General features: G+C 33.9%; 2 protein-coding genes and 2 long non-coding RNA genes across 36 annotated transcripts; 2 read left to right on the top strand and 2 right to left on the bottom strand.

The window, feature by feature from the left end:
- Positions 1 to 84245: 84245 nt before the first annotated feature.
- LOC134719624 (uncharacterized) lies at positions 84246 to 107462 on the bottom strand. The gene is made up of 4 exons (XR_010107634.1): positions 107367 to 107462; positions 92260 to 92346; positions 89453 to 89536; positions 84246 to 84594 (listed from the first exon to the last, which is right to left on the bottom strand). It is a non-coding gene; the product is annotated as an uncharacterized LOC134719624 (long non-coding RNA).
- A 242-nt stretch (positions 107463 to 107704) lies between these two features.
- Positions 107705 to 119889, top strand: LOC134719625 (uncharacterized). Its single transcript, XR_010107635.1, has 3 exons — positions 107705 to 107803; positions 118405 to 118613; positions 119613 to 119889. It is a non-coding gene; the product is annotated as an uncharacterized LOC134719625 (long non-coding RNA).
- A 3824-nt stretch (positions 119890 to 123713) lies between these two features.
- LOC134718823 (uncharacterized) lies at positions 123714 to 150885 on the bottom strand. Of its 11 annotated transcripts, none has more exons than XM_063581597.1 (3): positions 135750 to 135930; positions 130905 to 131767; positions 123714 to 124700 (listed from the first exon to the last, which is right to left on the bottom strand). In XM_063581597.1, exon 3 carries the CDS (start codon positions 124666 to 124668, stop codon positions 123733 to 123735), a length of 936 nt encoding a protein of 311 aa, XP_063437667.1. In that variant the 5' UTR covers positions 124669 to 124700; positions 130905 to 131767; positions 135750 to 135930; the 3' UTR covers positions 123714 to 123732. The 11 variants fall into 10 exon arrangements, with proteins under 11 accessions (XP_063437673.1, XP_063437672.1, XP_063437668.1 ...); XM_063581603.1 differs by lacking the exon at positions 135750 to 135930 and adding an exon at positions 150790 to 150879; XM_063581602.1 differs by lacking the exon at positions 135750 to 135930 and adding an exon at positions 139450 to 139532.
- A 9159-nt stretch (positions 150886 to 160044) lies between these two features.
- LOC134718820 (inositol hexakisphosphate and diphosphoinositol-pentakisphosphate kinase 2-like) lies at positions 160045 to 253526 on the top strand. 23 transcript variants are annotated; one of them, XM_063581572.1, is made up of 35 exons: positions 160045 to 160127; positions 167832 to 168042; positions 181120 to 181327; positions 181770 to 181952; positions 182530 to 182681; positions 188038 to 188139; positions 188637 to 188798; positions 189615 to 189736; positions 190737 to 190838; positions 193062 to 193148; positions 193816 to 194001; positions 194575 to 194660; positions 198984 to 199019; positions 201643 to 201768; positions 205456 to 205574; positions 211215 to 211324; positions 214690 to 214756; positions 215143 to 215284; positions 216237 to 216463; positions 217736 to 217872; positions 219411 to 219525; positions 221716 to 221823; positions 223875 to 224006; positions 224889 to 225047; positions 226283 to 226375; positions 231082 to 231231; positions 232986 to 233096; positions 234540 to 234648; positions 235889 to 235918; positions 237485 to 237517; positions 241504 to 241581; positions 244655 to 244843; positions 247455 to 247520; positions 250778 to 250939; positions 251326 to 253526. In XM_063581572.1, the coding sequence occupies exons 2-35, from the start codon at positions 167920 to 167922 to the stop codon at positions 251757 to 251759; spliced, it is 4446 nt and encodes a 1481-aa protein (XP_063437642.1). In that variant the 5' UTR covers positions 160045 to 160127; positions 167832 to 167919; the 3' UTR covers positions 251760 to 253526. The 23 variants fall into 23 exon arrangements, with proteins under 23 accessions (XP_063437642.1, XP_063437643.1, XP_063437659.1 ...); XM_063581573.1 differs by lacking the exon at positions 160045 to 160127 and having other exon boundaries at positions 201643 to 201762; XM_063581589.1 differs by lacking the exons at positions 160045 to 160127; positions 237485 to 237517 and adding an exon at positions 239906 to 239929 and having other exon boundaries at positions 244736 to 244843.
- The last annotated feature ends 26164 nt before the right edge of the window (positions 253527 to 279690 follow it).

The raw sequence follows: 279690 nt of genomic DNA, 5'->3' as shown, positions 1-279690 counted from the left end.
TATCAAACGGAACATATGTATCCTCTTATAACTATGTATGTTGGTCTAGTTAGGGAGACCAATTTTAATGAAATGCAAAAGCATCTAAAGCAAACATTACAAAATTGAAATCCCAAAAGACGGGTCTTGCATCTATGAAACCCTTAAGAAACTATTACTTGTTATTCTACATTGTGTAATCGACGTTTATCTATATTTTGTTTATTCAAATACATTTACTGATATAAATATAATTGTTTGTTCGAAACTAATTCCGATTGTTAAAATTGAGAAAGGTAATGGGGAATGTGTCAAGCGACAACAACCGGAGCATAGAGCAGTCAACATTGTTAATTTACATTACCTTCCTACCTCTAGCTTATTAAAGTAGAAATTCAGTTTTTCTTTTATCAATTCCTGCTTAAACATATCTGAACCATATAGAAATTGTTCTTTTGACACCTTTTCTAACATTTTACTGTTTCAGTGCCTGTTTTTCATTTATCTTAAAACAAAATTAAAAACATGGACGAAAAAAACAAGCCGACCTTACCATTGTATTTTTATGTTATCCTCGTCCTGAATCGGGATTGGTAGTTCTTTCCTTTCTTCGTCTCGGGTAATACAACAAATATATAGATAAAGTTTGGGTTATGGTAAAATCAAAAGCTTCAATACATCAAACGAATGGATCAGAACTGTTATATTCCTGACTGTACAGGCATTTTCTAATGTAGAAAACTGAATAGTAAAGGTGCCGTCAAGCGATTTAACCATATATTGTTGAAAAGCATGACAAATGCAGGGTATCTAATTCAATCTAATAAATTATTAGTTTAAATAGGAATACAATAAAACAAAATATTTGAAAATAGAAAAAGGAGATATCAATGCGGCAGTTAAACAATACAAAGCTCTAATAAAAATAGACAACACCTTAAAGACGAATGCAATAAACAAAAGACCAACAAAATATCAATACATCTGATAAATAATAACGATAAAGCATTTTGAATCCAACCAAAAGCAATTTATGAACTCAGATGCTGCAGAAGGATCAACTGTTATTGCTCAAAATTGAACAATGATCGCCTAAATGACCAACGAATATATCAAACTTGCAACGGCACCCATGTTTGAAATAAATAAGGACAAGCGAAAGAATAGTAAATAATTGTAGTGGCAATAAGCTTCGAGTCTGTGTTGTATGGAATAATATATTCTTAGCTTGACTGTTATTATGAACGGAAATTGTAGCAGTACTGTCATAGGGTATTTATAAATCAAATCCATCTAATGAAGCATGCGCATATCATTGAGAAACAATATATAAATAGTCAGTGTAATTCCATGGATTCACAAATGTTTATCTTCAAGACTGTTCTGCAGTTGCTAAGGTGCATTTGATGTATGATATTTTCATTGTTCCTCTGTATTGTAAATATTTGCATGGCACTTCTAACGTTATCTTTTTAGATTGTACTGTTTGTTGAGAGATCAATGTTTTTGATTTCTACAGTTTGTGATGTTGTCTTTATCTAATTGTTAATATGTTTATGTGCTATTTTTTCATAAAACGTTCAATATTCACCAGACTTCATGTACCTTACAAAGTTTTAATAGTCATCATCGAACATCAGAAGAAAATACGTTCAAAAATTTAACATTGCAACAGTGATTGTACAAATACATTATTGTTCTTTGTTTTGAAATGTGAAACTTTCTTTTGCTCGCTATTTTAAATTCAGCATTCACTTCAATGTTGATTATTATACTGATTTTAAAGAAGATTACAGTCGACAAAACAATTTAAATACGTCTCTAATTAGCATTTACAAAATATGTTCAGTGAGAACAAAAACTTGCAGCCTACCAACATATGTTCATTTATTATGAAAATTACAATAAACTCTTGATTTTGAATATATTCTAATCTTTTGTTGCAAAGGTATAATAATAATACATCCATTTTACCAGGTTTTAATTGATAGGAATTTAGTACAATACGAATAAAAATACAAACCAAAATACAAAAATGACATAATCAGATTTTACTTGAATCATTTAATACAGAAGCAACAGTAACCCCATAAAAAAAACTGGGGTGATCTCAGGGGCTCCGGAATAGTAAGCATATCCTGCTCCACATGTGGCACCCGTTGTCTTGCTTATGTTATTACAAATCCGGTAAATAGTTTAAATCGGTAGGTCACATTCGTGAAAAGGAAAGGGTTTTGTAGTTACGACATAAGGAACATATCCGATATCATCTATGATATGGTTATTTCATAACGTTCAACCAACTCGTGATGGCGTCTGTAAAATTTATGAAGGGATGATTTCAACTTCACCATTTGGAACTCTTGGTTTATTAGCTTTCTTGTGAGTAGCTGCTGGAATGTTGCTACATAGAAATCGAAGGTTCACGATAAGAACGTAAAATCATCTCTTTTGTAGCAAAGATAATTTTAGACTGACCTTCATTGCCAATTTCTAGATATGAGTCAAGATGTGAGGCAGACTTACTTGTATCTGTAGTTCGATGGGATAGAACATCATTTATATAGCGGAACGTACAGGTAAAGGATATTCTAACTTCTTATCTTTCTTCCTAAGAAGTTCCTGTATAAAGTTGGCTTCATAATAATAAGGAAACAAGTCGACAAGAAGAGGGACACAAGTGCTTTCTATTGGAATTCATAAATGATATTTCGAATTGATAATAGTGAACAAAAGGAACACAAGAGCCTCACATTGCTCACCCGGTAAAAAGATGCTATTTTGATTTTGATTTTACTTTTATTGCTTTCAGTTGTTAAATTATTTGTAAATATTATTTATGTATATTTTGTAAACGTTTTTTTGAAAATCTGTATTGACGATTAATTTTATTCTATAGCTTAATAATAATTTTCATTATGATTGACAAAATTGCAGAATTAATTAAAAATGATCGTGCATGAGAAATAAATCCTATTCACTATAATTTAAGATAAAACTGCAAAAAATTGCTTAAACACTCAAGAAGAAGAATCCGTTGTGAAGGGTCGTTGAATAATTGTGATAAATATGTTCATGTTCTTTTATTTGTAGATAATGTTGAAGCTTTAAAAATAATTGGCTAAACTATAAAAAAGACAAGACATCGACATTCAAGGGAAAGAATTTTATAATAAATACCACAGACAAATAAAATGGAAATTCAAGAAACAAAATATCTTTCAAAAATCCAGGAAATGTACAAATACTTTAGTTGAGTACAACTGGTATAATATATGCACAATCCTCACAATTTTAATGTCGATGTCCTAAGGGAAAAGTCCAGCTACTGACAGAATTTCGAATAGCTAAGAAAACTAGAGGCTCTAAAGAGCCTGTGTCGCTCTACTTGGTCTATGTGCATATTAAACAAAGGACACACTGGATCCATGACAAAATTCTGATTAGGTGATGTTGATGTGTTTTCAGATCTTACTGTACTGAACATTTTTGCTACTTACAATTGTCTCTATCTATAATAAACTTGGCAGTTTAAAGACAGAAGGAAACTTTATGTTCTATTTTTAGCCATGGCGGTCATATTGATTGGTTTACACAATTTTTGAACTATATACCCTAATATAGATTGTGGCTAAGTTTGGTTAAATGTGGTCCAGTAGTTTCAGAGAATTAGATTTTTGTAAAAGATTACAAAGTTTTTAGAAAAATTGGTAAAAAATTACTATACAGGGCAATTACTCCTTAATGGGTCAACTGACCATTTTGGTCATGTTGAATTATTTGTAGATCTTACTTTGCTGAACATTATTGCTGTTTACAGTTTATCTCTATCTATAATAATATTCAAGATAATAACCAAAACCGGCAATATTTCTGTAAAATTACCAATTCAGGGGCAGCAACCCAACAACGGTTGTCCGATTCATCTAAAAATTTCAGGGTAGATAGATCTTGACCTGATAAACAATTCAACCTATTAGTTATAAGCCAAAATCTACATTTTACACCTATGTTCTATTTATAGCCATGGCGGCCATCTTGGTTGGTTGGCCGGGTCACTGGACACATGTTTTAAACTATATACCTAATGATGATTGTGCCCAAGTTTGGTTTAATTTGACCAAGTAGTTTCAGAGGAGAAGATTTTTGTAAAAGTTAACAGACGACGACGACGACGATATTTTTTTGGAAAAGACTATTCATTTCGTTTATTTTTTATTTATAAATTAGGCCGTTAATTTTCTCGTTTAAATTGATTTACATTGTCATTTCAGGGCTTTTTATAGCTGACTATGCGGTATGGGATTTGCTTATTGTTGAAAGCCGTACGGTGACCTATAGTTGTAAATTTCTGTGTCATTTTGGTCGCTTGTTGAAATTTGTCTCATTGGCAATTAAACCAAATCTTCTTTTTTTTTTAATAAATATCAAAATTGGCATGGAAAATTATAGTGTATGTAATAGGAATTGAACTTAAGACCTTATAATATATATATAGTCCAGTGCTCCCTACCCAAAGACCAAGACGACTGGATACACACTTTCTGTTAATTCAAAATAACTGAACAAGATGTTATGAAGCGTACATGTTGTTTTTTTTATCTAATCTAGAACAGCTGGGATGTAGAATAGTAACCCAATTCGGACATAATATTTTTCTTATTCAACTATCACTTATATATCATTAAACGTTTCACCTGCATCACATGTTTTTTTACATGTAGATACCTTTTTGCAGTCGAAATGAAAAGGTAATTATAAAGATAAAGATTATTACTCGAATAAAAGAATTTGGATTTTCCATACATGACCATTTTTTTAAAAAGAAATGTTTTTGTGTGCTTATATTTTAAAATAACCTTGAAGCCATTGTTGTTGTTTTTTTTAATAAAAAATCTAATTACAAAACGATGTAATTTAAACATGAATTCATTATTGAAATTCTATTATGAAGCTATGATATATGGCTATACTTAGACTTGTGTTTTTCTCATTGAATGCGCAACTAAAAAAGAACTTTATAAACAAAATGTCATGATTTCATGACCTTCAGATGTTTAAATGCTATTATTCTATTAAATATCAGTAGTTTTAGAATTTGATTTTTCAAATGATTTGCATTCACTTCAATTGAACACAAAAACATATTTGGAAGTCGTGTCAGATTTGACGAGATATAAAACAATTATAATACAAAAACAATACTGAGGTTGTGAGTTCGAACCCTGCTCGTGCAGATGCACTCGACTCAAATTCTTATTGACTAGGATTATCAATTTTTAGCTAAGAAAACTAGAGGCTCTAAAGAGCCTGTGTCGCTCTACTTGGTCTATGTGCATATTAAACAAAGGACACACTGGATCCATGACAAAATTCTGATTAGGTGATGTTGATGTGTTTTTAGATCTTACTGTACTGAACATTTTTGCTACTTACAATTGTCTCTATCTATAATAAACTTGGCAGTTTAAAGACAGAAGGAAACTGTATGTTCTATTTTTAGCCATGGCGGTCATATTGATTGGTTTACTCAAATTTTTAACTATATACCCTAATATTGATTGTGGCTACGTTTGGTTAAATGTGGTCCAGTAGTTTCGGAGAATTAGATTCTTGTAAAAGATTACAAAGTTTTTAGAAAAATTGGTAAAAAATTACTATACAGGGCAATTACTCCTTAATGGGTCAACTGACCATTTTGGTCATGTTGAATTATTTGTAGATCTTACTTTGCTGAACATTATTGCTGTTTACAGTTTATCTCTATCTATAATAATATTCAAGATAATAACCACAACCGGCAATATTTCTGTAAAATTACCAATTCAGGGGCAGCAACCCAACAACGGTTGTCCGATTCATCTAAAAATTTCAGGGTAGATAGATCTTGACCTGATAAACAATTCAGCCTAGTCAGATTTGCTCTAAATGCTTTGGTTTTAGAGTTATAAGCCAAAATCTACATTTTACACCTATGTTCTATTTATAGCCATGGCGGCCATCTTGGTTGGTTGGCCGGGTCACTGGACACATGTTTTAAACTATATACCTAATGATGATTGTGCCCAAGTTTGGTTTAATTTGACCAAGTAGTTTCAGAGGAGAAGATTTTTGTAAAAGTTAACAGACGACGACGACGACGATATTTTTTTGGAAAAGACTATTCATTTCGTTTATTTTTTATTTATAAATTAGGCCGTTAATTTTCTCGTTTAAATTGATTTACATTGTCATTTCAGGGCTTTTTATAGCTGACTATGCGGTATGGGATGTGCTTATTGTTGAAAGCAGTACGGTGACCTATAGTTGTAAATTTCTGTGTTATTTGGGTCGCTTGTTGAAATTTGTCTCATTGGCAATTAAACCAAATCTTCTTTTTTTTTAATAAATAACAAAATTGGCATGGAAAATTATAGTGTATGTAATAGGAATTGAACTTAAGACCTTATAATATATATATAGTCCAGTGCTCCCTACCCACAGACCAAGACGACTGGATACATACTTTCTGTTAATTCAAAATAACTGAACAAGATGTTATGAAGCATACATGTTTTTTTTTTTATATCTAATCTAGAACAGCTGGGATGTAGAATAGTAACCCGATTCGGACATAATATTTTTCTTATTCAACTATCACTTATATATCATTAAACGTTTCACCTGCATCACATGTTTTTTTACATGTAGATACCTTTTTGCAGTCGAAATGACAAGGTAATTATAAAGATAAAGATTATCACTCGAATAAAAGAATTTGGATTTTCCATACATGACCATTTTTTTTAAAAAGAAATGTTTTTGGGTGCTTATATTTTAAAATAACCTTGAAGCCATTGTTGTTGTTTTTTTTAATAAAAAATCAAATTACAAAACGATGTTATTTAAACTTGAATTCATTATTGAAATTCTATTATGTAGCTATGATATAGGGCTATACTTAGACTTGTGTTTTTCTCACTGAATGCGCAACTAAAAAAGAACTTTATAAACAAAATGTCATGATTGCATGACCTTCAGACATTTAAATGCTATTATTCTATTAAATATCAGTAGTTTTAGAATTTGATTTTTCAAATGATTTGCATTCACTTCAATTGAACACAAAAACATATTTGAACGTCGTGTCAGATTTGACGAGATATAAAACAATTATAATACAAAAACAATACTGAGGTTGTGAGTTCGAACCCTGCTCGTGCAGATGCACTCGACTCAAATTCTTATTGACTAGGATTATCAATTTTTTTATCGAAGGATAGTGTTTTTTATCTAGACACTTCGGCTTTCTCCACCAATAAAATTTGGCCACCATGATATAGCCTAAATGCGGAGTTAAAACACCAAAAATAAATAAATAAACTACATATTTGTTTAGTGCACAAGGGCATCACAAAAGTGATTTACGATACTGATTGGGCCAGAGAAAAATATATTTTTCCGCACAGTCTTTGCGTATTTTTATTATGTTGAAAACTAAACTTGGTTGCAGACCAAACATTACATGTAGACAGGCGAAAAAAAAATAACTCCAAAATTTCAGTAGACATAACAAGTTTACTTTCGCGTTTAAATTCGCCGAAACGCAAAAACTGCGTGTCTTCCAATATTGTGAATAGTAAACGATCGTTTACTTTCGATTTTATTTCCGCTTTTAAAGGCACGTCTTCTGTTTTTGTAAAAAGTAATCGCATGTTTACTGTTTGTAGTAACTCAGAGTGTCATCGTATCCTAGATACACTTACCTGACATATACAAAATCATTCCTCTGTCCCATCACATTATACGGACTTACGAAGTTACTACATGTTACCGTTATTATACTACCATCTATATATTTCTAGGAATATAATTTGATAAAAGCAACTGCGTGGAGCCCTATATATTTCTATTAGGTTAGTTAGCGAGGCTTATTTCAATACACGGTTAGCAATGTTGTTATGCCCCTTCAGAAAACAACATATTCAAATAAGAATAATGCCAGGAAGAACAAATAATTCAGCTCAAAGTTTTATCTTTACATTTGGAAGTAGGTTTTGTTTTTTGTCGGTTCAATTTTTAAAACAATATATTAATTACATGATTTTTAAAAAAAACATTGCTTTATTATGGAATGTTGCTAACGCTGTCAAATGTTTTATGGTTACTATTTTATTTTCAAAATGAAATTGTATCATTTGTCGAACTAAATAATACTTAAAGATACAGACGTATAATATGTAAGTTATATTCTTTCAGCACATGTAGAGGGAAGGAATTGAGTGTTCATGCTATTCAATAACAATTCGCTCTGGTTGATTATGTACTGATCATAAAATTATTTGGTGTAGCACACATCTCCTCATGATGACAGTTTTCTATCACATATCTTTAAGAATGTTTGCTTTGTATGTTTTTGAATTGTTGTCAGATTTTCGAAATCTTCTGGGTTTATCCATTTGAATGCCTTTATAAGTTTTACCCATGGACCCTATTTTTCATTTTATAAACCTTTTACTTGTACAGTTATGTGCCATTTGTGAAAGTTTTATGAAATCTTATTTATTTTTTAATAGATTTTAAGAACTTTAACTGGTCAATGATAAAGCTATGAAAAATCAAGAGAGAACATTTCCGCGCTAAAATTGTACGTAAACATAATTCACAAACACATCGTTACTGTTTGAAAAGGAATTTCCTTTCAAACCATTAATATTATTAATAATGTCATAGGAATTTAAATCGATATACATGGATATGAGTAACGCATTGTTTTCGATCCACCACTTTAACATGTTTAAGGTAACGTGTATATGCTAAACTTTACCAGTATGTGAATAAAGTCTCCCTGTGAAATACTTTCTGAGTATCTAGGAAAATACTCCTATTAAAATAACATACACAAAAATATTTCTATTATTTAAATCTGGGTAGAATTGAAAAAATAGCATTATGAAATACTGTTCAGTTCTTATGCTTAACTCTAAGTAGTTATTTTGTAAACATTTCATACACATCTAAGAATTTAGATTTTTCTCGGTAACATATTCGGACTAAAGAATCTGTCAAAAAATATATATTATGTTTTGAATTCAAATACTTGATGTTTTTGCTAATATTTTGTTTTGAAAATTACACTTATTATAGCTTCTAGTCCAGATTTTCAAATTCCATTAAATGGCCTGAAGTGAAGATATTATTGATAGAACTGAATTAAATGACTTGCCTTTAAATGGTGTTAGACGTCTGGAGGAACTACCATCTCTTAATACTATAAAATAAGAAAAAAAACTTCCGATTGACATTTCAAATTAGATACTTCGATGTTGTGCATTCATATCAATTTAACCATGTTTACACTGAGGCAAGACTTTTTACCTTTCTATCAATATTATAGCGCTCTCCTAACATAAATATTTGTACAGTCACTGGATCTTAAACATAGAAAACTGATTGCGTTATCCTTGATAAATGTCTGATATGACCTAGTAATTTTGTAAATTGGAAGGCCGTATTTAAAGTATTTACGTCGTTTCAATATTGTATTGAACTTTAAATTTGTTATGACAACACATTGACTTGAAACATCTTCTCAAGGCGAGTTATGTAAAATGTAGAATTGAGAATGGGAATGGGGAATGTGTCAAAGAGATAACAACCCGACCATAGAAAAAAAAACAACAGCAGAAGGTCACCAACAGGTCTTCAATGTAGCGAGAAACTCCCGCACCCGGAGGCGTCCTTCAGATGGCTCCTAGAAAATATATATCAGTTCAGTGGTAATGAACGCCATACTAATTTCCAAATTGTACACAAGAAACTAAAATTAAAATAAAAAAAAACCTAACAAAGGCCAGAGGTTCCTGACTTGGGACAGGCGCAGAAATGCGGCGGAGTTAAACAATGTTTGTGAGATCTCAACCCTCCCCCTATACCTCTAGCCAATGTAGAAAAGTCTGATGTCAGAAGATGTAACCAAAGAAAATAAACAAAATGACAAAAATACATACAGACTTCTAGCAGTTAACTGGCATGCCAGCTCCAGAATTCAATTTAACTGACTGAAAGATTATGATTTCATCAAATGAACATCAGGCACAATCCTTCCCGTTAGGGGTTCAGTATCATACCATCATAACATATAAACATATATGAGAAGAACATAACCCGTTCCGATGCAAAGACCCTATAAGTGAATCAATATTAACGCCAAAATATGCAATCTTTAATGACCTGACAACAGTATCGTAACTATATCCCTTCTTGATAAATCTATTCAAAGGTTTTGTTAGTTTCTGAGGTGAATACTGACACATTTTGTGCTTTTTCAAGAATATTACCATAAAAAATTGGATGTGACATACCTGAACGTATAAGAAATCTGCATGTTGAGCTATATTTTCGAATGATGTCTTTATACCGATGATAAAATTTAGTAAATGTTTTGACTAGTTTGTGACATCGTGTGTGTATAATATTCATGATAAATATCAGTATTGAACTTAAAATAAAAATAATTGTAAATGCATTGATTGTTTTAAAACGATGCAAACTGACAATTTAAAAAAAAAGAAAAAAGAGAAAAAACACAACAGTTCAAAGGTTTTATTTTTTAGCTTTACTCTCAAAGTAAAGGCTATCAAATCAATTAATTTGAAAATGTAAATCAAAGTAACAAACACAAATAAGGGAACCTCAAAAGGAGAAATACCGGTTCAGATAATGATGATGATTACGAAGCATCAAATACAAATCTACAAGTCCTTGGTTTGACCCGAAAGGGATTTGACTTCTAGACCTACCGCACTCCAGGCGAGCACGTCACCACAAGAACACCGAGGCAATGGTCCTTCTTCGATGTTGATTACAATTATATATGAAAATCTAAACGATGAAGAGCTGATTTAATCGGAAAAGACCAAATGTAATGCAAAACTAAAGAAAAGCTAGTTACACGAGAAACCCGTTTCTTATTTAAAACGATTGGCATATTTTTATAACAGCTTAATTTTAATAGAGCCATACCCATTTTGCATACCAGCTTTTGGATGTTTACAGTCCACAAGCAGAGGTATTGACCAATGTAGTAGTGATTGCATGAAAAGAAAACTAAAAACTCAAATTTCAAGATTTTATTTAATACTGCACCCATTAAATTGCCTAAGTGATATTCGTCAAATATTAAAGACGTCATAAGAACAACATAACTTGCCCAGGCCAGACAAGTGGGTACATTATTTTGACTAAATCATTGAAATATGAAATACACACTTCTCAAATAGTTTACATCAGACGTAATCTTTCAGTGGTACATATCTAAGAAGTCTGTTCTTTTATTTTCTAACTCAATAATGTGATTTCATTAGACAACTGTTTTATTTTGATTAGTTTTTTTGGAAGTAATTCAACAGCAGCATAAGTGTATCTTGTTCATATATATATTGTATCAGGAATACAACTATAATATCTCTAGTCTTTTTTTTTTTATCAAAACAACTGGTTTTCTTACTCATCTTTATCTGAAAGTGTAAAGAGACATTTTACAGAGGTATTCTCATATGTTGTACACATAATTTTAATGTTGATGCACTATAAAACAAATACACATAGTTTCTGAATGATCTTATCACATTTTTGGAGTCTGTATTCTGTAATAAACACATTATTGCTTTTTCTGAATTATTGAATAAATTAAATAATTGAAATTGAATAAATTGAATGGACCCGTAAATTGCAAACTACAAAATGCGGAGTTAAAACACCAAAAATAAATAAATAAACTACATATTTGTTTAGTGCACAAGGGCATCACAAAAGTGATTTACGATACTGATTGGGCCAGAGATAAAAATCTTTTTCCGCACAGTCTTTGCGTATTTTTATTATGTTGACAACTATACTTGGTTGCAGACCAAACATTACATGTAGACAGGCGAAAAAAAATAACTCCGAAATTTCAGTAGACATAACAAGTTTACTTTCGCGTTTACCTTCGTCGTAACGCCAAAAACTGCGTGTCTTCCAATATTGTGAATAGTAAACGGTCGTTAACTTTCGATTGTATTTCCGCGTCAACGTGAAGAAAGGCACGTCTTCTGTTTTTGTAAAAAGTAATCGCACGTTTTCTGTTTGAAGTAAACTCATATTGTCATCATATCCTAGATACACTTACCTGACATATCACATAATACAGTATATCATAATGACTAACTGTTGACAATTCAAATAAATAATATTACACGTCTTTAAATAATTGAAAATTAATCGTATATAAATACAACATGGGTATTTACCCTGGAACTGAAAAACTTACAAGACCATCGATTTTCATTCGTGAAAAAATATTCAGTACGATATATCATTTATCAATAGAAATCCACTATTTCAAGTTTTAAGTACTGTTTTTTTTCTTTTTTTGTAATTAATAAAAGCTTTTATATTTTGAATTAATATTGTAAGGGAATTGTCGGTTTCAAACACGTATTTATAAAATATGAAGATTTTAACCAAAATAATATACACGAAGTTCTTTTTATAATTGTTCGAAAAAAGAAACCTTGCGATTACTTTCAAGTGCTAGTAAACATACGCTTGTAAACTCATTAGTAGACGCCCTTTCACTTGTGAGTGCACGTAAAAAGACACTTGTGAAATCTGAAGTAATTGCCCGTTTACTACTAACCAAACAGACACAGAACAATTGGCGTTTACTCGGGTAGACATAATAACTGTTTCCTTTTGATTGTGTTAACGAATGATAGTACACCCGCGATTACTAGTTTACTAGTTAAGTAAAGGAGCGAAAATTAAGGAAATATGTCTATTGCAATTTGTAATGCATTGCAGATAACACAATCGACAAGCTTAAGGTCCACCTAGATTTTTTGCTAAATTGGCAATATGTGTGATTCAATACAATAGTTAAATTGAGAAGATGTTCGAAATTCCCAATGTTGTGTAGTTTTGACACAGAAATTTAAGGAGTTGTTTTAAAAGCAATTATCCTTCAAGTTGTTGTCCATTCGTTTGACTAGTTTGATCCTTTAATTTTGAAATTTGATTAGAGCATCCGTTTTAATTTTGCACAAAGATCAGTATTTTTGTGATTCTATTTTTTTATATACCCCTCTTTGTTATTTGTTCTTTTTTAAAGAATTCAGGGGATTTGAATAATATCAGCAAAGTAAGCGTTTCCACAAGAACACAATCGGATTAAATTTGTTCAATATTTGCATTATTATAAACATCTTACCTTTACTGTTAGACTGTAAGGTGTATTCCAAGTATCTTTACGCTACCCAATACATTGTCAAACAATTGCGCAATTTCAATTGATGCTTTATATATTCAATAAAATCAATGATTCTTTTAAAGAACGGTTTTCGGAAAATGATGTTTATAATCTGACATACATCATGACCTTGGATTCAATTTCAAGTATCAGAAAATATGGAGCGTATATTGATTTTTTCTTTAAATGATGCATATCTTCTTTGCATCCTTTAAGAAGTTTGAAATGAGAATGTTTACCATATTAGATCATATTCGTTAAACCATTTTGTAACAAAAGAATATCTTTTAGATTATATAAATATCTTGTTTATTCATTTTGTATCGGGACCTCGATGGCTGAAATAGTAGTAGAGTAGTTCAGCATACACACCGGTTTCTACAATAAAGCACCAATTTTGTGTCGCTTATTAGTCCCATCGTAACATAAAACAAGCAAAACTTACGACATCGAGTTAAATGCCCGTACCGTGTAGCTTGTTATGCTTATAGATCTTTTTATATTTACTCTATTATCTACATTTTGTATTCTTATAAAGTACATATTGTACAACGATTTTGGTTGTACCTGTCGTCATCAGTATTTCTTTTTAAACCTGTTATTTCGTTAAACGGGTATAAGATCAAGCAGTACAAAATATTTAGCACAAAATAGAATGTGAAATGAATTGAATTTGATCAATATTATTATTATCAAATATAAATTACGTCTCTACTTTTTGTACATGACACTAATGTGCATTCCTAGTATCTTGAAACCATAAAATGAGTAGCCAACCAAATTTATAAGAATGCATGCGCAAAACCCAAATTTGAATTGATGCTTTACATATATAAAACAATTAATGATTCTTGTAAAGGACATATTTAAAAAATAATGTTTACAAACAATATCTGACAGTCATCATGATCTTCAGAGAAGTATGAGCTTAAGTTATTTTTTTCTATAAATTATGAATATCTTCTTTTTATCTATTAGGAAATTTCCAAATAGAATAGTAACAATAATAACTGAACAGTTTTATGATAAATAAACTCATCATAGATTTTTTTGATTGTATGAATTACATTTAATTCATTTCATGTCGAAACCTCGATGGGTAACAGGCCGCAGTAGTTCAGCTTGGTGAGTTAAAAAAGCTAGAGAACTTAAAATTAAGGCTACCTAAGGAAAATTAAATTTGTGCTTTAATTCCAAATGGTTTCACAATATTGGAACAAAACGTTAGATTTACGATCATAATGGAGATTTCATTTATATTTTTAAAACCTCCAATTTCTTATACAAAATCATTCCTCTGTCCCATCACATTATACGGACTTACGACGTGACTACATGTAACCGTTATTATCCTACCACTTATATATTTCTAGGAATATAATTTAATAAAAGCAACTGCGTGGAGCCCTATATATTTCTATTAGGTTAGTTAGCGAGGTTTATTTCGATACACGGTTAGCAATGCTGTTATGCCCCTTCAGAAAACAACACATTCAGATAAGGTAAATGCCAGGAAGAACCAGAATTCAGCTCAAAGTTTTATATTTATTTCTTTGGAAGTAGGTTGTTTTTTTTTCGGTTCAAGTTTTAAAACAATATATTAATTAGAATTATTTTTAAAAACACCATTGCTTTACTATGGAATGTTGCTACAGCTGTCAAACGTGTTATTGTTACTATTTAATTTTCAAAATGAAAATGTATCATTTAGTTCAACTAAATACTACTTTAAGTTACAGACGTATAATATATAAGTTATATTCTTTCAGCGCATGTAGAGGGAATGAATTGAGTGTTCATGCTATTCAATAACAATCCGCTCTGGTTGGTTATGTACTGATCATAAAATTATTTGATGTAGCACACACCTCCTCATGATGACAGTTTACTATCACATATCTTTACTGATGTTTGCTTTTAATGTTTTGGAATTGTTGTCAGATTTTCGAAATCTTCTGGGTTCATCCATTTGAATGCCTTTAAAAGTTTTACCCATGGACCCCATTTTTCATTTTATAAACCTTTTACTTGAACAGTTATGTGCCATTTGTGAAAGTTTTATAAAATCTTATTTATTTTCTAATAGATTTTAAGAATTTTAACTGGTCAATGATAAAGCTATGAAAAATCAAGAGAGAACATTTTCGCGCCAAAATTGTACGTAAACATAATTCACAAACACATCGTTACTGTTTGAAAAGAAATTTCCTTTCAAACCATTAATACTATTAATAATGTAATAGGAATTTAAATCGATATACATGGATATGAGTAACGCATTGTTTTCGATCCACCACTTTAACATGTTTAAGGTACCGTGTATATGCTAAACTTTACCAGTATGTGAATAAAGTTTCCCTGTGAAATACTTTCTGAGTATCTAGGAAAATACTCCTATTAAAATAACATACACAAAAATATTTCTATTATTTAAATCTGGGTATAATTGAAAAAATAGCATTATGAAATACTGTTCAGTTCTTATGCTTAACTCTAAGTAGTTATTTTGTAAACATTTCATACACATCTAAGAATTTAGATTTTTCTCGGTAACATATTCGGACTAAAGAATCTGTCAAAAAATATATATTATGTTTTGAATTCAAATACTTGATGTTTTTGCTAATATTTTGTTTTGAAAATTACACTTATTATAGCTTCTAGTCCAGATTTTCAAATTCCATTAAATAGCCTGAAGTGAAGATATTATTGATAGAACTGAATTAAATGATTTGCCTTTAAATGGTGTTAGACGTCTGGAGGAACTACCATCTCTTAATACTATAAAATAAGAAAAAAAACTTCCGATTGACATTTCAAATTAGATACTTCGATGTTGTGCATTCATATCAATTTAACCATGTTTACACTGAGGCAAGACTTTTTACCTTTCTATCAATGTTATAGCGCTCTCCTAGCATAAATATTTGTACAGTCACTGGATCTTAAACATAGAAAACTGATTGCGTTATCCTTGATAAATGTCTGATATGACCTAGTAATTTTGTAAATTGGAAGGCCGTATTTAAAGTATTTACGTCGTTTCAATATTGTATTGAACTTTAAATTTGTTATGACAACACATTGACTTGAAACATCTTCTCAAGGCGAGTTATGTAAAATGTAGAATTGAGAATGGAAATGGGGAATGTGTCAAAGAGACAACAACCCGACCATAGAAAAAAACAACAGCAGAAGGTCACCAACAGGTCTTCAATGTAGCGAGAAATTCCCGCACCCGGAGGCGTCCTTCAGCTGGCCCCTAAACAAATATATACTAGTTCAGTGGTAATGAACGCCATACTAATTTCCAAATTGTACACAAGAAACTAAAATTAAAATAAAAAAGACTAACAAAGGCCAGAGGCTCCTTACTTGGGACAGGCGCAAAAATGCGACGGAGTTGAACAATGTTTGTGAGATCTCAACCCTCCCCCTATTCCTCTAGCCAATGTAGAAAAGTAAACGCATACCAATACGCACATTATAAATCAGTTCAAGAGAAGTCCGAGTCTGATGTCAGAAGATGTAACCAAAGAAAATAAACAAAATGACAAAAATACATACAGACTACTAGCAGTTAAATGGCATGCCAGCTCCAAAATTCAATTAAACTGACTGAAAGATTATGATTTCATCAAATGAACATCAGGCACAATCCTTCCCGTTAGGGGTTGAGTATCATACCATCATAACATATATGAGAAGAAAATAACCCGTGTCATGCCAATAACTGTTTTTTTAATAAATGTGTTTAGTTCCGATGCAAAGACCCTATAAGTGAATCAATATTAACACCAAAATATGCAATCTTTATTGACCTGACAACAGTATCGTAACTATATCCCTTCTTAATAAGTCTATTCAAAGGTTTTGTTAGTTTCTGAGGTGAATACTGACACCTTTGTGCTTTTTCAAGAATATTACCATAAAAAGTTGGATGTGACATACCTGAACGTATAAGAAATCTGCATGTTGAGCTATATTTTCGAATGATGTCTTTATACCGATGATAAAATATAGTAAATGTTTTGACTAGTTTGTGACTTCGTGTGTGTATAATATTCATGATAAATATCAGTATTGAACTTAAAATAAAAATAATTGTAAATGCATTGATTGTTTTAAAACGATGCAAACTGACAATTTAAAAAAAAAGAAAAAAGAGAAAAAACACAACAGTTCAAAGGTTTTATTTTTTTGCTTTACTCTCAAAGTAAAGGCTATCAAATCAATTAATTTGAAAATGTAAATCAAAGTAACAAACACAAATAAGGGAACCTCAAAAGGAGAAATACCGGTTCAGATAATGATGATGTTTACGAAGCATCAAATACAAATCTACAAGTCCTTGGTTTGACCCGAAAGGGATTTGACTTCTAGACCTACCGCACTCCAGACGAGCACGTCACCACAAGAACACCGAGGCAATGGTCCTTCTTCGATGTTGATTACAATTATATATGAAAATCTAAACGATGAAGAGCTGATATAATCGGAAAAGACCAAATGTAATGCAAAACTAAAGAAAGGCTAGTAACACGAGAAACCCGTTTCTTATTTAAAACGATTCGCATATTTGTATAACAGTTTAATTTTAATAGAGCCATACCCATTTTGCATACCAGCTTTTGGATGTTTACAGTCCACAAGCAGAGGTATTGACCAATGTAGTAGTGATTGCATGAAAAGAAAACTAAAAACTCAAATTTCAAGATTTTATTTAATACTGCACCCATTAAATTGCCTAAGTGATATTCGTCAAATATTAAAGACGTCATAAGTACAACATAACTTGCCCAGGCCGGACAAGTGGGTACATTATTTTGACTAAATCATTGAAATATGAAATACACACTTCTCAAATAGTTTACATCAGACGTAATCTTTCAGTGGTACATATCTAAGAAGTCTGTCCTTTTATTTTCTAACTCAATAATGTGATTTCATTAGACAACTGTTTTATTTTGATTAGTTTTTTTGGAAGTAATTCAACAGCAGCATAAGTGTATCTTGTTCATATATATATTGTATCAGTAATACAACTAAAATATCTCTAGTCTTTTTTTTTATCACAACAGTTGGTTTTCTTACTCATCTTTATCTGAAAGTGTAAAGAGACATTTTACAGAGGTATTCTCATATGTTGTACACATAATTTTAATGTTGATGCACTATAAAACAAATACACATAGTTTCTGAATGATCTTATCACATTTTTGGAGTCTGTATTCTGTAATAAACACATTATTGCTTTTTCTGGATAATCATGATTTTGAAAACAAATTATTGAATAAATTAAATAATTGAAATTGAATAAATTGAATGGACCCGTAAACTGCAAACTACCATTTTTATAATATGTATATAAACTGCATATCATAGCACTCTTTAATACTACTGGTTATGTCTTTGTTCCAACATTTAATCTTTAAAATATAAAGATATAAAAATAAGTTGATTTATAAAAGATTAAAAAAAAAAGTTCCAAAAAATATATGAAACTTCTCTCAATTTTATACATAAATCTAAATAAAATACAATTTTAAGCACTAGTTGAAATCTCATGTTGAATAAAAAGTGAAATCACAAAAATACTGAACTCCGAGGAAAACTGAAAATGGAAAGTCCCAAATCAAATGATAAAACCTATCAAACGAAAAGGCAACAACTGCCATGAATATGACAGGGTCTTCGTGTCAATTAACGATGACTACATGATCTCCAAGAACAGCTGAGTAATCATTTCTACGATTTTATTTCGTATGCTTTTTTCGCTTTTTATTTCACATGTTTCTGTGTTCACGACACCAGGTTGAATATTTACTAAATGAAAATATATGACTGGTTGGCTTAACAAATTCATTTCATAATCTTGGCATGTAAGCTTTTATTCCTTCCAATAACTTAATTTCTACTTTAATGAAAAATGCCATTACAGGCTAATTGATTTATAATTAAATCCAACAAAAATCAGATAAATTAATCCATATGTTTATAATGTGCAACTACACAAGCTTCATGCATGAGGTGGTAAAACTAATCATCATACACAAAAAAGAAAATAAATAAGATTGGAAACCTTTTTTTCAGAGAAGTATTGAAGGTCTTTCAATTCGGAATAACTTAAGTTAAAAAAAACAATATGACCAAGCTAATTACACACTGATTTTGAAAATACACTGTTTGAAGAACTTTTTCCCCAATAAAGATAGGTGATGAGCCACTTCTGGTTACATTTAATATACTTCCGGTGCCAAAAATAGCTTACTATACTTTGTTTCAAAAGATATACAGTTTCTATATACATTTGCTTAAAACGAGGGAGATAAATTGCTACCTCCGGTTTTAAAAAGGTCACTTCTGGTTGAAAATGGGGCATGCAAAGTGTATGATCACATAACCGTACAAGACATTAAATAAAAACAAACACACAATGCAACCAAACCGTGTTACAAAGAAAGAAAGATAACACCATGTCCGAATAATTAAAGGATGAAAATACTTTCAACAGCATATAAAACACACCAATTTTTATAAGATATCGTGTATATATATTCCTCTTAAAATGGCAAAATTAAAAACTCAAACACATCAAACGAATGCAGAGCAACTGTCATATTCCTGGCTTGTTTTGTTTTATATATGCAGATTGTCAACAGTCAATCTTTGAAAAGATTAATACACCCACACCCACAAAAAACCACCCAAAATAAATCTATAGAAGGTAAGATAAAGGTATAGAACCTTTATATGAGTTTTTCTATTCTATAGACGTACTGAATAAGAGCAGTTACTATGTAAGTTTTAAAACATACTAAAAAGGGAATATTTAACACTTTACACGGTGGGTATGGTTGTCCTGCGAGAGAACGTTCTGTGCTTGTGATTCGGTCCTTACGAGTGCTGGTGATCAATGAAAAAATGTAAACAAAGACGAAAATGATGATTTTTGACGTTTTCACTCATAAAAAATGAAAGAGAACAGTTGAGATTTTTCAACTTTGTTTCTTATGGGTTCAAATGTAAACCATTAAAAAGTTGACCCTTTAAACTGTTTCAGTAAGCGTAACACAAAAATGCTCATTTTCAGGAAATCTGTAAACTGAAAAAATAAAACAAAAATGCTAATAGAGTCCGCTTTCTATACCGCAATCCACACGACAAAACTATTTTGTGAAAAAAACATTGCAATATATTAAAATTTAGCATTTTCTCAATTTGTTCATGTCCTGACACTGTGCTGGTGGTTTTTGCCATTGTGCTGATGGGTTCTGAAACGGTGCTGGTGATTTTGAATAAGAAGTTGGTCATATTTGAAAGAAATGTTACAAAATCAATAAAATTTGGCAAATAATTGTTGTCAATAGGATCAATGCAATTGAATTAATTGTTTGATTTGCACACATTTATAGAAGAGCTGTAAATTCTAAAAACAAATTCTTGTTGTCGTTGATGGTTAAATCCTCAACAAAATCTCAATTACTTTCTTGGAACGAATAACGGTTTTAAATCAAATTTTCGAGGACTTTTTAGCTTCCACCCTGACGAGGCATGTTAGTTGTTCGTATGCTGGTGCACCTGACGCACGGAAACTTTCACATGTCCATCTTCTTTTCTGAAATATTTTACTCAGCTCATACTTGACAGAATTGTTATCCTAGTAAAAGGTGTAACCAATGAATTTAACACAAGTTACAAATTCCACAATACAAACAAACCCGCAATAATATTGTCCTTCTTATAGTCAGCACTCAATTGTTCACAAACAAATGTGTTTTTAGCTGCCAAAGACATATGATTCAAACGCTCAGAAAGTCCTTTATTCTTTATTTTTGCTCTCAATTTTTATGCAAATCCTTTAACATTTTTATTTTATGGGTTATTGTTGAAGGTCGTTCGATGACGTATAGTTGTTAGCACATACTTCCTTTGGTTTCTTATGGAAATTTATTCATTGACAATAAACATACCACATCATCTACTTTATATAAGTATTGTATAAATTACAACGTATTTTTGGTGATCTTGCAAAATGATCTTAATCCCGAAAATCGTAAACATATTTTCTTATCTTAAAAGGGGGCAAGAAGGGTTCCATTAACAGTTAATTAAAAAAAATAGGGGTATTTTTTCTCTCATAAACACAGTAAACAAATTCACAACAATGTCAATTTCTAGAAAGCAGATAACAGTCAATTAGTCAATGACAGTACAGCATCAATAATCTTGAATATATGCCACTTTTATCTAAAATATAAAGGCACAGAACCAGGACATAGGAGCACAGAACCAGGACCGTTTTTCTTATCACCAGCACAGCGTCAGGACAATTCCTTTTAACGAACTTGCACGACTTTTGCAATATAATATTGGTGTTATATACTTTTCATGGTACTTATGACGCATCAGAGAAAAATTAAGCAACAAAACAGTCGTTTTGTTGCCATTCTGATACAATGTAAACAAACCCACCAGCACAGAATCAGGACCAACCAGCACCTGACAGGACCAAATCACCAGCACAGAACGTTCTCTCGCAGGACAACCATACCCACCGTGGTTTAGTTCATTACAAAAACTGTTGAGGCTTAATTGAGCCCTTATTCAAAGCTTTTTCATTTCGATTTTTGATGATAATAAAAGTAACAAAAAAGATCGTATAATCAATTAAAAGAAAGTTCATCTCAATAGATAATGCAGCCGACAAAAAGGCACGTTGCATTATAATTTTTATACTCGAAATGCCTTAGTAACAACTTATAATGTCTTATTACATACCGTTTGCAATATTTGTTCTTTTATGTCTCTAACCGTGTTTTATTTTATCGGAATTAATATCATTAAGTGCAATAACATAATTTGTACTCACATGAGCACTAGCCGGGTGAAATATAGAAAGCGGGTTCTCCTCGCCCATGTGTTTATGTTCATATTGCCAAGTCTTTATGTTTTTATGTTTTGTAGTAGTCTGAAATATAATATCTGGCAAATAAGAGAAATAAATTAAATAGAACTCAAAAAAGTATTTACAAATGTACAGCTTTCAAGAAAAAAACGAGGTCAAATAAAAAAAAGAAGAAAAGTATTTCAAATGTAATGTTGGAAATCAAAATGAAATACAATTATATTTTTTGCCAAAGGAAACAAAAGTAAGATGAATACAGCTCATATGAAATATGAAATAAGAATAGTAATTTAAAAGCAAAGATGTAAAGAAAATGTACATGTACCTGTGTACGTCGAGTTAAGTTTTGGAATTTTGTATATCATATCAAAATAATCCCAATATTATTAAAAATTAACTCGAATTGAAACGATGAAACTGTGAGCTGTATCTAAGAACAGGGTGGCAGTGTCAGTGTTTAATACATTGCCGAGTCATATATACACTTGGTCAGTGAACCATCAGAGCAACTCCTGATCAAAATAAAACTTTCAAAAAATTAAACAATATATTATGATATTGAAAGAACGAAATTCATCAAATATATAGAGTGACTTTACATAGGAATACTTTTGTAGTTTAATTAGTAAAGATACTTGATATTTAATCGGGTGGAGGTCAAATTATACATTAAAAGATATTTGATTAAGAAAATACTAATTCAAAACTGTGAAAAAAATACTATCCAAATATCACCCACTACATCATTTCGACTAATGCGTTTTAATATTATTTGCGTTCTTTCGCCTCTCTACTAAAGGGACTTTATTTTTAGCTGAAATAGCACACAGGGCCAAGTGGTCTTTAGTTTTGTAATTGTTTGGCTTTATAACTTTTTTTATCTGAGCGTCAGTGGTGAGTCTTATGTGGACGAAAAGCGTGTCTTGCGTATTAAATTATAATCCTGATACCTTTATTAACTACCAATCGTTCATTTATGTCGACACTGTAAAAGGAATTCCTATAGGAGATATTGCCCTTAAATAACATATTTTACCAATGTTCTTTAATGGCTATTCTTTACATATTTTTTTCGCATTTTGCATAATATGTAAATGATAATAGACAAATACAACAAAATAAATAGTCAGCAATGGAAGATCTACAAATTGTACCGATTTACTATTACTGCCTACCTTTCTGGGCACCGGAAATCACCAACAGTTTTTTATAGGGTCCGTGTTGTTGTTGTGCCCCTATTTGTGACATTTTGTTCGCGCATCATTTTCAGTATAATGGTATTGGTGCGACCGTCGTACAAGTGAGCTTCACCTGCTTCATATTTAAACCTTTTTCTCGAAATGACTACTGATGGTAGGTTGAATACCAAAATTTATGACAAAAGCGCTGATTTTTATTTTCATATAGTCAACTTCCATTTCTGTGTAACCAGACTCAAGCTGGCAGCCACTTTTATCGGCCAATCAAGATAGCAGCCACTTTTTTCCAGCAGCCAATTTTGACGATATGTCTAAAAACCAAAAAACTGCATAAGACTGAAACGTTCCAAAAATTCGATATTCAATATCCGACGGTTGCTACAGTCGGTTCAATATATAAATTTAGTTGACAATAATTTAAAAATATGATTTTCACAGTTAACAGGAGTGAAAAATTACGCCGCAAATTGTTTTATGACCCCTTCAAGCTGTCGTAAATTCTCGTTGTCCTCGAATATAAACCCTTATATAAATTGCATATTTGTCTTTATGTTATATGGATTTTTATCAATAAAACGACATCAAAGATTCATCAAAGATTTGATTTAATATATAATATATAAAACTAAAACGAAAGCCGGTCACTCTAAAAACATTCAGAAATATAAATAGAAATATCTATGGAAAGCAAAGAAAAGAATAAATATAAATAAAAACCTACGGAAGCCCGCTCAAATGATAGTGATACCACTGGTGTTTCAATATCCCAAAATGCAACGATATTATAGACTCTGTTGTATATAAACATGGGTGCAGATATAAACGTGACTAAAAGGTTCATGGGTTATAGGTATTGAGAATACGTAAATGGGCAACTTTGAACCTCTGTGGTGCCCAAACGGGCCCGGATCCCAGAAAAAATATTGTGGGGAATAGCTTGGGTCAATACCTTTAAAATGAGCTACGTCCGGTTCGGAACTTTGCCGTAGGGATATACCGAAGAGTACCGAATGTGTGGTTGATATGAAAAAAATACGTAAATGGGCAACTTTGAACCTCTGTGGTGGCCAGACGGGCCGGGATCCCAGAAAAATATTCAAGTGGGGAATAGCTTGGGTCAATATTTTTAAAATGAGCTAGGTGCGGTTCGGAATTTTGCCGTAGGGATATACCGAAGAGTACCCTATGTGTGGATGATATGAAAAATACGTAAATGGGCAACTTTGAACCTCTGAGGTGGCCAGACGGGCCGGGATCCCACAAAAATATTCAAGTGGGGAATAGCTTGTGTCAATACCTTTAAAATGAGCTAGGTCCGGTTCGGAACTTTGCTGTAGGGATATACCGAAGAGTACCGAATGTGTGGTTGATATGAAAATTACGTAAATGGGCAACTTTGAACCTCTGTGGTGGCCAGACGGGCCGGGATCCCAGAAAAAATATTCAAGTGGGGAATAGCTTGGGTCAATACCTTTAAAATGAGCTAGGTCCGGTTCGGAACTTTGCCGTAGGGATATACCGAAGAGTACCGAATGTGTGGTTGATATGAAAAAATACGTAAATGGGCAACTTTGAACCTCTGTGGTGGCCAGACGGGCCGGGATCCCAGAAAAATATTCAAGTGGGGAATAGCTTGGGTCAATATCTTTAAAATGAGCTAGGTGCAGTTCGGAATTTTGCCGTAGGGATATACCGAAGAGTACCGAATGTGTGGTTGATATGAAAATTACGTATATGGGCAACTTTGAACCTCTGTGGTGGCCAGACGGGCCCGGATCCCAGAAAAAATATTCAAGTGGGGAATAGCTTGGGTCAATATCTTTAAAATGAGCTAGGTCCGGTTCGGAACTTTGCCGTAGGGATATACCGAAGAGTACCGAATGTGTGGTTGATATGAAAAATACGTAAATGGGCAGCTTTAACCTCTGTGGTGGCCAGACGGGCCCGGATTCCAGGAAAATATTCAAGTGGGGAATAGCTTGGGTCAATACCTTTAAAATGAGCTAGGTCCGGTTCGGAACTTTGCCGTAGGGATATACCGAAGAGTATCGAATGTGTGGTTGATATGAAAAGTACGTAAATGATCAACTTTGAACCTCTGAGGAGTCCAGACGGGCCCGGATCCCAGAAAAATATTCAAGTGGGGAATAGCTTGGGTCAATACCTTTAAAATGAGCTAGGTTCGGTTCGGAACTTTGCCGTAGGGATATACCGAAGAGTACCGAATGTGTAGTTGATATGAAAAATACGTAAATGGGCGAATTTGAACCTCTGTGATGGCCAGACGAGCCCAGATCCTAGAAAACATATTGTGGGGAACAGCTTGGGTCAATACCTTTAAAATGAGCTAGGTCCGGCTCGGAACTTTGCCGTAGGGATATACCGAAGAGTACCCTATGTGTGGATGATATGAAAAATACGTAAATGGGCAACTTTGAACCTCTGAGGTGGCCAGACGGGCCGGGATCCCACAAAAATATTCAAGTGGGGAATAGCTTGTGTCAATATCTTTAAAATGAGCTAGGTCCGGTTCGGAACTTTGCATTAGGGATATACCGAAGAGTACCGAATGTGTGGTTGATATGAAAATTACGTAAATGGGCAACTTTGAACCTCTGTGGTGGCCAGACGGGCCGGGATCCCAGAAAAAATATTCAAGTGGGGAATAGCTTGGGTCAATACCTTTAAAATGAGCTAGGGGCGGTTCGGAACTTTGCCGTAGGGATATACTGAAGAGTACCGAATGTGTGGTTGATATAAAAATTACGTAAATGGGCAACTTTGAACCTCTGTGGTGGCCAGACGGGCCGGGATCCCAGAAAAAATATTTAAGTGGGGAATAGCTTGGGTCAATACCTTTAAAATGAGCTAAGTCCGGTTCGGAACTTTGCCGTAGGGATATACCGAAGAGTACCGAATGTGTGGTTGATATGAAAAATACGTAAATGGGCATCTTTAACCTCTGTGGTGGCCAGATGGGCCGGGATTCCAGGAAAATATTCAAGTGGGAAATAGCTTGGGTCAATACCTTTAAAATGAGCTAGGTCCATTTCGGAACCTTGCCGTAGGGATATACCGAAGAGTATCGAATGTGTGGTTGATATGAAAAGTACGTAAATGGGCAACTTTGAACCTCTGTAGAGTCCAGACGGGCCCGGATTCCTGAAAAATATTCAAGTGGGGAATAGCTTGGGTCAATACCTTTAAAATGAGCTAGGTCCGGTTCGGAACTTTGCCGTAGGGATATACCAAAGAGTACCCAATGTGTGGATGATATGAAAAATACGTAAATGGGCAACTTTGAACCTCTGCGGTGGCCAGACGAGCCCAGATTCCAGGAAAATATGCAAGTGGGGAATAGTTTGGGTCAATTCCTTTAAAATGAGCTAGGTCCGGTTCGGAACTTTGCCGTAGGGATATACCGAAGAGTACCAAATGTGTGGTTGATATGAAAAATACGTAAATGGGCAACTTTGAACCTCTGTGGTGGCCAGACGGGCCCGGATCCCAGAAAAATATTCAAGTGGGGAATAGCTTGGGTCACTTCCATTAAAATGAGCTAGGTCCAGTTCGGAACTTTGCCGTAGGGATAAAACCGAAGAGTACCGAATGTGTAGTTGATATGAAAAATACGTAAATGGGCCACTTTGAACCTCTGTGGTGGCCAGACGGCCCCTGATCCAAGAAAAATATTCAAGTGGGGAATAGTTCGGGTCAATACCTTTAAAACGAGCTAGGTCCGGTTTTGAACTTTGCCGTAGGGATATACCGTAGAGTACCGAATGTGTGGTTGATATGAAAAAGACGTAAATGGGCAACTTTGAACCTCTGTGGAGGCCACACGGGCCCGGATCCCAGAAAAATATTCAAGTGGGGAATAGATTGGGTCAATACCTTTAAAATGAGCTAGGTTCGGTTCGGAACTTTGCCGTAGGGATATACCGAAGAGTATCGAATGTGTGGTTGATATGAAAAATACGTAAATGGGCAACTTTGAACCTCTGAGGAGTCCAGACGGGCCCGGATCCCAGAAAAATATTCAAGTGGGGAATAGCTTGGGTCAATACCTTTAAAATGAGCTAGGTCCGGTTCGGAACTTTGCCGTAGGGATAAAACCGAAGAGTACCAAATGTGTAGTTGATATGAAAAATACGTAAATGGGCAACTTTGAATCTCTGTGGTGGGCAGACGGGCCTGGATCCCAGAAAAAATATTGTGGGGAATAGCTTGGGTCAAAACCTTTAATATGAGCTAGGTCCGGTTCGTAACTTTGCCGTAGGGATATGCCGAAGAGTACCGAATGTGTGATTGATATGAAAAAAAACGTAAATGGGCAACTTTGAACCTCTGTGGTGGCCAGACGGGACCGGATCCAAGAAAAATATTCAAGTGGGGAATAGAGTGGGTCAATACCTTTAAAATGAGCTAGGTCCGGTTCGGAACTTTGCCGTAAGGATATACTGAAGGGTACCGAATGTGTAGTTGATAGGGAAAATACGTAAATACTATGCTTAGTAAAGTGATGGTGCTAGGTTTATAAAGACAATACCAACGGGTCATTTACAAATAACGGTAAACCAATGACATGGAATGGCAAATGATTTTGGGTTAAAAGGATATAGCATAAACCCAAATGACGTAATGGTAAAGCTTATTGAAAACAAAACGCATCAAGTGTTACCAGTACGTATACAGAAGTGTTCACTGAAAATCAACTAATACTAAAAAAAAAAAGGAACGTGGTTAACCTTATAGATCTAGGTAAAGATAAAACGAGTTCAACAAGACATAGCTAAGTAACCTGTTATTAAGGTGAAAGATGGTAGAAAAGAACTACAGTGCTCATTGAACCATTTGTTAATTCAAGTTGAAGTGCTTTACATACATTTGATTAGTAAAATTTCAGAAGCACATAAATTAAAGTAGGCATCGAGGGTGCTTCTAGTACAGTTGGTAAAACAAACCTTGCCACAGTGATTCCAGTTTGTAGGTCAACTCAAGTTAGTATAACTGAACCAACTAAGACAGAATATAAAAAGGCAAAAGAAAGCATAGCAACTTGCATGCGTGACGAAAGTGAGTGAAAGTAAAGCCCCAGTCCCACTAGACCAAGATCGCACCACGCTAACCGCGATCTAAAAAAAATTCAGATCGTGGTGCGGTCGCGGTATGAGCGCCCTACAAATGTAAATTTTCGTTGCTTTTTCGATGCTACTACGTCCTCATTACGCTTCTACAACGATCCCCCTACGATTATACCACGTTCTCGCCGCGCTTTTTCTGCGACCTCACTACGCTTATCAAGATCTTTCTACGCTCATCACGTTCTAACTACGACCATACCACGAGTTATCCGAGTGCAACCCGATCTTACCAAGCTTCTACTGCGATTATAGCACGTTCTTACCACGATTATACTACGTTTATACCGTGATCTTATGACGCTCTCAGCAATAACGTCAACATCGTGTTCCATATCAATACAGTTACAATCCTTCTATTTCTGATTAATACGTAAATTTCTCGGAAACAATACAGTTACGCCACCAAAATCTACTAGAATACCTGGGCGTGGTGGTAGGGGTTGGTGTAGGGGCAGAGGAAGCTCTAATAGTAACGAATCCTGGTCAACCCGGGAGATGTCGGACCGACCAATTCAATCTAAATTACAACCTATTGCTGGTCCATAAAGCTCAAATAACGATTTCTCAGTGTACGATAGCAGAGGTGACACAGATGTGTCCTAGATATAGGAAGATGTGGTATGAGTGATAATGAGACACCTCTACATCCAAATAACAATTTATAAAAGTAAATCATTATAAGCCAAGGTACGGCCTTCAACACGGAGCCTTAGGTCACACCGAACAGCAAGCCATAAACATTACTAGTGTAAACCTTTCAAAAGGGAAAATCTATATACAAACGAGAAGCATGGTTGGGCCGTTAGAGAAAATGGAAAAGAAGTCCTAATTACATACAGACAAACAAAACCTGGAGATACTAAATATATTTTTTGTGAAAATGACAATGAGAATGATGGTCGTAGTACGAACGTAGTAGGTTATAAGAAGAGCGTGATGAGGACGGCAACAGCGTGCTAGAATCGTACTATGGTCGTGAACAACGTGGTATAGTCGTAGTGTAAGTAAGTTGGGTCGCGGTGAGAACGCGATGGTCGTAGTGGGGTCGTAATAACGTCGCTGTGAGATCACAGCGCAGTCACTCCGAATAGAATCACAATTTTGCTACGGTCGCACCACATTCAAAGTTGGCCATGCTCATCACGAAAAATGTATTGACCCAAGCTATTCCACACTTGAATATTTTTCTGGGAACCGGCTCCGTCTGGCAACAATATGGTTTAAAGTTGCCCATTTTCGGATTTTCCATATCAACCCCACATTCGGTACTCTTCGGAATATCTTTACGGCAAAGTTCCAATCTGGACCTAGCTCATTTTATAGGTATTGACCCAAGCTATTTCCCACTTGAATATTTTTCTGGGATCCGGGCCCGTCTGGACTCCACAGAGGTTCAAAGTTGCCCATTTACGTATTTTGCATATCAACTACACATTCCATACTCTTCGGTATATCCCTACGGCAAAGTTCCGAACCGGACCTAGCTCATTTTTAAAGTATTGACCCAAGCTATTCCCCACTTGAATATTTTTCTGGGATCTGGGCCCGTGTGGTCTCCACAGAGGTTCAAAGTTACCCATTTACGTATTTTTCATATCAACCACACATTCGGTACTCTTCGTTATATCCCTACGGCAAAGTTTCGAACCGGACCTAGCTCATTTTAAAGGTATTGACTCAAGCTATTCCCCACTTCAATATTTTTTCTGGGATCCGGGCCAATCTGGACTCCACAGAGGTTCAAAGTTGACCATTTACGTATTTTTCATATCAACTACACATTCGGTACTCTTCGGTATATCCCTACGGCAAAGTTCCGAACCCAAGCTATTCCCCACTTGAATATTTTTCTGGGATCCGGGCCCGTCTTGCCACCACAAAGGTTCAAAGTTTCCCATTTACGTATTTTTCAAATCAACCACACATTCGGTACTCGTTGGTATATTCCTACGGCAAAGTTCCGAACCGAACCTAGCTCATTTTTAAGGTATTGACCCAAGCTATTCCCCACTTGAATATTTTTCTAGGATCTGAGCCCGTCTTGCAACCACAGAGGTTCAAAGTTGCCCATTTACGTATTTTTCAAATCAACCACACATTCGGTACTCTTCGGTATATTCCTACGGCAAAGTTCCGAACTGAACCTAGCTCATTTTAAAGGTATTGACCCAAGCTATTCCCCACTTGAATATTTTTCTGGGATCCGGGCCCGTCTGTCCACCACAGAGGTTCGAAGTTGCTTATGCATGTATTTTTCATATCAACTACACAAACGGTACTCTTCGGTATATTCCTACGGCAAAGTTCCGAACCGGACCTATTTCTTTTTAAAGGTATTGACCCAAGCTATTCCCCATTTGAATATTTTTCTGGGATCCGGGCCCATCTGGACTCCACAGAGGTACAAAGTTGCCCATTCACGTATTTTTCATATCAACAACACATTCGATACTCTTCGGTTTATCCCTACGGCAAAGTTCCGAACCGTACCTAGCTAATTTTAAAGGTATAGACCTAAGCTATTCCCCACTTGAATATTTTTCTGGGATCCGGGCCCGTCTGTCCACCACAGAGGTTCGAAGTTGCTTATGCATGTATTTTTCATATCAACTACACAAACGGTACTCTTCGGTATATTCCTACGGCAAAGTTCCGAACCGGACCTATTTCTTTTTAAAGGTATTGACCCAAGCTATTCCCCATTTGAATATTTTTCTGGGATCCGGGCCCATCTGGACTCCACAGAGGTTCAAAGTTGCCCATTTACGTATTTTTCATATCAACCCCACATTCGGTACTCTTTGGTATATTCCTTGGGCAAAGTTCCGAATCGGACCTAGCTCATTTTAAAGGTATTGACCCAAGCTATTCCCCATTCGAATATTTTTCTGGGATCCGGACCCATCTGGACTCCACAGAGGTACAAAGTTGCCCATTTACGTATTTTTCATATCAACTACACATTCGGTACTCTTATGTATATCCCTACGGCAAAGTTCCGAATCGGATCTAGCTCATTTTAAAGGTATTGACCCAAGCTATTCCCCACTTGAATATTTTTCTGGGATCCGAGTCCGTCTGGCCACCACAGAGGTTCAAAGTTGCCCATTTACGTATTTTTCATATCAACCCCACATTCGGTACTCTTCGGTATATTCCTTTGGCAAAGTTCCGAATCGGACCTATCTCATTTTAAAGGTATTGACCCAAGCTATTCCCCACTTGAATATTTTTTTGGGATCCGGGCCCGTCTTGAATCAACAGATGTTCAAAGTTGCCCATTTACGTATTTGTCATATCAACTACACATTCGGTACTCTTCGGTATATCCCTACGGCAAAGTTCCGAACCGAACCTAGCTCATTTTAAAGGTATTGACCCAAGCTATTCCCCACTTGAACATTTTTTTGGGATCCGGGCCCGTCTTGAATCAACAGAGGTTCAAAGTTGCCCATTTACGTATTTTCCATATCAACAACAAATTTGGTACTCTTCGGTATATCCCTACGGCAAAGTTCCGAACCGGACCTAGCTCATTTCAAAGGTATTGACCCAAGCTATTCCCCATTCGAATATTTTTCTGGGATCCGGACCCATCTGGACTCCACAGAGGTACAAAGTTGCCCATTTACGTATTTTTCATATCAACAACATATTCGATACTCTTCGGTTTATCCCTACGGCAAAGTTCCGAACCGTACCTAGCTAATTTTAAAGGTATAGACCTAAGCTATTCCCCACTTGAATATTTTTCTGGGATCCGAGCCCGTCTGTCCACCACAGAGGTTCTAAGTTGCCTATGCATGTATTTTTCATATCAACTACACAAACGGTACTCTTCGGTATATTCCTACGGCAAAGTTCCGAACCGGACCTATTTCTTTTTAAAGGTATTGACCCAAGCTATTCCCCATTTGAATATTTTTCTGGGATCCGGGCCCATCTGGACTCCACAGAGGTTCAAAGTTGCCCATTTACGTATTTTTCATATTAACCCCACATTCGGTACTCTTTGGTATATTCATTGGGCAAAGTTCTGAATCGGACCTAGCTCATTTTAAAGGTATTGACCCAAGCTATTCCCCACTTGAATATTTTTTTGGGATCTGGGCCCGTCTTGAATCAACAGAGGTTCAAAGTTGCCCATTTACGTATTTGTCATATCAACCACACATTCGGTACTCTTCGGTATATCCCTATGGCAAAGTTCCGAACCGGATCTAGCTCATTTCAAAGGTATTGACCCAAGCTATTCCCCATTCGAATATTTTTCTGGGATCCGGACCCATCTGGACTCCACAGAGGTACAAAGTTGCCCATTTACGTATTTTTCATATCAACTACACATTCGGTACTCTTATGTATATCCCTACGGCAAAGTTCCGAATCGGATCTAGCTCATTTTAAAGGTATTGACCCAAGCTATTCCCCACTTGAATATTTTTCTGGGATCCGGGTCTGTCTGGCCACCACATAGGTTCAAAGTTGCCCATTTACGTATTTTTCATATCAACAACACATTCGGTACTCTTCGGTTTATCCCTACGGCAAAGTTCCGAACCGTACCTAGCTAATTTTAAAGGTATTGACCTAAGCTATTCCCCACTTGAATATTTTTCTTGGATCCGGGCCCGTCTGTCCACCACAGAGGTTCGAAGTTGCCTAATTACGTATTTTTCATATCAACTACACATTCGGTACTCTTCGGTATATTCCTACGGCAAAGTTCCGAACCGGACCTATTTCTTTTTAAAGGTATTGACCCAAGCTATTCCCCATTTGAATATTTTTCTGTGATCAGGGCCCATCTGGACTCCACAGAGGTTCAAAGTTGCCCATTTACGTATTTTTCATATCAACCCCACATTCGGTACTCTTCGGTATATTCCTTGGGCAAAGTTCCGAATCGGACCTATCTCATTTTAAAGGTATTGACCCAAGCTATTCCCCACTTGAATATTTTTTTGGGATCCGGGCCCGTCTTGAATCAACAGAGGTTCAAAGTTGCCCATTTACGTATTTGTCATATCAACTACACATTCGGTACTCTTCGGTATATCCCTACGGCAAAGTTCCGAACCGTACCTAGCTCATTTTAAAGGTATTGACCCAAGCCATTCCCCACTTGAATATGTTTCTGGCATCCGGGCCCGTCTGGACTCCACAGAGGTTCAAAGTTGCATATTTACGTCTTTTTCGTATCAACTTCACATTCGGTACTCTTTGGTATATCCCTACGGCAAAGTTCCGAACCGGACCTAGCTCATTTTAAAGGTATTGACCCAAGCTATTCGCCACTTGAATATTTTTCTGGGATCCGGGCCCGTGTGGCCTCCACAGAGGTTCAAAGTTGCCCATTTATGTATTTTTCATATCAACAACGCATTCGGTACTCTACGGTATATCCCTACGGCAAAGTTCCGAACCGGACCAAGCTCATTTTAAAGATATTGACTCAAGCTATTCCCCACTTGAATATTTTTTTGGGATCCGGGCCCGTCTGGACTCCACAGAGGTTAAAAGTTGCCCATTTACGTATTTTGCATATCAACTACACATTCGGTACTCTTCGGTATATCCCTACGGCAAAGTTCCGTACCGGACCTAGCTCATTTTAAAGGTATTGACCCAAGCTATTCCCCACTTGAATATTTTCTGGGATCCGGGTCCGTGTGGCCTCCACAGAGATTCAAAGTTGCCCATTTACGTATTTTTCATCTCAACCACACATTCGGTACTCTTCGGTATATCCTTACGGCAAAGTTTTGTACCGGACCTAGCTCATTTTAAAGGTATTGACTCAAGCTATTCCCCACTTGAATATTTCTCTGGGATCCGGGCCCGTCTGGACTCCACAGATGTTCAAAGTTGACCATTTACGTATTTTCATATCAACTACACATTCGGTACTCTTCTGTATATCCCCACGGCAAAGTTCCGAACCGAACCTAGCTCATTTTAAAGGTATTGACCCAAGCTATTCTCAACTTGAATATTTTTCTGGGATCCGGGCCCGTCTGTCCACCACAGAGGTTCGAAGTTGCTTATGCATGTATTTTTCATATCAACTACACAAACGGTACTCTTCGGTATATTCCTACGGCAAAGTTCCGAACCGGACCTATTTCTTTTTAAAGGTATTGACCCAAGCTATTCCCCATTTGAATATTTTTCTGGGATCCGGGCCCATCTGGACTCCACAGAGGTACAAAGTTGCCCATTCACGTATTTTTCATATCAACAACACATTCGATACTCTTCGGTTTATCCCTACGGCAAAGTTCCGAACCGTACCTAGCTAATTTTAAAGGTATAGAACTAAGCTATTCCCCACTTGAATATTTTTCTGGGATCCGGGCCCGTCTGTCCACCACAGAGGTTCGAAGTTGCTTATGCATGTATTTTTCATATCAACTACACAAACGGTACTCTTCGGTATATTCCTACGGCAAAGTTCCGAACCGGACCTATTTCTTTTTAAAGGTATTGACCCAAGCTATTCCCCATTTGAATATTTTTCTGGGATCCGGGCCCATCTGGACTCCACAGAGGTTCAAAGTTGCCCATTTACGTATTTTTCATATCAACCCCACATTCGGTACTCTTTGGTATATTCCTTGGGCAAAGTTCCGAATCGGACCTAGCTCATTTTAAAGGTATTGACCCAAGCTATTCCCCATTCGAATATTTTTCTGGGATCCGGACCCATCTGGACTCCACAGAGGTACAAAGTTGCCCATTTACGTATTTTTCATATCAACTACACATTCGGTACTCTTATGTATATCCCTACGGCAAAGTTCCGAATCGGATCTAGCTCATTTTAAAGGTATTGACCCAAGCTATTCCCCACTTGAATATTTTTCTGGGATCCGAGTCCGTCTGGCCACCACAGAGGTTCAAAGTTGCCCATTTACGTATTTTTCATATCAACCCCACATTCGGTACTCTTCGGTATATTCCTTTGGCAAAGTTCCGAATTGGACCTATCTCATTTTAAAGGTATTGACCCAAGCTATTCCCCACTTGAATATTTTTTTGGGATCCGGGCCCGTCTTGAATCAACAGATGTTCAAAGTTGCCCATTTACGTATTTGTCATATCAACTACACATTCGGTACTCTTCGGTATATCCCTACGGCAAAGTTCCGAACCGAACCTAGCTCATTTTAAAGGTATTGACCCAAGCTATTCCCCACTTGAACATTTTTTTGGGATCCGGGCCCGTCTTGAATCAACAGAGGTTCAAAGTTGCCCATTTACGTATTTTCCATATCAACAACAAATTTGGTACTCTTCGGTATATCCCTACGGCAAAGTTCCGAACCGGACCTAGCTCATTTCAAAGGTATTGACCCAAGCTATTCCCCATTCGAATATTTTTCTGGGATCCGGACCCATCTGGACTCCACAGAGGTACAAAGTTGCCCATTTACGTATTTTTCATATCAACAACATATTCGATACTCTTCGGTTTATCCCTACGGCAAAGTTCCGAACCGTACCTAGCTAATTTTAAAGGTATAGACCTAAGCTATTCCCCACTTGAATATTTTTCTGGGATCCGAGCCCGTCTGTCCACCACAGAGGTTCTAAGTTGCCTATGCATGTATTTTTCATATCAACTACACAAACGGTACTCTTCGGTATATTCCTACGGCAAAGTTCCGAACCGGACCTATTTCTTTTTAAAGGTATTGACCCAAGCTATTCCCCATTTGAATATTTTTCTGGGATCCGGGCCCATCTGGACTCCACAGAGGTTCAAAGTTGCCCATTTACGTATTTTTCATATTAACCCCACATTCGGTACTCTTTGGTATATTCATTGGGCAAAGTTCTGAATCGGACCTAGCTCATTTTAAAGGTATTGACCCAAGCTATTCCCCACTTGAATATTTTTTTGGGATCTGGGCCCGTCTTGAATCAACAGAGGTTCAAAGTTGCCCATTTACGTATTTGTCATATCAACCACACATTCGGTACTCTTCGGTATATCCCTACGGCAAAGTTCCGAACCGGATCTAGCTCATTTCAAAGGTATTGACCCAAGCTATTCCCCATTCGAATATTTTTCTGGGATCCGGACCCATCTGGACTCCACAGAGGTACAAAGTTGCCCATTTACGTATTTTTCATATCAACTACACATTCGGTACTCTTATGTATATCCCTACGGCAAAGTTCCGAATCGGATCTAGCTCATTTTAAAGGTATTGACCCAAGCTATTCCCCACTTGAATATTTTTCTGGGATCCGGGTCTGTCTGGCCACCACATAGGTTCAAAGTTGCCCATTTACGTATTTTTCATATCAACAACACATTCGGTACTCTTCGGTTTATCCCTACGGCAAAGTTCCGAACCGTACCTAGCTAATTTTAAAGGTATTGACCTAAGCTATTCCCCACTTGAATATTTTTCTTGGATCCGGGCCCGTCTGTCCACCACAGAGGTTCGAAGTTGCCTAATTACGTATTTTTCATATCAACTACACATTCGGTACTCTTCGGTATATTCCTACGGCAAAGTTCCGAACCGGACCTATTTCTTTTTAAAGGTATTGACCCAAGCTATTCCCCATTTGAATATTTTTCTGTGATCAGGGCCCATCTGGACTCCACAGAGGTTCAAAGTTGCCCATTTACGTATTTTTCATATCAACTCCACATTCGGTACTCTTCGGTATATTCCTTGGGCAAAGTTCCGAATCGGACCTATCTCATTTTAAAGGTATTGACCCAAGCTATTCCCCACTTGAATATTTTTTTGGGATCCGGGCCCGTCTTGAATCAACAGAGGTTCAAAGTTGCCCATTTACGTATTTGTCATATCAACTACACATTCGGTACTCTTCGGTATATCCCTACGGCAAAGTTCCGAACCGTACCTAGCTCATTTTAAAGGTATTGACCCAAGCCATTCCCCACTTGAATATGTTTCTGGCATCCGGGCCCGTCTGGACTCCACAGAGGTTCAAAGTTGCATATTTACGTCTTTTTCGTATCAACTTCACATTCGGTACTCTTTGGTATATCCCTACGGCAAAGTTCCGAACCGGACCTAGCTCATTTTAAAGGTATTGACCCAAGCTATTCGCCACTTGAATATTTTTCTGGGATCCGGGCCCGTGTGGCCTCCACAGAGGTTCAAAGTTGCCCATTTATGTATTTTTCATATCAACAACGCATTCGGTACTCTACGGTATATCCCTACGGCAAAGTTCCGAACCGGACCAAGCTCATTTTAAAGATATTGACTCAAGCTATTCCCCACTTGAATATTTTTTTGGGATCCGGGCCCGTCTGGACTCCACAGAGGTTAAAAGTTGCCCATTTACGTATTTTGCATATCAACTACACATTCGGTACTCTTCGGTATATCCCTACGGCAAAGTTCCGTACCGGACCTAGCTCATTTTAAAGGTATTGACCCAAGCTATTCCCCACTTGAATATTTTCTGGGATCCGGGTCCGTGTGGCCTCCACAGAGATTCAAAGTTGCCCATTTACGTATTTTTCATCTCAACCACACATTCGGTACTCTTCGGTATATCCTTACGGCAAAGTTTTGTACCGGACCTAGCTCATTTTAAAGGTATTGACTCAAGCTATTCCCCACTTGAATATTTCTCTGGGATCCGGGCCCGTCTGGACTCCACAGATGTTCAAAGTTGACCATTTACGTATTTTCATATCAACTACACATTCGGTACTCTTCTGTATATCCCCACGGCAAAGTTCCGAACCGAACCTAGCTCATTTTAAAGGTATTGACCCAAGCTATTCTCAACTTGAATATTTTTCTGGGATCCGGGCCCGTCTTGCCACCACAGAGGTTCAAAGTTGCCCATTTACGTATTTTTCAAATCAACCACACATTCGGTACTCTTTGGTTTATCCTTTCGGCAAAATTTCGAACCGTACCTAGCTAATTTTAAAGATATTGACTCAAGCTATTCCCCATTTGAATATTTTTCTGGGATCAGGGCCCATGTGGACTCCACAGAGGTTCAAAGTTGCCCATTTACGTATTTTTCATATCAACCCCACATTCGGTACTCTTCGGTATATTCCTTGGGCAAAGTTCCGAACCGGATCTAGCTCATTTTAAAGGTATTGACCCAAGCTATTCCCCACTTGAATATTTTTTTGGGATCCGGGCCCGTCTTTAATCAACAGAGGTTCAAAGTTGCCCATTTACGTATTTTTCATATCAACCCCACATTCGGTACTCTTCGATATATTCCTTGGGCAGAGTTCCGAATCGGACCTAGCTCATTTTAAAGGTATTGACCCAAGCTATTTTCCACTTGAATATTTTTCTGGGATCCGGGCCCGTCTGGACTCTACAGAGGTTCAAAGTTGCCTATTTACGTATTTTTCATATCAACTTCACATTCGGTACTCTTTGGTATATCCCTACGGCAAAGTTCCGAACCGGATCTAGCTCATTTTAAAGGTATTGACCCAAGCTATTCCCCACTTGAATATTTTTCTTGGATCCGGGCCCGTCTGTCCACCACAGAGGTTCGAAGTTGCCCATTTAAAAAATTTTCATATCAACTACACATTCGGTACTCTTCGGTTTATTTCTACGGCAAAGTTCCGAACCGGACCTATTTCTTTTTAAAGGTATTGACCCAAGCTATTCCCCATTTGAATATTTTTCTGGGATCAGGGCCAATGTGGACTCCACAGAGGTTCAAAGTTGACCATTAACGTATTTTTCATATCAACCCCACATTCGGTACTCTTCGGTATATTCCTTGGGCAAAGTTCCGAATCGGACCTAGCTCATTTTAAAGGTATTGACCCAAGCTATTCCCCACTTGAATATGTTTCTGGCATCCGGGCCCGTCTGGACTCCACAGAGGTTCAAAGTTGCCTATTTACGTCTTTTTCGTATCAACTTCACATTCGGTACTCTTTGGTATATCCCTACGGCAAAGTTCCGAACCGGACCTAGCTCATTTTAAAGGTATTGACCCAAGCTATTCGCCACTTGAATATTTTTCTGGGATCCGGGCCCGTGTGGCCTCCACAGAGGTTCAAAGTTGCCCATTTATGTATTTTTCATATCAACAACGCATTCGGTACTCTACGGTATATCCCTACGGCAAAGTTCCGAACCGGACCAAGCTCATTTTAAAGGTATTGACTCAAGCTATTCCCCACTTGAATATTTTTTTGGGATCCGGGCCCGTCTGGACTCCACAGAGGTTAAAAGTTGCCCATTTACGTATTTTGCATATCAACTACACATTCGGTACTCTTCGGTATATCCCTACGGCAAAGTTCCGTACCGGACCTAGCTCATTTTAAAGGTATTGACCCAAGCTATTCCCCACTTGAATATTTTCTGGGATCCGGGTCCGTGTGGCCTCCACAGAGATTCAAAGTTGCCCATTTACGTATTTTTCATCTCAACCACACATTCGGTACTCTTCGGTATATCCTTACGGCAAAGTTTCGTACCGGACCTAGCTCATTTTAAAGGTATTGACTCAAGCTATTCCCCACTTGAATATTTCTCTGGGATCCGGGCCCGTCTGGACTCCACAGATGTTCAAAGTTGACCATTTACGTATTTTCATATCAACTACACATTCGGTACTCTTCTGTATATCCCCACGGCAAAGTTCCGAACCGAACCTAGCTCATTTTAAAGGTATTGACCCAAGCTATTCTCAACTTGAATATTTTTCTGGGATCCGGGCCCGTCTTGCCACCACAGAGGTTCAAAGTTGCCCATTTACGTATTTTTCAAATCAACCACACATTCGGTACTCTTTGGTTTATCCTTTCGGCAAAATTTCGAACCGTTCCTAGCTAATTTTAAAGATATTGACTCAAGCTATTCCCCATTTGAATATTTTTCTGGGATCAGGGCCCATGTGGACTCCACAGAGGTTCAAAGTTGCCCATTTACGTATTTTTCATATCAACCCCACATTCGGTACTCTTCGGTATATTCCTTGGGCAAAGTTCCGAACCGGATCTAGCTCATTTTAAAGGTATTGACCCAAGCTATTCCCCACTTGAATATTTTTTTGGGATCCGGGCCCGTCTTTAATCAACAGAGGTTCAAAGTTGCCCATTTACGTATTTTTCATATCAACCCCACATTCGGTACTCTTCGATATATTCCTTGGGCAGAGTTCCGAATCGGACCTAGCTCATTTTAAAGGTATTGACCCAAGCTATTTTCCACTTGAATATTTTTCTGGGATCCGGGCCCGTCTGGACTCTACAGAGGTTCAAAGTTGCCTATTTACGTATTTTTCATATCAACTTCACATTCGGTACTCTTTGGTATATCCCTACGGCAAAGTTCCGAACCGGATCTAGCTCATTTTAAAGGTATTGACCCAAGCTATTCCCCACTTGAATATTTTTCTTGGATCCGGGCCCGTCTGTCCACCACAGAGGTTCGAAGTTGCCCATTTAAAAAATTTTCATATCAACTACACATTCGGTACTCTTCGGTTTATTTCTACGGCAAAGTTCCGAACCGGACCTATTTCTTTTTAAAGGTATTGACCCAAGCTATTCCCCATTTGAATATTTTTCTGGGATCAGGGCCAATGTGGACTCCACAGAGGTTCAAAGTTGACCATTAACGTATTTTTCATATCAACCCCACATTCGGTACTCTTCGGTATATTCCTTGGGCAAAGTTCCGAATCGGACCTAGCTCATTTTAAAGGTATTGACCCAAGCTATTCCCCACTTGAATATGTTTCTGGCATCCGGGCCCGTCTGGACTCCACAGAGGTTCAAAGTTGCCTATTTACGTCTTTTTCGTATCAACTTCACATTCGGTACTCTTTGGTATATCCCTACGGCAAAGTTCCGAACCGGACCTAGCTCATTTTAAAGGTATTGACCCAAGCTATTCGCCACTTGAATATTTTTCTGGGATCCGGGCCCGTGTGGCCTCCACAGAGGTTCAAAGTTGCCCATTTATGTATTTTTCATATCAACAACGCATTCGGTACTCTACGGTATATCCCTACGGCAAAGTTCCGAACCGGACCAAGCTCATTTTAAAGGTATTGACTCAAGCTATTCCCCACTTGAATATTTTTTTGGGATCCGGGCCCGTCTGGACTCCACAGAGGTTAAAAGTTGCCCATTTACGTATTTTGCATATCAACTACACATTCGGTACTCTTCGGTATATCCCTACGGCAAAGTTCCGTACCGGACCTAGCTCATTTTAAAGGTATTGACCCAAGCTATTCCCCACTTGAATATTTTCTGGGATCCGGGTCCGTGTGGCCTCCACAGAGATTCAAAGTTGCCCATTTACGTATTTTTCATCTCAACCACACATTCGGTACTCTTCGGTATATCCTTACGGCAAAGTTTCGTACCGGACCTAGCTCATTTTAAAGGTATTGACTCAAGCTATTCCCCACTTGAATATTTCTCTGGGATCCGGGCCCGTCTGGACTCCACAGATGTTCAAAGTTGACCATTTACGTATTTTTCATATCAACTACACATTCGGTACTCTTCTGTATATCCCCACGGCAAAGTTCCGAACCGAACCTAGCTCATTTAAAAGGTATTGACCCAAGGTATTCTCAACTTGAATATTTTTCTGGGATCCGGGCCCGTCTTGCCACCACAGAGGTTCAAAGTTGCCCATTCACGTATTTTTCAAATCAACCACACATTCGGTACTCTTTGGTTTATCCCTTCGGCAAAATTTCGAACCGTACCTAGCTAATTTTAAAGATATTGACTCAAGCTATTCCCCATTTGAATATTTTTCTGGGATCAGGGCCCATGTGGACTCCACAGAGGTTCAAAGTTGCCCATTTACGTATTTTTCATATCAACCCCACATTCGGTACTCTTCGGTATATTCCTTGGGCAAAGTTCCGAACCGGATCTAGCTCATTTTAAAGGTATTGACCCAAGCTATGCCCCACTTGAATATTTTTTTGGGATCCGGGCCCGTCTTTAATCAACAGAGGTTCAAAGTTGCCCATTTACGTATTTTTCATATCAACCCCACATTCGGTACTCTTCGGTATATTCCTTGGGCAAAGTTCCGAATCGGACCTAGCTCATTTTAAAGGTATTGACCCAAGCTATTCTCCACTTGAATATTTTTCTGGGATCCGGGCCCGTCTGGACTCTACAGAGGTTCAAAGTTGCCTATTTACGTATTTTTCATATCAACTTCACATTCGGTACTCTTTGGTATATCCCTACGGCAAAGTTCCGAACCGGATCTAGCTCATTTTAAAGGTATTGACCCAAGCTATTCCCCACTTGAATATTTTTCTTGGATCCGGGCCCGTCTGTCCACCACAGAGGTTCGAAGTTGCCCATTTAAAATTTTTTCATATCAACTACACATTCGGTACTCTTCGGTTTATTTCTACGGCAAAGTTCCGAACCGGACCTATTTCTTTTTAAAGGTATTGACCCAAGCTATTCCCCATTTGAATAATTTTCTGGGATCATGGCCAATGTGGACTCCACAGAGGTTCAAAGTTGACCATTAACGTATTTTTCATATCAACCCCACATTCGGTACTCTTCGGTATATTCCTTGGGCAAAGTTCCGAATCGGACCTAGCTCATTTTAAAGGTATTGACCCACGCTATTCCCCACTTGAATATGTTTCTGGCATCCGGGCCCGTCTGGACTCCACAGAGGTAATTCAAAGTTGCCTATTTACGTATTTTTCATATCAACTTCACATTCGGTACTCTTTGGTATATCCCTACGGCAAAGTTCCGAACCGGATCTAGCTCATTTTAAAGGTATTGACCCAAGCTATTCCCCACTTGAATATTTTTTTGGGATCCGGGCCCGTCTTGAATCAACAGAGGTTCAAAGTTGCCCATTTACGTATTTTTCATATCAACCCCACATTCGGTACTCTTCGGTATATTCCTTGGGCAAAGTTCCGAATTGGACCTAGCTCATTTTAAAGGTATTGACCCAAGTTATTTTCCACTTGAATATGTTTCTGGCATCCGGGCCCGTCTGGACTCCACAGAGGTTCAAAGTTGCCTATTTACGTATTTTTCATATCAACTTCACATTCGGTACTCTTTGGTATATCCCTACGGCAAAGTTCCAAACCGGACCTAGCTCATTTTAAAGGTATTGACCCAAGGTATTCCCCACTTGAATATTTTTCTGGGATCCGGGCCCGTCTGGACTCCAAAGAGGTTCAAAGTTGCCCATTTACGTATTTTTCATATCAACTACACATTCGGTACTCTTTGATATATTCCTACGGAAAAGTTCCGAACTGAACTTAGCTCATTTTAAAGGTATTGACCAAAGCTATTCCCCATTTAAATATTTTTATGGCTTCCGGGCCCGTCTGGACTCCACAGAGGTTCAAAGTTGACTATTTACGTATTTTTTTTCTCAACTACACATTCGGTACTCTTCGGTATATCCCTACGGCAAAGTTCCGAATTGGACCTAGCTCATTTTAAAGGAATTGACCCCTGCTATTCCCCACTTGAATGTTTTTCTGGGATCCTGGCCCGTCTGGCCTTCACAGAGGTTCAAAGTTGCCCATTTACGTATTTTTCATATCAATCACACATTCGGTACTCTTTGGTATATCCCTACGGCAAAGTTCCGAACCGAACCTAGCTCATTTTAAAGGTATTGACCCAAGCTATTCACATCTTTAATAATTTTTTGGGATCCGGGCCCGTATGGCCACCACAGTGTTCAAAGTTGACCATTTACGTATTTTTCATATCAATCACACATTCGGTACTCTTTGGTATATCCCTACGGCAAAGTTCCGAACTGGACTTAGTTCATTTTAAAGGTATTGACCCAAGCTATTCCCTACTTGAATATTTTTCTGGGATCCGGGCCCGTCTTGACTCCACAGAGGTTCAAAGTTGCTCATTTACGTATTTTTCATATCAACTACACATTCGGTACTTTTCGGTATATCCCTACGGCAAAGTTCTGAACCGTGCCTAGCTCATTTTAAAGGTATTGACCCAAGCTATTCCCCACTTGAATATTTTCCTGGAATCTGGGCCCGTCTGGACTCCTCAGAGGTTTTTAGTTGCCCATTTACGTATTTTTCATATCAACCACACATTCGGTACTCTTCGGTATATTCCTACGGCAAAGTTCCGAACTGAACCTAGCTCATTTTAAAGGTATTGACCCAAGCTATTCCCCACTTGAATATTTTTTTGGGATCCGGGCCCGTCTTGAATCAACAGATGTTCAAAGTTGCCCATTTACGTATTTGTCATATCAACTACACATTCGGTACTCTTCGGTATATCCCTACGGCAAAGTTCCGAACCGAACCTAGCTCATTTTAAAGGTATTGACCCAAGCTATTCCCCACTTGAACATTTTTTTGGGATCCGGGCCCGTCTTGAATCAACAGAGGTTCAAAGTTGCCCATTTACGTATTTTCCATATCAACAACAAATTTGGTACTCTTCGGTATATCCCTACGGCAAAGTTCCGAACCGGACCTAGCTCATTTCAAAGGTATTGACCCAAGCTATTCCCCATTCGAATATTTTTCTGGGATCCGGACCCATCTGGACTCCACAGAGGTACAAAGTTGCCCATTTACGTATTTTTCATATCAACAACATATTCGATACTCTTCGGTTTATCCGTACGGCAAAGTTCCGAACCGTACCTAGCTAATTTTAAAGGTATAGACCTAAGCTATTCCCCACTTGAATATTTTTCTGGGATCCGAGCCCGTCTGTCCACCACAGAGGTTCTAAGTTGCCTATGCATGTATTTTTCATATCAACTACACAAACGGTACTCTTCGGTATATTCCTACGGCAAAGTTCCGAACCGGACCTATTTCTTTTTAAAGGTATTGACCCAAGCTATTCTCCATTTGAATATTTTTCTGGGATCCGGGCCCATCTGGACTCCACAGAGGTTCAAAGTTGCCCATTTACGTATTTTTCATATCAACCCCACATTCGGTACTCTTTGGTATATTCCTTGGGCAAAGTTCCGAATCGGACCTAGCTCATTTTAAAGGTATTGACCCAAGCTATTCCCCATTCGAATATTTTTCTGGGATCCGGACCCATCTGGACTCCACAGAGGTACAAAGTTGCCCATTTACGTATTTTTCATATCAACTACACATTCGGTACTCTTATGTATATCCCTACGGCAAAGTTCCGAATCGGATCTAGCTCATTTTAAAGGTATTGACCCAAGCTATTCCCCACTTGAATATTTTTCTGGGATCCGGGTCCGTCTGGCCACCACAGAGGTTCAAAGTTGCCCATTTACGTATTTTTCATATCAACCCCACATTCGGTACTCTTCGGTATATTCCTTTGGCAAAGTTCCGAATCGGACCTATCTCATTTTAAAGGTATTGACCCAAGCTATTCCCCACTTGAATATTTTTTTGGGATCCGGGCCCGTCTTGAATCAACAGATGTTCAAAGTTGCCCATTTACGTATTTGTCATATCAACTACACATTCGGTACTCTTCGGTATATCCCTACGGCAAAGTTCTGAACCGAACCTAGCTCATTTTAAAGGTATTGACCCAAGCTATTCCCCACTTGAACATTTTTTTGGGATCTGGGCCCGTCTTGAATCAACAGAGGTTCAAAGTTGCCCATTTACGTATTTTCCATATCAACAACAAATTTGTTACTCTTCGGTATATCCCTACGGCAAAGTTCCGAACCGGACCTAGCTCATTTTAAAGGTATTGACCCAAGCTATTCCCCATTCGAATATTTTTCTGAGATCCGGACCCATCTGGACTCCACAGAGGTACAAAGTTGCCCATTTACGTATTTTTCATATCAACAACATATTCGATACTCTTCGGTTTATCCCTACGGCAAAGTTCCGAACCGTACCTAGCTAATTTTAAAGGTATAGACCTAAGCTATTCCCCACTTGAATATTTTTCTGGGATCCGAGCCCGTCTGTCCACCACAGAGGTTCTAAGTTGCCTATGCATGTATTTTTCATATCAACTACACAAACGGTACTCTTCGGTATATTCCTACGGCAAAGTTCCGAACCGGACCTATTTCTTTTTAAAGGTATTGACCCAAGCTATTCCCCATTTGAATATTTTTCTGGGATCCGGGCCCATCTGGACTCCACAGAGGTTCAAAGTTGCCCATTTACGTATTTTTCATATTAACCCCACATTCGGTACTCTTTGGTATATTCATTGGGCAAAGTTCTGAATCGGACCTAGCTCATTTTAAAGGTATTGACCCAAGCTATTCCCCACTTGAATATTTTTTTGGGATCTGGGCCCGTCTTGAATCAACAGAGGTTCAAAGTTGCCCATTTACGTATTTGTCATATCAACCACACATTCGGTACTCTTCGGTATATCCCTACGGCAAAGTTCCGAACCGGATCTAGCTCATTTCAAAGGTATTGACCCAAGCTATTCCCCATTCGAATATTTTTCTGGGATCCGGACCCATCTGGACTCCACAGAGGTACAAAGTTGCCCATTTACGTATTTTTCATATCAACTACACATTCGGTACTCTTATGTATATCCCTACGGCAAAGTTCCGAATCGGATCTAGCTCATTTTAAAGGTATTGACCCAAGCTATTCCCCACTTGAATATTTTTCTGGGATCCGGGTCTGTCTGGCCACCACATAGGTTCAAAGTTGCCCATTTACGTATTTTTCATATCAACAACACATTCGGTACTCTTCGGTTTATCCCTACGGCAAAGTTCCGAACCGTACCTAGCTAATTTTAAAGGTATTGACCTAAGCTATTCCCCACTTGAATATTTTTCTTGGATCCGGGCCCGTCTGTCCACCACAGAGGTTCGAAGTTGCCTAATTACGTATTTTTCATATCAACTACACATTCGGTACTCTTCGGTATATTCCTACGGCAAAGTTCCGAACCGGACCTATTTCTTTTTAAAGGTATTGACCCAAGCTATTCCCCATTTGAATATTTTTCTGTGATCAGGGCCCATCTGGACTCCACAGAGGTTCAAAGTTGCCCATTTACGTATTTTTCATATCAACCCCACATTCGGTACTCTTCGGTATATTCCTTGGGCAAAGTTCCGAATCGGACCTATCTCATTTTAAAGGTATTGACCCAAGCTATTCCCCACTTGAATATTTTTTTGGGATCCGGGCCCGTCTTGAATCAACAGAGGTTCAAAGTTGCCCATTTACGTATTTGTCATATCAACTACACATTCGGTACTCTTCGGTATATCCCTACGGCAAAGTTCCGAACCGTACCTAGCTCATTTTAAAGGTATTGACCCAAGCCATTCCCCACTTGAATATGTTTCTGGCATCCGGGCCCGTCTGGACTCCACAGAGGTTCAAAGTTGCATATTTACGTCTTTTTCGTATCAACTTCACATTCGGTACTCTTTGGTATATCCCTACGGCAAAGTTCCGAACCGGACCTAGCTCATTTTAAAGGTATTGACCCAAGCTATTCCCCACTTGAATATTTTCTGGGATCCGGGTCCGTGTGGCCTCCACAGAGATTCAAAGTTGCCCATTTACGTATTTTTCATCTCAACCACACATTCGGTACTCTTCGGTATATCCTTACGGCAAAGTTTTGTACCGGACCTAGCTCATTTTAAAGGTATTGACTCAAGCTATTCCCCACTTGAATATTTCTCTGGGATCCGGGCCCGTCTGGACTCCACAGATGTTCAAAGTTGACCATTTACGTATTTTCATATCAACTACACATTCGGTACTCTTCTGTATATCCCCACGGCAAAGTTCCGAACCGAACCTAGCTCATTTTAAAGGTATTGACCCAAGCTATTCTCAACTTGAATATTTTTCTGGGATCCGGGCCCGTCTTGCCACCACAGAGGTTCAAAGTTGCCCATTTACGTATTTTTCAAATCAACCACACATTCAGTACTCTTTGGTTTATCCCTTCGGCAAAATTTCGAACCGTACCTAGCTAATTTTAAAGATATTGACTCAAGCTATTCCCCATTTGAATATTTTTCTGGGATCAGGGCCCATGTGGACTCCACAGAGGTTCAAAGTTGCCCATTTACGTATTTTTCATATCAACCCCACATTCGGTACTCTTCGGTATATTCCTTGGGCAAAGTTCCGAACCGGATCTAGCTCATTTTAAAGGTATTGACCCAAGCTATTCCCCACTTGAATATTTTTTTGGGATCCGGGCCCGTCTTTAATCAACAGAGGTTCAAAGTTGCCCATTTACGTATTTTTCATATCAACCCCACATTCGGTACTCTTCGATATATTCCTTGGGCAGAGTTCCGAATCGGACCTAGCTCATTTTAAAGGTATTGACCCAAGCTATTTTCCACTTGAATATTTTTCTGGGATCCGGGCCCGTCTGGACTCTACAGAGGTTCAAAGTTGCCTATTTACGTATTTTTCATATCAACTTCACATTCGGTACTCTTTGGTATATCCCTACGGCAAAGTTCCGAACCGGATCTAGCTCATTTTAAAGGTATTGACCCAAGCTATTCCCCACTTGAATATTTTTCTTGGATCCGGGCCCGTCTGTCCACCACAGAGGTTCGAAGTTGCCCATTTAAAAAATTTTCATATCAACTACACATTCGGTACTCTTCGGTTTATTTCTACGGCAAAGTTCCGAACCGGACCTATTTCTTTTTAAAGGTATTGACCCAAGCTATTCCCCATTTGAATATTTTTCTGGGATCAGGGCCAATGTGGACTCCACAGAGGTTCAAAGTTGACCATTAACGTATTTTTCATATCAACCCCACATTCGGTACTCTTCGGTATATTCCTTGGGCAAAGTTCCGAATCGGACCTAGCTCATTTTAAAGGTATTGACCCAAGCTATTCCCCACTTGAATATGTTTCTGGCATCCGGGCCCGTCTGGACTCCACAGAGGTTCAAAGTTGCCTATTTACGTCTTTTTCGTATCAACTTCACATTCGGTACTCTTTGGTATATCCCTACGGCAAAGTTCCGAACCGGACCTAGCTCATTTTAAAGGTATTGACCCAAGCTATTCGCCACTTGAATATTTTTCTGGGATCCGGGCCCGTGTGGCCTCCACAGAGGTTCAAAGTTGCCCATTTATGTATTTTTCATATCAACAACGCATTCGGTACTCTACGGTATATCCCTACGGCAAAGTTCCGAACCGGACCAAGCTCATTTTAAAGGTATTGACTCAAGCTATTCCCCACTTGAATATTTTTTTGGGATCCGGGCCCGTCTGGACTCCACAGAGGTTAAAAGTTGCCCATTTACGTATTTTGCATATCAACTACACATTCGGTACTCTTCGGTATATCCCTACGGCAAAGTTCCGTACCGGACCTAGCTCATTTTAAAGGTATTGACCCAAGCTATTCCCCACTTGAATATTTTCTGGGATCCGGGTCCGTGTGGCCTCCACAGAGATTCAAAGTTGCCCATTTACGTATTTTTCATCTCAACCACACATTCGGTACTCTTCGGTATATCCTTACGGCAAAGTTTCGTACCGGACCTAGCTCATTTTAAAGGTATTGACTCAAGCTATTCCCCACTTGAATATTTCTCTGGGATCCGGGCCCGTCTGGACTCCACAGATGTTCAAAGTTGACCATTTACGTATTTTTCATATCAACTACACATTCGGTACTCTTCTGTATATCCCCACGGCAAAGTTCCGAACCGAACCTAGCTCATTTAAAAGGTATTGACCCAAGGTATTCTCAACTTGAATATTTTTCTGGGATCCGGGCCCGTCTTGCCACCACAGAGGTTCAAAGTTGCCCATTCACGTATTTTTCAAATCAACCACACATTCGGTACTCTTTGGTTTATCCCTTCGGCAAAATTTCGAACCGTACCTAGCTAATTTTAAAGATATTGACTCAAGCTATTCCCCATTTGAATATTTTTCTGGGATCAGGGCCCATGTGGACTCCACAGAGGTTCAAAGTTGCCCATTTACGTATTTTTCATATCAACCCCACATTCGGTACTCTTCGGTATATTCCTTGGGCAAAGTTCCGAACCGGATCTAGCTCATTTTAAAGGTATTGACCCAAGCTATGCCCCACTTGAATATTTTTTTGGGATCCGGGCCCGTCTTTAATCAACAGAGGTTCAAAGTTGCCCATTTACGTATTTTTCATATCAACCCCACATTCGGTACTCTTCGGTATATTCCTTGGGCAAAGTTCCGAATCGGACCTAGCTCATTTTAAAGGTATTGACCCAAGCTATTCTCCACTTGAATATTTTTCTGGGATCCGGGCCCGTCTGGACTCTACAGAGGTTCAAAGTTGCCTATTTACGTATTTTTCATATCAACTTCACATTCGGTACTCTTTGGTATATCCCTACGGCAAAGTTCCGAACCGGATCTTGCTCATTTTAAAGGTATTGACCCAAGCTATTCCCCACTTGAATATTTTTCTTGGATCCGGGCCCGTCTGTCCACCACAGAGGTTCGAAGTTGCCCATTTAAAAATTTTTCATATCAACTACACATTCGGTACTCTTCGGTTTATTTCTACGGCAAAGTTCCGAACCGGACCTATTTCTTTTTAAAGGTATTGACCCAAGCTATTCCCCATTTGAATAATTTTCTGGGATCAGGGCCAATGTGGACTCCACAGAGGTTCAAAGTTGACCATTAACGTATTTTTCATATCAACCCCACATTCGGTACTCTTCGGTATATTCCTTGGGCAAAGTTCCGAATCGGACCTAGCTCATTTTAAAGGTATTGACCCAAGCTATTCCCCACTTGAATATATTTCTGGCATCCGGGCCCGTCTGGACTCCACAGAGGTAATTCAAAGTTGCCTATTTACGTATTTTTCATATCAACTTCACATTCGGTACTCTTTGGTATATCCCTACGGCAAAGTTCCGAACCGGATCTAGCTCATTTTAAAGGTATTGACCCAAGCTATTCCCCACTTGAATATTTTTTTGGGATCCGGGCCCGTCTTGAATCAACAGAGGTTCAAAGTTGCCCATTTACGTATTTTTCATATCAACCCCACATTCGGTACTCTTCGGTATATTCCTTGGGCAAAGTTCCGAATTGGACCTAGCTCATTTTAAAGGTATTGACCCAAGTTATTCTCCACTTGAATATGTTTCTGGCATCCGGGCCCGTCTGGACTCCACAGAGGTTCAAAGTTGCCTATTTACGTATTTTTCATATCAACTTCACATTCGGTACTCTTTGGTATATCCCTACGGCAAAGTTCCAAACCGGACCTAGCTCATTTTAAAGGTATTGACCCAAGGTATTCCCCACTTGAATATTTTTCTGGGATCCGGGCCCGTCTGGACTCCAAAGAGGTTCAAAGTTGCCCATTTACGTATTTTTCATATCAACTACACATTCGGTACTCTTTGATATATTCCTACGGAAAAGTTCCGAACCGAACTTAGCTCATTTTAAAGGTATTGACCCAAGCTATTCCCCATTTAAATATTTTTATGGCATCCGGGCCCGTCTGGACTCCACAGAGGTTCAAAGTTGACTATTTACGTATTTTTTTTCTCAACTACACATTCGGTACTCTTCGGTATATCCCTACGGCAAAGTTCCGAATTGGACCTAGCTCATTTTAAAGGAATTGACCCCTGCTATTCCCCACTTGAATGTTTTTCTGGGATCCGGGCCCGTCTGGCCTTCACAGAGGTTCAAAGTTGCCCATTTACGTATTTTTCATATCAATCACACATTCGGTACTCTTTGGTATATCCCTACGGCAAAGTTCCGAACCGAACCTAGCTCATTTTAAAGGTATTGACCCAAGCTATTCACATCTTTAATAATTTTTTGGGATCCGGGCCCGTATGGCCACCACAGTGTTCAAAGTTGACCATTTACGTATTTTTCATATCAATCACACATTCGGTACTCTTTGGTATATCCCTACGGCAAAGTTCCGAACTGGACTTAGTTCATTTTAAAGGTATTGACCCAAGCTATTCCCTACTTGAATATTTTTCTGGGATCCGGGCCCGTCTTGACTCCACAGAGGTTCAAAGTTGCTCATTTACGTATTTTTCATATCAACTACACATTCGGTACTTTTCGGTATATCCCTACGACAAAGTTCCGAACCGGACTTAGTTCATTTTAAAGGTATTGACCCAAGCTATTCCCAACTTGAATATTTTCCTGGAATCTGGGCCCGTCTGGACTCCTCAGAGGTTTTTAGTTGCCCATTTACGTATTTTTCATATCAACCACACATTCGGTACTCTTCGGTATATTCCTACGGCAAAGTTCCGAACTGAACCTAGCTCATTTTAAAGGTATTGACCCAAGCTATTTCCCACTTGAATATTTTTCTGGGATCCGGGCCATTCTGGCCACCACAGAGGTTCAAAGTTGCCCATTTACGTATTTTTCATATCAACTACAAATTCGGTACTCTTCGGTATATCCCTACGGCAAAGTTCCGAACCGAACCTAGCTCATTTTAAAGGTATTGACCCAAGCTATTCACATCTATAATAATTTTTTGGGATCCGGGCCCGTCTGGCCACCACAGAGTTCAAAGTTGCCCATTTACGTATTTTTCATATCAATCACACATTCGGTACTCTTTGGTATATCACTACGGCAAAGTTCCGAACTGGACTTAGTTCATTTTAAAGGTATTGACCCAAGCTATTCCCCACTTGAAATTTTTCTGGGATCCGGGCCCGTCTTGACTCCACAGAGGTTCAAAGTTGCTCATTTACGTATTTTTCATATCAACTACACATTCGGTACTTTTCGGTATATCCCTACGGCAAAGTTCTGAACCGTGCCTAGCTCATTTTAAAGGTATTGACCCAAGCTATTCCCCACTTGAATATTTTCCTGGAATCTGGGCCCGTCTGGACTCCTCAGAGGTTCAAAGTTGCCCATTTACATATTTTTCATATCAACCACACATTCGATACTCTTCGGTATATCCCTACGGCAAAGTTCCGAACTGAACCTAGCTCATTTTAAAGATATTGACCCAAGCTATTCCCCCACTTGAATAATTTTCTGGGATCCGGGCCCGTCTGGCCACCACAGTGTTCAAAGTTGACCATTTACGTATTTTTCATATCAACTACACATTCGGTACTTTTCGGTATATCCCTACGGCAAAGTTCTGAACCGTGCCTAGCTCATTTTAAAGGTATTGACCCAAGCTATTCCCCACTTGAATATTTTCCTGGAATGTGGGCCCGTCTGGACTCCTCAGAGGTTCAAAGTTGCCCATTTACGTATTTTTCATATCAACCACACATTCGGTACTCTTCGGTATATTCCTACGGCAAAGTTCCGAACTGAACCTAGCTCATTTTAAAGGTATTGACCCAAGCTATTCCCAACTTGAATATTTTTCTGGGATCCGGGCCATTCTGGCCACCACAGAGGTTCAAAGTTGCCCATTTACGTATTTTTCATATCAACTACACATTAAGTACTCTTCGGTATATCCCTACGGCAAAGTTCCGAACCGAACCTAGCTCATTTTAAAGGTATTGACCCAAGCTATTCACAACTTTAATAATTTTTTGGGATCCGGGCCCGTCTGGCCACCACAGAGTTCAAAGTTACTCATTTACGTATTTTTCATATCAACTAAACATTCGGAACTCTTCAGTATATCCTTACGGCAAAGTTCCGAACCGTACCTAGTTCATTTTAAAGGTTTTGACACAAGATATTCCCCACTTGAATATTTTTTTGGGGGATCTGGGTCCGTCTGGCAACCACAGAGGTTCAAAGTTGACCATTGACGTATTTTTTATATCAACTACACATTCGGTACTCTTCGGTATATCCCTACGGCAAAGTTCCGAACCGGACCTAGCTCATTTTAAAGGTATTAACCAAAGCTATTCCCCACTTGAATATTTTTTGGGATCCGGGCCCGTCTGGACTCCACAGAGGTTCAAAGTTGCCCATTTACGTATTTTTCATATCAACTACACATTTGGTACTCTTCGGTATATCCCTACGGCAAAGTTTCGAACCAGACCTAGCTCATTTTAAAGGTATTGACTCAAGCTATTCCCCACTTGAATATTTCTCTGGGATCCGGGCCCGTCTGGACTCCACAGATGTTCAAAGTTGACCATTTACGTATTTTTCATATCAACTACACATTCGATACTCTTCGGTATATCCCTACGGCAAAGTTCCGAACCGAACCTAGCTCATTTAAAAGGTATTGACCCAAGCTATTCCCCACTTGAATATTTTTCTGGGATCCGGGCCCGTCTTGCCACCACAGAGGTTCAAAGTTGCCCATTTACGTATCTTTCAAATCAACCACACATTCGTTACTCTTTGGTTTATCGCTTCGGCAAAGTTCCGAACCGGACTTAGTTCATTTTAAAGGTATTGACCCAAGCTATTCCCCACTTGAATATTTTTCTGGGATCCGGGCCCGTCTTGACTCCACAGAGGTTCAAAGTTGCTCATTTACGTATTTTTCATATCAACTACACATTCGGTACTCTTTGGTATATCCCTACGGCAAAGTTCCGAACCGGACTTAGTTCATTTTAAAGGTATTGACCCAAGCTATTCCCCACTTGAATATTTTCCTGGAATTTGGGCCCGTCTGGACTTCTCAGAGGTTCAAAGTTGCCCATTTACGTATTTTTCATATCAACCACACATTCGGTACTCTTCGGTATATTCCTACGGCAAAGTTCCGAACTGAACCTAGCTCATTTTAAAGGTATTGACCCAAGCTATTCCCCACTTGAATATTTTTCTGGGATCCGGGCCATTCTGGCCACCACAGAGGTTCAAAGTTGCCCATTTACGTATTTTTCATATCAACTACAAATTCGGTACTCTTCGGTATATCCCTACGGCAAAGTTCCGAACCGAACCTAGCTCATTTTAAAGGTATTGACCCAAACTATTCACAACTTGAATAATTTTTTGGGATCCGGGCCCGTCTGGCCACCACAGAGTTCAAAGTTACTCATTTACGTATTTTTCATATCAACTAAACATTTGGAACTCTTCAGTATATCCTTACGGCAAAGTTCCGAACCGTACCTAGTTCATTTGAAAGGTTTTGACGCAAGATATTCCCCACTTGAATATTTTTTTGGGGGATCTGGGTCCGTCTGGCAACCACAGAGGTTCAAAGTTGACCATTGACGTATTTTTTATATCAGCTACACATTCGGTACTCTTCGGTATATCCCTACGGCAAAGGTCCGAACCGGACCTAGCTCATTTTAAAGGTATTGACCCAAGCTATTCCCAACTTGAATATTTTTTTGGGATCCGGGCCCGTCTGGACTCCACAGAGGTTCAAAGTTGCCCATTTACGTATTTTTCATATCAACTACACATTTGGTACTCTTCGGTATATTCCTACGGCAAAGTTCCGAACCGTACCTAGCTCATTTTAAAGGTATTGACCCACGCTATTCCCCACTTGAATATTTTTCTGGGATCCGGGCCCGTGTGGACTCCTCAGATGTTCAAAGTTGCCCATTTACGTATTTTTCATATCAATCACACATTCGGTACTCTTCGGTATATTCCTACGGCAAAGTTCCGAACCGGACCTAGCTCAGTTTAAAGGTATTGACCCAAGCTATTCCCCACTTGAATATTTTTCTGGGATCCGGGCCAGTCTGGCCACCACAGAGGTTCAAAGTTGCCCATTACGTATTTTTCATATCAACTACAAATTCGGTACTCTTCGGTATATCCCTACGGCAAAGTTCCGAACCGGACCTAGCTCATTTTAAAGGTATTGACCCAAGCTATTCCTCATTTGAATATTTTTCTGGGATAGGCCCGTCTGGACTCCACAGAGGTTCAAGCTTGCGCTTTCACTTTTTTTTCATATCAAACACACACATTCGGTCCTTTTTGTTATATCCCTACGGCAAAGTTCCGAACCGGACCTAGCTCATTTTTAAGGTATTGACCCAAGCTATTCCCCACTCGAATTTTTTCTAGGATCCGAGCCCGTCTCGCCACCACAGAGGTTCAAAGGTGCCCATTTACATTTTTTTTTCCATATCAATCACACATTCGGTACTCGTCGGTATATTCCTACGGCAAGGTTCCGAACCGTACCTAGCTCATTTTAAAGGTATTGACCCAAGCTATTCCCTTCTTGAATATTTTTCTGGGATCCGGCCCGTCTGGACTCCACAGAGGTTCAAAGTTGCCCATTTACGTATTTTTCAAATCAACTACAAATTCGATACTCTTCGGTATATCCCTACGGCAAAGTTCCGAACCGGACCTAGATCATTTTAAAGGTATTGATCCAAGCTATTCCTCATTTGAATATTTTTTCTGGGATAGGCCCGTCTGGACTCCACAGAGGTTCAAGGTTTCGCTTTTACGTATTTTTCATATCAAACACACATTCGGTACTTTTTGTTATATCCCTACGGCAAAGTTCCGAATCGGACTTAGCTCTATTTAAGGTATTGACCCAAGCTATTCCCCACTCGAATATTTTTATGGGATCCGAGCCCGTCTCGCCACCACAGAGGTTCAAAGTTGCCCATTTACTTTTTTTTTCATATCGACTACACATTTGGTACTCTTCGGTATATCCCTACGGCAAAGTTCCGAACCGGACCTAGCTCATTTTAAAGGTATTGACCCAAGCTATTCCCCACTTGAATATTTTTCTGGGATCCGGGCCCGTCTGGCCACCACAGAGGTTCAAAGTTGCCAATTTACGTATTTTTCATATCAACCACACATTCGGTACTCTTCGGTATATCCCTACGCTGCAGCAAATTGCACACACAATGAGACAAAATGTGTAGCAGACGTTAAAGTATAGAGCTGTGTAGCACTTTATCAAGGTTTATATGCCCCGAACTTCTAATAGTTTAAACTAACACTAAATTTCTGTACTATCCCTACCTTGACTTGAGGTTTTACACAGATCGAAATTTGATCACTATGCATGTGTATAGTGTATAAGGTGTCATTTGAAGCTACTGGTACGTGAACTACAAAAATGTTTTACATTATGTGATATGAAAACTTCAGCATGTTTGCATATTTTATTTTCTCAGCGGAGACTTTAAATGGAATTCAAAAACATATTTGCTTAGAATGGTGAAGATCTGGTATTCAACATCAAATAAACCCGCGAAGCTAGGCCAATTCGTCAGCTCCTCAGTCGCACTCCATTAAGGTTCCATTGTGAAAAAAATACTACCGGCGATTTATTGTGACTGCTACAAGGCATGACTTGCCAACACTACAGCAAACTGCACACACAATGGGAAAAATAGAAGAAGACATTTAAATGTAGGGCTGTGCGGCATTTTGTCAACATTTATATGCCACGAACTTCTCATAGTTTAAACTAATACTAAAATTCTATTCTATCACTGCCTTGACTAGGAGTTTACTCAGATTTCAATTTGATCACTATGCATTTGTATATTTACTGGTAACATCCCCATATATGTCTTTACGAAATGAAACATATAGATCATATCTGGAAACCAGTACGTAAACACAATTAATTATCTATGAATCTTATGTATAGGCCCAAAAGAGGCGTGATTTGAGAAACATCTGACTGCATTTACAAAGTGCAACCTAAAAGGTAATATTTGTATTTACCTCTGTAACGTTTACTCTGTCTTTCAAAGGGTCATTATAATTCCAAATATTCGCTATAAAATCGATCATATCCCTGTTTAAAAAAATTAAAAAAAACATTCTAACAGTACAAAAAGCAATATTTTTATACTTCATGTACACAAATCAAGTAAAAAAGCTTGCTAACAATTTATATACAGCTGGAGTTAAGTGAACATTATCCCTATGCGCTTTAGTGGAATAAGAAAGAGGAAACAAATCCATAAAACCAACTTTTGGAAACTTTTCACGTATCATTTCTTTAATTAATCTATTCCACAGCTGAATTCTGCGATTATTATGAGAAAATTTTTTGTCACCTCTAACTGCTGTCGTGGAAATCCAAATTACATTCTGACACGTTTGAACCAAATGTTGTACATAGAACTGTACGTTCTTTACATAAAGTTGGTCTGTTAGGGCTGGCAGAATCATATCATGAAGACCAGAATTTACCACACATACATTTGTTAAGCTTGAATTGAGGTACAGAGAAACGGCTTCTTGTGTAGTATTACCGATTGTTGACTGAATTTCGACATCTCGTGCATATTCCACTGGAATATATTCAATCTTGGTTTCTCCACAATGAAACAGTGCACAGTTACATCCAGAACAATCTGTACAAAATGGGTGTGTCAATCCATACACAACAGGTCCTTCTGTATTAGATGGTTTAGTCCAGTTAGAAAGTTTTTGTTGACCCAAATACGAGATAAGGTTACATCTAAAACCCTGCTTTATAACTTTGCAAGGTCTCTTTTTTCCCAATATGGCCATAAACAAACGATTCATACATGAATCACCCAGAAAAACCATTGATTTATAGGTTTTCTTCCAAAAAAAAGATTTTAAAAAGTTGGTACAATTGAGGCCAGTGCACGAACGGAACGGTACTGTATTCGACTCTAATTCAATCAATCGTGTGTTCCACTTCAATTTAATCAATGCAGTCTTCCATTTCATTTCAATTATATTATTGAATACTCCAGAATATAACATGAAACACATCCCTGTTATGATAATAGCAACTGTTAGTTTTACATACTGGCCTTTATCCATGATATCTTCAGATGGAAGTGTAATCGTGTGCCTTCTCAATTTACCTATTCATACAAAGGTAAAAATTAAACAAGTAGTTGACACAGAGGTATTTGTGTTATATTTGGAGTATAATATAAAACTATCAAATTCAATCAACCGTAACTAAATAGATATAGGAAGATTTGATGTGAGTGCCAATGAGACAACTCTCCATCCAAATAACAATTTATAAAAGTAAACCATTATAGGTCAATGTACGGCTTTCAACGCTGAGCCTTAGCTCACACCGAACAACAAGCTATACAGAGCCCAAAAATTACTAGTGTAAAACCATTCAAACGGGAAAAATGTTAAGGTGCAGTGACAAATAATTCTAACGCACAAGTATCCGTTTGTATGAAACGTCCATTTTTGTGGACTTGTGTTTTCGAGGTTTTGACCAAATCTGTATAATAGCTTTTAGAAAACATGAAAAATGCACCTATAAAAAGTATTTCACCTTGCAAACTTTATTCACGAAATTTATATTTTAAGGAATAATAGTGATTTTTAGTATGGAAACGTTTTTCAGAGGAACTAGCTGCGAGATATATGAAAACTTAAAGTATGCTTTGTTTTTGTTCAATTATTAATGTAAGTGATATAGTGAATAATGATTGCTTTAAACAGACATTATAGTTCAATTCTGTCAAATGTAGCTGAGAAACATTGCAAGTGAATAATTTGAATTCATTGAATCTATATTCATGTGAACTTCAACTTAACCCCTTAGTTAGAGATGGACAACGCATGGCTCGTGCGTGTTCGGTTATCTCAAGGAAAAGAATATCATCATTGAAAGTGAAACAAACGTGAATTATTATATTGACTGATTCAATCCATACAAAGTCCTTCTAACATGTCTTATACAGGAAAATATTATGATAAACATATATCTCAAATTTATAATATTAGATGAAACATCCCTAGAAAAAAAAGTTCAAATTCTTTTTGGATCCTGTATCTATATTAATGTTTATATTGCTTATATGACCATTTGAGGTTTTTTTTAGGTAGTTTATTAGATTGCGTCTAGACACAAATACACCAGATATGAAGATATATATTAAGACTTTTATCATTTGGATAAATGCTTTTGTTGTCATTAATCAAATATGTAAATTTGAGTCAAATCGGTGATCATTAATTTGACAGCTAGTAGTGGAGTGCTATCAAGAAAAAGGTGCTTATTTTACGACTTTAATGGACTGGCATACATGCAGTCTGAAAACATTTTTTATGCAAAGCCAATACCTTAAGATAACTTTTTTGACCGGTCGTAGACATTTCATGCGGTTCAGTTGTTTTATAAAATGGAAAGAAAAAAGACATTTGGATTTTTGTTTTGAAATTTCAAGATTGGAAAAAAATTGAATTTTGTTACTTTTGTTTTCTTTTGACATATGATTTTGCATTGTATACAGATGGCGAAGTGGTTACAAATTTTGTAAATTTAGATAACATCGATAATTTCATGATTTTCCGAATCATATATTTTAAACTTCTTATTGTAAAGTTTGGAAGCCATTCCAAGTCAGGATTTCTTATAATTCAACTTTAATGAGGATTTTTAACTTTGCATAATAGTTCAATGAATATTATGGAATTCCTCGTGATTTTGATGCTCATTGAAAGATTGTAGTAATGTTTCTAAACTTCCTGTCGACAAACTGCAAAAAGTCCTGGCAAAAAACAAAATGTATACTTGCTTTAAACATAAATCAGTTAACCCCCTGTCATCTTGCTTTTGCATTACTATTATACCATGAGCTTGGCCTTAAGTACGTAGATATCGGACAATATGCAAATTTGGAAATTGACAGAATCCAACACATGTCATATGTCCCTAATGGTATTTAGTAATTGCCGTTAAAACGAAAATCGTTAATTAATATTGAACCAAATGTATGTCACAGTTTATTTGCTGAAACACCCAAAAGCTCTCAAGGTAGTGCACAGATTTTTTTCTTATTTTAAAGAATATATCTTGCCATTGTTTGAAGAATTCAGGATACACTCTTGTAAACTATCACCAACCTTCGCATTTTGGGATAGGTTTCTTCGTGCAGTTGATATATTGTTTAAGAATATTAGGGCTGAACGGAATGGATAGCTGCTTTTAAATTTGAAAACGGAAGCTGCAACGTTGCTGGATGCTTTTTCATAACCAATCGGACGAACTATACAAGGTGGACACGAGCCTACGCATTGGAAAAGTTGAATCTGTCTGAAACGGTAAAATCTGTCTTTATGTCAGGTGAGTTTTCAATCAGACACAAACATGGAGCCTTAAATAGTATCTGGAGTGATATGGCTACAGATAAAACTATTATCAAAGATTCTAAAAGGTTGTAGAGGCATCGTAGGACTGACAAGAAAAAGGCGCTGTACTTCGATGTACATTATATGATCCGAAGGGACAGTTCATGTATCTTTATGATGATCTTAACAAGCTAAGGGTGGAGGTTGCTGCAACAAAGGATGCCTGTCATGTGAAAATTTTCCCTTGTGAAAACACGTTTTTACAGCAAATCCCAAGTGATAAACTCTCATATTGCTAAACAAGTGATCCTACTTTCCAAAGACTCTGGTTGGTAACAGGAAAAAAACGGTTGGCTCTCAGTTTTTTTTACATACGTCAGTAGATTTCCTTTAAGACCTAGTTTATACGTATAAGGACAAGGTAAAACAGTTTGCAATTACAACAGTGTATTCTTTGTATTTATTTGGCTTTTTAACTATTTTGATCTGAGCGTCACTGATGAGTCTCATGTAGACGAAACGCGCGTCCGGCGTATAAAGTTATAATCCTGGTACTTTTGATAACTATTTACACCACTGGGTCGATGCCACTGCTAGTGGACGTTTCGTCCCCGAGGGTATCACCAGCCTAGTAGTCAGCACTTCGGTGTTGACATGAAACACAATTATATGGTCACTTTCTGTCTACAAAACTTTGAACTTTCATAAAACTAAGGTTTTTCTTACCGCAGGAGTCGATTACCTGAGCCGTATTTGGCACAATTTTTGGGGATTTTGGATCCTTAATGCTCTTCAACTTTGTATTTATTTGGCTTTTTATCTGAGCGTCACTGATGAGTTTTATGTAGACGAAACGCGCGTCTGGCGTATAAAATTATAATCCCGGTACTTTTGATAACTATATGCAACCAACAGAAATCCGCGTATACCAATATTTGTTCATGTGAAGGGTCTGATGGTTGTAGAAATTATTTTACTCACCGACCAATATTGGAAGAAGACGACGATGAAAAAGATGACTGATGTCAGGTTTTCGAAAGTTGTCATGCCCTTTGTCTGTTAAAATAGCCCACACAACCACTAAATGGTACATGTGTGCTTTTCTAAGACAAAGGCACAACCAACTTTAAAAGTTCATAGAGCACGAATATGCGCTGAAACGTTAGTCCATCATTAAACTTATTTGATTTAATTGCCTTGTGAAATGTTTGTGACTGGCAATAACTATACATAAAAGCAAAAAACAAATTGACTTTGATTCTTTTTATAAATGCCTCTAAATTTTAGAACTCTATCTTTAGAAGTACATGGGATGTAAAAACAAATAATTGAGATTCGGTTGTTCCATCCTCTATTTCGTGGCTAGTCTAAATTAATTTTAAAATGTTCATTTGGTGGTTTTATTATTTTCAAATCAAGTTGAAAATGAAGTTTCATTATGAATGTCTTGTTTAGTAAGATATTTTTGGAGTCCTTTTACTACCTCTTGTGAAATAAATTGACAATAGTGAAAAACTCAACTAACCTTTGACCTTATTTCAAAAATAGTGCACCATATTTCAAATCTACGACTATGCAAAAATTAAAGAATAAACATTTATCTTTCCAAAGAGTCATAATTTAGCCTGCAGGTAGGGTGGTCCATTAAAGTTAAAAAATGTTGGCTTAGTAACTCCACTATAGTGACCTCAGTGAGTTAATAAACCAAGGGGATATGAATACTGACATACCTTGAATTTTCTTTACTGTCGTCATGAAGCTTTTTCATAATAAATAGAATGCTTTCGCGTTAGCATTGCATATCTCATTACCTGTAAAAAAAAAATTATCCTACCTCCTATACATTTCTAGGAATATGATTGGTTTAAAGTTCCCACGTGGAGACCGTGTATATTTCATATAAGGTTAGTAGGGAGACGGGGCTTATTTCATACACGGTTAGAAGTGGTGTTACGTCCCTTTATAAAAAAAAGTAAAATCACAAAAATTATGAACTCAGAGGAAAATCCAATCTGAACGTTCATAATTACATGGCAAAATCAAATGACAAAACACATAAAAAACGAATGGACAAGAACTGTCATTTTTCTGACTTGGAACAGGCATTTTCAAATGTAGAAAATGGTGGATTAAAACTGGTTTTATAGCGCTAAACCTCTCCCTTTGATGACAGTCTCTTCAAATTCCGTTATATTTACAATGATGCGTGAACTAAACAGGCATGATAAATAAAATAGTCAAAATATGGGTACATCAGTCATCATCGCGTAACAATTTTAAAAGGAACAATTTAACAGAACACAAAAACATCTATCTACAAACTTATCCATTGATTCACGTGTACAAAACAGTACTGAGAAAAAATCTTAAAGGTTTCAACAGACGACGAAATTGATGAGTACGATCAAAATAAATTCATAAATAACATTTAAACCTATCAAGTTGTTATTGTTGGCATCTGTTGTTGTAGAATCAATGGAAGTAGTTTCTTAATGCTAACAGTTTTGACGACTTGCTTATTTTGATAGGTCACTAGTTTAAATTTCACACGTTATGATAATCGGTAAGTTAATTCGTTACATAGTGTGTTAGTAACGTAATACAGTTTATATGGGGTCAGTAATTTCCATATAGGGATTTGAGCTTCGCTCTCCCCAGATATGGAATTTACTGAGCCCATATATACTGTATTAGGTCACTAGCATACTATGTAACTTATAATGTCCCGAATTTGCATTGATGTAACTTTGACTTTTGGACATTATTCAATTACATATCGTCTCAAACTTGGATAATTGCAATATAAAGTATTAAAAGAAATATCCATTCATACGTTTGTTAGCATTTCATAAACGTAACACCGTTGGTTGAATGTATGCACTTTTATAATTATGCTGGGATTACCCTGGGCTAAGATGGACTTTCTATGGGCCAACTATAAACAGCTTTTTTAAAAGTCGCAGTAGTGCATATGTTTTGTAACATACGTCCTATATGGGCTACGCTTAAGCCAATTACGGAATATGTTTATTCGGAAATGCGCAACATTGCATAAGTTTTCCAATGTAAGGTCTACGTTTAATTCAGGTTGGGTATTAACAGATTATTGAACGGCTGTATGCTGTTCAAACATTGCTTGCAGGTTGAATGTTGGTTGGTAGATGATTTTTTATATAATTTTGATTCATCGTGTGATCTATAAATATGTAATGCATCAGTTTAAACATGATTGACGGATAATAAAGAGCTATATCCCTTTTTAACACGAATGTCACAACTAATTCTCACTATTTGATTTATTCTAAAACATCTGCATTTCTGAAAATTGCAAATAAGATGATTTTTATGAATCCTTTACATATATAAAAAGTAAAAACACAAAAATACTGAACTCCGAGGAAAATTCAGAAACGAAAATCAAAAATCAAAAGGCAAAATCAAAAGTCCAAACACATCAAAAGAATGGATAACACCTGTCATACTACTGACTTGGTACAATCATTTTCTAATCTAGAAAATGGTGGATTGAACCTGGTTTAATAGCTAGCTAAACCTCTCACTTGTATGACAGTCGCATCAAATTCCATTACATTGTCAACGATGCATGAACAAAACAAACATACTTAAAGAGTAAAAATGTCAAATATAGGGTACAACGGTCAATATTGTGTTATCATCTTAATATCACTATAAAAACAACAAATGTAACGAAGAAGCACAAAAAGGCATACATCAAATTTAACATACTCATTTTGCTTTCTTTTCTTATATGACTTAATTTATCTATGTAAAGTCTACCTGTATTAGAGCACCACATTAATTTATCATGATAATTTTTTTACATCCCAAAAATATAGCATTAATGTTTTGTTATAAAGAACAAAAAACTCATATTGCAAAAACTTTTACTTTGAATTAAAGAAATATTTTGGCAAACTGTTCTGACACTAAATTTGTTTGTTAAAATGTGTATTTTGTAAAAACTGTATATGAAATCAATTTTTACTCAAGCATAATTTGTCAGACTTGTGGGTAGAAATATATTATTATTCTTGGAAACAGGCCACTACTTAAGTATATTACATAGTTCAGTTTTAAATACACAAATGTTGTCAAGCTCGTATGTGCATTATAAATATTGACTTGCTGCAGAAAATTATCTATACACATCATCATGAGAGGCAATAGATACCAAGGAGACATTCAAATTAATAAGTCTAATATTAACTGACAACGACATGGCAAAAAAACCCAGAAAAAATACAAACGACATAATATTAAAAATATCATAAAAACTAAAGAGATTATGATGACATTTTACTATCAGATAGTCGGTTTTAGTGTCAATATCAAATAAACTCATCATTGATATCAGATTTAAATTTTATCTTTTCATGTGAGCCACTCTTGATAACAACATGCTAAATTTGAGAACAAATGACTGATTTTCTTTACCTATTGTCGCCACATTGGGATCATCGTAATTGTAGTTTCCATAACCAGTTTAACACTAGTGTAGAATAACGGAGCACTGTTTCTGAATATTAGCTTTTATGATGGCAATATTTTTGTTTGTTTATGTAATATAAAATCCAACACTTGCCTATGAAATCATTCGATATGTTAGATTAAAGTCCGAATTAAAAGCCAATTTGTGTCATCTGTTCCCGTGGAGGTAGTTATTAAGATATATCGACTTGTCCCATAATTTGTCAACGAAGTATTGAACTTCAAGTTTATTTTTATACAAAACGATATTTTATTATAACTTTAAGAATAATAACGTTGAAATAAATATTTATCCAATTAAATGTACATCTCATACCAATCACGTGTACAAACAACTCTTGATTCGCAATTACATGTTATTTTACGGCGACTAACGAGTTATTGATCCATGAAAGTGTTGATCCGTGTACATGTAGGATTAAACTTGAAGGTTCCCCATGAAATGATGTTCCATTGACAAAATTCACGGATATGACCTGTGAAATATTTTCCAGGACAGAATTTTATTATAAATATTGACCACTTTTGTGTAAAAGTGTCCCTTAAAAAGATATTCTATTTTTACTTTTGTTGGATATTTTTTTATAGTGAAATCATGTCCAATTGCATAAAAATCTTGTCTAATACCAAATTATCTAATTTACCAAATTAAGAAAATAATAAAACTGAATCAACATTTGTTTTTAGATATACAGTAGGAATCAATGAATTAGTTTAACATCTTTGGATTGTCAGGTACAACACCTGTTTCAGTTTGTCCTTAAGAATAACAAGTTTTAATGTTTTCTCTTGTGTTTTTTTGGTCAACACGTATACATCTATAAAAAATTCATTGTCTTTAATTTCAAAATGCTTCACCTTCCTTCTAATCAATCTAAATACTATTCTCTCATTATTATTAAACTCTGGAGGGTATTGACCGTCACACAAAAAGTCATATAGCTGTTTATATTCACCACTCTCCATTTTTGTTTACATCTGTGTTGTGCTGTGCATAAATTTCAATTATGATTCAAAAAAATAATTAAAACATTTCAATGATTGCTAAATTATTTCCCTTTTTTATGGACATAAAAAAAGCTACAGTATGAAAAAAATGTCCCTTATAACATATTTTTATAAAACATCCATGAAATTATGTCCAAGTACTAGGCACAATTTTTCACTAAGGGGGAACTACTTTATAGTTTACAAATGTGATGAACTGTGAATTATAGTTCAAGAAGACACAATTTCGTGGGACACATTTTTTGGCTTACAAACAAACACTGTTACAAAAGTTATGTAGGATTCAGTGCCAGGCAATTTTTTGTTTTGTTAAATAGCATAAATTGTTCAACAATCTCAGCTGAAAGGGAAAATGTCTCTAGATTTGTGAACGGCAAACGAGAAACGAGTACAAAAATTACACTCGAGTACTTGCTCGAAAGATCGAATAGTTGGATCTCGTTGTTATCCTCAATAAATATATAATGCATCGGTTTAAACTTGAGAAGACGGTCAATAAAGAGTTATATCCCTTTTTTAACACGAATGTCACCAGTAGTTCTCATATTTTCTATATGATTTACACATTTGTTTATCATGCTTATATCTCAGAAATATAGCACTAATGTTTTATTAAACACGGAATTGTTTGGGTTTCTTTTTTTTTTTTTTTTTTGCATGTTGCAACCACTTTTACTTTTGAAATAATTGTTGTTTATTAGAATATGTATTTTTTAAACTTTAAATCAAATTAATGTTGACTAAAGCATAATTTTTTTTCAGACTTGTGGGTAAAATTATATATGGAAACAAGCCACTTCTTAAAGTATACGACAAAGTTCAGTTCTAAATAAGTATTTTCTACATAGGGAAATTCATGAACCACTTCTGGAATATAACAGTTGTTTTTCAGTCGTTTAATGTGTGAGACCTTTTGATTTTGCCATTTAAGGTGGTACCTAACACTACAGGGAGATAACTCTTTAAAATCTAAACGTTTTAATTACGTTGTGTTGTTGAGGGAATATTAAGCTTCTCAATGATCAAAATAAGTCTTTTTCAAACTGCTATATAACCAGTGTATTTTTTCTGATAAAACGGTTGGTTCAAAATTTTTGAAATTTTTATATTTTTGTCAAAGGATCAAAGTAAATACTTTGACAAAAAATTATGAAAATCAAACGAGCCAAATTAATTTTAGCTAAAGTGTTGGGTACCACCTTAATAAAGGATTTTGTTTCGCGATTCAGTACTGCTTACACATTTCGTTTGCAGTCGATTAAGTTCTGTTCATTATCTTTTCGGACATTTCAGTGCGATGATGGTTTTCTCAGGCTGAACAATTTGAATATAGACTGAACAGATCTTACTGCAGGCAAGTTGCTCAATGCGTAATATACCATATAGTGGGTAAGTACGAAAATAACTGAAAGACTTAACATGACATAATGATTTATTGTTCAGATCATTTTTTCTACGTGGGTGGGTGAGAGTTTATTTTCGTTCAATTCGCAAGTACTTTACAAAAAAACGTGAAAGAAGGCCATGGCGAAAATAGAGAACTGGATCTATCTAACGTAAAATTAAGCCTCTTGAATAAGATTATGCATTCAAACATATCATATATAGTAAGAAATGGACCTTATATACCTTGACGATGTGATGAAGCCAGTCCAGATTTTGAATCTCACATAAGTTACCTCACACATATATTTGAAAGATTGTATAGTGATCATGGTCTCAAATTCATACCCATTAAATGTAAAACTGTTTCAAAAGAGTTCTGTTTCTAGGACATTATGTCAGTGCAAGAGATATAATGACCAATACTGGACTTACCGATACTGTTTAAGATTGCCAAGTTCCCTCCAAGGAGCTTCAGACGTTTTCAGGATTGACCAACTGCTACCGGCGATTTATTTTTAAAAATGCCGATATTGCGGATCACTTGTACAGTTTACTACCCAAATGATGTACGTTTACATAAGGGACAGACACACAGATGGCACTCGAATCGCAAAAGACGCTCCTTACGTGAACGTCTTTTTAGCTTATCCACTTTCGTAACAGGCAATTATTCAAGACACAGACGCATCAACCACTTCAATTGGAGCTGTCCTGTCAACAATAATGTAAGAGTTATAAGCTATGCCAGCCGGCGTCTTAGTCCTGCCCAGAAGAAATATTGTGTAACTCGTAATGAGCTTCTTTTCTTGGTATCTTTCAGCGAGAAATGCAAGCATTATTTACTTAGAAAAAGACTCCTTTTGGGGACAGATCACAGCTCTTAAACTTTGCTCTACCGTTTCGAGAGCCCGCATGGTCAACTTGCCTGCTGGCTAGAACAGCTCAGTCAATTTGACATATTATTCCAGCATCAAATTGAAAAAAAACACTGCAAACCTTACGCACCGTCTCAATATCCAGAGAATAGTCATGTTTGTGACTGCTACAAAGGATAAATTGAACCGCTAACATTGCCGTGCAATGGCTGCCAACACCGCAGCAAACTGCACACACAATTGGAAAAATTTGAAGCAGTACTTGAAGTATAGGGCTGTGTGGATTTTTTTCAACGTGTATATGCCCCGAACTTCTCATTGTTTAAACTAACTTAATTTCTGTACTATCCCTACTTTGACTTGATGTTTTACGAAGACTGCAATTTGATCTCTATGCATATGTATAGAGTATAAGATGTCATTTGAATCTACTGGTACGTGAACTACAAAAATGTTTGACATTATGTGATATGAAAACTTCAGAATGTTTGCATATTCTATTTTTTCAGCGGAGACTTTAAATGGAATTCAAACACATCTTTGCTAAGAATGTTGAAGATCTGATCTTCAACATCAAATCAAGACCGGCAAAGCTAGGCCAATTCGTCAGCTCCTCAGACGCACTCCATTTAGATTCAATAGTGAAAAAATAGCGCATCTTGATAAGCTACTTAAAAGTCAAACAGTTGTACCGTCTCACTCTGATTGGTCAGTGTCAGTTTTTTTTGTGAGGAAAAAAGTTAGAGATAGTGCATTAACTAAAGGAAGTTCAACGCAGTAACCAGCAAAGAGTCGTATCCTCTTCCGAATATCGAAGCATTTTTAGACACCTTAGCAGGAGATATTGCATTTTCGACAATAGACCTTCAGAGTACGTACCTTCATATAGAAGTTGCACCCGCTGATTGATGCAAAAAACCTTCACAACATGTTACGAACTGTTTGAATACACTCGAATGCCGTTTGAGCTATTTGGAGCACCAGGAACCTTTCCTTTTAAGTGTTCATAGTCTCAAACTCAAACCCACCAGAACTGTTTCAAACGAGAGTTCTGTTTCTGGGACATTATGTCAGTGCAAGAGGTATAATGACCAATTCTGGACTTACCGATACTGTTAAAGATTGGCAAGTTCCCTCCAATGTTAAGAAGCCTTTAAGGATTGACCAACTACTAACGGCGATTTATTGTGACTGCTACAAGGCATGAATTGCCAACACTGCAGCAAACTGCACACACAATGGAAAAAAAGGAAGCAGACATTAAAAATGTAGGGCTGTGCGGCATTTTTTCAACATTTTTATGACACGAACTTCTCATAGTTTAAACTAACACTAAAATTTTATATTATTCCTACCTTGACTTAGAGTTTTACTCAGATTTCAATTTGATCACTATGCATGTGTATATTTACTGGTAACATTCCCTATATATGTCTTTTAGAGATGAAACATATAGATCATATCTGGAGACCAGTACGTAAACAAAATTAATTTTCCTATGAATCTTATGTGTAGGCCAAAAAGAGGCGTGATTCGAGAAACATCTTACTGCATTTTTAAAGCGCAACCTTAAAGGTTATATTTGTATATACCTCTGTAGCGTTTACTCTGTCTCTGCAAGGGTCATTATAATTTCAAATATTCGCTATAAAAGGGACCATAGACATGTATATATAAAAACAAAAAAATTCTAAAAGTACAAAAAACAATATACTTCATGTACACAAATCAAGTAAAAAAGCTTGCTAACAATTTATATACAGCTGGAGTTAAGTGAACATTATCCCCATCTTGATTTCTCCGCAATTAAAAAGTGCACTGTTACATCCAGAGCAATCTGTACACAATGTGTGTGTTAATCCATATCCAACAGGTCCTTCTGCACTAGATGGTTTAGTCCAGTTAGAACGTTTTTTTTACCCAAATACGAGATGAGGTTACAACTTAAAGCCTGCTTTATAACTTTGCAAGGTATCTTTTTTCCCAGTATGGCCATAAACAAACGATACATACATGAATCACCCAGAAAAATCATTGATTTATAGTTTTTTTTTCCAAAAATAGGATTTTAAAAAAGTTGATACAATTGAGGCCAGTGCACGAACGGAACGGTACTGTATTCGACTCTAATTCAATCAATCGTGTGTTCCACTTCAATTTGATCAATGCGGTGTCCCATTTTATTTCAATTATATTATTGAATACTCCAGAATATAACATGAAACACATCCCTGTTATGATAATAGCAACTGTTAGTTTTACATACTGGCCTTTATCCATGCTCCAGATGAGATTAGTAATCGTGTGCCTACAAATACAAAATACAAATTAAATTAAAGTTCAATTCTTCTTGAACAATTGATAGGTCTTTCCTTCCATTTTGTTTTAATTATACAGTCATAAATTAACTGTCATATATATTGATTGATTGCTTGATTGATTGATTGGTTGGTTGGTTTGTTAATTTATTAATTAAACACTTGGGAAAATGGGCTCTTGAAACAAGCGAAAATAAAATGAGATCTTGGACCCCGTATTAAACACATGAAACGGAAACATGCATTGATTGATTGGTTGGTTGGTTGATTGATTGAATGATTGATTGATTGATTGATTGATTGATTGGTTGTTTGGTTGGTTAAATACGTTGGATAGTGTCAATTAAAGCGAGAAAAAAAACCTGACAGACATTCGACCTCGTATTAAACACATGACACGGAAACATACATTAATTCATTGATTGATTTGTTGGTTGGTTGGTTAGTTAGACACGGTGGTTAAACACGTTGGTAAAACACGTTTGTTAAACACGTTGGTAAAACACGTTTGTTAAACACTTTTGTTGGTTAAACACGTTAGATAGGGTCAATTAAAACAAGCTGAAAAAGAGACCTTATATCCCGTATTGAACACATGCAACGGATACATTCATTTATTGTTTGATTGATTGATTGGTTGGTTGGTTGGTTAAACACATTGGTTAAACACATTGGTTGGTTAAACCCGTTGGTTGGTTAAACACGTTGGATAGGGTCAATTAAAACAAGCGAAAAAAAAGACCTTGGATCCCGTATTCAACACATGAAACGGAAACATGCATTGATTGATTGATTAATTGGTTGGTTGGTTGGTTGGTTGGAATTCAAACACACATTAAACCCTTTAAATAGTGCCAAAACCACATAATTTGATGACCTTGACCTTTGACCTTTTAAACATGCATTGATTGATTGATTGATTGATTGGTTTGTTGGTTAAACACGCTGGTGAAATACATTGGTTGGTAAACACGTTGGTCAAACATGTTGGTTGGTTAAACACGTTGGAAAGGGTCAATTAAAACAAGCGAAACAAAAGAGACCTTGGATCCCGTATTCAACACATGAAACAGAAACAGGCATTGATTGGTTGGTTGATTGATTGATTGGTTGGTAAAACACACTGGTTTGTTAAACACGTTTGTTAAACACGTTGGTTGGTTAAACACGTTGGGTAGGGTCAATTAAAACAAGCGGAAAAAAAGACCTTGGATCCCGTATTGAACACATGCAACGGAAACATTCATTGATTGATTGATTTTTTTTATTGATTGGTTGATTGATTGTTTGGTTGGTTGGTTGGTTAAACACATTGGTTGGTTAAACACGTTGGTTGGTTAAACACGTTGGATAGGGTCAATTAAAACAACCGAGAAAAAAAGAGACCTTGGATCCCGTATTCAACACATGAAACGGAAACATGCATTGATTGATTGATTAATTGGTTGGTTGGTTGGTTGGTTGGTTGGAATTCATTAAACCCTTTAAATAGTGCCAAAACCACATAATTTGATGACCTTGACCTTTGACCTTGTGACCTTCGTCAAGGTCATTGCTCCACAATGTCTTTGTAAAAGACCCTATGGGTCAAGGACCTTTTGTTTAAGAGTTTTGCCTAAAAATGGCTTTTTAAAAACCCTCAATGGGGGTTATGTCCCTTACATGATGGTAAAATCGATATAGTCATAATGTAAAAAAGTTGCCAAGCATTTTTCACTGCTTAAAATTTCTGTATCTATAACCGTTCAAGAATTATAGAGAAATCAAAGATATATAAAAATTTAAAATATGACCTTCACCTTTGACCTTGACCTATATTTTCAAGTTATGGTCTAATAAACTCAAATCTAATGACCTGCAGTCTTTACAACTTACGGTTCATGAGATATATATGCATACCGAAAATTAAAATATTCAAGGGGAAATAACTTCCATAATAAGTCACTGGATCGCTTCGTATTTTCAATTTGAAGCTGTAACTTTTGGCAAAGAACATTTAAAAAAAATACATTTGCCGCTAAGTCTTATAGTTTATGAGGAGTAGCGATTACAGTGTTTTTTGTAATTGGGGAGATAACTCCTATAAGGTAAATAGTAAATCTTGATTCTTCTGATACAATATAGATATTATACCCCTAATACATGGTACCAAAGATCATTTGGATATGTTGCATACTTTTATTGATTTTGGACTTTGAAAACGGACGAGGAAAAAGAATAATTATAAACAAACGAAATAAAGTAAGGTCTTTCCATTTAAGAAAGGAAAGACCTTAATGAGTAGATGACACGGAAATATGTCTCGTGTTTGTGTTATTTTGTAAGTATTTTGTAAACCGCTTAAACAGTCGGAAATTCGGTTGAAATAGATCAAAATAATCGAAGCTCTTTGTTAGAGAAGGCGATAAATGTTTACTGTAATGTTTACTATAGTGACAAAAATTTTAAAAGTTAATAGAACAAAACAAAATTAAAAATTTCTTTTCAATTACAAAGTGTTTTATCTTAAAAACACCATTTACATAAGTTTTAAATGTATCGAGTACATAGTTAAGCAGAACAACTAGATATCAATCAAGTCGACGACATGGGTATCTTTCAAGATGGACGTAGAAAATGCTTAACTGCCGATTTTTTTTAAAAATTACCACGGATGGAAAACATATCAATCTATTAGTTCAGTAATTTTAGTGTCTGCCCTTCCATTATGAGACTCAACAAAAAATTCCATGAAATGGGTAACAATTGTATCGAAAAGAGAAAATTGAGTGCACCTTTTTATGTTGGGGCGTGTTTGAGTTAAATATTTTGTCTTGATATCGTACAAAGCAAGACTATTTCCTACATAGTCTCGCTTTAAATTCTATCATCTTAACACATCAAAGTCACAGGATGACTATATAACATAAAAAAAATTACAGTACTAAAAGTTGAAATATATGGGTCAGTGAAATACCTATCTAATGAATCACAAACACAGAGTAGGTGTGTTCGAAAAGCTATTTTTTTACTGAAAGTACTTGACGACAGTCTTTCAAGTTGGATGATGAAAATGCATATCTTTAAAAAATTCTAATTTTTTGTGGGTGATAACTATGGTTTATAGTCTTAAAACACTAAAAAAAAATCTAGTGTGCCCTTCCACGAAATATTTAATAAGATTTTTTTTTTATATTTATGAACTTTCGAAAATTCCACCTCACAATCGATCAGACAATAGTTGTATCAATGCAGACAAGATCATACACTGATGCTCATTAGCTAGTTGATACATTTGTCTTTTAAAATACAACTGACAAATAAGGATCGTAATGGTGCAATGTGGTTAAATTATCGGTTTCCAAGAGTAAAATTGGTAGCGCGTCATCCCTACAATGGCTTCCATTTCTACGATTGTGAAAATGAACTTGCGTAATGAGGAGATAATTTTGACGAAGTAGAATCCTGACTGTAAAGTCAATTTGTCGTAACTGAAACTTCAGTTACAAATAATTAAAACCTTAACTACTGTAGACTCGTGGGCACCAAAGATGTTTATGGCAAAATATCCATTTTTGTTGAGGTGTGATTTCGATAGCCAAAATCTGCAAACTAGTATTATAAAACATGTTTTTTTTTTATGAATCTATGAATTCGCAGTTCATCTATCCCCACTTAATAATCGAAAGTTTATAGTTTAAAGAACCATAGTTAAACATATTTATTGATAGTGGATTGGGAAACAAGTTTTGCAACTTATATTAATCCCTTTCCACTTTGCGGGTGCGAGTGCTGCCTTATAGCGGCATTAGCCTACTCTTTTTCGAAATCTACAAGGGTGTCTTTAACGTGCAAGAGATATGGCTCTCTCTTAACACGGGTCAGCCTTTTATCGTCCCCTTCCGACGGACTATCATCGTTTCCTTAAGACCATACTCGCAAATGGTGTCAAGGGAGAGCCGAAAATTGAGTTCCTGAAATTTTCATCCCAAACGGGAATCGAACCATAGTGATTCTTCAGTATGCAAAAGTTTCCAGTCAATGAGTAAAAACCAAGGCGGATATGAATACTGTCAAAAAATGAAATTTCTCTATTTATCAAGCTTTTTCATGATCGATATGATGCTTTCATGTTATTGTATAATTAGGGGATTTAGTATGACGTCCATTGTCACTGTACTAGTATACATATTTTTTAAGGGGCCAGCTGAAGGACGCCTACGGGTGTAGGAGTTTCTCGCTACATTGAGGACTTATTGGTGGCCTTCGGTTGTTGTCTGCTCTGTGGTCGGGTTGCTGTCACTTTGACACATTCCCTATTTCCTTTTTCAATTTTATTTTATGTTTACGTATACATTGCATATCTTAATTCAATTATATCTTTATTTCCCAATCTTGCGACTTATCGAATTTCATACGTATAATTGCAGACCTCAAACTGTACAAGTCTTCAACAAATAAATTGATACCTGGTTATGTGTAACACTCCTCCTTTTCTATCAATTGAAAAAAATCTAGAACCACTTGTGTTAAACTGATAATCTAAAATGGATTTACGGAGATTCAAATATGACGACAGCAGAAAAAAGTAAAATCTTTTTAGTCATTTTTTCTCAATTATAGCATGTTGTTGACAAAACTACTCATTTGCAAGATTGCAAGGTATCGTAATAGAGTGCGCTATAATTGTTTAGGCGATTAGAAAATTGACGTTACAAAAAGCGGGATGAAATCTTAATTTGATGGCAATTTTCTTGTTTGGTAATCGTAATTTTTGTATAGAATAATAGAAACTGAAAAATTATAATTGTGTCCTGCAGCTTTTCAATGGTATTGTAACTGTTATTGGGATCGGGATTGTATACTAGTGCATGATGTGTTCATGTTGTTCATTCTATCAATAAAGTACTGCAGACGTCACAGCCAAGCTTGTGTTGATATCGCTTAACTTTTAATTAGTGTTGTCAAATCGTACACTTTTACTTAATCGGCTACTCGGATAATCGTTCGACCGATTATAACCGGTTAACCTGTAGTTAAAGTTGGTGTTTGAAAGCCTTATCAATAGAACCCTTCACATAGATACAAGATGCGGTATGAGTGTCAATTTGACAACCTTGCATCAAAGTCATACATACGCTTTTAGAATTGAAGTTTTTCATTTAGCATCATAAGACTTGTCCGTGAGGATTCCTGGCGAAGTTTGACTTTTAATTATCAAATACACCGTATCAACTATAGCGTTTGTACCAACTCTTAATCTCGTAGAATTGAATATGACTGTCATATTCAATTCAATATTTGTATTAACGTCTCACCTTTTACAAAGCAATACTTAAAACATGTCATATGTCTGAAACCGATTATTCTTTCCTTTTCATTGCTGTCTCCGAAAATTTCGATTTGAAATTATTAATTATAAAAAAAAAAGATGTGGTATGATTGCAAGTGAGACACAGAAATTAACAACTATAGGTCATCGTACGATCGTTTCTTTACTGGGTTTGCGTTTTTTTTTATCATGTTACTATTACTAACACGTATACATTGGGAACATTCACATTTGTTTGCATTTCACATTTTTTTAATTTAAAGTAAGACTAACCCTTGCACTACGGACGGTGTACATTTAGATGCAGGTTTACACAATATTCGAGCATAAACGAATAAATGAAGTAATAAGTAACATTTAATCTCATTACTGATTTAAAGTCACTGTTTACAAAACATATATACTAATTATGTTTCTTTATGATTCTGCCCCGATCTAATTTTATGTTTTTATGATTAACAATTGCAATCAATACACTGGACAATTGATCTGTCAAATGAATTACCACGAGCTCAATTTTTAAATAAAACATAACTATTCAATGATTTCAATACAAACTTATATCAAATCTATCAAAATGGAATATTTATATATATCTTTATTTCTCAACAAACCAAATTACATTGGTATAAAGATGAAAAATGTCCGGTTAACCGGTTAGCGTTTTTGGTATTCGGTATTCGGTCGTTCGACACTTCTTTTACTGGAATTCAAAAACATAACTGATAAGAATGGTGAAGACCTTGGTTGTGTTACTTGTATTCAACATCAAATAAAGACTGATGAAGGTAGGACAATTCGTCAGCCCCTCCGACGCACTCTATTAGGATTCTAAAGTGAAAAAAAAACGCACCTCGATAGTCTACTCCAAAGTGAAACAGTTGTACCTTGTCAATCTGAATGGTTGGTACCAGTTTTTTCTTGTTAGGAAAAAAGATGAAGGTATAAGAATGTGCATTGACTATATTAAAATCAACGTAGTGCCAGCAAAGACTCGTATCTCTTTCCGAATATGGAAGAATGTTTAGACAACTTAGCATGATAAAGTGTATTTTCGACACTGGGCCTTCAGAGTGGGTTTCCTTCAAAAAGAAGTTGCACCCAAGGATCGATGCAAAATAACCTTAACAACATGTTACGAACTGTTTGGATACACTCGAATGCCGTTTGGGCTATGTAGAGCACCAGGAACCTTTCAATGGAAAATGGAATAAGTCTTCATACAGTGAACTGGACCTTATATACCTTGACGATGTGATAATAGACAGTCTGGATTTTGAATCTCATATAAGTTACCTCACTCATGTATTTGAAAGATTTAGTGATCATGGTCTCAAATGCATACCCATTAAATGTAAAACTGTTTCAAAAGAGTTCTGTGTCTGGGACATAATGTTGTGTAAAGTAGATAAAATGCGTTGTGTATGGGTTGTGTTTATTCTAACGTCTAGCCATTGCTATATGTATCGTCATAATTACATAAGTCAGGTAGCAACGTTAACATGTATATATTCGCGCTAAATTCCCGACATTCTCGGGGCCGGCAAAAGTAAAAATATTATTATTTACTTTGAAGGTCAATCGAATAGATATTACTGAAAATTAAATAATTCATTGTCTTTCTAAAACAAATTCAAATAATTCACTTATTAATTGTTCACTTTGAACGAAGTCTATCACTTTTGGGTAGTCCATTTCTTGATGTTCTCTCGAGCTCGGACAGATGTCTCTCGTTTTGGTAGAACTCGTGTCAATCTCTCTGTTGAAGTATCATCATTTTTGTCATCTAAATTGTTAATGTTTGTTCGGATTTCGAGCGGGTACAGTATATGGCGATCCGGATGATGCAGGTTCCATGGCAACTTGGCAGAATAACGTTCGTTTTCAAATTTGATACAGTCTTGTTGATAAGTCTTTACAAAACTCTCCTCATCGTCCTGTTGTGGTAAACGTATTCCTAACGATTCTAGATTCCAGAATTTCTCGATCTCGCTTTCCTCTGCATGGTGTGAAGTAACATTCAGAAGAACTGATGAAGTCAAGGATTTCTCTCCGTTTCTTATTACCGTTCCAGATAACAAGTAACCAATTTTTGATGCTACGGCTGTAGGTCCATTCCCTCTTATCACGTGATCTTGAACTATATCCCAATAGTAATCGGCTCCTATCAAGAGTGAAATTTCAAAGCTTTCAGCGTTATTTGCCGGATGTGCGAGCTTTAAAACTTTCAAGTATGGCAAATTGCGTGTAAAGTAATTCGTCTGGTTTTGAAGCGGGACTGCAATATCTGGAACAATCAATGCATTGATGTTTACAATCTCACCTTTGTCAGTTTGTAGTTGAACGGTTGCTGTATCCAAATGACGTATATTCTTGAGGTTGCTTAGAGTTATATGATCGCTATCATATTCACGGGCAATACTTTTTCTCGTTTCTACTGGTAGTTTACTAATAATTATATGTACTAATAGCGCGCCTTACATTTCTTGTGTTTGACCCAAACATTCAAGACCTCTTACGTACGTTTCTAGGTGGTCTCCGTACCTTTTTAGGCTGTTTAAATCCTTTGACGGTGAAGGGAGATCCATTAAAGCTTTCATGTAGGCATGAATAATCTTGTGAAGCGATCCAAAACGATCTTTGAGCAAATTACCGGCAGTGGTGTAATTGGCATTTGTTAGTGCGAAACCTTCAATAGTTTGGACGGCATGGCCATGGAGTTGGGCCTTCAAGTAACTAAATTTCTGTATCTCAGTCAAAGTACTATAGAAATGAATAGTTGATTCATAGGAATCCCAAAAGGTTTGCCATTGTAAAATTTCCCCATCAAAGTGCGGTAAATCAAGTTAAGGTAATCTGTGGTTTTGACTGCTATTTGATACCGAAGGAAAGCCTTGGTTGTACAAGTTATTTGTAGACTGCAAGTCACGATTGGTGTTTTGCATGGAGCGGAAGTTATCAAAATTGGTTGGCTGTACATTAATTTCAGTTTCATTGCTGCGTATAACATTGGTATTGGTAAGCGATGAATTTGTGGGTAAGATGGTAGAAACTATTTGCATTTGGATCTAGAGAGGTGGATGCGACATTTTGAGAAATTGAATTAGAATTTAATATTTTTCTAATTTTCCGAAGTTTGGACTCTAAATTAAACATATACTCATCAGACTCTAGAATTTCCTCTTCTACATCCTCCTCCGACGTGAAATCCAGTATCTTTTCATTCAAATCCACGATAGTCCTCTGTTTCTGTTCAACTGCATCTGAAATTAGTTTCACATCGTCTTTGTCTAAGTCCGAATTCTTTTCAATCTCATCGAATTTCTTGAATAACTTTGTAACTTGCCCTCTGTGTCCTCTACGTACTGCTTTTAACTTCGATTCCATTGTTTCCAACAGTCACGGCATCAAAATTGTTGTGTAAAGTAGATAAAATGCGTTGTGTATAGATCGTGTTTATTCTAACGTCTAGCCATTGCTTAATGTCACGTCATAATTACATAAGTCAGGTAGCAACGTTAATATGTATATATTCGCGCTAAATTCCCGACACATAATGTCAGTGCAAGGGGTATAATGACCATCACTGGACTTACCGATATTGTTAAATATTGCCCAGTTCCCTCCAATGATTAGGAGTTTCAGACGTTTTTAGGATTGACCAACTGCTACCGGCGATTTTTTTTTAAATATGCCGATAGTGTGGATCCCTTGTACAGTTTAGTACCTAAAAGATGTACTTTGACACAAGGGACAGACAAACAGATGGCACTCGACTCGCTAAAGACGCTCCTTACGTGAACGTCTTTCTTTTTTTTAGCTTATCCACTTCCGTATAAGCTACGACAGCCGACGTCTTAGTCCTGCTCAGGAGAAATATTGTGTAACTCGTCATGAGCTTCTTGTCTTAGTATCTTCTACCGAGAAATGCAAGCACTGTTTTCTCGGGAAAATATTCTTTTTGAGGACATATCACAGCTCCTAAACTTTGTTCTTCCGTTTCGGGATCCCGCAGGGTCAACTTGCCCGCTGGCAAAACAGCCCAGTGAATTTGACATATCATTCCAGTATCGAATTGGAAAAGACCACTGAAATCTAATGCACCGTCTCAATATCCAGAGAATAGATATGCTTGTGACTGCTACAAAGCAGGAATGGACCCGCCAACATTGCCATGCAATGCCTGCCAACATTGTAGCAAAATGCACACATATTAGGAAAAGTTTGCACCTATTGTTGACGTTTACGGCTGTGTGGCATTTTTTCATCGTTTATATACCCCTAACTTCTCCTAGTTTTAACTAATACCAAATTTCTGTACTATCCCTACCTTGACTTGATGTTTTACGAAGATCGCAATTTGATATATATGCATATGTATAGTGTATAAGATGTCATTTGAATCAACTGGTACGTGAACTGCAAATATGTTTTGCATAATGTGATATGAAATGAAAGGTGAAACGCGCCTTTTTTTATGTTACAAAACTTCAGCATGTTTGCATTTTCTATTTTCTCAGCGGAGACTTTAAATGGAATTCAAAAACATATTTGCTAAGAATGATGAAGATCTTGGTTGCTTTTCTGGTATTCACCATCAAGTCATGACCGGCAAAGCTAGGCCAGTTCGCCAGCTCCTCAGACGCACTTCAAAGCTTCTTCAAAATCATACAAATGTTGCCCAAAAAAAAAGGGGGGGAGGTATAAGATATTGCATTGCCTATAGGAAGTTCAACGCAGTAACCAGCAAAGACTCATATCTTCTTCCGAATATCGAAGAATGCTTAGAAACCTTAGCAGGAGATTGTATTTTCGACACAAGACCTTCAGAGTGTGTACCTTCGATTAGAAGTTGCAACCGAGAATCGATGCAAAACAACCTTCACAACATGTTACGAACTGTTTGAATACACTCGAATGCCGTTTGAGGTATTTGGAGCATCATAAATCTTTCCTTTTTAGTGATCATGATCTCAAACTCTAACCAATCAAATGTTTCAAACGAGAGTTCTGTTTCTGGGACATTATGTTAGTGCAAGAGGTATAATCCCAATCCTGGACTTACCGATACTGTTAAAGAGTGGCAAGTTCCCTCCAATGTTAAGAAGCCTTTAAGGATTGACCAACTACTACCCGGAACAAGGTATTAAATAAAACTGGAAATCAACATCAATTCTAGAAAACCTCCATTTCTTCTTACCTCTTAATTTCATGGTGTTAGTTCAATTATTTTTTAATTTGATGTAATTACCTTTTTTTTCTGTTTAGTTGTTTTTTTTCATATTCAACCTATTAGTTATGTTTTACATACATATTGTGCATTATAACTTACCTTAGGAAATAAATTGCAAAACTTGATAGTATGGCTAAACCTTTTCATTATTTGTAAACATGAAAACTTAGAAACTAAGCTTACTCCATGCATGCATGGACGAAGGTAACTAACGTTAACTTAGTCCATGCATGCATGGACTAACACAACAGACTTAGTCCATGCATGCATGCACTAAGGCAACTAACCCTAACTTAGTCCATGCTTGCATGGACTAACACAACAGACTTAGTCCATGCATGCATGGACGAAGGCAACCAAGGCTAACTTAATCCATGCTTGCATGGACGAAGGCAACTAAAATTAACTTTTTCAAAGTTTAAAAAATTTATAAATGCAAAATATTTCAAAAAAATCTAATTTTTCAAAAATTAAAAAAAAATAATTAAATATTTAAAAAAAAAATTCTTTTAAAATTTAATTCTTACAAAAATAAATGAAAAAAACATGAAAAATTTACAAAATTATTTTTTCCAAAATGCTGAAAAAAGTTTAAATTCCATTTTTTTTTTCAAAATTAAACAAAAAGAAGAAAAAAATGGTTAATTATCCCTGTGTATCATCACCACCAAATATAGGTACCTTTGCATATAGGTATAAATGCCACATGAGAATATTCACGTCTGCCAAAAGATTAGAATGTGTTCACATTTTATTTCAATGATAAAAACTCTTCACTGAACAGATCAGTTGGAGCTGAAAATTTGTTTAACATAACCTGGACAGTAGCTGCAATTAGTTCCTGAAAGTTCCTAATCATTTAGTAGTGGTAAGTGTTATTTTAGTTTATTGTTATTATATCTGTAATAAACATGTTTAATCAGTTTAATTGAGGTCTGTAGCTGGCATGTCAGTTAACTGCTAGTAGTCTGTTGTTATTTATGTATTATTGTCATTTTATTTATTTTCTTTTGTTACATCTTTTGACATCGGACTCGGACTTCTCTTGAACTGAATTTTAATGTGCGTATTGTTATTCTTTTACTTTTCTACATTGGCTAGAGGTATAGGGGAGGGTTGAGATCTCATAAACATGTTTAACCCCGCCGCAATTTTGAGCCTGTCCCAAGTCAGGAGCCTCTGGCCTTTGTTAGTCTTGTATGATTTTAAATTTTAGTTTCTTGTGTATAATTCGGAGTTTAGTATGACGTCCATTATCACTGTACTATTATGCATATTTTAGGGGCCAGCTGAAGGACACCTACGAGTGCGGGAATTCTCGCTACATTGAAGACCCATTGGTTGCCTTCGGCTGTTGTTTGCTCTATGGTCGGGTGGTTGTTGCTTTGACATATTCACCATTTCCTTTCTCAATTTTATTTGTTACACTATGATTTTTGCCTTTGTCTCAATAGCAGCTAACTTTTTGTATACATTGTACATGTACATGCAAGTCGTCAAAACATCAATCCCAAAAATGTAAGACCTGTAAATTTGCTTTCGCAATTTTTTTGTTCGTCCCATGCCGGAATTCTAACCCATGTTACTGAGATATTGTGACACCAAATCTGTACAATTTTTAAACACCAGAGAAGAGCAGATGATTTAAACACTTTTGTGTAATCCAGCATTATATAAGATGTTTTTGTGTCTAATGTTACAGTGCAGTTTGAGCACTCAAAAACATGTTCATTATGTCCACTGGTTGTGTTTGGTTGCTGTCTGCCATATTAAATGGATTTCCTTTTTTTTTGTTTTTTGCTTAAATTTGTCTATTAGCTTTCTCTTTTGAAATTAAAAGAAAACAGTTCACAAATTAGGTGTGCTGGGCTGATTTTAATTAACCTTCATCAGAAACATACAAACAAAAATTTGACAGCAAATGATGTAGATACCATTATCTTGGGACTTAATAAGCCCATGTATAACGATCTTTAAATTAAGGCTTTTGCTTATCGTTGAAGACTTCAGGTGACCTGTACTTGTTTATATCAGTGCCCTATTATGCAGGGCTAGTAGTTGTCTCAATTGCAATCATTCCATGTATCCTTGCTTTTGTATCATTTAAAGACTTCAATTCTTAAATTATTTAAGTTAACACATTTTAATTTCAAAACATTCAACAGATATTTCCAAATAACAAATTTTGTAAACAACAGATATAATTGGTAACTGGTAATTATTTTACAGTCAATATGTTTTTATATTTATCAAGAGGCATCATAATCATGTTCATTAAATTCTTTCCTTGTCAGACTGTTACTGATCTCAAAACCAGTGAAAATTGCAAGTAGCTTTTAGTTTCTAGTAGTACTATTTTGATAAGATGTGTAATTTTTCCGCATTTCTTTTGATGTTCTGTCATAATCAGTCAGACTATTTCACCAAGATGTTTTCAAATTCTCCTAGTACTTCAAAGTGCTCTTTTTTCAATAATAATCTGAAATACACAAAATCAACAGGTTAGTAACTTCATAATGTACAAACTTTAACATGTCAGATTAATATGATTAAGAAAATGATGTGCAGCGCAGCCTTGTTATTTGACTGACCAGTTGGTGCATGTTTGGACACAATATTCAAGCTTGATAGACTGTCTGTATTTGGATTTTGATCAAAATTATGAGAAAAAAAAATCCCCCTCCCCCAATTTTTTTCAACCCCCTTTCAGTAATTACCCCAAAACTTAATCTCAGCCTTTTCCTTTGTGGTATGGTACTTTGCAGTACAATTTTAAAGACATCCATACACTTAAACACAAAATATTGTCTGGAAATTAGAAAAATGTTTGTTTTTGACCCCCTATTTCCTGAACGTTTGAGGCAATTACCCCTTTAAACAATTCCAGTCTACCCTTTGTGATATGGAACCTTGAAGAACAATTACAGAGAGATTAGTACACTGGCACACAAGTTAATGTCTGGAAACTACAAAAATGCTTCTTTTTTGCCCCTAATTTCTAAACTGTTGGTACCATCACCCCAAAAATCAACCCAACCTTCCTTTTTGGTATTAAACCTTGTGTAAAATTTCATGGATATCCATTCGCTTAAACTATATAATTATCCGGAAACCATATGTGTCGACATACATCGCTAACGACAACATCATACCATAATATGACTCAATTTTATTCTTCAAACTTATAAAAATCAGGACGCTGTTTTTTCCTTTTTAATTGTTTAACATTTTACAATGGGGGGCTTTTATTAATAGCTTATTACAATATATATGGTAATTATTTTTGCTAAAGGCTGAAAGCAAACCACTGAACTGTCATTGTTCATAAAGATAGTTTTCATGGGAAATCTTAGCACATCTCTTCATTTTTACATGATGATCATTTTGAAAATCAGTCCTTGTTATTTGTGGAAACCCTTCTTGGAATTTAGTGAAACTTGAATATATAAGCATAACCATTTTTATGATAAAAGATTTCAAAATATTTTCATTTCCTGTATCTACATGATCTAATTAATAAAGGATTTTAGTAATTTTGCAGTTAACATTAATCTGTAGCTTCTTTCTAGGGTTTAATATAAAACCAAGAGTGCACACGCTGAAATGTCTCGCCTTCTTTTGTAGTCCTTAAAATAAAGCTTTATTACAATTGAAACATAACCTTAACATAACCAAAAAAAACTAAAAATTGACCACTAAACCATGAAAATGAGGCCAAGGACAGGCAAGGTGAGATGAACCATACAAGGCACACATCTATACAGCTAATAATTCTTCCATACAACTAATATATTTCCATACACCTAATATAGTTATTATAGCAGTAGACTTATTGCAGATAGTATTAGATAAAAAGACAAAAACTCAAAAACTTAACTTTGACCACCAATCATGAAAATGAGGTCAAGGGCAGATGACACATACCAGCTAGAAATGTACACCTAACGATCATTCTGTAATTATTTCCATACATCAAATATATTAGACGTATTGCAAATAGTATATGAAAAACAGAAAAAAACCCACAAAAACTCAACTATAATCACTGAACCATGGAAATGAGGTCAAGGTCAGATGACACTTGTCAGTTGAACATGTACACCTTACAGTCCTCTATACACCAAATATACTAGACATATTGCTTTTAGTATCTGAGATATGGACTTGACCACCAAAACTTAACCTTGTTCACTGATCCATGAAAGGAGGTCGAGGTCAAGTGAAAACTGTATGACAGCCATGAGGACCTTGCAAGGTACTCACATACCAAATATAGTTATCCTATTACTTATAATAAGAGAGAATTTCACTTTACAAACCAGATGCTCCGCAGGGCACAGCTTTATAGGACCACAGAGGTCAAACCATGAACAGTTGGGGCAAGTATGGACACAATATTTAAGCTTGATACAGCTCTGAATTTGGATTGTGATTAAATAGTTGACACAAGATAGGTTTCTGACACAGAATGAATGTGGTCTAAGAACTTACACTTAATAAACTGTTATCACAGAGATATGTATCGCCTTTTTGTAATTTTGATAATGCAATGTTGAAATTAAATAGCAATATTTTAACATGTAAGTTATGCAAATATTCATGTAATTTTGATTATGCAATGTTGAAATTAAATAGCAATATTTTAACATTTAAGTTATGCAAATATTCATGTAATTTTGATAATGCAATGTTGAAATTAAATAGCAATATTTTAACATGTAAGTTATGCAAATATTCAAATTCTATGAACAATGACTGAAGGTACATGGCTAAACAATCTCCATGGAATGAGATGTGCCAATGATAAATATAATACAACTGCATACCAATTACCATTGACTCATAACAAGTATTTCCCTTTAAACGAACCTAAACACAAACATTAACTTTTAAACTATTTAAAAGTTTCAAAGTCAATGAACCATGATCAGGGGTGGGGCTATATAATCTCCATGAAAACAACACTTTCAAATAACAATAAATTTGCATACCAAATATCATTGACTTAACATTAGCAGTTCATCTTAAACTGATATTATCACAAACTAATACATGTAAACTAAGCAAAAGTTTCAAAGTCAAAAGACCATGACTGAGGGGACAGGGCCAAATATTCTCCATGGAAATGAGATGTGCTAATGTTTATAAAACTGAACACCAATTAACATTGGCCTACCACTAATGATTCCCCTTGAACTGACCTTATCACAAACTAATACATATTAACTTAACAAAATTATTAAAGTCTAAAGACCATGACTAAGGAGGCGGAGTCAAAAAATCTCCATGAAAATGAGATATGCCAATGCTTATACAACTCCATACCAAATATCATTGACCTACCACTAGTGGTTCACCATAAATTGACCTAATCACAAACTAATACATTGTTGATGCTGCCGCCGCGGGGAACACCATGTCTCATTTTTTTACTCCGTCAAGGCGAGAAAAAAACTTATAAATTTTAAATTGGACATTTACCTATTATGGTCAAATATCCAAAATATAAATACATGGTTAGATACAGCATATCATCATGATCATAGAACCCCAAGAATTCAATTTTTGATGAAATCAAATAATGTGCAATTTTAGACCCTTAAGACTTCAAGCATGTCAATGTGGATCAATTTGATAACCGGGCCCAAATATTAAAAATCTAAATACACGGTTAGAATCAGCATATTAAAGAACCCCATTTTTGTTGAAATCAAACAAAGTGTAATTTGAACCCCGATTTGGACCAACAGTCCATAATCAAAAATCTAAGTACATGTTTAGATTCAGCATCAAAGAAGTCCAAGAATTCAACTTTTGTTAAAATCAAACAAAGTTTAATTTTGGACCCTTTGTACCTTAATATAGACCAATTTGAAAACAGGACCAAAAATAAAAAATCTAAATACACAGTTAGATTTGACATATTATATACAAGAACCCAAATAATTCATTTTTTGATGAAATCAAACAAAGTTTAATTTTGGACCCTTTGGACCCTCATTCCTTAACTGTTTGGGACCAAAACTCCCAAAATCAATAACAACCTTCCTTTTGTGGTCATAAACTTTGTGTTAAAATTTCATAGATTTCTATTCACTTATACTATTAAAGTTATTGTGCAAAAACCAAGAAAAATGCTTATTTGGGACCTTTTCTTGACCCCTAATTACTTAGCTGTTGGAACAAAAACTCCCAAAATCAATCCCAACCTTCCTTTTGTGGTAATAAACCTTTTGCTTAAATTTCATAGATTTCTGTTAACTTATACTAAAGTCATTGTGTGAAAACCAAGAAAAATACTTATTTGGGCCCTTTTTGGCCCCTAACTCCTAATCTGTTCGGACCAAAACTCCCAAAATCAATTTGAAACTTCCTTTTCTAGTCTTTAACCTTGTGTTTAAATTTACTTATACTAGTTATAGTGTGAAAACCAAATGTCTTCGGATGACAACGACGCCAACCTCATACCAATATACGACCAAATTTAGAATTTTTGCAGTCGTATAAAAATCTTAACTTTTTTTTTCAAGTAGACACTCAACCATGAAAATTGGGTCAAGGACATTGGACATGTGACTGAGATAATCTTGGTAACCTGAGGCATCTTGGTATATATTCAAAGTATGAAGCATCCAGGTCTTCATCCTTCTAAAATATAAAGCTTTTAAGAATTCAGCTAACTCCGCTGCTGGCCCCCAGAACACTATATATATGTCGAGCTTTCTGCAACAAAAGTTGCAGGCTCGACAATAAGATGATGTGGTATAATAGTCTATTTTCACATTATCATCTTTTGACTCGGATTCTATGTTTTTTCAACAGGTTTTAATACCTTCTCTGTGGTAAGACATCCTGGTACTCTGTCACTACAAACACCCGAAAGAAGTAAATTCAAAAATATAAATGGTGCAATTTTGGGGGAAGGTTTACTGTTTTCTGATGATTTAGTCATGTATAGAAAACATAATGGCATATGCATTAAACAGTTAACTTCCCTCAAATTTGTTCCGATTAAAGTGGGTACATGTAAATATGACATTTGTCTATTGCCAATGACACAATATCCACCTTGAATGACATGGACATCAAATAACTGATACCATGGATACTGTGTCATACTTTCACAGATTTCTATGGAACTTTGCAGATGCTTTTATGATTGCATTTTTAGTTGTGCTAATGTTGATGGTATGTTTTAATATACATGTACTGCCCACTTTAAACAAAATGTATTGTTTCACATACAGTTATTACCATCTTACCCAATAAATCTTTGATGCATACTCGAGGTACATGTATTAATACAAATATAAACATTACTTTAAATTTATGTTTACCTTCATTTGATATCCTTAATCTTCAGTCAAACTTTCCGACTCCTCAACCATTTTTTGTCAACAGAGGAAATTTACCTCCTTTATCTACAATAAAATCCTAATTAAAACTAGACCTTACAAAAAACTCTGTGGCTAATTTATTAAAAAATTAGGAGTTGACTGACAATTTCAACCATTCATGATACTTATTTGATGATCTTTTCTTGTTGATCATTTTTGCGACTTAAACTAAAATTTCTCTCCATCTATATGTTATTTGTTTAGATGACATCAAGTGATGGCTATAATCATTCATTTATAGGTCTAGGTTAGCTTTTAAGGGCATACGATACAGTTACAGAGGAGGTAATGACGTTGCTAATGCAAAATGTTATTTTCGCGACATCAAACTTTAACATACCAGGGAAAAATGCATTTTTCAACTGATTTTTATCATTCAAACTGAATTTATTTGAAAACAAGTTCATGGAACCCCATTTTTCAAAACAGCAATTTGTTTGACTTTCAATTTGCAGGGAGATTATGTGACCCAAATTTTATAAAACTGTAAATAAAGGATTTATGCTTTGATAAACATAAAGCCAAAAATGACATATTTTTCCTCAATTCATGAACATTTGATAAATACGAGTTATTTCGGAATAAAAAATGCATAATTTTTTAGGATACTTATAAAATACAGAAATTACCGATTATTTAAAGTCATAAGAAACTTCAAATTAAAAAAAATATATGCATATGTTTTTTATAACTAAATGGTTAGTTTTCATTAAACAACTTATGTACATATACTTTTTTTCTGAGGAAAATTCTTTAATTTGTCCACATTTAGAAGAAGAGTACTTATTTTTAATTGCTTGCTGCCAGCAAGCAATTTGCCGACATATTTTCAGTATGCCTAGTGACCCGAGCGTAACCCTCCTCTTAAAAATCTGGGTCCAGTTTCACGAAGCTGTCTTAGGACTAAGACATGTCTTAGGATGGTCTTACGACATATCTTAGTCTTAAGTGGGTGTCACAAAGTGGTCCTAAATTAGGACATCTCTTAAAGTTGGTCATAAAGTTAGGACAACGCGAGAGGTGTCTTATGATGGTCTTAGGATAGTTATACGTTTATTTATACAAATTACACTTATTTTTTATATTAATTTTGAAAAAAAAATATCTTATCATCATCTAATTATCTATTCTCCTGTTCCTGTTTTTAACGTAATTTTTCTAGATTGACGGATTATCATGATTTGTCAACAATGTAAATTCGATGTATAATTGATATCAAGATTGCACGATTTTATCCCTTAACCTTTTATAACCAATAAAGTCGAAATTGAAATCAACTCACTTGTACCAAAAAAGTTATCATTTTATATTCTTGTTTTCTTAATTTTTCATTAAAAATTTCATTAAATAAATGACTTTTACTTTTTTTATATTTATTTTGCAAATTATGTCATTTATATTGATCAATACGTTCAGAATAATTTATGGTTAGACACACTACATTTACATGATTTTTTTCCGTAAATCATATTTATATTTGAAATTTTTTAAAGAACTTGCGACAGGTTTAGGATGTCTTAGCTAAGATCATCCTAAGACAGCTTCGAGACGAGGTCTGAGATATGTCCTAGGATAGTCATAAGAGGATCATAAGACATGTCCTAAGATATATCTTATGACATGTCTTAGGATAGCTTCGTGAAACCGGACCCTGGTGACCACAGTACGCATGGATCTGTCATTGAAATAAACAAATATCTGATTATACATGTTAGACACGTGCTCAATACCCATGCTTTTTGTGATTTGTTTACTATAAGGTGACAATCGGTTAAACTCGGCTTCAAATCACGGCATTTAATGAGCAGCCATATTTGTTCAATCATAACAAACAGAGAGAGAAAAAAATTGGCGATTATATGATATATTTGCGAAAATAATGATAAAATCGTGCACATAGGACTAAGTTTATGAATGTATACATCCATTGGTTCAAGAATTGGACAAACATTATTTTTCACCACTCACTCGTTTCATATGACTTTAACAAAAAACAATTTGTTTTTATCTTTTATAACAAAAAAATTATGTCTTTTTTTCGAAAAAAGAAAATACGGCCACATATCTGAATTTTAAGCAAATATACAAAATTTCGACCTAATTTTTCTCAAAAAGTAGCACATGAAGGTATATTTTTTATTACATATTTGATTTAATCAGGTAAAAAATAGCCTATATGCAAATTTTCACGAACTTGTAAATACAGGATCAAAACTGTACAGTATGCCCTTAAGAGAAATTCAGCCCATTGTGTAAGGACAAGGATAAAATATTAGAACATGCTTTCAGTAACTCAGATGTGTATTTCATGTGTTTTTGTTTTAGGATTTTTTATTGTGCTTTGACTTTGTATTGATCTTAGAATTAAGCCCTTTTCAAATGATTTTAATAGTTTGCTAGTTGAAATGTTGCACCACTGTCATAGGTTAGAAGGAGGGTTTCGTGCCAGCAACCATTTTTAATGTTTTACAAACTCCATGCGTCTGTCTCAATTCAGGAGCTTGTAATTCAGTAGTTTGTTGCTGTATATCATAACAGTTTATCGTTCAATGTTTTGTTAATAAATCAGGCCCTAAGTTGTTCATTGGTAATTTCAAGTTCTTGACGTTGTATAGCTCATTGTTGAAGGATGTAGTTGCCTATGGTTGTTAATTTTTGTCTCACTGGTCTCTCATGGAGAGTTGTTTCATTTACAATCATACCACATCTTCTTATTTTTACAAAACATTTAAATAAGTATACTTCACCTTAGAAGCTGCAAACAAAATGGTACAGTCCAAGTTCCTTTTCTCTTTGTTTCTTCAACATCATTTGTATGAATGTATCTGCAACATCTACAAGGAAAAAATGTTTCTGTAAAAATGATAAACGTACTTAAATCTTATACTTAATAAAAAAAAAATGGGGTCACCGTTCACAACCTGCCTTCGAAAGAAGCATACATTTTTGTAAAGGTACCTTTTTTCTGTTGAACTAATAGCAGAAATAGAGGTAATACCGAAATAAGAGAACTTAATTACAGAAATCACTCAAATTTTACAATAGTTTAGTTTAAGAACAGCTTAATTGAAAATAATAATAACAAAATTAAGGTCACCCATGAGTTCCAAACATGTCATTTTTATGCCAAAGGGAGATAATTTTGAGCAATTTTAATGATATCTACATTTTACAATTCATCTGAGGCCATCAAAAGTTGATTTTTTAAAATTATTTTTGTACCATATGATAAAGTAACAAATAACATGAATAAAAGGAGTAGGTAAGGTTCCGATTTTGGCCTCAAATTTCAAATTCATCTAACTAAAGATTTTGGACACTTTTTAAACTCTTAACTGTCTATTTCAATTGATTCAATTAGTTAATGTGAAAGATTTTGACTGACTGAGTCATTAAAAAACGCTCAGAATCAAGCTTTCGTATGAAAAATCTATTGAATTTGCCAAAAAATGTCACTTTTCTGATGGTTTTTGTCAAAAATTGAAAGTGGCCGCATCTGTGTTCATCCTCAACCTTTACATGTATATATATTATGTATTATCATTAAATACAATTAAAAAACCTTAGTGAGCACGCTCACATACCCCACGTCCCCACATTGTCATTGGAGAAATTAAATAAGTGTAAGAAAACAAAATTGTATAAGAAAAATTAATTATCTGCCAATATGCACATCTAAATAGTATGTCCTTATTATCTACAAAATTTCATGAAATTCTGTTGTGTGGTTTCAGAGGAGTTGAGATGACAAACTGTTGCAGAAGTACATTGAGGCAAATAAGTTCAAAGGGGCGTAACTCCTAGAAAAAAAATTGAATCACAATTTCCCGTCGATATGCAAGTTTACAAGTTTATTCCGAAAAAAAACCTTTGTGGATACAATGGTATAACAGAAAACAATAACAACAAAGTAACCCTCTGTCACAGCAATGGTGAAACAAGAGGTTTTCATTGAAACATTTAAACATGTAAAACATGTAAACATGCAGAACTACATAGTATGTCCTTATTATCTGAAAAGGTTTCGTGAAATTCTGTTGTGTGGTTTGAGAGGAGTTGCCATAACAAACTGTTGCAGTAGAACATTGAAGTAAATAAGTTCAAAACGGCGTAACTCCTAGAAAAAAAAATTGAATCGCAATTTCCCGTCAATATGCACAACTACATAGTATGTCCTTATTATCTGAAAAGGTTTCATGAAATTTTGTTGTGTGGTTTGAGAGAAGATGAGATGACAAACTGTTGCAGTAGTACATTAAAGTAAATAAGTTCATAGGGACGTAACTCCAAGAAAATAAATTGAATCGCAATTTCCCGTCGATATGCACAACTACATAGTATGTCCTTATTATCTGAAAAGGTTTCGTGAAATTCTGTTGTGTGGTTTGAGAGGAGTTGCGATGACAAACTGTTGCAGTAGTAGATTAAAGTAAATAAGTTCAAAGGGGCGTAACTCCTAGAAAAAAATATTGAATCGCAATTTCCCGTCAATATGCACAACTACATAGTATGTCCTTATTATCTGAAAAGGTTTCATGAAATTCTGATGCATGGTTTGAAAGGAGTTGTGATGACAAGAAACAGGACTGACGGACAGACGAACGGGTCAAAAACATTATACCCTCCGCAACTCGTTGCATGGGGTATATTTAACATTTCAATATTATAAATGAACACGAATAATTACAATATCATAATGTAAGGGGAAAATTTACACTTTCATTTAAGACAGAAACCGTCTAAAATTTACCAAAAAATCTAAAATTTTGAAGATTTCAGTAATTTAGCATAACTTAATGATGCTAGTACCTGATCTATGCATTGTATTGTCAAAAACATCCTATATTTATTTAGCAGAAGCATGCTACTTTCCAATAAATAGCTTAAGGATTACATTTTCACAATTTTATAAAACTACTATATATTTTGGGGCCAAAAAGGGGTCTTACTGAATCTACTCCTTTGAAATGAAAAAATAAATGTTTATTTTTCTCTTAAATTTTTATACATGTACCCTCGAGTCTCCTTATTGTAACTTACAGTAGTGTCTGGTTTTGTCATTGTTGAAGGCCATACAGTGACCTAAAGTTGTTAATTTCTAATGTAATTTGGTCTATTGTCTAGAGACTAGATTTGTCTCATTGGCAATCATACAGTATACCATATTTTCCTTTTAATTTGTTGACTTAATATTCTGAATATTTCAACACCTTTTCACATATTTTCAAACTAAAAATCAATGGTGGATCTAGAAATTTTCATAAGAGAGGACCCTTTTACTGCCTAAGAGGGGGTCCCTACTCGAGTCATTCCCTATACAATCAACTAAATTTTTCTAACAAAAGGTGTTGTCAGACAGGGCCCCCTGATTCTGCCTATCTAGAACATAATAGTGAGTTGTCTCATTGGCAATCATGCAGTGTACCACATTTTCTTTTTAATTTGTTGACTTAATATATTTCTTAATATTTTCAACACCTATTTACATATTTTTAAACTAGAAAACAATGGCGGATCTAGAAATTTTCATAAGAGGGCGCCCATAGACTGCCTAAGAGGGGGTCCCCACTTCAGTCTTTTCCCCTTACATTATGATATTGTAAAGTCAATTGTAAAATACTGGTATAGATTTGAAAATCTTACAACTGAATTCAGTCTATTGAAAGATGCTTATAAATGCAGCCAAGAGCTTCACAAATCTAACATAACTTCTTCTGCCAGTTCTCATTTGCTAGTAGAAAAAGTTTTGAAATTAAACAAGAAGTAAAACATTTCGGACAATATAAATTTTTGAACATATCTAGCAAATTAATTCACACTAAATATATTAGCAATTGGTATGCTAGCCAAAATAAAGCTTCTGATGGAAAACTGTATAATAATGGAAATTTAAGATACAGTCATACTTCAAAGATTCCCTATATATAAACAGTGGCGGATCCAAAAATTTTCATGAGTGGGGGCCCACTGACTGACCTAAGAGGGGGCCGCTCCAGTCACGCTTCAGTGATTTCCTATATAAGCAACCAAATTTTTCCAAAAAAGTGGGGGGAAGGCCCCCTGGACCCCCCATCCTAAATGATAAATCCGCCTCTGATAAACCAATTTTTTCCCACGAAAGGGGGGGGGGGGGGGCAAGGATCCGACAATGCATTGAGAACATGTGTACATGTATTAAATATACTGTTCCCAGCTGACACCTTATATGTATAAGTGCTCCCTCCCGATATTCCTGTTTATTCAATTCAATTCAATATTTTATTGGAAAGAGCTCAATAGAGGCGTGATCCAAATACAGATAATTATAATATTAAAACAACACACAAATGAAATAAAGATTCAAGTCAAGCCAATTCTATGTATACAAATACATTCTAAACTGATATTGATACCATAGACTTATATTTCAGTATTATTCTAGATTTTCATATATTTACTTAAAACACACAATATAAGATATTTATATATATATATGTATATGGACAAACTACTGTCAAGGATTATTATCTGATGAAACGGTATGGTGGTCTCTCAAATCAAGAGCTTCTTCAATATACATACAAATAGATTTTAATTCCTTTTCAGACAAAGGATTTAACATTTTGGTAAAATTTTCATCCAAATTATTTAAATTTATATCATTAATTTTATATTTAGATCTAATTTTGTTATATTGCCGACATTCAATCAAGAAATGAATCTCATTTTCAATTTTTCCTGTGTAAAATTTACAAAATCTCTCATTAGATGGTATTTTTGGTCTTGCATACCTCCCAGTTTCTATTGCTAATGAGTGTGCATTATTCTTAATTTAGTGAGTTATTTTCAATTAACCCTTTCCTCTATTGAATTTTTTATTTTGCATACTTGATTTGCATAGGATTTTTTTGATAAAATGCTGAACATATGCTTTAAAGTATTCAGGCATTGCTAAAAACAACTATTTCATCAAATAAATTTAAGTCGGATATATATATTCCTATGAAATTCCTTTTCATAATGGATACCAATTTTATTAAGTCAACTGCAGACACTTTGTAGTCAAAGTATTTCAACTGAGGTACTACACAAACTCAAAAGGCGTCATTATTGAGAAAGGGGGGGGGGGGGCGTCAAAAGGCGTCATTATGGAGGAAAGGGTTAAAGGTATTTAGGAATATTAAAATTTAAATATTCTTGTTGTTTAAATTTTACTAAAAAATAAAAGTTTACCACAGTGTTCATCTTTTATTTTAGAAAGTTCAAATATAATTTTATTTTTGTAGAAATCTTCTAGTTTCTGTTTGAAATTACTATAACAATGCTTTTTAAAGGGTATTGCAATATATTTCATTAATTGAGATAGTTTATAAGACCATGAATTTTCTCTATTTGTGAGAGTTTTGTCCACTTCAAAAGCAGCCTTGAAAATTTCATGCGGACCACCAGACTGTTCACCAATATTATTGAGACACTCATAATATTTATACATAAGTTGATAACATTTAATGCGAATGGGTAAAGTGCCCAATTCACACCGCACTGCTAGATTGGAAGACTTTCCATGAACCACAAGTATGTTTTTAAATATGGAGTTTTGTGTTTTGTCTAATGCTTCCAAATTTGGTTTGAATTCTGATAACCATACTTCTGATCCATAAGTTAAAATAGGAGTTATCATTGAATTAAAAAGCTGGAGCCAAGTCTTAACAGACAAATTTTCACTATGGTAGTTTTGACTTCAATGCAAAATATGCTGTTTTAGCTTTATCTGAGAGGCTTGACACTGCCTGTATAAATTTTCCAGAGCTATGAAAATCAACTCCTAAGTATTTATAACAATCAACAATTTCAATTGCATTAGAACTGTAATAAAAGTAAAAGTTTTTTTAATTTACTTTTAGTTTTAGAGAAAATTATAATTTTTGTTTTCTTAAGGTTCAAGTCCAGTTTCCATTCAGAATTATGTTTTTGTAAAGAATCAAGAGAGTTCTGGAGACCATCTGCAGATTCCGATATCAATAATAAATCATCAGCATACAATAAATGGTTCACTTTTTGACCATTTAAATTAACTGCACTAGTTAAGTTTGTATCTAAGTATTTTTCTATGTCATCAACAAATATATTACTGTAAATTCAGAAATTATTGCGTGCATTTATTATTGCGATTTTGTCATTTTAGACTTAAATGCGATTTTAATTATAATGATTTTGAGAAAAATCCTGTTTAATTCATATCAATGATTTCAAAATGCGAGTTTAAATTATTGCGTTTACAAGTCTCGCATTTTTCGCAATAATCAAAACCTCGCAATAATTTCTGAATTTACAGTAAATAAAGTTGGACTTAAACTGTCACCTTGTTTGACACCCTGATTATCAAGAAAAGGCTTGGTAAACATATTTTGATATTTAAATGAATATAAGGTATTAGAGTACATGTCATGCAGTATATATATTTATTATAAAATTTGCCTTGTATTTCTTTATTTTGAAATTTTAAGAACAGAGCTGATCTTCAGACTGTGGACACTGTCAAAAGCCTAGGATGGAATTTGAAAAAAAAGGCAGGACAGGATTTTGAGTAAAAAAAAAGGCAGGATGAGTAACTTGGCAAAAAAAAATGGCAGGATGACAATTATTGTAAAAAAGTCAGGATACTCAGAAGACGGCATGATTATCTGGACTATTGTAACGGGAGTGAAAGTTGTGATGTTCGTAACTATATAGTTTCCTGTTTCCCTGGTTCTGAGATATTATAATCAGATAATAAGTAATTTATAAGTTCTGATGATTTATTAAAGCTCTATCTATTGGTGTCCATACACTTTAAATACAGTGGTCGACGTTCTTACCATCAATCTATAGTTTTCCCAAGGGTTTTCCTAGCAGCCGTCAGTATGACGTATATAATCCGGGCTATCTCGGGACTACGCGCAGCTGTTAGTGTACCCACAAAAGACCCGACCGGGCTCGGGACCAAAGAAAGTGTCCAGACCGGAAGTATAATATAATAGAAAGAACGTCAACCGCTACACTCCCCCCTTCTTAAGACCTAATGGGCAACAGCCAATGCACATTAGTTCCCAAGAAGGTACAAAATATAATTTAAAAACATGCACTCAACAATTAACAATTTAAAACTGGTAATAAATTAATGTTCATCAATAAAAGAAAATTCAATGTTATATCGATCTCTGCATACACAGTTCATCACTATCCAACGTTCTAGGTGTAAACGGTAAGTATAATCAAATACAGTGATTATTGTCACATTTTAAATAAACAGTTCATCTTTAAAATAAACACATGGCACGAGCATGACGAGTAACAGCATACAGAATTCAATGTATCGTGATGGAAGTAACACAATGTTTGACGAAAAATAGATATATAAATGGTTAATGTTCGAATTTCACAAGTTTAGAATTAGTAAAGCAGCATGAATATTGACGACTATCAAATGACTAAGATTCCATCTCGGCCGGGAACAAGTTTTCCCTCCATTTAACTTCCGACAGTTGTCTTTTGAGCTCCCTGTTTTCTGATTCCAGCTTTCTTCTCAACTCTTTCTCCTTCTGCAGGGACGGTCCTTCCTTCCTAAGTGTTTCCAGCTTGCCCTTCGCTGCCTCCCTCTGTCTGCCTATCTTATCCATCAGATCGCACAAGGTGCGAATATGCTCCTGTATATCATCGATGGTCTCTGGTATAGGAGGAATATAAACTTCCTTTACGTCCATGCCACAGGTCTGAGAAGAGTTGTCCATTGAAGCGGTTAGAGATTCAAAGATTGGTAGGTGGCTTTCCCTGGCAGGTCTATTTCGATAATCCTCAATACTCACTCTGGTTTTGGTGGAGATAATTGGAGCTGATGAAGGGTTAGGTGCAGTTGTAGAAATACCATGAGAGGTGACTGGCAGACAGGATGGAATGTGAACATTGAATTGGATATCATCATCTAGGTTATAGGCTGATGTTAATACCTTGGAAATGACCATAGGAGATGGAACAACAGATGATGTCACACTGGCTTGAGATGCGGTGGCTAAAACCTTTGAAGTTACTGAAGCTGATACGGTGGTAGATGTGGTTGCAGAAGTGGATATGTTAGGAGCAGTTACTGTGGTAGATGTGGTGGGTTTTGAAGAGTCTACACTCTTTTGCGTCCTTCCCTTAAATATGAAGAATCCAGGGTTGATGAAATTCCTGCTGTGTTCAATTATCTTTCTGGACTTCAGTGTGATCTCCTCAAGCCTGGTATCATTCTTTTCTCCATGAATAAATTTTATATGAGACTTCATGTCCGACCTTCTCCTCAGAACACTGCGGCAGTATTGAATCGGGCATTCATATTTCTGCACAGATGATATGTGCCTCTCCTCCCAATGCCTGGAGTACTTTGTCTTTGTTAAAAACCTCCCCCCAAAGTCACAATCTGCGATTGGACAACGCATGTCCGTTGAATAATAGAATTCTATAAATTTTTCATTATCGAAAATTTCATCCTCTGCCATTATATTCAGTGGTTCTTCTGTAGACATTATCAGCTGAAAGCAAACAAAATATAAAGCATTGTAGTTATCTGTTATTCGCATTAAGATGTTTCATCCAGTACACTTAACTAATTATTTAAAGCAACAACATGCTTATAATAGTCCGTAAAAACCATCCCTACGACCATTATATATAGTCTTGTCAGTACCCCACAAGTACGTGGCTACGGAACAACCTTGGTATCTAGGTTCAATGTTAGTAATATACACAACCGAAAGCGTGTTTGCCCATGGTTTCCAATAAAAATAATGTAAATACATACATAACCATAATACCTATCCTAACGAGTGTACCTGAATTGCATCGCATAACGAGTTTCAGCCTCTTTTTACATAAATATAGTACATTGTCCAGTTGCAGACCTCTCTAGGTCAATAAATGACTTCCTAAATGTTTATCTACTTTAAAACCTCCCCCCTTTTTAAGCGTAAAACGCTATATAATCCTGAATACTTTTAATATGGAGAAAACAAAACTGGTGGCTTAATAAGCCTCCCGGTCCTACTAAATTTTGGAGAATTCATCTCCACCGTCTCAATTCCTTTTTGATAGCTGTGGTCATTTGCATCGTCGATGTTGTGATTAGAAAGTTCGATATCAACCGTAGATTCATTTAACTCCGTAGTGTCCATTTCCTGAGCGTCGGTTTCATTTAATTCTGTCGGTAAAACGACCGGTTTTAAGTGGTCTACGTGGACAATTTTCCGTTTATTGTCGGCACACCGTTCGATTTCGTATGTTATATCCGATATCTTGCGTATCACTTTATACGGTCCGATCCATCCGAGTCCCAGCTTTTGGTTAGCTTCTGGTGGGTACCATCGAAATACTAAACTGTCAACCTTGTAATCTCGACTTTTGAGTTTGGTGTCATAATACTGCTTTGGTCGACAAAAACTGCTTTGCAAATTTCCGTGTGCAAAGTCAAACGAATGCTGCATTGATTCTCGTATCCATTCGATATATGTATTTGGACAATTTAGTTCGGGTGTGAATACAGTGTTTCCTGTCATCACGTCGATTGGAAGCGAAATCTCCCTTCCTAGCATTAAGAGATTTGGACTACATTTCGTGCTGTCATGCAGACATGCCCTATAAGCCATACACAAGTAAGGAAGATGATCATCCCAATCATCCTTGTTTTCCGAGACAAACATCGCTAGCATCATTGCCAAAGTGCGGTTGTAGCGTTCCACCATTCCGTCCGACTGGGGGTGGTATGGCGTTGTTCTTGATTTTTCTATATCGAGTAGCTTACACATTCTTGCGAAAAGGTGGGATTCAAATTCTGGTCCTTGGTCGGTATGAATCCGTGTCGGGGTACCGAAGCGACAAATAAATTCCGTAACTAGTTTGTCTGCGACTGTCTGGGCGGTGTGTTGTGGTAAGGCATACGCCTCGCTCCATTTGGAAAAGTAGTCCCCGACGACCATGATATACCGATTTCCGTCGTCTGTTATCGGTAACGGACCTAAAATGTCGATTGCTATGCACTCCATGGGTCCATACACAGTATGTACAGTGCTGCATAGGCGATTTGCCCAGACCTGGACCAGGTTTCCTTTTCTGACACGACATGCAAGATTGGCACCATTGGGAGACGTCGTCGGTCATTCCTGGCCAGTAGAATCTGGCCTTTATCCTATTCAACGTTTTCTCGCGTCCTAAGTGTCCTGCTGTCCGGACGTTATGCAACTGGTGCATGATTTCGCGTCGCATTGTACGTGGTGTGACTAGTTGAAAATGTGGACCTGTATCCTCGTTTTCATAAATTCTGTAAAGTAGGCCATTGCTGACCTTAAGCGATTGCCATTGTCTCATTAACAATTTAAATTCCTGATTGGTACTTTTAATCTCTGGCTTTTGTGTGTGTGTTTCAATCAATTGCTTTATCTGACGTATAGCAACATCATTTTGCTGTTCTGTAGCAAGTTCATTCGAACTCCATTGTCCTAACCAATTCGAATTGGTCGCCCTTGTCTGTAGACAATTATCTCCCGGGTAGTCTGTTGATCGATCATTCAAGTCCACCTCCTGTGGCGCAACGGTTGAATTGGTCTTCGAAGTACCAACATCCGATTGAGTAAGGTGTGATCTGGTTATGGCGTTTACGTTAACTTCACATTCTGATCCGTTTTGACATTGTTCGCATTCATCGCGTTTGCAACGGCGCCTAGGCCTTCGTGATAAGGCATCGGCATTCCCATGTAAAGTACCCTTCCGGTGTTCAATTTTGAAGTCGTACGTATCGAGCAAGGATAACCATCTCGCTACCATTCCTTCGGGTTCTTTGAAATTTTTCAACCATGTAAGACTAGAATGATCTGTGCGAAGCAAAAAGTGTCATCCCGATAAATAATAGCGGAACTGTTTAACGAAAGTAACCACAGCCAGAAGTTCTCGGTAAGTCGTACAGTATCCCCTTTGAGACCTAGAAAAGGTCTTACTCCCGTATGCAATTACTCTTTCCTCGCCGTTTTGAACTTGAGAGAGAACGGCGCCCATACCGAAATTACTAGCGTCTGTATCAATTATAAATTTATCTGTGCGCGTGGGATAAGCAAGTACCTTTGTTGAAATCAAAGCATTTTTAAGCGTCATGAACGATTCCTGACATTCATCAGCCCAAATGAATCTTTTATCTTTGCGCGTAAGTTGCGTAAGTGGGAACGCAATAGTCGAAAATTTGTCAATGAATTTCCTGTAATAGGAAGCTATTCCTAGGAAGCTACGTACATCGGAAACAGATTCCGGAACTGGCCAATTTTTAACCGAATTTATTTTCTCGGGATCGCACTTTATTCCGTCGGCCGACACCACGTGTCCCAAATATTTTACTTCGTCCTGGAAAAATTTACATTTAGACGGTTTCAGCTTAAGTTTTGCTTTGCGAAATCGGTCAAATACAAGTTTAAGATTGTCTATGGAGTCCTCAAACGTTTTCCCGAAGACAATAACATCGTCTATGTAGACAAGACACCGTTCCCATTGTAGTCCTGTCAAAGCTAACTCCATCAACCGTTCGAACGTTTTAGGACTATTGGCGAGCCCGAATGGCATTACCTTGAACTGGTACAAGCCCTTGTATGTGACAAACGCTGTTTTTGGCTTATCTTCTTCACGCATTTTTACCTGGAAAAATCCTTGTGCAAGGTCCAAAGTACAGAAAAATTTCGCTCCCGACAGAGAGTCTAGTGAATCGTCGATTCTCGGCAAGGGGTAGCTATCCTTTAAACTCATTGAATTAAGGCGACGATAATCGACACAGAAGCGCGTCGTCGAGTCCGACTTCTTTACCAAAACTATCGGTGCCGAATAAGGTGAATGACTGGGTTCGATAATGTCATTTTTCAACATTTTGTCTATTTCGGCCGCTGCTATCTCACGTTGGCTTATCGGTAGTCGTCGAGGTGGTACTTTTACAGGTCTGTCGGTTTCTGTACGAATAGAGTGTTCGACCAAGTCTGTCCTTCCTAATTTTCCGTCGGGTCCGACAAAAACGTCGGCATATTCAGATATAACTTTTCCTATGTCGGACCTTTGTGAAAAGGTCAAGTTGTCGGATACGTTCTCGACGAGTGCCTGTAAATGTTCTGGAATTTTAATCGACTTCTCCGTCGACGACGTCGGTCGATGGAAGTTGTCTTCCATTATCTCCTTGATTGGTTGTAATGAGGCGACCGTTAAATTTCTTTTTAATATGACGGCATGAGGTGTCGGATTCAAAATCGAAAACACGACTTCCGTGTCGGATGTTTGAACGACCGACTTTGGTATTAACACGTGTTTTTCTCCCTGGAAACCATCGATTGGCTCCAAAATGCTGTCTACATTTCCTGTAAGATCCGCGTCTATTTTTCCTCGGACAAACATTTCGGCCCTTCCCGGAACCTCTATCGTGTCGGCAAGCTGTACTCGTGCACACGTAGCCTGAACGTCCGAATCAATCGAAAGTTTAACTGTAAAATTTGGAAACGTTAAAGTTCCTTGACTAGCCCTAATATTGACTTCATATTTGGATAGAAAATCCAATCCTAAAATTCCTGCTATATTACCTAAATCTGCAACAATAGCAGAATGAATAAATCCATGATTGTTCAATTTCAACAGTAGGTCGCTAGCACCCATAACTTTCATAGGTTCTCCATCCGCGGTAGTTAAAATCGTAGACACTTCTGTAAGTTTCGGCTTAATTTTACCCAATTTTTCATATACATTTTTAGAAATTAATGTTACTGCAGAACCAGTATCTACAAGCATATCAATACAAAATTTATCAATAAAAACTTTAGCAAACCAACAATGTTGCGTAATGGCGGCTAGCCTCAAGCTAGATGGCCTTTTTCCTAAATTGTTTGAGTGGGCTGTACTGTCGGCGTCGAGTGCAGCCCCAGATAGTTTAAATGATCAGCTTGTCCATTATTGAAAGCGGATTGTTCTTGTGGTTGGCTTCCGGCTGATGGTGTAGAAACGGATCCTCGCGTTTGTAGATCTGGACAATCCCGTATATAATGACCCTCTTTTTGACAGTAGTAGCAATTTACTACCTTTTTCTGTCTGAAATTTCTATGTGCAGGACGGCCTGAATTATTCGGTCGGTTCGGAGTCTTATCTATCTTATCAATGACTTGCTTAAGAGACAATTGCACGTCTCTGATTGAGTCCTCTAGTTTCTCAATTTTAGAGTTTTCCTGAAACCTGTTTTCAACTTCACGTTTTGAATTTGTAAGAGCCAAAACTGGCAATTCCTCCAAGTCCTTTGGTTTCCGGGGATAAATTTGTGCGCCCTCGAAAGCTTCAAACTCTACGGCTAGTGAAATAGCTCGATCTAATGTTGTCGGGTGTGCAAACTGCACATGGCGCTTGAGTTCGGCGCTTCCAAGTCCTGAAATGTATTGTTCAACAACGAGGCTCTCGCGCATCATCACGGGAATTGTAGGAAATGCACGACTACCTAGCCGTTTTAAAGCGTACCCATAATCGGCGGCTGTCTCGTCTCGATTACGTTTTCTATTTCTAAATTCGCACCGATATGCGGTTTCCCTTTCTGGTGGACAGAACCGTTGCATTAGCAATGTTTTAAGTGTGTCATAATGACACAGTGCATCCGCTGTCAATTCACTGAGTACCCGTTGAGCTATTCCGCGTAAGCTCATGGCCAACTGTGCGGCCTTTTCGCTCTCCGACCAACTATTCCATTGAGCTACCTGCTCAAAGTGGCATATATAGTCCGGCCACTCGGTCCTTTGCCCGTCAAATACATCCGGTTCCTTTAATTTTCTGTTAGTTTTAACAGTGTTATTTCCGTACTCTCTTAACTGGTTATAGGATTTATCGCCCCCGTATGTACCACTGTTACCATGAGCAAACATACCTTGACCGTGAACCTGAGAATTATTAAAATTTCCGTTTTCAGACTGAGCTGAATTGTTTTCTCTGAAGTGTACCGTTGGAGAAATGTGTGCTCTATTTTGAGAAAAACTCAAACCATTTTCCCTTTCTGTATTACTATTTTCAGAAATAAAATTCTGATTCATATTATTGCAAGATTTATATGGGCTGAAAAGCATTGTATTGTTTTCATAAGTGTGCCTTTGATTTTTCATTCCTCCGTTATCAAATCCATGTACTCTGTCTGTATGATTTTTGTTTGATATGCTGTTGTTTACAAATTGCCCAGAACCACGCACCTGTTCCCCATATGTTGCCACTTGGATACCGTAACCAATAGATTTTGTCATGTGATCATCTGACGTTACGACGTCATTTCCAATAACAAAAGCGTTTGCCTCTGGAAATGAATTTGAATGACGTTCTGTCCCGAATAAACCAGGATTTGCTTGCCTATTTGTTGTTTGATTGTGACTATAAGCATCCTGGTGGTTATTCTGATTCTTATTTGTGTAATTTATTGCATGTGGATTAACATTACTGTCCGATATATCGTAATATTCATACGAATGTGGGTCCTGTTTTCGTGTGCTTGGATTGATTTTTAAGCCATTTTGGCTTGTTATGTCCGACTTGTACTGTTTTGATTGTGTTTGTGGACCGTATACATGGTCAAGATCTCCTTTATTCGTATAACATGAAGTGTGTTCAAGTGTATTTGACAAATTGTCGACCACAGTACGTGGTGTACTATGAACAAATGGTTCATTTTGAATTCCCGGACTGTAACTTGTAACATTTGAGGAATTGTATTAAACCAGAGGAATGATTCTCTGAAGGTAAGTGCCTTTCTGTGTTGTTAATTATAATGTTCTTATTATCATTTTGTGACATTTCATGTTCAACTGACGACGTATTGTTCGTCTCGACTGCCTCCGAGTTTGAACGAAAACTTGGTGTAAATAGTTGTTTTAACCCGCTTATTCCTGAGCTAATACTCCCAAAAAAGGAGTTATTTAAAGCCATTTCAGCTTTTGTTTCCTTTATTATTGACCAAATATCCCGTGGACGAGCCCCCAATGTAACGGGAGTGAAAGTTGTGATGTTCGTAACTATATAGTTTCCCGTCTTGTTTCCTGTTTCCCTGGTTCTGAGATATTATAATCAGATAATAAGTAATTTATAAGTTCTGATGATTTAGTAAAGCTCTATCTATTGGTGTCCATACACTTTAAATACAGTGGTCGACGTTCTTACCATCAATCTATAGTTTTCCCAACTTCCCAGGGTTTTCCTAGCAGCCGTCAGTATGACGTATATAATCCGGGCTATCTCGGGACTACGCGCAGCTGTTAGTGTACCCACAAAAGACCCGACCGGGCTCGGGACCAAAGAAAGTGTCCCGACCGGAAGTATAATATAATAGTAAGAACGTCAACCGCTACACTATGTTCGGTCCTGCTTTTTTTTTTTTTAGTTTATCCGGACTTTTTTACCAAAATAGTCTTATTTTTTTTTTGCAAGTGTGTCATACTGCCTTTTTTTTAACTCAAAACTCCTGTCCTGCCTATTTTTCAAATTTTATCCTAGCCCCCGCCCCCCCCCTAAAAATCAAATGCCAATGGTAGCTCCCTTAAAAGAAACTGATGTTTTTTGCAGCTCAAAAGTTTATTAGGCACAAATCAATGGAAAACAATTATCTGGCCATAATCGGCGAACATTTCAACAAACTTCCCCATATTAATTCAAATAATTTACATTCTTAACATGACGGCTAAATATATATATATATATATATCAGGCCGAACGTTCCCGGAACTTCCGTTGAGACCCCCCCCCCCCCCCCCCTTTTTTTCCAAACGGGTATTTTAATGCGTGTTTCCTTAATGGCAGTTTTGAAAGAGAATAATAGTAAGTGACTTTTTACCGAGAAAATTTAAGTTTTATGCATTTTACGTATACAGATCTTATCAACACATCTTCATCTTCATCCTCAAGTTTCGTTTGCTCTGTCTTTACGCTCCTTTCGTACAGAAAAGTTAGGGCATATTACTACACGAATATTTATTATTAAAGTCGCAACATCCCTAGAAAGATTAATAAAATACAAACGTGTATTGATATCATGGTTTGTTCTATAAAGAACGATGAAATGTCTTGTCATTCTAAATCAAATTAAAACTCGACAGCGGACTATTTTTATGTGCATTTAGAACTTTGTTGACAGATTGCGATTCGTGCTCGCGTCGTCTTTCATACTAGAAGCCAGGAGATTGAAAATTATTCACAGGAAAAACAGTTTGTTTTGAGGCAAACAAAATCAACATTCAATTAAATAAAAAAGAGAGTTAAGGAATTTACGTGGTAAGATTTTAATAGAACAAGCGAAAAAAGGATCTGAAAATGCATTTATGAGGGGGAGGACAGGAGGTACCCTTTTTCCTTCTCCCACCCCTTTTCTCCTTTCTCCTACCCCTCTTCTCCTTATTTTATTTTTTTTAATTTACCGGAAAAAAGAGAGATATTTTATTTTTTTATATTTTTTTTTCTTTCTCAAACTTCTCCTTTTTCCCAACCTTCCTCTCCTTTCTCCTACCCCCTTTCTCTCACCCCTTTCTCCTACCTCCTTTCTCCCTGTCTCCCTTATCCCTGTCCTCCCCCTCATTTATATCTGATACTGATCATAACTCACAGGGGCTTGTTACAATTGCCGGGTTTACTATCCATACTAACCCCTAACGTTTTTAGGGGTTAGTATGGATAGTAAACCCGGCAATTGTAATTACAAGCCCCTGTGCATAACTCATGAATAAAAATGGTATCTGGTCTCAGTTGGGCTGCTGTGTCAGGATTTGACTGTCAAAGTGATACAAACTCTAGAATTCTTCTGTATATATTTATGTACACAAATACACCGTGACAGTAGCTAATCAAGAAATTAATAAAAGGGGGAACGTCTAGTGCCTGTGGTCCTAGTGTAACAGTAGTCCAAATAATTATGACGTCTGGCAAGGCTATTTTTATTTTTTTTCTGGGACGCCTTGCCAGACGTCATAATTAGTTGGACTAGTGTAACAGTAAATTTGGTCCGGTTGTTAAATTTGTTCTCCAGAATTTTTTTCCTAGTTAATTAAGTCCATGTCCATGATTTTACTAGGAATTAAAGTCCCAAGACAAATGTTTCTAGGAAAATCAGTCCATAGCTAGTAATTTATGTTTGTAACTTGTTTTCCTAGGAAAATATGTCACAAGACTAGTTTTTCTAATAGTTTTTTTGTATCATAAAATATATTTAAAATAGAAGATTTTTTTTTTATAGATAAGATTGGAAAAAAGAAGATTTTTTTTTCCATTAAAAATGAAGAAATTTTCCTTAATAACCTAATTATTAAAAACATAAATATTCAGTTTCCTTTGCTTATAACATTTTTTATAATAAAAGACATGGACATTTTTAGTCCAAATAATTATGGCGTCTTGATAGGCTATTATATTTTTTTTTCTTTGATGCCTTACTTCGTCAAAGTATGACGTCTTGTAAGTTGAAAGGCTTTTATATTTTTTTTTCTTTGACGCCTTACTTAGTTCGTCGAAGTAAGGTTTCAAAGAAAAAAAATATAATAGCCTTTCAAGCTGTCATAATTATTTGGACTAGGACATTTTTACCTAGGAATTCAATACTAATGACATGGACATGATTTTCTAGGAAAATATGACATGGACATGATTTCCTAGGAAAAGTAGTCTGGAGACAAATTTTATTTACAGCTTATTTCCTAATGCATGTAATGCAAAACTTTGGTTGGCTTGTCTTCTTTGTTTGTATAATTGTTTGATGGTCATCTTTATATAATATATATAGGCATAGTTTAAGCTGTATATTTAATATTTGAATTTAATTGGATATTATCCTAATGAGTGTACAATTTAAATAGAAAGCAAGCAAGCTAACTTAAGTCTTGCTCTACATGCTTTAGGAAATTAGCTTTAACAGATTGATACACAACTCTTTCGTTTTGTCTATAACAATGTTAAAACATATTACATTCATATTCACTTTTAAAAATTAAAGGCATAGACATTTAAACCTAGGACTTCTAATGACATGGACATGACTTTGTGGGAAAATTAATAGTCTGGGGACATAAATTTTATCAAAAATTTAACTATGTGACTCTTAAACATTACTAAAACATAAGATTTAAATTTGCAAATGCAAGTAATTGAATCTTTTATAGGACATGATTACCTAGGAAAATTTGTCGGGGGACATATATAACTAATATCGGACTAAATATATACTAGTAAATTCTGTAACCATGGACTTTTTATACTATATAGAAATATTTGTCTGCCCTAACATATTTTACCAGGACAAATTTATCACTCACACTTGTACTTGTTTGCCCTGGATCAATTTGCTCTGATTTTTTTTTTGTACTCCAGTTGCATACTGTTAATTATTTGAACATTACATGTTAAAGTTTGTTGAAAAATTTGCTGAATTTTTGTATTGCCACAACCAATTTATTATTTCCCCTATTTGCTTAGTCACTGTCATGATAGTAGAACACCGGAGTACAATGTATTAATTTATCTTCATTGCTATTTTTTAACAAAATAATTTGTTTTTTAATACAAGTCTCAGAATATATACAAAATGTAATTTTAAACGAACTTGAGAATCCTTGTATTAAATTCCTGTTTTCTTACATCCATGACATCATTGTTTTTATTAATTCCAAGCTGACTACTAGTTTATAAATCAAAACAAAAAGTTTTTTTTTTTATTATTGATCCATCAAAGACAATTATCACAAAAATCAGTGAGAATAATTTACATGTTATTGAACAATTAACTTTCCTAAAAACTTTTAAATATTTATGTTTTTTTATAAATTTTAAGCTATACAATTCTTACTTGCATCTCTGAAATGTGCTTCTATGTGGTTTTGTTAGCAATTTCTGTACAGGTCTGCTAAAGGCTCAAATTGACATTTCACTCAATTTCACCATTTTCCCGCCAAAATTTTGGTTTTAAGGCAAAATTTTTATTTTTCCTTATTGGTGACCCTTGTATTTGCTTAATATTTGAAGCTTTATTTCAGCTTTGTACATTACAGATTTGGACCAGGTCACTGCTGAGGTGTCACAGACAGTTTTTATTTGATATCCCATAAAAATATGTCAGCACCTCTATTTTCCCTATCATTTCATTGAAAATGGTCCCTTTAACATGCTTGTACCTATTTAAAAGTAAAATTTTGAGCTTAAATGGTCGGGAACCCCTAATTTTTTCGACAAATTTGAGGTACTCTTTGTAAAGATTAAAATAATACGGCATTCTGATGGAGACTTTGAATAAGTCTGAGCCATCTTAACTGTGTAAAATCAAAAGTAGCAGCACGAAATAAAGTTAAAATGAATATGAGTCCCCTGTATTATATTTTAAACACCGTTTTTTTTATGATCAAGTAATTCCTAAATGAATACTGGAAAATAGCTGTAGAATGCTCTCCGAACATAAAATTTGCATCAAATAATAAAAAGCTTCATTTTAATCAACATAGAGATATGTTTCGAATTTGATGATTTATTGGGTATATATATATGATATTGCCTTCACTCAGTTATAAACTAGAAACAAGTAATGTTTAGCTCACCTACTAGCCCAAAGGGCCTAGTGAGCTTTTCCCATCACTTTGCATCCGGCGTTGTTACCTTTACAAAAATCTTCTAGAACTCTGAAACTACTGGGCCAAATTAAACCAAACTTGGCCACAATCATCATTGTGGTATCTTGTTTAAAAAATATGTCAGATGACCCGGTGTCATATGGTATTTTGAACCCCCTAAAAATTGAACCCGGGGTCAAAATACCATGCGGTATACCCCAGGATCATTATACCGCATGGTATTTTGACCCCGGGGTCATTTTTCACATATGGTATTTTGAACCCCCCTGCGGTATATTGAACCCCCCTGTTTTTAAGAAATAGTATTGCAGATAATCTAATTTACAATTTATTGGCTATTATTTTTTTATTAGAGGTTATGAGTAGGGGGTTCAATATACCGCAGGGGGGGCAAAATACCATGGCTATATAAAATTTTGCAAAATATCTTTTCCAGTATGCCAAATACATATAAACTACTTATTGGAGTATTATTACTATGTTAAGGAGTTAGAATAGCTTGGATTTTTGAAATTCAAGGTCTATAGTAGGGGGTTCAATATACCGCAGGGGGGTCAAATTACCATGGCTAATTAAAATTTTCAAAATATCTTTTCCAGCATGTTGAATACATACAAATTACAATTTGGAGTGTTATTACTATGTTAAGGAGTTAGAATAGCTTGAATTTTTGAGATTCAAGGTCTATGGTAGGGGGTTCAATATACTGCAGGGGGGTCAAAATACCATGGCTAAGTAAAATTTTCAAAATATCTTTTCCAGTATGTTAAATACATACAAACTACTTGTAGGCGTATTATAACTATGTTAAGGAGTTTGAATAGCTAGAATTTTTGAAATTTAAGGTCTATAGTAGGGGTTCAATATACCAAAGGGGGGTCAAAATACCATGGAAATTATTTTTTTTCAAAACATTTTTTCCAGGATGTTAAATGCATACAAACTACTTATTGAAGTATTATTACTAAGTTAAGGAGTTAGAATAGCTAGAATTTTTTAATATTAAGGTCTATGGTAGGGGGTTCAATATACCGCAGGGGGGGCAAAATACCATGGAAATTATTTTTTTTCAAAACATATTTTCCAGCATTTTAAATACATACAAACTACTTATTGAAGTATTATAACTATGTTAAGTAATTAGAATTGCAAGAATTTTTGAAATTTAAGGTCTATGGTAGGGGGTTCAATATACCGCAGGGGGGTCAAAATACCATGGAAATTACTTTTTTCCAAAACATTTTTTCCAGGATATTTAATGCATACAAACTACTTATTGAAGTATTATTACTATGTTAACCCTTACCATGCGGTACCCGTCTTTTGACGGGCGGACCCTAATAACCGTTATTTGGCTCCAATTGCGTTCTATACTTTTAGAAGTCCACTTTATGATACTTATTTTAAAAGTTATGCATGTTCCGTCAACCTCAGGCTATCCATATTCACGTTTCTCATGTATAAGTAGCATTTTGAGCACAAATACGGACTTGGAAAATTGAAATTGGCTAAAAATCGGTTTTCTGGAGGGGTAGGCTTCACATCTGTATCTTACACAAGAAGTTCAGAGGCATAAAACTGGCAAAGATAGTGCAAACCCACAGCCATATAAATGCTGATCATAATTATTATTGAAATACGCATAGGAAACAACAACTTCCGGTTTTGGGTCCATTCGAAGTCAAAAATCGGCAAAAATCGTGAAATTCAGTATTTTGGGTCCAAATGACCTTCTGTAGACTGATGCATCAAGATCAGATTCACTCCGACCTAACAACTGTTGGGGTCAATTTTTTCACTAGGGTCCACTCTACACGCAGGCTACAGCTGGATACCTTAACCAGCAACCCTGGGTCTTCTGGGTCAAGAGAAGGGGTGAAAAATCGGCAAAATTGACGCTTTTTGCACCTGTTGACCCACTTTGTGGCAAATTCCTGCCAAAAAAAATCCGCCTCCTTACCCCGACCCCTCCACGCCGTGATCACCTATGTTAGATTTAAAGAAATCAATATGCTACAGCAACAGGGCTAAGCTCATTTGCATATAATTTGCATATTTTTGCAAATAAACGAAAATTAGACATTTTCTAAAAACAATTCCGCATGGTAAGGGTTAAGGAGTTAGAATAGCTAGAAATTTTAAAATTGAAGGTCTATAGTAGGGGTTCAATATACCGCAGGGGAGTCAAAATACTATGGAAATTATTTTTTTTCAAAATATTTTTTCCAGGATGTTAAATGCTTAAAAACTACTTATTGAAGTATAATTACTATGTTAAGGAGTAAGAATAGCTAGAATTTTATAAATTTAAGGTCTATAGAAGGGGGTTCAATATACCGCAGGGGGTCAAAATACCATGGAAATTATTTTTTTTCCTAATATCTTTTCCAGCATTTTAAATACATACAAACTTCTTGTTGGAGTATTATTACTATGTTAAGGAGTTAGAATAGCAAGAATTTTTGAAATTCAAGGTCTATGGTAGGGGGTTCAATATACCGCAGGGGGTTCAAAATACCATGAAAATATTTTTTTCTTCAAAATGTTTTTTCCAGGATGTTATATGCATACAAACTACTTATTGAAGTATTATTACTATATACCATAGACCTAAAATTTCAAAAATTCTTGCTATCCTAACACCTTTATATAGTAATAATACTTCAATAAGTAGTTTGTATGCATTTAACATCCTGGAAAAAATATTTTGAAAAAAATAATTTCCATGGTATTTTGACCCCTCTGCGGTATATTGAACCCCTACTATAGACCTTAAATTTCAAAAATTCTAGCTATTCACACTCCTTAACAAAGTAATAATACTTCAAAATGTAGTTTGTATGCATTTAACATCCTGGAAAAAATATTTTGAAAAAATATAATTTCCATGGTATTTTGACCCCCCTGTGGTATATTGAACCCCCTACCAGAGACCTTAAATTTCAAAAATTCTAGCTATTGTAACACCTAAATATAATAATAATACTTCAATAAGTAGTTTGTTTGCATTTAACATCCTGGAAAAAATATTTTGAACAAAATTAATTTCCATGGTATTTTGACCCCCTACGGTATATTGAACCCCCTACCATAGACATTCAATTTAAAAAGTTCCAGCTATTCTTAATCCTTCACATAGTAATATTACTCCAATTTGTAGTTTGTATGTATTCAACATGCTTGAAAAGATATTTTGAAAATTTTACTTGGCCATGGTATTTTGACCCCCTGCGGTATATTGAACCCCCTTCTATAGACCTTGATTTTCAAAAATTCAAGCTATTCTAGTAATAATACTTCAATAAGTAGTTTGTATGCATTTAACATGCTGGAAAAGATATTTTATAGAAAAAATATTTTCATGGTATTTTGACCTCACCCCTCCCCCCTACCATGGTATATTGAAACCCCTACTATAGAACTTGAATTTCAAAAACCCAAGCTATTCTAACTCCTTATTATAGTTTTAATACTCCAATGAGTAGTTTGTATGTATTTAACATGCTGGAAAAGATATTTTGAAAATTTTACTTAGCCATGTTATTGTACCATGATTTATCATATATTTAGTACAAAATACAGCTATTTTGTATATCTAATAAAGGTTCTTTTTTCCAGTCTGTATCACCTACCCTGTATTGCACACCCCGTATCGCATGGCTAAACCCGTATCGCATACCCCGTATCGCATGGTAAAACCCGTATCGCACCTTTTTTTTTTTTTTTTTTTTTTTAAACTTAAGTCAGTTTTTTGGGGTTTTTTTTTGCTTAAGATTTTTTTTTCTATTAAAAAAAACTTTTTTTTTTTTAAATATTAAAAAAAAAAAAAAAAATAATATAGGTAAATTTTTTAATGACCTAATTGTTTGGTATGTAACGTCACGAACATCAAGTTTTTACAACAATTTTTTTGGCACACTAAATGCAACTATAAAAAATACAAAACACTCAATAATACAATAATAAACAAAATATTTTCAAAACAACAGATTGTAAGGTAACCTAGGTGCTTCTTATAAATAATTGAGCAGTTATTTTAAAGCTTTGAAACAAGACAAAAGCAGAACTGAAGGTAACCCAGTGCTATGGATCAGAAAACAGTTCATATAATATAAAACTCTTCTGTTGAAATATATGATAAAGCGTATAATACATGGCAAAATCCGTATCACATGCCGTATCACCCTCGACCAATATCATCCCTCGGGCCTAAGGGCCCTCGGGCTGATATTGATGTCTCGGGATGATACGACATATGATACGGATTTTGCCATGTATTATTCTCTATATATTGAACCCCCTACTATACATCTAAAGACCTTTTATGTTTAAATATCTTGCTACTGTAACTCCTTTATATATTTATTATACTCCAATAAGTAGTTTGTATTTATTTTTATTAGCTTGAAAAGATGTTTTGAAAATTTTACTTTTTAGATTAACTGAGCCATGGTAATTTGACCCCCTCCCCCTTTTTTACCATGGAGAATTCAAACTTAAAAGTCTACCATTCTATATAAATATTTTAAATTTCAAAGAATTAAAGCGTCCAAGCTATATTGTTTGGTTTTAATGCTTTAAGAAGTTTTTTGAATGAAATTTTGTTGGTTAAGACTTCAGAGCGATTATACCGAGCAAATATTTTTCTTTTAACCAATCATTGAAAATTGACCTCCCCTTTTTGTATTAATGATTTTTAATATTTGATATAGCTTTTATATAATGTTAATTGTTTTATTAATCATCTAGAATGAAAAAAAACAGGGGGGTTCAATTTTCCATGGGGGTTCAATTTTCCATACAGGGGGGGGGGGGGGGGGTTCAATTTACCATAGCGGTATTTTGACCCCGGGGTCATTTTACCATGGGGTTCAAAATACCATATGACACCGGCCAACCAGCCAAGATGGCCACCATGGCTAAAAATAGAACATAGGGGTAAAATGCAGTTTTTGGCTTTTAACTCAAAAACCAAAGCATTTAGAGCATAAATCTGACAAGGGTATAATTGTTTAACAGGTGAAGATCTATCTGACCTGAAATTTTCAGATTTGCTGTTTTTGGTTTTTATCTTTAATATTATTATAGATAGAGATAAACTGTAAACAGTAATAATGTTCAGCAAAGAAAGATTTACAAATAAGTCAACATGACCGAAATGGTCAACAAGGTCAATTAATCCCCTATGGAGTTATTGTCCTTTATAGTCAATTTTTAACAATTTTCATAAAATTTGTAAATGTTTACTAACATTTTCAACTAAAACTACTGGGTCAAGTTCATTATATATAGAGATAATTTTAAGCAGCAAGAATGTTCAGTAAAGTAAGATGTACAAACACATCACCAAAACACAATTTTGACATGAATCCATCTGCTTCCTTTGTTTAATATTCACATACATGTAGACCAAGGTGAGCTACACAGGTTCTTTAGAGCCTCTAGTCTAGTTTAAAGTCTAGAATATCTTTTTATACAACCATAACATTTTTGCAATCCTATAATTATATTGGTATCACATCGTCTTTGTGGTCAGCTAAGCATCGTTCGAAGACGGATGGTTTCCAGATAATAACTTTAGTATAAGTTAATCATGTTAATAGAAATGAATAGAATTTTAACACAATGTTTAAAACAACAAAAGGAAGCTTGGGATTGATATTGGGGGTTATGGTTCCTAAGGTTTAGGATAAGGGGACCAAAACAAGCATTTATCTAGTTTCAGGATAATAAGTTGTGTATAAGTATTTCAATTCCTCTGAAATTGAACCACAATGTAAAATATTATAAGAAGAAGGTTGGATTCTATTTTTAGGGTTATGGGGCAAACAGTCAAGAATGATGGGCCAAACACAAGCATTTTTGTAGTTTTAAGTTAATGACTTGTGTAAAAGTGTATGATCTTTCTGAAATTATACCCCAATGCTCTATACTACTATGGGATGGTTAGGATTGGCTGAGGATATAGATAAAACCATTTATGAATAAGGGGCAAAAAGATGAAAAACATTTTTTTTTCTGGTTAAAGGATAGTCAAGACAATTTAAAAAAGCTGTGTAAGGGAGGTAATCCAAAAGTTATATTTGAATTATTTCACCCAACTTTTAAGGTGGTACCTAACACTACAGGGAGATAACTCTGTAAAGTCAGCTAAACGTTTTAATTATGTTGTGTTGTTAAAGGGATATAAAGCTTTTCAATGATCAAAATGAGTGTTTGTCAAACTGCAATATAACCAGTGTAATTTTTCTGATAAAACGGTTGGTTCAAAAAAAATTAATTTTTTATATTTTTGTCAAAGGGTCAAAGTAAATTTATACTTTGTCAAAATTTTAAGAAAATTAAACGAGCCAAATTAATTTTAGTTCAAGTGTTGGGTACCACCTTAAAGATGTGATTTTGAAATTTACCAACATATATAACTTCAGTATTAATAAAATCCATTTGAAATTTGCCAATAACTTAAGTTTTATTAAAAAAAAAATGCCAATAGCTTTAGCATAAGTAAATATAAATCTTTGAAGTTTGAAACCACAAAAAGGAAGGTTTGAATTGATTTGGGGGTTAATTTATGGTCCCTTTGCTGTAGGAAAAAGGGTATAAAAGGGGCCCAAATAATCAATTTTCTATTGTCCAGACAATAATTTGTAGAACAGTTTATAGAATTGCCTGAAGTTTCCACACCACAAAACTCCAAAGGATAGTTTGGGTTGGAATATTGGAGTTATAACTCAATCTGTTTATGAATTAGGAGCAACAAAAGGGGAAAAACAAGGGTTTCCTGATTAATTGACAATTACTTTAGATTAGTTTCTTTTTGTTGGTGCCTTTTTTTGCTAGTTTTTTTATGAATTTTTATGCTCTATCTACAATAGTAGAGAAGCATTATGTTTTCTAGTCTGTGCGTCCTTTCGTCTGTTTGTTTGTCTGTCCATCCATTCTTCCCACTTCAGGTTAATGTTTTTGGTCAAGATAGTTTTTGATGAAGCTGAAGTCCAATCAACTTGAAACTTAGTACAAATGTTCCTTATGATATGATCTTTCTTTTTTTTAAACAAAATTAAAGACTTTTGACTCCATTTTTATATGGTTCACTGAACATAGAAATTAAAAGTGTTCCTCAGTTTCAAGTTAAAGTTTTTAGTCAAGGTAGTTTTTGATGAAGTTAAAGTCCAATCAATTTGAAACTTAGTACACATTTATCATTAAAAAAGCTGATTGTGTCGTTTCATATTAATTAAAATTTATTTACCTAATTTATAATTTCAGCTTTTCCATGCATTGTAAGATTTCCAGAATATAGAACATGTAGTTCCTGATAAAAAAAAAACACCAAAAGATTGCTACGATAAAACTGTTTAGTAACTATTTGTAATACAGAATGCATCAAGATGGTGGTATGCTACATATATAATATTGATACTATGACAGATGAGAAAAGAAACTGAAGACATTACCAAATGCTGAAGTCAGCAAAGGTATGATTATAACTGTTACTGATGTTTGAAGAAGTGTGTCATCGACAAATATTTCAATCATACATGGTTCAGTCCTTCCGACTAGTTTTAATTTAAAAGAATTAAATGGCTACTAACATCCATCGCTAATTACAGCTTATTAACCTCCTGTTAAAAAAAAGAGGGGTGAAATATACCATAGCAACATTCAAACTCATAAATCGAAAATAAACTGACAACGCCATGGCTAAAAAGGAAAAAGACAAACAGACAATTAATAGTACACTAGAAACAACATTAAAAACTAAAAACTGAGCCACACAAACCCCACCAAAAACTGGGGGTGATCTCAGGGTCTCCAGAAGGGTAAGCAGGTCATGCTCCACATGTGACACCCTTCGTGTAATGCACATGTTATTACAAACTTGGTATATAGTATATTTCGGTAGGTCACATTCATGAATAGGAAAGGGGATTGTAGGTACGAAGTAAGAAACATCCGATATCATCTGTGAAATGGTTTATCCATAATGGTCAACCAACTGTGATGATTGGGTAACCTGTATTATATTCAAGGGTGAATCCAGACATTTCTAAAGGGGGGGTTCAAATTATATGTCTCCATTCAAGTGCATTGATCGTCTCAAAAAAAGGGGGGTTCCAACCACCGGAACCCTCCCCTTGGATCCACCACTGATATTTGAGAAATTGCCACAATACATTTTGTTGATATCAAATTAAAGTTGAGAAGCTACAGTAATCACCGTAATCTATATATGTTTATCTACTTTTCACTGTCTACTCTCACCTTGATTAGTAAATAAATAAAAATCATGTTGGAAGAAAAATTTAGTCATGTGTATATGTTTTAGGAACTAATTGTGGTATATTCTTCAGATGGAAACATGCAACAAAAAGTTCAATCATGACCATAAAGCAGGCAAGACATTTCAGTATGTACAATCTTGTAAAAATATGTCAAACTATGTCAAAGCATATTTTTTGTTTTGTTTTTTTCAGATTAAGATATAAGGAGTAGATATTTTCCTGAAGATCTCATTTATGTCTCGAAGATGTGAAGGGAACAGAAGCTATCATGATGATTCTTTAAAGAAAAGATACAGAAACACAAGCTCCTGTAGACACTTATGCAAAAGAAGATGTTTTTGCAATGAATATGTGTGAATGTGATAAATTATGGCAAATCAACAATAACAATATGTTCTACAAATTTCCTAGATTTATAAGTTTCATAACATTTAGTTGAGGCAAACTAAAGTTAGATAATGGAAAACGAAAAAAATTGCAAATAAATATTGTTATTAAATACTCAGTTTTAGTTATTTTTATTTTGATATTAAAAAATATACTGTATTAGATAAAAACTAGTTATACATTTAACACATTAGTAACCCTCATGTCTCCCTGCATTAGAAGTTGCATAATTTAGCATTTACAGATGAAATATAATTGTGAGTAAAGTTCAACATATGAAATAGTCTGACTGGATATGACAGAACATCAAAAGAAATGACATCTTATCAAAATAGTACTACTAGAAACTAAAAGCTTCTTGCAATTTTCACTGGTTTTGAGATCAGTAACAGTCTGACAAAGAAAGAATTTAATGAACATGATTATGATGCCTCTTGATAAATATAAAAACATATTGACTGTAAAATAATTACCAGTTACCAATTATATCTGTTGTTTACAAACTTTGTTATTTGGAAATATCTGTTGAATGTTTTGAAATTAAAATGTGTTAACTGAAATGATTAAAGAATTGAAGTCTTTAAATGATACAAAAGCAAGGATACATTGAATGATTGCAATTGAGACAACTACTAGCCCTGCATAGTAGGGCACTGATGTAAACAAGTACAGGTCACCTGAAGTCTCCAACAATGAGCAAAAGCCTGAATTTAAAGATCGTTATACATGGCTTATAAAGTCCCAAGATAATGGTATCTTCATCCTTTGCTTTCAAAATTTTGTTAGTATGTTTCTGATGAAGGTTAATTAAAATAAGCTTAGCTTACTTAATTTGTGAACTGTTTTTATTTAATTTCAAAAGAGAAAGCTAATAGACAAATTTAAGCAAATAACAAAAAAAGGAAATCCATTTAATATGGCAGACAGCAACCAAACACAACCAGTGGACATAATGAACACGTGTTTGAATGCTCAAACTGCAATAATAACATTAGACACAACAACATCTTATATAATGCTGGATTACACAAAAGTGTTTAAATCATCTGCTCTTCTCTGGTGTTTAAAAATTGTACAGATTTGTTGTCACAATATCTCAGTACCATGGGTTAGAATCCCGGCATGGGAAGAACAAAAAATTTGTGAAAAGAAATTTACAGATCTTACATTGTTGGGTTGATGATTTGACGACTAAATGCATGTACATGTACAATATATACAAAAAGTTAGCTGCTATTGAGACAAAGGCAAAAATCATAGTGCAACAAAACATGTTTATTACAGATATAATAACAACAGACTAAAATAACACTTACCACTACTAAATGATTAGGAACTTTCAGTAACTAATTGCAGCTACTGTCCAGGTTATGTTAGACAAATCACCTCCAACTGATCTGTTCAGTGAAGAGTTTTTACCATTGAAATTAAATGTGAACACATTCCAATCTTTTGGCAGACGTGAATATTCTCATGTGGCATTTATACCTATATCCAAGGGTACCTATATCTGATGGTGATAATTAACCATTTTTTTCTTCTTTTTGTTTAATTTTGAAAAAAAAAATGGAATTTAAACTTTTTTCAGCATTTTGGAAAAAAATAATCTTGTTAATTTTTCATGTTTTTTTTCATTTATTTTTAAGAATTAAATTTTAAAAGATTTTTTTTTTTAAATATTTGATTATTTTTTTTTTATTTTTGAAATATTTTGCATTTATAAATTTTTTAAACTTTAAAAAAGTTAATTTTAGTTGCTTCGTCCATGCAAGCATGGACTAAGTTAGCCTTAGTTGCCTTCGTCCATGCATGCATGGACTAAGTCTGTTGCAAGCATGGACTAAGTTAGGGTTAGTTGCCTTAGTGCATACATGCATGGACTAAGTCTCTTGTGTTAGTCCATGCATGCATGGACTAAGTTAACGTTAGTTACCTTCGTCCATGCATGCATGGAGTAAGCTTAGTTTCTAAGTTTTCATGTTTACAAATAATGAAAAGGTTTAGCCATACTATCAAGTTTTGCAATTTATTTCCTAAAGTTAGTTATAATGCACAATATGTATGTAAAACATAAATAATAGGTTGAATATGAAAAAAACCAACTAAACAGAAAAAAAAGGTAATTACATCAAATTAAAAAATAATTGAACTAACACCATGAAATTAAGAGGTAAGAAGAAATGGAGGTTTTCTAGAATTGATGTTGATTTCCAGTTTTATTTAATACCTTGTTTACCGGCGATTTATTGTGAATGATACAAGGTAGGAATTGCCTTCACTGCAGCAAACTCCACACTCAAAGGGAAAAACTTGAAGCAGACTTTGAAATATAGGGCTGTGCGGCATTTTTTCACATTTGTATGCCCCAAAATTACACTAAATTTCTGTACTATCTCTACCTTGACTTGAGGTTTTACATAGATTTTAATCTGATCACTATGCATTTGTGTATTTACTGATACCATTCCTAGTATATGTATCTAGGAAATGAAACATATAGATTTTATCTGGATACGTGTACGTAAACAAAATTAATTATCAACGAATATTATATATCTCCCCAAAAAGGCGTTTTTGAGAAACATCTGTATTCTCAACAGGGTTGGCAATACTCCCTGAAACGGGCTATACTGGAAAATATCATTTTTTAGTCTTATTTCAACACAAAATAGTAAAGACTCGTTGTAGTTTCATAGTATTATAGCTAAATATATATATGTTATACACATAACCGTTGAGCGTCATATCTAGAAGATTACAAATTCAATTTCATTCTCTTCTTTTCTCTTCACATAAATTCTGTTTAGGCAAAATACAAGATTTCTGCATTTTAGGATTGTTAATTTCCAAGCATTGTTCCAATAATCTTAACACTTAATTGCAGTATGTATTTGAATTGTAAATTAAATTGCTATATATGCAATCATGATTGCTAGATTAACTCCCTACAGGGTCTTGTCATTAACTCTTATAGACATGAAAAGACTGATTAGTGTTATATAAACATATCTGTGTTCTAATCTGGATAATATCTCATTAATTAGTTGTAGCTGAAAAAAAAAATTATTTATCAGAGTTATTTGAATAATTCTTTCTCAAATGTATACACTTGTAATTTTGTACACGTATATATTATACTATGTTGTGTCATGTGTACTATTGTTTGTCTGTTTGTCTTTTTCATTTTGAGCCATGGCGTTGTCAGGTTGTTTTAAATTTATCAGTTTGAATGTCCCATTGGTATCTTTCGTCCCTCTTTTATAAGACTTTCAAACAAGTAAACTTGTTTATAAATAAAAATGTTTTTACCTTAAATGTATTGTTTGATTACTGAATTCTGGCTATTATTTGTTATTACCCAGTATTGCCAAGTATTACCCAGTAAAACCCGGGTTTTCCAAGTATTTCCCACTGGGCTGGGCAATACATATAAAACCTGGGTTTTTACCAACCCTGATTTACAAAGTGCAATCTAAAAGGTTATATATGTATTGCACCTGTCCTAAGTAAGGAATCTGATGTACAGTAGTTGTCGTTTGTTTATGTAATATATACGTGTTTCTCGTTTCTCGTTTTGTTTATATAGATTAGACCGTTGGTTTTCCCGTTTGAATGGTTTTACACTAGTAATTTTGGGGCCCTTTTTAGCTTGTTGTTCGGTGTGAGCCAAGGCTCCGTGTTGAAGGCCGTACTTTAACCTATAATGGTTTACTTTTTAGATTGTTATTTGAATGGAGAGTTGTCTCATTGGCACTCACACCACATCTTCCTATATCTATTAACCTCTGTAACGTTTTTTGTGGCTTTGAAGGGGTCATTGTCATTTCAAATATTCGCTATAAAGGAATAATAGATTTATATAATAAAAACTCCAAAACAATCGAACAGTTCAGAAACCAATATTTTAATATTCCATGTACACAAATCAAGTAAAAAAACTTGCGAACAATTTATACAAAGCTGGAGTTAGGTGAACATTATCACTATGTGCTTTTGTGGAATTAGAAATAGGGAAAAAATCCATAAAACCTACTTTTGGAAAATTATTACGTAACATTTCTTTGATTAATCTATTCCACAGTTGAATTCTGCGATTATTTTGAGGAAAAGTTTTGTCACCTTTAACTGCTGTTGTGGAAATCCAAATTACATTATCACACGTAAGAACCAAATGTTGTACATAGAACTGTACGTTCTTAACATAAAGTTTGTCTGTTAGGGCTGGTAGACCCATATCATGCATACCAGAATTAACCACACATACATTTGTTAAGCTTGAATTGAGGTACAGAGAAACGGCTTCTTGTGTAGTATTACCAATTGTTGATTGAATTGCGACGTCTCGTGCATATGCCACTGAAATATATTCAATCTTGGTTTCTCTACAATGAAAGAGTGCACTGTTACATCCAGAACAATCTGTACAAAATGGGTGTGTTAATCCAAACCAAACAGGTCCTTCTATACTAGATGGTTTAGTCCAGTTAGAAAGTTTTTGTTGACCCAAATATGATATGAGGTTACATCTACCAGCCTGTTTATGAACTTTACATGGTCTCTTTTTTCCCAATATAGCCAAAAACAACCGATGCATACATGAATCACCTAGATACACCACTGATTTATAGGTTTTCTTCCAAAAATAGGATTTCAAAAAGTTGGTACAATTGAGGCCAGTGCATGAATGGAACGGCACTGTATTCGACTTTAATTCAATCAATCGTGTGTTCCACTTCAATTTGACCAATGCGGTGTCCCATTTTATTTCAATTATATTATTGAATACTCCAGAATATAACATGAAACACATCCCTGTTATGATAATAGCAACTGTTAGTTTTACATACTGGCCTTTATCCATGCTATCTTCAGATGAGATTAGTAATCGTGTGCCTGGAAATACAAAATACAAGTTAAATGAGTAGACGACTCGGAAGTATGTCTTATTTTTGTGTTATTTTGAAAGTATTATGTAAAACGCTTAATGTCAATTTGCCGTAACTAAAGCTGCAGTTACAAATAATAAAAACACAAACCTTTTAAAACTACTGTAGATTCATTTATTTTCGTGGGCAACAAAGACGTCTACGGTAAAATATCCAGTTTTATTGAGGTGTGATTTCGATGTTTTGCCAAAATCTGCAAACTAGCATTTAGAAAACATGTTTTTAATAAATCTATAAATTCTTAGTTCGCCTGTACCCACTTAATCATCGAAAGTTGATATTTTAAAGAATCAAAATGATTATTTAGTATGCAAAAGTTTTGAGTCAATGAGTAAAAAAACCATGGCGGATATGAATACTGGAAAAAAATGAAATATCTCTATTTATAAAGCTTTTTCCTGATCGATATGATATCACTATACTAGTATACATATTTGTTAAGGGGTCAGCTAAAGGAGTTTCCCGCGTCATTGAAGACTCATTGGTGGCCTTCGGCTGTTGACTGCTATGTGGTCAGGTTGTTGTCATTTTCCGTATTCCCTATTTCCTTTCTCAATTTTATTTCATGTTTACATTGCATATCTCATTTCCACCAGATCTTTATTTCTCGATCTTGCGACTTATCGAATTTCATACGTATAATTGCAGACCTCAAACTGTATAGGTCTACAACATATAAATTGATACCTGGTTATGTGTACTACTCCTCCTTTTTATCAATTGAAAAAATTCTAGAACCACTTAGGTTAAACTGATAATCGTAAATGAATGTATGGCGATCCAAATATGACGACAGCAGAAATAGGTAAAAAAATTTAGTCTTTTTTTTCTCAATTATAGCATGTAGTTGACAAAACTACTCATTTGCAAGATAGCAAGGTATCGTAATAGAGTGCGCTATAATTGTTTAGACGATTAGAAAATTGACGTTACAAAAAGCGGGATGAAATCTTAATTTGATGGCAATTTTCTTGTTTGATAATCGTAATGTTTGTATAGAATAATAGTAATTGAAAAATTATAATTGTGTCCTGCAGCTTTTCAATGGTATTGTAACTGTTATTGGGTTCGGGATTGTATACTAGTGCATGATGTGTTTATGTTGTTCATTCTATCAATAAAGTTTGAGTACTGCAGACGTCACAGCCAAGCTTGTGTTGATGTCGCTTAACTTTTAATTAGTGTTGTCAAATCGTACACTTTTACTTAATCGGCTACTCGGATAATCGTTCGACCGATTATAACCGGTTAACCGGTAGTTTAAGTTGGTGTTTGAAAGCCTTATCAATAGAACCCTTCACATAGATACAAGATGTGGTATGAGTGTCAATTTGACAACCTTGCATCAAAGTCATTTTAGAATTGAAGTTTTTCATTTAGCATTATAAGACTTGTCCGTGAGGATTCCTGGCAAAGTTTGACTTTTAATTAGCAAATACACCGTATCAACTATAGCGTTTGTACCAACTTCAGAATGAAAAATTAAAAAAAAATCTTAATCTCGTAGAATTGAATATGACTGTCATATTCAATTCAATATTTGTATTAACGTCTCACCTTTTACAAAGCAATACTTTAAACATGTCATATGTCTGAAACCGATTATTCTTTCCTTTTCATTGCTGTCTTCGAAAATTTCGATTTGAAATTATTAATTATAAAAATAAGATGTGGTATGATTACAAGTGAGACACAGAAATTAACCACTATAGGTCATCGTACGATCGTTTCTTTATTGGGTTTGCTTTTTTTTATCATGTTTCTATTACTAACACGTATACATTGGGAACATTCACATTTGTTTGCATTTTACATTTTTTTAATTTAAAGTAAGACTAACCCTTGCACTACGGACGGTGTACATTTAGATGTAGGTTTACACAATATTCGAGCATAAACGAATAAATGTAGTAATTAGTAACATTTAATCTCATTACTGATTTAAAGTTACTGTTTACAAAACATATATACTAATTATGTTTCTTTATGATTCAGCCCCGATCTAATTTTATGTTTTTATGATTAACAATTGCAATCAATACACTGGACAATTGACCTGTCAAATTAATTCCCACGAGCTCAATTTTTAAATAAAACATAACTATTCAATGATTTCAATACAAACTTATATCAAATCTATCCAAATTGAATATTTATATATATCTTTATTTCTCAACAAACCAAATTACATTGGTATAAAGATGAAAAATGTCCGGTTAACCGGTTACCGTTTTTGGTATTCGGAAAAAATCGGTCGTTCGACACTACTTTTAATCAAATGCAAAAACATAATTGATAAGAATGGTGAAGACCTTGGTTGTGTTACTTGTATTCAACATCAAATAAAGACTGATGAAGGTAAGTCAATTCGTCAGCCCCTCCGACGCACTCTATTATGATTCTAAAGTGAGAAAAAAAACGCACCTCGATAGTCTACTCCAAAGTGAAACAGTTGTACCTTCTCAATCTGAATGGTTGGTACCAGTTTTTTTCTTGTTAGGAAAAAGATGGAGGTATAAGAATGTGCACTGACTATATTAAAATCAACGTAGTGCCAGCAAAGACTCGTATCTTCTTCCGAATATGGAAGAATGTTTAGACAACTTAGCATGAGAAAGTGTATTTTCGACACTGGGCCTTCAGAGTGGGTTTCCTTCGAAAAGAAGTTGCACCCAGGGATCGATGCAAAATAACCTTCACAACATGTTACGAACTGTTTGAATACACTCGAATGCCGTTTGGGCTATGTAGATCACCAAGAACCTTTCAATGGATAATGGAATAAGTCTTGATACAGTGAACTTGACCTTATATATCTTGACGATGTGATAATAGCCAGTCCGGATTTTGAATCTCATATAAGTTACCTCACTCATGTATTTGAAAGATTTAGTGATCATGGTCTCAAATTCATACCCATTAAATGTAAAACTGTTTCAAAAGAGTTCTGTGTCTGGGACATAATGTTGTGTAAAGTAGATAAAATGCGTTGTGTATAGATTGTGTTTATTCTAACGTCTAACCATTGCTATATGTCACGTCATAATTACATAAGTCAGGTAGCAACGTTAACATGTATATATTCGCGCAAAATTCCCGACATTCTCGGGGCCGGCAAAAGTAAAAATAGTATTATTTACTTTGAATGTCAATCGAATAGATATTACTGAAAATTAAATAATTAATTGTCTTTCTAAAACAAATTCAAATAATTCACTTAATTTTTCACTTTGAACGAAGTCTATCACTTTTGGGTAGTCCATTTCTTGATGTTCTCTCGAGCTCGGACAGATGTCTCTCGTTTTGGTAGAACTCGTGTCAATCTCTCTGTTGAGGTATCATCATTTTTGTCATCTAAATTGTTAATGTTTGTTCGGATTTCGAGCGGGTACAGTATAGGGCGACCCGGATGATCCAGGTTCCGTGGAAACTTGGCAGAATAACTTTCGTTTTCAAATTTGATACAGTCTTGTTGATAAGTCTTTACAAAACTCTCCTCATCGTCCTATTGTGGTAAACGTATTCCTAACGATTCTAGATTCCAGAATTTCTCGATCTCGCTTTCCTCTGTATGGTTTGAAGTAACATTCAGAAGAACTGATGAAGTCAAGGATTTCTCTCCGTTTCTTATTACCGTTCCAGATAACAAGTAACCAATTGTTGATGCTACGGCTGTAGGTCCATTCCCTCTTATCACGTGATCTTGAACTATATCCCAATAGTAATCGGCTCCTATCAAGAGTGAAATTTCAAAGCTATCAGCGTTATTTGCCGGATGTGCGAGCTTTAAATCTTTCAAGTATGGCAAAATGCGTGTAAAGTATTTCGTCTGGTTTTGAAGTGGGACTGCAATATCTGGAACAATCAATGCATTGATGTTTACAATCTCACCTTTGTCAGTTTGTAGTTGAACGGTTGCTGTATCCAAATGACATATATTATTTTCCTTGTCTCCAAAAGCTGACAGTTCAATTGTGTCTCTTCCGCTTGGTTTTATCTGCAATTTGTCGGCTATGCTCTGAGTGATGAATGAACGTTGGGCACCTTCGTCAAATAAAATTCTAGCTTCTGTGATCTGTTTCCTGTATGATATCGGTGCGATAGCTGTTCAATAAAACGCTTGTGTGTTGTGAGGTTAACATTACTGCGGTTTCTGGTTCTTCTGTTTTTACCAAGCTTACAACGGTTGATTTATCCTTGCTGTCCTGTCCTTTTCCATCTGTAGCTTGTTCCCCGCAAATACTGGTGTGATGATTATTGTTGCATTTGTTACATCGGTTCTGCGATTTACACTCTGAAACACCGTGGTTTCCTAAACAGTTGAAACATTTCTTTCTTTTGCTTTACGATGTTCAGTCTTTCATCCACGTCAGAAATTATTGTGCAATCTCCCGGAAAATGTATACCCGTGCAGTAGATGCATAGACGCTTTTTATCATTGAAACGTGGGTTGTTTGTATTGAAATTTCGCTGAGTTTTATTACGAGCTTCGGTCAGAAATGTTGCGGTAGTATGTTAACCTTCGCGGTCGGTAAATTGTCCCGCTTCAATAATTCTCGCTTCTTTTGAGATGGCTTTTCTGAGGTTGTTTAGAGTTATATGATCGCTATCATATAAACTTGTTTATAAACAAGAGTTCACACACTGAAATGTCTCGCCTTCTTTACTAATCATTGATATAATGTTGATAGTCCTAAGAATAAAGCTTTATTACAACTGTCACTCAAACTTAACAATAACCAAGATAGCTAAACAAAGACTAATGAACTATGAACATGAGATCAAGGTCAGATGAACCATGCCAGGCAGACATGAACAGATAACAATGCTTCCATTCAACAAACATAGTTGACTTATTACTTATAGTTTAAGAAAAATAGACATAAACACAAAAATTTAATGCTGTGCAATGAACCGTGAAATTGAGGTCATGGTCAATCTAAACCTGCGGGACTGACATAGATCATAATATATTTCCATACACCAAATATAGTTTACCTTTGGCACATAATATTAGATAAAAAGACCAAAACTTAAAAACTTAACTTTGACCACTGAACCATGAAAAATGAGGTAAAGGTCAGATGACATCTGCCCGCTAGACACGTACACCTTACAATCATTCCATACACCAAATATAGTAGACCTATTGCATAAAGTATGAGAAAAACAGACCTAAACACAAAAAACTTAACTATAACCACTGAACCATGAAAATGAGGCCAAGTTCAGATGACACCTGCCAGTTGGACATGTACACCTTACAGTCCTTCCATACACCAAATATACTAGCCCTATTGCTTAAAGTATCTGAGATATGGACTCGACCACCAAAACTTAACCTTGTTCACTGATCCATGAAATGAGGTCGAGGACAAGTGAAAACTGTTTGACGGGCATGAGTATCTTGCAAGGTACCCACATACCAAATATAGTTATCCTATTACTTATAATAAGAGAGATTTTAACATTACAAAAATAATGAACTTTTTTTAAGTGGTCACTGAAACATGAAGATGAGGTCGACATTGGACATGTGACTGACGGAAACTTCGTAACATGAGGCATCTATATACAAAAACATTTAGGTCTTTCACCTTCTAAAATATAAACCTTTTAAGAAGTTAGCTAACGCCGCCGCCGCCGCCGGATCACTATCCCTATGTCGAGCTTTCTGCAACAAAAGTTGCAGGCTCGACAATTAAAATGTGTTTACCTTAAATATATTGTTTGATTACTGAATCCTCTTTAAAATTCTGGCTAGTATCTTTTATTACCCAGTATTGTCCAGTAAATGACAGCAAAACCCACTGGTCTGGGCAATACTCATAAAACCCGGGTGTTTGCCAACCCTGGTTTACAAAGTGCAACCTAAAAGGTGATATTTGTATTAACCTCTGTACATAACGTTTTCTGTGGCTTTGAAAGGGTCATTGTCAGTTCAAGTTTTCGCTATAAATGGATAATAGACATGTATATAATAAAAACTACAAAACAATCGACCAGTACAATAAACAATATTTAAATATTTCATGTACACAAATCAAGTAAAAAAACTTGCGAACAATTTATACAAAGCTGTTGTTAGGTGAACATTATCACTATGTGCTTTTGTGGAATTAGAAATAGTGAAAAAATCCATAAAACCTACTTTTGGAAACTTATTACGTAACATTTCTTTAATTAATCTATTCCACAGTTGAATTCTGGGATTATTTTGAGGAAATCCTTTGTCACCTCTAACTGCTGTCGTGGAAATCCAAATTACATTCTGACATGTGTGGACAAGATGTTGCACATAGAGCTGCACGTTTTTAACATAAAGTTGATCTGTTAGGGCTGGTAGAACCATGTCATGGATACCAGAATTAACCACGCATACATTTGTAAAGTTTGAATTGAAGTACAAAGAAACGGCTTCTTGTGTAGTATTCCCGATTGTTGACTGGATTTCGACATCTCGTGCATATTCAACTGAGATATATTCAGTTTTGATTTCTCCACAACTAAAAAGTGCACTGTTACATCCAGAACAATCTGTACAAAATGGGTGTGTTAATCCATACCCAACAGGTCCTTCTTCACTAGATGGTTTGGTCCAGTTAGAACGTCTTCGTTGACCCAAATATGAGATGAGGTTACATCGACCAGCCTGTTTCTGAACTTTGCATGGTCTCTTTTTTCCCAATATAGCCTTAAACAACCGATACATACATGAATCACCTAGAAAAACCACTGATTTATAGCTTTCCTTCCAAAAATAGGATTTAAAAAAGTTGGTACAATTCAGGCCAGTGCACGAATGGAACGGTTCTGTATCCAACTTCAATTCAACCAATTGTGTGTTCCAGTTCAATTTAATCAACGTGGTGTTCCATTTTAATTCAATTATATTATTGGATACTCCAAAATATGCCATAAAGCACAACCCTGTTATGATAATAGCAACTGTTAGTTTAACATACTGGCCTTTATCCATTCTATCGTCAGAGTTCGTGTGCCCTCTCAATTTACCTATAAATACGAAAGACAAAGTTAAATAAATAATTGAAACAGAGGTGTGTCTCGTTTTTGTGTTTTTATTTTGGAAGTAAGATCCAGTGGTTAATAAAACTATATGAAATTAAAACAGTTTAAAATACTGGCCTTTATCCATTCTATCTTAAGAAGAAATGAGAATACGTCAGCGTTCTCAATTTCCTACAAATACGAAGGTAAAAATTAAATAAGTAGTTGACACACAGGTATGTCTCGTCTTGGTATTAGTTTTTGAGTATAATGTTAATGTTGTAAAACGTTCAAAGTGACACATTAAACATCCGTCCTTTACATCACATAATGTAAAACATGTTTGCAGTTAACGTACCAGTAGATTCAAATACATCTTGAATGTTAACAAAAAGTATCGAATATATAAACACAACATAATGCCATTAAAATATAATATCATGTGGTTTATATAAACAAATAATATATATTAAACAAAACGTTTAGAAAATTCAAAATAACAATCCCATTTGAGACAGAACACATTTATTAACTGAAATATTTACAAGAAGAATAGATACAACATAGAGGGAATGTGAAAGGACAATACGGTAGTTGTTCATAAATATATCCGAATGTACGGTAGTTATCATGACTTTCCGTTAACATGAAAGATGTCATTTGAATCTACTGGTACGTGAACTGCAAACATGTTTTACATTATGTGATATGAAATGAAAGATACTTTTATTTTTATTTTACAAAACGTCACCATGTTTGAATATTCTCTTTTCTTAGCGGAGTCTAGTAAAGGAAAAATTATCGCTAGAAACAATGGGGGCGCGTGGCGTAATTGAATAGGTAAAATAGCGATAAACAGATTATCATTGGTCATCTAAACTCGATTGCTTTTCTCACTTTCGCCGTACAAGCTCAAGCGAGAAAATCAATCTCGTTCTAGATGTTTTCTTTTGATTTCACAAATAGTATCAATGCAAAATGAGATGAAGGTTCGAGTCAGCCTTTCCCCGCCATATTTAAAATATTTATTAAGATCAAATATCTTAAAAAGGAATTTTGGATCCTCAATGCTCTTCAACTTTTTATTTGTTTGGTTTAAATCTTTTTTGATATGAGCGTCACTGATGAGTCTTGTGTAGACGAAACGCGCGTCTGGCGTACTAAATTATAATCCTGGTACCTTTTGATAACTATTTGATCCCTAATTAAAGCTCTTCTGACTTTTATTTGCAATTTTAATTTATTCTCTTTTTAAAATTTTACCTAAGTACATCCTTAGGTGAGGTAAGTTAAAATTTAAAAACAAATATAAATCAAAACTGATATATAAGCTAGTAGACAATCAATTAAAATGATAAAGATAAGCTAAAAATATTGATAGGTTTTCGAGATATTTGAGATTTAAAATATGGCGGGAAAAGGCTGACTTGGACTTTCACCTTATATTTGCTTTGGTATTATTTGGATCATAAAACAAAAGAAAGAAAATTAAGAATCTTTTTAAATTTTGTAAACAATTTTTCATGAGCTATCAAGTCTTATATGAAAAATTAATAGTTGTTACGAGGCAAAATATTTTACATTATATATATGGTATGGAGTCCGAACATTTGACACAAATTCCAAAACATCACCTAAGTACATCCTTAAAGTGACTTCTTGTGTTTTAATTCATTTGTTCAAACTTAATTTGAATTGTGTCCTTTATTAATATCTTACTTGCATAACTATCTCTACTAAAGGAGGCTAAATAAAGATGTGTATCTTACCTCCTATAGATTTATAGAGATATGATTGGTTAAATAACTGCACGTGATGACTATGTAAATTTGATATAGAATGTCCCAAAAAAATTATAAAAAAAATTCCAGACCGTGCAAAGGCTGTATAGCCAGTCAATATCTTCCATGTGTTGTTAAAAAAAATAGAGGATTAGTTACCATATGGGGTTGGTAAGGAGTTACTTCCCATTCAAAACAAAAAAGATGGCACACACCTTTATAATAAACAGCTGCGCCATGATAGGCCCGTCGTCTGGTGTGAAAGTTTTATGCAACAATCATAAATAGTTTCTGAGAAAGCAATAACCATATATGTTTTTGAGATACGGCGGAACATATGACCCCCCCCCCCCATCTTTTTTTAACAAAAAATCTAAATATCACTAAAATAAAATTTTGAATCAAAACCAGACATGTAAAAAAACCTCCCCCTTTTTTACAAAATACTCAATAACTCAAACATAAAATATTGAATCATCACCAAAAAGTATACAGATCTTAAGATTAATGTAACAAAGAAGTGTGTAAAGTTTTAAGCAATAACAATTAATCGTTTTTGAGATACGGCGCGACATGTCAAAGACCCCTCTCCCTATTTTACAAAATACTCAATAACTCGAAAATGAAATATTGAATTATTACCAAAAAGTATACAGATCTTAAGATTAATGTAACAAAGAAGTGTGTAAAGTTTTAAGCAATAACAATTAACCGTTTTTGAGATACGGCGCGACATGTAAAAGACCCCTCTCCCTATTTTACAAAATACTCAATAACTCGAAAATTAAATTTTGAATCATCACCAAAAAGTATACAGATCTTTAGATTAATGTAACAAAGAAGTGTGTAAAGTTTAAAGCAATAACAATTAATCGTTTTTGAGATATCGCACGACATGTAAAAGACCCCTCCCCCTTTTTTACAAAATACTCAATAACTCAAAAATGAACTTTTGGATCATCACCAAAAAGTTTACAGAACTTTAGATCAATATAAATAAAAAGTGTGTAAAGTTTTAAGCAATAATCAAAAATTGTTTTTGATATACGGTGCGACATGTGAAAAAAAAAACACCCCCCTGTTTTAGATACAAAGTGCCTTAACTCAAAAAGTTTAAATCTTATTTTCACCTTAAAGTATACAGATCATTTGACCATCATAAAAAAACAACTATAACAGGTTTCATGAAATTTGGATGAGTCGTTCTCAAGTTACGGTGCGACATGTTTACGACAGACACCTGTTTTAGTAACAAAGTAACATAACTCAAAAAGTTTGAATCTTATTTTCACCAAAAAGTATACAGATCATTTAATTATCATAAGAAACAACTATAATAAGTTTCATGAAATTTGGATGAGTCGTTCTCAAGTTACGGTGCGACATGTTTACGACAGACAGACAGACAGACAGACAGACAGACAGACAGACAGACAGACAGACAGACAGACAGACAGACGGACACCGGACATTTGTATAACATAATACGTCCCGTTAAAATTTTGACGGGCGTATAAAAACAATACGGTGTGGAGGAAACATCTGAAAGGACTCAACATACGAAGAAATTGATGATGAAAGGTGGAAATAAAATTATAAAAAATAAATAAAGCTTACAAGTTGTTATTGTTTGCATTAATGAGTTACTTCCCTTTCAAAACAAAACAAAAAGAAATCGCAGTAAGGTTTCAACAGACGTAGAAATTGATACACGATTGAAATAGATTAATAAAAAAAATAAAGCTAAAAAGTTGTTATTGTTGACATTTGCTTTCTGTATATAGACACATGGAAGCAGGATCTCAATACTAAATATTGACGACTTAATCACTTAGATAGGCCGCTAGTCAAAATGCCACTCGTGCAGATATTACACAGTGCGCTCTCATCCCATGTAGTATTTACTGACCCAATATATATCATTTGAGCTTCGCTCTCATCCCATTAAGTATGTACTGACCCCATATATATCGTAGTAGGTCACTAGTATGAAGGCATGAATTAATACAATATATGAAGTGTTGCCGATAGCCCAGCAAGCATAGTATACGGTTATAAATACCTAATAACGTAAAATTATAAAACTAAATATACGCTAGTATCGCACATACAATAAATTCTGCCTATACTAAAGACACGTGAGAAATAATACATATATATTCAAGTTTATACAATTACAATCAAATGACATGCTTCAGTAAACTCACCAATTTGTGGAACAGCGTTTTAAAAATATATAACCCAAACATCTACCATGTCTACTATTACAATCTATTTTAAATCCATATACAAATCAATACAGTATCATGATCATGGATCTGCAGGTCAATGAATAATCCAATTATTGAACCTTTCGTAAGCGAAGATCAAAATTGACCAGCCATAAAATTAAATTTCCCAATTTGAATTTAAATGACCAATACTATTTGACATCATCTAAAGTAGATTGCAAACAAATCACCTACTACATAAAACAATAAATCGTACGCATGAATAATTAAAATTATTCCCGGATCCCGCTTACTGTTTTGCAGATTCCCGTATCCCGCTTACACTATGAAGGTAAGCAATTCTATTTTTTTTTGTCATTTCCCAGGTCCCGCAAGACATCATTTCCCGTTTTCACGCCATAATAGTTTGACGTTAACGAGTCACGCTTACAAAAAATCGTCAATCCCGCGTCACGCTTGGACCCCAATGAGACCCACCCCATAGCCCTCCAGTTTCTGAAAAGGCGAATTGAATACTGTTTCGTAAATTGTTAAGAAGAGATGAACACTTTTAATAGTTACCTTGTTTTTTTGCAGTCACTTGTTACAAATAGAAACTAGGTGTATCTTGTGCCTGAGTTACGTTTGGCCTGGAATCACACACACACACACAAAATAAACAACACGATTGACTGCTCGCACTCTGGGACTAAATCTTGCAACAAAAGACGACTCTGGTTATCGCGATGTATATAAACGTCGAACTTATAAGTTCAGCGTGGAAAACAATTGTACAGATAAGGAACTACTCAGTGTAGTACTTAATCCAATCTGCCACATCAAAATAATTAAACAGTTTATATAACACATTAAAATTTACTTGAATAGACATGACATGTATTTCTCTAAATGAGTGGCAAATTCAATTAACGGATTATAGAACAATTAGTTAATAATTAGCAGTAGAACATACAGACTTAATTATGGAATTAAACATGTACAAATTCAAATTCTAAAGGGCGTTGTTAACTTTAGAGCCTTAAGGCTCATCAGAAGTTTCATGAACGCAAAATATCTTTTATTATCATCGTGGTATGATTGCAAATGAGACAACTATCCACAAAAGACCAAAATGACACAGACATTAACAACTATAAATCACCGTACGGCCTTCAACAATGAGCAAAGCCCATACCGCATAGTCAGTTATAAAAGGCCACGATAAGACAATCAAAATAATTCAAACGAGAAAACTAACGGCCTTAATTATTTATGTAATAAAATGAACGAAAAAAATATGTAACACATAAACAAACAGGAACCACTGAATTACAGGCTCCTGACTTGGGTTTATAAATTGTTTCTTAATTGAAAAGAGAAATGTATGTACTTTCCTAAGTTACAATGCTGTTTTGTGTTTTCACTTGTATCGTAATCAATATATTAAAAACCAATTCGCCACAGGTTGTTATGAAATAAATGCTGTGTCCCAAATTAAAAAAACAAATATTTGCTATTTAAATTTTTGGTTTAAAACTAAAATGTTTGACCACTGTAAATTTCTATCATTTAAATTAGTAGAGCAAATATTGTCTTTAATACCATGATTGAAGTATATGAGTGGCCGTTCATGTCATTTGCGCGATTATATACGCGTATATAATTTTCAACGCGTATATATACGCGTATATTGTGGTTTTCAACGCGTATATTGTGGTTTTCAACGCGTATATTGTGGTTTTCAACGCGTATATTGTGGTTTTCAACGCGTATATTGTGGTTTTCAACACGTATATTATCGTTTTATACGCGTATATTGTTAAAATAAACACGTTTATACTTTATTGCAATTTATTTATCATATACGCGTTAATATACGCGTTATTTGCATAAATATACGCGTTAATATACGCGTTAATATACGCGTTATTTGTGTTAATATACGCGTATGAAATCATTATATACGCGTTAATAAACATTCGTTTGTCTTATTGTTTTAACCAATGAAAGCGTGGTTAAAACAATAAGACAAACGAATGTTTATTAACGCGTATATAATGATTTCATACGCGTATATTAACACAAATAACGCGTATATCAACGCGTATATTTATGCAAATAACGCGTATATTAACGCGTATATGATAAATAAATTTGAATAAAGTATAAACGTGTTTATTTTAACAATATACGCGTATAAAACGATAATATACGCGTTGAAAACCACAATATACGCGTTGAAAACCACAATATACGCGTATATATACGCGTTGAAAATTATATACGCGTATATAATCGCGCAAATGACATGAACGGCCACTCATAGTAGTATAACGTTATCTTATCTGTGTGGTTATTTATGTTATCCATGTGACACGTGACACATTTGCACAAAACAAAAAATATAAAAATATTGCATTGTCTCGTCCGGTGTTTTGCATTTGCGCCGATCTGCATTTCATTTGCGCCGATTTTTGTTTTCATCTGCGCCGATTTTATTACAGGTAAATTACAGGTGAATAGATATAAGAATATGTGATATGAGTGTCAATGAGAGAACTCTTCATCCAAGTCATGTTATTTTTCATTTATCATTATAGAACTCTTTTTTGCTACTTGTACAAATGTAATGAATTGTCAATCACAACATGCATATAACTGTTGTCCCCTGCTCACCACTGGGAGGTGGAATAAGGCCTTCACGATACATCTCCATATTTTTTTCTTTGTTGACCGTATCCGTAGTTCTTTAGCATCTGTCTTTCGGACATCTGCCACATGGTTATGCTCGATTTATCTTTTGACAATCGAATCCGTGGTAACTCTGGCTTTACACGATTTTATGGTACATTAGTAAGATATGTAGTTACAATGTATGATTCAGAACACTGATCGACCTTACGATATGTATGGCCCTCGATGATTAAATAATTGACTCCTCGGTCCGTTTCAGTGTGCAATATGTCCATCAAGTTACAACGAAGTTCCAGAACGATAAGAATCAACATTAACTTAAACATGGATGAAAAACAATTATAACCAGATTTTACCAATGGTATAGCACAGTACAAATGTACATGTACAAGTTTTAACTTACCTGGAAATCTAAATCGGCGCAAATGAAAAAATGAAATCGGCGCAAATGAAAGAATGAAAATTTTCTAAATCGGCGCAAATGTCATACGCTCGTCTCTTCCTGCGAATTTTTTTCAACTTTCTTCGTGCTTTTTTTTTTTTAATTTCATTTTAAACACCCTCCCCTCAAAACTCAAATGGTAGTTCTCTAAGTCGTGGTAATTTTAAGACTATTGTGTATTATAGGAAAGTTTATAGAGACTGTGTTTTAGGCATTAGATAACACAACAAAAGAGATGAAATGGTATCTCAATTGATAGTATGAATGTAAACTATGTTATCTAAACATGTGGAGTAGGATCGGCTCACCCTTCCGGAACACCTGGGACCCCCTCCCTCAGTTTTAGGTGAGGTTCTTGTTGCTCAAGTCTTTTGTTTTCTATGTTGTGTCCTGTGTATTTTTATTTGACAGATTGTCTTTTTATTTTTTAGTTTTGTCAGTTAGTTTTCGATCTATGAGTTTGAATGTCCCTCTGGTATGTATCTTTCGTCCCTCTTTTTAAAATAGGGTACATTTTCGTTTATCTATAACTCAAAGAAATAAATTTTAAATGTTACTTACAACTTAAAACTTTAATTCCACAGCCAATATTTGAATCCGAAAAACATTTCCATTAAGTAAGGAAATCGATTCAAATTGACATGGTCAAATAAAATGTTTTTATATGAAATTTAAATGTTTATTCAGACCCTAGGCATGTCAATAATAGACTAACTGACCACTGATCCATTACATTAAAATTTTGTAAGCATATTATTTTTAAGATTTAAGTTATATTTAGTTTAAAGGCACTTTTTTTTCTGTCTTTCCTTTTGTTTTGCATTTATTATGTATATGTTTTATATCTATTTTTCCTGCCCCAGTAAACTCATTTTTTTGTTATTTGAATGAATGAATGCATTAAAGAATTGAATGTTTCTTTTAGTATAAACTTCATTGGGGTGTAAAAGCGTCGACCGAAGTATATGTTGTATGAAGCGCGCAATACCCATTAGAGGCGGATCCGGGGGGCGTGGGATTGACCCCCTTTTTGGGGCCCATCAATGCATTTGAATGGGAACGTTAAATTGGACCCCTTTTATCCTGTGTTTGGAATCCCCCCTTTTTAAAATGGCTGGATCTGGCCCTGAAGACTTGATATCACAAAACATCGTGTATTCACATTTTTACTCTCCGAAAAGATAATGTGAAAGAATTAAGGTTTATGACCCCTTCCGTGTAGCCATTTATGGACGATAAAGGAAACTTAATGCAAAGCATTATTATTTACTGATTCATTGAATTTCAAAGAAAAAGAGTACTTTGTGTCTGACAAAATACAAGATTTTTATAGAAAATCCACAGTCTTTATTACAGAGATTTTTGTTATAAAATTTGAAACATAGATTACTCACTTGCTTTTCTATGATGTGCTAGTGTTTATTTTTTACAAAAAGTTAAAGGTAACCAACCTGTAAATTCCAAAATACCTCGTGCTGAGCCACTAAGGTCGAGCTCCCCCTTATAGGTGTACATTATTTGGTCCATATTTTTGTTTGTTTTAACTAATAACTACATTAATAAACTTGTTTGGTGTACATTATTTGGTCCATATTTTTGTTTGTTTTAAGTAATAACTACATTAATAAACTTGTTTTACGGAGACCAATGCCAGCCTGGCATGCAATAATCTTATATCTATCGGTCGTCGAATTGCCAAATATGAGAGTACAAAGATAAAGGCTGTAGATTTTCTATAAGATTTCCATATGTTTAATAGCATTGAATCAACACAATGGTACATCCTTAAATAGAATAACATGGAATTGCCGAGAGAAGCAATAGTGTTTGTACTCAAACTTTGAACTAGTATACATTAATTGTTGTGACGATGCCGGCTGAAGCGGCCGCCTTTGTGTGCGGGATTGCTCGCAGCGTTAAGGACCCGTTGTAATCCTTGGGATGTTTTTCTGTTTTTTGCATATATATATGTTCTTAAACTGCAAACCTTGCTTTCTTCACCATAAACTAGCTTTTTCGGTAATAATGGTTGTCTTATAAATTGTGCTTTTGTGTCTAACAGGTCAGGACCACTACCTTATATGGAAATGCATAAATTAGCATACTTATATCTCGCACATGTAATTGTTTATTTACATGTGACGCAATTTATTTTTACCTAGGTTTTTGACCAATCCACTAAATGAGTCACAATGCATGCTGGACTACTACGTGTTTACAATCAACCAAGAACACGTGTTATTTACTGAAATACAACACATTTTTTTGTGCAATGCGGGATTCACAATTTCTCTTAGTTTTTCATTTTGTGTATCATCATTTATCGTTCATGATATAAAGTATTACTTCCATGCTCAGATTAACGAAGAGTTGTTTCTATGCGAAGAAAAAAGGGTTTGAATAATCCAATATATAGCCATTAACATGTTTGATGATGGCACATATATTTCATACATGTATTTGTCCACCAGACAACAACGAAACAAGACAATTACCCATAAGACAAACTTACTAGTGTAAAGTGTAAAGTAAGACGTCAATAACAGCCGGTGCTGATATTCACGGGTACAGCAATTTTCGTATAGATAATTAAAGGCAAATGTGTGATCCTTGAATTTTGTGTTCGTAAAAAAGGCGAAAAGGATTTACATACATGGCAGTGTTAACAAAATCTATAAGTATTTATTTTTTTCACATTTCAGTAAATGGGACTTCCAAATTGTTCCCTTTGTTTTGAAGGTAGTAAAGGTCAGCAACTGTAGTTTCAGTTTGTTCGTTTTTTAACGGGCTTGGACATTTGTCAAACTGAATAAAATCATTACAGCTGATTTCTTTTACCTGCAAAGTAAAACTTTGGTTGGCTTGCTTGCTTTGTTTGTATAATTGTTTATACAAGCTTTGCAAATAAGATTGACAACTTTAAACAATATACATATATAGACATAGTTCAACTTGTATATTTTATATTTTGTACAATATACAAACAAAGCAAGCAAGCTAATCAAAGTTTTGCTCTACATGAATTAGGAAATAAGCTGTAATGATGTTATCCATGTGTATGTGCGCTAACATGAAGGTGGAAAATTTGATATCTTTTGTGAAAATTGCAGCGTTGGATCTATAATAAAAAAAGAAGATGTGGTATGATTGCCAATGAGACAGCTGTCCACAAGAGACCAAAATGACACAGAAATTAACATTTATAGATCACCGTACGGCCTTCAACAATGAGCAAAGCCCATACCGCAAAGTCAGCTATACAAGGCCCCGATATGACAATGTAATTCAATTCAAACGAGAAAACTAACGGCCTTTTAAATTATAAAAAAAAAGAACAAAAAAACAAGTTTGTAACACATAAACAAACGACAACCACTGAAATACAGGCTCAAATATAATATATATTTTTTTTATGGGATAGATATTTTCTCCTTTTATATATTTAATTGGGCTGGTTTTTTTTTGTTTTTTGTTTTTATTGTTTTACACAAGTAATTTGTGGGTCATTTATGGCTTACTTTTCAGCATTGAATCTATGGCTGCTTACTTTACTAAATTATTTTTTTGTTGGAAAGATGTCTCATTTGGCACTCATACCTAATCTTCTTATTTCTATATACAAAGCACGTTTTAGAAAAAAAATAATAGGTAATATGGCACCCACTATGATCCAGAGACTTTTAATATTTGAGATATTTTGTGATAAAATTAGCAACAAACGGATGTTATCGATGGATGAAACAATAAAAAATGTATTGAGCTATAAACCGTACCCGCTCAGTCGCGGATCCAGGGGGCAGGGGTTCCGGGGGATGGACCCCACTTTTTTTTCAAGGATCAGTGCATTTGGAATGGGACATGTAGTTGGAACCTCCCTCCCTTTGTCCAGGGTTAGGACCCCCCTTTTTAAAATGGCTGGATCCACCCCTGCCGCTTTCATAACACCTATTTTTAGCATACTGAATATTATGATGTTCTTACTTTTAGTTCAGGTCCCGATAAAAAAAATTACACATTCAGTACAGAAAGAAGTGTTTCAATAAAAGTTGTCGTGTTTTTCTAGGCAGAAATGATTCTGGAATGACATTATATCGGTTTTAAATGATTTTTTTACAGAACAGTGGTCACTTCCTTGGATATTTCACTGTTTCATGTCGTGAAATAAATGTAGGTTCAATTCATAACAATGCACAAAACCGGTTCAACTACTTTTGCAAGGCGAAAAAGAAAGTCGAATTGTGAAGCCAGTAAACAATATTTTTTTAATCTGAGCATGCAAATTGAGGATTACGTTATATATTTTACATTAAATATATTTGCAGATTAAAAACATTGGTAATGAGAGTCCCAGACAATATATAAGTTGACTGTTTTCCCACTAATTCAACGTGTTTAAAGTAGTAGTTTACTCGTAGTAGCCCACAATGCATTGTAGTTCATTGAGTCAATTGGTCAGTTTTTCAAGGCCATATTGGCCTTGTGTTTTGGAAATTACTATGCAAATATATTCTGACGTCAGAAAATCTAGAGTTCTCGACCTGTCTAACATGTACACCATCTTATCATTGCTTTAGTTAAAACATATTTAGCAACTTGTATTAATCCCTTTCCACTTTGCGGGTGCGAGCGCTGCCTTGTGGCGGCATTATCATGCTCTTTTTTCTCTCTTAACACGGGTCATCCAATTTATCGTCCTTCCCTACGCCTATATCACCCTGCTCTGTCGCTCAGTAACTCACGTATCAAGACTTCAAAACGAGACCAGGCATTATCAGCGACGTCATAATGTGAGAGGAGAAGTTATCAGCGACGTCACAATGCGAGAGGAGAAGTTATCAAGCTTGCTTTCGTCAAGCGTAAAACTGTCTTAGGGAGAGAAAAAACGACCATTAATAGAACGATAAACAGATAATCGTGTTTTCTACGTATAGATATCGTAAAATATCAGTCGCTCGACACAATGTGAAACTTTTTAGCTCGTTCGCTACGCTCACTCGCCAAAAAGGTTCACATTGTGGCTCGCGGCTGATATTTTACGATATCAATGTGTAGAAAACCCGATAATCTATACGTATCGCCCCCTTCCGACAGACTAGCATCGTTTATCAAGACCATACTCTAAAATGTGTCCAAAGGCGAGCCAAAATTACCTGAAATTTTCTCCCCGGTACGGGTATCGAACCAGAAACCTTAGTCGGCTAGTAATCCGATGCGCTAATCACTACAGTAACACCACGTTTAAGTTTTAGTTATAGTTCTTATTGATTATTTACAATAGTATATATATCTCAACAAATGATTTTGTAGTGACATAATGAAATGTCATTTTCTAAAAGATGTTACATGTACGTAGGATTATAGTATTCATAAAAATACATGAATTAAGCAACAGCCTATCGATAATTGTTCAACATGTATGCATGTGTTATCACGTTCAAATATCAAACAATGTACATATAATTCATCTCAAAATGCATAAACTCTAAATCGTATGTTTTTAGTCTTGTTCTCTCCTTTTGACACCAGACTACAAGGGTGACTGACTGGAGAACAAGACACTGTCACTACAGGTCTGCAATCGGCCACCGACAATAAATAATCAGCCAAATTAGAGCGTCGTTTTATATAGCAGCCCCTACCTGCCAAAACGGGGACGGTCTCAGGTCTGCAATGACATCACAAAATGAAACTGCACGACCAATCAATGATTAGCATTTGTGTTATGTAAACATTGCTGAGAGGTGATGCCGATTTAGAATCCTCTAGATTTTCCATAGACTTCAATGCAAATTAATTTAATTGATATATTATATCGACACCAATTGATTATAGCAATTTTACTCTTTACAAATTGTTTAAGACACTATATAATATCATCGTTTTGATTTTTACAATACTATATTCTCTGGTTAAAAAATAATCGGCGATAGATATAATCAGTTACCACCTTCAAATAGATGAAAAAAAAAGAGGATTCCTATTGGCATCACCCATTTAAAAATTTAAATGCCAGGATGTCCGGATCTTAGAATCCGATACCTCGTTTAGAGAATGCATCATTACGGTTATCTATCGCAAAAAAAACCAACGAAGTTGACAATTTTATTTATAATTAATGACCTGTGTTTTCACTACTGAATACAGTTACCCTTGAACTGGTTCTCTTTTCACTGTTTAAGAATAACACATTTACTGTACCAGCGTTTCCGGAGATTTTTCTTTTCTAGTAAATGCTTCATCTGTTCATATATAGTTGTGAACGTTTTGTCTATATTAAGGAAGCAAACATTTGATTTTAAAGGGGGGAGGGGATGGGAGAGGATGCAAAATGTTTCCTGCCTTTTTTTGGTGTAATCTATGTTCTGCTTTTTTTAAAATTTTTGAGTCTATTCGGTCCTGCCTTTTTTATAAGATTATCCTGACTTTTTTCATAAATTGTCATTTGGAAAGTGTCTCATCCTGCGGGTTTTTTTTGTACTCAAAACTCATGTCCTGCAAATTTCATCATATTTTTTTTTATGATCCTTCTTTGGTGTGTGTTTGTTTTTTCTACATTGGATAGAGATATATAGGGGGGTTGAGATCTACATTGGATAGAGATATAGAGGGAGGGTTGAGATCTATATAAAAAAACATGTATTACCTCGCAGCATTTTTGTTAGTCTTCCGTGCTTTTTATACGACCGCAAACATTTGGTCGTATATTGGTATCACGTTGTCGTTGTCGTCTGTCGTCGTCATCGTTGTCGTAAGCGTCGTCCGATCACACTTACTTTCCAGACAATAACTTTAGTTAAGTGAATATATCTCAATGAAATTTAAACACAAGGTTTGAAACCACAAAAAGAAGGTTGGAATTGATTTTGGGGGTTCTGGTCTCAACAGTTTAGGAACAAGGGGCCCACAAAGGGGTCAAAATAAGTATTTTTCCAGACAATAACTTGTGTGCAAGTGTATGGATCTTTCTGAAGTAGTTCCACAAGATTCCATACCTAAAAAAGGAAGGTTGGGATTGGTTATGGGGTTATGGCCCAAATTTTAAAGGAATAAGGGGCCAAAACAATACTTTTCTAATACTATTTATAAATTGCTTATTTCTTGACCAATTTCAAAGGCGTTTCATTCTTGAATTTTTTGGGTTATGTTCTCTGCTCTTTGGTTGGGTTGTTGCCTCTTTGACATATTCCCTATTTCAATTCTCAATTTTATACAATGTTGTTGGTTTTTTTTTATATTGATGTCAACCTGAGACTTCTATAAAAAACATGTATTACATCGCAGCATTTTTGTTAGTCTTCCGTGCTTTTTATACGACCGCAAACATTTGGTCGTATATTGGTATCACGTTGTCGTTGTCGTCTGTCGTCGTCATCGTTGTCGTTAGCGTCGTCCGATCACACTTACTTTCCAGACAATAACTTTAGTTAAGTGAATATATCTCAATGAAATTTAAACACAAGGTTTGAAACCACAAAAAGAAGGTGTGTTATAGTAGTCTCAGTGTCAACTCACATCAACCATACGGTTAGAGGACAATCGATAATCCTCGTGTAAATCCGCTTCTCTACTCATGAAGGTACGGAATTGCCCGAGACATGACGAATGGGAACATAGAACACAGTTATCGTCCTTTGGTGTCTTTATAGTGTGAATATTGTATAACTTTTTTTTATACATTTTTTGCCAATTTATTTCTTGATATTTTATGCATGAAATATTTAGTAAGGGGTTGAAATTGCATGTTTAGAAAAAATTGGATACTGAAAGATTCGAATCTTAATGTTTACAAGTTTTAGCTTTATAAAATAAACTATGGACTGCGCTGCTTCGTTTTACCCGAATTAAGGTAATATGTGTGCATGTGGTTGTTGAATTAGTATTGGAAATGTGGTACTTTTAGGTATTGATTGATTTAAAATGGATGTTCTCTCAGGGATTGCGTAATACACCCATGCTTTTAAAAAATGTTGAAAATTAAACAATTAAAGATAGAAAAGACTCTTGAAGTGTGCCTAGATTGTCAGAAGTTTTTAAAACAGATTATGCATTTTTGTAAACATTGTATATGTTATAATAAATAGGTGAAATTAGGAATTACATGTAATTACTAAAATTTAGGAATTACATGTAATTCCCGATGCACTTAGTAAATACAAGTATTTCCTTACTGATTTTAAAATGATTTTTTTACACTATTTACTAACTGTTAAAACAATGTTGTTATATGGTCAACTGATCACAAGTAATGGTAATACTGACTGTAAAAAAGTGAGTATATTCAGCTATAAAAATTATAAGGGTTTTGCAGAACCCAGTGTCTTGCCTTCATTTGCTTTGAGTCGCTGGCCCAACAAAAATAGGAAAAAAAGATATTTAAAATTTTCCTCTAGATACTATCTTTTGACAAGTTCTGTAAGAATCTTCTGTCCAAAAGGTTGGTTTCCTATGTCCTACTTATCGCAACACAATCCTATTCAATTAAGATTGGAGTCGAGACACCTATACGAGCGGGATTCGAACTCAAAACCTCAGTTTGGACCGGCTAGTGATTATCTTATAGAACTACTGAGACTACTTGACTAACGAAGCCCCTTTGCATAGCGGATCCTGAAATTTTCATAAGTAGGATCCACTGACTGCCTAAGAAGGTCCACTCAGGTTATGCTTCACTGATTCCTTTTACAGTCAACCAATTTTTACCGACACAAAGGGGGGCCCAGGCCCATTTTTCACCCCTAAATCCGCCTATGCTTTGTCTAAATAAATGTAATACGAACCAACTGTATTCTCGGACCCTACTTTGTAGTATTTGTTTCTTGCGTTATTCTCGGACCCTACTTTGTAGTATTTGTTTCTTGCGTTATTCTCGGACCCTACTTTGTAGTATTTGTTTCTTGCGTTATTCTCGGACCCTACTTTGTAGTATTTGTTTCTTGCGTTATTCTCGGACCCTACTTTGTAGTATTTGTTTCTTGCGTTATTCTCGGACCCTACTTTGTAGTATTTGTTTCTTGCGTTATTCTCGGACCCTACTTTGTAGTATTTGTTTCTTGCGTTATTCTCGGACCCTACTTTGTAGTATTTGTTTCTTGCGTTATTCTCGGACCCTACTTTGTAGTATTTGTTTCTTGCGTTATTCTCGGACCCTACTTTGTAGTATTTGTTTCTTGCGTTATTCTCGGACCCTACTTTGTAGTATTTGTTTCTTGCGTTATTCTCGGACCCTACTTTGTAGTATTTGTATACTGTTTCTTGTGTTATTCTCGGACCCTACTTTGTAGTATTTGTATACTGTTTCTTGCGTTATTCTCGGACCCTACTTTGTAGTATTTGTATACTGTTTCTTGCGTTATTCTCGGACCATACTTTGTAGTATTTGTTTCTTGCGTTATTCTCGGACCCTACTTTGTAGTATTTGTTTCTTGCGTTATTCTCGGACCCTACTTTGTAGTATTTGTATACTGTTTCTTGTGTTATTCTCGGACCCTACTTTGTAGTATTTGTATACTGTTTCTTGCGTTATTCTCGGACCCTACTTTGTAGTATTTGTTTCTTGCGTTATTCTCGGACCCTACTTTGTAGTATTTGTATACTGTTTCTTGTGTTATTCTCGGACCCTACTTTGTAGTATTTGTATACTGTTTCTTGCGTTATTCTCGGACCATACTTTGTAGTATTTGTTTCTTGCGTTATTCTCGGACCCTACTTTGTAGTATTTGTTTCTTGCGTTATTCTCGGACCCTACTTTGTAGTATTTGTTTCTTGCGTTATTCTCGGACCCTACTTTGTAGTATTTGTTTCTTGCGTTATTTTCTGTACCTATGATTGACTGGTATTGGTTTCAAAAGAAAATACAGTTGTATTGTTAAAGAGTTACAACTGCTCGGAGTTATTTATCAGCTTGCAGGGTTTATATTTTATTATTGAAATTGATTTAAATTCAATAATTAAATCTCTGACGTAAAACAAACATGTATATATATATACGTCCTTGGTTAAAAAGAACCCGACAAAATATGGCTATATCTCAGCCGCATCTTTATACAACAATCCAAGGGAGAATCCAGCCATTTTAAAAGGGGAGTCCAACTGTATGTTTCCATTTAAATGCATTGATCGGCCAACAAAAAAGTGGGTTTCCAATCCCCGGCCCCTGGATCCGCCATTGAGTTTTAAAACAGAGGGAAGGATTGTTCCTGTCTAAAACCTTTTTAGAATAGAAAACAGAATAGTAAATTCCTTACACAAGATATCTATAAAAGGAATTAAACATCTTAAATCTGTAAAATAAATTTACACATGCCAATATTCTATGTATTGAAGCGCTATTCATTGAAAATTGGAATAGTCCTGGTTGTTTCTTTGAAAATAACCGATCGTTTTGAACGAAAATAGCTTCATTGAGGTGTATAAAGTAACCATTCACCTTAAAAAATATTTCTTTATTCAAGGTAACAACATTTGATTTTATTTTTTCGTTCTAAATAATATATCTAATTCACTACCGAAATGCGAAGAATTGTGATTACAAGAGGAAGAGGTACAGTAGAAGTTAAATGTATTCCAAACATAGAAATAACAAGAATGTGTCCCCTTATTTTGGCATTACAATTAAAAATATGATATCATAGGGAACATGTATACTAAGTTCAAGTTGATTGGACTTCAACTTCATCAAAAACTACCTCGAACAAAATGTGTATCCTGAAGCGGGTCAGACGGGCGAACGAACGAACGGACGCACGAACATACGGACGCACAGACCAGAAAATATAATGCCAATAAATGGGACATAAACACACACCCATAAATGGGACATAAACACACATAATGCACATAGAGAATAAAAGCACACGATCATATCATAAATGTTATGTCAGAGATTGTGTATATTTCATAAGTAAAAGACAGTTGTGACCACCGCCGTCCTTACTCTGGCGATCTTTTCTGAAAGTTTTGAATCCTGGCACTTTACATTGTTAATATCAAGTAATTTAATTTTGCATGTAACGCGTCTTCTGATTGGCTGACGTTATATTGTTATGAGCCCATAGACATAATTTAGTCGTGTGACCGTGATGTCATCAACGTTTCATGGTTTTCTACGGTTTAAAATGGAATTTAGAATTAAATTATAAGAAATGACTGTAATATTTTTTCTATCTATTCGATATAACATCAAAAATGTGGTGCACACTGTTAAATAGCGCGTTATTCAATTTTTTATGTTATTTCTTCTTAGACAGAAACAATATTACAGTCATTCCTTAAATGTTTCAACTTATTTAAATACATCTAAATATTCGATCTTTATAGTTCTAGGGAGAGGGGTCAAAAAAGGCCCGTTAACAGGTCAACAATACCTCGATTTTGGGCAAAAACAGTGAACAACAATGCATAAATACTGATAACAGTTAACAACTTAAATTTACCACAGATAACAGTTAACAGCTTAACTTTATCACAGATAACAATTAACACATTGAAAAGGGCGAACACAGGCTAACATAAAAAGGTATTGCATCCCTCTTCTAGTAAAGGAGCTACCATTCGATTTCAAAGTGGAGGGCGGCTACGGTTAAATTAGAATAATAATAAAAAAAGGGACAGTACGAGCAACTTGACAAAAAAAGGCAGGATGGCAATTCATGTAAAAAAAAAGTAGGGGTAAAATATAAAATAACAGACAGGAACGAATAGCGTGAAAAATTAATTAAAAGTCAGAACAGGAATTACAACTAAAAAAATGCAGGCCAACATTTTTCATCCTAGCCCCCCCCCCCCCTTTTTTTCCGTATATATCAAATGGTAGATCCCTAATTATATTCTCAACTTGTCAATTTTAGAAAAAATATGTCGCACAATAAGGTAAGAATCTTGATATAAAAACACAAAACTTACCATTAGTCTTTTACTACACCAATACCACAAACACGTGGTGTTACCGTGACTTGAACAATCAAATACCCAGTCGAACACACCCAGCTCCTTATGTTTAAGTGAAAAATAAACAAACACAGGAAGGGGCAATATAAAGAAAGTAAGACATAAAGCCACAGGAAAAAAGTCATATTCAAAAAGTCACTAACAAAAAAAGTTCAAATAATTAAGAAAACAAATATTAAAGAGGTAATTTTGGTTTTTCATGTGAATTTCCATCCTGTGACTAAGGCCCTGTTCACATTGACATAAATTCGGTATTGTGTTAGTGTAACTCACACGTAAACTAAACACAATTGCGTTCCCATTGATAAAACTCAATGTTTACATGTAGTTTTAATCATGTTTGATCTACACACAGTCGATAGTCAATGTAGGCCTTGTTTAGGTTATGTGTACACAAAACTAGGCATTTGGGAAATTAGTTTTACCGTGTATATATTTAACGATGAAACTATTTTTGAGTAAAATTGATATTTTTGATAATTATTAGTATAGTTTTTCACAGAAATTATTGTCAAAATATTACACAGATTTTATTTTGTTAAAAAAATTTAACGTACTTTATTAATCCCTGATCAAGACTCAAAGCAGCATCATTGCCGAACCCACAAGGCAGCAAACAATTGATTTTCGGGGGGGGGGGGGGGGTATTATAGTTGAGTATAAAACATAAATGCAATGGGATGGGGATGGTGAGCTACGGATTTTGTTTAGTAACCAAAAATGTTTCTAGTTTTTGGCCCTGAAAATTGTTTGTTTGTTTCACCCTCAGCTGCAACTATATATAATGCTAAAATTGATTTCGACTTGTCACCAAAATTTGTCCTGAAAAAAATCAATAGCCCATGCCCCGTTAAATAACACTTAAAATAAATTTTAAAAAACGTTACCCTATTCCTTTACCAAATACTCCTTGAAGAAGAAGTACCATTTGAAACAAACAGAAAAGATAAAAATGTAGTGATCCCTAATATCTCAATCCTTTTTTCCCGGCTGTAAGCACGCTGCTGCAGCTAACGTTTTCTAACGCGTAATCGAGACATCTCTAGTATATTCAAACTACTACAAATAATAATAAAAATGGCTTTCATAAAGTAGCAACCACTTAAACTTAAAAGGGGAGGGTTATTTTTTTTTATCTGAGTTAGATTATTTTTCGCCCGTATGTTTTTATTCCTTTTTTTTTCGATGCTGGTGATCAAATACTTTTTTTCAATATTTAACACTATAATGTATGGGGAAACTTTTGATTCAGAATAAAAAAAATTATCCTCTGTATGACCATTTTTTTTTTATTAAATTGGGGATCGGAATATTTCCATTTCCACCCCCACCCCCCTTTTAAAGAAAAATGGTTGTTCCCGTACCGCTAGAAAAATTGTCCAAAAATTTTGAATTCAGTTCTACGTAATGAACATTTAAATGACATATAGTTTACAAGTGGGAACAAATCTTATGTACAGGTAGCTAAACAAGGTGTATAGATGTGAACAAATGTAATGTGAAACCAGTGTACACTACACTAAACTAATTGTAAACATGTTTACTCTACACGGCGTTTGGTGTGAACACAGCCTAAGTCACTTTCTATCTGTAATATTGACAAGAGATTGTCAAAAGTTAGGTGACATCCCATTAGTCCGACAACCATTATTCCGACAGCCCATTACTCCGACAGCCCACTATTCCGACAACCCATTACTCCGACAGCCCACTATTCCGACAACCCATTACTCTGACAACCCATTACTCCGACATCCCATTATTCCGACAATGCATGTCATGTGTGCATGGGTAAATTTTTCTAAAAAGACCAACTCGCTAGATCGGTTCTCTTTAATATTTGGGTTTGTCCGTTTTAATTCAAATATTCTTTCCATGCGGAATATATGTCTCATTATATTGGAGTTGCTTAGTCCTTACCTTCGACCCTCTTTCATTTTTTCCGAATTTGGATTACACCAAGCCCTCTTTGGTCACAAGACTTTCTACCCCTTGTGTCAATCACCTGAGTTTTATTTAAATTGTTTTTATCGCAGAAATAAGAAACTATAGTTAATGTGGCGCCAGTCAAAATGAGAAAAAAAGAGACAACTACATTACCCAGACCCTAAAATATAACGTGCCAAATAGGAAGAAATATGTGCCCAGAAAAGATGAGCAATTCCAATTATGAAAACGGTATCATGTTCGGAAATGTGAATCCACGAAATACGGTGACAGTACAAGTCACTTCCAATAGCGATCGATCAGACATAGTCTGAGAGATGACACTCAATATATTTGTAGGATGCCAATTTTATATCCCGAGCTTATTTTAAAATCTAGAAAATATCCTTCTTTTATAATGTTTGGGGAAGGCGCAGGACTTGTGTGCTTTGTTCATTGTTGTAGGCCGTACGGTGACCTATAATTTCTGTGTCATTGTGGTCTCTTGTGGAGAGGCAATCATACCACATCTTCTTTTTTTTTTTTTTTTTTTTTTTTTTTTTTTTTTTTATATATTATGATTTACAACAAGTGCCTGTGGTTTATATCTTCTTAGTTGATACTATTATAGTAAAATATTCATTCAATCGGTTTTTACTCTGTCATGGTCGTTTTCTGCTGGTACTAAGACCTGCTTTAGTCTTTAGTGGTATACTTTGCGAGAGTTCTATTTTATCTGACCTAGCCCTTCTAAGTGAGCTATTCTCGTCACTTGGCGATCGTCGTCCGATTTCGTCTTTGTTAACTTTTACAAAATTTCTCAGTCTCTGAAACAGCTGGGCAAAATGTTATTGAACATATGTCTTTTAGGGAGTCGCCTGATAGTTTTGGTTAGACTGTGCAACAATTACCATTAGGTTATCTAGTTTAAAAACTGTGTTGGATAACCCTGCCTGTCAGCCAAGTTAGCCGACATGGTTAAAATCAAAACATAGGGATAAGTGCACGTACTATCTATTAAAACGCATTGAATAACGAAAACCTGATGTGATAAAAACATGTCTATTCTGACATCAGACTCGGACTTCTTTTAAAATGAGTTGTACTGTGTGTATTGCTTCATATGTGTGGCTAGATGTATAGGGGAGGATCTCACAAAACATGTTTAATCCGCCGCATTGTTGCGCCTGTCCCAGGTCATAACCACTGGCTTTTGTTAGTCTTGTAAATATTTTTAATTTAATCTCATTTATATGTTTTGGAGTTTGGTGTGACACCCATTTTCACTGAGCTTTTAAGAGGCCAGCTGACACCACCTCCGGGTGCGGGATTTGTGTTGAAGACCCATTCGTGGCCTTCAAATGTACTCTGCTCTTTGGTCGGGTTGTTGCCTCTTTGACATACTACTCGTTTTCATTCTCAATTTTATTAGAATGTTGATCTCTACCTAATGTCCATTCACGTCAAAACGGTCAAATGACTTCTTATAGGAGTAATTGACCTTATATGACGATTTTTCTCACTTGCATGTTCGCCTGCTATATTAATATATATATTAAATAGATAGAAACTTTTAATAGCAAAAATTACCAGCAAGACAAGATCTATTGATTTTCATAGTCCCCTCCTTAAATTCCGTTTATATAGAACATTCTTTCCGTTTCCGTTTCCGTTCCGTTTTCCGTTTCCGCCGTTTAGCAACACCCCCATAAATCAAGTTTTGTATAGAATGAATATTTCCGAGACTACCATTTGTCAAATGTGTTTATGCAAATCTGAGGAGTCCGTGGAACATTCCGTTCTCGAATGTTCTGAATATTCTCCTATACGAAGTAAGTATTTTGCCGATATAAATGAGTACCTGAGTACTAACTTCCCCGACTTTTGCTTCACAGAGTTACCGTCCTACGAAAAAATAAACATACTGCTAGGTGAATATTTTTATAAGGTTGATCTAAATGTTTGTAAGCATGTTGACACTTTTAGTAAAAAGATTTTGAGTGAAATGTACACTTACAAATCTTCAATTTTAGAAGATTAAGCTAACTGTGATTTACGTGTGCAACTTAATAATTGATGTGATCTCTAAATGTTGAGATTTTATATTATAATTTAATGTATAATGTTGTTATGTTTTACATGAATGTTGATTTGTTTTAAAAGAGAATTAATTTTTAACTTTGATATTTTCCTATGTGTATTTTATTTAATTGTACATTATTCATTGTATATGCTTTTAGACGCAATTGTGGGTACCCCGCCTACAAGTGCCCCCGTTGTAAAGGGGTAGTTTTTTTTAATAAATATATATAAATATAAAGAAAACAAGTATTTTTAAGATGTGAAAAATCGTTCAAATGTACACCAGAAAGATTGAATTACGTAATAATCATTAAGAATATTATACATTTACTTCCCGTTCCTGGAGATAGGGGGATATGAAGATTTGTTCATTGGCACGTGGGATAGTTTCAACCAATCAAGTATTGGTCAAACTATTATCCTTTATAAACAGTGGAATAAAATGTGTTATATTACGGATTACAAATGTGTTGAGGTTTGTGATTGGATAACAACACGGAGATGTCAGTATATATTCAGGAAACTGCAGGGGTATATACGACGTTTTTATCTCCAATTGGAACCTCAAAAACGTCATCATAACACCGGTTACTAGTAAAAAGCTATCAGACTGTCAGAAGCTCACATAGACAATTCTAATGACGTGCTTCAGTCAATAATACATTGTTGATACAAAATCACGCAATTAACGCTTTTAATACTTAAATTCAATGTTAAAAGTGTTATTGTAAATTATTACATACACGATAAAAGTATGTTCAAAGCAAATCCTTCACGTATGCCGAACATATCAGGTTGGATTTTTCAACTTATATATGTGTTGTCAACAAATATCTGCACTGGAAAATAACATTAAGTCAGGGGTTATCCGTAATATATGTGTTATTCAGGTCTCAGAAATGGTATATACTGTGATATTCCCGGCTTAGGGCTTATATCCCCTTCGCCTTCGGCTCAGGGGATATAAACTCTAAGCCGGGAATGTCACAGTTTAAACCCTGTCTGAGACCTGAATAACATACAATATCAGTGCCAACGAGTTGAAACAGTTATCCATATACATGTTGTATATAAGAACAAGTGACGTAGATACTAGTAAAAATATAATATCATCGTATTGCCTTTAACAATGAGCAAAACCCAAATTGTATACCAATCTTTAACAGAAGTCAGATGTTCTAATAATGCGTTAGGCTAAAGTTTTATTTTGTTATAATTGATCATATGTCATTTATATTTTAAGTAGTTACTGGTCATAATTTCTACGATTGCTTTGAAAAAATACTATAATACATTGCGTTTGAGTTAGTGAATTATTTCGTATATGTGTTTCTTCACTTCGAAATAAGATGACCACTATACATATATACAATGTATATACATGTATATCCGAATCGCTTATAAATAATGAAAAACGAAGACTTTGCTAACAGTATTGTCTCAATGAAAGGGGAGTAATTCGAGTAAAATTACAAATCAAACGTCAATAAAATGTTGCTATTATTATTATGTAGCAACAATTTAACTTAAAAAAAAGGGGGGGTAGGGGGTCTTACATTTTTTTATTCATCCAGACTGATATGTTATTTTTTATTTGCCACGCTTTCAATAATTTTTTTTCTTCAAAAATTCAACCATATTAAACAATATTTTCCTCATTTAATTAGGGATCGGAATATTTTTTTCCAAAAAAATACCCCCCCCCCCCTTTTGAAGTTAAAGGATCATGTTTAGTTTAAAAATATTTATTTATAGTGGATTGGGAAACAAGTTTTGCAACTTATATTAATTTCTTTCCACTTTGTGGATGAGAGTGCTGCCTTGTAGCGGCATTAGCCTACTCTTTTTCGAAATCTACAAGGGTGTCTTTAACGTGCAAGAGATATATGGCTCTCTCTTAACACGGGTCAGCCATTTATCGTCCCCTTCCGACGGACTATCTTCGTTTCCTTAAGACCATACTGTCAAATGGTGTCAAGGGAGAGCCGAAAATTAGTTCCTGAAATTTTCATCCTGAAGGATCATGTCTCGTGAATACCAGTAGATCTAATATACTTACCCGGCCACGTCCACTTGTATTTTTTGTCTATCTGATGAGTTAAGCCTTTTTCAACTAATTTGTATAGTTCGTTCTTATGTTGTACTGTTATACCACTGTCCCAGGTTAGGGGGAGGGTTGGGATCCCGCTAACATGTTTAACCCCGCCACATTATTTATGTATGTGCCTGTCCCAAGTCAGGAGCCTGTAATTCAGTGGTTGTCGTTTGTTTTTTGTGTTACATATTTGTTTTTCGTTCATTTTTTTAAACTAAATAAGGCCGTGAGTTTTCTCCTTTAAATTGTTTTACATTGTCCTATCGGTGCCTATAATTGTTAATGTTTGTGTCATTTTTGTCTTTTGTGGATAGTGGATAGTTGTCTTATTGGCAATCATACCACATCTTCTTTTTTTATATTACATGCACACAACAAATATACAAAAAGAATGCACCACTCCAATCCATGTTAATAATAGTATCAGTCTGTTTAATCACATTCTATTGTGGACAGCTTATGAAATTCAAAATGTTTCGGTCGTATTAAAATAGAAATAAAATGAAGGTATCTTAGGGATAATGCCAAGAAACCAAAGTGATATAAAGTTTAATAACATTTTTACACTGTCCCTAATTTCCCTCTTCCAAAACAAATTATTAAAAAAGGAAAATGGCAAAGCGATATGAATAAAACCTATTTGTATATTGATAGTCCTTGTCCCCTTCTAAATTGCTTTTTTTCAGGTACCCACGTACACATACAGTTTTTAAATTGTTACAACAAAATTACGTTTTCATGTACGTATCTATAGATATTTAATGCATTGAAATTTCTTTAACTGAATTTTAAATGTTTCGATCGTATTAAAATAGAAATAACATGAACAGTCTATGGAAGGTGCAATACGATAAAAACTTTTCTTATATCAATGAGCGATATTGTCTTATATCAACGAGTTGCATTGTGGGAAATCTCAGACGAATGTTTACATTTTTATGAAGGAACGAAGATTTATCGGTATAAAGTAATGATTATTTTCTAAAAACAGGCTGATATTTAACAAGACATACGTCTGCTGTATAATTTCCATGAATTATTTTAAGTTATACCAAGCAAGGTGTATTTAAACGAGACAATTGAATTGTTGAATAAATGAGACATAAATGCACGATTTATCATTTGTTGATGTACAAATTCAATTAATGTCATGTAGCAAATTATGTGGAATGCAATTGAGATGAATTCAATTGTTGGATAAGCCAAAATCGCCTATAAGTCAAAGATACTGCTATATTTTGAAATATCAATGCGATGTCAAGTTGTCTTATATCATAGCGATATTTTTTTAATATCAAAAATTTATGAATGCGATACTTTTCTAATATAACTGCTATAGTTTTCTAATATAAAGCTAATACGATGACACGTCACAATGCATGTCAAAAGAACCGCAAACATAATTCACAAACTTAGTTCATGACCGGCTTAATGTTTGAGGATCAATATCACTAAAATTTCGTATCTGTAACAAAATTAACGGCTTACACGATCTTATCATTTTAAAAATGTTGCTTGACCCTATTGATATTTGAAAGTGTTAACAACCTGTTCAGTCTATTGTTTTCAATCACATGGTTTAACCGACTAATTCTGTTTGAAGTGATGATGCAATGGTGGAATTTAAATGTGGTTGTAAATAGACTACCAACCTATTAGATTCTAATATAGGTCCAGTGGCCGATCAATGCATTTGAATTGGGATATATTGTTGGACCCCACCCCCTTATCCTAGGTTTGGAATACTCTTTTGAAAACGGCTGGATCTGCCCTTGAGGTCACACTGCTATAGCCTATCCACATGGGTTATATCGAAACAGACAAAAACTAGATATGTTAAAGCAACACGAATTGTCCCGTCTTAAAATGTTGAAAAATCTGCAATTTCAATAACAAATGTGGACACAAACCTAATGGTAATCTCACATGTCAAAAATCAGCTTAAAATCTAGAGGCGTATAGAAAAAGAGTTAGTATAACTGTGGTTTACAATATTTTTCGAAGTTGTTAACCCTTAATTTTGGCCAAAATAAGCGGAGCAAAACAATTTTAAATTTCATCTATTAATAATGTGTCCGAGGTAAGGGAAGGTATGGGATCCCGCGTCTGATATACGTTTTCTCCAACAACTTATTAATAATGTGTCCCAGGTAAGGGTGGGTATGGGATCCCGCGCTAAAATGTTCAAACCCCGCCACATATGTATGTATGTGCCTGTCCCATGGAAGTCAGGAGCGGGTAATTCAGTGGCTGTCGTTTTTTGCTGTTTGATGTCCCATTTTTGTTTCTTTCAGTTTGATGTCCCATTTTTGGGCATTATGTTTTCTGGTCTGTGAAAGTCTATTCAACTTTGATAAATGAAAAATATCATGTAAATGACTTTAATCATGCAAAGCAGGGGCGGATTCAGCAATTTTAAAAGCCCTCCCCCTGGATCCGCCATTGCAAAGGATTTATTTATTGCCCTGTTTCTTTGGCAAAAAGAAGCCATCCAAGTTCAAAGCCACTTTTGACAGCTTGTATTTAGGCAGCAACCATTTGATTTTCGGGGGGGGGCTATGGTTTTTTTTTTGAAAAAAAAGTTTGTTTCCAGTTTTAGGAGAAAAAATAATTTGTTTTCCATTCTGAGAAAAAAAATGTGTTTGTTTCACCCTCAGCTGCCACTACATGTTATGCTAAAATTGAAAGAAAAAATTTGTCCAGAAAAAAACCCATAGCCCCCCCCCCCCCCGAAAATCAAATGGTTGCTGCCTTATAACAATCATGACAATTAATTATTTGATCATTATTGATAATTATTGCATAAAAAAGGGCAGGACCTTTTTCGGGATGTCGGGTGTTTTTTTTTGCCCGGGATTTCGGAATTGACCCTTTCGGGATGGCGGTGTTTTGATTTTGTTTTTAATTTGGGACATCGGGATTCGTGACTTTTTGTCCTGTGACTTTTGTCTACATTCGACAAAAAGTACTTGATTGCACTGCACAGTGGTTACGTCCCTTGAATAAACATCCGGCTGTGTAGTAAGCTGGTTCTCGGCTGACTACCACACTTTGTTCATAGACTGAAGCGAATACAAGCGGATTCCAGTTTAGCTGTGTAGCAGAACATAATCGAACGCAGTACACTTTATTGAACGCATTGATCACCGTATCATTTGTTCATTACCTGTATAGTAATATTCTGATTGAGGTGAGCCATAAACACAAAGCTAAATATGCCAGTTCCGTGGCCGTTTACCTGATTTCAAACTCCTGTGGTCAGATGACATGTCGTTGCCGCAGCTACAGACACAAGCACTTGTTTCTATCCATGGGAAGGTCGAAACATCAATTTATAAAATTTGCAGCGATACATGTTAATGTGTATGGCAATTGAGGTCCATGCAGTGAACATTTTACACGTACTAACTTCAACAAAATGAATTTATCAGTTTATTTCGTTTGTTGGTGTCGTATATGGGCAGGAATTCGCTAATGCTCCTTTAGTGTGACATTGTAAGAAAAAAATAAAAATCATTATAAGCTTCTAAATTTTTTACAAATTATTGCTACAAATGGTGTCCTTCTATTTGTAACCAAAAAGATCATTTTTAAACTTGCGTTAGTTTGGAACCAAAGCAAATAATGAATTTGGAGCATGTAACATGGACACTTTTTCCAAATTGAGATTAATGATTCCTTAACTTATTCAACATTCAATATCATATATATTGATCACAAAACATTGTCTATCATCAAAACTCTAAAATGTATATTTTCATTTCTTTCAGAAATTTTGTGAAAACAAGTTTCTTCTACTTTTCTGTCAATGTTACATGCAATGTTTAAGAGAAAAAATACAGAAAGAATCATTTTCTTTCTGAACATGTAAAGGCTCTTTTTCATTGTGTTACCCTCACATTAAAAAATTGTATTAATATTTTTGCAATTATCTCATTTCTGTCATAAAATAGTGACTTAAATGTTGCATGTAACGTGGACACAAAAAATATGAATAATGAACCATGCCAGAATTGACCTTAAAAGATATAAAAAGCCTCCAAACAACCATCTGAATGTAAATTAAACAATAATACTGCCACATTTCTCATATATGATATTATTTAAATAGTGGTTAATACCAAAACCATTCACCTAAATTTCAGACAGCAGACATATTTTTAACTATACCAGAAGTTATGCTTGTTCATGGTGGTACACTATGGAAGGCTAAATTAAAAGATATTCAAATGTCAAAATAACCAGAAAAATAAAATTAAGACCAATTTGGCAAAGATAGATCAATTGATGAAGGAGTCATCCAAAATTTCCACAACATGAAACATTTTTATATCAGTAAGTAAGCAACCAGTTTTTTTATGCACAGGGATGACATTGATAAGAAGACAACCACACAACCATCAGCATCCACAAGTTTCTCACTCAATAACTAATACTGACAAAGTAAGGGTACAAAATGATTACATGTATCCCTCATTCATGTGACACAGTTACACTTAAAACTAATAGTATGAAAAACCAAGACAAAACATGGACAAATCTACAAGAGGTTGATACAGCTGCATTTATTGAGAATCTTATTTTCAATCGTTTACATAACTTCTATAAAGAACAATTTGGGTTTCATCTTTGAGGTTGTTGTCTGATAGACATATTACCCCATATCTCGTTTTATTTCTGCTGGTTAATCTTACATTTATGATAACTTTTTAAGGTTTAGTTAAACAATAATTTTATTTCAAACATTCAAAACAAGTTTCTTGTTTCTTGTTTTCTGTCTCCAACATCTTCAACTATCTATCTGAAAAAAGAAAAAAACAAAACAACAATTAATCTACCCTCAAACAGAACCAAAATCCATGCATAGATTATAAAATTTACAATAATATAGAAACTCTCAAATATCTTGTTTCGATTTTTCAATGCCATTTCATCTTGAAAACTTGTTACCTAAACTACAGGAAGCCACAATTTAAAGGGCCCCATAATGACCAGTGTAAAACAATTCAGAAGAGAAAACCAACACCCACTAGACCATAGTCCTGTTTTCAACTTTATTTGGCCTTCTTTTACTTTTTTGTTTCATTGGCGTCACTGAAGAGTCTTTTGTAAACGAAAAGCGTTTCTGGCCTACACAATTTCAATTCTGGTATCCATGATGAGTTTATTATTATTATTTTGAAATCAGAAGGAGCCTGAACCTCTTATAATGCAAAAGATATTCTGGAATGTCAATTATTGGCATAACAATTTTAAAAAAAATGTTACAAATTGAATTCCTCATGATTTCTATAATGAGCATCAGTAAATACACATGATACATGTGTTGACTGGTGATTGAAAAGGGATAAATAAACAAGATTTTGAAATAACTATCTTCTACACTGCTGTAGAATAGTTAAATTGGAGATCACTAGTATGTCTGCATGCACAGTCGCCATCATCTGGTTTTCTGACACAGAAAAACACTACTATCTGACTGGCTGAAAGGACCGTCACCACCTGACTCACTAATAGGGACCTTATCAGACTGGCTTACACAGACATCATAATCTGCCAGGCTGATAGGGTTATCACCATCTGACAGGCTGAAAGGGATATCACCATCTAACTGGCTGACAGGGACATCACCATCTGACTGGCTGACAGGGACATCACCATCTGATTGGCTGACAGGAACATCACCATATGACTGACTGGCAGGAACATCACCAACTGACTGACTTATATGAACATCACCATCTGCCAGGTTGACTAGGACATCACCATCTGTTGGCTGACAGGGATATTACCCTCTGACTGGCTTACAAGAACATCACAGACTGACTGACTGACAGGATCATCACCAACTAACTGATTGACTGATATGTACATCACCATCTTCCAGGCTGACAGGGACATCACCATCTGTCTGGCTGCCAGGGACATCACCATCTGACTGGTTGTCAGGGACAGTATCTTTTTGCAGCATCTTCCTGAGAGTTTTCTTCATCACATTTATTGCTGATCATCTTTTTCTTTCTTTGGTTTATATTGCCTGTAGATTTTTTTTTTTTTTAAATATTGTAAATTTTCAAGACCGACACCAATTTTGTTGTCAATGAAGAAAATACACTTCTATAAAGAATATTTATATTTAGAAATAAAGATGAAGTTTGATGGTGGTAAAACAAGTTAAATTATCAATAATCTCTTTATAGAGCAAAGGAGTTAGTAAATGTTATCAGTTCTGTTCATGCGTGTAACATTGACAGAAAAGTAAAAGGTTGTATGTCAATGTTACATACATGAAGACCAGAAGATATAAGTGGTGTGCTTAATAGTCAACTTTGGAGAAATAATATAATTGCTGCCCAGTAATATCTAATTAATCATTTAGGTTATAAAATGTTATATAAATGTCTGACTTAAAGGAAGTAATACCTTTGCATGTAACATAAAATAATCTTGACACAAAATATTGTTGTCAATGTTACTAACTAGTGTTAAAAGACAAATTAAACAGAAACATGAAAACGCTTTAATTTTGTAAATTAAAAATAAGATAATAGCTCCATATGGCAGTAAGTTTTGTTTACGGATGTAACACTGGCCTGAACATGTAAAAGTCTAAATAATAGACTCTGTCAATGTTACATACACAATTTCTTAATGAAAAAAAAGTTTAATTTGGGTTTACTTTATACATTATTTTTTAAAATAAGTATCATAATAATAACTTTGAATATTAAAAATTAGATAAACTGTTGATTTTAACACAGTAATTTTCATGTAACACAAAAAAGACCTGATACAAAAATCGTAGTCCATGTTACTCATAAAGTTATCATAGGAGCATCAAAGAAATTGTGTGATGACAATATTTCAGATGTTAGTCATTTATAAACTCAGATAAACTCATTTTAAAGCTCATAACAGAGGTTTGGAAATCAATGCTTTTAAAACATTATAATTCATTGTAATTCTGGGTTATGTATGTAACATTGACAGGAACACCAACAAATGATGAGGAAAAATTGCTGGTCAATCAGGAAAAAAATAAACACAAATAATTCAAACTCATTTATTTCTTTAATATCATTTTAATGAAGCAAATTTAAATTTCAACAAGATTTTATTGATTGAATAATTGTATGCACATTTATTAGGTTGTAGCATGTAACCTGGACGCAGAAGATGTGTCAATGTTACATGCCTTTAAACAATAAGAATTACAAGTAAATATTGTAAAGTCTAGAAATCAAGAAAGATCAACAACTTCTCTGTTTAGAATTCAGCATAAATTTACATTTGATTTAATATTATGCACTGGCCAATTATGCTTTAAGTGTAATAAAGTAATATTGTTTTTATTCTGGTGTCAATGTTACATTTTATGTTTTCAAATTAAGTGGCCAGTTATCTTTATAATGCTGAGAATGAATACAAGTACTAGTTAATCAAATTGGCAATTAATCTGTGGTATTTCATGTAATAAATTAGATTGATAAGGCAAACCGTACAAAAAAAAGCTTTTGCATGTATCATAGACACCTTTCCTTGGTAAATCTTTTCGTGTCAATGTTATGTACAGAAATCTCTCCAGCAATAAAATGGATATCGTAAGGTTCAAACCTGTTTAAATACAAGATAAACTTATATTTTTTGACAAAATTGCAAAGCAAGTCACACATCATTATCAAAGAACCTAATTTACACAGAAAGTGCATGTAACACTTCATTGTGAGGTAAAATTAACCTGGTCCCACTCTCTTATCATCTGCTTGATCACTGGTAGATGCCAAGTGTGAAAGATGGCAAAGCCACATTTTAATGTAATTGTCAGTGGGTTGAAATGTGAAAAAAATAATTATGGTAATGCTTACTATAAAAAGTATACAACTGTTATAAAAAGATGAGTATTATTGGGCAGTATTGACACGAAAATGAAATAAATTTTCTTACCTTCTATATTTTTCAAACTTCAGTTGATTGATAAAAATCATGAAATCCAAATTGTACCCATTGTTGACAGCTTTCAAAATTTGCCATGCTGGACCAATAACTTGTTTCCAAAGCTAATCAGCTAATGAAAAGGTGCATGTAACATTTGTTGACCCGAAAAGTTACATGCACTTGTCCATTTTCAAACGTATTTTATTTGCAGCAATAATCGGATTCTGTACAAAATGGGGTTTCTAAATGATAGACCGATCATTTTGCAGTTGATTTTCAACTATTATAGTAGAACAATTCTTCAGGCATATTCTAAATATGGCTAGGGGTTTTGCCACTGCAGAAATGTCACACTTTTTGTCTACAGTTTTCAACTGCCAGCACGTAACAAGTGCTGATTTTTTGTTGATTTTTTCAATTGGATCCAATTTTTTTGCATTTGGCAATAAAGACTAACCCACTTTGATATTTAAACAATGTTTATTCTCCAAATTTGCATGATTTCTTTATTTTTTTAATTGGATAAACACTATTGACCCTAAAATTTCACTAGCGAATTCCTGCCCATATATTGTGTTCTAAATCTGAATAAATACGTTGTAGGGACAGTATATGGCATCAATGGCAATGGGAGAGAGGCATTGGGAAGTAAGTCCAATGTTGTGAGAGCAACCAAAGTATAAAAGCTCTCAATTGTCTTAGCACACATGAAATTGTCTGTTATTTTTGTTTACAAATCTTCTAAATCTTGTTTGCATTTCATGCAGTTATTCTTTCTCATTATTGCCTGGATGGTAACAAGACTGTTGCCTGGATGGTGACGGGACGGTTGACCGGATGAGATATAAATAGTCATAACTTTTTTATAACTCGATAGATTCTTCTAATATTTGTTAAACAATATTTTATGAAAATCAAACAAAATAAGTTAAAATAGAATAAAGTTGACTGAACAGATTTCACACTATAGAAAAGAATAGAATAGAATAGAATAGAATATTTTTATTTACCAAATTAGGGCCTCAGGAGGGCATATCATACTGACAATATTATTATAAACAATAACATATGCAATACACACACAATAAAAGATATGTAACAAGTACCGCCCACTGTATACATGTATTCAACTAGTTTTAATATTCATGGACAATGTCTGTAGAATTTATATTTGTTAAGCAAATTTGACTGTTTTGGAGCTCAATTTCGGGAAAAACTTAGTCTGTTGGCTTCAGTGCCCCTGTCATGTCTGTAGTGATTATTTTACAGGCCTGGGTTACTGGGTGGAATTGGGTGCGTTCACTCTTATTCCGTTCCCTCTGAGTTTGTTCTCCCTACTTTAAACAATGATATTATTATTAAGGGCAATAAAGTTTGATAAACCTTTTTCAAATATTGATAAAGAGATAAAGAAAATAAAGAAATGCTTAGATTCCAATATTCTGAGGGTCTGGATTTGGGGGGGGGGGGGGGGATCTGTTATTTTGTAAACATTTAGTTTTCACCCCATGCATTTCTCTAATCTTCATTTTTTTGGCCCATTATTCTTTAATCTTCATTTTTTGAGGGCATTATTCTTTAATCATTTAACTCCATCCAAACCCTCATTTTTTACATATACTATGCAAATTAATGTAAAAATAATAAACTGGGTGCAGCAATACAAATATTCAGTGAATTTTTCAACAATTGTTAACATATTCTTTTCAAATAACATGAATAATAAACATCACATGCAACAAGACAACAAAAATAAAAAAATCAGGGGCGAACGGACCCTCAGAGAACAGGAACTAGGGCCAACTGACCCGCATTCCTACTGGACCTGTAGTTGAGTGAACTTGAGCCTGAAGACTGGCACTGCTAACAGTAGTGAACACCTTTTGTCATTGTTCATTAAGGGTTTGAATTGTTCAGATTCAGAGATGAAGGGAAATAAGACAAAAAATGAATATTTTTACTGATTTTATTGCAGGGTTCTCACTTAAGCCAAGTTGATGAGTCCTATTCTCATGAAATCTGTCTTGACTCATCATTTTCAAAACGAGTGACGCCAACACGACCAAAGATGCAATAAGATTGTATTATGTTTTAGTAAATTTTACTGAGCACACTTTTTTATAATTTTATATCAAAAGTTTGAAAATAAGGTAAATTTTATGTCATTCCTTGCTGTATTTTGTCATGCAAAATGTCATGCAGAGGGAAGTTATAAATTCACTGATGGACTTGCCATGACTCAAAAGTCTTAAATATCTGAAATGCTTTACAAAACCCTTAATGAGAGGTTTGACTGAAATACATTTAAATGAAGGACATGAAGGAATACCAGTACTGTAGTTGAAGAGTTGCCATTGTCAATTGTAGATTTGACGGTCGCAAATGCAGTTTTAATTTACTGGCAACCCGTAGCGGAGACAGTAAAACGGAGATTTGCGACCGTCAAGCAACTCTTCAACTACAGTATTGTTATTCCGATTCTAATGCATTTCAAAAAGAAATAATACGATACAACTTGGAAAAATGTCTAAATTTGATAAATTAAAAAAATCTGCGAATCTTCATGAATGATTTTAGCGCAAAAGCGTCATGTATAAACGTGACATCATACGAATAAAAACTAACAAACTGGAGGTTATTACGTTACCTGTACGCTTCAAAATCGGATAAAATAACATTAAAACGGCGAATCAGAGGTAGGTGTTGTTTTATTTTCGATTATATAGTAGTAATCGAACATTTGTTGATTCGATCATTTCAAAATGGTTTTTCCTCCTTAGTTACGCCTGATCAACAGTGGATTTGACGGCAACTTTCAGCCAATGAAAAAGAATGTAGCATACAAATTGCATTAGAATGCCTAATATAATACATTGCTAGAAATTCAGGTTCCTTGGACAATTGTTAAAGCCTTAAGTTTTTCTATTTCGTATGTCATTATATGTTAATGTTGTTACAGGTTCCTGAAATCTTTACAGAAGGACTAACTTAATTAAAATCACCATTAATAAAATTATGAGAGACTGAGTGAAATGAGGAAAAATTAAATGGCAGAAGGTTGGGAGAATATGGATGTCAATGAGAAAGCAGACGCCTCTCCTGTGGAGGATGTCAGGCCTGTCTTCTTTATGGGGGAAGATATCCTAGTCAAGCCAGGACTTCCTCAGAATGTAAGTAGACTTCCATGTTTGGGATATCTTCAAGCCAGGACAAAAATTAATAAATATTATACATGGCATGTAAAAAGTGTTTTTTATTTTTATCTAATTTACATATAAATATTTGCTACACAATTACTGAACAAGTACATGTATTAACTTATCTTTTTTCATAACTTTTAGAATATGCTTTTATTAACCTAAAAAACCTTAGTTTATATTTTGCTATGCACAATATTATACTATATATTAGTGTGCCATGATGGCTACATGTAATGTGCTCTCTGTCCATCTGAAACATGTCAATCCTCAGACAGTTTAAAATACAGCTTTAATACTTTGTTATTTTTATTACAAAGGAACACTTCCTAGATGAAATGTTATTTTTAGGCAGTTAAGCTGCCTTATGCCAGCACCCTGGATTTGTGTGCTACCCAATAAATGTGTACCATTGTTATTATCTAGCTGGATATTATGTTATTTATAACTTATTGGACATTTTTTTCATACTTTTTATTCTGGATTACAAAAAATATGACCAAAAAAACCTTAAATGATCGTTGATTTTCCCAAAAGTTTTGAAGTTGCACAAAGGAAGTAGAGCACATTAGTAATCCTTATGTATTTTATTATCCCCTGAGCTTTTGGCTAAGATGTCAAAGAACAAATGTATGAAATATTTAATCGCCAAAAATCTCTAAAGACAAGTAGTTTGGATTTCCCAAATTGCATTGATAAAATTTAGTCGTAGGTATATTATTTGTCATCAATACGTAGTCAACTACGTCAGTAGTCTATTAAAATAAGTTCGACTGATCACGCTGTTGGCGGCAATTTTGAATTAGAATATGAAATTTCGTATCTTTTCAATTTGGACGCAGGGGTTCAAATTAGCGGTGGTCCGAGGTCCGCACCATTCCATTTTTGCAGTCGGACTTTCTACTTGGTTACTAGCTACGCCCGACGGACCTTGAAACAAAATAAAAAAAATAACTTTCCAAACATTTTTACCAAAGTTTTCTAATAAACGATCTCAAACTTATTTTCATCATTACTATCCATGACAGTGATGTTCGATTTGTTCAACCGCTAGATTTATACAGAAAATCGCCGACAAATTATGTGTAAATCCGAGTAAAATCGTATCTCACTCCATCTGTCAAAAACAACATTGATAATAAAATGGCTGCCGGAAAAGACAATTACAATATCTGATCCGATTCTGGAAGCGGATAATGGTAATCCCGGGTTTGGCTATCATTTAAAAAAAAATCCAGACAGGTGACAAAATACATCTATGCATGGTAAATAAATATAAACACTAGAATTGAAAACCAAAAGATATATGTAAAGGAAAGAAAACGCAGAAAACATATTGTACACAAATTTAAATGTCAAAATCCAATACAATGTGACAGCTGGGAACAGTTTATCTAACAATATATATGTTCCTGGCCATCGTTTCACAAAGAATCGTACGACAATCTTAGATCGTACGTCGGTCGTAAGTCAGATCGTAAGTTTTTGACCGTTTCATAAACAATCGTAAGTAGAATTTTATCGCAAGTTTGATCGTAAACTTACGAGTATTAACAGGCAGTCGTAAGTCAAATTGTAGTGATTTAACCTGTCGACAATTTGTAAAAATCAACAACATTACATTATCTTAAAGAAAAATAAGTGTCATTGGATCATTAGAATACATGTATGTATGTTATATTGTCCCAATCATAAGTAACTGAAAATTTAAATTCCTGAAATAATCGTATTTTCCAGTACATTTGACTTTTTTTCCTTTAACTTAACTTTCAATAGTCCAAATATTTGACCATAAAAACATAAAAGTGAGTACGCTAGCACAGCACTATATATAAACGGAGCCCGGATAGGGAGAGAGAGGGATTGGTATGTCGTGTCACGGTGCTTGTACTAACTGTGTACTAAATATTCAGCAAGAAAGAAAATTATAAAAGCTTATTTGCTAGTTCTACAACATTTATTACTCATGTTTTACACGGACTTTATGAAGATAACAATAAATACATAGATATGTCAAGTCGCTTAGATATTAAATTACAATCCTAGTTATGACCCCTTCCCCCACCCCCTTTTTCCCATCTATCAATGCATGTACTGCGGTTTTACACTACAGCGGTGGACGATGTTCTTTATTGATAGACATTTTTGAATATATATTACGATTATTTTAAAACAAATAACAGTCCAAAAATTGAGAAAACAATCATTTATAAGTACATGAATGTATTGGTATCAATCCATAGTTTCAATGTAATTTACTAATTACACAGTTGTCATGCCCTCTATCAGGTTCACGTTTTTTTAGGTATAAAATGTATGCTTCAACCCCGTACTCAATACCTGCTTGGATTTTTCTAATATATGTAGGTTTGAAAACTATCTTAATTCACTTTGCCATCATGGGATTGTTTATGTCTATAAATTTACTTATCAAATTTCATTTTCAAATTAAGAAAATTGTAAGAATCCTAAATTTTCCAATCCTAAATATGTTTAATTAATTCATTTTTAATTTTATTTTTTTTAGGTGACGAGATTTTTATTTTTAAGTATTCTAGTGGATGGAAGGAAACATTAGAATTTCTTTGATTTTTCAAGTTCCCACCTTGATGAAAGAAAATAAATTCAACTATCTTTCAAATACAAACAAAAAATCCTTCACTCCATTTCAGCTTCAGATAAATATACTCTTCTCGAAGTCAAGATCTTGTTGAAAGTTAGAATTTGGGATCTTAAAGTCATAATAAACGAGTGAAAAAATAATGTTATTCCAACTCTTGAACTAATGCATACAAACGTCATAAACTTACTAGTCTTCTGTGCACGATTTTATCATTTTTTTCGCATAAATTTCGTATAATCGTCATTTTTTTTTCAATCGGTCAGTGTTGTTGTGAAAATATGGCAGGTAATTAAAGTTCGTAGTTTAAATATAAACGATTGTCACCTGTTTGTCAACAATCAACAAAAAGCATGAATATTGAGCATGTATTTAACATGTACTTAAGAATTGAATGCTTCTTTTTGTAAATTTATTGGGGTGTAAAAGCGTTGACCAAAGTACATTTTGTATGAAGCGTGGAAGGGCTTCATTCTAAAAATGTACGCACGGTCAACGCTTTTACAACCCTATAAAGTTACAAAAAGAAGCATTCAATACTTATAATTACATTTTTTAGCTATGATCATGAAAACGCGAATTTTATATATTTTATTATTTAATTCACCTGTGCACTTTATTGTGTGAGCATGTGCTATCATGAATGAAAAGTTGTATTGAGCATTGCAACTGCTTACGGAATAACACGTGATGTGCAGTTAGCCAATCAGAATAAAATATTATAATGAAACATACATCTGATGTAATTATAATCAGATAATAGTTTATTTTAAGGACATTCATGCGTATTGCGATCACCCGATTTTTACGAGATGGGTCACACTGAGGTCACTTTGCATATGGAAAATATGTCGGGGGAAGCAATGAAAATAAAGTAAACTTCTTTTAAATATGAACAAATTAAAGAATTTTCTTAAGAAAAAAGTATATGCACATAATGAAAACTATCCATTCAGTTATAAAAAAAAAGCATATGCATTATTTTTTTTAATTTGAGGTTTCTTAAGACTTTTTAAGAAATGAGCTCGAGCGAAATTATTTTCTCTGTGTCAAAATATTACAATTTTTTATTGTATAGGCAGCGCATGGTAGGTTGTCTCTTGAGTATGCATCTCCACGTAAAAAATAGTGTGTTCATGCACCGATCATTGTATACAGAATTGATGAAATATTTTGAAAACATTTCATTGCCCCCCCCCCCTCCCGATTACAAATGCAAACTTTTGGGCAATCGTTTTTATATTATAATTTGAGCATTTTCGAATTATATGGATGCTAGCAGATACATGTGGTAAATATACTAAACTAGAAGAAAAATGTCAAAGATAGAGAAATGTGGCGTTAAACATCAGCAATAAATCAAAATCAATACTATATCATAAAGAATATCGACAATCTTTTGTGGAATACGAGATATATCCTTTGTTGTATTGAGAACTATTTCCTCATTATATTTGTCTCAAAATCTCACACATCTTCGCCATATATTAATTCTTTTAAAAAATGATAATTACCCATTTTGTCTCGGTCAAGGATTTTTATAGTAAGTAAATCTTTATATACAGGTGGAGACCGTCAAAAGTTTTGTTCATACATGAAGAGTGTACTTTTTTTTTTACGGAGATTGAGATATAACTTAAAAACAGATGTACAAATTAATGTTTAATATGCCTACCAAAATAATCCCCCCTCCCAAAAAAAAAAAGAAAACACAACAAAAAAAAAAAAAAATACAATAGCACACAGACTGAGACATGACTCGTAAATGTTTGTTTTGTTATTTAGTACGTAGTTCATCCACACAAATGAGGGAAAGGGGAGGGGGGGGGGTCGGGATCGGAACTCCGGGATCGGGTATTTTTAAATACGGGATTTCGGAATTAATCTTTTCGGGATCTGGGAATTCTTTTTTCGAATTTCGGGATGGCGGGATTTATTTTTAATTAGTTTAAATTCGGGACCTCTGGATTTCATTTTTTAAAGTCAGGGATTTCGAAATCAGGACCCCTCCTATTTTTTTAGTAGGTATATAGTAGTAGTATGATATAGAGATGATCGATATAATCTCGTTCTCGACCTTCAAGTTTTATGGGTGAAATAGAATTGAGAACAGTTCTATTCTATATTTGAGATGCTACTTTCAGGGTACATTTTTTTTTTATTCGGTTAATTTTTACCCATATATTATATATAATTTTTATATAGAACAATTTCCTTTGAGGAGGCAACCATACGAATCAATACTAGTAAGACAATTCTTTTAAGGATCCACTGAATGTTCATTTATTAGGATAATATTCCATGTATAACTCTTTAAACCATAAACTATTTATACATGTATCTATTAAAAAGATTTGTGTTCTATTTTTAACATCGAAACTTTCAACAAAATTGCGGACGTAAAAGAAAACACCATTAGAAAAAAACAAACACGTCAGAATACAAAATGTAGCGATGGATTAATGATCGTGAAACATCATTTTTGTTTATTTTTCATTTGTTATAGTCTAAAAACTGTTGTATGAATATTAAATTATTGTTCCGACCATAAAGAAGGTTAAAAATTTAAATGTATTATAGTTTAGTGTCATCTATATGACTGACAGCTGACAGCAGCGGATAATTTATGACCAGTATTAATTTATGTGGTTCCTTTCCTTTTTGATACTTTGAAAATATTTTTAATTGTTCCGAATGGTGTGATAATTTTTAAAATAGGGGATATCTAGTCTTACCGTACAAGACTAAGTTTAGTATTAATGTCCCAAACTTGCCCCCCATTCTGCTTATTTCCTGCTACACGATGTCTTTTCCCAGTGAATATAGGGTTTTTGTATGGGCAGTTTTGACATACTACATATAGAATACAGGGGCGGATCCAGGATTTTGCAAAGTGGGGCGAACAAATTTTGGGACCTTTTTTTGGCTAAAAAACATAAAATAAGTGTAAAATGCACTTTTTAAACGGTTCTTGACGTGGGGCATGTATATTTAATAGTTGCTGTTAAGTGTAAGAGTTGGACATTTTTGATGTTGTATTCTCCCCATACATAAATTGTCTATCATAAAATTATAGTATAGGTCAAAAGCTATGAACTGATATATTTGATGTGGGACTTGTCAGTAAAAAGTTGACATGGACAATTCTCGCTTGTTGTATGTTAAGTTAGCATAAACTCACAGATTTCTTGTTGTAAACAAGATACACGCCGCGCTATTCGATGAATTTTACAATACGAGCGACACGAGTTAAAAAAGACAAACAAGCAATTTTTATACAAATGTTTGGTTGATATGTTTTACCCAACACAATTGAAAATTAACCAAAGGTTATTAATTAATGAGTCTGAAACGACAACGAATTTGTGAATGACGGTCGACAAATGGAGACATAAAGGCCACACCAGCAGGCAGGTTGCAGTCTGATCTTGATAAAAGTATTTGATATATCAGTTCATGCAAACCCCCGTCCCGAAAAAAAGTACGCCCGTTTTTTATTTATTATGTTCATTTAATGCTATATTATTCTGTTGGAAATTTTCGTTTCTATTAGCCAAAAAGTTCACAAGATTATTGTTTTCAATCTAAATACGGCCAGACTCTCAGATCTCAGACTGCCTCCTCAAACAATGGCTCAAACCTTGCACTTTAAATCTATCCAGAGCTTATATTGACTGGGGATAATTATTCAGCTATGTTATTTTAAGATAGGCGCGGGCGTTTGGGGTTAAACATAATTTCGTAGGTAAATAGTATTAATGTGGAACTTTTTTCATGAGATTATAATAGAGTATAACTTTTTTTGGTTGAATTGTGAAATAGAAGTCAATACGTTCTTGCTCACTCCTTTGTCGCTTTGAAGGTGTCATGATTTTTCATGCTCAGAATTGCAAATGTGTTCCTGTAATTTGAATTTCAAAATGACTGAGTAACGTTTTTTCGACGAACTGGTCAACTCAACCATACCGAATCACTCTACTGTGATGCGAATGCCATATAAGTTAGAGGTTTAGCGCTATAAAACCAGGTTCAATCCATCATTTTCTACATTTGAAAATGCCTGTACCAAGTCAGGAATATGACAGTTGTTGTCCATTCGTTTGATGTGTTTTATCATTTGAATTTGCCATTTGATTAGGGACTTTCCGTTTTGAACTTTCCTCGGAGTTCAGTATTTTGTAGTTTTACTTTTGAAATAATCAGTAAATACTGGCGAAAAAAAAATCTGTATATGAAAAGAAATGTCTCATAAAAATTAAATACACGGGAAATGGCAAAGTTTACGAAGTATAGTCTAAGTCCAAGCAAAAAGGGGGGCGTACGCCCTCATGCCCCCCCTCTGTATCCGCCACTACACGCAGTTACTGACAGCTTGTTCAAAGCCAATAACAAATGATAAAAAAATCAAGCATCTAAGACTAAATTCCTACCAAGATTTCTGTAAATCAGTGTTGATTGAGACCCACTGGAAAGAAATGCACCACTATTATTCTGTGTAACAGATTGTCATTGTTTCGTCAACCAGATTGATTTCTTGTTTTACTTCATTTGAATTTTAAAAGTGTAAGAAAAATTGATTTCTTGTCCAAAAATACCGTGTGTTGCACTTATAAACCTTTCTTCTTGTTTTTAAAACATGCTAAATGTTTATAATTACATGATTGTGTAAATTTACATTCAAACATTAGATGAATTGCATTTATTTCAAACGTTCCAGAAAACATGCTCATATTCGAATAAGCTGACAATAATTCAAGTGAAACAGGGATGGGGATATACAAAGTACTGTAAAAGAAAAGTTAGAGTATCTATGCTAATAAACGAGAAGACCTAATTTTGTGTGTCGCTTCTCTTCCTTCTACAATGAATTAATCATCATGCCTCTGTGTTCTATATAGGTATAGTCGCATTTGTCATCTTTTCTTATGATTATTCAGTTTGTGTTATTTTGGGAGGAAAACGAAAATAAAGGTGTCAAACCACCAATTAAAAATCCCTATCTGTTCAACCGAATCTTGCAATTTTCACAGCTATCTAAATATTTTACCTTAAGTTTAACTTCAAGGAAACCAGGTATATCCTGAATTGTACATGTATCACCTTTCTACATGCCAATTTTCAACCAATGTTTAAAGTCTTATATGAAATTTCTGATCTTGAAAACACAGGTACTACCAAAATAACTCCCTGTTTTCTGGAAATCTTAAATTAGTGTACTATGAAGCGCATTAATCCTGAATTTTTAACGCAAACTCATAGACAAGTGAATTTTGACTCAAAATGGTCTAAATATATTTCCCTTTCACCAGAAGTTTCATTTCTGCATATTTGTTGGTAAGTTTAAGTAAACAATGACATAAAAAGTACTATTTTGTGTCAGAGTTCAATATACTGTCGAGACCGCACTGTTTTTCCTCATCACAATTATGTAGAAATAGTGGTGAGCAACAGTGATCAACAGTTTTCACACTTGTTTTAACTGGTCGGCAGATATCCAAACTCAGACACCTGATTTTCGTTTTGAAGGTCGTCTTCATGACTGTTTTCATATTCATTTTCAAAATCCTGTAGCATTTCTTCAATATTAGCAAACAAGTTCATTCTCCTAGAAGATACATACTTTCCGTCAGATTTACCGTTGTCCCATTGAAAAGTAGCCGGTTGAAATTTTAACATTGCAAAATCTGGTCAAAGGGACGTAATTCGTACAAAACGTCGCAATATTTCGCGGAATCCGCTAGACGGCGTTCATTTACTGTTACTTGACCTTAATAAAGGAATCCAAAGAGCAAAATATATATATAGGTCATCGTGCTTGTTTTCGAGATATGAGCCATTGAAATTTTAGCGGGAAAATATTTTCTCTTGACTTTTCATAGCTTTATCATTGACAAGTTAAAGTTCTCAAAAACTGTTAAAAAGTAATTAAAGTTTTATAAGACTTTAATTTACAGATTATCGGTTTATCATTATACGTGTTAAAGAATTTCAAAAAGAAAAATGGGGGTCACCGGGCAAATTTTTTCAAGGCATTCAAATGGATAAAACCAGAGGATTCTGAAAATCTGACAAAAATCCAAAACCTGACAAGCCAGCTTCCTTAACAGCTGTATCATGATACGTGATATATCTGTAATTTTCCGAATTTTTGATCGATAGTGAACTGTGTCAGTATTTTTCTTTAATTTTTTTTCGTGTAGCCGTCCGTCTCAGTGTTATTCAGTTTTTGTACGAGAACACATATAACAATATTCAAATTTATTTAGGGGCTCAATTATGCAGAGGAAGTTCCCTTTTTTTGGGGAATCTTTTATGATATCGGAAATTCGTTACCGGCTGAATCAGCTGTTGGATCATTTTTGTTATTGTCTCCCGATCTTACGAGAGTATTATGTTCAATACGTTAGTAGATAAACACTCCCATTCGTTGTAGCAAGAACTTTCTATACTAAGTATATACTGTTATAGAAAGTCCCTGGTTGTAGTTATATACAAAATGTACATGTCTGTTCAGCTTTCAATAATATTGAGATTCAAGGTCCTCGATAAAAAAAAATCTTGCGTTCTATGATCTAGCTTTACGATATGTATTTTTTAACTTACCAGTTTGATTTCTAACAAATTTTTTTTTAAATACAGATAATAATTGTTTGCATAAAAATTGCTTCCAGGATCCAGCAATACTGATATTTCTTTAAGTAAGGAAATCGAAGGAAAACGGGTAATTTTTAGCCACTGATTTTATTGAGAAAAAAATCAGCGGTCACTTTATTAAATGTATTTAATGTTAATAATTATAGGTCAAAGTAAGGCCTTCAAGACGGAGCCTTGGCTCACCCCGAACAGCAATCTCAGCTTAAGTTGTTCTTGCTTAAAAATTGCTTCCAGGCTCAAATAATACTAATAAATATAATAATAGTACCCGTCCACGTCCACTTGTATTTTGGTCCATCTGATGAATTTTAGTCCATCTGATGAGTTAAGCCTTTTTCAACTGATTTTTATAGTTCGTTCATATGTTGTTATGTTTGACACTGTCCCAGGTTAAAAAGGGGGGATCCCGCTATCATGCTTAAACTCGCCAAATGTATGTATGTGCCTGTCCCATGTCGGCCTGTAATTCAGGGGTTGACGTTGCATATTTGTTTTTTGTTCAATTTTTACATAAATCAGGTCGTTAGTTTTCTCGTTTGAAATGTTTTACATTGTCATTTTGGGGCCTTTTATAGATGACTATGCGGTATGGGCTTTGCTTATTGCTGAAGGACGTACGGTGACCTATAACTGTTAATTTCTTTGTTATTTTTGGATTCTTATGGAGAGTTGTCTCATTGGCAATCACACCACATCTTTTATCTATTTTATGCTTTCCTAATGTCCTGATGACTATTTTTTGGATGATACAATAACAAATGCACCGCATAGCGTTATAAAATATGAAATAAAAATATGCATATACTTTACATTTCCATAATTGATTGTTGTTTTACCAGTGGGTTTCTCCTTGACAAAAAAAAAAACCTAGACACGCACAAGAAACTTTCACAATGCTTAACACATTTTATACCTGTTCATAAATAACATTCAAAGATACTTATAATTTCTAGTAAAAAAGTCCCAATGAATGTAACTGGTTTTTTTTTTGTATGACTTCATCATTCTTCAACAATAGCAAAAACAGACCGTGCATGAAAAAAACAACCTCCGCCAGTCAATTTTCTAATAAAATCAAAGCAAAAAATTTCTTAAAACTAGATTGGACACTTATCATGCTTACCTCACTAAACCTCATTAATACTATACTAACAAAAAAACTGATAATTATTTCAAAATACGATGGTATGAATGTTCTTCCTGGTTTTGAAAGAACGATTCTTTTTATAGACATGAACGCGGCTGTCAAAGAGAGCACCCCTTTTCCAGTATTATCATAAGTCTACGTTACGTTTACGTTACGTTTGCGATCACCTTTGTGAAACACTCGCAGGTAAAATCTTACGCTTAACGTAAGTTTAATCGTAAACGTAAGTCGTACGAATCTTTGTGAAACGATAGCCCGGTAACAGTATACATTTTCTTTATCAGTGATAAATGTTGGTAATGCATGTTAGATGCTTTTAAAGTTAAACATATCACTGCAATTTCAAGGGCTATTTTTTTCTTCTCAATTTTAATGGGCCAGTTAAAATAGCTGGAAGTTTCTTATAAAAAAAATGAGGTATGATTGCCAATGAGACAACTGTCCACAAGAGACCAAAATGACACAGACATTAACAACTATAGGTCATCGTACTGCCTTCAACCATGAGCAAAGCCAATACCATTACCACATAGTCAGCTATAAAAGGCCCCAATAAAACAATGTGAAACAATTCAAACGAGAAAACTAATAGCCTTATTTATATAAAAAAAAAATAACTATGGAACAAAAATGTTACACATAAACAAACGACAACAACTGAACTACAGGCTCCTGACTTGGGACAGGCACAAATAATACAACTATATATATGATACCTGAATGTAAGCAAATCTTATATAGGTGGAGTCCATTTTGCCACTTTACCTCCTCCTGTTTGATAACTTTGAAACGGATGAGATCCCCACCCCTCGACCATATACATTCATGAATGAGACTAAATAAATAATCAAATGAAATATAGGGGAAGTCCCCAGGGTCACCCCACCCCCTCATGTTCCAGAACTTGGAAACAGTCGAGATCCCCACCCCTAAACCATATATATTTATGTATGGGACAACATATAATTAATCAAATGAAATATAGGGGGAATCCCTGGGGATCACCCCAACCCTCCTGTTTGATAACTTGGTAACGGTCGAGATCCCTATCCCTAAACCATATATCTTCATGTAGTGGACAATATAACAAATCAAATGAAATATGTAGAGGGAGTCCCTGGGGATCACCCCACCCCTCCTATTTGAGAACTTGGAAACGGTCGAGATCCCGATCCCTAAACCATATATATTTATGTATGGGACAATATAACAAATCAAATGAAATATGTAGAGGGAGTCCCTGGGGATCACCCCAACCCTCCTGTTTGATAACTTGGTACAGGCGAGATCCCTATCCCTAAACCATATATCTTCATGTAGTGGACAATATAACAAATCAAATGAAATATGTAGAGGGAGTCCCTGGGGATCACCCCACCCCTCCTATTTGATAACTTGGAAACGGTCGAGATCCTGATCCCTAAACCATATATATTTATGTATGGGACAATATAACAAATCAAATGAAATATGTAGAGGGAGTCCCTGGGGACCACCCCAACCCTCCTATTTGAGAACTTGGAAACGGTCGAGATCACCACCCCTTAACCATATATATTTATGTATGGGACAATATAACAAATCATATGAAAAATAGATGGAGTTCGTGGGGCCACTCTACCCCCTCCTGTTTGAGAATTTATAATGGTCGAAATCCACAATCTTAAACCATATATATTTATGTATGGGATAATATTACAAATCAAATAAATTATAAGGGGGGCCCTATGGTCACTGTACACCCTACTGTTTGAGAACTTGGAAAAATTCGAGATCCTCACCCCTTAACCATAAATACTCATGTATGGGACTATATATATAACAAATCAAATGAAATATAGGGGAAGTCCCTGTGGTCACCATACCCCTCCTGTTTAAGAACTTGGAAACAGTTGGGATCCCCACCTCCAAATAAAATGAAATATAGGGCGATTCCCTGCAGTCATCCCACCTTTAAATTAAACCATATATATTCATGTATGAGAACTGATCAAATGAAATATAGGGAGGGTCATTAGGGTCACCCTATCCACTCCTGTTTGATAAGTTAGTGTACTGTTGAACACAGACTCAGATTTCTTTCCAGGGAAGCAAGTCTATTCATTCTTTTACAAGCTCGTACTAAAGTCAATTTGAACTTCTAACAGTCAACCAATTGATACTAACGTTAACGAACTGCAATCATTGCAAACTTGTACCATTTCAGACTCATGACCATGAAAAAAATATACTTGATATATGTGTTGCTTTTTTAAAACTTTGACAAAATATGAATTATTTGCCTCAATGATTAATTCATTTAATGAACATAAATGTACAATATATGATTGTTTAATGTTTGTTCTTTTAAAAAAAATCTTAAAAAAACAAATTGAAGCAACAATATTTGTCTTATTATATAAACTTCTGCCAAACTTGCCTCTGCTTTTTTTTACTTGACTGCCTACAGCGCCTTTGGTGCTTTGATTATTACAAAGGAACACTTCCTAGATGAAATGTTATTTTTATTACAAAGGAACACTACCTAGATGAAATGTTATTTTTATTACAAAGGAACACTTCCTAGATGAAATGTTATTTTTATTACAAAGGAACACTACCTAGATGAAATGTTATTTTTATTACAAAGGAGCACTATCTAGATGAAATGAAGAAAATCACTGTAGGTATCTGTGCTATGAGTAAGAAATCCAACTCCAAACCAATGAATGAAATCCTGACTCGACTCCATAAACATATGCAGCTGAATACACTATTATTTGATGAAGATGTAATCCTCAATAGTCCTGTAGAAGAATGGCCCATTGTTGATGTTCTTATCTCTTTCTTTTCTGCAGGTAGGTTGTAATATTTATGTCAAGTATTTTGAGAAATATATTGGAACTTTTATTTGAAGATGTGGTAAGGTGGCCAATTCAATGAGAAAACTATTCACTAGAGACCAAATGATATAACTTTGGATTATAAGAAAATTAAAGGGTAGAGGGTTAAGTTAATGTATTGTTGGTCCTTTGAGGGAAACAATTATGTAACTTTTTGAATAACAGATCCAGAAGTTGAGTTCAGGCGATTGGAATCCCCACATAAAGTCATCCACGAAAACCACGAAAATTGGTACCCCCCAAATAAAAGTACTTTCACAGTATTCTCTTTAACAATAAGTAAAACTCATTCTGCATAGTCAGCTTAATGCTCTGAAATGACAAAATGACTTGGCATTCATTCATTAAAGCATTTGTGCATATTTAGACTGTTGATATGTTATTTTTATACTTCCAGGATTTCCTTTAGATAAAGCTATTGCATACACAAACCTACGAAAGCCATTTGTTATTAACGATCTAGAATCACAGTACACTTTACTGGATAGAAGAGAGGTCTACAAAACTCTGATAAAGCATGGGATACCTCATCCACGATACTCTGTTCTGAATAGGGACAAAGGACCACTGTCTACATCTTGTAAGTTCTTAAAATTACAATAAGAAATGTGTACATTTGCAGCTGGTATAGTTTATCATTCCCTAAGTAAAAAGTTTTCTCTTTGTTCTTTACAGAGTGATTGTTTCAATGCAAAAATAAGACCTTGTCTTATGCTTAAAATTGGTTAAAGGTTTAAAAAATGTTAAAAAAGTCTAGTACTTATCACTATTCTGTAAGAATCTAGTTTTTTGTGGAGTGTTTGATAAACTGTTGTCTTTTTACATTTTGTTTTATAAGATAGATAAAATTGAGAAAGGAAATGGTGAATGTGTCAAAGCGACAAGAACACAACCATAGAGCAGACAACAGCAGAAGGTCACCAACAGGTCTTCAATGTAGCAAATTCCCGCACCAGTAGGTGTCCTTCAGCTGGCCCCTAAAAAATTATGTATACTTGTACAGTGATAATGGACGTCATACTAAACTCCAATTATACACAAGAAACTAAAATTAAAAATCATACAAGACTAACAAAGTCCAGAGGCTCCTGACTTGGGACAGATGCAAAATTGCGGCGGGGATAAACATTTTTATGAGATATTTTTTTGCTACTTAGATACCATCACTGATAATGAAGACGCTATAGAGATTGAGAATCAAGTCTTCCATAAACCATTTGTGGAGAAACCTGTATCAGCTGAGGACCATAATGTTTATATCTACTTCCCTGCTGCAGCCGGAGGAGGCAGTCAGAGGCTGTTTAGGAAGGTAAGAACAGTAAAAAATAAGAGTTTAAATTCTTATTCGTGAACTCAAACTAATACAAAATATTTATCAAATAACCACAAAGTCTTACCAGAGAGATGCAACTTGCAGAGACAAGCAAACATTTTATTACAAATATAAATAAAATATTGTGGAAAGTTCATATAAATACACAGGTATTTAGCAGCTTGTACTATTTTCCACATACTAGTGGTCCACAAATCTGACAATAAATAATATAATTAATAAAATTATTATACCCCCACTTTAAAAAAAGGGGGGGGGGGGGTATACTGTTTTACCTCTGTCTGTCCTTCCATCAGTACGTCAGTCCGTCCAAGTTGAAAATTTTCGTCACATTTTTCTCAGGAACTAGAATACAAGGATTTCTGAAATTTGGTTTTAGGATTTATATAAGTCAGCTATACTGTGTGATGCGTTTTCAAATTCATCACTCGACAACTTCCTGTTTACCGAACACTTGCAAATTTTTACACTATTAATATTATCCACTTGCGGCGGGGGGCATCATCAGTGAGCAGTAGCTCGCAGTTTCACTTGTTTATTCGGCAAAATGCTACTGTACACTTTGATTACAATGGCTCGGATGACTTTAAACCAATCGAACTGACCTTTCTATAATTACCAAACATGTGACAACTATAAACAATCAGCATTTTACATGTTAAATTTTGTAATACTTTGATAAATACCTGTCTCAAGTCAGGAACCACTGGCCTTTGCTAGTCTTGTATTATTTTAACTTTTAGTTTCTTGTGTACAATTTGGAGTTTAGTATGGCGTTCACTATCACTGAACTAGTATATATTTGTTAGGGGCAAGCTGAAGGACGCCTCTGGGTGCAATTTTTCCTTGCATTGAAGACCTGTTGGTGACCTTCTGCTGTTGTCTGCTCTATGGTCGGGTTGTTGTCTCTTTGGCACATTCCCAATTTCCATTCTCAATTTTATATAGGATGACCCTTATTTGATTGATTAATTGATTGGTGTTAAACACCACTTTCAGCACTATTTGGACAACTTGCATAGCAGTCATTTTTTTCATTAGTGGAGGAAATTGGAGATACTTGAGAGAACCACAACCTTTGGTAGGAAAACTTACAATCTTAATTATGATGCCATTGGAATAGTCTTAGTCAATTAAAAATAGAATGTTTGACCTCTTAATGTTGCCCAGAAAATAGGGAAACCACTAAATAGGGATAGGCAGATTATCAATGGTATTTCCAATTCAAATTTTTATGCCCCTGACATCTCTGGGCATTATGTTTTCTGGTTTATGCATCGGTTTGTTGTCAGTTCATTCGTTCGTCTGTCCCACTTCAGGTTTAATCAACTTAAAACTTATTACCTATGATATGATCTTTTTAACTTTAATGCCAAATGAGACTTTGACCCCAATTTCATGGTCCTCTGAACATAGAAAATGATATTGCGAGTAGGGCATCCGTGTACTGTGGACACATTCTTGTTTTTTATGCCACATCTCATATCAATGTCTTCCTTCAATGAGATTGTAGCAGAGAAACTCCAATTGGTTTGAAGAACCATAAATTGATAATCTATACACATCAAACCAATGGAGTAATATTATTTTCCCTTTGATATACAGGAATACCGTCTTTTGGTATGTATAAAACACACCCATGCATAATATGCACCCCCCTTTTTACCTTTGAAACTTGAGAAAAAAAAGTTTCTTCTCATGCTTTATAGGTAGAGACTTTATGGAAAAACTCTGTAAAATACATCCATTTAAAACGATTTGTTTTTCTTGTACAAATTGAACTTCAGGCTCGGTCGATTACAGGACAATGAAAACATTGTAGGCAGAGATTTTATGGAAAAAGTCGGTGAAATACGTCCATTGAAAATGATTTGTTTTTCTGGTACAAATTGAACTTTAGGCTCAGTCGATTACAGGACAATGAAAACATTGTAGGCAGAGATTTTATGGAAAAACTCGGTGAAATACGTCCATTGAAAACGAAATTTTTTTCTGGGTCAATTGAACTTCAGTCCTGGTTGATTACAGGATATTGAAAATATTGTTGCAGAATAAATAAGGCCTAAATTAATATATTGTTTGTTTCCCCAATCCCGACCCTCCCAAGCCAGGTGTGGGTAGGTAGGTAGGAAAATAGTTTTATTTTTCCAAAAAGCTTGAACATTATCGGACGAGTGGAAAGCCTGATAATCCAAAATGAATAAAATAATATTTGACTTGGTTTTGACAATAATATTTTATGAGTAGCACCATTTTTGCAGGGTTGGTCGGGATTGGGAAACACAGTAATATTTTATTTTAGGCCTAACTTAGCAAACAATGTTTGATTCTTTATTGTATTCACAGATTGTAAACAACAGGATATTATTTATCAGGAAGTTCTTAAGATGCAAATCGTAGTCTGTGAATCTTGTACAGAATACAGATTCATTATGAATATTCTTAAATACAAAATAGATATTAAAATGAATTGTAGCATTTATGTTGATACATTTAAATATTAATCATTACAAAAATATTTTCTTCCTGACCACCCCAGCACCTGGCTTAATGGCTGAGTTTCGTTAGCTGAAAAAAAGACTAAAAATTAATGTATGCATGAAATTTACTTTTTTTGTTTCAATTGATATGTATGCGATGTTCAACACATGGAAATATTAATGCTTTTCAAATACTTTTTTTTTTTAAATGGCCACTATTACATATATTTATTAATTAGTTTGAACAGCATTATTATATTTAAGGTAGCACAATACAAAGATTTATTTATTTCCAACCACTAACCTTTGAAATACTGTAACTTTCTTATGAATGCATAGAAAATAATAAAAGAGTTATATATAGATAGATAAAAGATGAATCTTTTGAATGAATGCAATATTTTTATTATGCAATCATTATGTAATCAATTATTATGTAATAAGTGGCGAAATCTGGGTAAGGCCACATTTTTTTAATTTGTTGGTTTACGGATTTTCCCTATGAAAAAGTCGGGTCGGTCGGTCGGGAAAAAAAAGAAGAAAAAAATCTTTCAAGATAGAAAAAAAAATGCAAAATAAATATACATTCTACCTTTCTAACAAAATGTTTTTATGCTATTTTGTCATCATTTCAAATTTTAGTTGGATGAAATATTCTTGCTCAGCTGTCATAAATATCGCATGACATTGTCTAATGATATGCCATAAAAAAGGGGGGTGTTCACAGACAAAGATGAAATTGAATCGTCTTTTCACAAACAAGAAAAACAAATTCGCCTAGCTCTTAATCAATTCCAGAAAAAATGGTGAGTAATGATCTACAAAAACGAAAACTGATAAAGAAAAAAATGTAAAAAACGTCGTACGAAAATAAGTTTCAACACATGTGTCAAAAACGTAATAGACTTGTCCAGGAAAAAAAAAAAAGAATATCGGGTTAATCTAGTGTCATGCATTCCCGTTTATAATCCAAATGGTCGATAATTTTTTTTATTATCCATGAAACAAGAAAATTCCAAATGACTTGTTGATATTCAGAACTTTTACTTCCAAGGTGCTTTCCACCTGTCCACATTTGGACAAGTCTATTTCTATGAGATTATGCATCTTACTGACTGATGAAAAATAAGGGAAACAAACTTATTGTGTAATGGGTTTTTAAAACACAGATTTCGTTCTGCAAAATTATTTGCATAAACGACATTTCAAGGTCAGTTATAATTGATTTGTCTATTTTTAGAAACGTAAACTGGAAGTTTTATTTTTTCACAACACAGAGTGTTATTGATTTTGTTAGTGATTCATGCATTTCATTTTATAAAAAAAGAAGAATTTAACTATTTTTCAGGGATAATGTATTTGTTTGGGTGGGCGGGAATAAAAAAGCATGAAAAGTCAATTTTATTTTTATTTTAGGAATCGGCAAAATCGGGTCGGCGGATCCGTAAACCAACAAATTAAAAAATCCTGGCCTAAGTTCACTTGAATGAATTTAGCTCTATCATCTCTTTAACTATACAGAAAATTTTAACGAAATCTTAATCAACACATCATGGGCTTCAAAAGGGTGTCTCAGATTGTCTCTATGGTATTCCATTCTCTCATAAATCTCTAATTAGTGTAAACATCCTAAACACATGAAAGAAGATAATGTTTAATTAGGTGTAAAATTTGTTCTATACATTCTATCTGAAATCTGAGACACCCTTTTGTAGATAATGGCCATAGGAACAACATATAATAAAATCAACCCTCAAGAGATACCTATGCAGAAGCTAATTTCATTTGAAAGTGGAAATTTGGTGAAAAATATTTTAGACATAGTTAACATTATAATTGGTTACACAATTGTTACATAATACCTACATTGCATTAATTTGAAAGAGTAATCTGTTAGTTATCCTAAACTACCACTTTTATTAATTTTCAAGCATTATTAAGAAAGTTACAGCATTTTAAAACTTGGGAGTTGGAGTTATAAAATCTTTGTATTGTGCTACCTTAAGGATATCTCTTGATGAAATACGTTTAATCTAAAAGAATAAGTTATGTCAACAAAAAGATTGATCTAAGCATCACATAAATTTTACAACGTCGACTTCTGGTTTAGCTTTATTGTCAAAACCATGTTGACATTCATGAAACTTCTAGGCAAAAAGATGTGCTTGGGACTATTAAGGGGATACAATGAGGATGGGTCTTACGGACTCACGTCTTTTTCGATTTTCAAGCATTAAGGACCCATATACGTGTCTTAACGAGAACCCAGTTCACCTCTCTTCTTCTAAGAAATCTACCCCAGGGTTAAAACCTGCGTACTATACAGACTTAAATACGGTAATGAAATTACTTGCAACTCCAATGATAGATTAGGTGAATAAAGGTTTATTAGTCATCCTCATTGGGGTCTAGGCGTGACAATGGATTGCTGTTTTTTGTAAGTGTGACACGTGAAAGTCAAATTATTGTGCTGTGAAAACAGGAAATGAATTTTAGTGGGGAGGGAAATTACAAAAAAATGAGAACTGCTTACGTACATAGTGTAAGAGGGATACAGGAATCTGACCAAACAGTAAGCAATATCTGGGATCAGAACCCCCCAATGAGACCCCCTTATTAGGTGTATGTACCTGAGACAGCATTGGTAAATGATATTTAGGAATTAAATGATTCTTTGTGTCTTTTACTGTCTTGTTTAAATATTTAGCAAATTACATTTATCATGTTTATAGTAGAAATGTGTGCATAAAAAAATAAATCTAAATGAAAATGTAGAGAGTTTATATGGTAGTACATGTAACTGAAGTAAAAGTGCACTATAGCTTAAAGACAGTTAATTCATTTCTTTATAGATTGGTTCAAGAAGTAGTATATATTCCAACTGTAGTTACTTACGGAACAAAGGATCTTATATCTATGAAGAATTTATGCCAACAGATGGAACTGATGTCAAGGTAATTATTGTTATGATTAGTATTGATTGATTGTTGTTTAACACCACTTTCATCTGTATTATAACTATATTATGGCATTACATTTAGATAGAAGAAGATGTGGTACGAGTGCCACTGAGACATATCCAAGTCATCATTTGTAAAAGTTAACCATTATAGGTAAAAATAAATCCCTCATTATGGAACCTTGGCTCACAACAAACAGTATGCTATAAATGACTAGTGTAAAACCATTCGATTTGACTGCATATTTTTTTATGGTCCAGATACATTAAAATGTCACCAGACTATATTTGCTGTTGAACATGTTAAATAAATAATTTCATTGACATAATTTTGGCTGTACTTTAAAAACAGGTTTATACAGTGGGACCAGATTATGCCCATGCTGAAGCCAGGAAATCTCCAGCTTTGGATGGGAAGGTTGAGAGAGATAAGAGTGGTAAAGAAATCAGTTATCCTGTCTTACTTTATTTTACTATTTCTCATAATGACAGGTGTATACAGTTGGACCAGATTATGCCCATGCTGAGGCCAGGAAATCTCCAGCATTGGATGGGAAGGTTGAGAGAGATAAGAGTGGTAAAGAAATCCGTTATCCTGTCCTTCTTAGTGCCAAAGATAAACTACTTGCCAGGAAAGTCTGTCTTGCCTTTAAAGTAAGTGAATTACTCTCTCTTATTCTTACCTGATTGATATCTTTATCTACAGCATGGGCATGCCACACATGCAACGGCACGTTCTAGTCAGAAGGTGTGACTGATAGCAGAAATACCAAGATTACAACATAGTTTTATATTTTTTTTATAATCATGCATTGTTTCTTCATTGGTCAAAGTTCAAATATGACCTCATATTTTCTTCTAATCCTCTGAATTTTCCATTGTGAAGTCTAGAAAAAATATTTATGAAACGATGCCTTATAATGTCATGTATGTATAAAAAGATACCATCTGTTTGCAGGTTAATGTTAAAGTCAGTTACAATTTACATAGGCGGATCCAGGGGGGCCTGGGGGAAAAATTTGGTTGATTATATAGGGAATCATTGAAGCATGACTGGAGCGCCCTCCCCCCCTTTTAGCTCAGTCAGCACCCCCTCCATCCCCCTTAGGAAAAGTTCTGGATCCACCACTGATTTATATGGTTATAAATCATTAGATTTCACCATGGAAAATCAATGCAATTTTAGTTATCAGTATCATTACACAAATCTTTAGACATATATTTATATAAGTAAACAAGTCAGGGGCAGATCCAGCCATTTTTAAAAGGGGGAGGGGGTTTCCCAACCCAGGACAACGGGGGGGGGGGGTGTTCCAACTATATGTCCCCATTCAAATGCATTGATCAGCCAAAAAAAAGGGGGTGTTCCAACCCCGGAACCCCCTGGATTCGTCAATGCAAGTAGATGTATCTAAATCAAACATACCTTTTTGTAAAAACTTGTTTTAAACTTGAACATATTTTTTGCAGCAAAATGTATGTGGATTTGACTTGCTGAGAGCTAATGGTCAGTCTTACGTATGTGATGTCAATGGTTTTAGTTTTGTCAAGAACTCAACGAAATATTACGATGATTGTGCTAAAATCTTGGGGTAAGTATAATACAGTGACACAAAAATAAAGACTCTTCTTTGAAAATAAATAACTTTTAAATCAACAATATCAAAATTAAATGTTCAGTTTTATATGAATAAATTGGATATGATAAATGAGAAAGCAATTCCAATAACAAAAGAGATTAACGTAACTAAAGGTCACTATAAAAAAGAAGATGTGGTATGATTGGCGATGAGACAACTGTCCACACGAGACCAAAATGACACAGACATTTAAAACAACTATAGGTCACCTTCAACAATGAGCAAAGCCCATACCACATAGTCAGCTATAAAAGGCCCCAATTTGACAATGTGAAACAATTCAAATGAGAAAACTAATGGCCTTATTTATACAAAAAAATGAACGAAAAAACAAATATGTAACACATAAACAAAGGAAGACCACTAAGTTACAGGCTCTTGACTTGGGACAGGCACATACATAAATAATGTGGCTGGTTAAACATGTTATCAGGATCCCCACCCCCTAACCTGGGACAGTGGTATGTATGGTCTTGATTTTTAATGATGTGGTTTAAATTTTCTATAACAAAGGATCCCTTTTGATATAAAAAAAAAAGAAAAAAAATTGTCTTCAATTCCTTCACAAAGATATACACAGATTTTTCTTGTTATATTACATATTTGTAATGAATTCTGAACAATTTGATCAAGTGTTTACATAATAGATATAAGAAGATGTGGTATGAGTGACAATGAGACAACTCTCCATCCAAGTCATAATTTGTAAAAAAAAACCTTTTAGGTCAAAGTATGGTCATCAACAAGGAGCCTTGGCTCACACTGAACAGTAATCTCTAAAGGGTCCCAACAATGACTAGTGTAAAACCATTCAAATGGGAAAACCAACGGTCTAAACTATATAAAAAAGAGAAACACTTATAAACCACATCAACAAATGACAACTACTGTACATCAGATTCCTGACTTAGGACAGGTGCAAATGTTTACATTTTATATCTAAATATTTCAGAACTATGATAATGAGAGCCAAAGCTCCACAGTTACATATACCTTGGGTTCTAGGTTCAGCTCCAGAAGATATACCAGTGGTGCCTACAACATCAGGGTCCATGTAAGTAAACAGGCCTACAACATCAGGGTCCATGTAAGTAATAAGGCCTACAACATCAGGGTCCATGTAAGTAATGAGGACTACAACATCTGGGTCCATGTAAGTAATGAGGCCTACAACATCAGGGTCCATGTAAGTAAACAGGCCTACAACATCAGGCTCCATGTAAGTAATAAGGCCTACACCATCAGGGTCCATGTAATTAAACAGGCCTACAACATCAGGGTCCATGTAAGTAATGAGGCCTACAACATCAGGGTCCATGTAAGTAATAAGGACTACAACATCAGGGTCCATGTAAGTAATGAGGCCTACAACATCAGGGTCCATGTAAGTAATGAGGCCTACAACATCAGGGTCCATGTAATTAAACAGGCCTACAACATCAGGGTCCATGTAAGTAATAAGGACTACAACATCAGGGTCCATGTAAGTAATGAGGCCTACAACATCAGGGTCCATGTAAGTAATGAGGCCTACAACATCAGGGTCCATGTAAGTAATGAGGCCTACAACATCAGGGTCCATGTAAGTAATGAGGACTACAACATCAGGGTCCATGTAAGTAATGAGGACTACAACATCAGGGTCCATGTAAGTAATGAGGCCTACAACATCAGGGTCCATGTAAGTAATGAGGCCTACAACATCAGGGTCCATGTAAGTAATGAGGCCTACAACATCAGGGTCCATGTAAGTAATGAGGACTACAACATCAGGGTCCATGTAAGTAATGAGGCCTACAACATCAGGGTCCATGTAATTAATGAGGCCTACAACATCAGGAACCATGTAAGTAAACAGGTCTACACCATCAGGGTCCATGTAAGTAATGAGGCCTACAACATCAGGGTCCATGTAAGTAATGAGGCCTACAACATCAGGGTCCATGTAAGTAATGAGGCCTACAACATCAGGGTCCATGTAAGTAATGAGTCCTACAACATCAGAGTCCTTGTAAGTAATGAGGCCTACAACATCAGGGTCCATGTAAGTAATGAGGCCTATAACATCAAGGTCCATGTAAGTAATGAGGCCTACAACATCAGGGTCCATGTAAGTAATGAGGCCTACAACATCAGGGTCCATGTAATTAAACAGGCCTACAACATCAGGGTCCATGTAAGTAATGAGGACTACAACATCAGGGTCCATGTAAGTAATGAGGCCTACAACATCAGGGTCCATGTAAGTAATGAGGCCTACAACATCAGGGTCCATGTAAGTAATGAGGACTACAACATCAGGGTCCATGTAAGTAATGAGGACTACAACATCAGGGTCCATGTTAGTAAAGAGGCCTACAACATCAGGGTCCATGTAAGTAATGAGGCCTACAACATCAGGGTCCATGTAAGTAATGAGGCCTACAACATCAGGGTCCATGTAAGTAAACAGGCCTACAACATCAGGGTCCATGTAAGTAATGAGGCCTACAACATCAGGGTCCATCTAAGTAATGCGGACTACAACATCAGGGTCCATGTAAGTTAACACGGCTTACCACAGTAGCATCAAAAATGACTTATAGTTTAAATGTTTATCAGATCAAAGTCTGTTTAAGTGTCATGAATATGAGGGTTAAAGCTTGTTCTTAATTTGAGTCACTTTCAGTAATACCTTTGTCTTCAGGGTCCATTTAAGGTTATTGTAAAGTACCTCTCAAACCAGGGACTGTTTAAGTGATTCAATAGGGTCCATGTAAAGTATAAAGTAACATAATATAAATAGGAAGATGTTGTATGAGTGCACATTCCAATGAAACAACCATTTTTTAAAAGTCACAATTTATAATAAGTTAACAGTTATAGGTCAAAAAGTAACAATTATAGGTTAAAAATGATTTGCAAACAAATGAATATTTAATTTTAAGTGAACAATGAATAATTATTGGATTTTTTTTAGTTTTTGTCCAAAAACAAGTGTACCTTCATATAACAGCAGGAACAGTATATAATATCAAAGCCTATTCTGTTTTAATAAGTGGAGAAGTATCGAAGGGGCTTCACATTTTCACATGACTTTTCGTTCTTTGTGTAATTTTGCATGTATACATCAAATGGCTCCTGACCCACATCAACAATTTAAACATTGCTTCAAACCCTTCCAATTTCATTTTGACATGATATCCCTTTCATGAAAAGGGTTTTAATGTTGTGGGTTCATATCTGAATTTCTTGAAGAATAAAAGAGAAAGTTGATAAAAACATTTGACTATTTTAGGATGGAATTACGTTGTGTGGTAGCTGTTATTCGCCATGGTGACAGAACTCCTAAACAGAAAATGAAGATGGAAGTCAAACATAAAAGGTAGGCATCACATGACATGTACAGATTACTGTAAATTCAGAAAATTATTGCGAGTTTTTTTTTATTATTGCCAAAAATGCAACAGAGTTGTAAACGCAATAATTTAAACTTGGGTTTTAAAATATTTTATATGAATTAAACAGGATTTTTCTCAAAATCGTAAAAATTTAAATCTCATTTCAGTCTAAAATGACAAAATTGCAATAATAGATGCATGCAATAATTTCTGAATTTACAGTACATAAAAGCAATTAAAATAAAGAAGATTACAATTGAAGCCAGTTAATAGTCCTCCATAAAGATTCAATGGTCCTGTATCACTGTGAAATATGGTAGGTCATTGACTATTGTATTGTAAAATTGAAAAATCCACTCCTATGAAAGTCAGGTCCAAGAACCTTCAACTTACACTTTTTTGAACAGCTGTACCAGAATGTATTGCAAATGTGTGTGGCTGAATTATTTTTTTTATTTATTATAAAATTAGAATAAAATGTGGGCAGAGACAATTTTGGATTTACAAGTACACATACATGTATATTGATTTTTTTGTTGATTACTTCAACTATTATTGAAAGACTTTCTCCTGGCATAAAACTGGTGAAGCCTTTAAATCCCCTCCAAACTACCAATTGCTAATACTTTTTCATGATTTTCTTTTTAATAGGTTCTTTGAATTATTTAAAAAATATGACGGGTACAGGACTGGTCACTTAAAACTTAAGAAGCCAAAACAGTTACAGGAAGTACTAGACATAGCGAGATTTCTGTTAGATGAGCACCATGCTAACAGTGATCCTGAGATAGCCGAGAAAAAGGTCAAGTTACAACAACTCAAACTTGTACTAGAAATGTATGTATTTCTAGATGATCTGAATCATAAAATGTCATCAAATTCATACTTATTTTATCTCTACTGCAAATTAAACACCAAAAAAATAATACCAATCAATTATTCCAATATATATAATTAAAATGAAATTTGCCTTTTTTGAAAGTTTTGAATTCTCATTTTACCTTTTCTCATGAAATCCATGAAATTGAGTATGCAATGAATAATAATTATGTTAAAATGCACACTAAAGTTTAAATATCTTTGGTAATGACAAAAAAAAATCTACATGTGCCATGATTTAGGGGAATTTGAAATCTAGAGTTTACCTACGATACATTTTAAGACCTCTAAAATTGGACCTTTTGCTCTACAGGGGTCCCCTAACTTTAGGAATATTGTTTATATATATAGGTATAGGGGCATTCAAGGTTAGGCTTTGGTTTAAAGGTTTTCAGTTAGTGTTCAGTATGGGTTAGGGAAGTGGATAGTTTAGTATAGCTCTATCATTGGTTGGGACCCTAAATTAGAAGAAAGGCCAAATATGATATCTGTGATTACTATGACCACCATATTTAATTTGAAAATCTTTAGGTACGGTCATTTTTCTGGAATAAATCGTAAGGTTCAACTGAAGTATCAACCATATGGTAACCCAAAGAAATCATCTAGTGAAGAGGGTGGGTACTATCATCAATATTTAACTGTATAAATGGTAGTCAGATTGTAATGATGAAAAATACTAATCTAAATTTCAGGGGGAAAAAAGTCATACCGTAGTTGGTCATGTATTATACACACTCTTTTACCCAAGACATATAGGTGGAAGAGGGAATGTGAATTATACACTACTGTATACTCAGTTTAATCATGGTTGTTTCTACAGTGCTTGGGTGTTTTAGTATTTTAAAAATATGCTGAATGAAGCTTAGAATTAATTGTTGATTGCTTATATTATTTTAATAAAATTTATAGAAGGAAAACTTCAGCATATCAATTAGAATTTGAGCATATTAGTACATCAATTAAGATTTAAGCATATCAAATAAAATTTAAGAATATCATTAATAAAATTTAAGAATATCATTAATAAAATTTAAGAATATCATTAATAAAATTTAAGAATATCATTAAAAAAATTTATAACAGTTTAATGAAACATAACAGGTAAAAATCTTAAACATTTTATCACAAAAGTGTTGTGAAAGATGCATGAAAGATGTCCTTTGCAATCAGGACACAATAACCTCTTTTTTGCTCCGGGGAATTTTGAGGTTATTACATATGCAAAACCCCACGTATTCGTAACAAATATGTGATAAGATTAATAATTTCATCATTACAATTTGACGATCAGTTTACACATCTATGTTTACCATTAGTGTAGTCCTAATATTGTTGTGGTGGATGGTGGCATGTTTCAGTATGGAGGTGGCATGCTTATACATATCACATTACCTTTAAGCTTGTTTGTATCCTGTATTTAGCTGCTTGGTGTGGAATTAATATTTTGTTTGCTTACATTCCTTATATTTGCATAATTAAGTTTCTTATTTGCATAATTAAGTTTCTTATTTGCATAATTAAGTTTCTTATTTGCATAATATTTTGAAACCCATGTTTTCCCTCTGTTTTTATTTTGTTGTAAAGCATGGTTAAATGACCACAATGGTTTTTGATTGTGAAAGTTTTGATCACAGTAATAGTGTTGTTACTTGGATGGAGAGTTGTCTCATTGGCACTCTAACCACATCTTCCTATATCTACTCAAAGTTTTCTCTAGAAATTAGATGTCATGCAGCATTGCAAATCCACTAACCTTTTTGTGTTGCTGTTGCTTTATTTGACAAGTAGAATAACAATGTTGCTAAACTATTTACTCCTAAATTGTATGCTGATTTATTGCTGCATAGGACAGTTATAATTTGCTAAGCTTCAAAACCTTCATAATAAAGTTGCAATCATTTACATGTATACTGTAATTTCTGAAAACTTTGTATGCAAATTATTATGATAGCAATTAGTTAGTTGTTTGACACGGATAAAAAATGCTAAATTTATTTTAAATTCTAGAAGTGGTATGTACAAAACATGCTATTAATTTTAGATGGGATTTTTTTATTTTTGAAAATCTAAACCAATGCAATTTTTTTGCAATAATAAAAAGATCACAAAAGTTTCTAAAGTTACAGTATATCATGCAAGTTATAAAGTAAGATAGAAATAATTTATAATTATAAACTTGCGATTTGAAACACCCGTAGGTACAAATTCACTGGTATCCATCGTAAGATACAGCTAAAACATCAGCCGTCAGGTAGACCCCTGGGGACTTCAAGTGAGGGTTTGTAGGCACAGCTGTGTGATTTAACTATTAACAGGTTTTGTTATCAAAAAATACAAATTCAGAACTCATTTTATAATTTTTGACGAATACTGTACAAACATGAATTTTCGTGGGGTTACAATTTCATGGTTTTGGTCTATAAGATTTCATGGGGATTTAATTTCATGGTTTTTTCTCTCTATAAGATTTCATGGGGATTTAATTTCGTGGTTTTCTTAAATGTAAGTGGTGTTATATGGAGGTTACATTTTCGTGGGGTTTTAAATTTCAGGGATATATTTTTTCTACAAAGTTAATGAAATTAAAACCTCCACAAAAAATTCTACTTTTACAGCAGACAAAAGGAGAAATTAATTTGAGATGTTCTTCAAATTGTTTCCTAAAATTGCATCAATTAAAATAAAAGAATTTTTTTTCTCATGCTTGCTCAAATTAAAACATTTTTTTGTTGATTTTTCAATTTTCAAAGTCAATGAGTTCTGAAAATGTCACCCTTGATTGCGTTTTTGAAATGTTAGTTTCTAGTTAAAGTTGGTTCCAGTTGTTTTATTTAATAGTTTAAAAAGAAAATGTAATTGTTGAAATTTCAGAATTGATAAGTTTGTGTGTTAAATGTTGTTTTAATTTCCCAATGAAATTGCTGTTTGAAAGTCCATGTATTCTCAGATCCGGACATCCTGGCATTTACATTTGTCAGGAGGTGATGCCATCTGGAATCCTCTAGATTTTTCATCTATTTGAAGGGGATTACTGATTATTTATATTGCCGATTATTTTTTAACCAGAGGTTATAGTATGTTAAAAATCAAAATAGAGATATCATATAGTGTCTTTAACAGTATTAAAAGAGTAAAATTACTATATTCAACTGGTTACGATTTATATCAATTAAATTAATTTGCAATAAGTCTATGGAAAATCTAGAGGAATCTTATCCGCATCACCTCTCAACATTGTTTACATAATAAAAATGCTAATCATTGATTGGTCAGTTACATGTTGTGATGTCACTGCAGATCTGAGAATTGAAAATCTGCGACCAATATTATGAAGATTAATTGTTTGTTTGTTCCTTCCCAATTTAATAAATATACATGTGCATAAGGTTATTATTAAAAGTAGAATCATATTCTAAACAGTGTGGTCCTGGCCATTGATTGACGACCTAAATTATCCCATTGACTGGGACAGATTAGGTGAACGTTTGTTGGTAACAATCACTGCTCACTATGTATTTGTTAAAGACACTGAATCTGTGGGGTCACCAAAGGTTCTCAACACCTTAATAAAGCAATTCGAAAAACTAATCCGGAATAATACGATGTGTTGATTTATATCAATAATATCAATCAAAACACAAAGGTTATTCCTGAATAATTTTTCGAATTATTTTATTATTAAAGGCGTTAATAACCTTTGGTGACCCCACAGTTTAAATTCTATAATAAGTAAGAAGTGAGCAATGGTCGTTACCGACAAACGTTCACCTAATCTGTCCCAGTCAATAGGAATATTTAGGTCGTCAATCAATGGCCAGGACCACACTGTTTTGAATATGATTCTATTTCTCTATAAAACATTAAAAGTTCATTATATATATTAATTGTTTTCTTTACATTGAATGTTATTGCATTAGATTTTTTTTTATCAGTTATGAATATAAACTTTTATGTACTGTGGATTCATTTATTTTCATGGGTATCAATTTTCGTGAATTAAGGAAAACTTACATGTTCCTGGATATTTGATTTCGTGGTATTGCTGAAGTCTGTTTACAAGCCTAAAGCAAATTTGTTATTTGTTGAACGTTTAATTTCGTGATTCGCCTGTACCCACAAATTCCAAGAAAATTGGTATCCAACGAATAATTATGAATCCACAGTATACATTTTATATATGTATATATATATATGAATAATGCTTGATGTTTGAATATGTTTTATGCTGTTATTTGATGTATACACTTTGCCATTATTACGTTAATTTGTTTGTTACATTCTGTGAGCTGACACATAATTTTAATTTATTTGTTCACCTAGACCAAAAATTACACTGGGCTTTATATTCCAAGTCTTAATATAGAAATATAGATTCTACAACTTTGTCAATTATTTGATATTTCTTCTCTGGAGACAGTTAAATTTTATAATTTAAAACTTGTAGCTTTCCAAGTAGAGAAGATAACTTAAAACTAGGTAGAAAAAATGTAAAATACATATCTATTATTTATTCCTTTAACATTGGTTTCTTCTTTCAAGATATGATATTATCATATAAACTACAGTGCAAATAAAAATATCATTGAAAATTCAAATTATCTGATCAAGTAGTCAGCATCAATATATTTTGACATTGTGTCTTATGCTTAAAGTGAAAGAATTCTCATTCTCGTGTTTAGATAAAAAGAACTAGTTATCATGATGAGATCAGAACACTTTGAAAACATAAGAGATCCTGTTCTTAGAGTAAGATTTAATGAGTTCATTTTGTCACTGTGAAACCAAACGAATTCTTAATCTCTCATTAAGATCTAGATCATGTTCTTTACTATCCAAGAGAGACAGTAAGACAATAAAATATCAATGGTATTTTTAAATGCAGTGTATGCTATATTTTTTTTTCTTCCATTTATATATATGTATATATACCATTTCAGTTTTTGACTTAGAAATTGAAACTGGAGACAGCGGTGGTAATTTTAGTTTTAGAATTGATCATTGCTGCAGTGTGCTTATTAAGTTACCTCCCTTTTACCCTGAAACTAGATGTTTTTTTTTTATATTCAAGAAATTACTTTTATTAGGAAATATTGGGTTTCTTAGTTACAATTTAATCCTATTACTTAATAGCAGCAGTTTCTAACACAACTTTGATGATTTTTTTTTTATAGTTATATTTATATTTATAGATTTGAGACAAGCTAATATTAATTGTTTTTATTAACTTTGAACAATAAAATACTATCCATTCTAATCTTTATGGCTTCATGTCATCACTGTTGGTTTCTGAAGCTTATCATTAATCTCATCATTAACATTTGGATCTTAGATTCAACAAAATTGGATATTAGTACATTTTTTCCCCTTGGTGCTTGTCGTCAATTCTGGTATGTGGCAAAGAATAATCGAGAATTAAAGACAATAATTTTGAAAATGATAAGTTATCATTTTTGCATTAAGTGACAAAAAGCTGTTCATGACTATTTTCTTTTTTTAATATTCTACATTCATGTTGATATAATACTAATTTAATTGGCGGAAACATAAGGTAACTTAATAGGCAACACCACCATATAACAACAAGAATAAGTTGCTGTTTGTCTGCGCCTCCAATTCATTGTTTTGATTAAAATCCTTCCCTTCATTTAATGCTGCTTTTAATGTTAAGGGTAAAAATATATTTGTAGATTTTCCTAGTATCCATAAACATATGGTGCTTCAAAATTCCAAGGAGGGAAAAATCCCTTTTACATCAATCAAAATTGAAGGGTTTCAGATTTATATATTTACCTTTCAGAATCTTGTATGGTATCTATAAGGCTGGTTGTGTCAGCATGCAAAAAATTACCATTTGAACCCTCCCCCCCCCCCCCCCCCCCCAAAAAAAAAAATAAGTAAATGGAGGGGTTTTATATCAGATTTAATTTTCCTTATCAACTGGTACCTCTTATTGGAATCATTGCTGGGTGCTTTATTATACTAAGTGTGAAAAAAATCATTTGTACAAACAAACACAAAAAATAAGTGTTATAGGTTTATATATTTTTCTTATCATTCTCTAATGGTATCCATAAATGCTGGGTGCTTCATGCTGTTTGGAAATAATTTGTACAAAACATAAATTGGAAGGGGTTAGGATTTACAGATTTTCCTTTTAGCCCTACATGGTATCCATGAAGGCTGGGTGATTCAACATGCTAAGGGGGGAAATCATTTTATAAAACAAATAAATTGGAGGGGTTCAGATTTTAAATTTTCCCTTATCGACCTCTATTGGTATCTATTGAAGTGGGAAAACATCACTTGAATAAAAAACCCAAAACAAAGGGGTTGTAGATGATTTTTTTTTTTGATGGATGCCATATCATACTTAACATGCTTAAGGGGAAAATTATTGTCCAAAAAAAGCAAATTAAAAGGGGTTCAGATGATTTTAAATTTTCCATATCAACCTAATAGAGTATGCATCATTGATGGATGCCATATCATACTTAAGCAGAAAATCTTTGTCACATAAAGCAAATTAAAAGGGGTTGAAGATGATTTTAGATTTCCCATATCAACCTTATAGAGTATGCATCATTGATGGATGCCATATCATACTTAAGGGGGAAATTATTGTCCAAAAAAACAAATTAAAAGGAGTTCAGATTTACACACTTCCTGTTTTAGCCCTATATAGTATCCATAAATGCTGGATGTTCCATCATGCTATGGGGGAATTAGATAATTGTACAAAAACTAAAATGAAATGGGTTCAGATTTTAAATTTTCCTTATAAACCACATATGGTATATATATGATAATTGGTACTTTATCATGCTTAGGAGATTGAAAACCAATTGTCCCAAAAAAAAATTGGAAGGGGAATTAGGATTTACAAATTTCCCTTTTAGCCCTACATGGTATCCACGAAGGCTGGGTGCTTTATCATTTTAAAGGGTAAATTCATTTAACAAAAAAAATAAAATGGAAGGGGTTCTTTTGACAGGTTTTCCTTTTAGCCTCATACAGGTCCATATATGCTGGGTTGCTTCATCATGCTAATTATTACTTAGAATATTAGTATTTAGACCTTGCTTGCAATCATCAATTTAAATGGAGAAACTGTTCTGTAGTGGTACTGATCTTTTACTAATATTTGATCTTGGTGAACAGATAAGAAATCATATCATTTTAGTTAACAATGTTGTTGTTAATGTCACCTAAAAATTCATTTCTAGCAACATTAATAAATCTGTGAAGGTTTCATTTCATTTGATTGGTGCGTTTGATTATTGAAACATTTTCAAGGAAAGTTCTGTTTAAACTTCTAATTACATATTAAAAAAAGATTTAGGTGTAGGGTGCTAGAATGAAATTCTTTTCGTATACATTTTTCAATAAAGAGCAAAATTAATGATATTTTTCAACGAAATTTGAATTTGAATATGTAAATAATTTGTTCATTGGTTTTATGTTTTATTGTGATGTTTACAGTTTCTTAATTTTAATAAAGTATTTAATCTGAAGATGCTACAAATTATATCTACAAATATATATTTCTGTGTCTTTATTTTCGTAAAACATTTAATATTTGTTTTATGCATATTATAGATGATATTCCAAGACCGCCATCTTTGTTACTGATTGCTAAATGGGGAGGGGAGCTAACTCCAGCTGGAAAAATCCAAGCAGAGGATCTTGGGAAAGCATTCAGGACCCTTTATCCAGGAGGTCAGGGTAAAGTTAACTTTTAAGAAGTAGACAGTTCTTTAAACTGTTAGCTTGAATAAATGTTCAAGAACTTTTGTCTTTTTGTTTGTAATTATGACAACAGAATTGAGCAAATATAAAAAAGATGTGGTATGATTGCCAATGAGACAACTATCCACAAAAGACCAAAATGACACAAACATTAACAATTATAGATCACTGTATGGCCTTCAACAATAAGCAAAGCCCATACCGCATATAGTCAGCTATAAAAGGCCCCGATAAGACAATGTAAAACAATTCAAGCGAGAAAACTAACGGCCTTATTCACGTAAAAAAATTACTGGTCAAATAGAAGTTTAAGAAGATGCAGTACATAAATAATTGCATTGGTTTTATATAGATATAGGAAGATGTGGTGTGAGTGCCAATGAGACAACTCTTCATCCAAATAACAATTTAAAAAGTAAACCATTATAGGTTAAAGTACGGCCTTCAACACAGAGCCTTGGCTCACACCTAACAACAAGCTATAAAGGGCCCCAAAATTACTAGTGTAAAACCATTTATACACATTAAGGAAAAATGTGCAGAGCTGCCTTGCATTTAGGTATCTTTGATTACCTTTTTGTGACCTAGTACTATGGAATTCTGGTCAAGCATATAACAGGGAAATAAAATTGAGAAATGAGGAATGTGTCAAAGAGACAACAACCTGACCAAATAAAAAACAACAGCAGAAGGACACCAACAGGTCTTCAATGTAGCAAGAAATTCCCGCACCGGGAGGCGTCCTTCAGCTGGCCCCTAAACAAATAAATACTAGTCCAGTGATAATGAACGCCATACTAATTTCCAAGTTGTACACAAGAAACTAAAATTAAAAAAAATACAAGACTAACAAAGGCCAGAGGCTCCTGACTTGGGACAGGCGCAAAAATGCGGCGTGGGTTAAACATGTTTGTGAGATCTCAACCCTCTAACCAATGTAGAAAAGTAAATGTAAAAGTAAAGAAAAAAAACACTGTTTATATAAAAGAAGATGTGGTGTTATTGCCAAAGAGACAACTCTACACAAGAGACCAAGTGACACACAAATCAACAACTATAAGTCACCATATGGCTTTCAACAATGAGCAAAGTTATGTCTTCACTCAGAAAATAGTAAAAACATTTTTAAGACAACATAATAAGTTAATTCAGTTCACTGATAATTCAAATTTATAAGTAAAAAAATAATATAAGCCCATGACAAAAAACGAAGAACTACCAAAAGACACAATGATATTCAAATATTTAAAAGACAAATCAGTTAGACGATCCTGGTTCACCTGTGGTACCTGTAGTGTATTTATATTGGAATAGTTGATGCAGGATTGTCTTGGTCTTATTTCTTTTAAATAATGAAGTCTTTTATACATTTGATAAATTTCTGACTTTTAAGGCATTTCAAAATCTGTGTGTTAATTGTATTACAGATTTTAATAAAAGATCAAATTCAAATTTCAAGCATTTAGTTTTTTATACGACCGCAAATTTTGAAAAAATTTTCGTCGTATATTGCTATCACGTTGGCGTCGTCGTCGTCGTCGTCGTCGTCGACGTCGTCCGAATACTTTTAGTTTTCGCACTCTAACTTTAGTAAAAGTGAATAGAAATCTATGAAATTTTAACACAAGGTTTATGACCATAAAAGGAAGGCTGGTATTGATTTTGGGAGTTTTGGTCCCAACATTTTAGGAATTAGGGGCCAAAAAGGGCCCAAATAAGCATTTTCTTGGTTTTCGCACTATAACTTTAGTTTAAGTTAATAGAAATCTATGAAATTTTGACACAAGGTTTATGACCACAAAAGAAAGGTTGGGATTGATTTTGGGAGTTTTGGTTTCAACAGTTTAGGAATTAGGGGCCAAAAAAGGGCCCAAATAAGCATTATTCTTGGTTTTCGCACAATAACTTTAGTTAAAGTAAATAGAAATCAATGAAATTTAAACACAATGTTTATGACCACAAAAGGAAGGTTGGTATTGATTTTGGGAGTTTTGGTCCCAACAGTTGAGGAATTAGGGGCCAAAAATGGGCCCAAATAAGCATTTTTCTTGGTTTTCGCACCATAGCGTTTGTATAAGTAAATAGAAATCTATGAAATTTAAACACAAGGTTTATGACTATTAAAGGAAGGTTGGTATTGATTTTGGGAGTTTTGGTCCCAACAGTTAAGGAAAAAGGGGCCCAAAGGGTCCAAAATTAAATTTTGTTTGATTTCATCAAAATTGAATAATTGCGGTTCTTTAATATGCCGAATCTAACTGTGTATGTAGATTCTTAATTTTTGGTCCCGTTTTCAAATTGGTCTACATTAAGGTCCAAAGGGTCCAAAATTAAACTTAGTTTGATTTTAACAAAAATTGAAACCTTTGGGTTCTTTGATATGCTGAATCTAAAAATGTACTTAGATTTTTGATTATTGGCCCAGTTTTCAAGTTGGCCCAAATCGAGGTCCAAAATTAAACATTGTTTGATTTCATCAAAAATTGAATAATTGGGGTTCTTTGATATGCCAAATCTAACTGTGTATGTAGATTCTTAATTTTTGGTCCAGTTTCAAAATTGGTCTAAATTAAAGTGCAAAGGGTCCAAAATTAAACTAAGTTTGATTTTAACAAAAATTAAATTCTTGGGCCTCTTTGATATGCTGAATCTAAACATGTACTTAGATTTTTGATTATGGGCCCAGTTTTCAAGTTGGTCCAACATGTCCAAATAAGAATCTAAAATTATTATATTAAGTATTGTGCAATATCAAGTCTTTTCAATTGCACAGTATTGTGCAATGGCAAGAAATATCTAATTTCACAATATTGTGAAATAGCAAATTTTTTTTTAATTAAGAGTTATCTTTCTTTGTCCAGTATAGTAAGCAAGAAATATCTGCAAGAATTTTTTTTAATTGGAGTTATCTTTCTTTGTCCAGAATCAACTTAAATCTTTGTTATATACAATATACAATGTATATTCACTTTTTACTACCAACTGATAAATTTAAATAATCTTTACCATTCAGTGATAACAAGCAGTTTTTTTACATCTTAATATTGTATGATGTATTTAAATGAGTAGTAATTGTTGCAAACTCCATTAGAATATTTTAATTGAAATTAGTTTTGGAATAAGGGAAAGGGGGATGTGATTAAAAAATTGGGTTCAGTTTTTCTCATTTGAAATTTCATAAATAAAAAGAAAATTTCTTCAAACATTTTTTTGAGAGGATTAATATTCAACAGCATAGTGAATTGCTCTAAGAGAAAACAAAAATTTTAAGTTCATTTGAATACATTCATTCTGTGTCAGAAACCTATGCTGTGTCAACTATTTAATCACAATCCAAATTTAGAGCGGAATCCAGCTTGAATGTTGTGTCCATACTTGCCCCAACCGTTCAGGGTTCAACCTCTGCGGTCGTATAAAGCTACGCCCTGCGGTGCATCTGGTTTTATCTTAGAATATTTTTAGTCCTGCATCAAATATTTGCCACTGAATGTTAAGTAAACAGTTAATCATCAATTAATTTTTTTTTGTTGAACAGGTCAGTTTTACATAATATGTCAAATTTAAACCTTATTATTTAGTTTATTCCCTTTAGATTTTGTTTTCCTGCATCAAATATTTGCCACTGAACAGTTAATTATCATTAGATTTTTTTCTTGTGAACAGGTCAGTTTGAGACACCAGGACTTGGTTTCCTCAGATTACACAGCACCTTCAGACATGACCTGAAAATTTATGCATCAGACGAAGGAAGAGTTCAGATGACAGCAGCAGCATTTACTAAGGTAAGTCAGGAATGTAGTATGCCTTGTTAAGGACTTGTTTTACATTGTCTTATCAGGGCCTTTTATAGCTGACTATGTGGTATTGTTAAGGACTTGTTTTACATTGTCTTATCTGGGCCTTTTATAGCTGACTATGTGGTATTGTTAAGGACTTGTTTTACATTGTCTTATCTGGGCCTTTTATAGCTGACTATGTGGTATTGTTAAGGACTTGTTTTACATTGTCTTATCGGGGCCTTTTAAAGCTGACTATGTGGTATGGTGTTTGCTCATTGTTGAAGGCCTTACAGTGACCTATAATTGTTAATGTCTGTGTCATTTTGGTCTTTTGTGGATAGTTGTCTCATTGGCAATCATACCACATCTTCTTTTTTATATTGGTACTGTAAATTCAGAAAATATTGTGTGCAATTACTGCAAAATTTGAAGAGTTGACTAAAATGTTAGATAAATGAATGTGATTTCATGAAAATCTACAGTTACATAAATATGTATCAGATATCGGAATGCAAGTTTTTATTGTCACAATATAAAAAAGAAGATGTGGTTTGATTGCCAATGAGACAACTATATACAAAAGACCAAAATGCCACATACATTAACAACTATAGGTCACCGTACGGCCTGCAACAATGAGCAAAGCCCATACTTATTCAGTTCCATTATTCGCATTGATAAAATGTTCTAGATGATTTTAGAATTGACAGTTAATGACTTCAAACAGAATTCAAAAGGAGGCTACACTGTAGCAAAATGCCCTGCATGTTTGTTATCAGCTGTTTGTAATAATTTCATGAATAAACTGCAACAACCAGCATTTTTAAGAAGACTTTAATGCAAAAATCATAGGTTGCATAATACAATGTATAATAGTAAAATTTGACATACAAATATTTTTACATTACTGCACTTTTTGAATCTATATGTTTAAGAAACATCATTGTCTTTGATGAGCACAATTTTTGCAATCTTACCAATCATCAAAGAAAAAAAATAATGCTATAGACAAGAAAAACTGCTAACATATACTTATAAACTACTAATATGAAAATAAAGAGATGTGGTATGATTGCTAATGAGGCATTATCCACCATTGCTCAAATGATGAAGATAAAAGCAATTTCAACTCTGTGAATGGACTTCAACAATGAGAAAAAACACATACTGTATAGTAAGGTTTAAAAAGACTCAAATATGAAAAATGTTGAACAATTCAAATGAGAAATTAATAGCCCAATTTGATAATAAAATCGATAAAGGAAATGGGGAATGTGTCAAAGCGACAACAACCCAACCATAGAGTAGACAACAGCCGAAGGCCACCAATGGGTCTTCAATGTAGTGAGAAACTCCTGCACTGGAGGCGTCCTTCAGCTGGCCCCTTAAGAAATATGTATATTAGGTACCAGTCTTGTATTACAACTCCAGTTTCCGGTGCATGTCAAAACATGGAGGGAAACAAAGTAGTGCATTTTTTCTGAATTTTTTTCTGAACTCATTTTTTTCTGTTTGATTATAGGGTTATGAAGAATTGAAATATATATATAGACTTTAAAAGAAATCTTGCATCTTCTGGGGATAACAATCCAGGAAAGTGGAAGGTTATCATGTTTACTGGAAGTGGTGCGGCCAAGTAAAAATAGCAAACAGAAAGTAGAAAAAAAATGTTTTGACTTCAGGATTGCCTAACTTTTTATTCTTCTGGGCATGATCTCCTTTTTTATGCAGGGATGATTCCACTATATAGTTTAGGGCCGCTTAGCTGCCCTTAAATTGGTCAGCGGCCCCCTAAAAATGTACATGTATGTGAATATAAATTTCCAATTCAGGAAAATAAAATAAAAATTGGTATTTCTGGAAAAGTTTCCGTCACTGATTACGGCAACTATAATTTTTCATAGTTTGTCGTCAAAACATTGATGAACGAATTTTAATGGGCGCCGATCTCGTAAAAGCAGAGCTTGATCGCCTGTTATATTTTTGTTGAAAATAATGTTGATGATAGACCATTCATGAAATGACCCCCCCCCTCCCTGAAATACGATGTCATCATTATGGAACTGTTTCAAAAGATATAAAAATGATCCAAACAATTTTAAAGTTCACTGGTTCAATTGCTTTAAATATCTTATCAATTAAAGTTATAAACTTTTGTAATTGTTTTTCTTAATTCGACAATTGGCCAGTTCAATCTGAAATCCATTTGAAATCAAAGTAAGTTTATACATGTTATACAGATGATCTGTTGAAAAAAATACCCAAAGGATGATTTTTTCAGTGGTTAATATGGCAGCTGTTTTGCTATATAATCTAACCTCAAGATATATCATAAACTTTATAAGATATCTTAAAAATTATATGAGATATCTTATAAACTATATGATATATCTTATAAACTATATAAGATATCTTATATAAAGTATATTTATAAGATATTTCATATAATTTATAAGATATTTCATATAATTTATAAGATATCTTATATAATTTTCTAAATATGATATCCAATTAACTATATACATGTAAGATATCTTATATCATGTATATGAAAAGTATTTATAAGATATTTCATATACTTTGTAAGATATCTTATACAGTTTTAAAACTTTATTATATATATAAGATATCTTATTAAATATATAAGATATCTCATATAATATATAAGCAGGGAAGATTCCAGTTGTTTTCAAATCGGTCTCTTGACCATCAAAATTGGGAATTTTCATCAAATTGGGAATTTTCTTATAATTGGGATTTTTTTTTTCCGCATAAAATCTATGATGAAATAATATCATTTTCCTGTAAAAACGGAAATCGTATCAAGTTTCACCTGTTTCATAGTGTGTGCCACTGTGTGGATATCCTTTTTCATCATAAATGATCTGTCATGTATTTTCAAAAATGCGCAGACAGTTGTTTTTTTTATTTGAGAGCCAGGCAGAACCTTTACGCAATCGGCGCCTATTGAATTTTGATAATTTATAAGTTTTTCTCCCTGTCGAGGTCTGCTTTTAATTTGTGACCCATTTTGACAAAAAGCATCTATTATCTATATGCTTTTACGAAATCAAATACTCCCATAGCATTTTCTTCAATTTAATTGAAGAAAATGCTATGGGTGTATTTGATCTAGTAAAAGCATATTTCATTTAAAGGTCTGCTTTTACGAGAACTAAGGTATTGAGAAACGTCTCAGAAAAACACATAATAACAAAATGATAACATATCTTATCTTAACAATCTTTCGTTTACATCATTCTTATTCGGATCTTAGAACACTTTGAAGACAAATGGGAAAAAATGTAATTGCCTTAATCGGTGCAGGAAACATTTCCGGAAAAATCAATTTTAAATTATTTTTTTTCTGAATTGGGAATTTATTTTCACACAATTTTTTGGGGCCGCTGGAGGAATTGAGGACCGCTAAGCGGTCCTAAACTATATAGTGGAATCATCCCTGTATAAGATAGCTTTTAAAAATGAATTATATAAGATATCTCATATATTGATTGATTGATTGATTATCTTTATTTCCTCCATAATATGAAGATTTTACAATTTGTATTATAAGAACAGAATCAAGAACATAACACTAACATATTTACATATTCTAAACAACATCAAAGTATACAAACAGCAATAAAAAAAGTCTATAGGTAGTTACATAATTACATATGAAATAGAGTCAAAAACAAAACGTCCATAATTCACCAACTTCATACAAGAACACCATTAGTTAAGATCAAATATGTGACTATAAAGATCATAATTGAAGACCTGATATAGTTTATACATATAATCTGCTATGTGGCACATCAAGAGGCTCCATACATCACCATTTATAGTTTGCATGGTATGATTCATACTTCCAAGTAACGTCTCGATAATTTCGTCATCATCTTGATTAAAGAAACGAACGGAATCCTCTACGTCAAGAATATCAACAATTTTGTAGAACATTTCTGTCCGAATTTGTAAAAGAGATGTACAGCAAAGTATATAATGCATAAGTATATCCGTATTATATAAGTTACACAAGGAGCATTTGCCTGTGTGATAAGCTATGGCTCCTAATTTCACAAGCGTCATAAATTTTGAATTTAGTGATTGATAAGTTACCGCTAGTCGTAACAAACGATGCTCCGTCAAACAAGTATGTATTTTATGGTACCTCTTAAGTTCTGGTCGCCGTTCAACTGAGTGTTTCCATTTGTTTTCTTCGTATATGTCTAAAGTCTGTTTTACAATTTTGCTCCACAGTAGCTTGTCTGGAAAAAAAATATCAGCCACAAAGTTTTCAACAAAAACATTAAATTCATATTTCATCAAAATTTTGATATAATCGTAAGTCAATGAAATTTGACTGGCCTCACCGGTTAATAATTGTCCCATACGAAAATTAAACATCTGTTTATGTATTGTTGTCGATTTTTTAAATGAGATGTCTTATATTATATATAGGATATATTTTATAAATCTCATATATTATATAAGATATCTTATATATTATGAGATCATTTGAAATTCAAATAAATAGCTAAACGGCTGGCCATAGGTTTATGTTAGCTGGTATATTTGTTTTGTAATAGGCCTTGTTTACCAAAATTAAGATGATAGTGCACCATGTGCAATGATACTCATGTATTACAACTTCCTAGGTCTCAATCCAATAACTTCTTCAATCAGTGTACACATGTACTGGTGAAACTAAATATACATTTTCCGTTTTTACAGGGAAAATTTCTCAAATGATAATATTTCGTCTAAGATTGTATCGGCATAAAAAAATCCCAATTGGGATAAAAACTACCAATTTGATATTCAAGGGACCCATTTGAAAACACCTGGAATCATCCCTGTTATGCCCCACCTACGGGCATTATGTTTTCTGGTCTGTGGCTCCGTTCTTCCGTCCGTCCGTCCGTTCGTTTGTCCACAGGTTAAAGTTTTTGGTCAAGGTAGTTTTTGATGAAGATGAAGTCCAATCAACTTGAAACTTAGTACACTTGTTGCTTATGTTATGATCTTTCTAATTTTAAAGCCAAATTAGACTTTTGACCCCAATTTCGCGGTCAACCAAACATATAAAATGAAAGTGGGATTTTCAGGTTAAAGTTTTTGGTCAAGGTCGTTTTTGATGAAGCTGAAGTCCAATCAACTTGAAACTTAGTACACTTGATGCTTATGATATGATATTTCTAATTTTAAGGTTAAATTAGACTTTTGACCCCAATTTCACGGTCCATGGAACATGGAAAATGATAGTGCCAGTGGGGCATCCTAAACTTTAGACACATTCTTGTTTCTCGATTAAATCAAAATTTCACATTAGTACATACATGAAATGTTTTTTCTGTGTAGCATTTTTTATTTTTTTATTTTCAAAGATCAGCTGTTTTGCATGTAAGCCTATGGAGTAGTAAATTGCAAGACTGCAACCTATACTAGTACAGTGATAATGGACGGCATACTTAACTCATAATTATACACAAGAAACTAAAATTAAAAATTATACAAGACTAACAAAGGCCAGAGGCTCCTGACTTGGGATGTATGTAGACACAAAACCTCCCTCTAACCTGGGACATCACAACAGTTGCAAATGATAAAACATGTTTTAAAGATTTTTCTTTGTTTCAGGGTATGTTAGCATTTGAAGGGGAGTTAACTCCAATCTTGGTCCAGATGGTAAAAAGTGCTAATACAAATGGTCTACTAGACAAGGAAGGAGAATCTAAACACCAGCACATGTAAGACGGGAAATTAAACATGGCTTTTCCAGAAATGTTTGTATGTGGAGGTTAACTTTATTAAGACTTAACACTCATCTCTGAGTGAAAATTGATTTCCCAATCTATATGAAAAAGTACAAACATATATGATATATACAGGGTTTCCCCTGGGTCAATTATTTTTTTCGCCACCTCTTTCGCCAAAACAAAATATTTTTCGCCACTTTATTATTTTTTTCGCCAAGTAACAGAAATATATTTATCTTTTAAAATTTTCCTTTTTTTCCAGCCCCCCCCCCCCCCCCCCCCCCCCTCCTTAATAAGAAGTGGTTTTTACAACAAAACGAAGCATCTTATCACTTGGAATTGATCCCTCGTGTAAGGTGTAGTAATTACATTGAAGGGTTACTCTCATGCCAACCTTTTGAATAGATTTCTTCATAACGACAGTTTTCTTTCTAGACCATCGTAAATAAGTAAAACTATATGCTTGAAACACGTGTGTAACTGAAACGACTTTGAAGTACCCACTAAAATCAATGATCTATATGAAAGTTAAATGATAAAGTTTTAAATCAGAGACCTTTCTTGCTTTTGAACATTTTTCGTCATAACAACAATTTTCTTTTCTGAACTATCATTAAAAGAAGTAGAGGAAGCGTAAAAAAAATGCTTCAAACACGTGCGTCGCAAAGTGGTTGATAATTCCCTTTTCTGACATGTGACAGAAGCCATTTAACCATAATATTTTGCCATATCATACAATCAACACCTTTATTAATTAGTCCTTTGATGTCGATAGCTATGAATGCAATCAGCTGATTATTGATTTTCTGTCAAAATCTTAAAGAGTTCAAGGTGAATTCCGAGTATTATCTGATCGGTAAAGTCAGCGAAACCTGAAAAAAGTAAATAAACAAGATGGCTGAAAATAAATCTTTATATATATTTCTTTCGCCAAATTCTTTCGCCAATGACGAGTCTTAATCGCCACAATTATAATTTTTTTGCAAATTGCGAAAATGGCGACAACTTTGATTTTTGTACATTGTAGGAAGAAATGAACAGTGTCCTTCAAAGTCTTCATGTTGATCTCCCCTAAATACATGGATTTCTGGAAAAGTTTTAAACAGAGAGAATATTCTTATATTTTTTTTTAAATACTAATTTATTCTAACTTACAGACACATCATATCTCCTATCATTTCTATTTTATAGTATAATTTATCCAGTCTAGCACAATATTTGAGGAAAGTCTAAAACAAACAAAATGGGATGTTGGGTATGTGTAAATGAGACAGCAATCCAAAGACAGAAATAATCAATAATATAGGGCAACATGCAACAGTAGATAGATGTCTATACAAAATATTAAGCTTTAAGATTTGAGTCTATAAATCAACCTATTAAACTATAACAACTCCTTAAATAAAATAATTTTCACTATATGTTTTTTGCAAGAGATGATCAATGATCATTGACAGCAAATCAAAAGAAACATCTACTTAAGGAATGACTGTTATATTTTTTTCTGTCTATGAAGAAATTGGTGCACACTGAATAACACGCGTAGCGGATTATTTAACAGTGTGCACCACATTTTTTATGTTATTTTGAATAGACAGAAAAGATATTACAGTCATTTCTTATAATTTAATTCTAAATTCCATTTTAAACCATTTTAAACCATGAAAAAATGTTGATGACATCACAGTCACATGACTAAATTATGTCTATGGGCTCATAACAAAATAACGTCAGCCAATCAGAAGACGAGTTACATCCAAAATTAAATTATTTTTTTATATAATAGCGGTATTGGATAGAAATCTTCTGTATGCATATGAATATTAGTGCATTTGTTATCTTATCTCAAATTAAACAAAAATCTATGCAAAGTCTGTTACTATTCATTGCTATTTGAAAATTGACTTGTTCAAAACCCTACAAAACTGAGACCAAATTTATTTTGTATTTAAATGTTCCAAAATCAATAAAAGTCTTACTGGTATTCATAAACATGTTTATATGCACTTACATAAGGTCTATTTCGATCAGATGCAGCTAAATATAATGCACCATATACACAAGTCATAACACCAAATACAATGTATCCCAATTTAAATCCTCTAAAGTATTTTTCAATGTAAAATCTGTTCCAATTTTATGTGTGCTGGTTTATTTACATTTATTTATTTACCTGCCTGTTTTATTAAGTTTGGTAAAGGGAAACTTTCAATTAAATTAACCAGCCATTGTCTTAATTTTGTTTTTAGTTTACCCCTTGAGTTGTTACGGAGATTGTCTTGTTCAAAACAAGCTGTGTATGTATTGTCAACTTGCATGTTTCCTATAAGTAGCAGTTGAATCGTGTGGTAAATACTGTTGTCCGAGTGTATGTGTTCCTCTCCTGTAATGGTTGTATTTCCTATTGTCTGTATTTATCGTGGCCTAGCTAGTCCATCTCATTGCCTGTTCTCAATAGCATATTTTAGTTGTTCATTTTGAAGTGCATTAGGGATATTTACCCAACTGCATCACTTTGTCTAACCTTATGTATTGTATGTGATTAAGTGCCTGTCATTAGTTTATGAATTTTAGTCTGATACAGCCATTTTGATCTGAACACAATTTGCAGTATTTTAAGATTTGGTCAGAACAAAATGGATGTTTTAGATCAGAATTTATCTAGTGATAGTACTTAGCTGTTGTATTGGGCATTTGTCAGCTTAAACGTAAATAAGGTTGCTTCATATCATTGACTTAAACAGCTTCAATAATAAAAAAAAAATTTTGATGATTAATTTCTGTTCAAACATGCATACATATGATTTTCTCAGTTTGGCTTATTTTCTGCAAATTTTACAAGTTTTACTCACAATAAGACACAAATATTTCATCGTAATTAGTTATCAAAGGTACCAGGATTATAATTTAGTACTCTCGACACGCGTTTTGTCTAACGGTTTTGTCTTCATAAGACTCATCAGTGACACTCGTATCAAAATATTTATTAAGTCATCAACTAAAAGGTTGAGGAGCATCGTAAGTTATTAGTAATCAATTGGTCTTAAGATGTATTGTAGATAATTTTCCCAAGTTTAATTTGTTCTGGTAAAGCTTTCAAAAGCAAAAATCAAACAATACAACAATATTCTATTTTACAATGGCCTAAATTATGGATACGCACCAATGAAATGACCCATGGTTTTTAAAAAGGTGAAAAGGGTGATTTAAGATCAGTAAGACATTATACTGCAAAAAATCAGCAGACAATTATTGTATTTATAAGCTAACAAACTAAATTGTCTATATCCAATACCTTTTTTTGTATATAACCAAGTATAAATGTACTCTATGTATCTTCTTTATTTTATTTATAGTGTCAAGTCTAGATTGACACAGATTCTGAATGAAGACAAGGATTTTAGTGAAGATGAAATACAGAAAGTAAGAATACTGAGTAGAAACCAAAGATAGTTCAACTTCCTCATATTAAGTAAATGGATCATATCAGAAATACTGTCACATCCAAAAAAATTCCTGTGAAAACAAATGAATCTGTTTCAGCATTACTAAATAATTAAACAATGATGGCGGTATAAGTTATTCACAACTCCTTCCAAAAAAAAAAGTGTTGCAAGGACAAACCTTTTTCTGCAAGTATGGCAACAGTTATTTATATGCATTTTGTATTCATATATACTAAATCAGTAAATGGATTATCAGATATTGAGAACAAAGGGAATAGTTGGAGAGCTTAGCTAACAGTTTTATTTTACATTTTTATCATCTTTTATTTAGTATAGCTTCATGACTTTTGTTGTTTTTTTCAGCTTGCACCAACTAAAAATGAGTCTTTAGTCAAAGCATTAGACTACATTAAGAATCCCAGAAAGTTTTGTGAATACGTTTATGCTATGGTGCAGGAATTGACCAACAAAGTTAGAAATCTGAAGCTGGAACACAGAACCAGAGGTATGACTTTATATGGAATAATCTTTTTAAGTCTAAATTTGTCAAGAGTGTGCACTCTAGTAATGCAAGTAAGGTAAGTGTAATATATAATGGCAATGAAATTCATATACGAAAGAAAAAACATAACACTAATATTATATTCTTATATTCTAACATGACGTCCTTCAAACGCTTTGAGTACACACCCGTGGTAAAATATGAATATATTGCATTGGCTGTTCCGATCGTACTCCCACGTCATATGTTTTTTTATGAATGAAGTACCCGACGTAATAGAATGATGACGTTATAATTTAAGCATTTTACGGGAAAATACACGCTTTTGATACCGAAAATCATCACAACAAGGAAACGTAAACAAATGATGCTAAAATGTGGTATAAGCCCATTTTTTTCATATAAATAGAAGACATATAAGTAAGTTATCATTAAAATACATCCAAATCTATCTAAATAAGATTTGTGAATAGTTTGAGCATGTCACTTATTCTGTATTTTCCGTTCTTTTACGCCAATCTAAAAGTGCGTTAATTTATGGGAATGGCAAATAATGGCCTCCACCTAGAGCGCTTCGATCAATAAAATTTGCCGTTTTTGTCCTATTAGAATCGAAATAATTCATGGGGGCTTGAATATATCTAGATTTTACCACGGGTTGTCCCTTTATGCCGATATTTTACCCCTCGCTATCGCTCAGGGTAAAATATTTGTCATAAAGGGCCAACCCGTGGTAAAATAACGATATATTCAAGCCCCCATGAATTATTTCTTAATTTTCTTACATAGGGTAAAGGATATAAAAAAAATACGTTGATTTTTTTTTTTTATTAAAAGAATATCTACCTTTAGTATCATTATCTTTCATCTTGATAGATTTAGAATAAGATTTTGTGGATTTTACTTCTATTTAAAAAAGATTTTATTTACTCACTTTTATTGTATATTTTTCTAGATCTAAAGTTATATAATGGAGAAAGTTGGGAATTGTTGATAAGAAGATGGGCAAAGCTAGAAAAGGATTTCAGAATGAAAGATGGAGGATTTGAAATCAGTAAAATTCCTGATATTTATGATTGTATTAAGTATGACCTACAACACAACCAGAAAACTTTACAGTATGAGAGAGCAACAGAGTTGTTTAAATATTCTAAAGCTTTGGCAGATATAGTTATTCCACAGGTAGGATTATAAGGATAATATGTAATCTTCCAATTTGTACTTTATCTTGAAAAATAATTGTCGTCACTAATTATAGGCAAATATCAGTATGTCACAATGTCTTATGACAAGTTTTCCCCTTCACAACTAGATCAACTGGGGCAGTTCATTATTGAAATCAAAATCAGAATCTTAAAATTGAGAATGGAAATGGGGAATCTGTCAAAAAGACAACAACCCAACCAAAGAATAAAAAAAAACCCAGCTAGGGGCCACCAATGGGTTTTCAATACAGCAAGAAAATCACACACCTAGGGTTAAGACTTCAGCTGGCTCCATTGTCTATTAGATTTGGTATGAATGTCAATAGGATAACTATTCACCAGAGTCAAATGGTCCAAGGACACAGTTATCGTCCTTTGGTTTTCGTTATCTATGAATATAGTCCCTAGTGTAAACAGTGTATAACTTGCATGTTTTATTTGATACATTTTCCCAATTTATTTCTTGATACTAAATGCATGAAATATTAAGTAGGGGATGTAATTACATGTCAAAAAAATTTGGGTGCTGAATCTTTATGTTAAGTAGTGAATTGGTCCAGTTCTAAAAGGTCAAATTTTATCACGTCTGAAGCTGTCAAACTGAATTTTACACCCCCTTAACACAGAATTGTCAATATTTTGAGTTAGAGCTGGTAGAAGTTTCTATAATTTTTATATTATTTGTCTCACTGGTAGTACACTACACTGTAAAAATCTTTTTGAGAAAGATCAGGTGCGATTTTTTTAATTTGAATTTTATGTCTAAAAGAAATGCACTACAAAATAACTGTGTTCTCCGGCAAAATGATAAGGATGTAAGCAACTATAAGTTACAGTACAGCTTTCAACAATATAACCAACTTGACAGTGTATATTTGTTATTGTTTAGTTTTATGATTCTGATATTTAAATGATATCTTAGTGATTTAAACTTTTGAAATTTACTCTTCATCTGAATATGATAAAGTATTTTCTGCCATTTTAAAAGCTCTTATAAATGGATTTTTTGCTGTGACACCTTGACCAAAAAAAGAGAAAAACTAAACATTTGATAATAATTTCAATTGTACATTTCTGTTATCATGGACAAATATTTTTTTTTAAATTATGCAAATTGATAGTCTTTCAATCCATCAAATTTAACTACTAACACTTGTAATCATTTATGTCTGGTAATCCCGATAGATACAGCATCCCAACAACAAAAAACATGTTATAGAGCTTATGTTGTTTAATTTTATTTCTGTAGGAGTATGGTATAACCGTAGAAGAGAAGTTACATATTTCCCAGAATTTATGTACACCATTAATGAGAAAGATCAGGAGTGATATAGAACAATGTGTTATGCCTGACCCTGACGACGAAAGTACCAGACTTAATTCTCAGTAGGTTTATGTATAGATATGGTCATATCATTTTATCTCTACATATAAAATAGCAAAAAAATTATTTGAGCACTATTTTCAAGCGTTATTGATGAGTCTTTTGTAAAGGAAACAAATGTCTGACGTACAATATTTTAAGCCTGGTTTCTTTGATGAGTTTATTTGATATTATACATAGAGTTTCATTGCATTTTTATGCCCTGCCTTAAAAGCTTAGCGGAGGGGCATTAAGTTTTAACCTTGTCCGTCTGTAAGTACCAGACTAAATTCGCAGTAGGTTTACTTATAGATATCATATGTCCATATAATATTGCATAGAAGTGATTTAAGGATGTACACCTCTGAGGAGCCAAAAATTTCTAGAATTAAACTTTTTTTCTTAACCTGATTTTTGGGTTTATAAGACTATAACAAAATAATTGGTGAAGAAAAAATCATATGGTGGTGCACTTCTTTTTTTGCTACGGCCCTTGGAAAATGCTCAATTTTGATGATTTTCCCATTTTTCATCGATTTTTACCTATTTTTGGGCAATTATCTTGAAAAATATCACAGTTCCACAATTAAACTTTTTTTCATACTTTCTATAAAGATGAAGTGGACCAATCTGAATAAAATTTAATTATAAAAACTATAGGTAGGTGTTGATATAAGAAAGTTTTATCATATTTGACGCTTTTTTGTGTAAAATTTACAATGCTGTCAATTTGGTATTTTTGTGATTTTTCTCAGTTTTAAGAACAAAATGCATAATATTTCAACTTTTTTATTATAATTGATTAGAAACATACATATCTAAGAAATTTGAAAAGACCAAAATGATATGGGATGTACATGATTCTTGTAAAATCATTTTTTGTATCCCTCACCCATTTTCTAAAAATTTTGGCTAAAAATACAGACCTGATTGGTCGTAAAATTTGAAAACTGAATTACTCAAAAACCATTCATTGTAAATACACAATTTTTTCACAGAGTTATGTTTGATTATAATATTTTTAAAATTCATTGATATTTTCCACTTGTATCACATGTTTTGGAAATAATTCAAGAACGAGATTTCAACGAGACTGAACGAGACTGAAAAGTCAGAAGAATACATCCTTAAGTTAACCTGTGTTTATGAGCACTATTTAATTTCGAGTGTCACTGATGAGTCTTTTGTAGCTGAAACTTGTGACTGACTTAACAAAATATTAAGCCATGAACTTTGAAGAGTTTATTTAATAATACACTTTATATATAGGTCTTTTGCAACTTTGAACATTGATTTCCCATGATGAACAGTTTGCTGAATTTTTGTAAATACAATACTACATCATTTGTTCCTAATTATCTTTTATCAAGATCATTGCACATATTTATAGACTTGTATTAATTTTTCATGTTTGTACAGTATTGTTAATTTTAGACAATTCTATACTTTTAATAAATTAATCTGTCAAATACAAGTATGTTGGTAGTTTAAAACTTTGATAATAAATACTTCTGAACATTCACTATTTTATAACCTGAACAACAATATATATTTCTTCTAGATATTCCAAAGGAGTTTCCTCCCCTGAGAGATTTGTAAGGACAAGGTTGTATTTTACCAGTGAGAGCCACATTCACTCCTTACTGAATATGTTACGATTTGGAGGACTCTGTAATGTAAGTATTGTTATCCAGGGAAAAACCTTTATAACACTAGTACAGTCGATTCCACTTAATTGCATACCGCTTAATAGCATAATTCGGTTAATTGCATACTTTTCTCCTGCACAAAACCATTTCCCATTCACCTAATGTTAAATTGTCCGGTTATATGCATAGCCTTCCAAGTGGCATTTCGGTTTATTGCATAGAAAATAATCGCCAGCTAGATATGCTCAGTTAAAACTGACGAGATTTTTGACTGGAAACGGCAATTTGGTAAGTATATTTTTCTTGAATGCATCATAATTTTCATTATTATTTCACATTTACTTGTGTGTTATTCAAATAAAGTTTTAAAACAGTATCTTTCGTGTTTATATGATTATAGAAAAGGCCTCGATGTGTACACAGGTAAAGTTTCCCATATTCTATTTTAAGCCTCGGGGTCATAAAAATGTCAATCAGCTGATTGTTGTAAAAACACAACCATTCTATGATCTTCTATCTCAAAAGGTGTTAATTATTGATTGAATTTCAAACATTGTTCATAGATTACATTTTGGGTGAATTTTTAAAACATCAACGCCTGCTAATTATCAATCATTATTCAATGTGTAATCTCGTAATTCAGCTTGGGTGATCTACATTTATGTTAAATATTACAGGGCATTTATATATGGTTGAAGAATTTCATACATCAATCTTTCCTTTTTAATATTTTTGTAAAAGAAAATTAACTTCTGATTATTATATTTTCTCACTTTCAACACTCGTTTCCAGCAAATAACCCGTGCAGGGCCCCATCACCTTTGTATAAACGAAACTAACGATGTTAAAGTAACAGTGTCACATCACTGTGTAATAGGTAAATACTGAATATCAAAGGCAGTTCATTGCACAATTATTGTTTACAATGATTATAAACTGTGTAGTATTGTTAAACAGTTTATTTTAAACAAAGCGTAACAATGTAATTTGTACATCCAGGTCATAGAAACAAATCTATTTTTAGAACAATTTTATTTTTGTATCTCAGGTAAAGGAAAAGTCGGTTCATAAATAAACTAAAACAAAATGTGTTTATAAACTTTATTGAAAGAATACACAATGAAATAAAATGTATGACACTAGACAAATAACTTTTATTAGAATAAATAAGCATTCAATATGTTGTAAGTGGACTATGGACGTTCATCTTTCTTCTTTGCTGATCTGCACTATCGATGTTATTTGACTCCGTAATTTGGCATTTCGGATATAAGCATACTCCGCTTTATTGCATAATTTCGTCTGACAAATAGGCTATGCAAATAACCGGAATGTACTGTACTGCATTTACAAATACCATTGGAAATTCAATATCTGCATATTTACCTAGTCAAACATTTTGTTCTACTCCTGCAGTTCTTACAAAAAGTAAGATGGAAGGAGTTATTTAATATTGTATCAAAATGAAAACAAGATGTGTAATGATTGCCAATGAGGCAACTATCAACCAGAGACCAAAGGTCACAGTTGTAATCCACTATAGGGAATCTGCCAGAAATGTTAACCTGTACTAATATAGTGTTTATCAATGGTGAAGACACGGAAAAAGAAAGCAATAATTTCAATCATTGTGTCCCATGTGATTTCCTTGTCAAACTTGAGTAATAAAAAAACCCAGCTTACCATGAAATTTGTACAGTTCCTATAATTGTGCTTTTTGGGATTTCCATATAACATGAACATGTTCTTCATAATTTCCTATAATTTTGATAGCAGGTAATCAATGTTTTCCATTGAAGATTCTTGCATTTTTATGTCCCATTTATGGGCATTATGTTTTCTGTCCATCTTCATTGGTTTGTCCGCCCATCTGTCCGTCCATCCGTCCCGCTTCATGTTAAAGTTTTGGTTAAAGTTTTTGGTCAAAGTAGTTTTTTATGAAGTTGAAGTCCAATCATCTTCAAACTTAGTACACATGTTCCAAATGATATGATCTTTCTTATTTTAATGCCAAATTAGAGTTTTTATCCCAATTTCACGGTCCACTGACTAAACATTGAAAATTATAGTGCGAGTGGGACATCCGTGTATTTGGGACACATTCTTGTTGGGATTGTCTCTTCATGAACATGTTCTTCACCATTTCCTATGATTTTAATAGCAGGTAACCAATGTTTTCCGTTGAAGATTCATGCATTTTTTATTTTTATTTTGTAGGAGAATAATGATGAGCAATGGGAGAAAGCTATGAATTATTTGAGTGCTACATCAGAACTGAACTATATGACACAGATTGTTATTATGATGTTTGAAGATCCTACAAAGGTATGATTTACTCTACAGAGCTTTTATAAAAAAATATGTGGTATGATTGCCAATGAGACAACTGTCCACAAGCGACCAAATGACACAGACATTAACAATGCAATTTGGATGTAACAAATTTTTTCATTGGCTAAAAGTTGCCGTCAAATCCACAGTTGACCAGGCATGACTAAGGAGGGACCGCCATTTTGAATTGACGAATCAATAATGTTAAATAACTACTATATAATGGAAAATAAAACAACACCTACCTCGAATTCGCCGTTTTAATGTAATTTTATTCGAATTTGAAGCGTACAAGTAACGTCATAACCTCCAGTTTGTAAGTTTTCATTTGTATGACGTCACGTTTAGCCATGACGTCTTTGTGCCAAAATCATTCATGAAGTTTCTGGGATTTTTTTTATTTGTCAAATTTAGACATTTTTCAAGTTTTGTTGTATTTTTTCTTGTAATGCATTAGAATCGAAATAACAGAACTGTAGTTGAAGAGTTGCCACCGTCAATCTCCGTTTTACTGTCTCCGCTACGCGTCGCCAGTAAAACTGCATTTGCGACCGTCAAATCCACAATTGACGGTGGCAACTCTTCAACTACAGTACTGTTATTCCTTAAATATATATATATGTTCCAGACCATATGAGTATTTAGACCGTACACGTACGGTCCGGACCGTATATGTATACTCGTGCGGTCCGACCATACGCGTACGGTCGGACCGTATGAGTATACGCGTACGGTCCAGCTGATCATACATGTTTTGGGATCATATGGGTTAAATTTAAACAAACATTTATCAAAATCTTTATTTTTAGTTTACAAATTGTTATTATTACAAAATAGATCTATAAAGTGAATAAGCAAACAATTGAAATTAAATATTTGTTTAATTGTATATCCGTGAATTCTATTTTGTTACTCTGACCATAGGTGACACCAGAGACATATAATACAGTATTATATGTCTCTGGTGACACTTGCTTCTAATAAGAACGTCGTATGTTTTACATTTACATGTTTTGTTAATGCATGTTCCTTTGCGTATGCATTTCTTTTGTAAAGTTCATAAATATTCCCAAACAAGTCTCCTCCCACATTATGTTTATTTCCTATAACTTCAATTTCAATGAGCATAATTATGAGCTGCAATTAATGAATTACTGGCCTGCAAAATACAGGAGATTTACTTATTAAATATAAGTGTGATCTTTTTCAATAGTTAAAATATTAGGTTTTTATATGTCAAATGCTGTTGAACTTTTGTTATTAATTGGAGATATAAGTTATGTTGATCTGTTATATACATTTGTATCTAATAAACTTGACCAACTTCTTAATATCAGTCAGACTGTACGCTTACGGTCCGACCGTATGCGTATTTTGAAAAAGTATGTGTACGGTCCAAATACTCATACGGTCTGGAACATATACATATATGCTGAGGAGACCCACACATAGCCTCTGGCTGTTAAATCCTCTTTAAAAAAAATAAAAAAATAAATTAAATAAATGAGCAAATATAAAAAAGAAGATGTGGTATGATTGCCAATTAGACAACTATCCACTAAAGACCAAAATGACACAAACATTAACAATTAAAGGTCACCGTACCGCCTTCAACAATGAGCAAAGCCCATACCGCATATAGTAAGCTATAAAAAGCCCATATAGTAAGCTATAAAAGCCCATACCGCAAAGTCAGCTATAAAAGGACCAGAAATGACAGATGTAAAACAATTCAAACAAAAAAACTTACAGCCTAATTAAAGAAAAAAGGATGAAAAAAAAACCATATATGTTACACATCAACAAATGACAATTACAGATTTACAGGCTCCTGACTTGGACAGGCACATATATATAGAATGTGGGTGGGTTAAACATGTAAGTGGAATCCTAACCCTCTGTCTAACCTGGGACAGTGGTATAACAGTACAACACATGAACGAAATATAAAAATCAATTGATTTTGCAGAATTACTTAATTTCCTAATATTTAAAAAATTCTAATTGAAATTTTTTTAATTCATGATATCTTTTTCTTTTTTCAGGATCCCTCCTCAGATGAGAGGTTTCATATAGAACTTCATTTTAGTCCTGGAGCTTACACCTGTACAGATAAAGCATTCTCTTTCCCTTTTGGATCAGGATGTAGGACAGCATCCAATAACAGCAAAAAAATAGTAAGACAAAGTAAACATATTCAAGGAATGACTATCCATGAAGAAATAAGATAAAAAAAATGCACACTTCAATTAAAAGACAAAATAAACATTGAAGTCCTTCCTTATAATTATTCTAAATTCCATTTAAAATTGGAGCAAATCATGAAAAACGTTGTCATGGTCACATGTTAAATTATGCCTATGAGCTGATAGTTCAAGCAGAAGATGTGTTACATCCAAAATTAAATTATTTGTATGTGTGCAGGGGTTTTGTCTTAAAATTGAGTAGGCTCGAAATTTTGTTTGTTCCAGGAAACTAAGGAAAAAATTGACATAAAGCCCATTTTATTCAATTAAAGTATCAGTCTTTAACTTTGCAATAATAACTACAGAACACAAAAGTTTCTAAATTTACAATATTTTTTTAAGTTATGGTCCGAGACCACAATTGTCGTCCCTTGATTTTTGTTGTTCACAAATATAGTCCCTAGTGTTGACAGTGGGTTACTTGCCATTAATTTTTATACCCCTTCCAAATTTATTTCTCCATATTTAATGCCTCAAATTGCAAGAAGGGCTGAAATTACACTATAAAAAAAATTGGGTCCAGAATTTTAAAGGAAAGTAGTGATTTGGTCCAGCTGAAAAAGGTTTAAAATTAGCACTTCAGAAGATGTTAACAAATTTCAAGATGCCCTAAACATAAAGTTATCCATATTTTGAGTTGGAGCCGATGAAGTTTTCTATAATTTTGATATAATTTGTCCCAAAAGTGGTACAACAAAGTTTCTTTGAGAAAGCGCAGGTGGGATTTTTTTTTATTTCATTTTTGTTCTAAAAGAAATGCACTACGAAATAATTGTGGTCTCGGACCTTATGTCCATTATTTTTTCTTTGAAGATAAAGAATAGCCATGAAGTACCTATGACATTGGATGAGAAAAGACTGGAGATTGTAAAGAACAAGCATTATGATAGGCCAGTGTCTGCACCAATGGTTATCCAGGAAACAGAGGAGTTGGAGGAATCAGACATTGTAGAATCAAAACTGAAGAAAAATGTATGTTACAGTAATTTATGTCTTTAAGATGGTACCTAACACTACAGGGAGATAACTCTGTAAAATCGGCTAAAGGTTTTAATTATGTTGCATTGTTAAGGGAATATTAATCTTCTCAATGATCAAAATTAGTGTTTGTCAAACTGCTATATAACCAGTGTAATTTTTCTGATAAATTGGTTGGTTCAAATTTTTAAAAAATTTTATATATTTTTTCCAATGGTTAAAGTAAATACTTTGCCAAAATTTTATGAAAATTAAACAAGCCAAAATAATTTTAATGAAGGTGTTGGGTACCACCTTAAAGGATAAAAGTGTAGTAATGTATAAAGACGCTGAAATTTGAAATATCAACATATTTGAAAAGGAAGACTTTTGCCACTTAGAATTAATGTAAAATGCATAGCTATATTTGGAAAACAATATAATGGTCTTTGTCCTTGATAAGAGTTTCTGAAATTTTTAAGTTGGAAAGGATTTCTCCTGATAATTCATCAAAAATATCAACAACAAAAAAATGTGCTTATGTGTGTTCGTCTGTCTGTTCTCCTTCAGGTTTAAGTTTTGATTAAAGTTTTTGGTCAAGGTAGCTTTTGATTAAATTGAAATCAAATCCTTGAAACTTAGTTCACATAAACTTAGTTCACATATATTTATGTTTCTTACAATATGAACTTTCTAATTTTAATGCCAAATTTAAATGGAAAAAACAGTATTGACTCCAATCTCAAGGTCCACTGATCATAGAAAATGATTTTGAGAATGAGGCATTAGTGTACTAAGGACACATTCTTGTTTAACCTCTCAGTTGTCACGCTTTCTAAAATATTAGTTTTGGGCATTCATGATGAAGGTTTGTTCTGTTGTTTCTTCTTAAAGTTTATGTGTTTCTCTCAGTTTTAGTTTGTTACCCAGATTTGTTTTGGCGGAATCCAATAATGACTAGTTTTAAACAGCAGTACACTACTAATAAAATTGAGAATGGAAATGGGGAATGTGTCAAAGAGACAACAACCAGACCAAAGAACAGACAACAACAGAAGGTCACCAATAGGTCTTCAATGCAGCGAGAAATTCTCTCACCAGGAGACCTCCTTCAGTTGGCCCCTAAACAAATATATATACTAGTTCAGTGAAAATAAATACCATACTAAACTCCAAATAGTACACAAAAAACTTAAATTAAAAATAATTTATGTATTGGACAAAGTTTTTTTAATTTCTATTTATTTCAGAAACATGCACATGGTACCCGTTCACCGGATGAGAGTACACCAGAATGGGACTGGGGAGAAGATAGTAAATCTACAGAAACACTCACATCAGAGGTAAGTACCATCTACAGAGTACACCAGAATGGGACTGGGGAGAAGACAGTAAATCTACAGAAACACTCACATCAGAGGTAAGTACCATCTACAGAGTACACCAGAGTGGGACTGGGGAGAAGATAGTAAATCTACAGAAACACTCACATCAGAGGTAAGTACCATCTACATAGTACACCAGAATGGGACTGGGGAGAAGATAGTAAATCTACAGAAACACTCACATCAGAGGTAAGTACCATCTACAGAGTACACCAGAGTGGGACTGGAAAGAAGATAGTAAATCTACAGAAACACTTACATCAGAGGTAAGTACCATCTACAGAGTACACCAGAATGGGACTGGGGAGAATATAGTAAATCTACAGAAACACTCACATCAGAGGTAAGTACTATCTACAGAGTACACCAGTATGGGACTGGGGAGAAGATAGTAAATCTACAGAAACACTCACATCAGAGGTAAGTACCATCTACATAGTACACCAGAATGGGACTGGGGAGAAGATAGTAAATCTACAGAAACACTCATATCAGAGGTAAGTACCATCTACAGAGTACACCAGAATGGGACTGGGGAGAAGATAGTAAATCTACAGAAACACTCACATCAGAGGTAAGTTCTATCTACAGAGTACACCAGAATGGGACTGGGGAGAAGATAGTAAATCTTCAGAAACACTCACATCAGAGGTAAGTACTATCTACAGAGTACACCAGAATGGGACTGGGGAGAAGATAGTAAATCTACAGAAACACTCACATCAGAGGTAAGTACCATCTACAGAGTACACCAGAATGGGACTGGGGAGAAGATAGTAAATCTTCAGAAACACTCACATCAGAGGTAAGTACTATCTACAGAGTACACCAGAATGGGACATATCCAACTATAGCAGTCATCACGTGACTTTTGTGACGTCACACATCACCCGTATCAAGCCCAAGTAAATTGTATAGAAATGCATAGGGGCTTTCTGGAATCGATGAAATACATTACTTTAAGTTCATGATACTAAAAGTGTGGGTCTTTGTAGTAATGCCTCATATATTTAGAAATATAAATATTCCTTTTGGAATAGTTTAAATTTTGATCTTCTCCCTTCCAAATGCTTTTGAAAATTTGTCTTGTTGCCTCGATAGTTCACACTGTTAAATCATACAACTACGATAAATATTGGATTTTCTGTCGTCTTTAACTTTAAATTGCGATTTAAACAAAACAGATGGAATAATTGTGGGTCTTTGTGCTTATTATTATATTCATAAATATTTGAAATATCGTATATAGAATAGTTTAATTTTCTATTATGTCCCTTCCAAATTGATTTGAAAATAAGCTATTTTCAGAAAATCTGCTATTATTTTTCAAGATGGCGACCAGATTGACAGCGTGGGGCGACATGGTAAAAATATTATTTGTACGATTTTTACTATGAAAATTAAATAACTGTTGGATGCTCGCGTTTTCATTCATTGTCTTACCTTAAAGCAGCATGTAATCGAACATTGGTTCCTTTTTATCAAGCTTAAACATGCTGTTGTTATTTTTATAAAATTTTTAAAAATGGCGAACAAATAATTTTCAAACGTAGAGGATGTTCGACACTTATTTTGTTAATGCACATAATTCAATTTATTTTCTCTGTTTATATTGCAATTAAATATGACACGGTGTTGTAACTACAAGAATAGCCTTAGACATAGCAAGATTAAGGAGATTTTAATTAAGTCATAACATCAACGTGATCAAAGAAAACAAACATGGCACCTAATCACGATGTAAGTTTTGACAATACCCATGTAGATGCATGTTTTGACAATACCTATGCCGGTTAGTGTTGTCCGATTATCAATGAAATTCTTTGCAATATTATTTTATATTCATAACAGAAGAAATCGAATGGATATAAACCGAGGTGAACTAAATATATTTTTCAATTTTCTTTAAATAATTCATCAGGTAACCAGTAAAAAAAATCCTAATTGAACCAGTCACATGCAGAGTTATCGAACGTGATTATGACTGTAATAGTTGCATATGCTGGGGAGAAGATAGTAAATCTACAGAAACACTCACATCAGAGGTAAGTACTATCTACAGAGTACACCAGAATGGGACTGGGGAGAAGATAGTAAATCTACAGAAACACTCACATCAGAGGTAAGTTCTATCTACAGAGTACACCAGAATGGGACTGGGGAGAAGATAGTAAATCTTCAGAAACACTCACATCAGAGGTAAGTACTATCTACAGAGTACACCATAATGGGACTGGGGAGAAGATAGTAAATCTACAGAAACACTCACATCAGAGGTAAGTACCATCTACAGAGTACACCAGAATGGGACTGGGGAGAATATAGTAAATCTACAGAAACACTCACATCAGAGGTAAGTACCATCTACAGAGTACACCAGAGTGGGACTGGAAAGAAGATAGTAAATCTACAGAAACACTTACATCAGAGGTAAGTACCATCTACAGAGTACACCAGAATGGGACTGGGGAGAATATAGTAAATCTACAGAAACACTCACATCAGAGGTAAGTACTATCTACAGGGTACACCAGAATGGGACTGGGGAGAATATAGTAAATCTACAGAAACACTCTCATCAGAGGTAAGTACTATCTACAGGGTACACCAGAATGGGACTGGGGAGAATATAGTAAATCTACAGAAACACTCACATCAGAGGTAAATACTATCTACAGAGTACACCAGAATGGGACTGGGGAGAAGATAGTAAATCTACAGAAACACTCACATCAGAGGTAAATACTATCTACAGAGTACACCAGAATGGGACTGGGGAGAATATAGTAAATCTACAGAAACACTCACATCAGAGGTAAGTACCATCTACAGAGTACACCAGAATGGGACTGGGGAGAATATAGTAAATCTACAGAAACACTCACATCAGAGGTAAGTACTATCTACAGAGTACACCAGAATGGGACTGGGGAGAAGATAGTAAATCTACAGAAACACTCACATCAGAGGTAAGTACCATCTACAGAGTACACCAGAATGGGACTGGGGAGAAGACAGTAAATCTACAGAAACACTCACATCAGAGGTAAGTACTATCTACAGAGTACACCAGAATGGGACTGGGGAGAAGATAGTAAATCTACAGAAACACTCACATCAGAGGTAAGTACCATCTACAGAGTACACCAGAATGGGACTGGGGAGAAGATAGTAAATCTACAGAAACACTCACATCAGAGGTAAATACTATCTACAGAGTACACCAGAATGGGACTGGGGAGAAGATAGTAAATCTACAGAAACACTCACATCAGAGGTAAGTTCTATCTACAGAGTACACCAGAATGGGACTGGGGAGAAGATAGTAAATCTACAGAAACACTCACATCAGAGGTAAGTACCATCTACAGAGTACACCAGAATGGGACTGGGGAGAAGACAGTAAATCTACAGAAACACTCACATCAGAGGTAAGTGTCATCTACAGAGTACACAAGAATGGGACTGGGGAGAAGACAGTAAATCCACAGAAACACTCACATCAGAGGTATCATACATATAGCTTAATAGTTATAAAAATGGTGTTAATTAAACACCAATACATCAACCAATCTCCCAATCAAAAGGTGGAGCTACAAGACAACTTCTCTGTTTAGCTGATTGAAACAGAAAATTAGCATTTATGTAAATATTGAAAAGAGTCATATGCTGTGAACATGCAATTAGAAGCTTTTGGAATATAATGATATTTACTTTTTTTTGGTATACTGTGGATTTATTATTATTTGTTGGATACTGTGGATTCATTATTATTCGTTGGATACCAATTTTTATGGGAACAGGTGAACCACAAAATTAAATGTTCATTGAACACCGAATTTTCTATAGGCTTGTCTGTAGATTTTAGCAAAACCACGAAATTAAATAATCACGAACATGAAAATTTTCCTCAATCCACGAAAATTGGTACCCACGAAAAATAAATGACTCCACAGTACCAATATTTGTGGATTTCGTGGGTATAGGTGAACAAGGGAATTAAATGTTCAACGAATGATTTTTTTTTTTAAAGGCTTGTATAAAGACGTCGCCAAACACAAAATTTAAATGTCCATGAACATGCAAGTTTTTCTTCATTCCCAAAAATTGGTGCCCACGAAAATAAATGAATCCACAGTAGTTACATTTCATTTATCTGTGATATATTTCCTTTTATATGTTGAATTGAAAATATTTTTTTAACACATGTTGTATCATCCTGATGAAAATGTATAGAAATATGTATCTAATATAAAGGGCATCTTTGTCCAATTTTACTTCACCAGTTACTCATTTCAACAATTAATGTCTCTTAAATGATGCTCTAGGCATGAATATTTGAACAGCCATTACCTTTAAAAACAATTAAACTTTTAAGACCTGATCAAAACAAAAAGTATCAACATAATAACCTTTGTATTTCTCAGTTAAAACCATGTTTAAAGGTAGATATAGGAAGATGTGGTGTGAGTGCCAATGAGACAACTCTCCATCCAAATAATATTTTATAAAAGTAAACCATTATAGTTGAAGGTACAGCCTTGGACAGCGGGCCTTGGCTTACACTGAACAGCAAGCTATAAAGAACCCCAAAATTACAACAGTAAAATCATTCAAACGGGAAAACCAATGGTCTAATATATAGGGTTATTTTCTAATTGCAGAGTATCAATAAATCACCTGAACCCTTGAATCCAACCTTTGTCAACATAACAAAGCCACAGAGTAGATCTTTCTCAGCACCAATGGTAATACAGGAGACCAATGAGGAGTTTGAAGAATCAGAAATGTTTGATTCTGATCATTTGAAGAATGTAAGACACTTTGTAGGATTCATTGTTTTTATAGTTTTAGAGTTGTCTCCCATTAATGATTTTTTTATGAGTTTTCTTCCTTGCAGTTTAGAGAATTAGAATTGTTTGATTCAGATCATTTAAAGAATGTAAGACACTCTGTAGGATTCATTGTTTTTATAGTTTCAGAGTTGTCTCCCATTAATGAATTTGTAACATTTATCTCCCTTTTCAGTCTCATTTTGTTTTCTCTCAAAAGATCAGAGTTACCTCCTATTTATTGATCCCAAGGCATGTGTGGGGCCTCCGGGGTCACCCTTTTTCCATTTAAAACAGGATATTTGATACATAAAAAAAAATACACTTTTTATACTTCGAGCGAATCAGGTTTTATTTATGTATGTTTTACTTTACTTTATTTAAGGAATGACTGTAATATTTTTTCTGTCTATGAAGAAATAACATAAAAAATTTGGTGCACACTGAATAAAGCGCGTAGTCCGATGAGTAGGATTTTATTGAAATATGTACAAGAGACAAATTTTGACTAGGGAAATCATCTAATTTAAATGTATTTCAGTTATGCATGTAGAAATCTGCCTTAAGTACAAGTGGGTGTACATTTGTACAGATATAAGATCTAGACTTTAGTTGATTTTGAAACACTCAATATAAAATGTTTTACTTTACTTTATTTAAAGAATGACTGTAATATTTTTTCTGTCTATGAAGAAATAACATAAAAAATTTGGTGCACACTGAATAACGCATGTAGCGGGTTATTTAACAGTGGGCACCACATTTTTTATGTTATTTCGAATAGACAGAAAAAATATTACAGTCATTTCTTATAATTTAATTCTAAATTCCATTTTAAACTGTAGAAAACCATGAAAAAACGTTGATGACGTCACAGTCACATGACTAAATTATGTATATGGGCTCATAACAAACTTACATCAGCCTATCAGAAGACACGTTACATCCAAAATTAAATTATTACATTGTATTATGTTTCGGGAAGGTTAACTATCTGGTAATAAGACACGTCACAGCCAGGCTTGGGAAATAGGTAGACCAATGCTCACATTAATCTGTACCGATACAGGCTCCAAATGTCCTCTTTTATACACCATAACTCATGGTGGTGATCCTTATAAAGGATGCTTATAAGGAGACAAGAAGAAGAAGAATTCATTTATTTATATACTATGCTAAGTGCAAATTGTTTCTATTTTTGTCGTTTAACCCCAATAATATAGAAATGAGATCATAAAAATGGACAAGCAACTAACCTTACATACAGAAATAAAAAGTAATGATACTACTTTGAAATCAGTCAACTAAAAAGATTTTTGTTACAAATATTTATAACTTTAGAATTTTACAAATTTCACATCTAATTTACAAAAGGCTTGAACATTAATTGGCTTTACATTGTAGCATAACTAAGTATGATTAAGGTGGTACCTAACACTACAGGGAGATAACTCTATCAATTCAGCTAAATGTTTTAATTACGATGTATTGTTATGGAAATATTAGGCTTCTCAATGATCAAAATATGTGGTTGTCAAAGTGCTATATATAACCAGTGTAATTTTTCTGATAAAACGGTTGGTTCAAATTTTTTGAAATTTTTATATTTTTGTCAAAGGGTCAAAGTAAATACTTTGTCAAAATTTTATAAAAATAAAACGAGCAAATTAATTTTAGTGAAAGTGTTGGGTACCACCTTAAGAGCAAGTTTTAAAATATTGTACATTGTATTACAGAATTCGAAGAAGACTACCTCTATTGAGCCTCAGTCTCCAGACCCTAATATACCAGAGTGGGACTGGGGAGATGGGTCTGATTCTAAAAAAAGTAGTGTTTCTCCAGATAAGGTAAGATGGAAGGAGTATAGTGAACATTTTCTGAATTCTCTTTTGAACATGATCATTTGTTTATTCTCAGAAAAAACATGTTTAAGGTGTAATACCACCATTGATTTCCCCCTATTAGTCTTTGTTAAATTGGCACTTTTAAAAAAAAATGTTCAGTATTTACCTTTATTTCAACCAAAAAAACAATTTGCATGTATAAAGGTTAATCCTTTCCAGTGCTACAGTGAAAAATTCACACTACATTTCATTGCATATAAGAAAGTAACAATCACCATAACCTGGCAGGAGTAAACAACCCAATTTTTACACTGTTATTTACTGGTTACCTGCTTTGGTAACTATGTAACCTTAACTTATCAAAATGTTTTATAACACCATCAAATCAAAAAAGAATGATGTTTTTCAGACACCCAACATACATGTTTATGACTAAGAAAAATTTAAGTGCATTGAAATGCAGGGTTAATTTTCTACAACTGTCAAATTCAAGGGAATATTTTTTTAGACCTAATTTCGTATACAACCGGATGTGACATACCATGATTTGATGATATTACACCTTAAGGTTGCATTTCTGTAAATATTGACAATGCAATTTCCCATAGGAACTCCATTTACGGCTAAAACTGTACCACTTTTACTATGAAGTTTTTAAAAAAATCTTATCCTAGAATTGAAAGTTCATTTGCACCACAATTTTTTTCAAATGTCAAAATATAGGGCTGTGCGGCATATTTTCAACGTTTATATGCCCTGAACTTCTCAGAGTTTAAACTTACACTAATTTTCTTAACTACCCTTACCTCGAATGAAAGGTTACCACAGATTTCAATGTAAACAATATGCACGTGTTTATTTACTGGTAACATTCCCAAGTTCTGTCTCTGCGATATGGAACACAGAGAGCATAACTGGGAACCAGTATGTAAACAAAATTAATTTTCTATGAATATTCAATTTCTCCCCAAAAGAGGAGGGTTTTCAGAAACAGCTGTATTTACTAAGTGCAACCTATAGGAAAGCTTTAAATATGATCTTGGTATAAAGTAAAAATATTCTGTTGTAACATGTTTTCTTTACATGAAAATGGAAACTCTGGATAGAGCATTTCAGAAGCTTAAGTAAAAGTGTTTCTCAAACCATACAATTACATTAGCTGTTTCAACCTTTCCTAGTGTAGTATTTCCCTGGCTTTCAACAGTGATGGCCTCTATTACAGGTCCCACCTATTGCATTTATTGTTTTAAATTGTTTTCATCCTGAACATACATGAAGTATTTACCTCTGGAGACTAACCAACCAATAATTTTGGTCCTTTGTGGATAGTTGTCTCATTGGCAATCATACCACATCTTCTTTTTTATAAATAGTCTATAAATTCTAGTGAAAAAAACACTGAACTTTAGAACAAATCTATGATATAAAGCATTTCTGTTTTTTTAGGATAATGAAAGCTTTGAACAGGGCGTGACAGAAAGCCTCAGTAAAAGTGTTTCCCAACCCATCCCAATACAGTCAGAACAAGCTGGTATTGACTCTAGAGCTAACTTAGGTAAGGTCTTAATATACTTATACTACAAATTAATTTTTTTAATGTATTTTATCTCCAAATTAATATTTGACCAACATTAAATATTATAACAGTGGTTCAAGTTTTAAGAGTTATAATTCCTAAAACAGTTTTAGGGGTGTGAACTAATTATTTGAACCACTGTTGTTTTATCTATTACTGTAAACCAACTTATTTTCTGGGATACTTTATTTCGCGTTTCACCCTTTCTTGACCACTTGGCGGCTATTAAATTTTGCGAATATCTGATTTACTTGATGAAGTTTAATAAGGAAAGAACCAAGTTGTACATATTCGCTTTATATTCGCATAATTTTTCTGCTCTAGAAAGTTGCGAAAATAAATGGCTGGCGAAAATAAGTTTGGTTTACAGTATCTGCTTTGTATTTAACCTTTAACCCTTTAAAAGTTTTATTCAATATTTTTCATGGAAATTTAAGAACTGCAACAGATACTTCACACACCTTATCACTATTTATCTACCATTACTGGATATCACTAATGTTTCTGTAATATTTTGATGTTACAATAGATAAAGTATGATGCCATAAAGGAAAAAGTGACTGTTTTATAACATCAAGAACATGTGTTGCAAATTAAAAAATATTATACATATAATCCTGACCTTCATTTATACCCAGACTATATCAATTTACACTGCCATCTCCAAATTTCATTTTAATTTTACTGTTTAGGGCTATTCCAGGAAAAAGTGTATTGGAGATTTGGTCATCAAATGAATTTTACTTACTGTGGGTAATAGGAGATGAATAAAAAATAGTTCTGATATAAATGAAAATAAAAACTATAGGTATGGGGGAGAAGGGGGAAGGAAGAGGGTGGTGAAAGGACTGGGATCATATGCAATTCTGTTACCATACACCCCTACCCCCTAATTTTCCCCATGAATAACCCTTACATTTAGTGTGCTTTATTACTTACTGCGAAATCACATTGTATTATAACTTTTTAAGATTTAGGTAAGTTAGCCCCCTACAATGCTCTATATAGTGAATAGTCCATACATGTATCATGCTTTATAAATCATACACTGCAGAATCTCATTATATTTTAAAACAAAGGTAATTTACCCAACACCATTTACCCCCCCCTTTTCTCCTTTACCCCCTTTTTCATTGTTTTTTTCCTGAAATAAAATATACATGTTTAATGCTTTATTATTCACTGCGGAATCATCACATACTATTTTAACTTTTTGAAGACAAAGATAAAGAGACGACTCACACATTAGGTAAGCCACACGAGGCACGCTTTATTGTACTGTAGTTTCATTTATGTATTTATTTTTTGTTGTACTTTTATTTATTTGGTACCAACATATATATTTAGTAGTTTTTAGTCTTAATTAAGTTCTAATGAAATGTTTCGGCAAGGGTCATGATTTTCTGATTATTTTAGTGTTTTATGTAGTAAGTCAGTTATATCTGGGATTGAAGTAATAAAACTTTGCTCAGTGCTTGGAGCACAAAAATCATGCTCGAAACATGAAATCCAGCAATTTGATTGGTTGATTTTCGAGTCTGAGTACAAAAATCATGCTCGAAAGTTTTATGACCGTGAGGCCAGCTGGTCTGATGAGTAGGATTTTATTGAAATATGTACAAGAGACAAATTTTGACTAGGGAAATCATCTAATTTTATAAATGTATTTTATTTATGCATGTAGAAATCTGCCTAACGTGCAAGTGGGTGTACATTTGCACAAGTATAAGATCTAAACTTTTTGTTTATGTAATCTATATGTGTTTCTCATTTCTTGGTTTTTGTCGAGCCTGCAACTTTTGTTGCAGAAAGCTCGACATAGGGATAGTGATCCGGCGGCGGCGGCGTTAGCTCACTTCTTTAAAGCTTTATATTTTAGAAGGTAGAAGACCTGGATGCTTCATACTTTGTCTATAGAGGCCCCATGTTACAAAGTTTCCGTCAGTCACATGTCTAATGTCCTTGACCTCATTTTCATGGTTCAGTGATTGATTGAAAAAAAAAAAGTTGAGATTTTTTGTAATGTTAAATTCTCTCTTATTATAAGTAATAGGATAACTATATTTGGTATGTGCGTACCTTGCAAGTTCCTCATGCCCGTCAGACAGTTTTCACTTGACCTCAACCTCATTTCATGGATCAGTAAACAAGGTTAAGTTTTGGTGGTCAAGTCCATATCTGAGATACTATAAGCAGTAGGTCTAGTATATTCGGTGTATGGAAGGACTGTAAGGTGTACATGTCCAAATGGCAGGTGTCATCTGACCTTGACTTTGAAGCCTATAATGTTCATTTATGAAAAAGATTTAAAAAAAAATAACATTAAGGCTTTCCTGAAGTTTTAATTTCAGAAAATCTAACAAAATCATACTAGACATGTCTTGTTGTGAACTGTTACCTTTTTGAACTAGCATGTATCAAATCCTACTCAGTGTGTCTGTCTAGTACAAAGCAGAGTTAATATTCATATTGCATTAACTTGTTCATCTCTTGAATATGCATTTTAATTTGCTGCTGGACATCATTAAGCAGCCAGCCTTTCATCATCATTTGGGGTTTTAATATAGATCCATTTAAAAACTAAAGTACACTTTTATTTTTATATTAAAGAATATTTTATGATAAAGTTGAAGTGCAAGCTGTTTTTAAGCAAACTTAAACTTGTCCTTATTATAAGAGATTGAGATTATCAAAGATCTGGCAAACTCCAATTTCTCTATTCCAAATATTCCTGTATGTATAAACTGCATGAAAGCTACATGGCGTATGTGAGTGTAACATTTTATTTTACTTTTGTTACATTATTTCGTTATAGGCAGTGTATATCTTGAAGATGTTAATTTTCCTAGTATGTACATTATATCATGTTAAACCCGCCAACAAGTACTGTGGATTCATTATTTTTACGTTGCTGCCAATTTCATAGATTGAAATTAACTTACATTTTATTAGATATTTGATTTTGTGGCTTTGCCAAAGTTTCCATACATTATTCTTATTAATGATGATTTTGAATTTATTAAGTATTTGAAATTTGTGGTTCCCCATTGCCACGTAAATTGGTATCAAATGAATAATAATGAATCCACGGTAGTCTAAATTTGTTCTTGTCATATAATTCTGACCTGCATGAATTTACAGCACAAACACAACAACATGTTTTTTCCACTTTTAGGTTCTGCCTGAGTGTGTCAACAACGCATGTAATTTTAGTTTGCTTGAACATGTATTGTAATAATATTTAAAAAAATGACCGAATCTTTTGTTAACTGTTTGATTGGGTAATAATGAGACGTGATACTGGTGTTTTAATGATAGCTGATGCTCTCTGTGAGTACAGGATTCATTGAATGCGCACCTCAACAGGGTCAAACCACAAACTAAATTGGTATTTGTCATAATTAACACATTTATAAGTAACAGTGTAGACTGTTGGCTTGGAGTTTGAAAAACATTGAGGAACAATCACAATTGATAAACTTCTCAGCTTATAAGTCATGTTGAAAGCAGGGTTCATATCCTTATCAAATTTTAAAACTTGTTATCGTAAATTTACATGCAGTTTATATTAGCCCCTATACATTAATCACCAATACATTATCACTGACGACTAGATAACCTGGGTGCCAAGAAAAAGCAATCTTAAATGCATTGTGCTTTGCACACAATCAAGTTTAACAGCTGTAATATTGTGGCTTCTTTAATGCCTGTTTTATGATTTTTGTTCAATTTAGTTTATTAATTTTAGTAGCATATTTTAAAATGATTTTAGATGTCTGTACACAGGCGTCTTACTGACAAGATTCACTTTGCTCCTATTATCATAGTTTATTACACAAACAAAATTTCACTCATGAGTCGCAGAATGCCAGACATATAGATGCCTAATTGAGTGGGGATAGGAGGGGTCCTGATCCCGAAATCCCGGGCTTAAAAACAGTAAATCCTGAAGTCCTGAATTTAAATAAAGTAAATCCCGACGTCCCGAAATCCGAAATTCCGGATCCAGAAAGGGTCAATCCAGAAATCCCAAGCTTAAAAACACCCCATCCCGGAGTCCCGATAAAGGTCCTATCCCCCCTTCTTATTGCCTAACAGTGAACAAGGCTAAGATTTTTGTGATGGCTATTTAAACAAAAAGTCAATTATATTATTTGATGTATTAACTGCAGAATTCACTGTATTATGACCTCATAGTTCTGTTTCTTAAACACTATAATAAGTTATATGGTTTGCTACTGACCCCATACAGATCCATAGAGGGTAAGTAAAATTCATAGGGGGTGAGGCTGGAGGGGGTCAGTAGTTAACTGTATAACAAATTTATCGCATGCTGGACTTTTCTGCTGTGTTTTGTTGAAAAATAAGCAATGAAACAAAACAACATTAAAAGATGATGTCACCATCAACGGGTCATGAACCCCCTATGAAATTTACTAACCCCCTATAGTCTCATTGGGGGTTACCACATGACGGCGTTAAACCAATCACAGCATGATAATTTACCCACGGTGAGATAAAAGTAACTTGGAACTCTATTTGTATAGCACTATTGTTAAGTGTACAAGCTGATTACCAGGTATGGAGTTTCTGTGTAATTTGGTTTCTTGTGTAGAGTTGTTTCATTTACAATCATACCACATCTTCTAATTTTTGTATGTCTATCTGGCAGGGAATATTTAAATTTGACCTCATTTGCATGGATTATTAATTACATGTATGTTTTTTTGTGGTTCATAGGTCAATGTGAAGTATTTATGGTTGGGTCTGTTTCTTCCGATACTAAAAGCAATAGGTAAACTATATTTGGTGTTTGGAATGATTTTATGATGTACATGTCTGTCTGGTTGTCTTCATCTGACCTTCACCTCATTGACATGGATAAAGTCATGATTTCATAATACTTGTATTAAACATTTTTCTTAAAAGACATTCAATAATAATTCAATCATGAGGCATTTGGGAACTTTTATAGCTTACTATGGGGTATAAGTTGTTACTCATTGTTGAAGGTTGTATAGTGACCTATTGTTGTTTATGTTTACATGAGTTGGTCTCTAGTTGGGAGTTGTCTCATTGTCAATCATACCACATCTTCTAATTTTGTGTAGGACATTTTTGCCTGTGTATTCTTCTTTGAGCTGTCATAAGCTTCAATTGAGGTAAAATTTTGTGTATATTGTTATGTTAGCTGAGAGTTTATTCTGAATTATTTTATATCATTCCTTATTACTAGCCCCAGAAATAACTGAATATTTTGGTATGTTTTTTCGTACTTACTGTGGATTCATTATTATTTGTGGGATACCAATGTTTCATGGATTTTATGGGTATAAGCAAACCCCAAATATAAAATTTTCAACGAAGTACAAATATTCTATAGGCTTTGATTCAGACTTTGGCAAAACCACAAAAATCAAAAATCCATGAAAAATTGGTAATGACCAAAATAAAATGAATTCACAATACTGTAAATTCGGAAATTTTTGCGTACATTTATTATTGAGATTTTGTCACTTTGGACTTAAAATCTCATTTTAATTTTGAGACATTGAGAAAAAATCCTGTTTTATTTATAGAAATAATTTCAAAATGCAAGTTTAAGTTATTGTGATAATTACTCTGATGCATTTTCCTCAATAATAAAAACATGGCAATAATTTCTGAATTTGAAGTATCTTCTTACATGTTTGTAAAAGCTAGGTAGAATATATGTTACTCCTTGGTTGCATGGTGAATTTCAATTGTATTGTATTTGTATGTGTATTGAACTTTGACCTGTGAATGTGAAAATATAATCATGCTGCTCCTTGGTTGCTTGTTATGTTCATAAAAATGTATAGCATGTAAAACTGCAGATCTAAACATATTTAATGCTCCTTGGTTGCATGTTATTTTCAAATAATTTGATTTTGGGTGTAACACGTCTTCTGATTGGCTGACGTTAATTTTGTTATCAGCCCATAGACAGAATTTAGCCATGTGACCGTGAGGTCATCAACGTTTTTTCATGGTTTTCTACAGTTTAAATGGAATTTAGAATTAAATTTTAAGAAATGACTGTAATATTTTTTCTGTCTACTCAAAATAACATAAAAAATGTGGTGCACATTGTTAGATAACCCCGCTACACGTGTTATCCAGTGTGCACCAATTTTTTTATGTTATTTCTTCATAGACAGAAAAAAATATTACAGTCATTCCTTAATTGTAAAAATATTTATATAAAGAGCTGTGAACCAGAAATCTAGTAAAATGCATAGTGCTATAGATCAACATTTCATTAACAAGGAAAAAGGGTATTAAATGCTTAAGCTGTTTGGAAAAAGTATTAAAATACTTGAATTTGCTGCTAACAAAGTACTAAAGTACAAAATTATTATAATTTTGGATGAATTGTAGAAAGAAAATTATGGGCTATTTCATTAATATCATTGGACAAGACTAATAAATAATTGTCAGACTAAAACTAGTTAGAATCACATGATCTGGAATGTATTGTGTTAGATATATATCTTGAACTAGGGTGAACTGCAGCATTCTTATAAACTTTCATTTAAATGTGTTAAAATTTAAGATTTATGTTTGATTATATTACGAACATGTATGCTATCATTTGTCATGTAACAAGATCATTATTTCATGATTCAAAAAGTAAGATAAGATATATATAATATGTTTATTCATTAAGTTTTGTTTCTAGGAATATTTTGATGATTTTTGGTCTAAAGAATGCAAATTGTTTCTGATATGTACTTTTGAATTTTAAAATATTTTAACAAAGTAATAATATGAATTAGTGAAATTATGAGTTTTTTCCTTTTTATTTTTTAGAATCCATAAAATCCCAGAGTCTAGAAGAAAAAAGAAGCCGTAGTTTGGAAGATAAGAACCCCAAAGATCCTAGGACAGGTAATGATATTATATTAATATTGTTTATGCCCCATTTTTATGGGCATTATGTTTTCTAGTCTGTGCGTTCGTTCTTCCGTCCGTCTGTCCTGCTTCAGGTTAAAGTTTTTGGTCAAGGTAGTTTTTTATGACATTGAGATCCAATCAACTTGAAACTTAATACAGATGTTGCCTATATGATATGATCTTTCTAATTTTAATGCCAAATTAGAGAATTTTACCCCATTTTCACGTTCCATTGAACATAAAAATGATAGTGTGGATGGGGCATCTCTGTACCGGGGATACATTCTTGTTTATCATATACTTTGCACTAATATGATAGTTTATGATAAAAAGATTAATATATGTCTGTCCAATCCATACTGGCCTAGTTATCATCCCTAGACTAATGATGATATAGTGATCTCAGTATAATATCCAGGCTGATATGGAAAAGGCTGAATATTGACAATAATAAGGCCATAATAAATAATAGGTTTGTTTGCCCAAATGCTACCTACCCAGGAAAAAAGCTGCCTACTCAAATTCTTTGATTGTCCTGATTTGAAGAAGTTTTTTTTAATCAAATAGGCATGAAGACTTATAAACATCTGTTTATTTGTTGTGATGTTATGCTATTGTTTCAGAAAAAGGGAGAAGGTTTGGGCCCATTAAAACGTTTAATCCTGCTGCAAATGTTTGCACCTGTCCTAAGTCAGGAATCTGATGTACAGTAGTTGTCGTTTGTTTATGTAATATATACGTGTTTCTCGTTTCTCGTTTTGTTTATATAGATTAGACCGTTGGTTTTCCCGTTTGAAAGGTTTTACACTAGTAATTTTGGGGCCCTTTATAGCTTGTTGTTCGGTGTGAGCCAAGGCTCCGTGTTGAAGGCCGTACTTTAACCTATTATGGTTTAATTTTTAAATTGTTATTTGGATGGAGAGTTGTCTCATTGGCACTCACACCACATCTTCCTATATCTATCTGACAATGTCTAATACTTGAATTTCTTTTTTTGAAGAAAAAAAAAAGAAAATGCCTACCTTCCTACCCATTGTCTCAACCTTTGGGTAGGGTTTGGGCAAACCAAAATATTTTTAAGTATTGCCTAATATAATAATACCGTTAATAATAAAAAAAAACAATTGTTCAAATGCATAAGTGGGAATAACTCTCATATGGAGTCATTTGTAACATTTCAGTCAAAATAAAATGTTGCATCCTGAGGATATAACGAGCAATGTAGAAAAATAGATTTGTCGCTCTCTTGAAGGAGATCTCAAAACAAGAAAAACAGTGTTTAGGGAGAAAACTCTTTCAAAGAAAAGTGTTTGGTTAAACAGGGTCATTTCAAAAGCTAATAGACTGTACAATATCTTATACAAAAAAAATAAGCGACATCTTTTGAAACAAAATTACAATGCAAGAACAAAATCAATAGGTGGGAAGACCTGAATAATCAGAAAAAAATCAAAAGGTCTTCCCATGGAAAGGTGGAAAGACCTTATAATATAACAATTAAAGTCTTTGTAATCTTCACATGATATACTTTTTTTCAGGGTCAATATATCTGCTTTTCAATCTCCTACACAATTGTTATTATTTCATTTAGGCCACGGTTTTTTAATTTGTTGGTTTACGGATTTTTCCCATAAAATCGGGTCAGTCGGTCGGAAAAAAAAGAAAGAAAAAAAATCTTTCAAAACAGAAAAATATGCAAAATAAATATATATTTCACCTTGCTAACAAAATGTTTGTCTTATTTGCTGTTTTGTCATCATTTCTTAACATTTAGTTGGATGAAATATTATTGATCAGTGATCATGAACATCGCATGATATCGTTTAATAACTTCCTGTAAAAAAGGGGGGGGAGGGGTTGCACGGACAAAGACGAAATAAAATTGTCATTTTACAAACAAGAAAAACAGATTGGCGTAGCTCTCAATCAATTCCAGAAAACTTGGTAAATATAATATAAAAACTGATAAAGAAAAAAATGTAAAAACGTTATACAAAAATAAGTTTCAACACACGTGTCGAAAAACGTAATAGACTCGTCCACTGGAAAAACGACAATATCGGGTTAATCAGTTGTCATGCAATTTTGTTTTTATCCCAATGATTGATATTTATGAAACAAGAAAATTCAAATGATTTGTTAATATTCATTACTATAATTGATGTATTCCACCTGTCAACATTTGGCATTTCTCTGAGATGATGCATCTTACGGACTGATAACAAATAAGAGAAACAAACTTATTTTGAAATAGGTTTTCAACACAGGTTTCATTCCGCAAAATTATTTGCGCAAAAGACATTCAAGGTCAGTTATATTTTTAGAAACGTAAATTGGAAGTTTATTTTTCACAACAGAAAGTGTTATCAACTTTGTTAATGATTAATGCATTTCATTTTATAAAAAAAGAAACTTTTAATTATTTTTCAGGGATAATGCATTGATAAGGGTAGGCGGGAATAAAAAGGCATGAAAAGTCAATTTTATTTTTATTCTGAAAATCGGCAAAATCGGGTTGGCGGATCCATAAACCAACAAATAAAAAAAACGTGGCCTTATCATAGATTTTATAAGGAACTGTTGGTCACTATACCTTCAAAAATTAGTACAACCATTATGTGCAAGTATAACAGGATTTACTAAGTGTGATTTTTTATGCCCCACCTACGATAGTAGAATGGAATTATGTTTTCTGGTCTGTGAGTCCGTTTGTTTGTTTGTCCGTTCGTCCGTCCGTCTGTCCCGCTTCAGGTTAAAGTTTTTGGTCAAGGTAGTTTTTGATGAAGTTGAAGTCCAATCGACTTCAAAGTTGGTACACATGTTCCCTATGATATGATCTTTCTAATTTTAATGCCAAATTAGAGTTTTTACCCCAATGTCACGGTCCACTGAACATAGAAAATGATAGTGCGAGTGGGGCATTTGTGTACTGGGGACACATTCTTGTTTTTTTCTCTGTCTGTCAACTTTTGTAGCTCTATTTTAAAGCTGAAAATACTTGATTTATGATGTAATGTAAAAACATTCTTTGTAAAATTTACTGCATTATCTATTATTTTCCTTGCAGATTATTTTGTGGATAGACAATACCACACTATGCATCTACCAACAGCCTCGGATAAACTCCGTCAATCATTTTCTATTACAGATTACTTTGTAGAGAGACAATACCTCACTGTGCATCTACCGATCGCCACAGATAAACACCGTCACTCATTTTCTAGTCTATTCTATCTCAACCCAGAAGCATTTAAAGGTGAGATATATGTGTTTTATTATGAAGTTTCTACTATATCAAGATATTCAGAATAGTTGGGTGAAGGAATTTGTTCTAATATGTTATGGTGCTTCAAGATTTCAAAAATCAAAAAAGTTTTTAACTATAAACTTTATTGCAGTATTTTGATTCATTAAACAAACAATCTTCTAAACTGCCATTGGCTTAGGCTTTACTGAATTTATTTTACTGCTTACAAAGATTGAAGGATTTATAAAAGTGTACAAAGAGTTTGTTTACTGTGGATTAGTTTTTTTTTTGTTGGTACCAATTTTCGTGGATTAAGGAAAACTATCATGTTCGTGGATATTTAATTTCGTGGTTTTTCTAAAATCTGCATACAAGCCTTTATGAAATTTGGTATTTGTTGAACATTTAATTTCGTGGTTCACTAGTTCCCACGAAATCAACGAAAATTGGTACCCAAGGAATTATAATGAATCCATAGTACTGTGGATTCATTATTATATGATTGGATATTAAATTTTCCTTGATTTCACGGGTATAGGCAATTAAAGTATTTACAAGTTCAACAAAGTACAAATTCAAATACACTCCTGGGGTTGAAGTCATAAAATTTTGCTCAGTGCTCCCAGCACAAAGTCCATGCTCAAATTATGAAATCCAGCATTTTGATTGGTTGATTTTCAAGTACGAGTACAAAAAACAGTCTCAAAAGTTTTATGACTGCAAGGCCTGGATATACTTTGGCAAAACAATGATATTAAATATCCATGTTGATACATTTTATTGGAACCCAAGAAAATGAATCCACTGTACTTACACCACAGTTCAGGTGGATTTTGTTGATTCAATCTTATTACAGTCATGTCACTCTTTAATGTAACTAAAGGTTTTCTAAAAATTTGTAATTAAAAATAGAAAACTTTTTTTTTAATTTATCAGATATACTCCACTAAAGATGACTGAAAAGTAAATAAAATTCCCAGTTTATAGGTGGGATAAAGGGTACAGTCTAGAAGCCCATTCTAAGATCACTTCAATGAATGGGTGGATTAGGCAAGCTTGCACTACTTTAAATTGAACAGCTATATACAATTATCGCTGGTGTATTTAACCTTCTAAATATATTTAAATAGTAATTGTATTTATACCATACAGTGCTTTTTTCAAGTTCTGCAATTTTAATAGATTCAATATTTTCAAAAAATCACATGCTTTTATCACATTTTAGCATTATAGTTATTTCAATATTTTATTGGAAGTAGACTCTTGGAAATGAGAGCTTGCATTATTACAAATGGAGCAGCTGTTTGAAATTTCAATTGAAATAAGGTTCATAAGGTTTAAATACTGCCTTTATGTTGATTACTTCAAAATGTTTTTTTTTATGCACGAATCTATTAGTAGGGAGGCATTATTATATTAATACCAGTCTTTTTGGATTTCCCTAAATCTGTCCTTTTGTTCCATATTAGGTTTCTACATGGTTTAAGTAGCTGTATCACTAGCTAGTCAACTAACTTCATTATACATTAATTTTTTTTCAATATAAAAATAATGAATCCACATTAATTCAGTTCTAAACACTAAAATTATGTCATCAGTGTATTTAATATTCAAATTTGATAAAAGATTTTGATTAATTCCTAAACTTAAATGATTTAATTGTGTGTTTTTTTAATTTTTTATCAAGGTTGATTTTATAACAGTTTTGTTGTTGTCAATACTCATTCTTTTTGGCCAATTAACTTAATTTCAGGATGAATTTGTCTTTTCTAACGTCCCATTAAATGTAACCTAATAGAGTAAACTTAAATTTGACAATTAATAATGATAAATGGATTACAAAAGTTTTTTGATATTTTTTCCCTAATCCTGGGACGTTGATTGTACAAAAGAAGAATTAACACTTTCATTTCTTTGAACAGTGAACTGGCTTTGTGCCAACTGCCACTTTTGAGGGTGGAAATAGAAATTCGCCTGAACAGTGGTGTGAGTGAGTGTAGGATAGCTTAGTCTTAATCAGCAGAAAACATGTGGGGCATTGAAAACCTTATAGTGCTGTAAACCAGTTTAATTTTGCAGATACTTTTCTGCGGTTTAGCTCTTCCAAACTGATTTTTTAGGGGACTACAGCTTACATTATAGATTTTCTAATATTGATTATGTAATAATCTAAAAAACATATTTCCACCTCTTTATATTAACTTTTCTTTTCTATTTATAAATAGCAAAATAAGTGAATTAAATCTCAAACCAATATTTGTTGGTTTACAGAAATTAAATTTGTAATGCATCTAAAATAAATTACAGGCAAAAATGAACAATAACTGACAAACATCTATTAGATTGGTTACTAGGGTAAGGGAAGAACACTTTGGTATATAATAAGGGAGATAACTTTGAAGAAATTTGAAATGGAAATAACTTTAAGAATTTCTGAAAGGGAAATACCTTTAAGAATTTCTGAAAGGGAGATTACTTTAAAGAATTTCTGAAAGGGAGATAACTTTAAAGAATTTCTGAAAGGGAGATAACTTTAAAGAATTTGAAAAGGAAGATAACTTTTTAGAATTTGGAAAGGGAGATTAAAAGAACAAATGTTTTTTGTCTTGTTTTGCTGCAGGATTAGAAGACAAGACCGTGAGAGAAATGATTCGAGCCAAGTCTGCCTCGTTTATCACTAGTCCTGGTATATATCACCAAGAATTCATGCAGATATCAAATAAAATTAGCTATGTCATTAGAAAGGATTATATTTAAGTTATTAGAGTTAGAATTATTTCCCGTGACTGGCATGCTGGAGAGCAAAGGGCAGAAACTCCATCAAACAGCCAAAAATTTGCTAAACTGTTTGAAAGATCATTTTTTTTTGTCATTTTGAAGGCAGCTTCCAAAAGTTTCAATAACAAATTGAGCTTGTTATTTTACCATTAAAGTTTAGGAAAAGTGATTGACTGACCAATTTTAATTAGTTTTAGACTTATATGGTCCATTACTATAATTTAGAAAGAATCTTTTATGAGACTTGTGTACCACATGTTCAAATTAGAAAATCAAACACTGTCAAGGGGAATAACTCTACTTCTATTTAAATCTATTTTGAAAACTAAAACTACATATAATTTCTAACTGGAAATGATTCCTATAAGGAGTTTGGCATGGCCCGCAAATATTGTATGGTGAATATCTCCAATGTCTTTAATAAAGATGCAATGTATTGTGATTTCTGTTTATCTGGTCGTTTGGAGTCTACAATATTTTGTTTGTTAAAGTATTTATATTTGTTTTATGTCTATTTTGTTTTATGATTAATCTTCAAATCAATTTCATTGCGAGTTATTTTTAAAAATTTCAGAAGAATTTTCTTTGAAGAATTAGACGAAAAGCTTCAATTTCAAATTTTTGATTAGCTTTTCATTAAAGTTGCTGATTTAACAAGATAATCCAGGCAAACAAAAAGACTTTTAACATTCTGGAAGTCCAAATTAGAGTTTCTTACCACAAATATATCAATAAATTATGGATATATGTTATCTCCTCTAAAGTTTATATTTTTTGTCACTACCCAATATAAAGCCATAATTTAGAGACCTGCTTGTTGAAATATTGAGTTAAAATTCCTTTATTCTCAATAGGCATGAACCATTTTACACTGGACACAATAAAAAATTCAACCTGACAGAGTGACCAAAATCTCTTATCCAATCATCTTTGTACATACTCCAATAGATCCAAACAAATTTTCCTTGATATCTGCATGGTTCTTGTGAAACACGTTCTTAAGCTGTGTGTGTAAGTTTGCTTGCTTTCCCGGTTTTAAATGTATTTACAGGAGTTTGTGTCACTGCATGGCTTTTTGTCTTAGTGAGTATACAACTACTGCTTAAATTAATTATTCACACACAGTCAAAAATCTTAGTTTTGTTAGAGACTTATCATGACTTGTTTCTTTGTAATTTTATGATTTGAAAGGTAATAGAGGGACAAAAATGTGCATTCAAAATGTTTTATGAATTGTTGCTTTGTAATTTTGAGTAATGGAAGGACAAAAATGTGTGCAACAAATATTGTATGAAGCTCTGAATAAACAACTATTAAATATTTTGTACACACATTTTGTTTCTTCTATTATTCATACTTAAAAAGATCACTGTTCTTACATCTCAAAGATTTTGATTTTTTTTCAAAAATACACAATTTATAAACTGGTAAATGCTTTTGATTGTCAGATAATGATTAGAAAAAAATATAAGCAGACAGTTATAGTCATTTCTCTAATTTTTTTGCTATTTTCACATTTCCTGACTGGTGTGAGAAAAAGATTTCTCCTCACTAGTGAAAAATCTGTTCTCAGCAAATGATTAGTCGAAATTTGATTATGACGTCAAAATGTTTTGTTTTCTTCTCAATTTTCCTATTGAGACGTCATGAAAAAAGGCGACCTTGCCTGATGACGTCACATATAAAGAGCACAATTTTCTGAAAATCTTTGAAAAAGAACGATAAAAAGCATTAGAGAAACAGATTCCGACACTATAACTCGTGTATTACGATATTTCTCCACTCGAGACAGTTAAATTTTATTATTTAAAGCGCTCGGCAAGCCTCGAGCTTTAAATAATAAAATTTAACTGTCTCGAGTGGAGAAATATCGTAATACACTTGTTGCAGTGTAAGAATCTATATTTATTATATTCTATTCTTTATGAAATTATGATTTTTGACTGTTTTTTTTTGTTCCCACTGTTTTCCCTCCCTGCAGTTCTGATTTACAAGTTTTTAATATGTTTGTGTTAAGCATCTGTTTATCATATTGTACCAGTATGCTGAAATAAGTAAAACAAATATAATTCTGGAATATTCTACACATGTTAAGTTTATTATACAAATCAAGTCGTCATGGTATTATATGTAATAATTTGTCAGACCATTTCTGTTTTTTGTTGTTTTTTGTTAAATCATAAAGTTTCTTTTTTAAAGAATGAAATTCCAAAGTAAAAACTAGTATATGAAATACAAAATACAAAACAATTTTTATCCTGCATGTCAAATCCTTGCAACCTTTTCTATATGCATTGTTTTACTATATCAGTGTATATTTTAAATATTCTCTACATTTATAACTATGGATCCAGAATTTGCTTTCAGTTTGACTTTAGATTTTTTCAAAGGTCTTAATGCTTCATCCTTGTATGAACTGGATGCTGTTTATCTTGTTCTTTGTTCAACAACAAATATGCAGTTGCCATGTTCTGTCTTATATTTTTGAAATAGGTTGTTCATTAAACCAATTTTATATTTTATTTACAGTTCATTACACTGTCAATTCAGAAATATTTGTGATGTTTTATATGAGGTGGTACAGTACATAACTCTACAGGGAGATAACTTTGTTATAATCAGCTGAACGTTTTAATCATATTCTATTGTAAAGAAATATTATGCTTCTCAATGATTGGAATTAGTGTTTGTCAAATTGCAATATATCCAATGAATTTTTTTCGACAAAATGTGTGGTCCAAGTTTTTTTGAAATTTTTATATTTTTTGAAATAAATTATAAATTTTATAACAAGCCACATTAATTAAGTCAATGTATTTGATACCACCTTAATGTAAAACATGGGGTTCAATTATGGGTTGCATATGATAAAAACTTGCATTAGGGCAACTAATTAATAAAGTTCTTTGTATTTAAACTTATTTACCATCTGAAAAGGTGTCCTTCATTCTTTGCTTTGTTGCCTTCTTTTGAGTTTTGATACCAATTATAGTCGTAACGTAACCTTTCTGTACAGGGAGATACAGTTAAAGTCAACTGTTGTTTATTCTTCTTTATATTCTGCTTTAATCGATCAAAGCCATATATATAATTAAGATTATTCCTTTTAAAAGTTATTTTAAAACATTTGTATATCTGTAACAGTATTGATTGTTTATTTTTCAGCTTTTGAAGGTTTTAACATGGTGCCGTCTATCAGAGCATTAGAGACCCTCCATCATAATTTGACAATGGCACAGTTGTCAGATTTCCTGAGAAGAGCAACAACGAAGAAATTCATGAATCCCACTCCAATTGAATCTCCTGGAGGTTCAATGACATTTAGAGGTAAGTAGTTTGTGTAACTGAAGCAGTTTTAATATGATCAGCATTGCAAAAACTTGTCTTTGGGTGATTTTTTGTGGTTTAAACCCCACATTCAGAACTTTTGACTATTTTGTGGCAGCTAGCTTTGATTGATGGAGGAAGCTTGAATGCTCTTTGAAAAACCACTTACCTGTAACTGTAGTCCAAAAAGATTGAACTGATTATAACCACCACATGCAGGTTTTTTTAAAGTAAAAATCAGTTTTAAGAAAATGTTTCATGTGCATTTAAATTTCTTTATCTGATAAAGCTAAATAGACAAAAACAGATTATATGAGTTAAGTGGATCTCAATAATTAGTATTATTATGGTGACTGTTTTTCTTTTATTTTCAACTTTTATTTCAGGTGTTGGACCAAGTTTGCCGTCCTCTAGCAATTCCAGTGCAGGACCATCATCCCCAACAACGAATTCCACACCGGTAGACATCATGAACAAACTGAAGTATTATATAGACAAAGTGAAGATTCAGAGAAAGGACAGCTCCAGTAGTGATATGGATAAACAAAGAACAGAAAGTCAAACTGCTGAGAGTGTGACCAGTGATTACGATTATCAACGATCTTATAGTATATGTAGCGAAACAGACACTAGTAGTCGAAGTCAACGAACAGAAAGTCTCAGCAGTGATATGGGTAGTCTAAGACTTGATAGTGATGCTGAGAAAAGTTCAAAAAGTTTGAATAGTAACAATGGAAAAACAAGTAATAAGAATTCAAATAATGATTTGAATTGTGTGGTGGATGAAGGTAGTAAACAGAGTAAAACTAAGGAAAGTTGATGTCAGAGATGTTAGAAATGTACACTGCTTGGTCACAGCCATTTTTTTTAATCATTATATGATAAATTCAAAAGTTGTCAGGCATTTCTGTTTAACAAGAGTTGTCTCTCTTTTTAATGATAAATCTTTATTACGGGAACTTGTTATATTTATGTTATAATTTAAAAAAAATGTTATGTTGTATTACTAGATAAAAGATATGCAAGACAGGATAAAGAAGTTTGTGAAATAAATGTTTAAAATTACAATGAACTGAATATTTTGAATCACTTGCATAAACACACTGATTGTGGATTTCAAAAAGAGTGATCACTGTGTATTCTGAGCATTTGTTAAATTTTTGTTTACCTGGAAAATTAATGCCAAAATGTTAAAATACTTTTTTTTTCATTATTTGATGTTTTCAAGGCAATTACTATGTAAACTTTATAGCCTTTATCTATACATGAATATGACACAATTTGATATATTTCTTCAAATATGCCACTGATGTACTTGTAAAAACCCTATATTTTTACCTGTTTCTCAGTATTGTACAAATGTACTTATCAGTTGTGGATTATGTGCAGAAAAAATATATTATCTAAGTAGATAAAACTTTGACATTTTGTTTGTTGATATGTTCATTTAAAAGCTAGAAATCTTCAATTACTATTTGGTTGTCTGTTTTGGGGTTTCAATAATAATCGAGTTTGTTAAGTGCTATCTAGTTCATAATTTTTAGTTGATTTCTTTCAAACAAAATATTCTAATAAGACATAATAAGAAATTTATAATTCTCAGTCTAATGCAGATAGTATACCTGGACATACTCTGTTAATGATAGATAAATAACCCTGAATTTTTCAAATTGTATGTTACAGCTTACTAGCTAGTAAAATTTAATACAAAATGAATTCTCATTGTTTGCAGAGTTCCTTTTATCAAAACAATATTTTGAAAGGTTTTATTGTTTTAATTATTCAGTAATATGCTAAAGGATTATTTGATCAACAGCAAGGTCTGTTTTTATGCCCCTTTTATGGACATTATTTTTTCTGGTCTGTGCGTTCGTTTATTAATTTGTTTGTTCATTCGTCCGTCTGTCCTGCTTCAGGTTAAAATTTTTGCTCAAGGTAGTTTTTGATTAAGTTGAAGTCCAATCAACTTGAAACTTAGTTCACATGTTCCCTATGATATGATCTTTCTTATTCTAATGCCAATGAGTTTTTTTCTATTTTCACGGTCTACTGAACATAAAAACTGACAGTGTGGATTGGGCATCCATGTACTAGGGACACATTCTTTTTTATAATTTGTTTCAGTAGCAGGTCTTGTTTTACTAAATTGTTTATGTCTTATTATTGTTATATATTTTTCCATCAATTTGCAGTTGTTTTTGTTTTTCAACCAGTCTATTAGTACACTAATTCTACAATGTGACTATTGATATCAAGTTATTTATGAATGTTTTTTTATTGTTAATTTGAGGTAAATCCTATAAATATGCAGTTGTAAATGACTACAACATAGGTCGATGTTTGTAGAATTATTCAAGCAGATTTACCTCACTTTATATGTTAAGAATTTTAAAAGAATATTTAAAAAAAAAAATATGTTTAATTATTGGAAGAGATGTAACTCAACCAGATATATATGAAATCCCAAAAGACACACCTGTCTGAAACAAGAAATATCCAAGAGCACAGAATTTGATAGAAATATTTGTATATGCATGTGTCACAGAGATGCAAATCTCAATCCCTTAATAAAGAGAATTTTATTGTTGTTATGAATCATTATTCATTGCTATAAATGAAAAGATGAGGAGGTATGGTATGATTGCCAAAAAAACAACTTCCACCAAAGTTCAATGAAATGGATGTGAGCAATAATGGACAACCATACAAACTTCAACAATGAGAAAAAGTCATACCATATAGTCTGCTATATAGCCCTGACATTAAAATTATGTAACTAATTTGAGAAAACTAATGGCATGATTTTCAACAAAACACTTTACAAAAAACAAATCTAATGGCTAACATGAGATAGGCACATATAGTTTGGCGGTGCTTAACATGTTTGAAGGTGCAAACCCTCCCTTACCCTGGCACAGTGGTGTAATATTCAACATAAAAACAAACTATAATAATCAGCTGAAAAGGGTTTAGCTTATGAGATAGATACAACGTAGAAAAACGTTCTCAGGCAATGATTACCTAGCTGTATTTGGTAAAACCTGAGAAATGTTTGGTCCTCAATTCTCTTCAAAATTCGTACTTTATTTGGCTTTTTAACTCTTTTTTTATTCAAACATCACTGATGAGTCTTTTGTGGATGAAACAGGCGTTTGGTGTAAATGCAAAATTTCAATCCTGGTATCTATGATGAGTTTAATAATAAAAACATTGCATCAGCATGTTAATGAATACACCAAAATCATAAAAATTAAGATTTGAGAGTACTGTACTCACAGATTCTGACAGCGAGTTCAAAGCCAATAATGGATTATAAAAAATCCTTTATCTAAGACTAAAATACAAATCAGTACACATCCACTACACAATGAACAATGGATTTAGTGTTAAGATGCAAATTAAATTAAATAACATTATCTCCACCAAAAAGCGGGGGTGAAATCAGGTACTTTTGAAGGGTAAGTAGATCATGTTGCACACATGGCATTCTTCATACTCATGAAAATTTAAACTCTGATAAGTAATTCGATAGGTGATATTCGGTGAAAAAGAGGAGGGGATTGTAATTATTAAGATAAGAACATGTTTTGGGGATTAGAGAAAATAAGCATGCTTTCGATTTTGTTCTCGAATTGTTGGAATTTCTTTTGAAAAACTCTCGTACATATGATGGGCATATATATCCTCACCCATTGTTGTTGGAGTAAATTAAAGTAATAACTTACTTTACCATGAAGGAATACTTATAAATTACCCTCCTCATTTATCAGTTATATGTATAATTAGAGGCTCTTTGGAGCCTGTGTCGCTAACCTTGGTCTATGTGAATAATAAACCAAGGACACGGAGGGATTTATGACAAAATTGTGTTTTGGTGATGGGGATGTGTATGTAGATCTTACTTTTCTCAACATTCTTGCTGCTTACAATTATTTCTATCTATAATGAACTTGGCCCAATAGATTCAGTGGAAAATGTTAGTGAAAATTTACAATTTGACTAAAAAGGGTAATAACTCCCTAGGGGGTCAATTGACCATTTTGGTCATGTTGACTTATTTTTAGGTCTTACTTTGCTGTACATTATTGCTGTTTACAGTTTTAATATATCTATCTATAGTCATATTCAAGATAATAACCCAAAACAGCAAAGTTTCCTTAAAATTACCAATTCAGGGGCAGTAACCTAACAACAGGTTGTCCGATTCATCTGAAAATTTCAGGGCAGATAGATCCTGACCTGATAAACAATTTTACCCCCATGTCAGATTTGCTCTAAATGCTTTGGTTTTTGAGTTACAAGCCAAAAACTGCATTTTACCGCTATGTTCTATTTTCAGCCGTGGCAGCTATCTTGGTTGGTATGCCGGGTCACCGGACACAATTTTTGAAATAAATACCCCAATGATGACTGCGACCAAGTTTGGTTTAATTTGTCCCAGTAGTTTCAGAGAAGATTTTTCTTAAAGATTACTAAGATTTACGAAAAATTGTTAAAAATAGACTATAAAGGGCAATAACTACTTACGGGATCAATTGACCTTTTGGTAATGTTGATTTATTTGTAGATCTTACTTCGCTGAACATTTGGCTGTTTACAGTTTATCTTTATCTATAATTATATTCAAGATAATAACCCAAAACAGCAAAATTTCCTTACAATTACCAATTAAGGGGCAGCAACCAAACAACGGGTTGTCTGATTCATCTAAAGTTTCAGGGCAGATAGATATGATGAACACTTTTACCCTATGTCAGATTTGCTCTAAATGCTTTGATTTTAGAGTTACAAGCCAAAAACTGCATTTTACCCCTTTGTTCTATTTCAGGCGTGGTGGCCATATTGGTTGGTATGCCGGGTCACCGGACACAATTTCTAAACTAGATTAAGTTTAGTTTGGTTAAAATTTGGCCCAGAAGTTTCAAAGGAGAAGATTTTTGTAAAAGTTTACGAACGACGGACGCCGAGTGATGAGAAAAGCTCAATTGGCTCTTTGGGACAGGTGAGCTAAAAAGCAGCGTAAGCAGCAGAATAATACCAGGGTTTGAAAAATACAATTTATTATGCAGGATTTATGTTTTCTTGTCTAGATTAGATGTCTTAGCTTGCAACCAATTCAAAATCCCTATCTGTTCAACCAAATTTTTTTGCAATTTTCACACCTTTCTTGACATTTTACCGAAGTTAATTACTTGATTTGTTTCACTTAACTTGGCGGAGTTTAACAGTTCGCATCATAGACTAGTCCATTTATAGAAAGATGTTTTGAAATAAACTCATTATTGAAATGTCCTGTTATGGTAATGATCAGGTTACAATATGTAAACACTAAACTGTTTGGTAACATTGATAGGTGATTTGAATTTGGTGAAAATAAAGATAACGGCAATCATCCTTATCGCACACATTTTCGAATAGAATGTCCTTATACAAATTGAAAGGTAAGCTTCGCCTGATCAGTTAAAATAACATAGGTAATAACTTCATAGAAAACCTAAGTTTAACTTCATTGAAACCAGGCATATCATGAATTGTTCATGTATCATCTTTCTACATGCCAATTTTCAACTAACCTTTAAAGTCTTGTAAGAAAGTTTAATTAAAGAATGACATCAAAAGCACTATTTTGTTTTAAATTTGGACATCTTTTTCAAACGATCTAAATTAGAGGGAGTGAACTGATGATCAAACACCAATAGGATATTCTTCTATTCCATTTTTGTTTTGTTAAAGATAGTTTACCATTGAATTGCAGTTAAACTAGAACACATAAATAGAACAATGTAAATTGATATGCAACAATAGCAGGTGAACTTTTTGCGGTCTATGATCAGTTTTTAAGTTTCGGTAGTTGCTATTTTGGCGGCTCGAATTAAAGTATCTTAACTCAAGACGGCAACATAGCATATTTCTATAAAAATGGCTATTTTACCGTCACTGGCAATATAGTGATCGTTTTTTACCGGTTCCTTGTGAAGGTAGCACTTCTGTAAATATAGACAATGTAATTTACCGTAGGAACTCTCTTTACGGGTAAAGCTGTGCCATTTAATACGAAACTTAAAAATATATATATATATTCTAGAAGGGAAAGTTGCTATGCACTAATTGTTATTCAAAGGTCAAAACAGGGCTGTGCAGCATATTTTCAACATTTGTATTCCCCAAACCTTTCCGAGTTTGAACTTATACTGAAATTCTGTACTACCCCTTTTTTCACTTTGGGTATTCCTTAGAATTAATTTTTCACCGCTACTTTGTGTTTTTATAGTGGTAACATCCCAACATGCCCAAGTCATTTCTCTATGAGATAAAACATATAATTCGTATAAGGAAACCAGTTAACAAAATATACATGAATATTATATATCTCCTCTAAAGAGGTGAGGCTTGTGAAACAGCTGTATTTACAAAGTGCAACCTACAGAGTGAAATGTTATATCTACTTTTGAAAAGTTCTACGAAAATGTGTACTCTCAACATAAAAGAATTAGATAATCACTGATATATGAGGAGTTGAATTATAAAACGACTAACAGTATTTGTGATACATATAATCGTTTTAATATATGTAGCAGTCAAAGTGGAAGTAAGAATTTATAACAAGAAATAAAAGTCAAAATATTGAGCATCCATTTGACGATGATTTGTTGCAATAAAATCATGAAAACGTGTAGTTGGAATTATCTGTCTGAAATCAGTCAGTGTATTAATGCTACATATTTATGCATAAGAATAAAATCTCCGATTTTTACTTAATGTTATAAGAAAATAAGATTTATAAATCTCGTTCATCATAAATTGAATAAAACATTATATAGTAAAAATGCAATTATTCACATAGCCTCAAAATTCTAAAATATTTACCGGTAAATTAAATGTGCTTTTGGAATACTTGTCAGTTCTGAATTGCATACATTACGTAAATAAAATTGTTTTTAACTATGACTCTATTACCAAGAGCCGTCAAATAGCATATTTTCTATTTTTCCAGCGCCTGCAACACATTCGTTTTATTGCTGGTGCTTGTAAGAAAAGCCATTGCTATAGACATATGCTATTTTGCCGGCCTGATTATGATATCATATTCAGAGCCGGCAAGATAGCTTCTGCATTTAAGTTTTTATAGTCAAGGCAGTTAACTGTCAAGTTGTCACATTAACGTGATCCTCCGTATTCGATCATCAGAAATATTGAGGGTTTGGCGGGGTTTTTCACTGAACATTTTATAGTGGAAGCGAGACAGTATATCATATGAAAACATATTGTTAAATTATGCACATGTCTTGTGTCAATGACCTGATCTTCAGTGGTTGTCGTTTGTTGGTGTGGTTCATAAGTGATTTTGTATCTTGATTATATTTTACATAGATTAGACCGTTAGTTCTCCTGTTTGCATTCATTATCACTAGTCATTTTGAAGACCTTCATGGCTTGCTGTTCGTTGTTGCCTAATGCTCCGTATTGAAGGCCGTACAATCTGTAACTGTTTTATTTTTACAGATTGTGACTTGGATGAAGAGTTATCTCATTGGTACTCATTCCTTCTTTTTAGCTCATCTGACCCAAAAGGACCTAGTGAACTTTTCTCATCAATTGGCGTCCGTCGTCCGTTAACCTGTACTTAAATCTTCTCTGAAACTACAAAGTCAAATGAAAAAAACTTGGCCTAAATCCTACACAGACTATTTAGTTAAAACATATTCCCGATGACCGCGCTCATCAACCAAGATGGCTGCAATGGCTAAAAATAGAAAATGGGGATACAATGCAGTATTTGGCGTATAGCTCTGAAACTTAAGCATTTAGAGCTAATCTGACATGGGATTAAAACGTTCTTTAGGTCAAGATCAAACTGCCCTAATTTTGACACATTAGACAACCCCTTGACTTTTTGTGCAGCTGTTAATATATATATAATAAATATATACCCATTATTCTACTTTCTTTACTGTACATGGTATATGTATCATGTACTGCCTGGTTTTCCATACACTTGCAAGATTTTTAATAAATTCTGTTCACAATTAAATCAACTTTTTTCTTCTTCTTTAAATTGCATGTTGAACTGGAGGTTTGATAGGGTTTGAACAGTCTATTGTAGTCCTCCGCTATACATGTGTTATCTCATTGCCTAAGTTCTAATATTTTAATACATTATTTTTCACTTTGTTTGTATTCTCTATGTAAGATATTGAAAGAAACAACACATCCATAGGAAATCGGATTAACAAAATAAAGATAAGTTTGTTGTAACTAGTTTTTATTGTAAAGACAGCAAGCATATCAAAGCATATCAAATCGTAGACAAAACAATAATAAATAAATGAATAAATATAAATAAGAGACTTTCAATAAAAAAGCTGAAACACTATACAAGGGTTGTTATCGGAGGTCATGTTGAAAACAGAATTTATGGTATAAATGTTTGTAAAATGCTTCAGTTATGTGTGATATTGTATCGAAAGAAAAATTCTACAAAGAAGTAATCGTTTGAAAAGAGTTGGTTATTAAATTTCTGGAACTCTAAATACCATAAGACTTTCTTTTTAAAAATAACAAATTTCAGGTGGTAAAAAACACTGGTGGTCAATTGATTCAATTTATTATAAATTAATAATTTCAGGTGCTTGTTCACTAAATATCAAGTTTTAAAATTTATCTTTATGTTGTACTTTGTTATACAGCTGTTTCTCAAACCACGCCTCTTTTGGGGAGATTTAGAAAATTCATAGAAAATGAATTTTGTTTACATTCTGGTTCCCAGTTATGCTCTCTGTGTTCAATCTCATAGAGACTTGGGAATGTCACAAGTAAATATACAGGTGCATATTGTTTACATTTAAATCTGTGGTAACCCTTCATCGAGGTAGAGGTAGTTGAGAAAATTAGTGTTAGTTTAAACTCTGGAAAGTTCAGGGCATATAAACGTTGAAAATATGCCGCACAGCCCTATATTTTGACTTTTGAAAAAAATTGCAGTGCATATAAACTTTCAATTCTAGGATAAGATTTTTTTTCAAACCTTAATAGTCAAAGTGGTACAGTTTAAGCCGTAAAAGGACTTCCTATGGGAAATTGCATTGTCAATATTTACAGAAATTCAACCTATAAATCACTTGTTTAATCTTTGCTTGAACTTTAATATGTTATAATAGAAGTTGATGATGAATTGAATCACTGGGGATTGTTTTAACATACATTATTATTCTTGGTTACTTAACTTTTGCATATTTCTTAAGTTAGGTGAAATAAAATTATAATTGAACATATGTATACATTTCAATCCAAACGCTAAATAACAATAACATACTGTATAAAAGATGATTTAGAAAAGTTGATGTGATATATATTAGTGACTTTCTTTTAAACTCTCCCACGAGTAAATTGCTGAAAACGAACGTTTGGGTAAATTGAGGATTGTATTAAAAACAAACACATCATAACTCTTCCTTTGATTGTTTCAATAAACAGACGACCTGATTTAGAATTCATCTTGAGGTCCAGCACAAATGTTTGAACACGATAATTATGTCCTGAGCGCATGCATATTAGTTGAACACATTTTAAAATAACTTACCATGCAAATTAGTTTGAATACAATGAAAACTTATACAAGGCACATGTATATTAGTTGAACACATTGGTTAATATTACTAAGCGCATGCATATTAGTTGAACACATTGGTTAATATTACTGAGCGCATGCATATTAGTTGAACACATTGGTTAATATTACTGAGCGCATGTATATTAGTTGAACACATTAATAACTTATCATGCAAATTAGTTTGAAAACAATGAAAACTTATACTAAGCACATGCATATAAGTTGAACACATTGGTTAATTTTACTGAGAGCATGCATATAAGTTTGAACACACTTATAACTTTTACTGAGCGCATGCATATTAGTTTGAACACATTAGCTACTTATACTGAACACATACATATTAGTTTGAACACATTTACAACGTATGCTGAGCGGATCATATCAGTCTATACACATTGAGGATTTGTTTGAACACAATACAAGTTTATACTGGAAGCATGAAATAAAATTTGAACAAAAGAAATATTTATGCTACTTAAGCACTTGTCCATTTGATATATCTGATAATAAAATTCTGAACTAATTCTAGCCGCATTGCAGAAATTATGGGATTTTTGAAGAAAACATAAATGTATACCTAAAATCGTTTCCTTCTGATCAAACATCGTTTATGTACGCTGAAGATAGCTTTATGGGAAGATAAGATAATTATGACTAACTTATAAATACTTTCATTAATTAAAATTTGATCAGTTAGAATGAGTTCATTCTAGTTTTCATAAAAAAACATACAATTTCCCGCTTCTCAGTTTCAAAATTATTAACTTTTTAAAACACTAGTATATATTGATAGGTGATTAATATTGGAATATAAAGAGTAATACAAATATATAGGTCGATGTGCTTGTTTATTTGCCATTGAAATTTTGGCGGGAAAAATATTCTCTCTTTACTTTTCATAGAATTAATATTGACAAGTTTAAGTTCTCAAAAACTTAAAAAAAATGATTATAAGACTTCACAGATGGCTTATCAGTATTCATGTACAAGATTTCGGGGTCAATGAGCCAGTTTTTTTAAAAGCATTCAAATGGATAAAAACCAGAGGTATCGGAAATCTGACAAAGATCCGGATCCCAAAACATGACAAGCGAAATTCCTTTAAAAGATGTACAAAATACCAATAAAAATTTAAAAAGCTTACAATAATCCGTCACAGTATTTCATTTGGAGAAAAAAAAACTCCACTAGCTGATTAAGCATTCAAGATACCTGTTTGATGTAACCCTATATGCTGTTGTCTCTAATAACCGAAACTATTATAAATTTAGCAGTATAATGGAAATTATGAATATTCTTTTTTGTTTTGATTTTATTACCGCAATAAAAAAAAAAGTCGATGGGATATGTTTCGCAAAGATAATTACAGCTTGTGGTCCTTAAAACTGATCCACATTCTTTAAATAAATAACTATTGAAATGTTGTAGATTAGCAAAGTAAAAACATTTCCTCAAGTTAATAAAATGTTTCACAAATCACTGACTATTTTATAACACCTCAACTGAGTGTTCGTTATTGACGCAATACAAAAGCTAACACTAACAAGATATGTGTGTGGTTTTTTGTTGTTGCATTTAAACATTTACGAAAAACACATACAAATGATGTGGATCAGACCACTTTAGAATGTCTAATGTGCATTCCTTGGCCCATTCAGTATAAAATCTCCATTAGCCACGTGTTATATAATCTACCAAGTCACCAATTTCTGGATATGCACCTTAAAGAAAACAAATCAAATATTGAATATTCACAAAATTATACTTATGATGACATATGGAACTATTGTTCCATAGTAAGTATCTTGTTTGTGTAATGAGCTCTATGGTCAAATTGAACACACGAAGAAAATGTACTGCTAGTATCATTAATTTGATCGAAGAATTTTTACTTATTTTACAAGTCTTGGTACAGTACAACCTGTGACATTCTGATTAATGGTGGCCATAAAAATGTTGTCTTTCATTATACCCCGTTGCTCAATTAAAACACAAATAATTAATAGTTAATAACAAATAGTCAAGGGTAAAGGGAAATCATGATTGCATTTAATTGATAAAACTATATTGATAACAAGTCAAGTATCCCTGTTAAAATATACGATTTTGTCAATTTTGATTACTTTGATATAATGACAAGAAAATCAAATGATAAAACTAGTTGAACATATTTTGATATGTATTTTTTATACTAGTATATTAAACGTATGACATAACCTTACTGAACAAAAAATTAGCAACTAACGTATCTGCACAAAATATTTAGAAAATGTAAGTCTCTTCAGGGATTCTAAATGCACAGCTCCATTTGATAAAGATGGTGTTTTTTTCTCTCCAAAAATCATATTTGTAGTTATCCTAATTGCAATTCTCTGTTTCGTATTTAAATGCTAGTCAATAAACTATCATTGACATTTTGTCCTTTCTACTTTTGGCTTTCTGTCTTTTTATCCTACATTTCTAAATACTATGATTCATTGACAGATTGCTTGAATGCATATTACTCAATCAGGTAAAATATAAATGCAGAACGTCATTTACATTCTTTTTTGAATCAATAGTTTTATCCAGGTAACCAAGTTACTTCTTCAACCACCATCCTATTGTTTATGATCCCAACAAAATGGTCAACATCAACTGTTTTATAACCCCCAATAAATGGTCACCATTTGATGTTGAACTTATCAGATGATAACCATTTTTCAAAGAATGTCACAGGTTGCACTGTCAGTGCGCCACCCATATCATTAAAACTTAACGGAATCATTATATACATGTTGAAGTTGTTTAGCTGCTATTTTTGCAATGTTCGAGGATTATATTCCTATTGTTTGGGAACTTTGGGACTTCTTTAAAAATAAAACCCGATTATTTTTTATCAACGACTACTCAGTGTATATAAAGTGCGAATCCAGCTAGTTCATTTTTACTGTTATATGCGGATATGTCTATTGTAGAATAGAGGATCATGGGAAAACTGTGTTTGTTTACGTTTTGAAAATATCAATTTAAAGGATTTTAAGTCAAGTTTTAACATATTTTCATTGTGATATGTCTTTATAATAAACAAACATAGCATTAAAGTTCAAATAAGTGTTATAAAAGCATCATAATATAGCATATCGATTATTGAAAGCGATCCATTTTAACTATAGATGCGATGAATTATCACTGTTAGTGCAGTCATTATTAATGTAGAATTTTCAAAGATGCGAGGAATTTTTATTGTAGAATTATGTGTTAAATGCACTTGCAACAAATGAAAAGAAACAGTTAGTTGATGACTTAAGGATTTATGATACATGTATTTTCAAATTGAAATACAAACTCCTCATTCATTCTTCATCAAATATATAGCTTTTCAAACTTGTAACACAAGCGATTTTCAAAATGTCATATTGTATTCTTCATATTACGTTTCTCCTTGATTTTAACTTATATAGGGAATCACTGGAGCGTGACAGCAGCGGGCCCTCCTAGGCATGCAGTCAGTGGGCCCCTACTTATGAAAAATTATAAATCCGCGAATGGATACTACTGCAGAGGTAAAACCATGCACATTTGGGTTATTGTACACGAAATGCATGCTACAATTCATTTTTGTTGATTTTAGATCCTTTGGAACTCTGTGTGGGCTATTTCAGCAACTAGACAAAACATCTCCAAACTAGATACACGGTTAGATTCAGCATGTCAACGAATTCCAAATATCTATATTAAAGGACTTTTGTCTATAAATTTGGACCCCACAAAATTGAAAAAGGGACCAAAAATATAAAAAAATGCATGCATCGGATACATTTGTTATTGAAGGCATGACTGTAACAATAGGATGAATATACAAAAATATCTTATTCTGGGGTCTCATTGGGGGGTTCTGATCCCGGACCTGCTTACTGTTTTGGCAGATTCCCGTATTCCGCTTATTGTTTTGTCAGATTCCCGTATCCCGCTTATACTATGCAGTTCTATTTTTTTTGTAATTATCCGTGTCCCGCTAGTCTTCATTTTCCGTTTTTCACTACACAATCATTTGACTTTTACCTGTCACCCTTGCAAAAAATCGGCAATCCGGCGTGACGCACTATTTTACTCTATTTTGACTCATATTTAGCCCATTATAAATATATTAAAAAAGTAGCGTGGATTTTTTTTATCCCTTTTTATCCCGTCTTGTTTCGTTTTTGAGCCATATATAGATGTCGTATGTGACAATGAGACAACTCTCCATCCGAGTCACAATTTATAAAAGTAGACCATTATACGTCAAAATACGGTCTTCAACATGGAGTCTTGGCTCACACCGAACAGCAAGTTATAAAGGGCTCCAGTGTAAAACCTTTAAAACGGGAAAACAAAGGTGCAATATATATCAAGATGTACGTAATTAGTGGTGAAGTGTTATGGAAATGGATTAAAAAAATAAGGATAAAGATCCCTATACGCTTTATAAGAATCTAAATGGAATACATTTGAAATAAATGTTATTTCTATTGAATTTATTAGAGTGTTTTAAAACCAAACTTTCCTCCGTAAGTTAAATTTTATCAAATCTTTCTCTTACTTTATCTATTGTTTGAGCAAGTCGGCTAACTTAAGGTTGTACAGCTAATTTCCTATAATGCATGTAAAGCAAAACTTTGGTTAGCTTGCTTGCTTTGTTTGTATAATTGTTTATACAAACTTTGTAAATAAGATTGACATTTTTAAACAATATGAATAGACATAATTTAACCTGTGTTTTTGATATTTGAATTAAATTGGGTGTTATCATAATGATTATCCAATAAAAAAGCAAGCAAATCAACTAAAGTCTTGCTCTACATGCTTAAAGAAATGAGCTGTAATAGATAAAAAAATAAATAATTATACAGTGAAAATGCACCGCATATACAATAATAATGATTCGCTCCACAGTGAAAATGAAAGAATAGTATCATTATTCGACAGTAAACATGACTAGCATTACGAAATCATCATAGTGGAATTTAGTTAAATATGAAGAAACTGAATGACAAAACATATTCTACGTTATACAACTTTAATAATTGTATTAAAATGAATATTTTTTACTGCAACAACATCTTACCTGTTAGTTATAAAGCACCTGCACGACCTGTTCGTGAAATGTCCTAAATATTCCCATTTTTAGTATATATTTCACAACTGGATGGCTTTAGGCGCGATAAAACCCCGCTCGCATCTCTTACTTTGTTTTATTAGTATTATGTATTTCTGAACATATACATTTTAACTAATTTTCTTCATTTTCTTCAAAAATTAAAAAAAGTTCGTCTGTTTATTTATCATTCTACATTAGACATTTTTTGCATATACAGTAAAAATGATATTTTACGATCCGCACTTTACATACACTGCTACTGTTTATAATCTTTGAATCACTAAACAGATATTACACACTCATCGATGTGTTGTATTTGATGGAAATTTTTTAGAATTGGTAACTATTCAATCTTATAAACATTTTTGCAATAATACAAATAGTAGTCCTTCAAAGGATATCACAATGGAGCAAGGGTTGTTTCATTCTTTTTATCATCAATTTTCCTCATTCAAACGACAATTATTGTTTTTTGTATGTAAAGGGCTCAGCTATTGTTTGTATCTAGCGTTCAAAAAGCTGTAATGCCTTTTTTTTAGTTTACTTGGCCCAAAGGACCAAGTGAGCTTTTTTCATCACTTTGCGCCCGTCGTCCGTCGTCGTCGTCGTCTGTTAACTTTCTCCTCTGAAACTACTAGGCCAAATTAAACCAAACTTGGCCACACTCAGTTTGGGGGTATATAGTTTAAAAAATTTGTCCGGTGACCCGGCAAACTAACCAAGAAGGCCGCTATGGCTAAAAATAGAACAATGGGGTAACATGCAGTTTTTGGCTTATAACTCAAAAACCAAAGCATTTCGAGCAAATCTGACACGAAATCAATTTGTTTGTCAGGTCAACATATATCTGCCCTGAAATTTTTAGATGAATCAGACAACCCGTTGTTAGGTTGCTGCCCCTGAATCGGTAATTTCAGGAAATCTTGCTGTTTTTGGTTATTATTTTGAATATTATTATAGATAGAGATAAACTGAGAACTGCAATTATGTTTATCGAAGTAAGATTTACAAATAAGTCAACATTACCGAAATGGTTTGTTGACCCCTTAAGGAGTTATCGCCCTTTATAGTAATTTTTTTACTATTTTTCGAAAATCTTAGTAATCTTTTACAAAATTCTTCTCCTCTGAAACTACTGGGCCAAATTAATCCAAACTTGGCCACAACCATCTTTGGGGTATCATGTTAAAGAAATGTGTCTTGTGACCCGGCAATTTAACCAAAATGGCTGCGACGGCTAAAAATAGAACATAGGAGTAAAATGCAGTTTTTTGGCTTATAACTCAAAAACCAAAGCATTTAGAGCAAATCTAAAGGAGTTACATTGTTTATAAGGTCATGATTCATCAGCCCTGAACATTTTGGATGGATAGGACAACAGGTTGGTGGGTTGTTGCCCTGAATTGGTAATTTTAAGGAAATTTTGCTGTTTTTTGTTATTATCTTCAATATTTTTATAGATATAGATAAACTGTAAACAGCAATAATGAACAGCAACGTTAGACCAAAAATTAAGTCAACATGACCAAAATGGTTAATTGACCCCCCAAGGAGTAATTGTCCCTAAAAGTGAATTTTTTAACAATTTTCATAAAATTTGTAATTTTTTACTAACATTTCCAACTGAAACTACTAGGCCAAGTTCATTATAGATAGAGATAATTGTAAGCAGCAAGCATGTTTAGTAAAGTAAGATGTACAAACACATCACCATCACCAAAACACAATTTTGTCATGAATCCATCTACTTCCTTTGTTTAATATTTACATAGACCAAGGTGAGTGACACATGCTCTTTAGAGCCTCTAGTTATTTTACAAACCTACTTGTTAGAAAAATATAATGAATGCTTACCATAATTTACGAAGAAGTCTTTTGCTGCCTTTTCAATGCTTTCTTTACTAAACCCATAAGATAGTGCGTCGAAAATAACCTTGTTGGAAAAACTCTCTGTCCCTGAAATGAAAGTGCAATCATTCTCCATTTCTATATTATAATAGATGAGGTCACTCACATCCATTTTCTTTTTATAGATTAATTCATAACAATATATTATTTTTAAATAATTTTGGATTGAATTATAGCTTATCGCGCCAAAATGTACAAAATGAGTCTATTGACATAAACGGTACCAATTATTTTTCAACAAATGTGTATTAAGTGATGCCCAGTCAAAAAACTCCTAAAAGTTAATCTTTTAAAAGCCATTTTGTAAACCTAAAAGGAAAAAGGTTTGAAAAAAGCTATTACATAAGTCCTGACGTAAAATTAGTATTAAAAAAGGGCACTCACTAAATCCCTTTCCTTATGTTTGATGTTTAGTAAAGAAAATATTCTGTTTCCTGTTTGTAAAAAGATTTTCATAAAGACAGTGTATGCCCTGGACTATAGACGTTTTAACTGTTGGAAAGGTAAAACACTCTATAATATGGATATTTTAACCGGAAATGAAAAACACAGAGATGGTATGTTAATCTATGAAACTAAAGCCCTGCACATACTTGACAAAAAAGCAAACCAACAGTGTATTTATTACATATATTATTTGAACCCGATTGAGGCCCACAACTTAACTACAAAACCTTCTACCAACTTGAATGGCACGTTTTTGATAAATGCTTGAAATGCTTCATGGTGATGTTGATAGGGATAACAGAATATAGACAAATGGACAAATTCGTGATTATTTAACCCGAGCGATAGTGAGGGCTAAAATAAGTCTACCCATGTTAAACCTACAATAAATTATAGCTTGCATCAATTATTTCGATTCTGATTAGGAAAATTAAGGTAATTTGAGGTCCGATATGTATAAGGGTAAAGCGATTGTGTAGGCTCTTCCATGAACCTCCCTCTTTGGTTGTAAAGAAGCAAATAGCTGGCACTGTCATCTTTCAAAGATTGAGTTTTGGAACAGCAAGCATGAACGGTTGTCGTATCTTGGTCAAATATGTCAATTTCGGAATGCAACACATTACAGTTCTAATAAATGAATTAGTAACATCATGTGCACCATTTAAGAGTTTACAAGTGTTTAAAAGTTAAGGAAATATATTAAGTGCATGATAAATTAATAAAATTTATTATTCTGAAGAAGTCAATATACACATGTGCAAACAAATTTCATTTGATTTAGAGCATGGAATTGTTCACAAAGCGAAAGAAGCACGTCATATTAGAATTGTAAATATATTCTTAAAATATCTACCTCTAGGTCTTCTTGTATTTATCAGAATGCTTTGTCGACATATATAGTCCAAATTATCTCGTTGCACTTCGCAGTCTGGTTTGTGGAGTTTTGCAATTTCTTCTGATGTGACTAGATAAACAAAATACTCCAGGTAAGAAGAAGCGTTCATTACAATATTTTAAAAACATTCTACGAAAGTATAATTTGATTCATATCCGTACTGAATGTAAAATAATAATTCTGCTCTTTAAAATTACATTTTTGGAAGCAAACAGTTTTCTCTTTGTCCGAAACAAATGATTTCCGGATGATTACTGCACAACCCTATCCATTTTTCAACAGCTTTTAGTATATACGTTTATAATCATTATTACGGTCATAATTATAAACGAACGTTTACAAAATAAGTTTAATAAAACTAATGATTTTCTACCCCTGGAATAAATTAATGGTGAGTTTATTTTAGAACAGCTGCTATTGGCAAAATATTTCGATTTTTTTTGGTCCTCATTGCTCGTTAACTTTTGCTTTGTTTTACTTTATTTGAAAGTTTTTTTAACTTTTCGAATCAAGCGTTATTAACGAGTCTTTTGTCTGGTATATAGAGTAATTATTCTAATATTTATCACGAATGTTTTAATTCAGATGGAAGATCTTAATGTAGAGAAACGATAAAGGCAATCTAATTTCGTGGTCCGGAATTGTTTTAAATTGCAGCAGAGGTACACATTGGTCTTTGGGGGAAAGTATGGCCAGCAAATACGAGGCGACCTAAAAAGCAATATTAGCTTACATCGTTCAATAAAACCGTGAGATTATCAACAAAAGAGGACGGAACTAACAAGTAATATATCTTTTGTCATCAGCAAAAAAGAATTCCGGAAAAGGGCGTTATCTATCACTTAGATCATTTGTCAATATCGTCCTGTATTAAATATTGATAGTAACGCATTTCTGTAGTATTGTAACAAATGGGATATACACATTCTGTATAGAGGTGGACTCTGCTATGTTGCCATAAAAATGTAAATATATTGACCTAACTAAATCGTCAGGATATTTCATTCAATGTTGACCGAACTGACAAAGTGACATCTTATAGGAGGTATTTCTTATTTGGTATTTATAAGTAGATGTAGTATGTGTACAATTGAGAAAACTCCCAATTCAAGTCACTATTAGTGTGATTTTTTGACAGAAGTTATATGGTGTTTGAACTCATAAAAAATGCTAAAAAAGCATACATGTTTTGCAAGAGGTGTATGGTTCAAAATTACTTAGTTTTAGTAAATGTCAAATGTCAAGGTCAAATGCCACGGTTATGGTTTAAATTTTAAAAATCACAACAGTTAACGAAAACATGTTGTAGTCAAGTTATAAATAACGACCGAAGTGCATTGAGGACATTGAATAGTGTTATTCTCTTGAATATTTATATTTGAAATAATCTGTTCGGTCAAATACTTGCTCACATTACACATTTAAAAACATACATCAGCTCAAAAACGTAAATAGCTGGTTTTATTCCAGATTGTACTTTTCACAACATCATATTAAAGAATACACAATATTTAATGACTTAATTTTTCCTTTGCACAAGCTAGACGAACAATAGCAATATGCATTTACTTTTTAATTGTGTTGTAATTTCGGGGCCTATAATAGCTGACGATGCGGTATGGGGTTAACTCACTGTCGAAGACCATACGATGATCTATAGTTGTTAATTTTTGTGTCAATTGATCTCTTGTGGAGAGTTGTCTTATTTGCTATAATATCATATCTCCTTATTTTTTATAAACACGTGCAACATGGAGTGACATGTAACTTTTATGTTCCATAGTTTAGTAATATTTCCTGATTACCTTTATTTTTGATATATAAACCTACATCTTTAATTGATATTAAAACAAGCATTGCTATGCAATGTTTTTTGACAATTATATGTTTTGCACTTATTGAAGCAGAGACAGGTCTAAATTTGAATTTGATATTATTGCATAGCAATATAATATTTACCACAGTCGGTAACCAAAAATAAGCGTGCAATAAATTCTAGTATTGCACTTGGGCAATAAATTTTCAAAATTCATGACGTCATCAATAACAAAATCTTAGTTTAATCCAATTTTTACTTTGAAATATTATATTGCTATACAATATTTGCATGAATATTGGGGAATACTGTTCTTCGTAGAACATATTGCACTCGCAAGCTCGTGCAATATAACATTCTACTCTGGTCGTATTCTTTAATATTCATGCAAAAACTCTTTAATACAACAACAAACACAAAATTTACCGCATTATATAAAATACTCACGAGAGATAGGCTTTACTTTTGTTTCACAAGAATAACATTTTACAAAACCGTCGGATCCTTTCAAAAAACCATTGTCGACATACATTGCTTCTATAGAATTTAAACGCCGCTTGGAATTTGCACGGATCTCTTGTCCAGATATTTTTGGAATCGGCGGGAAAGGTATTGTCGGCATTGTATCTGAAAAAATCATTTATTTATGTGGTTTAATTTTTGACAAAAATTCTCAATACAAACATGTATTTCATTTACGTTGATAAACATATCATTTCAATGTTCGATGTCATGTTAGGCATTTTTTTAATAGCCCGGTGTAAAGTCAAATTGGCAGATAGGGCAGTGTTTGAAAAATCTACTCCAATGTCCTCAGTTGAAGCAATCAATTGAAGAGGGACGAAATATACCAGAGGGACACTTAAACTCATAGTTCTATTGTCAAAGAATAGAATTATCTGCAAGTACGGTATAACGAGTGGTGAACTGAACACGTAGACCTTCTTTCTGAATAAACGTTTATGATAAATCCATGTTGAATAAGGGTCTCCCTACTAGTAAGAAACATTGTTCCCTGAGAGTTGAATATAAATAGGTTATTTTTGGTTTTCCCGTTTGAAAGTTTTTACACTAGTAATTTTGGGGCCTTTTATAGCTTGTTGTTCGATGTGAGCCAATACTCCATGTTGAAGGCCGTACATTGACCTATAATGGTTTTCTTTTTTAAATTGTTATTTGGATGGAGAGTTGTCTCATTGGCACTCACACCACATTTTCCTTTCCTAAAAATAATGTTTGTAAGGTTTGAACAGGCATTGCAATTAACTTCACGAAAAAGGTGTTGACTCATCAGTTGTAGCTATGTTCGATAGCTTTTTAACTCAGTTTTTATTTTATTCTTCACGTAAGTGATCATCTTGTACAAATATTAATCTGATCTTTTAATCAAGAAAGAAAAAGAAGGAAATACAACCAATTTAGTACCGACCATGGTGGGTTCCTGTACCAATTCCGGCTATCACCATTATGTGATGTCTGTATTTGTTTGAATGTCAAGTGTTAGTTGTTTTTGTGATTTGATGTACTCTGACCCTGAAGATTACTTAAGAATATTCATAATTAACTCCTCATAGATACCTGGATTAAATTTGTATTTACGCAAGACGTGTGGTTCGTCAACAAAATACTTTGAAGTGACGTTCGAATCCGCAGAGTTGAAAAGGTCAAATAAAGTACGACGTTGAAGAGCATTTAAGACCAAATTTCCTAAAACGTTTGCCAAAGACAGCTAAGGTAATCTATTCCTGAGGTAGGAAAGCCTTAGTATTTCTAAAATTCAAAAGTTTTGTAAACAGTTAATTTATGAATATAACCATATCAATGATAAATCATGTCAGCACAGAAGTGCTGACTGCTGGGATGGTAATACCCTCAGGGAATTAAACTCCACCAGCAGTGTCATCGACCCAGTGGTTTTAAATAAACTCATCATATATATCAAGGATTAAATTTTGTATTTACGCCAGAAGCGATTTCGTCTTTAAAAGACTCACCAGTGACTCTTGAATCCAAAAAGGTTGAAAAGGCCAAAAAAAGTACGACGTTGAAGAACATTTAGAACCAAAATTCTTATAACGTTTGCCAAAGTCAGCTAAGATAATCTATTCCTGAGGTAGGAAAGCCTTAGTATTGCAAAAATGCAAAGGTGATGTAAACAGTTTATTTATAAATATGACCATATCAATGATAATTCATGTCAACTCAGAGTTGCTAACTACAAAAGTTCATTTGTTTGTATTCTCAGAAAAAAACCTCATAAAAATTGTGGTGTGGAATGTATTATTTAACAGCCACATTCGATAATAAAGTTTTCTGATCGTTTACAACAACTCTATAAGGAGTCTGTGTGTAGCCTGTTACAAGGCTTAATGTTTATACCTTTCCAATTTACCCTCATTGTTAGGTGGCTACAAATGGAAGATTTTAACGACCTTGACTGGCTATATAGCCATTGTACGGTCGGTTTAGGTGGAAGTCGACATTTTTCATTTTTCATTATCTTGTTCCATTTTCCGAAGAAATTTTTTTCTTCTTCACTTTTTACAGGACCATCCTATTGATTTGATTGTCCATTTGTTCTCGAAGGTGGGGCTATACAAGGTGTAAACCGAACGATTGTCGCCTTGACAACACTGCCTTTTGTATTTTTATGTTGGTGTATATATAATGCTCTACAATATCTACAGTGCATCAAATAATGAATTATCCAGTCGTTTGATGCGTTTGAGCCTTTGATTTTGTCATTTGATTAAAGACTTTCCGTTGTGATTTTTCATCGGAATTCAGTATTTTTTTAATTTAATTTTTGTCAGTTGAGATGATAATCATTAAGAAAGATTGAAATAAAATTACTTATTAATAGTAATTATCAGTACCTTTTTTAATGGATTATGTGGATATTAAGCCTTCAATAACATCTGTCGTATATTATGCTTTCCTAGTTCTTAACGCTTGTATATCTTCATATAGAATGTTTTATCTTAAATGCAGACACGACTCCAATTAATATTTTTGGGTTTATAGAACTACATAACTTATATTAATGTATGAATTGTTTTGTTTTATTATTTTCTGATAAAAAACGTTTTTATCAATTAAATACGGCAACATCAGTTCAATTTGTTAATTTATAAGATATGATATGCTAACTTTTCAATAATGAAAATTAAATCAAGACAAATTTTATTCTGAAATTGGTAACAATACTGGCAATCCTTACATGCATAATATACAAATATTCAAACTTTAATAATATACTGTAACATTCATTGTTTTTTTCATATGCGTACATGCGTGGCAAGATGTTGTGAAGCTTACTGCAATTTTACCACGGATAAGAACAATATCTAAATGCATATTGTTGACATTGTATATTTTAATCCTTACGGTTATCATGAATATTCAGTTAAAATTTATAATTCATTAACACTGAGACGTCCCATATTATAATGATGTCTTGTATGCCTCTTTGGTATGTTTATAGCTCAGCATGCAGACTTCTTATACGTTTAGGTATTTCACATCCAATATTTTATGGAAATATTCTTTATAAAGCACAAAAATGTCAGTATTTACCTCAGAAGCTAAAAAAAACTATAAAAAGACTTATTAAGAAGGGATATAGTTACGATACTATTGTCAGGTCATTAAAGATTGCATCTTTTGGTGTTAATATTGATTCCCGTATAGAGTCTTTGCATCGAATTTAAACACATTTATTTAAAAAACAGTTGTTGGCATGACACGGGTTATGTTCTTCTCATATATGTTATGATGGTTTGATACTAAGTCCATCACGGGGAGGATTGTGCCTGATAATCATATGATGAAGACATAATTTTCAATCAGTGTAATTGAAGTTTGGAGCTGGCATATTATTTAACTGCTGGTAGTCTGATGTTATTTATGTATTATTATCATTTTGCTTATCTTCATTGGTTACATCTTCTGACATCAGACTCGGACTTCTCTTGACAAAAATTGTAAGGTGCGTATTTTTATGCGTTTACTTTTCTGCATTGGCTAGAGGTATAGGGGTAGGGTTGAGATCTCACAAACATGTTTAACCCGCCGCATTTTAGCGCCTGTACCAAGTCAGGAGCCTCGGCCCTTTGTTAGTCTTATATATTTGATAACTTTTAGTTTCTTGTTTACAATTTGGAGTTTAGTATGGCGTTTATTACCACTAGTATATATTTGTTTAGAGGCCAGCTGAAGGACGCCTCAGGGTGCGGGAATTTCTCGTTGCATTGGAGACCTGTTGGTGTCTTCTTCTGTTTTCTGCTCTATGGTCGGGTTGTTGTCTCTTTGGCACATTCCCCATTTCCATTCTTAATTTTATTATAAACATGTGTTACACTTATATGGCCAGCCGCATGTTCAATTGTAATACATTTTATTATCAAAAATACTTTTCGAATATTAAATACAAAATTGAAGATTGGATCTGCAGACTTTTAACTTTAGTATATTTGTAAATATTCTATAAATCAATGGCAAACAGTAAGATGTATATTAGTAATATCAAAAACGGTACCAGATGTACTGCCACAAAGACGTTATTCGAGGATAGGTATCTCTCCATGGATTTTTCTTAAGATCATATTTTTTTGTTGATTGTCTTATTTTCAAGCGTTTAAAATCATTAAAAATTTAGAATTCCGAAAATGTTCTAAATGCAAATAAAGCTATTTATTAATGCTTGTGGAAAAACTTGATATTCATTGAATATTATTTTTTTCATGAAATTACAGAAATTAGGCACATTAATGATATATCAAGTCAAAACAAGTGCTGACTACTTCTACTTGGGATACACTTCGGGACGTAACATCAACATCGTTCCATTGTTTGTAAAAAATGTCATAAAAGAACTAGGTTTTCACTTGTATTCGCCAGACACATGATACCAACTGGAATATAGTCTGAAACATGTTGTGTACTTTATTCTTATATCTGACACCCTGGACATTTATGTCCCTTGTCAGAGTACCTGTTACGATTAGGGTGAAAGTATTAGAACATGTGTTATAAAATAATCAGGTATTAATTATAACGAAGATTAACCATTTAAACACTAGAATATGATCGCAAGTATAACGCTTTAGTTTATGGCATGCCGGAAAAGAGTGATGAAAACATCTGGAAAGTAATTGATGACATGATGATAAATTATTTGAAAATGGAAAAAAACTAAAGAAGAGAGCACCCCATTTGCAAATGCTCATAGAATACCAGCTAGGCAGAATTCAGGAGAGAGAAAACAACCAAATCCCATAATAATTAGATTCATGCATTATGCTGATAAGGAGCTATTTTTATCACATTGGTCATATTTAGCCGGAAAGAATATCCGCATTGTAGATGATATGCCTCCATGCTTGAAGGAAGCCCGAAATGAACTTGCAAAAATTGCATACAAGATTAGGTCAGATGAGAAACTAAAAACATGCAATCGTCACTTGGGAGTCGCTGTAATCCTTAAAACACGCAGTGGCATATTTGCAAGCAATTCATTTGGTGCTAACTTGCATAGAACCTTCAAATACTCCATCTCATACTGATATCACTATTGATAAGTTTACTGACTTTGCTTCAGATATCTGTTTTTTGTTTCCATTAAAATACATATACTATGCATGCATATTTGTACATATCTGCAATTTCTGATGTATTTATTATTTCTCTTATACATTTTAGAACATGTAACTCTCATTTAAAAAATCCAAAATGCAGTATATCTGTCTCATATAACTTTTAAATAAATAATCAAATATTAATGAATCAATGAAACATACTTTTAAAGAAAGAAAAAGGAAAAGGGAATAAGTTCTCTTTTTCAGACAACTTTCTAAATATGCATTTATATATTTATTTTTCATTTGGATATTTAACCACGGGTTGAAATGTTTTAATGTCTTAATTGATAAATTACTTCTGATATATTAGTTATAGTTACTGGGTTGAACCCAAGTTGTAATTATTGAATACATTCATTTTCTTTTATTTGCTTTAGGCTTAGAATGCTCACATTGTAACTGCCGAAACATGTTTGCAATTGCTAGTGTTCATTTATATGAAAGCGCATGCTACTTTATGCTAAATTGATTTTTTGTGTTGCTTTGTTCAATTAGTTGGTTATTTTTTTGTTGTTATTTTAATGCATTTTGTACATTCAGTTTGCATCCTCCTTATAATTAACCTACATATGTAAGAAAAAACCATTTTAAAGTGTTAAAATATGTGTCCATTTTAAGGTTATGAGACCAATGTCTTTCTTTGGACAATAGGGAAAAAAATGAAATCAAAATAAAATAACCATAATATACTGACTAAAACCTTGACAAACACATATGGTTTGCAATCTTAAAATTAAGGGGAGATAATATTTTGGATTGTCTCTCTTTTATTGTTGAAATTTAGTCTAAATGGTTATAAATTTGTTGGGTATTTTCTCCATTAACCTCTTTTTTTGGAAACAGGTAATCCCAAAAAATCAGAAAACATATCATATCATGACAATTATGATTGTTGTTACTCTTGCTTTTTTTTTTATTTATTTCAATTCTTATGATGTTTACACAATATTTTATAAAGATTTATTTATGCATGAAAGTGGATTTATATATCAACTTGTTTATTCAGATATAATATTACAGATTTTTATTTTCATAGACAGTTGTATGAGTCAAAGTATAATTAAAGGAATAAAAATCATAAATGGAAAGTTCATGCTATATCTATGCTTTTTAAATGACTAAGGATGCATTAAAAAGTTTCTCATACAACTGTCAAGGTTTAAGTTCTAGAGAGAAACGGAGATTTGTGTTCGAATACTTGAAATCAAAACTCTGTTATATTTATTGTCTGCAAGACACACATTTTACTGAAAAAGATGATTCATTTATTAGAAACCAATGGGGAGGACAATGCATTTTTATTTTATTCTTTTGTTTCAAATCAAAGAGGAGTTGCCATTTTATTTGCAAAAAATCTTGAATATAAAATAAATAAGATAAAGAAAGATGATAATGGCAATTTCCTAGGTGTAGATATTACAATTGAAGGTAAAAATATAACACTTGTAAATTTATATGGACCAAATAATGACTCACGATCTTTTTATAATAAAGTAAATGAAATAATAGAAAATTTTAACTCCCAACAAGTTATTCTGACAGGAGATTTTAACTTAGTTCAAAATCAGGCATTAGATACATACAACTACCTAAATATAAATAATCCACGAGCAAGAGAAAAAATAGTTGAACTTATTGAAACTTATGATCTAATTGACCCCTTTCGAGAATACTACCCAGACAAGAAACGATTTACATGGAAAAAAGTTAATCCTCTGAAGCAAGATAGGTTTGATTTTTTTCTAATATCTCGAAGTTTTTATCAAAATGTAAAAGAAGTAGAAATTTAAAACAGCTACAGATCGGATCGTTCACCAATAGTTCTACACTTTAAAATAAGTAATTTTGATATTGGGAAGGGTTTGAGGAAATTTAATAATAGTTTATTGTATGATATAGAATATGTTAAATCTGTTAAAGAAAAAATAAAACAAGTAAAAGACCAATATGCAACTTTAGTATATAATAGAGATTCACTAGACCAGATTGATTGCTCAGATATTCAATTCATAATTAATGACCAGCTGTTCTTAGAAACATTGATGACAGAAATTAGGGGTAAAATAATTTCCTATGCATCATATAGAAAAAAATAGAAAAAAGAAATTGGAAAATTCTTTAGTAAATGAAATTCAAAAATCGAAAGAAAATATACAAACCACAGAAGCTCTTGACGATCTCAACCAAAAGAAATCTAAATTAGAAATTTTAAGACAAGGGAAAATGCGTGGTCATTATGTACGCTCACAAATGCAATGGGTAGAAGAAGGAGAAAGATCCTCAAAATATTTTCGCAATTAAGAAACTAAGAACATTGTTTATAAAACAATTCAAAGAAGTCAATAATGAAGGCTGTTAAATAAACAAACAAAAACATATTTTATCTAAAAATTTATATAAGCATTTATATAAAAAAAAAATACAATAAAACGTGTTAATCTAAATCAGGAAATTCCATTTTCAGACGTTCCCAAGTTAACAAATGAAATAAGGGATACCCATGAGGGAAAATTTTCCTATTCAGAATTAACAGCTGCTATTAAAAGAATGAAAAGTAATAAAAGCCCAGGATCTGATGGGTACACCAGTGAGTTTTTTAAAATTCTTTTGGATAGATTTAGGTAAATTTGTTCTTAGGTCAATCAACTATGGGTATAGTATGAGTGAAATGTCAGTATCTCAAAAAAAGAGGGATAATAACTTGTATACCAAAGGCAGATAAACCAAGACAATATATGAAAAACTGGCGACCAATAAGTCTTTAAAAAACAATATATAAACTTAGGTCTAGCTATATCGCAGAGCGTTTGAAGTCTATTTTATCACTTTTAATAAGTAATGATCAAACAGGGTTCATTTTTGGAAGATAGATTGGTTAAACTACTAGACTTATTTATGATATTTATTGTATACAGAAGAAAATGATATACCTGGTATTCTCCTCCTTATTGATTTTGAAAAGGCGTTTGATTCAAATTCTTGGAGTTTTATTGAAAGTGTATTAGACTATTTTAATTTTGGACCTTCTATTAAACATTGGATTACTACTTTTTATACCAAAATTCAATCAAAATTTCCATCTCTCAGATTCTTTTTAGATTCAAAGGGGCTGCCGACAAGGGGATCCCCTGTCACCTTATATATTTTTACTATGTGCAGAAATACTTGGTATACTTATATACGAAATAATGACAAAGTTAAAGGAATCACTATAGATGACTCAGAGTATCTCATCTCACAATATGCAGATGATACTTTTCTTATACTTGATGGATCACCTGAATCTTTGGATGCATCTCTTCGTACTTTAG

Source organism: Mytilus trossulus, chromosome 5, assembly GCF_036588685.1.
Source record: "Mytilus trossulus isolate FHL-02 chromosome 5, PNRI_Mtr1.1.1.hap1, whole genome shotgun sequence".
Taxonomy (NCBI): Eukaryota; Metazoa; Mollusca; class Bivalvia; order Mytilida; family Mytilidae; genus Mytilus; species Mytilus trossulus.
Note: the sequence above shows the minus strand (reverse complement) of the source record. Positions and strands in the feature narration are given on the sequence as shown.

Coding starts and splice junctions, on each gene's coding strand:
- LOC134718823 (XM_063581607.1), bottom strand. CDS start 124,668: ATGGATAAAGGCCAGTATGTAAAACTAACAGTTGCTATTATCATAACA.
- LOC134718820 (XM_063581572.1), top strand. CDS start 167,920: ATGGCAGAAGGTTGGGAGAATATGGATGTCAATGAGAAAGCAGACGCC. Junction 182,682..188,037: donor GTCAGAGGCTGTTTAGGAAG/GTAAGAACAGTA, acceptor ATTTCTTTATAG/ATTGGTTCAAGAAGTAGTAT. Junction 189,737..190,736: donor GATTGTGCTAAAATCTTGGG/GTAAGTATAATA, acceptor TAAATATTTCAG/AACTATGATAATGAGAGCCA.